Genomic DNA, 288,358 nt, shown 5'->3' on the forward strand with positions numbered 1-288,358 from the left:
ATGGAATCCAGGTGAAGGTAGGTAACGGGGAAGTCAGTGGTCTGCGTGTAGCAAGTTGTACCACTGCTATGTGAGAGGATACTTGAAACAGGTGTCACAGGGAACAGGAGTCAGTGGTCTGTGTCAGCAAGTTGTACCACTGCTATATATATGTGAGGAGGGGCACGAGGAGATGAATGTAAAGCAGAGTATACACGAGGCACACAGAACTTGATCCCACGATGATATCCACAATACAACAATAACTGACTAGCGTTGCTTGAAGTATACAAAGTCTCAATAGCAATCCAGGCAATAGAAAATAAAGTAATGTTAACAATAGCTTCAGTGGATAGGAGGCTCCGGAGAAGAACACAACTCAGTCCGGATGGATATGCAATACAAAAGCAAAGTCAATGGAAAGTATGCATACCGCGGTTCAGGAGAGCAGGCTGTCAGAGCGACGTGCAGGGATACCTGAAGGCTGAAGGCCGGCAGGAGGAGAGACCACTGGAGGGTGGAAGCGGTAATCAGGTTGGTGCAGCGCACGGCAGGTAATCCAGAATCAAAGAAGCAATACTCAGGAAGCAGTAGTAAGTGAAACTGGAAACATGATGAACACGGGAGAGTTGAGGCAGTCTGGTATCCAGTAGTAGTGGTAACAGAGGCAGCGGAGAGCTGACACGATAAACACAGGAGAGTTGAGACAATCAGGAACTCTGAAGTAGTAACGGAGGCAGCGAATAGGAATCAGCTGAATGCAGGCACGATGAACACAGGAGAGTTGAAGTGAGCAGGAACTCTGTAGTAATAACGGAGGCAGCGGATAGGAATCAGCTGAGTGCAGGCACGATGAACACAGGAGAGTTGAAGTGAGCAGGAACTCTGTAGTAGTAACGGAGGCAACGGATAGGAATCAGCTGAGTGCAGGCACGATGAACACAGGAGAGTTGAAGTGGTCTGGTAACCACAATAACAGTAAACAGGAATCAGCAGAAGCTGAATACACGAGGAACACAGGAACACCTTCAGAGGCTCATGGGGAATGAGACTCCAAGATCAGGCAACCAGGTAATGATCACAGGTGGTTTAAATAGGGAGGGTTGCCTGATCATCCAATCAATTAAAAGCAACAGGTATTGAAGGCTTGATAAGGGCTGCACATGCGCAGACCCTCAGGATGGCGGACGGCCACGGTTTCTGAACACACGGGAAATGGCACTCACAGTCCGGTGAGTGACAGTTAGGCAAAGACCAATCAAAAATATAGTAGAACAGTCAGCGACTTGCAGCTACAATACAGAGGCACTTGTAGACTTTAGTCCAGCTAATAGGTACCATACAGAGTAGTAGTTATATCACAAGGAAACATGAATGGTCTACTGCTGGTAAGTTTCACCACGGATATGTAGAGAAGACTTGTCCAGCGCAGGTGTGTAACGGAATAGCGTGAGTGGTCTGCAATTGGCAAGTTGTACCACTGATGTGACGGGAAGACTTGTCCAGGTGCAGGCATGGAACGGAGTAATGTGAGTAGTCTGCAATAGGCAAGTTGTACCACTGATGTGAAGGGAAGACTTGTCCAGGTGCAGGCATGTAACGGAGCAATGTGAGTGGTCTGCAATAGGCAAGTTGTACTACTGATGTATAGAGAAGACTTGTCCAGGTAACGGAGGTAGCGAAAGTAGTCTGCAGCGGGTAAGTTCTACTACCGATGTGGAGAGGAGACTTGTCCAGAAGCAGGCAGGTAACGGAGGTAGCGAGAGTAGTCTGCAGCGGGTAAGTTCTACTACCGATGTGGAGAGGAGACTTGTCCAGAAGCAGGCAGGTAACGGAGGTAGCAAGAGTAGTCTGCAGCGGGTAAGTTCTACTACCGATGTGGAGAGGAGACTTGTCCAGGAGCAGGCAGGTAACGGAGGTAGCGAGAGTAGCCTGCAGCGGGTAAGTTCTACTACCGATGTGGAGAAGAGACTTGTCAGAGCAAACGGATAACACAAGCAGAAACAGGAAACACCTCAGAGTCTCAAGGAATGAGAACCAAGAACAGGCAAAGGTAATAGGGCAACAGGTGCCTTAAGTACTGAGAGGTGATTAATTAACCAATGAGACTAGAGGCGAGGTATTAACAGTTCAGGGTTTCTGCACATGCGCAATCTTAGTCAAGATGGCGGACGGCCGCGGCTCAGGAGAGGCGCCGGCAGGAGCGAGAGAGACCCATGTCCCAAACTAGAGGCACTAACAGTCCGGTGAGTGACAGGCAAGTGCTGGTAACTGATTGGATGGCAGTCATCCAGCATGATCAAAACACTCTGTGAAGTCCTGTGTTCATTTAAACTACTCCAGGAGGTTGAGACCTGGAAAAGGGATGTTTACAAGGGCCAGGAAGGATGAAGTATTTGGCTGCTGTAACTTGGCGAGAAGGGGTTAACTCATAAAAGAAAAAAATAATCTAAATAGCAGAGTTTAATTGATGTAATGTACTCTGTACCGCACTTATTTTATTGTGGTTCCAATGTCATTGTAAATATTTCTGAAGGTGAAAATATACTAGCTCAACAAAAGCATATGTGGAGCACAAAACCTGTTACTTCTTTGTGATATTATGAACCCTTTTTATATGGACAAGCATTGATTACTATGGTAAGATGGAGTTGTTTATGGGGCGAATAAATGTTTCTGTACTGTAAGGGCAGACCTGCCTGTGAATATGTGAGGATTAGGATGAAGGGGGATAGTTGCATTTGTTTTTAACATTTTCTATTTTTTCAGGGTGAAAGAGATATTCCAATGAGCTGGACTGGGGAGATTTGACATATTCGAAAAAGTTCCCACTGTAGCAGAACTGAGCACAGCCAGATTTCTACTAACCCTCTGCTGACCATTACTTTCTATGAGTTACCTCTAGCGCGTACATTGTACAGCTAAAAATCAAATTGTAAATTATGATACATAAAATAACGACAACAATATACTGTCATTAGATACAGAAACATTATAGTACATAATAAACAGTATTAAAATATATAAATGAGTGTTAAACACGCTCTCTCTCTCTGTAATATGTATGTGTGTGTGTATATATATATATATATATATATATATATACACGCACACATACCGATCAGCCACAACATTATAACCATTGACAAGTGAAGTGAATGACATTTATTATTGAGGTGGGATTTGTTAGGCAGCACTATATACAAGATAATAATAATAATAATAATAATAATAATAATAATAATAATAATGAATAAGTAAACAGTCATTTCTTGAAATTGATGTGTTGGAAGTAGGAAAATTGGGCAAAAATTAGGATCTGAGTGTTTATTACAAGGGCCAAATTGTGATGGCTAGATGAGCATCTACAAAACAGCAGGTCTCATGTGGTGTTCCCAGTATGCTGTGGTTGGTATCTACCAAAAATGATCCAAGGAAGGACAAACAGTGAACCGGCGATTGAGTCATGGGCGCCCAAGGCACATTGATGCGGGTGGGGATCGACGGCTAGATGGTCTGGTCCAATCCCACAGAAAAGCTACTGCAGCACAAATTGTTAAAAAAGTTAATGTGCTGCATATGGGGCTGTGTAGCTGCAAACCAGTCAGAGTGGCCATGCTGACCTCTGTCCACCACTGAAAGCGCCTACAATGGATGCGTGAGCGCTTGAAGGTGGAAGAAGGTGACCTGGTCTGATGAATCATGTTTTTTTTAACATCATGTGTACAGCTGAGTGCATGTGTGTCAGTTCTACCAAATGTCCCATCACTCACGTTCACATCTTTTGAAGTACATGCTATTCACATTTTTAATCCATTCTCTCTACATGTTGCGGTGATCTATCGTCCCCCTGGAGCACACCAACAATTTATTGGGGATTTCTCTGCATGGCTCCCTCACTTCTTATCTTCAGAAACCCTCACCCTCGTCCTGGGTGATTTCAACATCCCCATTGATAACCCACCTTCCAAAGCTGCTTCCAAACTACTCTCTCTAACCTCCTCACTTGACCTCTCGCAGTGGATTGAATCATCTACTCATCAGAATGGCCATTGCCTTGATCTTGTTTTCTCTAAACTATGCTCACTTTCTAACTTTCTTAATACACTGTTATGATTCCTAGTAAACTCAGCAAGCAGCCACGGAAGTATAATACAAATGTCCTTATTTCAGCAATTTATATAAGCAAGGATTCAGTTCCAGGAACATGCAGGTTTTCATAAACAGGTATACCTCCCAACATAAACATGAACAGGTGTGGCAGGAAGGTACACAGAAAATAACAGGTTCCAAAGAATGCTAATATAGTTTGAATGCAGGGATAATAAGGGTGAGTTACCCATTTCCAGGATGCAAAAGTCTTGTCCAGGAAGCAAACAGAGTCCAGGCAAAGTAAATGTCACAAGCAAACTTGCATAGTCCGGTAATCAGGCCAAGGTCTAAGGTAACGAGAGGTCAAGCAGTATCCAGTATTCAGGCAAGGTTTAGGGTCACGAGCAGACAAGCATAAACGGTAAACAGGCCATGGTCACAACGAGAGATCAAATATCAGCAGAATCAAACTGGAACAGGGGGAACACAAGCAGCAGCCAGGTATACAAGGATGAACTGCACAGAGCACAGCTTGAGACAGGTATTTAAAGCAGTGCGACAGGTGCAGTTCTAATTAGGCATAATGCAAGGTGATTAACTCCTTCAGGCATGTAGAAAAGTTCAGGAACAGAACAGCAGCACCTCTGGTGGTATAAGGTACTGCTGCTAGATACAGGCAGAGTTGTAACATAGCTCCCCTTTAAGGAGCGGATTCCAGACGCTCCATACAAGCTCCATTCAGATTTTCCTCCTCTTCTTTTTCTTTTTATGGGATCTTCCTGAAGACACAATTGGGCTCTTCTCCAAAGGAGTACAGAAAAGACCCAATTCCTCAAAAGCAAAAGAAGAATTGGCAAGTTCGTCCACTAAGTCTCTAGCATCTTCAATGAACTCACTTTCAGAGTCTGAGTCCCAGCCAAGGGTCGGGATAGGACCTTTTATTCTATTAGAAGATGGCGATATGCCCAAAAAGCCAGTCACCAAGGTTGATGCTTGTGGAGACTGAGGTGGCATAGAGAGACCCCGATCAGGTGACTTGACTGGAGATGAAAGATATTTCTGACAGACTGCATTTACAAAGTCCATGGTGTTGTGGGTAATGGGATCATCAGATTTAAGAAGGGAAAAAGTCCAAGTCTGCGGCTCCCCTCTGAAATTCATGATAATCGTACCAACTTGGTTAAATTGGTCAGAGAAATATCCTGGAAATTCTTCAAATTGCTTCATACAAACTTGAAGGACTAAAGCAAATTGTCTCAGGTCTCTGTCAAAGAAGGCTGGAGGAGGGTCTGAAGATTCAGAAGAAGCATTTGGGCGTTCAGGCTCAATAGCAGACTCTGAAGAGTTCCCAGCTTGTGCAGCAGTCTCTGGAGAGTCCCCGGCTGGGACGGCAAGTTGGGCTCACTTGACGGGAAGCCTGGACTGGGCACAGCACACCGACTGGATAGCACTGTGAGATGCCTCAGAGCAGACAGCACTGTGAGATGCCTCAGAGCAGACAGCACTGTGAGATGCCTCAGAGCAGACAGCACAGTGAGATGCCTCAGAGCAGACAGCACCAAGTGGTAACTCGGGCTGAACCGCATGAACAGGCAACTCGGGTTGAACCGCATGAACAGGCAACTCGGGCTGAACCGCATGAACAGGTAACTCGAGCTGAACCGCATGGACAGGCAACTCGGTCTGAACCGCATGGACAGGCAACTCGGGCTGAACCGCATGGACAGGCAACTCGGGCTGAACCGCATGGACAGGCAACTTTGGCGCAGACTGTAAGGGCAGCGCCCCCTCTGGAGCAGACTGTAAGGGCAGCGCCCCCTCTGGAGCAGACTGTAAGGGCAGCGCCCCCTCTGGAGCAGACTGTAAGGGCAGCGCCACCTCTGGAGCTGAGGACTCGGGAGTAGAGGCAGCGGCTAAAGACTCGGGAGTAGAGGCAGTGGACTCAGGACCGGACACAGCCGACTCAGGACCGGACACAGCGGCAGCGGACTCAGGACTCAAGGCAGAGGCTGGCACCTCGGAACAGGAGACAGAGGCTGGCACCTCGGAACAGGAGACAGAGGCTGGCATCTCGGAACAGGAGACAGAGGCTGGCACCTCGGAACAGGAGACAATTGCAGGAGACTCAGTGCTGGCGGTAGCTGGGACTGGCACCACAGGACAGGTGGCAACTGGAACTGGCACCGCAGGACAGGCGGCAACTGGAACTGGCAGATTAGGCCCTATCCCAGGGAATGGATTAGGTTGAAGTAAAACAACAGGAGATGACGTGCAGAACAATCCAGGGTCTGGAGAGGAGCACACTGAAGGCTGCTCCATAGGATATTGTGGTCTGCGGAGCGGATAGCCTTGTAAGAAATGTTCGCCACTGGCGCAGTAGAGGCATAGTTTACCAATCCTTCTGCGCCATCGTTCCTCCTCAGTGAGATGGGGACGCAGGTAGCTTGGTCGTTTATAATCCCTAATGGTAGGGACCGCAGGCAGTACCATAGATGCATGACCACTGTCAGAAAAAGTTCTGGGAAGATTCTCTACGGTCTGCATGCTTTCACCAGAGGAGTTTGTTGCTTTAAAATCAGAATTAGTGTTGAAACTACTTAACACAGCAGCAGGAAGGGTTTTAAGCAGTTCTTGGAGTAGAGTGGATACCTGTATGATTTGATAGCGGAACTGAATAATGTCCATCTGCAGTATTTGTAGTTGTGGATTAAGTGACATGGTCTCAATAGCCAAACACAGAGTTCAATACAAAAATACTAGGAATCCCGGGACTAAGCAGAGGGCGTGCAGTCAGCAGACCAAGATTGTATGGCGGTTCATCATGTTATGATTCCTAGTAAACTCAGCAAGCAGCCACGGAAGTATAATACAAATGTCTTTATTCCAGCAAAATATATAAGCAAGGATTCAGTTCCAGGAACATGCAGGTTTTCATAAACAGGTATACCTCCCAACATAAACATGAACAGGTGTGGCATGAAGGTACACAGAAAATAACAGGTTCCACAGAATGCTAATATAGTTTGAATGCAGGGATAATAAGGGTGAGTTACCCAATTCCAGGATGCAAAAGTCTTGTCCAGGAAGCAAACAGAGTCCAGGCAAAGTAAATGTCACAAGCAAACTTGCATAGTCCGGTAATCAGGCCAAGGTCTAAGGTAACGAGAGGTCAAGCAGTATCCAGTATTCAGGCAAGGTTCGGGGTCACGAGCAGACAAGCATAAACGGTAAACAGGCCAAGGTCACAACGAGAGATCAAATATCAGCAGAATCAAACTGGAACAGGGGGAACACAAGCAGCAGCCAGGTATACAAGGATGAACTGCACAGAGCACAGCTTGAGGCAGGTATTTAAAGAAGTGCGACAGGTGCAGTTCTAATTAGGCATAATGCAAGGTGATTAACTCCAACAATTTTCCACCTCTCTCTAACACCTTCTCTCCCCTATCTCTACATTCTCATCCCCTGAGATGGCAGTACCTCATTTTCACCAAACCTTAGCAACAGTTGGCTCCAGCGACACTACATACTACACGTCGACTTCAATGTCAGCCGTGGCACATTACAGCAACGCGAAATCTTCAAAAACTTTCCCGTAAAGCAGAACGTTACTGCCGTAAAACTCGCACCTCTAACGACTTCTTCACATATACTTCTATCTACCGTTCCTATCGAAATGCCCTGGACGCTGCAAAACAAACATACTTCCAATCTCTCATCTATGCTCAGGCTTCCAACCCCAAACGCCTTTTTAAGACATTTAAAGCTCTTGTCAATCCTCCCACCCCAAACCCTCCGTCCACTATCAGTGCCCAAGATCTTGCTTCCTATTTCAAGGACAAGATTGATAAGATCAGACTAGAATTGGTATCCTCTTCCTCGTCAAGCAATTGGCTCAATTCCTTCCCACCAACCTCTGACACCCTCTCTTCATTTCACCCCACAAATGAAGAGGAAATTTCTACTCTCTTCTTATCCTCCCACTCTACCTCCTGTCCTCTTGATCCTATTCCCTCGCAAATTGGTAGATCGCTGTCTCCTGTGCTCATCTCACCTCTAACTAAAATCTGTAATCTCTCGCTCTCTACTGGCATCTTTCCGTCACTATACAAACATGCAGTGATTACTTTTATTCTAAAAAAACAAGATTCCGACCCAAACTCTCTCTCAAATTACCGTCCCATCTCTCAGCTGCTGTGCCCCTCCAAGCTTCTAGAGAGACTTGCCTACACTCGCCTCACACGCTTCCTTTCCGCAAACAACCTGTTGGATCCTCTTCAGTCTGGCTTTCGTTCTCAACACTCCACAGAGACTGCATTGACTAAGGTTGTCAATGATCTGATCACTGCTAAAACTAAACGCCATTACTCTCTCCTAATCCTCCTGGATCTCTCGGCTGCATTTGACACCGTTGACCACTCTTCTCATACAAACGCTGCAATCCCTAGGGCTTCAAGACACTGTTGTATCCTGGTTCTCCTCCTACCTCTCTAATCGCTCTTTCACCGTTAATTTCTCTGGGGCCACCTCTGCTCCGCTTCCTTTATCAGTTGGAGTACCGCAAGGCTCAGTGCTAGGTCCTCTGCTGTTCTCTTTCTATACCGCTTCTCTTGGAAATCTAATAAGTTCCTTTGGATTTCAGTATCATCTCTATGCGGATGATACCCAAATTTATCTATCCTCTCCTGATATCTCGACATCTGTGTTGTCCCGTGTAACTGACTGTCTTTCTGCCATATCATCCTGGATGTCCTCTCGCCAACTCAAACGTAATCTTTCTAAAACAGTGTTAATAATATTCCCACCCACCAACAGGAGCATACCTGACATTTCTATCTCTGTCGATAACATGACCATAAATCCCACCCCACAAACTCACTGCCTAGGTGTAATCCTTGACTCACACCTAGCCTTTGTTCCCCACATTGACTCTATATCTAAATCATGTTACATCTAAAAACATTTCCAGAATTCGCACATATCTCACGCAAGACAGTGCAAAATCCTTAATTCATGCACTTATCATCTCCCGCATTGACTATTGCAATTCCCTCCTTACTGGCCTTCCCAAAAACAGACTCAAACCCCTACAATCTATTTTGCACGCTGTGGCAAGATTGATTTTCCTTGCAAATTGTTATTCCTCTGTTAAATCACTCTGTATGTCTCTACACTGGTTTCCTGTTTTCTACCGAATCCAATATAAAATACTCTTACTAACCTACAAGGCCATCAACAAAGCTGCACCAACATACATCTCCTCTCTTGTCACAAAATATCTCCCAACTCGGCAACTCCGCTCTGCACAAGATCTGCGATTCTCATCCGCACTAATTACATCCTCCCATTCCCGATTACAGGACTTTTTCCGGGCTGCACCCACTCTATGGAATTCTCTCCCTTGCACAATAAGACTCTCCTCTAGTCTACAATCTTTCAAGCGTTCTCTAAAAACCCACCTCTTCAGACAAGCTTATAATATTCCTCAACCACCCTCTTAACCTCACTACATTACCCTATTACCACCTGTTATACAACTACCCCTTGACCAACATTGTTGTGTGAGAGGATCATTTAGCTTATGAGTCACTTTTGCAGTCTGGCTGGGCCGACTGTAAATGTAGACTTAACCTCATGTGTCAAACTCCCATTGTCCAATAGATTGTAAGCTTGTGAGCAGGGCGTTCTCACCTCTTTGTCTGTTTTACCCAGTTTGTTTATTAGTTTACTATGTTTGTCACCAATTGTATAGCACTACGGAATATGTTGGCGCTTTATAAATAAATGATGATGATGATGATTTACCTGAGGAAGAAATGGCACCAGGATGCACTATGGGAAGAAGGTAAGCCAGCGGAGGCAGTGTGATGCTCTTGGCAATGTTTTGCTGGGAAACCTTGATTCCTGGCATTCATGTGGATGTTACTTTGACTTGTACCTCCTACCTCAACATTGTTGCAGACCAAGATATAGGGTATTCCCAAATGACAGTGGTCTCTTTTCAGCAGGATAATGCGCCCTGTCACACTGCAAAAATTGATCAGGACTGGTTTGCAGAACATGACAAAGAGTTCAAGGTGTTGACTTGGCTTCCAAATTCCTCAGATCTCAATCTGATCGAGCATCTGTGGGATGGAAAAACAAGTCCAAACCACGACGGTCCCACCTCACAACTTACAGGGTTTAAAAGATCTGCTGCTGATGTCTTGGGGGTAAATGTATTAAGTTCCGATTTCTACAAGTCGTCAGAATAGATATTGTCTTGTTAATAACCTCTGTACCACAACATCTGTTGGTTCTCATTTTTGTACCTTGACTAAAACCAATAAAAACGTTTATTAAAAAAAATAAAAATAAAGACGAAGCTGGCTCCCTATGTACTATTTTTATTATTTGGCTATTTCTCTATCTATCTATCTATCTATCTATCTATCTATCTATCTATATATCTATCTATCCATCTATGTATCTATGATGACAGATAGCAGCTGCTAATTCAATTAATAATAATAGTGATTCATAAAACAAGACATGCATGGGCAGCACTGTGGCGTAGTGGTTAGCACTTCTGCCTCACAGCACTGGGGTCGTGAGTTCAATTTCAACCATGGCCTTATCTGTGTGGAGTTTGTATGTTCTCCCTGTGTTTGCATGGGTTTCCTCCGGTTTCCTCCCACACTCCAAAAACATACTAGTAGGTTAATTGGCTGCTATCAAAAATTGACCCTAGTCTCTCTCTCTCTCTGTATGTTAGGGAATTTAGACTGTAAGCTTCCGAATGGGGCAGGGACTGATGTGAATGAGCGCTGCGGAATCAGTGGAGCTTTATAAATAGATGGTGATGATAAAACAAGACACAGCATAAAGGACAAACTATTCACAAGTTGTAAAAATGAAAAAAAATATTCAGTTTGAAGACCGTCATTCTCTGGTGTCACCTTTCAACTTTACTATTACAGCAAAAAGACATGATGAAAAACAAACATACACGTTGTAATTGTACATGGGATCCCCACTAATGAGCTGGTCAGATTGAAATGGAATATTAATTAGAAAGAGATGACCAGACAGTGCTGGAGAGAGACAATTAAATTATTAATATGAAGCATCAATAAGTTTTCTATATATGGATGTACAGTTCTGGATGGCAGAAGCAGCCTGAGATTAGGTTATTGCTTTTCTGAGTGCTAAGTTAGAAAACACAGCTTCTGACAGTTTGTAATTTGGAGAGACAGTACCAGGTTTTAAAAATGTGTCCTTGGAAATTGTGTCCCTGACAATATCCCTGTTTTATGATTTAATTTTTTTATTACCATGATAAATTCACAATTATTAATTTTCTTCTTTTGTTGTATGTTGTATAAGTTAAAATGTACTTAAGATGGGTATTTAAATAGAACTGTTTTATGATAATGGAATTCTGAGAGTCCTATGTTGGGAGGTGTTATGTGTTCTATGCCTGTATACAATATAACAGACCTGTAGCTGCTATGTACCATGTCTATATACAGTATAACACAATTGTAATATGTTCATATCTTGTGGTTAGGTCATCTTGGGGCTGTTGTGTTCTTTATGTACAGTGCAACAGAATTGTATCATAGTCATGTCCAGTGGTCAGGGCATTTCAGGGGTTGTGGTGTCTATATAGAGTGCAATAGAACTACATTATGAGCATGTCCAGTGGTCAGATCAGGTTGGTTAGGTGTAATGTCCTATGTCTGTAAAGAGTGCAATACAATTGTATTATGTTTATATCCAGTAGTTAGGTCATGTTGGGGGTGTAGTTATCAGTAACAGTAGACGTACACTACAACAACATGTCAATCCTCCATGCTGGCCGTTTGGTTACTATGAATGCTTCAGAGCGGCCAGGCAGGCAGTTTTAAGTGCAGTCACATGACCTGGCTCTTACGGATCATTCTATAGTGCAGACAGCTGTTCTCAGCAGCAGTACAAGTAGTGGTTTGGGGTACCACCGCATACCAGCCCACTTTGACCACTGCCTGTTTAACATTCATTTTTATCTATTCTGCCATTTCATCTTTGACAAGCACCTATTATTTCCAATAAATGAATACAGAAGTTTGTGTGTGGTACACAATCACTAGTTTAGGGCCTCACTCCAAGGGCAAATTGGACATAGAGCTTATCAGGACTTTTCCAGGTAGGCTGGTGGCATTGGGAGGCAGACTAATGTCTTTTTTTTCGGGGAGGGGGGGAGGATTTAAAGAAAATAAAAATCATTTATTTACATGTTGGGGCTGGAGGGAGTCCTAATTATTAAACATGAGTGCTATTGATTTAACACAGGGCTGGTTGGAGATTTTTAAATTTCATTCCATTTTTTTTCCAAACAGGACTCCCAACATTCCAGAATCCAGACAAACAGCAACCGACCTAAAGACATCAGTAGTCACAGGTAGGGAAGCGACAATAACTGGACACACATACAGGTACACACACTGGGCATACATACATTGGGCACAAAGGCAGAACTGGGCATACATACATTGGGCACAAAGGCAGAACTAGCGAGTTGTAGGCCCCGATGCAGGAGAGTGGGGAGGGGGGGAACCGGGGCCTACAGCTCACTAGTGCCGACCCTTTGCATCTGCCACGCTGAGGGCCCTATTGTCTCCATGGTCCAGGAGCGGATATAGAAAACGGTTGTACCCGGGGCGATTTGGGGGGGGGGGGGGATTTAGGCCCCGCCCCCTTCCTAACATCTTAGGCTGCCGACGGCTGCACACTATGTGCAGGTCTGTCCAGCCGTGACAGGCAGGGACAGTGTGCTGCCCGGCTGCTCTGATTGTGTTTTAAACACAATCAGAGCAGCCGGGCAGCACACTGTCCCTGCCTGTCACGGCTGGACGGACCTGCACATACTGTGCAGCCGTCGGCAGCAAGTGTCTGCTAGGGGGGGCGATTGCCGCGATTGCCCCTCCCTGGATCCGCCACTGCCATGGTCCCTGGTGCACTGCACCTGCCGCACCAATGGTAGTTCCGCCACTGACTGGGCACACATATAGTGGTACAGACACTGGGCATGTAGACACTGGGCACACATATACAGGTACAGACACAGTGGGCACACATATACACAGGAACAGACACAGTGGGCAAACACACATGCAGGAGCAGACACAGTGGGCACACTCACATGCAGGAGCAGACATACTGGGCACACACACATACAGGAGCAGACACAATGTGCACACACATTCTGGGCACCGCCTACTATGTATTTGGCCCCACCTACATAATGCCACTTTCAGACTTTTTTTCCAGGGCCACTTTCAGTTCCCAATCCGCCCCTGCCTCACTCTGAATGCTTAAGTGCAGCTGTAATTACAGCCCTACCTGTATAAACCTTAACTAAAATACAAATGGTTCTAGTATGTGGCATTTGTTAACATATATAATCCTAGAATGCAATGTAACAGCAAATGGAGTGGGGTGTAGGTGTGTGTCTCCATAGGAATTTTTTAAGGTTGAGTTATAAAGCAGTCCTGATAGCTGTCTCCTTTCCCTCACAGCAACATTGCTGTCTCAGTGTGAATAGTCACACTGCACAAAGCAGTGACTAATCCAGCTATATAGGACATGTATTTCAATAGAGCAATGGGGGCTTTACTTCCATCAGTGCCACAACATATCTGCAATGTTACAAACAGTTAAGTGTCATTAAAGAGAGCATAGCCTGCATTAAACACCATATATGTGTGTACATATAAACATACAAAAGAAGTGACAGTGTATTATAAAATATATCTCTTCAGGTCTTATGCCTTTTATTCGGAAGGAACAATCGTTTTTGCAGGTGTCAGACAACCCACGTTTATGTTCTTTTAAGCTCTCTACGCAGGTTGAAAGCAGTGTGCATTGCAGTGCCATACCACTGGGTGTCTGTAGAGGGCACTATGCTTGGACGCGTATGGGAGGAATTAGGTAGGTGTGTGTGTGTGTGTGAGTGTAAGAATCAGGGATAAGGCAGAGGGAGATACACAAGTCAGATAGCATTGGAGCAGGTCCCTTCATTGTAAACCCCGCATTTTGGCGCAATCTTTCAAATATTATTTTTTTTCTTATATATGCAAACTTTACTGCTGCGTGGGAGCCGCTGTCTATAGATTGTAAAACGGGGGTTCCAGGAAGGACCCTAGGAAGAAGATAAGCAAGTGCCAGCTTTCCTGTGCTGATCCTGCTATTCCTGTGTATACCCCTCTCTCCCCATGCCTGCCAATGGGTTGGATTTTGGTTTTGCTTTTATCTTCCTTTTGCCACCCCAGCTTTGCATTTAGCTCCCACTTCGACTCTGGTAAGTTTCAGCACCTTTTATTTCCTTGAGTCTCTTTTTTTTTTTTTTCCTTGAATGAATATTTTATTTGCAGTCAAATTTGGTTTGTTTCGCCCCACACTCCAGTTATGCTGGAGACATATCTCAGACTCCCCTCCCCCTCCTTCTGCATATCCCTCCCTTCTGCGGATTGATTGTGAGGTTGGGGAGCAGAGCTTTGGTACCTGCTACGCTTGTTTCTTGGGTCTTTTTACCCATTGACCCCCATGCTGGTTTGCAGCCAACTGCTGCCTTTCCGTCTGGGGAGGGCTTCCTATGGCTGGGGGATTGTAAAGGTTGCTGCAGAATTACATGTGGCTGTGGATTAAGAACTGAGTGTTCCCTGGCGGCAGGATCAGACAGATGACATACAAGCTATGCTGTGTTGGATGGATGATGGATCAGCTAAATTCCAGGTAATAACATCCCTCCCCCTCAAATACATGTATCAATTCTGCATCCAAACATGTGTGGTTGTCACTGCTAATTTGTCCCCTAAACCTAGCCTTACATGCTGCATTTATATATCATCTTTTTAATATAAATTTATTTTTAGAATGTGCACTAAAAATTTTGCCCCAATATTGAAACACAGTGTTTCCCAATGTTGCCATGTACACTATTTTGTTTTACTGTCCTTGACAAGTGCCACTTGAATTGCTTTGTAGCTGCAAGCAATGTAAGTATGTTCATATAGACACTTATGTTTATGACTTTCTACACCCTGATATACAAGAGTGTGTCCAGAAGGCTGAATGAATTTAGCAGGAGTTTTTCATTTGTCTTTCAGAAACAAAACACAATGATGAAAATATTTGTGCCTTGAAGGCTGTAGGTTATCTATAGGAGATGTTTGTGTAGGTATTTACATTCTCTCCAACTTCTGAATAATGCAGATAGTTTTGGACTAAATTGGTACTTTTTCATAAAATCTTATATTAATTTATAATGGACTTTTGCAGAACAATACACACGTCATGTTTTACATGATATAATTCAGAAATCATGGAGTACAAATATAACCAGACTAAATAAAACTCAGGAGGGGACAAAACTAAGCCAAAATATTATATATATTACTATAATTTTACAAAGCTGCTCTATAAACCTACAACTTTCATTTTATAAACGCATACCATATGCAACAAAAGGCACAGTAACAAGGTATTAATAGAATAATTCTTCTCTTTAAACATCATAAAATGACTATTTGACAGCTGCTGGCCTACATATTATGCTTAGCTCAAAGGCTAAATTCATCTATCACAATACTAGATTTCGCAGCCGGAAATATAGTAAACTACATGCATCGTGTATATCACCATTCAGTGTATAAATCCAGTGCGCTGAATATAACAATACATCAGTGCATTTGTATTATATTAACTACCTATTTAAAGCCCCTTTTTTCCCCCCTATAGTTTGACATGGCAACCATCTTATGAGAGGCAGGCTTGCTAGATCATGGAAACTCCAGCAAAAGACAAGTCCTGTGGACTTCCTTTAACCCTTGTTGTGCAAGATGCCCATGTAGCATTGCTCTGAAATTGTTTACAGTAAAGAACGGTATCATTTTGACAATGGTGAAGCAGAGCTCGTCTGTCGTCTCTCTAATGGGTTACTTGACTTTATTGTTTGAGTCCTGCAGCACACTAATTTGTCTTGCTTTGGCACCTCAGGGCGTTAGTGTTGCAAGGCCAGTGGCCGCCAGGCATCTCCAGAGAAACATCCGCCCTGGAAGTGTGTCTGCTGGTGTTTCTATTTATAGGCGCTTGTGAATGAGGAAATAGGCAGGTCAAAGGGCACTTCCTAAGACTGGTCATGCTAGACAGATAGAATACAACTCTGTTTATGCTTGTATGTACATATGTGCAGCTGTCTAGGTCACTAATGCAGAAGTAAAATGCACTTAAGACTGAAGAAGATCTTGGCCTATATCATGTGGAGAAAGAGATTATAGTCCAGGGTGACATCTGCCCTGGAAGTGTTTCCCTGTTTATAAACTCGTGGAAATGGGTATATTGGTGGCCCTTCCTAAGCCTGGACCCGCTAGTCATGTCTCGGATAGAATGCAACTCTGTGTGTCTTCAGGGTCACTCTTATCAAAAGCCGGGCTCTTTGCGGTATTCATTGCAGCCTCCTCACTCCTCTATTAAACTGTCGCTGTCCCCAGCTCTTGCCCCCCCCTGGTTTGCTCGTCCTCTCTGTTCTGACATCTCCAATGCACTTCTGTTCTAAGACAGCCAATGCCTTTAAGGCAGGCAAGAAAAAACTTCCTGTACTCAGCTTCTCTCTTCTGGAAAGTGGTGTTGCTATGTCATTGTTATGCCACATCCGCCAAACTTAAAAAAAGAAGAGAGGAAAAGACTGTTTTCTTACTTTTATCCGCACTATAGAGCCTCCATGGTATTACTTTCATACTGGATGGCGGTGTTGAGAATGAGGCCCTGTGCGTGGCAGTAGTGGTATCCCCCAAAAGCTGGCCATGAAAATATCAAAATGAAGATCTTTGTATACATTTTGTGGAGAAAGATATTCTAGTAATGAGCTGCTTTTTAATAATTGTCCAAGACCCTTGTTTGCTCAATAAAGTGTCTCTATACAAAGTCACTGTTCTTTAGATAAGTAGCATTGTGCACTATTTTTTATATATAAAGCAAGTTTGGCATTGCACCATTTATTTAGTCTGACATTGAAAATGTGCTTAATGCAGTTGTGGCATTGATTTATGAAGCTAAAGACCACATTACATCACCATTTCTGGAAATATGCAGGGAGGAATATTATTTTGCTGTAATTAAGAAATATCAGTTTAGGCATAACCAATATTTCTGCTGCATATGCAGATTTGAGTAAAAAGGACTATTTTCTCAGTAAACAAACTAGCCATACCATCAATGCCTTGGTATATTCCTGTGATTAATTAGGCCTTTTGTTATTGCCTGCTGTCATCCGTGTAACATTTTGTACATAATGAATGAGTAATTCAAAAAAGCTACAAGTGTAAAATATTTATTTACAACATAATTTTACACATGATGTTTAAATATGTAAAATATTTATTTGTTTACTATTCTTTTGTAGTGTTGTTACAAGCATGTATTTTGTGATCTTGACATTTTTATGTCTCAACAATAGAGACTACTTATTGTGCTCTCCTTTTTGTCTGTGGATAAATACAGTTTGGATGCATTTATGATAACCGGAGCACAGGTAGCTATGCAGAAAAGTGCTATAAGCCATAGCAACCAGTCGGATGCTGTCATTTTGTTTTTGCCACGTAAACTGGCATTTTGACAGCATGTTCTATGCTTACAGCAAATTAACGTTGCTCTTAAAATTTCAGTTCTGCATGCCAGATTTAAAAATGGAAAGTGCTTGGATGATGTGCGGGTGACTGATACGTCCCCTTTTGCTGTGATTTTTCGTTACCTGAAGCAGAGTGCCAGCTTGTGCAGTGTCTCTTGGTCCTGGAGGACTTAATCCGTCCAAAGTTCTACTGAAGGCAATTGCTATTGAAATGTGTGATTCACTCCTTGTCGGCTCTCAGCGTCAGGTAACTGGTAGTCCCGTGTGGAGGACACCCCATCAGCTACATGTGGAAGGCATATGTATTTAAGGAGGAGATGTCCAAAAGTGGACAACCACTGGAGAAAAAAAATAAAAAAGTATTTTGGTTATCCGAGAAATTACATAGCAGTCTGTGTATACAGATCATTGCCCATTTTGGCACATGTCATCAGGACCATTAACAGTCAGCAGGAGATGAGACTGTAGGAAACCTCATAGCAGATGAGTTAAGTAATCAAATTACGTTCCTTTAGCAATGCACACCAGAATTATGTTTGTCACCTTTAGTCATGCTTTAAGCTTACAAATGGTAGATATTTTAATGTATTAAAGGGTATCCGTCACCTGCAACAGTGAAGGCATCCTAAGTTTAGGTGTCACTGTCACTTGGGTTTCCTACTCATTCTTGAAATGTTTGCAAATAGGCGCAACAATATTTTATTTATTTAAAAACAAAACAAAAAACAGAGCAGACTTTCAGTATGAAATAGTCACCTAAATAATGTCAGGATCCATATCTAAACAGATGCAGTAGGATTTCTTGTTTGCAAAGATGATACATTTATATAAGCATTATTTGGTCTACATGTTTTGGTAAGCAACCGTTTTCATAAATATTATATGCTGTATCAACTGACTGTGCACGTGCGCATCTACGGCTGCCCGAGACATATTAGTGTTTTCGTAATATCCAAGGTAGATTATTAGTGACTGGTCAAGAGGATGCCATCTGCAGTTACTTACATAGGGTCTCCCATTCCCAATAGTGAATTTATAGAAATCTGCGCACATTAAAACTGGACTAAATCCCATAGCAAACTGTCAGACTCTAATAAAAGTTTAGAAAAAAAAAAAAGCAAATTGATGAATTTTTGCTAAGAATAAGTTTTCCACGACAAAAGTGTTAATGTAAAAGCAGCACTGAAAGCAAACAACCTATTGGATCCTCTTCAATCAGGCTCTCTCTCTCAATACTCTACAGAGACTGCGTTGACCAAGGTTGTCAATGATCTGATCACAGCTTAAAATAAAGGTGATTACTCTCTTCTAATTCTCCTGGATCTCTCTGCTGCATTCAACACTGTTGACCACTCTCTCCTCATACAGACGTTACAATCCCTAGGTCTTCAAGACACTGTCCTATCCTGGCTCTCATCCTACCTATCTAATTGCTCTTTCAGTGTTCATTTCTCTGGACCAACCTCCAATCCGCTTTCTTTATCAGTTGGAGTACCACAAGGCTCAGTCCTAGGTCCTTTGCTATTCTATATCTACACCACTTCTCTAGGAAAACTAATAAGCTCCTTTGGATTTCCGTATATCATCTCTATGCAGATGATACACAAATGTGTCTATCCTCTCCTGAGCTCTCAACATCTGTGTTGTCTCGCATTACTGACTGTCTTTCTGCCATTTCATCTTGGATGTCCTCTCGCCAACTCAATCTTTCAAAAACAGAATTAATATTCCCACCCAAAAACAGAAGCTAACTGCCTGACATTTCTATTTATCTTGACAACATGACCATAAATCCCACCCCGCAAGCTCGCTGCCTAGGTGTAATCCTTGACTTGCAACTATCCTTTGTTCCCCACATCAACACTATATTTACATCATGCTGCATACATCTAAAAAACATTTCCAAAAATGTACATTATTTCACACAGGTCACTGCAAAAACTTTAGTTCATGCACTTGTCATCTCCCACATCGACTATTGTAATTCCCTCCTTACTGGTCTTTCCCTAAACAGACTCGAGCCTCTACAATCTATTTTGCATGCAGCGACTAGATTGATTTTCTTTGCAAATCGTTTTAGATCTGCTGAGTCGCTTTGTCAGTCTCTAAATTGGTTGCCTGTTTTTCAACAAATTCAATATAAAATTCTTCTAACAACGTACAAGGCCATCAACAAAATTGCACCGAAATACATCTCCTCACTTGTCTCAAAATATTTCCCAACTCGACACCGTCGTTCTGCACAAGATCTGCGTCTCTCATCACTTCCTTACATTTTCGGTTACAGGACTTTTTTCAGACTACACCCACTTTATGGAATTCACTCCCTCACACCACAAGACTTTCCTCTAGTCTTCAAGCATTCTCTAAAAACCCACCTCTTCAGACAAGCTTATAGTATTCCTCTACCACCCTCTTAATCTCCCTAGGTTACCCTATTACCACCCTCTACACAGCTAACGCAAGACAACAACCTTCTGACCAACATAGTTGTGTGACTGAGCATACAGCCCACTAAATACTTTGTAACCTTTGCATTCTAGCTGGACAAATATTCAATATGATGTAGCACTTACCCTTGTGTATCAAACCATTGTCCTATTGATTGTAAGCTTGCGAGCAGGGCCTTCTTACCTCTCTGTATGTATTACCCAGTATTGTTTTATTACTGTATGTTCCCAATTGTAAAGCGCTACGGAATCTGCTGGCGCTATATAAATGTTGATAATGATGATGAATGATAGAGATCACACACACAATTCAAAGGTTGCAGAACTCGTGGAGTCAAGACCCTGAAAAATGTAAGATATGAGGAGACACAATTACCATTGCCACCCCAGGCAGTAGTATGGCTAGACATACTTTTCAGTGCAGCAGTGTTTCTATATAGTCCAGAACAACCGGAAATTGTTTTCTATAGAAGGACACAACATTTTAAGAAAATGTTAATTTGTGTGTGCACAAATTGGTATGCACACAATTTCCATGATGGGATTTGTAAACTTATACCATCACTCAGAGAGGCATGACATATTACTGTGCCATTTTGTCTATGGTTTTATTTGACCCAATATGTATAGATGGTAGATACAATAAAGTAGATCAGTGATCAGATACACGTCAGGGGACGCATAATGCGGCCCTCGAAACTTCCCAAGAGCCGCATATTAACCTTAATCTCAGTAATCAGTTAAAACAACACATTTAATAAAAGAAATAGACACCTATCTAATGTTACATGCTACACGTCACATGCTATAACACATAGATATGACAATAGAGGAATGGGCTGCAGATGAAGGGCCGGAGAGCCACCTGTTACCCAACACTATAGTAGATTGATTAGATATTTAATGACCCCTTGTTTTAGACTCCAGTTTGTTCTGTAACTTTTAGTTTAAGCTTTCATCTAATATCATTTCTTAATGGCTTGTAATAAGAATTACACTTGCAAGCTTTTGGGACGAGACATTGCATTCTTTTTTTTTTTTTTTTTTTTCCTTCTTCTGTTACCATGAACAGTCAATATAACATTAGTACTGCGTCTTTCCCCCGCCCCCCCTCCCCCCAACACTTCCATTCTACGGCAGAGAGTACATATTGTCTACACACCTTGAATACAGCCATTTTGTGGGCTAAACCAATACTCAAGATAATGCAGCCTATCGACTATAACTGGTGATAACTTTGAGGCACACTATGCCTCACACCTCAGTAATGCTAGTTATTCTTGACCACCACTTTTAAATGGCTGAAAAAGAGGGTGTAACAGGATAGCCAATCAGAAGCGCAAACATTCACACACACCCTCACAGCATTTCACAGTCCCGGCTTCCCGTGTTACTGAGAGATGCCCCACTGAGCACTGAGATTTTATGCTGCTGATGATCAAACCATTCTCAGAGTAGTAACTGAAGACTTAAATATTTTAGAAAAAAAGATGTTCATTTTTAATAACTAAACTTTTTTGTTTTAATGTTTCATACATATAATCATGAAATCTCGTCCATGTAAAATTGCAAAAAGCTGGGTTTGCTGTAGCTTTTATTTCTAGCGCTAAGATTGTGGTTCTTAGTAATAAAAATGTCATGGACCCTTTGCAGAAATGTTTAAAACGTGTGATTTCTGGTGATAAATAAGACATATGCAGATTTAATAATGTGATTGGTTACAGACTCTATCTGGACGCTTGCTTTCAGTAGACTAGTGTGCACCAGAATGATGACTCCTAATATCCGATTAGTTGCTATAGGATACAACATGTCTGATCTGTTTTTATTGTTTAATTTATAAGCCATGATACGTTGTTCTTTTACATTTGCAATGTTAGCTGCAACTGTGACAAACTTTATTTTTTTTATGCTGTATTTCCAGTTTTATCCTCATCATCCTTCACACAGCAAGCAGTATTTGTGTAATTAGGAACTATTGAAAAGCAGCTGTAAACATATCTATAAATGAAAATACAACATATTTTTCCATGCTTTCAGAAATTATGGGCAGGATTAGGTTTGCAAATTGTAATAACATATTTATTTTATTTTTTAAAATATGATCAACCTTTTAAAATATGAAATTGTCTTCCAAATAATGTCAGAATCCGTCTCTAAACAGATGCAGTAGGGTGGTTTCTTATTTGCAAGGAACATACATTTATATAAACATTATTGTGTCTTTACATGTTTTGTTAGGCGACCGTTTTCATAAAGTTTGTATGCTGTGTATAGTATAATACTTGCGCATCTACGGCTGGCGTAGATGGACGTACATAGGACCCGACTCTTGTTCCCAATGGTGAATTTATAGAAATCTGTGCACATATAAAATGTCCTATAACACATAACAGTCAGAACAAATAGGGGGGAAATCAATTAGCCGCAAAGTGTCTCCGGAACAGTTGCATTCCCCCCTAATAGAGAGTAATATGGCAACTTGTTAAAGGCAGACTTTAAGTCAGGTTCTATTTGCAAAATAACCAAATGCCTATCCATATGTTATCACTGAACATGTCTAATACAGATGAGTGTCTTGCTGAGAAGTGGCACAACAAAACATAGTGCTTTATAGCACCATGTGATATGACCCAAAGCTGCACGGTGGATAGAATTGTATCCAATGGCAAGAATATAGCAGAACTGTGTCACATCCAAGGACAACAGAAATAAACTGTGTTTGTCAGCCATGTATTTATATCATCAGACAAACATATAAGGAAGCTAAAGATAAAGCCAGCTGGAGTACATCATGCAGGAGATGTGGACTGCTTAGTCCTAACAAATACTGGCAATAGGGTCATGTCTTATTGATGGAGTAACACCCATAAATCATACATGGCTTCATCTAGTTCCTTAAGGGACCACTTAACCAAAAACACAATTTGCCCAGTATAAAAGAGCTACTGAATAATAGATCCACAAATATTTATGTAAAAGTTTCCGCACCTTGACAAGTTTGATGGTTTTTACATTTGCTGTACAGCCAATTATAACCTTGCTGTTTACAGCTATTTTATGCAAAAGGTGGCTCTGGGTAGTGACGCTTTCTGACGTCAGGATTATCAGCCACAAGAACCCAGCATTTATCTGCTCTGTATCTGTCACGCTATTACAGATATGCAGGATACTGTACTCTACAGCTTCCATACAAAGAAGGTAGTCACAGTTACAAAGCTAATTATATACATTGTAGTGCAATTTAGTCATACTGATACTGCTTAAGTATAGGGATGCCATGGCAACTGGTCTCTTTGCTGTATTTTTAAGCATGGAAAAATAAAAGCTATTTTCTTCACAGCTGGGAAGAATAGGCAGCTGCTTATGGTGCAAAGAAGCATAGGGGTCCAACACTGAATGCATTAATGTTCTCTCTGCCGCAGGGAAGGAGATCTGTCCCATAATGGAGAATCCCTATCTTCCTTGTTCTGACGTATATTTGTGAAGACCAGTATATACACTGACATATTAGTCATAACGGATTTGCTTTACATTACTTCTTAAGGTCACGTAACCACTGTCGTTTTGCATACACTTAACTAGTAATTCTAAGGGGGGTATTCAATTGACGGCGGGATCGCCGCAAAGCCCACGCTTGAAAAATATTACCGTTAATACGGTAATATCTTGCTGGATTTCGCCGCAAGCTGAAATCTAGCGAGTAAATTACCGTATTAACGGTATTTACGCGCAATATTACCGTATTAACGATCCCGCCGTCAATTGAATACCCCCCTAAGTCTAATACACCGTATATAAATAGGGTTGTAAATGGAACCCATTGTTTCCAGTGTTGCTATACCCTTTTTCCTTTCTACTGGTGTTCTGGTCGTTGTGTTTTTTAAAATGTGCTTAGTTAATTGCATTTACACGGGTTAAATGTGTTGGTGAATCCTAGAGAGACCTCCCAACGTTAGTAAAATTGCTATTGGCAATCGCATTTTACTAGCATAAAAATAGTGCAAAGCCAGTGGGTACCTGTCCTTAAGAAGTTGTATCGGTCAACCAAAATAGAAATGCATACATACAGGTCAGAATGATACTGGTGACACCACTACAAAATGCTGAAAAGCATAACGCACAGGGTGGATTCAGTCCTATTTGGGAGCCAAATAGGACTTTACATACAGAGAACTAAACAGGTCCAAGATGTGTTCTAAATATAGGCGCTACCTTTAGGAAGGAGACATTTGTAAGAAAGATAAGTGTGTTTGAGAGCCAACTAAACTAGTCCCAGCACATGGGCAAATGAACCCAGATGGTTGTATCATGTATTCTAGCCTGCATGAGACACCATAGAAATCCTAAGTGGCCCTGTGGCTCTCTGAGCAGAAGAATGACTGACTGTGACACAGGACGTCCATGAAAACACATGCACAAATAAGCATGTAACTTGCATTAACCAATCAGTTGTTTGCTTTCCTTTTATAAACTGCTAAAGAAAAAATGTAAGCAGCTGACTGCTATATGTTTTTCTGGGTTTTTTTTTGTGCTCACTGTGTTTTTCTGCCTTATTATAAATTCTAAGGATATGCCTCTATTCTACATTCTGTTTACAGTTTGTGGTCTGGTAACTTTATATGGTCACAAAACCTTGTTTTATATCATTTAGACCACATACATTGGCATCCTACAACAAAGCTATAGTTGGGTTTACAGAACAGCACACTAATATTTGTTTTCTCGCACAGTGTTTTCTGTAATGCCATAACACTGGCTCCTTTTGACGCCTAGTTCCATAAATGGCCGTGTAGAAGGATGTGAGGAATGTTACCGTTCCTTCCTCTTTGCTGCTGACTAGTGCTTTTTCCTCTAGTTTTAATGCTTGTCTCACGCGCTGCCTTCCGCTATAAAAAGGTGGGAATGATCTAAAAGAAGGTGGGGTACCACTTAGAGAGCACAGGGGGAGGAGAAGGTTCACACAGAAAGGAAGAATTATTCTGCTCATTGTTTTTGACTGAGAGAGTCGTGTGACATGGCAACAGCTTATACATATTTTTGTCTTGTAAATAAGCTAAATACAGTTGTTTATATCTTTTTCCTTTCACATGGAAAGTGTTGTTCACATCAGATTCAAATCCTTTCCCTCTAGGAGTGTTACTTTGTACTTGTACTCTTCACACAGTGGAGGCAGACATTTTGTAGGCTGAATTCATTCGCTTGGAGCTAGTGAGCTCACTGAGGCAGCCATTTTGTGAATGACATCACGGAGAGAAGAAGGTTATTGTGCACCTGTCTCCTACAAAGTGGAGGCAGCTATTTGTGTATGCAGTCTATTTTGACTAAAAATGCTTATTACATTGATGTAATCCACCTAAAAGACATTTTGCATTATAAAGAGCTGCTCCCATCACAAGATGCTAGTTCTGCATGTCCATAGACGCTATTAACTTGGCATGCAGACCTATGCGCTTCCCATAAAAACAGGTGCCTTCATTCAAAAGTGACGGCACAAAACATCACATATACAGCAGGCCTGCAGTGTTACATCTCTATAAATGACTTCTCTGTGTTTTCCATCCACTAGTTAAAATAGTTTATAAGGCATCAGCAGAACACTGATTTGGTGCATTAGGTAAGGATGGGCAGTTCCCCTCTTTCTTCATATACACACATGGCATACTCTTATATATGCTGTGCAGCAATGTTCTGCTTCTGCCTGTTCTGATGTTTATTAAACATAGTTCTCATGTTGCTCCTCTGAAGCAGGAGAGAAAGAGATGTTCTGTTCTAGCCTCTGCCCCCACTTTTGTTGCACCCAAAGCAGCTGCCACTTCTTCCTAACACTTGTCCAGACCCCATTATAAACAGATACACATTAAACCATCAATGTCCACATGCAGAGGCCTTTGTGTCTTCAAAGCTTGGTGCAATTTACTGTTCAGTCGCCTATTAATGGGGGGGAATATTTTATTTATAAGTAGGGGTTATTTTCACTTTATTATTCTTTACATGGTCAGTTAAATATAGAAGAATATGCACAGAACCCTTAATTGCAGCCCCCTTCCTGCATGCTCAACCAAGGTTAAATGAAATGTTTGTAGTCTCCAATACAATAGAGACTCTGGTGGGTCCATTTACATGACAAAGTGAACTACTTGGCTTTACAGTGTAATAAGCTTCACACCAAGCACTTCTTGGATATGGTAGGAATTAATCTTGTTTTAGTTAGCTTTATGTAAAACCACAATTTCTTTTCACATAATGTTCTTTTGTAGAACTTCTTTAAAGATGTCACTGAAATGGCCTCAGAAGTTTTTTTGAGACACTACCACATTTAACCCTGGCTTGGTTTTGCAAAATGGGCAGGGATAATTCCTGGTTCTCCAGCTGCTGCAGAACTACAAGGTCCAGCATGCACTGCCAAATAGTTACACAACAGCTGCAGTGCCAGAAGTTGAGTGAAGTTTGGTATGCAAAAGTGCTTACACGTCTCCATTTTAGTTAATGTTAACAGGCTGCTTCTGCTGGGAAGAGATAGGAGGCTTGTACCGTATATATGCTCCCCTTATGGGAAAGTATGAAACCCAGGAGAGTAGAGACTTACAGGAGATAGAAGTGAAATTTCCAGAAAGTGAAACAAACCTTTCACAGTGCTGTTTATCAAACAATCCATAAAGATAACCTTCATCTTCAAAATGCTGCACGTCTATATCTGCGGTTGCAGTCAGTGAGGAAAGGCTAATGCCCACCTGCCGGCATTGCCGTGAGTGGACGGCTGGTTCAGATGGAAGGTGCTTCTAATCTAGTGTAAGGTGGTGACCTGACTGCAGATTAGCAGAGACCGTGCTGGCTCTCTGTGGAATAAATTGGGACCTTTTCAATGCAAATCAGAACCCTATCAACGTGGAGTTTGTATGTCCCCCCCATGTTGCTTGTTTCCTCCAGGTGCTCCAGTTCCTTCCCACACTTTAATAATATACTGATAGGTTAATTAGCTTCTAACAAAAAATTAACCCTGGTGGGTGACCTTGTGGTAGTGAATATAAATGGTACGTTCCACTGGGACAACGACTGAAGCTAATGATTAATTATCTATGTAAAGCGCTGTGTAATATGTAGGTGCTATATTAATAACTGTTTATGAAATAATAGATTCAGGCTCTGAACCTATTTCATGTACTGAAGTGTGTTACTGATTTCAGTGGTACGCAGCATTCAGTGCAGTTTTAGCATCTTAATGACGACAATGATCGAGACTGTCATTGGTGGTCTGACTGTAAATTATTAGAATGGGCCTAGACATTGCTTATTTTACATCCAGTACACGATTAGTCTAAAGTATTGATTTTAATATAATTAATATAATTTACTGTACAAGCTGAAGTAATGAGAGTCTCAGTGACAACAGTCCTGATTTCTCAGGACAGTACTGGGTGTTTGACAACGCCTGAAATGGGGTTGGTCTCTTCCCAGTGGACATGGCTTGACAAATTGAAGGCATGGCATAGTCTGACCTGACACTTGTAGTCTGTAATCTTGACTGATTATGCATTCAGACAGTGTATTACACTATATTTTAACTATTTCAACAATGGTCTCCAGGAAGACTAGATATTGGGCAACACAAACCAGCAGATCTGATCATTCAACCCCATAGCCAAAGGACTAGAATAGACCAGGTGATCCAAAAAGCATAGAAATGGTGGTTAAGTTGTGAAGGCGAATGATGGGATCCCAGGACTGTTTGTTTATGTGCTATGGATCTTGAATACCCACAAATCATGTAATTACTTCTGCATGGTTTTTGTCATGTGATTGTGTTGGGACCACACAAGGAGGAATTTCTAAAACTACATAAAAAAAATGACTGTAAGCTGCCAGATTGGTATTGAACGTTATATGTTAAAATGGAGCTGCTCCCAAAAGAGTATGCAATCTCATAAGATATCAGGAACTTAAAATAAAATTTCATAAGAGTCCATAAGGCAGTATTTGTTAATTATATGGGCACTCAACAGTGCTACCCTGGTGTATTGCTGTTATTTTGAAGGATTTTAGTTTTTTAGCCCCACCAACCATCAACTCTACTCGCTTCCATCACCCCCAAAAACCCTGTTTGTCACTTCAGTTGTTGTATCGGTGAGAACTGTGGGCGATGAAACCGCAGCACAACTCCTAGGAAATGACCATTACTTGTTAAATAGCGGGCAGTGGAGGGGCACTTGGGTGCTGTTGGAGGCAGGAGGGGGATTCCGTCGGCAGCACCATATCCTCACTAGCGCTCTCTGGAATTAGGCGGAGTACATGAAAAAAAAACACACAAGCAGCGCTGAAAAAAATGTACTAAAATGGATTGGTCCCGAACATACACAATCTGGAATAATGTCTCCTAAACCTTAATTAATAAAAGTGATTCAATATTGAATCAAAAATATACACATAAACAGACGTAAAAATACCACATACATAAAATACAAATTTAAAAAGAAATCCTAAAACAATATAGCTAACATCAGATCTTGTGTATAGAGAAATAATAGTATAACAGAATCAAAGACAATAAATATACTCAAATATCCTTAGTTGTAATGTTCTGTGGGCCCACAATTAAAAACTAATTTCATTAGAGGGATAAGCAGTATAGTTATTGGATATTAATAAAGTGATTGTGATTGAGTACAATAATTTTGTTATAAACTTGAGTATTGAAAAAACTTGTTCCATACAAAAATAAGACTGCACAGATAATATTGCACATTTCAGTATTGAAGGTTGCCAATCAGATCTTCTATAAACAACTGTGCGCTTGAATTGGCGATGGTCAATAATTCAATGGAATCACAAATATTCCTGATCACATACGCATTTCAAACTACCGATTTTATTACTCCAAAGAATAAACAACTGAGGCCACCTGGAAAGAGCCGGCCAGCAACTCTTACCTGACCAACCGGCAAGTTCGCCCAGGGAAATAAACATGACCGCCTGATGACCCGGGTCTTATTTATATTGCATACACATTAACTAATCTATCAGCTGTAGCAAAGACATTTCATCTTGAAGTGGTATATCTCATAGACGGCAGATCTAGGCGGAGTACATGTTTCAGGTGGAGCCCGTATAAAGTATCCATAAGGCTGTCTAAAAGACCACAAATCCACTGCTTGATAAATATTACCCTTTTATTCTAAATCGGACAAACTCACGATTGCACTTGATGTATACTTGGACTATACGTACCTTCTAATCATTCACATTGAAATCTAAAGTGTAATTGCTTTTCACTGTAATCCTCTACACTTTCCTGTGGTGCTTACCATCTGCAGAGCTACTGGGTAAATACCAATCAATTTATGGCAGTATTTTGGTTGGCAAGAATCATTTTGTGGGCTGAACCAATCCTAATGCAATACTATCAATCCAATACAATGTAGCAATCATCTCTGAGCCACAAGCTGCAGCAAATTCATTCAATGCTTATTTATTTTACCTTTTTACCTATGTCCACCCTTCAGTGACTGAAGTATGTCTAAGATAGAGAAAAGACTTTCCAGCATCCTAATAGTGACAAAATAAATAGTCATGATTGGAAATTACATGGCACCTTTCTGTTTGTAGAAGCCCTCAAATAGACTATTTTTTTTTTTTTATATATATATATATTGAATACATCAGTGTAGTCTTGTGTGAGCCTGATTTGTGTATCATTTACTTCTGCTATGTTATTATCTTCACAGAGGTGTTGCAGAACGTAGAATTGTCAGCCTTACGGGTACCAGTATCTAATGTTCTGCTTTGAAATGCGTTTCATATGTAGTCTAGTGATAGCATGGCTGCCAGTCACCACATGACTTTGCGGTTAAACCTTCTTATCTGTCAGTGCAGAAGGGTAAAATGTGCTGATTTCCATCAAACCCTCTACTCCTGCCCTAAGACACAGAGACATGTCCTTTCCCACACATTGCTCCTTATTAACCCACCTGATTCTGAAGTTACAGCACACAGTCTCCTTAGGAAAAACGCTGTCTGTGGTGCTGAACTAAAGGAAAGATTTACAAGCATCTGAAAAAAGATCTACACATTTTCAGTTGTCAGGTAAAATTTTACTATTCCTCCTAAAAGGCAGCTGTAGCTTAATTTATGTTTTTGTTACATTGGTTGAAGTGCACCAGGAAATACACATCCCTGTATAAAGTGCATGTGGAAGGCACGCAAGGCGTCCCATTCAAAGTATGGTACAAGGCCTGATCTCTGCTACCTTCCATAACATGGAAAAATCTATTCCTCCTTCTGGTAAACCTTGTCTTCTCCGATAATTTACATTATTCAAAAGGCTTGTGTCATGGAAAAGTTAAAATTGGTTATTGTAATGAATAAGCCATCTGTTTGCATTTTAATGTACATTTCCATCAGCATGGAATCAGTGTGTGTGTATATAATGTATATATCTTCCTGTGTTCCTCATGCCCTTTTCAGGAATATGTGCTCACTTTCATCTTCTTCCTACTGGTGACCTAGCATGCCGATTCATGTGGGTCAGGTCAGGCTCTGATTTGTCCCTGCCTATTCTCAGATCGGACAGCAGGATCTGCTCACACAGTACCTCTCCCTAAATCAAAGTAAGTTTCTTCAATCATCATCAGAAAGTTCTCTACTTTCTACACATGAGTATCCACTCTTGGAGGCAGAGAGCATGTTTGTGATTGATGGAGAGATTCTTTTGATGTAAGATGTTGGGGTACGGTACATTGTGACCAGAGCATGGCTGATTCAGCAGGTGGTTCTATGCAGTATCCACACGCTAATACGGATGATGACAGGCTAAGTAGGTGCATTAATGCACTTAGGCTGTACTCGTCAAGAAACACCTTGGATTCGGCCCGCATTTTACCATAAAAATGGGTACATTTGCACAAAAATGGATATTAAAGTAATAGGCATACTGTATGTTCCTGTCGACTCTCCTGTTATGTAGCCCAGTTTTGTTTGGTAAGGAAGCCTCATTTCAACGAACACTGAGTTTGTACAATTGAGTCAGTATAAATTAGTCATTTATTTTAGAAAGGCTATAGCCTATGCCAGTTTATTAAAATATATATATTTATTTTTTTGCAAAATTTTTCTGTTCCATCCATTCATCCTAAATATACCTCTATAATATCTGGAGAGCAGAGTGTACAAATGCATATTTGAATGACATGTTGGAAAGCCCTAATGCTTAATGGCAGCCACATGCCAAACACCAATTTAGCGTGCTCCTAGCATTAAATTGTTGCAGGACTCTAAAGCCCAGGAGAGGTGCCAACTTTCCTACCTGCTCGGATTACCGTGAGCTCTTCAGCCAAGGATAAGCACAATGGCGAGAGTTCTGTTTAGTATTTGGAGTTATATGTACCTATCACTAGGGTTATAAGTAGATTTTCATATCTTTTGGATGCTGAATGTACAATATACACTGATTACTTGGTTAGAACACCTTCCATTTTTTTTCGTTGCAAGCCATGCATTTAATCTTTCAAAGCACATTTTGGATTTTGTTTCTTTGCTATGATGTGGGAGACCAGCACAAGCTGCCCCGGGGGCCCCAACACATCAGAGGGGACACACAGATTTTCCCTTTTGCAGCCCGCTTCCCCCATCTGGTACAGCATGCAATTTATTATGGGTTTTGTAGCAGCATTGCTCTCACTCTGGTTCTGCAGCCCCCCTCCTACTATATGTATGTAGCACTTGGAGGGTTTGGTGTATGGTTGGATAGCAGAGCAGGTGGCTTACTGAGCGCTTCAATACTGCTGCAATCAGAACATCAGCACCTTCTGGTCGGCAGGCTATGGTTGGTGTCTCTGACATGACTTGATCTGTCTGCCGGCAATTTTATTGGTAGAAGCCTCCATAAGTTGCCCTGACCCACACCCACAAACCTTACTCTTGTCCTGAATAGAGAACATTATAATTATATATTGTATTATTAAACCCAAAAAATGAACTATGTTAATAATCATAAGCTAATGAAATTACTTCAATTTTTCCAAAAGTTCTTCAGATCTCATTTCCTATCTGTTCCACTCTGTCAATGACCTTTAGTGGATCAATGTCATACTATTCTTTTGGCCATACTCCTACCACACAGCCCTAGTAAACCAGATGTGCATTCTCTAACCAGTCACACCACTGCATCTATATCTCTGTAGAAACTAAATTGCCTGCATTAAAACACAGTACAATAATCGGTATGCAAAATCGGCAGTGATTGTGCGTTTGTACCAGTAGAGGGCATTTTCTATAGATAGATAGTTGAAAATATAGTGTACACAATTAAAAGATATACATGTTGTCTTAATCCAGTAATATGTCTGTTTTGTAGTTTGAGTAGAATGTGTTGGTTTTTATTCAATTGCATTCACTTGACCTGCCTTTGTATTGCTGTTTTGGTACTGATTAATTTAAACACTAGCTTAAAGATATGTGATAATATACCCCACACTTGCTGTACCCATATCAAAAAGGTGATCAAGTAATTTAGAGTCTAAAATTATACCTATACTACGGACAACATGGCAGACTGGTTAATATTGTCCTCCATGAACACAGAATGAATATTCAATAATTTAGGACCCTAAACTACAGGATTACCTGCCGCTCTTTTGCTGACTGGTTCTTTATAAAAGAAAACATTTTTTTTTGTGGGCTAAGAGCACACATTTTGCAAGGTTCTCTGTTCACCAGTATTCAGAAGAAGTCCCCCTTGTGATTTGGATGCGAAATTCAGCCCATTAATGAAACATCAGAAGAGCTCAGTAAATTGGGACACATGCAGATTTCATTTTGTGTTGATGAAGGAACGTTTGCAAAAAGGACTTTAAATATATACATAATATGGAAAAATATTCATTAGTGTAAAAAAAAACTATATAAAAATGTCAGTTGCTATAGGAACAAGACCCTGGTCCTCAGAACCCAAATGGAAGTGAAAAACGCATAAATGTGAGTCACAAACTAAAGTAACATGCTTATTGGATACTTAAATAACAATGTTATATAACGGGAGACCTTTGTGAAAGCTGAAGGTGGTGTAGCCAATAACCAACTGTTCAGACTCCAACTGAAATGTTTTGTGATTAGTGTCTGTCCAACATCTTCTTCAGTTAACTGTGGAACCGTTTTCATAAATATCTTCCAGTGGCAGAAGGAAACATTCTGTTTTTTACATAGAAAATGTTATAGATTCGAATTCATTCTCAAGTCTCCGTCCCCGTATCTCTCTACATCTCTTCTAGACAATGATACGGAGTGTGTCTCCTATCTCATGGATGTCCTCTCAATCTTCTGAGTTTTACACCCTCCTATATCCTGTCCTTGGGTGGCATCGGTTTATGATGGCATAGTCACTAAAGCTACTGTGTGGCTGTTTCTTTCACTCTGCCTAGTCCATTTTTCACATTTAGGGGCAGATTCAATTGAGAAAAAAAAAATCTGTGAGATGTCTCGAACGGCTGCGAGACACATTGTGTGGATTTTATTTTTTTTCCCGCAGAATTTTACTCATTTCTGCATCCATCCCATAGACTTGTGCCCAGAAATGAGCGTTACATTTTTTACCGTACTGTCGGTAAAAAAATGCCCGGCCGTGATGTTCTGAGGAGCATCGTGGCCAATTAACTCTAAACCATAGTATGTATATAGACAATGACCCTGTTATCTAAATTTCTCAGATTCAACCCTATTTCGCACAGGACTAAGCGTCTTTTCCGTGCACTTTGTCTTCAGTCATTTTGACTGGTCTTGCTATGACTTGACAGTCACCTCTGCAATCCATCCTGATCATAGTCTTTAAAACACATTTTCTCAAATCACTGCTGCTATTATGCTTAAATCTGCCAGTCCTCATGCTGTCTGCCTGTACAATAAATAAACCATTAAAAGGTATTTTATTCCTAACATATAAAGCAGTGAATAATAGTGCCATGGTTGTGTTTTCTTAATTGGTTCTGAAACAAAACAAAACAATGCACACAATAATATAAAAATAGATATGAGAAATATGATGACCACTACTAACTAAAACATTGATACATTAATAGCATTATATAGTGTTATGTGCGTATTGTCGCTAACCAATAACGATTGTCGAACCTCGATTTGTGTTTCCAAAGCACAAAGATTTATTTGCAATAAGTGGAATAATATGCTCAAGCGAAGTAATAGTAAATACAGCCGTTACTTATCGCAGGCGCTCTGGATCCAGTGCAGTCATTCAATCCTGAAGTCTGGGGACAAGATGTCTGCACTCTGGATCACAAGCTGCTGCTTATATACACAATCAAATACAGTAATACAATGAAGATGGTATAGCTTGCATCTATTGGTCCGGGTCTCAGGAATGTCCAAGGGGTTGTCAATCATTGGCTGGTTCATCCTAAGGAATCCAAAGGAGGGGGTCATCTCTGCAGGGGGTATGCTCTGCTCTTCCCGCCAGGATTCCTTAGTCTTAAGTAGTTCATAATTCCCTATCATTCATAACTTGCGTATGCACTCTGCGATTCCCTCGCAGAGTGAACCAAACAGTAGGATATGTAATAAGGTTCATTATGATACCATTTATGATGTTATTCCTTTAACCCGTTCCGTGTATTTCACTAATATGCATGTAACTCTGATATAACATATAAATACTACTATATTTCGACATAACTGACTGTGTTGCAACTACCATTAATGTGTACTATTTTATAAGTATGCATGTTTGTGCGAATGTATGGTAAAAGACCAATTACTGTTGCTGCCACGTGCAGTGGATGCGTACGCCCTTTCACGCCGTAGCGTGCCCTTGTACGTCATAGCGTACCGTACGCATCTTTTCAGACAGACAACCAAGTTTGCTAGACTTTAATTGAAATGACTTTATCCAATTTGCTGACTTCGACAATAGTAAATGCCTAAAAGCTGAAAGAATTGTTTAAAACCTAAATCACAGTTCGAGTAGCAGAGTTAATGTTCAGATCGTACCTGGCATTACAAGAACGTTAAGGAGTTGTCATAAGTTGGTGCTGCACGTGTAGTTACTGCGCTCTACATGAGAATAGGAGAGTCGCTGTCAATGACTGTGAGTTCGTACCAAGAGGTGGAAGAATAGCAATTATATATTTGGGATTTTATGCCTCTCCCACATCTCAAAGAACTTTCTACTCTGGTTTCCATTGCAATTGTTGCCGCAGAAAATCCATTCGATATCTGTAAAATATATTTACCTGCACTCATTTGTCCCCAAATATCTCCAAACTCAAGTCTTTCATTCTTCTTATCACCTACACCTGTTCTCCTCACTCATTACCTACTCTAATTGTCATCTCCCCATCATGGCGATATTTGGATACTTCAGCAGGCTGTCTCCAAGCCTACAAATTTATAATGCTCGCTCAAAACCCTTTCTAGAGTGCTCTGTCAAGTTAAAAAAATCATTCCTCAACAAGAACAGAATCCTAGTGATCCTCTATACAGGCTATGCATATTACATACTTTTTGGATGCTTTATCTGCAAGATTAACCCTTCTCCTACTCTATCTTATAGGAAAAACATCCCGTGTCGATGCATTTTCCTCACAAGTCATTCCCCAATTACAATTCTGAGCAAGCACTCTTCTATCTGTCAGTCTAATATGGTTATTCTTTATTGTGCTACTCTGCTTGTTTGCCTACACATAGTACAGTCTCTTTCAACTATAACTGTTTAAAAAAACAATTCTAATCACAATATAGATATTTTTTACAGTGGTAATGTTAGAGTAGAATGGCAGCAGATGGACGAAAGTGGTTTGTAGGTCAGCAGATGGCTGGTTTCATCCTAAGTGCACATACTTGGAGAATATAAAGGCAGGTATAACCCATAGGCCTAAAACCCTCTCATTGAGAACAATTTCCTCCCATATAGAAATGTTATGGACATAGCAGAAGTGGAGTCCTTGGAACATCAATTTTATACAGAACATCATCATTTATTTATTTATATAGCACCACTAATTCCGCAGCACTGTACAGAGAACTCGCTCACATCAGTCCCTGCCCCATTAGAGCTTACAGTCTAAATTGACTAGCACATATACAGACTAGGGTGAGTTTGATAGCAGCCAATTAACATACTAGTACTAGTATGTTTTTGGATTGTGGGAGGAAATCGGAGCACTCGGGGGAAACCCACACAAACACGGGGAGAACATACAAACTCCACGTGGCATCAATGAACAGTATAGAGGAGGATTGGATGTCAGGACAGAGTATTATGGATTTATACAGGGTATCGCATCCCATGGTATCTGTATCTGAGAACAGTATAGAGGTGCAAAGGACATTAAAGGGTGAAATATGGCACCAAAGAGCAGCACAGACTAAATTTAGGGCTCGTGCATATGAGCACTTTCTCAAGTTGCCAGTCAGATCTCCTTGATCTCTATCATACCACCTATGTAGTCAACATGAACACAGATCTAGTCTGGTTGGAGGACACCACAAGAAAATGATGTAACTGTGTATAGCGTTGCTGTCTACACCAATGGCTCTCCAGTTGTTTTTTAAGTATGAGATGCTACTAAGTCCTACTTAGGTCTTCTACCACTAGCAGGTGGTAGCTGTCTTTTAAAATCACTAGTTTCATTGTCCCAGTTTATATTTGGATAAAATAACCTATGAGGAGGGTCAATTTGATCTTTGTTTATATTTGGATTTCTCCATAATCCTCATTGCTCAGTTAGATGGCTTATAACAGTCAGCACTTCACAGGTGTCATTCACCTCATGTATCTCATGGTCACAATCTTCACAGAGTTCCTCCTGCTGGGCTGGTCTTAAACAAGTTTTTACATATAAACAAACCCCTGAAACATGCGTTATGTTCTACACACTGTCATAATAATTATAACCTTATTTCATAATTCACTTCCAGCATCATTAATTATAGTTCTAATATTTAGTTTGTTAGAGACCTAAGGGTATATTTGCTAGATATTTATAACAGCTAATTCCTGGTACTTTGAAGTATTTTTTTGTTTCAAACTTTATTATGGCAATTTTATATATTATGGTAATTTTTATTAACAATAAAAGTGCCATTTAAAAAAAAATAAAAAAATGACTTCTGGCGCCGTGAATCGCTGATGCTTAGTAAACATACCATACTTGCCAACCTTTGGCAAGCTAATTCCGGGAGGTCCAAGGCAGGTGGGCGTGGTTGGGGGCGGGGCATGGTAATTTGCATCATTTTGGCTCCGGCCCCGCGACTGCAGTTTTCCGGGGGGGGGGAGCCAAAATGACGCGCTTCACCGCAAATCTCTCGGACATTCCGGGAGAGCTTGTTACCATATATTTGTACTTTTACAGATACTTGTTTATCTACACTATCTAGCACACTGCTTTCACCTGCAGACACCTCTCCCCGTAGTTCATGATTTAAAAACTCCTCTAGTCATCTTCCCCAGCAGAGTGGCCACCTCCTCATCGAAGTACAGCCCAACCCTACTGTAGAGCTTGTAGCTGAGAGAAATTGGCCTAATTCTCCAAAACCCTCCTTCCTGAATGTATGACAGTCAAATGACATCCTCATTTACAGCACCCCCTGCTATCTGGCTTGCTCTAAGCATTTTTGCAGCAACAGCCACAGATATTTTATCTGAACATTTATGGTCAGATAGAGAGCAAACTTGCAGCAATAGTAAACAGTGTACCCGCTGCCACTCGCTTGCCCAGCTGTAAACTCAGAAATTCTGTTCTAATTTCCCTCATTCCTCTCCACGCTCTCTTTTATCAATGTGTTCTTTCTTCCTCTAAAGTACAATAATCACACCACTTGTTCCTGGTGCTGAAATGTTAATGACACAGCTGCAGACTACAACATCTTCACCCCCGTACCCTCCCCACATCCAATTCACTACCATATTCAGAGAGGTGGATTTACATCTGAGAGTACAAAGAACGCTCAGATGCTGCACATCAAAAGCATGGGCTGACTTCACCCACAAGCCATTCTATTGCTTTCATTCCAGTGTTGTTATAACCCCAACTGCTCAGGTCCCATCCGATTATGGTTTATAAAATGTATTTTAGAATCCGTAGAGAACGGGTGAAATCATTTCCCAGACACTTGATGGTAGATTTTATAAATCTTCTAAAAAGTTAAAGTGGAGGTGTTGCCCATAGCAACTGCTCAGATTCATTTATCTATTGCCTTCTAGTAAATGTTGGCTAGAATCTAATTGGTTGCTAAGGCCAACACCTCCACTTTTTTTCCCACTACAGAATTTTCGAAGGTTTAGTAAATCACCCACTTGGATTGGCTTACTCTTGTTATGTGCGTACTGTCGCTAACCAATAACGATTGTCGAACCTCGATTTGTGTTTCCAAAGCACAAAGATTTATTCGCAAATAAGTAGAATAATATGCTCAAGCGAAGTAATAGTAAATACAGCCGTTACTTATCGCAGGCGCTCTGGATCCAGTGCAGTCATTCAATCCTGAAGTCTGGGGACAAGATGTCTGCCCTCTGGATCACAAGCTGCTGCTTATATACACAATCAAATACAGTAATACAATGAAGATGGTATGGCTTGCATCTATTGGTCCGGGTCTCAGGAATGTCCAAGGGGTCGTCAATCATTGGCTGGCTCATCCTAAGGAATCCAAAGGAGGGGGTCATCTCTGCAGGGGGTATGCTCTGCTCTTCCCGCCAGGATGCCTTAGTCTTAAGTAGTTCATAATTCCCTATCATTCATAACTTGCGTATGCACTCTGCGATTCCCTCGCAGAGTGAACCAAACAGTAGGATATGCAATAAGGTTCATTATGATACCATTTATGATGTTATTCCTTTAACCCGTTCCGTGTATTTCACTAATATGCAGGTAACTCTGATACAACATATAAATACTACTATATTTCGACATAACTGACTATGTGTTGCAACTACCATTAATGTGTACTATTTTATAAGTATGCGTGTTTGTGCGAATGTATGGTAAAAGACCAACTACTGTTGTTGCCACGTGTAGTGGATGCGTACGCCCTTTCACGTCGTAGCGTGCCCTTGTACGTCGATGCGTACCGTGCGCATCTTTTCAGACAAAGACAACCAAGTTTGCTAGACTTTAATTGAAATGACTTTATCCAATTTACTGACTTCGACAGTTCCACCCTTTGATAGTGTAATAAACTATCACCCAATCACCGTTTCAAGTTCAGGATTGTACAATACTTCTCCACAGACCATGATCTCGGTATCTGGTACCACCCTTTCAGTCTCTTTCTCAGTGTTACTCTTATGAGACCGTTTTCCACACTTCAACACAGTAGGAGCACATTTGACAACTAAACCAATTGCTAAGATGACACCCAGTATAAGGAGAAGGAGCTTACCTACACTCGCAATCATTTCCTGTACCCACTCCCCCAGACCGGAGAACCGTTTTGCTGGGTTCAACCATGAGAACCAACCCGCCACCTTTTCCCCGACCTCATATAACGAAGAATTATGGCTCTTTCGAAATTCCCATTTCAGCTGCAAAATTTCATCCATCTTCCGGTCTATAACCTCTTTAGGGTCATCCGTATTATTAGTAATGTACGTGCAACATTTGACACCGAACTGGGTGGCCAGTGTCACACAGTACCCACCAGTAATAGAGGTGAGATAATTTAGTACCAGTCTATGTTGCACCAACTCTTTCTTGTACGCTTGTAGCTCCCTTCCAGTATACCTGAAAGTGTCATCATACATCTCGGTGATATTATCTATTAGTTTGGCTAGGTCTTGGATATATTTAAAGTTTAATGTTCCCCGAGCGGTCCTGGTGAGATCTAGAGCAACCGTAACTTGGAAACCAGCAGTTTCACTAATCAATTTTGTAGCTATGGGTTCCTCACCAGGAATCATATTTCTCTTGCCACGGTGTTCATACTGTGTGTGTATGTATGGTGGTGATGTAGTCTTGTGAATACCAACCATTTCTTCATGAGTAATAGTCATGATTTCAGGAACCAGTTTAGCTAAGAAACACAAGCCCTTGGAACTCTGAGTCACCCAGGAATAGGCTTTCCTTCCACAAACAAAATACACATCATCAGGGAGAACATAAGGAACAGTATGCCGATGAATTATGTCACACAGAGTTTTGATAAAACTACCCATGCCTAGTGTCTCCATCTGCTCTAGACACGTGTCGGCATTAATGACATTTTCACATTTATCTGTAGAGACTTTTCCAATGGATACCTTCTTATGTTTGGTTATACGCCCTAACTTGTGACTTCCATCAACATTCCTGCCTAGTAGTGACCTTGTGAGTCTCTCTCTAAAATGAGTGTGGCGAGCCATTGTCTGATCTGATAGGTCAGCCTCCCAATTCTCCAGGCGCTTTGCATGAGATATGTTTAGGCACAGCAAAGATCTGCCTATGGAGTATTGTCGAAGCGTCAGACTAGGGGACCTAGTGTTATTGTACCTCCCTTCTATGGGCCTCCCACCCCTTAATTCGAGTACTTCAGATATGTTTAAAGGGAATGGCACTAGTCCTATGTTATGCTGCCCTTGAGGCACGTGAGAGCACACCCAACACTCGGTTTGGTTTAGTACCTTACCCACCAGGGAGGGATAATCCTCCAAAGGATGCCCGCCTATATTCAGAGTACTGGGGGACTGGCATCGTTGGATGCATCTCTCTTCAACTAGGGAGTTGCAGAACTTGCAGATACAATACTCATCAGACAATAGCCCCTCACACTGCCTCCGAGTTCCTGAGCTAGCAGACCTTTTCATAACCCCTGGACCAAGTTTGATAATGGGCTGCTCAGGATATCCTATTAACTTTTCTTCGGCCTCCATTTCATCCGTATCACTCCCAGAACTCTCCTCCGTCCTCCATCCTCCTTCACAAAAATAGAATGTCCTAGAAAAAGTAAAAACAAGGAAAATCCTGGAACAAAAGAAAAACAAAAACCGCCACTCCATAGCTGGAAAGATAGTTCTGAGGCAACGTCTCTGGTTCAGGTGTCTCAACTGCAGGCTTTAGGTCTCCCGGAACAGGCTCACAAGTGACAGCTCTATGTCGTCGGTCTGAGTCTTGTCTTGCACTTTCTCCGGATTATGGACTCTCCTGCAGTGGGTGGAATGGACCCAAGTGTCTCTCTCTGCAACCTTCAGTGATGTAGTACTGGTCAGCAGCACTTGGTACGGGCCTTCCCAACGGTCTGTTAAACAACCTGAACGTAAGAAATTGCGGATCATAACATAGTCTCCAGGTTCAACATCATGACAGTTCGTCTCTGGCATACCAGGTGACAGCATTTTTAGTTTTTGTTGTTGTTTCAGCTGTCTACTCATTCTTATAAGATATTGTACAGTCACTTCATTATTACACTTTAAGTCGTCTTGTGGACTCACGATCAAATGAGGTTGTCGTCCGAACAGTATCTCAAAGGGGGACAGATTAAGAGGAGGTCTAGGAGTGGTTCGAATGCTGTGGAGGACCAACGGCAAAGCCTCAGGCCATGCCAACCCAGTTTCAGCCATTATCTTACCTAGTTTGTTCTTGATAGTACCGTTTACTCTCTCCACCTTACCACTGGCTTGTGGTCGGTAAGGGGTGTGAAGTCTGCTACTGATTCCCATGAGTTTACACATATTTTGGAAGATATCACCAGTAAAATGGTACCCCTATCACTTTCAATGATTCTAGGGATACCGAACCTACACACAAAGTCTTGTACAATTTTCTTTGCAGTGAACACAGCAGTATTAGTGGCTGCCGGATATGCTTCTACCCAACCGGAAAACACATTAATACACACTAACACATACTTTAGATTCCTGCACGGTGGTAATTGGATATAGTCAATTTGTATTACCTGGAAAGGTCCGTCTGTAGGAGGGATGTGGGATGGCTCAGTTGGAATAGTTTTCCCAACATTTTTCCTCAAACAAGTAAGACATGACATTGCTTTCTTACCAGCTTGAGAGGAAAATCCGGGAGCACACCAGTATGCTCTCACCAGTTTGCACATACCTTCTTTACCCAGGTGAGTCAGGCCGTGTGCTGCTTCAGCCAGGCTTGGATAGTATGTTCGGGGAGCTACAGGCTTACCTTGTCCATCCCTCCAGAGTCCTGAGGACTCTTGACCACATCCCTTCGCCTTCCAGACCGCCTTCTCCTGCAGGGAACACAAATCTTGCATTTCAATTAGTTTCTGCGTGTCTAATGTCTGAAAAACCATCATAGTCTCTGTCGATACAGTCATAGGTTGCCCTGCTGCCCATTTAGCAGCTTCGTCTGCCCTGTTGTTGCCCAATGACACTGGGTCTTCTTCAAAGGTATGGGCTTTGCACTTTATGACGGCTACTGTTCTGGGTAACTGTATCGCTGTCAGAAGTCCTTTTATGTGTTGTGAGTGTGCTACTGGTGTACCTGCTGCTGTCGTAAAGTTTCTAAGACGCCAAAGGGCCCCAAAATTGTGCACTACCCCGAAGGCGTACCTAGAGTCAGTATATATATTGGCTGATTTACCCTCTGCCAATTCACACGCTCTCCTTAGTGCTACTAGTTCCGCCACCTGGGCTGAGTGAGGTGGGCCAAGGGGTTCAGCTTCTACCACATCCTGATCGTCTACAACAGCGTAACCAGTACATAGCTCTCCTGTCTCTGTCTGTCTATGGCAACTTCCGTCTGTATAAAACGTAAAATCTACATTTTCTAAGGGGGTGTCACGTATGTCGGGCCTTGCAGTAAAGGTCTGATTCAGGTGTTCCATACAGTCATGCGTGTCAGTATTCTTGCCTAACTCATCATCAACCAGGGTCTCTTCATCTCCCACCCTTTGTGTCTCTAGAGACACATACGGAAGGTATGTAGCTGGATTTAAGGTGCTACATCGTTTGATGGTGATGTTTGAGGGTGCCATCAGGGCTAGTTCCCATTTTGTGAATCTAGCTGAAGAAACATGTCTGGTTTGGGCTGAATTTAACAGAGCTGATACAGCATGGGGTGTATAGATGGTTGAATTATGTCCTAATACTACGTCCTCGCTCTTACTCACCAGAAGAGCCGTTGCTGCTACACTTCTGAGACATGTTGGGAGTGATCTTGCCACATTGTCTAACTGTGCACTGTAGTATGCTACCGGGCTGCTAGCGTCACCATGTTTCTGTGCGAGGACACCTGCTGCACAGCCATCCGCTTCTGTACAAAATAGCTCAAAAGGCTTTTCATAATCGGGTATTCCCAATGCAGGTGCTCTTGTCAGACTATGTTTAAGATTAAAGAATGCTTGCTCTGACTCTTCTGTGTGTACAACACGTTCTGGTTTTTAAGAAGAGACTAGCTCCTGCAATGGTAATGCCAGAATAGAAAAACCTGGGATCCAGGACCTACAGTATCCACACATCCCCAAGAAAGTACGAATCTGCTTCTGGCTCTGCGGCAGGGTCATGTGTTGTATGGCCTCAATTCTGTCGGTTGTCAGGTGTCTTAGCCCCTTAGTGAGGCAGTGTCCTAAGTATTTGACCTTAGTCTGACATGGCTGTAATTTATCCTTTGCCACCTTGTGCCCTGTTTGTGAAAGATGAAGCAACAACAATTTAGTATCATGTAAACATGACATAAAAGAATCAGAGCACAACAACAAATCGTCCACATATTGAATTAGAACAGACCCATTGTGGGGTTGAAAGGATTGCAAACAGTCATGTAAGGCTTGGGAGAAAATACTGGGGCTGTCAATGAACCCCTGGGGTAGTCTGGTCCATGTGTATTGCACTCCCCTGTAGGAGAATGCAAAAAGGTATTGGCAGTCAGGGTGAAGAGGGACTGAGAAGAAAGCAGAACATAGATCAATGACAGTAAAATGACTGGCAGACGGTGGAATCTGCATGAGGATGACAGCTGGATTCGGCACTACGGGGAATTGGCTCTCAACAACTTTATTAATTCCCCTTAAGTCCTGGACTAATCTATAGCCCCTCCCCCCATTCTTCTTCACAGGGAAAATGGGACTATTTGCTGTACTGGCTGTACGAATTAAAATCCCCTGTTGTAACAGCCTCTCAATAACAGGATATACCCCTAGTTCCACCTCCGGTTTTAATGGATACTGTGGGATTTTTGGAGCTATCCTACCACTTTTTAGATTGACCATGACAGGGGCTACGTTTGCCATCAGTCCAGTGTCCTGTCCATCTCTGGTCCATAGGGAACCTGGTATTTCCAGCAACATCCCCTTTACTTGAGGTGGACTTTGTTCTATAACAGGAGAGTGTAACATCAACCTTTGAGGGGTGTCCAATATGTCCTGTACCTCATGTGCAACCTTCTCGGGTATATCTAGGAACACACCATCTGAAGTACAGTATGTGACACATCCCATTTTACATAACAAGTCTCTCCCTAGTAAGTTAGTAGGAGCCGCTGCAGCTAAGAGAAACGAATGCTTAGTATGCAGAGGGCCGATAGTAACTTCAGCGGGTTTAGTTAGAGGATAATGTAACACTTTTCCCGTCACCCCCATAGCTGGAATGGTTTTACTGGTCACCTGTAGATTGAAAGGAGAGGTTATCACAGATCGGGCCGCCCCTGTATCTACAAGAAAAGTTTGTTTCCTACCAGCTATGTCAACTATCATTGTTGGTTCTTCACTCTGACTCTCAGTTAACCTCACTGGCTGTAGACTACAGGTATGACCTGACCCCTAGCGCTGACTATTATTTTCTCGCGCAGCATTTGCTGCTATAATATGCGCGGGTAGCTGTGTGTTCTCTTGCCTATGTGTGTTTCTCCGTGGAGGATACCTATATGATTCCCCCCTTGATGTTTCTTTCCTTGCTTCTGGACAGAATCTCCTTATGTGTCCCTCTTTCTTACAGCAAAAACATACCATGACCTTTTTACTTGAGTTGTATGCTTGGTATGATTGTGGTTGTGTGTGTGTATTCCTTCTAAAGCCTGAATACTCACCGTCATCAACCTATCACCTTTCTCTTCTTTTTTCCTAAAGATATTTTTGTCATGTTCCACAGCAGACTCCCTAAGAGAGTCTACTGTGATACCTCTCCAGTTAGGTAATGAGGTTTGTACCCTGGTTTTTAAATTTTCCCTAAGACCATCCATTAACACTCCTACAGCTACTTCCCTGTGATGTGGATCCTCTCTTATGTCAGTTACTCCGGTAAAGTGTGTTATTGATGCTAGCGCCCTAGAAAAATAGTCTGCTGCTGTTTCACTATCCTTTTGCTTAATGGTGAAAATCTTACTCCAATTTACTACTACTGGAAAATAGATGGCTAAGTGTTTCACAATTTGTTCTATATTCTTTTGGTTAATCTCATCAGTCAAGGTGTCGTCTTCCTTCAACAAACAATCTTCAATGAATTTTTGTATGTTAGTATTGGGAGGAAGACACGCCCTCAACACTACACGCCAATCCTTATTGGTTGGTTCGTGGGCATTTCCTAAGTCTTTAACAAATTTCTGACACTTAGCCAACTCTTTTCTAGGATCTGGGAATTCCGTCATAATGGAACGTAATTCTGATCTAGTCCAGGGACAATGCATTGTAACATTTCTTAAAGGAACTACACCATCCTTGTCCGGTTTCCCATTGGGAACTGATATTGTGCAGACTGGGAACGCACCCTCTGGTACACTGACTTCAGGGGACACTACAGGATTTGCTGGTTCTAGATTTAGAACGCTTTCACTCCTAGTGATCACGCTACTCTCACCTATCTCAGCCATTTTCTCATACTTGCGCTGAGCCTCTAGTACACCAACAGCATGGGCAATGGCTGAAATCACAGTGGGTTCATCTTCATTTTCAGATACACTTGGTTGAAACTGGCTTAAAACAGGGTACAACTTAGCAATTTTTCTATTTTCAGTTTTAACAATGGCTGTACTTACCCCTCCCGCCACATAAGGTGGCGGGGGCGCGCTTGCGCTGAGTTCGCCACGCTTCGCAACGGTTACATCCGCCTTGCGCGCGCTTTTCGTCACGCCTACTTCCGGTTTGCATTCGCTGCTCTGCCACGTGTTACCTTCCATTTGCCACAATTTTAAACAATCATTATGTCCATTTCTCTTTTTCGTTGACTTAATCAACCAAACTTTATCTCTTACGTTATTTAGTACTTCTGAATAAAAACTTCCTATTGTTGGGAAAGGCCTATCACAATCTTTGGTCATCTTGACCCACGTGTCGCAATACGCAGTTGCGTATGCACCATATTTCTTAAACATAAGATACCTAGCTGACCCCAGCGGTCCTTCCTTAAGCAGCACAACATCAACCATCTCTAGCGTTTGCTTCGCACCCATTGTGAAAACAACCTATTTCTCAACGCTACGCAAAAAGACTTTTTACCTGTTCTCCTTTCAAACAGAACTTACTAGAGATTTTTATCCATGGACGGTTTCACAGGCTACGCCCACGCACCTCCTAACCCAGAAATATCACTATGGACAACAGAAATATCAGCTCCTCGATATCCTGGCTCTCCACAAAATTCTGTTGAGTATTACTGAACTGGTAGTACCGGGGTTTTATACCCGTTTGTACCAGCGTAATTCCTCTCAGCCGTTCAACCCAAGTCACAAGCACGGTTGTACAACCATGCGGTCCGATCACACCGCTTAGCAATACTAACTATCACTAAACTTTGCGATTACTCTTGGGGAGAAAGTTTCCAAAAGCTTTTTAACTGTTCTCTTTTCAAACAGGGCTTTTGCTGCCAGTATACCTGCCTTGTATACTACCTCGGTTGCAAGCCCGCCTCGTCAAGCGGCAACCGATATCCCTGTCTTTTTGACAGTAAATCAACTTTCACTTCAAAATCATACAATCACCAAACACATACACCTTAGTTTTCTGCGCAGAAAATCAACAATATTCCCAACAATAGTGATAGTGTTTCAGAGACTTTCACAAGTGATTTATACTATGCATGTATAACTATCAAATTGATTGTTTAACCACGTGGCAAATCTACCGGAAGTTCGCGTACGCACAGCAGGAAATACACATGCGCTAAGCAATGCAATACAGTTAAAACCCACAATGACAGAAAAAAGAAACAGTTTTCTCTTTTGTCCCTAGGTTCTAGTTAGCGTGCCCTAGATAATGCAAAACGGACATTCGGTTTCACAACACAGAGTAAAATTCAGGTTTTGAACACCATGCGTTCTTACCCGTTTATGACGCGTCTCCACCCTTTGTTGAGGAACCGAAATCCGTTGGTCTTGCGTATCATCGGCAACGAAACCTCCAAAGCTCACGAGCACCCAAATTGTTATGTGCGTACTGTCGCTACCCAATAACGATTGTCGAACCTCGATTTGTGTTTCCAAAGCACAAAGATTTATTTGCAAATAAGTAGAATAATATGCTCAAGCGAAGTAATAGTAAATACAGCCGTTACTTATCGCAGGCGCTCTGGATCCAGTGCAGTCATTCAATCCTGAAGTCTGGGGCAAGATGTCTGCCCTCTGGATCACAAGCTGCTGCTTATATACACAATCAAATACAGTAATACAATGAAGATGGTATGGCTTGCATCTATTGGTCCGGGTCTCAGGAATGTCCAAGGGGTCGTCAATCATTGGCTGGCTCATCCTAAGGAATCCAAAGGAGGGGGTCATCTCTGCAGGGGGTATGCTCTGCTCTTCACGCCAGGATGCCTTAGTCTTAAGTAGTTCATAATTCCCTATCATTCATAACTTGCGTATGCACTCTGCGATTCCCTCGCAGAGTGAACCAAACAGTAGGATATGCAATAAGGTTCATTATGATACCATTCATGATGTTATTCCTTTAACCCGTTCCGTGTATTTCACTAATATGCATGTAACTCTGATATAACATATAAATACTACTATATTTCGACATAACTGACTATGTGTTGCAACTACCATTAATGTGTACTATTTTATAAGTATGCGTGTTTGTGCGAATGTATGGTAAAAGACCAACTACTGTTGTTGCCACGTGTAGTGGATGCGTACACCCTTTCACGTCGTAGCGTGCCCTTGTACGCCGTAGCGTACCGTACGCATCTTTTCAGACAAAGACAACCAAGTTTGCTAGACTTTAATTGAAATGACTTTATCCAATTTACTGACTTCGACACTCTCCACAAATAAAATACTTGTAACCATAAATATAGAGGTATATTTGGGGTCCTCTCAATGCAGACAAACAACACGATGTACAGGGAACCCCAACTTTTGGAGTCCAAGAACAATAGTACACTGACACAGTAAAAAATTTATAGTGTGTGTGTATCCTCTCTAGCTTTTCGAAAAGACTGGACACTACTCTTAGCCTCATTAATAAATTAAAACAATACATTTAATCAAAAAAAGACCCTTCTCTGTAATAACACAACTGCAGGCATCTTAAAAAAAGTGTTACAGGCTGTAACAATCCCTTCTGACAATAAAGCAGAAAGAGCTAGGGGCCACACATGAAGGCTCAGAGGGCCGCCTGCTGCCTACTACTTTTCCAGAGAGTTGTATGAATGAGTGTAATCAGTCTAAAATATTTTTGGTCCTTTTAAAGGGAATCTGTATTTTGCTAAGCTCTATAAATGTACTATAAATAGCGCTTTGCCTATAACGAGTCAACTGTCTTGGGCAGGATGTTTTGTGGATCAGCAAAATGTATATACTTAAGAAAAAAAATAAATGCAAACTTTCATGGTGCAGTAGTCTAAATTAATGTATTATAACTTATTACAGCTAGTAATAAGCAAAGTGCTCTACAATCATGCCTTTGTAAGCAGTAAGAACATATTTGCCAACTCTCCCTGAATGTCAGGGAGACTCCCTGAAATAGGGGTGATCTCCCTCACTGCCTGAAGAATCTGGCATTCTCCCTGATGCTGAGCCAGTACAAGAAGTGGTTGGCTTCGCCATCTGTGGCATGATGACACAGTTCAGAAATCGTGTCCTATGTCCATGTATTGATGCCTATCGAGGTGGCCATTTTCATGGAGACCAAGACTTAATCAAAGACTGACAGGTAAGACAACATGACTTCGGTAATGGAGACAGAAATGTAAAAGACACTTCAGTCTCTAGAGATTCATTAGCTGCCTTTCTTTAACGCATAGTTGCCTACTCTTCCGGAATGTCCGGGAGACTCCCGCATTTCTGGAAGATCTCCTGGGAGAGCAGGGCGGCCTCCAGGTTCTCGCCCTCACAATGGAAGTGGCAGTGGGGGCCTTAATGATGCAAATATTGCGTCATCTTAACCCCGCCCTCTGTCGTAATTGCCCAAAATTGAGACAATCGTTTTGGGGACGGGATCAAAAATGATGTGATTTGTCAAGCCCATACCCCACACGCCCACCTCCCCTGAATCTCCCTGAAGCCAACAAGGAAAAGTTGGCAAGTATGAGTAAGAAGGATACCAGTTACTTCCACAAACAGGAGATTGAGGCCGACACAGCCCATTATTTGTAAACTAATTATTGTGTACACCTAGAAATCCTATTACCTGCCTTATTGCTGGTAAGCACCATATTGATGCCCCAAGCACAAGAGGCACGAGTATGTCTACCAATTCTCACTCATGCTCAGTATATTTACATTGAAAGGGCACTGATCACAATTAGAGACAAGCCCAACCTGAGGGCTGGAGACTCAGACCAGTAACAGAGTTGGTTCCACTCTGATATCCTTCAGTATTTACTAACCATATGGGAAAAGTGCAGTTGATCAGTCTGGTGAAACTTACACAACTGTTTGTTTTACAGTGGGTTACTAAACATTTTAAGAAAAATCCCCTATGTATTGTTCTTTTTATAAGTCAATTGTAGTTTCTGATATGGAGGTTCTGAGTTTCACAACTGTCTTGGAAAATACATCTGGCTCATACACAGATACCTTATCTGTTTATTATAAGCAGGAATGCAGTGTTTTACCCCATATTATAGAGAGGAATGCAGTGTTCTACCCCATATTACAGAGAGGAATGCAGTGCCTTACCCCATATTACAGAGAGGAATGCAGTGCCTTACCCCATATTACAGAGAGGAATGCAGTGCCTTTACCCCATATTACAGAGAGGAATGCAGTGCCTTACCCATATTTATAGAGAGGAATGCAGTGCCTTACCCCATATTACAGAGAGGATTACCCCGTATTACAGAAAGGAATGCAGTGCCTTACCCCGTATTACAGAGAGGAAGGCAATGCCTTACCCCAACTGTTTGCAGGTCACTAACTGCAGTGTACCATGGTCACCAAGGTGATGAGCTGGTTGTAGAAAATTGACTATCATCATCAGCTATTGCTAACACACACACACACACACACATACACGTACATCAATTTAATAGCAGCCAATTAACCTGCTAGTATGTTTTTGAAGTGTGGGAGGAAACCAATGCAAACGCAGAGAACATACAAACTCCACCCACCCAGCAGAAGTGCTAACCGCTAAGCCACTGTGCTGCCATAACTAATGCTAACACTGTTAGGCTGTTATTCACAAATGATTATAGAGCTGCCTGTGGTGCATAGCCATGCAAGGAGTACACCGGTAGATGGAAGGTAGCTCAGAACAGTGGTCGCTATAAGTACCACGCTATCCTGCCTACTGATTTCAAACACCAGACAGACTACAGCTACATACAGTATTTGTCAATATTCATGTGTTTCATGGTTCTCTCACAATTTTTGTGCTGTGTGGTCTTGCTGAACGATCTTGTTTGTGTGGACCAAGTAATGGCCTAGATGGATCAGTAGTGCCTTCTTTCAGTTAGTTATTTGCACTGGAATATTAAGGAGGTAGGAAAATGCACCAAGCTGCCATAAGTACCGACAGTCTTTCCTCACTAATCAGAGGTCTGGGAAGTGCAGCGCACAGCTGAATATCTGCTATCAGAGCAGCCCATTGACGTTGGACACTTTTCTTTTCTTTTCACAAAAAAAGAAAAAAATGTAAGCAAGGATTTAGTTGCCCAGAGCAAGATCAGATTTTTACCCTTTAATGTTGATCATTTTCTTTCAACACTTCAAGCTTTGCAGCTTTTTAGTAGAAATGATTGATTATAGTATGGTGTATGATTTTGTAACTACCAGGATTTAGTTATTCACATGTCGTAATGTGTGGGATAGCAATGTAAGTAAATGGTAAATGGTGGTCTCTTAGAATCACCTGCAAAATTCTATTCTGGCTTCTACTACTAACATGATATAAGTGTTGTACAAGTCTCTTACTTTGTCTGCCAGAGTGCCGGTCCACTGGTGGCCATCAGGCCTAGGATTATATATGGGATCAACTGAAAAAAAAAAAATTGAATGCGTGAAAAGTTATGCAACAGAAATGATAAAAATGAAAATACAACCTAAAGAAATATTGGGGTTCTAGCCGAGAAAACTTGCTATTGAATATGTGAGACCCTCTGTGAGAGTCCTCCTACCAGATTTCTCTCTTCCCAAGCTAGCATAACCACACACACAGCCTTGGGGTGTTTGACTATTCCAAATTCCCCCGGCCATGGTCACCCCCTCTCGACAAACCATGGTTTCCATGTCTGACTCCCGCAGTTGTTGCTGTACTGGACAAGTTTATGGTCAATGGAACACAACACTTGTGCTAATAGTGGGTTTGAGGATTATTTAATTAAAAATGTATTGTTTGTGGATATTCATTCATGGCTAAAAATGTGTTCATTGCATGAATGTATATGTATATTAACATTTACAGCAAATCTTTTTCCTATTGTCCTTCTTGTTTGTTCCTCTTTGTGAATGTATTACATAAAGTTAATGGGCTTGCTGACCTCTGTCTGTAATAGCCAATCTTGTTTTACTACTGCATTTGTTCCCAATTGTAAAGCGTTACGGAATATGCTGGTGCTATATAAATAAATTAGTAATAATAATAAAGGACCTTGTCAGGATCAGAAGAAGAGTGCAGGATACCTGCCCAACATAGGTCATTGCATGGCAGTTCTAAGTATGCAAGTCTAAATGAAGCTTTGGATCGTTATCACTGTTTCCTTGTAAGGCACCACAAATCTCTGCAGCATCAGACTGTCTGTTACAAATCATAGAAAATATAATCGCCAATAAAAAGAGAACAAGCCGACAAGGTTGACGAAAGAGGTGCAGAAGTTAGACAATGGTTAGAGAGGTCCTTGCTTGTGACAGCTTAGCATAGAGTGCATACAGGCGGTGGGGCTCATTGATCTTATTATATTACTGCACAAGGCCAAGCGTCTCTTCCCGCTCAATTTTCTCCCCGTAGTTCTTTTTACCCACACTCCCTTGCAGTTCTGTCCTCTTACCTTACAGGCCAGGAAGATGCTCCTTTCCTGTGAAATGAAGCATTGATGCATTTTACATGATATCCTTAACATTTAAGGGAAAAGAGAATGCCTAGCATATTTTTGTCACTGGGTCTGCAGTGAAGTGCCATGTGCAGTGGTATCAGTGGCACACCCCAACTGGTGGTAATCGTAAAAACGATTACCACTATGCCGACATGGACAGGCTCTACAAAAAAAACCCAAAAAGCTGCAAAACCGAATGAAAAAAAAATCAGACTTGCCTTGAAGACTACCCTGGAGATCTCCAATTGGATCAGCATGATAACGGCAAGTGTTTCCGATTTTGAAGAAGTGTTCGGCAGTGCAGGCTGACGTCATTGCGACGTCGGTCACTAGAAATTTAAAGCCGAAATGTCGGGACCCCTAAGATTAAGTGTTTAAACACTTAACCTGACTTAACTCACAATAGTTAAATCGTACCCAAACCCCCCCCCCAACACCCGGCCCTGCACGCCCCACTTCTTCTCAGAACCGCCCACATAAGCATGCTCTTACTTTTGCAGGTTTATGTGTCCACCAGAAAATGTGTATGGTGGAGATATATATATATATATATATATATATATATATATGTGTGTGTGTGTGTATGCAGATCTGCACCCCCAAAACAAGTAGCCGGTCTGCAAATTTATAGGTTCCAGACAGAATCCTTCCCATATACTCTGGTGTATAAACACATCTAACTCCGAAGTCTCTAGTTAGAGAAAGCTGAAAGGAATAGGGTAATTAATAGCAACCACAGTTGGAATTTTAAGTGAATCCCTGTCGGTAAGTAAAAACAAAGCAATTATTTCATACCAACAATATGTAACCGAGCAGCCTACAATTGAACACATGCAACAATAAAATCAATGATGGACACTCAAGGTCTGCAATGAAACCCATTCAGCAAAACACTGCAGCCCCTCTAATAGGTTCTGGAGTAGGAATCTGAAATACATTGAGTAGGGTATCTAAGCCATTTGCTTCAATGCTTTGGACTTCAGCTCAACTGTGATGCAATGTATTCAGACGCTTCCTAAATCTTTCATTGTATGTCTGGAGTGTCCATCAGTAATTACATTGTGTTTGGTATATACACAGGTTTATGGGAAATAGTTTAGCATTGATCAGACTGAGATTTGTGGACGGGTTATTTATTTGTGGATGCCTGACATGCTCAACATGTGTTTAACACTATGGAACTCATTTAGGAGCAAATCCAGTTAAAGGGTGCATATTTGCACCTGGGCAAACCATGTAGTTATTTAAGGGGTACAATTGCATTTTTATTTTTTTTGCATGCAGGGGGAAAAAACTGTCTGCTGGTGTGATTTAGATTTGAACTTCAACACACTCCCCTCCCTGCTCTTTATTTTTCCACTCATTTTAAACTTGGTCCCAACCCCCACGGTGGTGAAGTGGTTTTGCCAAGGTGCAAACTTTCACCTTCACTCTTAATTTACTCCTTACTGTAAACTAGATCCTATGTATTCATTGGTGGTTTCTGTTATATATTTTCTTATAAAATGACTATTTGTTACTTACTATTTTATTATTGCCAATAACCCAGAGTGTGCCCATTGTTTTTCTTTATACTTTTGCTTTGGTTTTGTGTCACTACATTATACTGAGAGGAGCACCCGTCCCTTATGGCTGTGCATTGTGTGTTATGGTCTTTTTAGCCAACATACTGATACCATCACCTTCATTTATTTCAACTTTTCGTTCTAAAACACTGCTCAGTTTAGCTTCACTTATGTCTTTAATAATGAGTGTGATGAAACGTTGGGAGTCTCGTAATTGCTTGTGTCACTCACTATTCTCCATTTGAATTGCATTGGAGTGTGCCTATAATGGATAGGATCTGACCCATGCCAACTCTGACAGCATGGAAATCTCCAGTACTTTTGTGGGGAGAAAATTGACTTGCACTCTTCCCGCAAAATGCTTCTAAAGTAAAACTGTTAGGGGTGCGTCTCTCTAAATCTGTCCTCGTGATCCCTTGAATCTTTAAGTAATCTCCTCTCACGAAACAAAATCTTCCTTTTAAATGTACCTGCATATTGAGATGTATTCATGGGCCTAGCCCGCACTCAGCAAGGAATGCCTGATTTGCCCAACTAATCTTATCTGAAGATGCAAAATTCTGCACCATACAAATCCAATGCACATGGTTCAATATCAGGAAAGTTTGCATTAAAATATTCACAGTGGCATTTGCATTAAGGGAAATACTGTATTGCTCTTTGACAAAGGACTCCTATATGACTACTGTAATATGTGCATATAGTGTAAAGAATACGAATCCACATGATGTGTCTGCTCCATTCAGGAGGCTGAATATACTTCAGTCACATACTGAGTTGAAATATTCTTCCAAAAATTTGATGGAAAGATGACATGAGTGGTTTATGGAGGTGACCTTTCTGAAGATCAGGAAAGAGGTATTAGACATTGGTGGGACAAATGATTTATTTGGAATGGATATATAATGTACAATAGCCACTCTCATCGGGGCCATTTTGCCCTGGCACATGGTGGTCAATGATCCATATTGTAGAGCGCAGACTGAATGTAGCAGGGATAGATACAAGGCGCTATGAGTACAGTGCAAAATAGCACTTATGATAAATATTTGCAGGAAAACTTGGATAGTGCTAAATTAATTCTTAATTGATCAGGGCAGCGAACAGTGAGTTATTTCAGTATATCCGTGTATGAATACAACTACGATCATTAGTAGTGCATGTTTTCAGTGTTTGAATCTTGATTAATTAGTGATCCATGCTAACTTGGGTATCTTATAGCAATAATATAATGGACATTTCTTAATTCTTCCTATGGTACACTATGTAAACTAAACATTTACATAATTTGTGGAAGGACTGCCATCAATACTTTTACTAACAGGCAGTATACATGTGGTCACATACATCCACATCTGTGAGGTTTTAATAAATACTCTTAAAGAACCAGGTTCTTAGAAGTCCATTGGTGACCTGGCACTGAACAAAAAAGGGGTGATTATGTAATATTGACCATCTTAGCACTATTCTGTTTATCTTTTTTTTCCTGTCTCATTCTGCCCTCATGTGGCTATAAGGGGAAAATTGCAGGGAGAGAATGCGAGTGTATATCTGTTTGAGTCTGTATTATAATCCGTCCCACGGGTAAAACATATTATAATGTTACCCAGACTGTTCATAGTTCAATATTTTATATATACTAGGCCAGGAATATATATTTAAATAATTTTTTACTTATTTTAAATGAAAATAACTACACTGTTTTTTTTTTTGGTTTTTTTTTTATGATTATGTAAGGAGTAATTCAGTGAAGAATGAACAGTTTAAAATGAGGTGTTTTGATCCTTCGTTCTTTGTAAGGATACCCTTAAGTCTATCCCAAGCATGTTTAAATTGTTCTACTGTATTAGCCTCTATCACCACTAATGGGAGGCTTTTCCACTTATGCACTACCCTTTATGTGAAGTAATATTTCCTCAAATTTCCTCTGAACCTTTTTCCTTCTAGTTTCAGTGCGTGTTCTAATACTTCTCTTCCTGTGAAGTGTTTCAAATATATCAAAGTTTTAACAAGGTATAGTAGGGAAAGTTTTGATTGTCTCCCCTTTCCTTGCTCTACTCCAAACTATACATATTAACATCTTTTAGTGGTTACAGGTATGTTTTGTGCTGTAGGCCATACCAAGTTGCCCTTTATTGTACAGTCTCTAATGTAATTAGTACAATATTACAGATAAAATACACAGGGAGTAAGAATGAAAGGAAGATGCTGGCAGAAGTGTGCCCACAGAATTAGGGCCAGGACAAAGCGTAAACCAATGAGGCAGCTGCTTTGGGCCACAGATAGAGAATGTATCACCCTGACCTATTTCTATCTGTTAGAACACACAGACTGTTAAAATGTTAGCCAGTATTAATATGCTGACTTCCATAATAACATCATGTAGGGAAGGGCATAGGCAAACCATGGGGGGTTTCCTAGTGCCTGGAAACCCCCCTCCAAGCCTGAGTCACTGTATAATTGAGGTGGCTGGACCCTGTCCCACTTCACATGGCTCTGATTGAAAAGGGAGAGCTGCGTGCACCTAACAGTAGTGCACGCAGCATCGCCCATGTATATTATAGGGATAGGAAGAGTTGGAGAGCAGTCAAGCACTGTCTAATATTATAGTCATGCCCCCATGCATGCTGGTCACACCCACTGGTGGCGTGGTGTGGAAACCCCTCCTCTACAAATCCTGCGTTTGCCCCTGAAGGGGTACATTGAGACATCCTTGCTCTGGCTGCCAATGTATTCTCTGGAGAACTCTCAATTCTCCAGGCTCCCTTGTGAACTTCTAGGAAATATAGCCCCTGGTTTGTTGATGGTGGGGGATATTTAACATAATAGCGTCATAGTTGTGCATATTAAATTTAGGTGGGCACGTTTAAAAACAATTGAATTGCTTTTAATGCGGCTGCCTCTCGCACACCCTATACTTTCAGTAGACCTTCTACTGGAGCATAGGAGGACCGTTTCGTGAAAAAAAACCTAAGCGTTAAAAATGGAATTGAATTGCGGGTAAAGTTAACCCACGTGAAAAGATAAAACAGGGTTAAAATGACTTAACGCGGTAACAAAAAAAAACTCGCTGACCATTGAATACACCCTTTAATACTCAAAATAGGCTCCTGCCTAAAATTGACACATTGTTGCTACAATTTGCCAGATATGTGTTAAATAACTGACCTTCCTTAGCAGCATCTGTATCCATGAAGGCAGTTGTTGCACTGCACTAATTGTTGCTAAGGAAGGTTAGTTATTTACAACATATCTAATTGCAGCAACAGTGTGTTCTGAGGTTTCCACAGGCAATTTCAGGCAGAAATCCAAGGTAATCCTCTGTCACTGTGTGTAGTGTTGAGGTGCACAGTTTAGGCAGTGCACCTCTTTCTCAGCTCTGACTAGCTACTGAGTGTGGATGTAGATGACCAGAGGATTCCCACACATGTAGGTTATTTTTATAGAGTCTCTGAAGTTGTTGGGACACAAGTCATGTAACTTGCTGGTGCAGTGCAATCAGATGTCTCAATAATTTGGACGCCAAACTATCTCTGTATAACAAAATAAATCCTTTATGTGCACTCCTCTTCACTCCAGAACATTCTTAAACTGTTGCAGTAATAAAGTAAATATGTTCAGTTTATATATACAACTCCTGCCTTCTCCCGCACAGTGCTTAATCATTACATGGACACAATATCAATGGGGCAGTCACATTTATTTATGTGGCTTTTTAGCTCACATTCATCTCTCACAGCAGTGTCAACTCGCCCCTCCTCTGCAGGGGTAATATCTCTCGCCCCTCCTCTGCAGGGGTAATTTATCCTTTAAATCTGTCCCAATCCTCCAGTATTCTGTCTGTGATGTTGTACTTTGGCCCTCATGGACCAGCTCCCCAGATAACAAGGAGGATCCCAGGACCTCCTTCCCTCTGTCCCGGGCCCCTGGCTTCTAACTCTCTCCACACAAGTTCCATTGAACCATTGTAGTCACTGGCGATACTAGCCGTAAACTCGCCGACAGATGTCAAAAGAGGAAATGCTTCTCCAACAGATTTAACTTGGATATCTTAAAGTCTATCTGTTACTCTCATAAAAAAAACATACTCATGTTACTAATAGATCTTATATTCTGCTTTTTATGATTATTGATGTTCCCAGAGGGACTAGGTTGTTTGGATACAGAGTATTAATTAGATGTATAAGAAAAGTCACAGAAAACAATCATCAGTTAATGCGATTATTGAGCTACAAGTAGTGCATGAGAGTTACTGAGCTTCGTGAAATGCCTCAAACGTAAATCAAACCAGTTTGGTCGCTTCAAGCCAGAAAATCGTGTAGGAGAGAGACTCTCTAGGCACGGCTGCAGGTTATGGTCCTACTTGAGGCATAAAAACTCTAATTCCCTTAATCCCCTGGGGGTTATATAGTTAATTACTGGAGCTGTAATGCTACACATTTATTGGTGCTGCTAATGCATAAATATGTTTGATAGACAGTCAGTTCCCTTCACATTCTTTATATATACATGTCCTATTCTACGTGGTCAGCAGAAAGCTCATTCTGTGTTGTAATAAACAGATCTTGAGAAACGATGATTTTAACACTCAATCAATTGGCCATGTGTGTTTACATTTAATGTAGGAAAAGTTTTGTATTAGAGTAAATGGTATATTGCTGAAGCCGATTTGCTCAATGTAGAGTTTTCCTAATGCAGACAAGAGAATAATTACATGGGTAATGCAGAGTATGGGAGCCATGAATGAAGCACCCACCCACATCCTTTTGTTTTGCAGATGGAGCGCCGCTGAGTGAATTGTCCTGGCCATCCTCGCTTGCAGTGGTGGCGGTTTCCTTCTCCGGGCTCATCACCTTCATATTCCTCATGCTGGCTTGTCTGTGCTGTAAGAAGGGGGACATTGGATTTAAGGTAAGAACAGTGACCGAGAAAGATGCAACGTTGCCAGAAGGGAGCTAGAGACAAATATACAAATCTGTGTCCCTGAACACTTCCTTGTTTGTAATAGTCAATATGTTGTTGTCTGGTCTCCTGTTACAGTATTTTAGGATCCACACTGCTATGGATGCATGCAATGGATGTACTGAATGAGTTACTACACTGTAGCCCTTGTGCTTGCCTGCTTATCTCCTGATTCCAGTGACTACAATACAGAATTCATTATGGTGGCTAATGTACACACATGGTAGAGCTTGGGAATGTACTACAAGTAGTATGCCAGCTGTCTTAGTGCCAGTAATATGCCACCAGTAGTAGTAGTGCCCAGTAACACGCCTTCATACTAGGAATGCCCAGTATTGTTTCTTAAGTGGTATTGTCCATTAATATGCCAGCTGTAGTAGTAGTGTTCCATAATATGCTACCCTATTGCTAATAGTGTGGCACGTCATAGTGCCCAGTAATATGCCACCAGTAATTGTCATGTCCACTAATATGACCATTGTAAAACTCTGTAATATGCTACAAGTATAGTACTACACCAGCTATAGTAATAATACCCAGTAGTTATAGTAGTAGTAGCGGTAGTTCCCAGTTCTATACCGGCTGCAGTAGTAGTGCTCAGTAATATGCTACCAGTAGTGGTAGTTCCCAGTTCTATACCAGCTGTGGTAGTAGTGCTCAGTAATATGCCAGCAGTAGCCGTAATTCCCAGTTCTATACCGGCTGCAGTAGTAATGCTCAGTAATATGCCAGCAGTAGCGGTAGTTCCCAGTTCTATACCAGCTGTAGTAGTAATGCTCAGTGATATGCCAGCAGTAGTGGTAGTTCCCAGTTCTATACCGGCTGTAGTAGTAGTGCTCAGTGATATGCCACCAGTAGCGCTAATTCTCAGGTCTATATTGGCTGTAGTAGTATGGTCAGTGATATGTCAGCAGTAGCGGTAGTTCCCAGTTCTATACCAGCTATAGTAGTAGTGCTCAGTACTATGCCACCAGTAGCGGTAGTTCCCAGTTCTATACCGGCTGTAGTAGTAATGCTCAGTAATATGCCAGCAGTAGCCGTAGTTCCCAGTTCTATACCAGCTGTAGTAATAATGCTCAGTAACATGCCAGCAGTAATGGTAGTTCCCAGTTCTATACCGGCTGTAGTAGTAGTGCTCAGTACTATGCCACCAGTAGCGGTAATTCTCAGGTCTATACCGGCTGTAGTAGTGCTCAGTAATATGCCAGCAGTACTTGTTGGGGTCATCACTTTTTTTTGTGGCCTTCTCCTTGTACTTCTGCCCCTTTAATAACCTATGCACAGTAATGGTCATTTACTAACTGCAAAATATGCAGACCCACAGTGCTTTATGAGCGCAAGTGCAACTACTTGTCCGCCAAGCATATTTCAAGGTGCACACCTGCTTCACGGTCTTTAGAAATACCACCACAAAACCATTCTGCAGCTAATTTTAGGACTTGGCGGGTAAACCTGAAAGTCCAACAGACTACTAATTAAGGACCACTCCTTTTTATTTATCTAAATTTTTCAGATTTTGTCCTAAGTTACTGCTCTGTTTATCGTCCTTTATCGTTTGAATTAAACATGAGAGTGCTGGGACTTTGGTATTGTCTTGATTATATGTGTTATTTTTGTGTGGTTGAATATCTTATGTGTCGGAAGTATGCCTACAACTGCACTTTCCGCAGAAGGACTGCAATCATTGTTCTCATTCCCACGAAGCTGGCAACACCCCTTCTCCACCCCGTTTATCCCATTTTAAATCCCTTACTGCAAAATGAAATATGTGTATATGTATATTATAATGTGTGTGTGTGTGTGTGTATAATTTTCCACATCACAACAGAGATGAGTGCTCTTGTGTGCCTAGTCCACATAGAATGAGTTCCATTTGTCCAACTCCTCCCATCAGCTGGTAAATACTATTCCCGCAAATGCTAGTATCTTGCAGTAGGTCTATGTGTTTCTCCTCAGACTAGGAGCTCTCATGTAAAATAATTGTCTGTCACAAAAAGAGCAGTTGCTTTAAGGTTTTCTACTTTGGTGATTCATAAATGACGATTATGGGGGAGTTCCGTTCCCAGCAATGAGCTGCTAGACATCATGGCGATTTTTCACCTATGGTCATTTCCGGGTACTTGAACATCACAGATTCCCCTGCACACTGCTATGGGATGAGCAGAGAGATCTGTGATGTCACATCACTGCGGAGAGCCTTCACAACTTGGCGGCATATTGCAGGGAACTGAATTTTCCCCTTAGAGTCCCATTTTATACCTGTCAGGTGACAATTCTTGTAGTAGCAATAGTGCCCAGTAGTATGCCGTAATAATCATAGTCACATGTAGTAGTAATGGTTAATATGTTAGCTGCTCAGCAATATGTGCATAACCAAACTGCCCAGTAATAGGCGACAAATATTGCTGTCCATACTTATCAAGCCACATCTGCCACTATTGTCTTCTAGTAACAAATCAGCCACTTGTCTTTTCAGGTACTAGCTCTGCCCTGGCAGCGTTACTGTCATCAACATGGTCCTGATGTGACACCTGTGCTGCACTTGCAGCAGCCAGCATCACAATTGATACGAGATTAGCAATGCTTGGGTAGCATTAGTAAAAGCTTTCGAACCTCCCTGTCTCCCTTCTGCATTTGGCAGCGGTGACAAAGCATTTTAAAAAATTGCAATAAATTGTTTTCGGGAGTTGTTACTGGTCTCCAAGAGAAGTACAGGAATGCCTCCTGAGTGTGAGTGTAATTTGTATTAGGACCCTGTTCAGTGGTCCGGTCATGTTGAATATCGCTAGGTCCCTATGTATGTATAGTGTAATAGAATGGTGGTATGATCATGTCCAGTGGTGATGTGATATTGGGTAGATGTAGTATCCTATGTCTGTATAGACAGTGGTGGGCAACAAACAAGGCTGCCCTTGGCCCAGGGTGGCTTCACCTGCAACCCACAGCCCTGTGCTCAGCTCTGACTTATTCTCTGCTTTCTTATAAGGCAGAATGAGCCAAAGTGGCTTCCGCTGCACTTGACCTCCTCTGCTCACTGCAGCACATCTGAACCATGTGCTTTTCCTTTCCCTCTATGGGCTGCAGCCGCAGGACTAAAGGTCCCTAGAATAGCTTGTGTGTGCGGAGGTCTGCGTGGCATGTGGGAGAGTTTTGGAGAACATGTGTAGTTTTTTATGCAGGTGGCAGGCATTTTATGGCAAGTGAGATATTGAGTGCCTGTGGGGGTATTTCGTGGCATGTGGTGGAATTTTGGTACAAGTGGGGGTGGCGAGGTCATTTTGAGGCTGGCTGTTAATTCTTGAACTTAAGGGTAATGTGGCCACTTTATTAGGTACACCTGCATGTTAATACAATATCTAATCAGCCAATCATGTGGCAATAACTCAATGAATTAAAGCATGCAGATGTGGTTAGGAAGTTTAGTTGTTGTTCAAACCAACAGCAGAATGGGGAATAAATGTGATCTAAGTGACTTTGGCCGTGGAATGATTGTTGGTGCCAGACGGGGTGGTTTCAGTATCTCAGAAACTGCTGATCTCTTGGGATTTTCTTGCACAACAGTCTCTAGAATAGAGCGCAAACCAATAAATATTCAGTGAGCGACAGTTCTGTGGGTAAAAACACCTTGTTAATGAGAGGTCAGAGGAGAATGGCCAGACTGGTTCAATCTGACGGGCAGATGACAGCAACTCAAATAACTATGCGTTACAAAAGTGGTAGGCAAAAGACCTCTCTGAATACACAACACATCGAACCTTGAGGTGGATGGTCTACAGCAGCTCACTAAAACTGGACAGTTCAAGATTGGAAAAACTTTACCTGGTTTGACGAATTTTGATTTCTGCTGCAACAAACAACATGAATCCATCCTGTTTTGTGTCAAAGATGCAGGCGACTGGTGGTGTCCTCATGATGTGAGGAATGTTTTCTTGGTACACATTAGGCCCTTGGTACCAATTGACCATTGTTTAAATGTCACAGTTATGTATGCCCTTATGGCAACAGTCTACTCATCTTCTGATGGCAACTTCGAGCAGAATAATGCACCATGTCCAGCAGTTATCTCAGGCTGGTTCCACAAACATAACAATGAGTTCAGTGCACTCCAATGTCCTCCACAGTCCCAGATTTCAATCCAATAGAGCACCTTTTGGATGTGGTGGAAGATGTGCAGCTGACAAATGTGCTGTAACTGCCGGATGCTATTGTGTCAATATGGAGCAGAATCCTCTCTAAGTATTGTTTCCAGCACCGTGTTGAATCCATGTCATGCAGAATTCAGGCTATTCTGGGAGCAATGGGGTGGTCCAGTGGCGGAACTACCATTTGTACGGTGCATCGGGGCCCATGGACATAATGGGGCCCGCTGCACCGCAAATGCAGAGGGCTGGAACTAGCAAGTTGTGGGCCCCGATACCCGCCTACCTGCAACGGGGCTCACAGCTCACTAATTCCACCTCTGTGGGGGTCCTACACAGTACTAGATAATTGGACTTAATAAAGTAGCCACTAAGTGTGTGTAATATCTATAAAACGCCTCCATGTCAGGCTGGCCAGGAGAATAGTGTAGTTTCCATATCAGAGTAAGGATCTGTAGTATTCAGAGCCTTCTTTTAGTTGAAGACAGAGACAGCACTATACTGTATAGGAAGCCTTAGTCAGGCCCACAATGTACTGAGGGCTTGTGAATGGCTCTTAGGTAGGCAGAGAGGGAAATTATGAAGCAGTTCTATTTGTGTAACGTTTTAAAATATAATATCTTGCATAACAGAATCATCTTCCCTCCACAATAGATGTGGGGACTAGAACATTAACCCTTTTTTTGCCAGGTGACATGGTCTTATATTCCAGTCCATTGAATGGGCAGTGAATGGTGGCATTGTGAGAGCACGTGCTGGAGAGGAGGTACCCTGGAACAGAGAGTGGGCAGTGAATTGCATGTCCCTGCTATATAAGAAAAAGTGATGAGGAACTCACCTCCCCCATTTCTAGCACAGTCCCTGGATTTTGATTTGAAGCCCAGCTGAGCATTGTTAATGTGCCAGGCAGAGACAGGGATCCCTGGCAGAGCTGTGCCAGATGAATCGCTGGGTTTGTAATGGCAGCGCCAGTCACTCCTGGGTCTCCGTCACCCCATTACTGACATGCTGACTCTTTCCTACTTAATAGCCGGTGCAGCTTTTGGGATTAAAGGATTTTCTTGGAGACATGAAGAGGTAGGCGAGAGAGCAAGTCTCACAATGTCTGTGTGTGTGTATACAGCCTAGGGTCCAGGCATTGTTCTTGCTGGCAAAGCACCGCTAGGTTGATTTTAATCAGCAATATCCAAAGACTTAAATGCTTTTGACACTTGTGACCTTTTATCTATAGGCAGTTAACATGCTTTGTTATCAGAATAATTCTCTGACACATATGTGCTATCTTTTTAGAGGCTGTGCTAAAGAGCATGTAACATACCTATGTATTTGTGTATAAACCTACTTATATAGACATTTAACAGAGGTATATTAAATCCTGTATTACATTTGTGTTTTGTTTTTTTTTTGCATGGTGCCTGTGTATGATTATATAAATAGCAGCAGTTAACGCAAGGGTTAAAAAAAGAACTATATTATATAATGGCAACCGCAGGCTCTGTTACAGCTGTTAACCTGTGCTGCCCAACTCAGGCACATGGCTGTTGACATTTAAAAGCGAAACATATTTGTCTTTTTCTGAATCTTGGTTACATTTCCACATCTAGCTCTATGTATACCAAGTATATTGTTATCCTATTATCAGAGCATTGTTTTCTCAGGCTCTAGAAAAAGTGTGAGAGAAAATGGAACCGTAAAGACATACTCTGTCAGTCTATTTAAATAGCTACGTGTTTCATAATTGCACATACTTACGTGTATGAGGAGCCGCTTGTAGATGTCTGGAGACCATATGACAATTTGGAGCGCTGCCTTTGGGGAGAACTAAAATTCCCATGAGGGGAAATGGGCAGCTGTGTAAGATGTGCCAAGAGGCATGTGTGTGACATTCCTGCTCTGTAAACAAGGCAGCAGCTGGCATCTTATGCCCAGAACGCGGGTCATTCCTGTGCCAGCTGCAATGCCACAGAAAGTCATGCGTGAGTAATCCTCAACATGGCTCCTGAAACATGATTGAAGAACGCTGCTCTAGTTCTTTCTGTATGCCAGGGCCAACCAGGCTTTGCCTCCCACTTAACCCCGTTTGCCAAAGTCACCTGATCCAATTACAGCTCTGAATGTGTTGTGTGCAGGAGGCAAAAAAGACACACTAATCCTAATATGACACTTAATGTAGTATAATTTGGTTCTTATTGACATTTCTCTTAGATTGTTCAGTAAAACGTGCAAACAGTTGTTCAGCATTAACCGCCTTATTTTTATACATATTTCCATTTATTAATGGTAAGATGGAATCTTTATTAATCATCACAGATATGGCTTAAGTGTAACCGTTCTACCTAGTGGACAACGTACAATGAAAAACAATGCCTAGGTGGCATTCACAAGTAATAACGTTTTCATCATACATCAAAACAACTAGTAAACGTTCATATGTTTATTTTGGATAGTATGAATGTACACCTCTCACAAACTGTTTCAATGTGTTATTTGCTTTGTATTGAATATTTTAAATTATTTTGAGGTAACGTTCATGAAGTTATGATAAATACATATTTCTACTTACCTGGCGTGCAGCGTTCCTCCTACTCAGCGAGTTTCCCAGAGGCTCTAATATTCCAGCAATTTTCTCCTCCTTTGGGTGGACCTTAATTCAAGCACACAAAGGTGTTGTCAGTGCACCTCACAATGTGAATTTCACATGCACATGAATGGGAAGTTCATGGGGGAGGGAAAACTGACAACAATGCTTGTTTGAAATAGGCATCTGGTAGTAACAGAATGGAAAGCATCACTGGACCTTTGCAGCCTGGGGACAGACCCATCCATCCTTTAATTCAATTTTAAACTGAGTAGACATTTTTAAGTATATTTTGCCCAAGTCTGCAAACACTTGTGGTACATACATGATCCTACTGGCCCCGCCCTCTTCTGTATGAAATCATTCAATATGAGAGTGTTCCCCTATGAATTGTGCTACAAACTCCCATTAAAAGCTTATTCGTCTAGAAAGACCATAACTTGTAATTTCGGTCCAGAAATGTGTCAGGGAAGAGGTTAATGTTTGGGGTGGTGACAGAATTATTGTCCCACCTCTTCCTCTTTTATAAATGTCTTACTCTCCCCTAGGAGCTTGACAATGTGGAGGGAGAAGATTACACCACAGAATTCTCTATCCAGAGTTCCCCAGCCACACAGAATGGACCAGAGGTTTATGTCCTTCCTCTTACCGAGGTTTCAGTACCAATGTCCAAACAGCCGGGAAGATCAGGTATGGTTAGGGGGCCTGCATTCTCTTCTGTGGGACATCTGCATAATGTTTGGTGCCCATTAGTTAATCAATTCTTTAACTATTTAGTTTCAGCAGTGATGCTTTTATGGTGTATGATTGTTTAATTGCAAATTTCTATGTTGTAAAAATGAACAGTGAAACGTATTCTGAAAGTCTGTAGAGTGGTAGAAGGTTGTTCCACAGTCTAGAGCAGTGGTTGGCAATCAGTGGATCACCAAATCATGTGGAACTACAAGTCACAGCATACCTTGCCAGCCTTTAGCTCAAACAAATATCTTTTATCTAGTTAAGGGAAATATATTGGCTAAACGTCATTATGGGCAATCTGCAAATTTAGAATAATCAAAGAAACAACGTTTGATGTATCTCTTTCAAGATCTGATAAGCATTGACCTGTATTTCGGAATATTTTCCTATTTATATGGTAAGAAATTTCTGCACTAAATGAATTGCTAAATACAATGACATGCATCGTTAGCCTGATATAAGACGCCTATGTGCGGATACCTCCATACCTGATGGCAGCCAAGCTGAAACCAGTTGAACGATTTTAAGATTTCTTTTATAATAAAACTTAAGCTTCAAAAATGGTGCATTCCATTGACATCTAGGATTGTATTCTGAATTTTGACACACTTTATCACAAGTCTGTGGCTGGCAGGGTATGCTGGGAATAACTGGAGAACCATGTTTTCAGAGCCTTCCACTGGCAAAGCCATATTTTTGTGGGGGAAAAAAGGAATATTTTCCACTCTGTCAGTGCGACTTCAGACAAGACTACCAAATTCTCCTGTTACAAAGTCCAAAAAAAATAGATAGTTCTGTGGAGGATGCCCATTTATGTAAAATAAAAAAAAATATTCAATTAAGTAACCCAATTACATTGTTAACTAGATACCTGGTAAAAGTAGTTCAAAATCTGTGGCTAAATCACTTGTTCCCGTGTTTACACCATGGGGAATATTTATGAAAACTGGTACACAGGTAGGTGTACAAAATGGTTTCTGTAGATATGTCGTGGTGTATAGCAACCAGCTAACTGTGCACTAGTTGTCGTAAATGTCTCCAAATGTATAGTGTGATAATTGGCCATGCGTTGCATGATTTGTCTGTCTACAGGATACAGTTCAAGTGAACAAAGTGCTATAGGGTTGGAAAGATTTTTTTCTGTAGAAAATGTAATTTCCTGTAACGGATGTGTAAATACTCTTTAGGACAATGCTAAGTCCAAGTGTAAAGATCAACTTGTATGATAAAAAAAAAAAGAAGTATTTAGATTTGAAACCACTAAATAATAACTGAAGGACTAACTCTGTATAACCCAAGGTGCTGTGAAACTGCTGACCATCAGCGTTCTCTTTGTGAGCGCACATCTCGGACACTGACAGCGTGTCTATGAATGTGGTGTTTGTGTCGTTGTGTGTGGGTGGTAAAGTGTGGGACCATACGATTTGGAGATGGCTCCTTCATTCTCTTGTAAGGTGGGCTCAGCCTAGACAATGCTTGTAGCTGTGGTGTAATTTCCTATGTATGACCAGGAATGAGTGGGACTGGAATCTTTAGCTAGGAATTTTTCATGTTTTTGGAAAACAACAGAATAGGGGGGTGAAGCAATTCATAAAGGCATTATAACAAACCCTCAAAGAACAGACCTCTTGGTATACAAAGGAGCTTTGTCACACAGCCTCGGCCTCTCCATATTTGCGCTGATGTCATACAGAATGACCCCAGTGTCCAGCATCAGGAGGAGGAGTGTCTGGCTGTACCAGGCTATACACAATGCTGCTGTTTGTTGCTGGTGTGGTTTGGAATGCACTCCTTGAATTCTAGGGTAAGGTGGTAGGATGGCCAGCGTGGGAGCATTGAGGGAGTTAAAATGTCACACAGAAGTCGGAGACATAGTGTCAAAGTGTAGGGTGCGTGTGTGGCATAATTGGCAGCCAGTCCTGTATTCTGTAGCCTCCCTACGGTGTTTGAGATATTCACATACAAGTCCAAGACCAAGTTTTCTTTGTTTGTTTCAAGTTGTGCTTATACATTATGTGACAATATTTATGTTTGGTTGCAGCCTAACTGTTGTGGAACTACAAATCCCAGAATGTCCTATGTGGGATTTGTAGTTCCACTATAGCTGGTGGGTCACAGGTTGCCCAAGCCCGAGTTAGACTCAAATGATATAATCAATGGTTTGACGTCGGAACCACTAAACCTTTTAAGAGTGAGGATTGTACAATGTGCAATTATGTGGTATGTTCTTTAGCCACCAAAACACAACGTGGGGGTGCGCCGAGCCTGAGGACGCAACTGAACTGTCGCCTTTGTCATCCCTCACCAAACTACTAGCTCTCTGGGTTGTACAAACTTTAACAATGCTTGAAAATGACAGATTATTTAATTTTAGAGCTAAAAGCAAGGCATATGCCATTCATTTAGACAGTTGTGTCAAGAAATGTGACAATTTGTAAAACTCATTTATTTTGTATTTCCCCAAACCCTGCTGCCAGAGGCACCTTATTATAGTCACAGCCCTACGTCTGTGTAATTATTCCACATGCCCCTGTGACTTGCTAGCAGACATAAACTGGGCTTCTCTTATGTAATGTTCAATGCACTTCATGGGCAAGCTGCATGTTCCATTCCTACAAACTGCTCCACTTTTGGATTCAAATCCCACTCTTCATCTTTCCATATTATCTGACGTAGGCTCTCAAAATCTGTCCTGCAGCCTATATCAGGCAACATTTCCATTTCAAGGAACAACAATTATACAAATCACAACTGATTGCTGCAACTAAAAATACCAGTCTTTTTATAAATCTCTCATTCAACCTGAAACCTTAATTTACCGAGCACACATTGACAGACATGTTTCTAATCTTTGTCAAAAATCATTGATTGAAACAATTGTTATCAATGTGAGTTGAATCTCTGCTGCTTTGCACATTGCGTATGAAACAAATATGTCTGCCAAATATGTATGTTAAAAAAATATATATATTTTTTTAAACTTTGTGTTCTAATTGTTGTGTTTTTTCTAGTGCAACTTCTCAAATCTACAGACTTGGGAAGACAGAGCTTGTTGTACTTGAAGGAAATTGGCCATGGCTGGTTTGGCAAGGTGAGTATTCTCTGGTGCCCTCTGCAGGCTTTCCTGTGTATTACAGATGAAGTACAAGCTGATAGTTATTGTATTGATTATCGCAGTGGATTAATGAATACAGCATAAAGTCGGCAGATCAAAAAATATAAAGTTTAATGGAAATGAAAAATTACACCATAAACACGGGAGCTGATATCCCTTCCCGTTGTTCAGTAAGGCAAATCTTATTTATGGTCTTTAAAACCAAGGATGAGATGATGAGACCTCTTTAAAACCAAGGCCAGATACCTTTAGTGATTTGAATTTGATATCCGTTATTATGTACTGTTAAGGGCATTATAGGTGTGAGTCTGGCCCCAGAATTCTCAGGCCAGGTAAACGGTGGGACATAAACACTCCAGCAACTGTAAATTCCTGTTGTATTGATCTGGACAAAGGTACAGGTTGTAAATTCTCTTCCCCACAGCCACAAATCCTTAGATTTGTGCCTGTGATACTCTTATTGTTCTCAGCTATTCAATCATTGTATCTTTGACGTAAATATGATTTACAACGGTGCTCTCCAACCTCTTTCTATGTAGGGCAATGTTTTCAGTCAAAATACCAGATAAACTGAACCATTTTGTGTTCAACATTCAGTCTCATGGGGGGAAAAAAAACAGACAACATACACACTCGGGGTCCATGCTCAACAACCCACTACTCAGTGTGATATAATCACACAGGCAGCATGGGGTAATGGAAATACTTTTAGTGTGTGTAATATAGTTTATACTATTAGGAGACACCAGATATTATTAGAGGAATAAGAAGTACCATTTCACAAACTACTGTATACAGGAGCAACAGTCCGTCGGAAAGTTTGCTTTAAACTGTTCTGTATGGTATTATTTTATGGAGACAATAGTTATCAGCTATTTCCCCTATGTACAATTGTACATAAAATTCTGTTTATGGCTTCATTGTTGAAACTACTGTCCTTACAAGGTTATTCTGCTGTAGATTTTCTTAAGACAGAACAGCAGAAGATTTAGCTTAAAACATGACATCAGTGTTGTGTAAGGTAAACGAACATGACATAGGGTAAAGAAGACCCTGCCTGAAAAATCTTACGTTCAAGATGAAGGTGGTAATGAGACAATAGGTGAAAATAGAACACTAGTGGACGTGGTAGATGGATGATGTATAGGTAGTGGACATGGAGTGGGAGTAGGATAGTCAAGCATAAAGAGGTCATTTTTGAAGGACCGACCATTTAAAGAATTGTTGATTGGAGGAGTGTCTGGTAGGGCGAGGCAAGGAGATCCATAGGTGGGAAGCAACGCAGGAGAAGTCTTAGTGCCTGGAGTGGAAGGAGGTTATAAGAGGGTAACGGGTAGGAGTAGTCGAGCTGTGGGGTGTATCTCACGACAAGCTCAGAGATGTATCAAGGGGATGCATTAGTGAGAGCTTTGTAGATGAGGGTGAGCAGCATAAATTAAATACAGGATGCAATTGGGAGACAGTGAAGGTGTTTACAGAGTACGGCAGTGAACGAGGAGTGAAGAAACAGGAAGATTAGTCTAGCCACAGCATGCAGGATGGATTGTAGAGGGGAAAGGCGGGTGAGGGAAGGACAGTGAGAAGGAGGTTGCAGTAGTTCAGGTGGGAAATAATGGGCGAGTGGACCAGGGTTTTAGTTAGTTCCTGAGTGCGGAAGGGGTGCATCTTGGCAAAGTTGTGGAGGACGAGAAGACTGCGAGAGGATTTGGATGCGAGGGGTGAAGCTGAGGTCGGAGTCGAGGAGTTCAGAGGCAGCATGCGTGGGGGGCAGAAGTTGTCAACTGTGAGGGAGAAGAAGAGGAGTGGTATTATGACATTAACTAAAATATCTGTTCTACTGTTTGTCCAAGGGAAACTTACTTCAAAGTAATATGTATTTTGTCTTTGTGGTTCCTTAGGTGCTGCTTGGGGAGGTGAATTCTGGTCTCACCAGTACTCAGGTTGTGGTGAAGGAGCTTAAAGTCAGTGCTAGTGTTCAGGAGCAGATGTTGTTCCTTGAAGAGACTCAGCCCTACAGGTGAGTAAAAGAGTTACAACAATTACAATCTACCATCTACCTTTGGACCTTTTTAAACTCTTCATGGGTAACACCTGTGGGACTAGGATATGCTAGGAAAGTTAAAGTAAAACTGCAGTACTGCTTACAACCACTAGGATGCAGCAGAGCACTTGCATTCAAAATGTAAATTCTAAAAAGTGATTTGTAGAGAACTATACCTTGGTCATTATTTTAGAGCAGGGGTAGGGAACCTGTGGCTCTCCAGGTGTTGTGAAACTACAAATCCCAGCATGCCTTGCCACCTCTCTGCTGGTTATCTACTGGCAAAGCATGCTGGGACTTGTAGTTTCACAACACCTGGAGAGCCACAGGTTCCCTACCCCTGTTTTAGAGGGACAGTCCAGAGTTTTGGAAGTCAAAATGGACATGACCTGTCAGAAAATAGGGTGGTCTGATAGCAAAAGAGCATGACTGGATCAAGGTGTGGCCTAATTTATCCTAATTTTACAGTCAGGAATGTTATGTATGGACTGTGCTCGGGTCATATATATATGTATCCTATACTTTTTGTCCTGGATGGATGTCACTGCTTTCATATATTAGATGAGAACCAGCATGACTGTTAATGATAATAAAATGTGACATGTGACCATTGAACTAACACTGCTATTTCAAATCCAGTGAACCCTGCTGAGAGTTTGTCTAGAAGACAAAAAACTGAGACACCTGTGTGTCTGGTAAATTATGAATCCATAGAGTCCACCTCTCTATGGTGGGACTACCAGCATTTCCGGGAATGCAGCGGCCATGGGGCCCAGAAATGAGCTGCGTCCATTGCCTCTACACTTCATTCATTGCTGGTAGTACGAGCACTGCCAGCACCCACTACCATATCGGTGTAAATACAGTGAAGCTAATACAGGGCTTCATTGCACATGTGTTGGTATATCCGTGCTTTGCTCAGCACACCTATAGATCTGTACTGTTTTCATAAACCATCTTTCATAATCATGTTCTGTTGAAACATAGTCTGCCATTCAGCCTGACTGAACACAGTGTCTGAGCACCAACAACAATAGGTCTCATTTAATAACATTGGTACAAAATTTTCACTCCCAATCAATCAGACATTACTTTATTGATTCATTTGCTCCTGACAGATCAAAGCTAACTGCTGATTGGCTGCTGTGTTTCAGAGTATGCAGATCACCTAAATGTAATGTTAGTAAACACCACCCAATGTGTTTAAACATCCGTGGACTGCACTCAGGTGTTTCAATAATGAATGGACATAATTGCCACTTCCTCAGTCTTCCCATACCAGCCAGCACTGAGGCTGATAATGGCTATTACTTCATTGTAAGCCTCCCTCCTGACACCTCAATAATAATGAAAGTGCAGCCCCTGGAAGTAGCGCAGTTATTGGGTCTAATGCTGGGGTAGTCTGTTATTTGCAGGAAGGCGGCTTCTAAGTACATCTTACCATTGGCAGTCGGCACCTGCAGTGAGAGGTTTGAGTGCTCGGAGACGTTTTCACCTCACCTTGTGGCGCTGACTGCAGTAGAACACACATCACTATGCAAAACACCAGTTACCATGATTCGAAGGAGAGCTAGTTATTAATGTATTAAGAAGTCCTGTGGATATCGTTCCCTCCAAGAAATCTGGAAATCATAATGTTAAAAATAGGATTTATGAATAATCTTTAATGATTGATTCTAATGCAGCCATTCATCGGGTAGTTTTTGTAGGTCAGTTATAAAAGTATAACTGCAGCTTTTATACTGTAAATCTTGCTGCATGTATGGACAACTTAAAAAAGACCTATGATGTGAGTAGGAAGATTCACAGAACGTCCTTCCTCCACTGCTATTCTATACAAGACACCCGTGTCCACCCGGTTGTAAATTTCCTCGCATGTCTTGGTGGCCGCTAGGTGCCTGATAGCCAAGCGGTGGAAACGTACAGAACCTCCTGCGTCTCTGCTCTAAAATCGTACATATGGTTCATTGCTAACATGGAAAAAATCACCTCCCACCTGCGAGATAAGGACGATAAGTTTCACCAAGTCTGAGCTCCCTGGCTATATCTGTAATGCTCCCTGTCTGTTCCCCTCTGAGTGGCCTCTTCCTACCTGTCATCTCTACTCGCCACTCTCCTGCGCTCTGAGTCATGACCTTATGACCTTTGCTTCTCCTCCTCCTCTGAGGGTCTTCTACCCCTGGTTCACCATAGCTGACGACCACCCCACACATTAGCCTCTTAAATCAACTGATATTGCTTGAATCAGTACTCATTGTTTTGGTGCCATTTTTCACTACACATCGCAGTTTTTATATGTATTGTGACATTGTTTGGTTTCTCTTTTCCTATTGCCACCTTCATGCGTATTCAATAAAATTTTGAGTTAATATAAAAATTAAACAATCAAAGTATAACATGTTGGTTATTCTATGACCTCATATGTAATGCTTGTCTGTGTGAACCTGTACAGAACATCAAATGTTCTAGGCTCTGTCTTCTGCATTGCTCCACACCTCCTTTGCTATTCAAGGTGCAGGGCAGGGAACACCCACCTTAGCAGCATTCTAAACCTATCCACTAGTCACACAAGAGTGGGAACATATCGCATGTTTGTAAGATTCATTGATCATGTATACACAAAATTTGTATTTTAGAGACAGACCCCTGCACAAAACCTGACCCCCGTCCGAGGTGGTAACGGTCAGTCCTCCAGTGCTGACTTTGGAGTCGTTTGAATGAATAGACCTTTCAGTCCAGTGTGTTAATTGGCTTTATCAACACATTGCAATGAGCTGTGTATTCGTTTGATATTTTGTTACCCTGGAAAAATGACTATAATAGAGCTAGACAATTGGGTGGCCTTATTCAGGTATAAACACTATAGGTACATTAATTATTTTGTTATATAAAAAGGGGATCTCAAGGCATATACATTTATAGACCAATGTGCTGCAAATCACAGTAGCAATGTGTTAAAATAGATATCAAGAAATCAAACATTTGCACATAGTAACTATGTCCTTTTTACCACAGTATGCACACTACGTCTGACACAATGGGGTATATTCAATTACGTTCGGAGATCGCGGTTACGCTCCGGAACAACCTGCGAAGGTACTACGCGATACTACAGCTATGTGGATTTCTCTTTGCACCCCCCCCCCCCCAAGCTTTTGCGAAGGGAAATCCACGTTGTTGTGGTACTGTTATTACCTTGTGTAATGCGCAGCTGCCGCGTACCTGCGATCTCCGGACCTAATTGAATGTGTCCCAATAAGTATATATATTTTTGATCATACCACAGACTATAAGTTGATTTTCTGTCATTTCACTGTACAGCACTATTACAGACATTCTCCGTATCTGCTTTAGTCTCTGAATTGCTCAGAAAAGCTCAATGATGTCCTGTAACCCATAGCAACCAATCAAACACAACACTGTTTAAAGCCAGTGTTTTATTGGACATAATTGTTCTTTGCATCATATTATTAAGTAATGCTCTAAGTTATTGATGCCAGTACAAAGTAATTAGTGGGCCGTCAGCTTGTGACTGACAGTGGCTGAGCCAGGGAACCACCCAGTTGAACTGTGACTGGCAGGTATTGACACACCTTTTTGTGTTAAAATAATACTTTCATACCAGATCTCAAAGAGGATCATGTTACTTTTTTTTCTAGGGGTTACAGGATAGAATGGAAACAGATACATATAAGGGTGGATATTCCCCTCTGCTTTTTCTGACTTCCTTTGACTTGTCTGTGACTGACTGTAAAACACAAGATAGACCTAAAGTGTGTGTATATAGACTTTCATACTTCCCAACAGACCCTGATAAAGGTGGAGTCTATAAGAAAGTGGGTGTAGGTTTACGTAAATGTGTGGATTTCGTCTGTGGATCTGGTTGGAATTTTAGCAAATTGGGGCATGGCCTAGGTCAGAGGTACTCAAACTCCATCCTCAAGAGCTAACAGTTCATATTTTCAAGATTTCTTTCTTTACTCTTGCACGGGGGAGTTGATCTATTTTTCTGGGTCAGTAATTATCCCACTTGTTTTTACAGACAGAAATCCTAAAAACATGACCAGTTGGTAGCTCTTGAGGACCGCGTTTGAGCACTTCTGAATTAGGTGGATCGGGGAAGGGATTCTTTGTCCCAGTTGCTGTGGAACTGCAAGTCCAAGCATGCTAGAGAGCCACAGCCTGCCATAGCCTGTAGTATATGAATGGAAACCCCTCCCAGATATGTAAAGCCATCACGTAATTCTCCTACTTCAATATTCTGTCTGGCAGTCTGTGGTGTAAGGTAAAAGACTGGTGTATGTCAGACTGCAAGTGGGCTGGTCTGAGATCTTAAACTCTTATCAGGCTTGGTAGTACTCTCCACCCTGCCTTTAAAAGTCTTGTACCACAGCCCCTGCGCTGTATGCACTTGGCCCCTGGTACTGTTCTAGAATTGCAGTTAGCCCCAATAGAGACGCATAACTGCTAACTGCCCATTAATATAATTAGGCTAAAGGGTACTGGGGGCCCTTATGTGGACAGGTGTGGTTTGTTTGACAGGTCTTTAATAATTCAAGCCAAGTCTGGCACAGTTATGGGAGAATGCTGAACTTGAGAATGAAAAGATCTCCAGATTGACTCGTTGCTAGTTTGGAAGAAATTGCTTTTCATCTGGTGTTTTAGAGAAGGATATAAATTTTAAAAAAAACCACCAAAAATAAATTAAACTGATTTAAAATCTCCATGTAGGAGACCTGTACGTGCATGTGAAAGTGTTAAACAATCCAGGGATACTGGATTTCTTTTCATAAACGTGAAAGTGTGCAAATTGTGAAATTCACAAATAAAGTAACAAATGAGTGATGAAGCATATATTACTGCTAAAAGGGACATTGACCAAAAATATGGCAGAGCCCAGGGATCTGATTATCAGTGTAAACCGTGTACTGACATTCAAGGGGTTGCAAAACCAATACTGTTCACTAACCCTTGCTGCAGATTTGTACATTGTCTGTAAGGTTCAAATGTTAAATGCAGCCGTGATCGTCCAAAGTGTCATTATAGCTCATTGCGTCCGATTGTGTGCTGTTCTAACATTACATCAAGTCTCTAGCAGCGATCTCGGGTTGCCAACCTATAAAAATATCATTTAACTATTAATACACTGTCACAGTATTTCTTTACTAACACAATATAAAAAAAATGTGTTCTGCAATAAAACAAAAATATGTTGGAAATGGGTATTCAAGCCTACATAATCTACACAGTCTTAAATTATTACTGACTTATGGTCGGGAAGAGATGATTTTACCTACAACTTTTTTTTGATGAATGAAAATTTGTTTTTCGTAAAAAAAAATTGTGTGTTCTATTTTTTTGTGGGTTTTTTTCTTCGTGGGTTTTTTTTTGTTTTTTTTTGTGTTTTATACTGGCTGTCAGCATATTTACTGACAGTTGGCAAACCTGCAAAGGTTCTCCCCTGTACCTTAGCACTGGGGACTGCTGCATCTTACAAAGAGTAGGGGGCATGTCCCCTCTGGTCTGTGGTAGGAGGGGTTGTGGAAATCTACCCCCCCCCTCCCCAAAAGGTGCAAATGAAGGATAAGTAAACCTGCCTTAGAGATGTTTTTTTAGACCTCATGATTATTGTGACATAAGATTGCATTGTATGGTTGTACCTTCCATCTCTTCTCAGAGCACTCCAACACCCCAACCTGCTTCAGTGTCTAGCCCAGTGTGCTGAGATCACCCCCTACCTCCTGGTCATGGAGTTCTGCCCACTGGTGAGTACAGTGCATGGAGCACAGTACAATGTGCCAAGCTCTGAATCGCTAGAGAGAGCCTTCAGCATCTCATGTAACCCAGTAACAGTTTTGCAGTTTGTTATGAAAATCTAGGTGTGTCTTTTTCAATAGCTGTAGTGATCTTGATCTATTTGCTCATGTAGCAATTAACACAACATGGAACAAATAGTAACATGTGGGCTGCTAGTGCTGCAAATTAAGTATTGGTCTTTATTGAAATTTATTTGATTAAACATAGTAAAAAGGTACTTTGGAAAAATAAGTCATGGCACGTCTTAATTGTGCACCACATGAAGCATAATATCCGCCCACCTGTAATGCGGTTACCAAGAACAAGAGGTGAGCCGGCGCTGCTGACAAGTCTCTCCTGCCCCATATCCAAACATTGGCTTTTCATGCCACTTCAGACCAGTCCTTGTTATCCCCTCCTTCTGCGAGAGCCCTGCTGCCCTCCAGCTGAACATTGTGCGTGAGGTGCGCAGTGTGCAAGTGATGATGGTGAGCGGGAGCTGGGGAAATACTTGGCGGAGGAACTTATCCTCCTGGTCAAGTGGTGCTGCCCATTCTGAAGATAACTGAATGAGAGGTGGGCAGAGTCCATGTGCCACCTGTATTAACAAGTACCAGTAGCAGTATATGGTTTCTCATCGTCTAAGAAAGTTAGCTATTGCCAGACAAAACTAAATGATGCAAAAATAGTCATGTAGCTAGTAATTGTTGTTAATGTGCATATTGCTAGGTATTTAGGTATTATACATTTAGTGATACAGGTATATAAAGTGACCAAAATATGAGTGCTTCTTGCTCTGTGTACATATGGCCTGCTTTGTTTGTTCATTAGATTGAATGACTGGTCAAGTGTTTAGTACTTCTGCTAAACTTATACTGCTTTAGTCTAATATAAATGTAACCTGTAGAGTACAGACCAGAATTCATAACCTATGTTTTGTTTTTTTTGTTTGTTTGCAGGGGGACCTAAAAGGATATCTGCAGAGCTGTGCGGCCACGGAGTCCACAGCACCTGACCCCCTGACCCTGCAGAGGATGGGCTGCGAGATGTGCTGCGGGCTGCTCCACCTGCACAAGAATAATTATACCCACAGGTTAGAAATTGTGGACAGTGTGTTGCATAAAAATAAATAGACTTTTCTTTCGTGCTGTTCTCTATCATTTCACCTGTTTTGTGTTTTTTTTGGCTTTTGTTTTAGTAATTGCCTTACATTTTTGTTTATTTTTCTTAACTTCTAAAGCCAGGATGGGCATCCATTGATATTTTTTCACATGTTATATTTACCACTTGTTTTGCACAATAAAACTCATACTCTATTATTTTTCATGTTGGTTTTTTTTTGTGTCTTCCATGCTTGTCTACCATCTGTGTGCCCTCCACAGTCTTCTCCTAGACTCGGTATTTTCTCTTGCGCATCTGTGGACGCCTCTTGGTTTGTCCCCTGGAACAATATCCTGATGCTGAATGAGTGGGACATGCAGGCTCCAGCATCAGTGATTTTGTTGCAGGCGGCACTCACTGCTCCTGGTCTCTCGGACGGCAGCGCGACTTTGCCAAGTGACGCTCATCATTTGTGTTACATGTATCTTTTATTACCATGCTTCATCAGGGCTAAAGCAGTCTATTGTGCCTATCAGCTCTCTGCTGTTATAAAGCCTATCTTACACTTAATGCATCTCATCTATCTTACCCTCTGCTCCCTTCCTAGCCCCCTCTTTCTTTCCTGTTCATATCATCCCTGCATATCACAGGATCTGGGTAATAGTGATACTTGTAAGGTGGTTTTTACCTTTGTGTATTCTCTTTGAAGATGCACAACATTCTGGTGACTATGTATTAACATGGATCGCTTGATAAAATGGCTATAGATTAAATATGGGATCATGGTAGCCCAGTGATGGACAACCTAATACACTCCAAGAGTCATGCACGTGTGGCCTTCCAGCCTTCAAAGTGCTGCACATTATCCTTCATCTCAGTAATAGGTTAAAGCAATACGCATCTCCTTCCTTCTCTCTACTCTACTCTACTCTCTTAATTCTCCCTCTCCTCTCCCCTCTGCACATCTATCTGCCCCAAAAATAAAAATATTTTTTTCTGGAATGAAAATAAAAACAACAAAATTTGCTCCACTCCTGCACTTGCCACACAAAATGTTCCCACGTGCCACTCAGACCTAGCATTGCACATAATTTCCCCATGTGCCACTCAGACCTAGCATTGCACATAATTTCCCCATGTGCCACTCAGACCTACCATTGCACATAATTCCCCCACGTGCCACTCAGACCTACCATTGCACATAACTCCCCCACGTGCCACTCAGACCTACCATTGCACATAACTCCCCCACGTGCCACTCAGACCTACCATTGCACATAACTCCCCCACGTGCCACTCAGACCTACCATTGCACATAACTCCCCCACGTGCCACTCAGACCTACCATTGCACATAATTCCCCCATGTGCCACAGAATCCCGCTCATGTCCTCAGATCCTGCATGTCCTTCAAAGCTACCGCCACATATACATTTATTCAGGTAATAGAAGAAGGTGTCTCCTAATACCCATAATCATTTTCAATAAGAGGTGCGTTGTTGCTTATAAAATACAAGTTTTTTTCTAAAGAAAGTGTTAGTCAGGCACAGACACAGATTTTTCATGTTTATTTTTTTTAAATTCATTCATTTTGTTTTTCATCATTTTAGCTTTATTAATGCACAGACAAACACATACCTTTTCACTTACTGTGGTAGCTGTTGCTAACAGTCACGTGACCCTCTGTGCACTGGGATTCAACCATTTCTTCTGAGCTCCTCACTGATCTGGGCGGTAAATCGGATGTCTGCATGCTGCCCAGGTCAGTGAAGTGCTCAAAGAACACAGCAGGTCACGTGACCGGTAGCAACAGCTACTAATGTACAGACAAAGGACTGTTGGGACACACATTAGGATGTGTAAACGTCTGATATATGCAAATAATAGACCTGGCATTTCTTTAACATGCAAATGCTTTGCAACTTTCCATCCCTAACAGCAACATACAGGACTGGAAATTGCTTTGTGACCTGTCTAGTTTATATTTGCGTTGTGCTGCCTATCACAGTACTATATACTGTATGTGAATTTGTCAAATTGTAACTACTTCAGTAATGTAAAGAAAACTATCCGATATGAATAATATTCAGTATTTAGCTGACTTTCCAATGTAGCGCCATTAAAAAGCAAGTATTAATTAGTTAAGTTATAACCCCCCTCCCCACACACACACCCACGCACACCACACACACACACACACACACACACACTCTCTCTCCAACCCGTCCCATTCACTCTATTACGGACTGCTGAAGTCCCTCGCACGTTTTAGGGACATATCTTCATGCATGTCAAGAAGCTGAGACTGAACTTATATAAGTTGTTGTGATATAACTGGCCTAGTCCTTGTGCAGAAACCCACCAATCCACACAGACCACAGTGTGATCCACACGGTCAAGATTATTTATGAAGTACAGCAATAAGCGGATGTGTTAAATTGAAATCTCAATAGTGACGACCCTAAATGACATATTACTCATTCTGTGTTTTTGTCTCCCCCAAAAATTCTGGTGCTCTTGGCGACCACCTTTGTTCACCTAATGGTGGCAGCAGCCTTGAACCCATGGACTGTGGGGCATCTGTGCTAACCACTGTGCCACCCCTAGGATAGTTTTGTACCTGCTCAAGTGTGTTTTAATTCCCCCACTAGTCTCTACAATTTTTTTGTTTTCCACTTTGGATTGTTGTAAAGAAAAACAAACACACAAGCTCTCCAGTCTAACTCTTTCTCTCCCTTCCAATAAATAGTGACCTTTCTCTACGGAACTGTCTCTTGGCTGCCGACTTGACGGTGAAAATCGGTGACTATGGGCTGGCACACTCCAAGTATAGGGTAAGCACAGGGAATCTACAGGAGGGGAAAGTTTTGGTTTGAAATGGAGCTGGGTCTCCATGAAATATTTACTATGAAACATGATTTTTCATGGTCTTAACATTTTTTTTATTTGGAACACTTTTCTGTTAGTGCAGCTCTGTAACTTGGCCCGAACACATTGTAGCCATAATAAATATACATTTGTATAATATACAAGTGATGCTAATATATGTATGAACTTCTGTAAATAATATTATCTGTATAAATAGAGTTCTACTGTCATTGCTTATAATGGAGGTTTGTATGGACAGGTGAGCAAGATGTGAAGACAAGGCCCGAGCATTCTCTCTGTAGTATACTCTGTACTGTACCTGCATCTGTCCAGCTTTGATGCTATGTAATTGCCATGCAGAAAAGGGCAGTGAGCAACAAAAGTCACCTGACTTGTTTGTGACGCCAACCGTCCTGGTGCAGCATAAACTCAGATGCAATATCTCCTCCAACATCCAATTCCAGCTCCTTACCACTGTAGTTCTGTGCTTTTCAAGTAGTTACACTTTTCCCTTTTTCAGCTAAAATACTCCTTGGTTAGCCTCATTTATGGCTTATTGAGAGTGGCGGATCACCATGACTCCTCATTACACATGTCACTTTTTTTTTATATTTGAAGCTTTGTTTTACATTGAGCAAAGTGTGCCGGGAAACTTCTCAGCCAAAGTGTAACTGAAAGGTGCAAGTTGGACCCCTGTTGAAGTTACAGAATGAAACCCAGTCCCTGCCAATTTTGAACTGGAGCAAAAATAAAATCTTTTTGCACATGAAAAACGCTCTTTATCTCCATCTTTTGATGTCATTTCAACATTTTGGCTTCAGAAATTGTACTTTCCTTGAAATACTCCATGGCAGCCCTTACAGTGGACTAACCACCTGGTTCTGCTGAGTAGAGACAGGAAGAGGAATACCCCTGGAGGGTATATAAGGGGGCTACTCCTTCATACTGGTGTCTTGAGAACCTTCCAAAGCTGTCCTACAAAACACAAACTGAGAACATGGTGGGAATGTTTGGCTGACATGGAGTATTTCAAGGAAATTAAATTCATGGTAATTCTCCTATTTCCTTTTCATACTCCCTAGCAGCACTAAGGGGGGTATTCAATTGACGGCGGGATCGCCGAAAATCCCGCGCTCAAAGAATATTACCGTTAATACGGTAATCCTGCGTGGGAAAATCGTTAATACGGTAATTTACTCGCTGGATTTCAGCTCGCAGCTCAGGGAGCTGCGAGCTGAAATCCAGCGAGTAATTACCGTATTAACGGTAATATTCTTTGAGCGCAGGATTTTCGGCGATCCCGCCGTCAATTGAATACCCCCCTTAGAATGGATGTACCAAAGTAATATAATCAAATAGGGTGGGGTAAAGATGACAACACTGATAACACGGCAATCATAATGCATAAACTGTTTAGCCACTTCCTGAAGAATGTTCCTTTCCGAACTGCACCTTGGAATAGGATAATGTCTGGTCAGAGTGTGAGGATGTCCATTCAGCTGCTTTGCAGATATCATCTGTTTAGGCTTGAGCTTCGCCCAGGAGGTCACCACTGTCCTTGTAGAATGTGCCATTAATATGCCTGGCACTTTCCTTCCGTACCCTTATCCTTAATCCTGTGTAATGACATCTTTAATCCATCGTGCCACAGTAGGTTTGGATGGAGTATATCCTTTATGTGCACATTGTGGAAAGACAAAGCTGTTGTGTATTCCCAAATTTGTTCGGTTTGAAAATGTAAATAAGGATAGTTCTAACAAGACCTCGAATGTGTAATCATTCTTCTTTTTAATTACATGTTAATGAACAGAGAGATAAGAGTATGATCTCCTGGTTGGAAATTGTAAACTACTTCCAGTAAAAAAGCAGGATTAGTTCTTAACACCACTTTGTCTGTGTAAACGATTAGAAAGGGTTATTTACACCAAAAGGCACATAGGTCCCCGACTTGAAGAGCAGATGTGATTGCGACAAGAAACAGTACTTTTGGGGTTCATATGAGGATATCTGCGTTTTTAGTGCTTTACAGAACTGAAAGAGAAGAACCGTGGATGATAATTTAATATCCAAAAATACCAAGTGTAGATATGTGAATTTTGAGGTTAGAGAGAGTCAAACCCCTCATTAAGAAACTCCAAAACAATTGGAATTGTGACAGAGATGGGATCATCCAGCTTAGAGTTACACCTCACATTGAATATTTGGAATGGAAATTGTGCCAGATTCTTTAATAGACATTGGAAGAATTATTTCCTTACTTCAAGTGTGTCAATTATTTAATTAGAGATACTGTCAACATCAACTGCTCATTCTCCATGTCATCAAAGAGAGGGACTCTAGATTTCAATGAAGAAATGGTCCCTGGTGTAGAAGATCTGATTGTCGTGGCAGAGGCTGGTCCAGAAGAATCCCCCAGGTTTTCTTGTAATGCCTTTGAAGCTCCATAGGGGAGGATGGAGAAAGCTTGACCAAATTGTTTATTCTGGGTAACTGGTAAAATTCGAGTTGCTGTCATGGCGTACCTCACCTCATTTATGCCGAAAGGGCTGTTTGGAAGAGAGGATATGATATTGTCTGGAATATTGTTTCCCAGGCCCATAACTGTGTGCTTCCTTTAATTGTTGCATTGAGGAAGGAAAAATAAATAGTCTTGCTCTTCTATACTGTAGCAAGTGATTGGAACAACCTTCTATGATCTTTTGAATCATAGAGTCAAACTTTTGACCGAAAACAAGAGCCTTCAAAAAGAATTCTTCTTGGAAGAAAAATAAATAATATCTGAAGCAAATTAATTAAATTCCTTTTTGCAAACTTTCAACACATTTTAAGTAGATGCTCTCTACTAATCTTCTCTATGTCCTTATGCAGGGTACTGGCCCAAAATCTGAGTGCTCTTGAGTTTGAAGCCGCTGCCACACTAGAATAAAGTATGGGCTTTTTTTAATGGACTTCCATCCTCTAATGGAATGGTGGTTCTACCCTGGCTGTGGCCTAATCTATTTTTGGCAATATACTCCTCATCCTGGAAAGCATACATACTCTTCCTATTAGGTTGGCCTTTATAAAACAGTTGCTACTCTTTATTGGTTATATCTTTAAGAACTTGTATATGACAAACACTGTTTTTTTTTCTGTGTTAATCTTGAAAATGACATTCCGAGGAGGTTCAGAAGCTGGCGAATCATCAATTGCCATAGGCTTATTAATATGTGTCAGCATTATATTCATAACATCAAGGTTAATCAACCAAGGATCCTTTTTAATCCTCTGATATGGATTCATCTTCCATCAGTGAGTCCAATCATATCAAATGACTCGTAGCCAGAAGGACCAGGACTTATATAATCCATATCTTCAATAATGTTTCCTCCTCTCCTTCTGTCCTTTGTTTTGTGTCTTCTTTAGTGACAGCTTTATTTCGTCACCCAGTTAATAATTTCTTTAATATGTTAAAGGGGTTGAGTGTTATCAGTTTCAGGATCTCATCTTGTACAGTAAAAATTCCACATAACCATCAGGGTTATCACCTGCTCCATATAATAAGTTGTGAGATTTGCTACATTTTCTTCCTTCGTACAGGATCCAGAAGGGTACTAGGAAAGGAGAAACACTAACGAACTAACTAAACCAAATCCATAATAATGCAGAAAACACCCTTGACTAGGGGCTTACATTTTTGGTGGTGAGCTTCGGTCCCAATGCTGCAGGTACATGCCTTCGTGTCTGTATGGAGCGAATAATAAATAATGTCACATACTAAATGCTTACTCGGAAACAGCGTTGGCCAGAATAATGTTTACTTCCACACTTGATGTCCTCTGAGAAGAACCCACGTGAACTGAAGGCAAATGCCTCCAGCAGACAAGAGATGCAGAAGAATTCACAGACTGCTTGGACTCCAGGGAAGCTAAATTTTCGTTCCTGCTTGCACTACCCAAATTGCGCTACAGGGACCCTCTGGTAATCTGGGTTGAGATAAGCCCAGAAATAGAAAATAAATACTAACTAAACTAGAAAAAAAGCGAGAGACAGGGTCCAGGAGGAAGGAGGAGGCACCTTATATACTCTCCAGGGGAGTTACTTTTCATGTCTCTTCTCTGAATGATGAGGTTAATCCATTGCTGCCTGGAAGAATTAAAAGTAAAGCTAAATGTAGCTGTTTACTTACTCCATAATTAGCGAGGAACGCCCTTGCTCTACCCTACTCCCCCCATGGCCTGGTATAAACGTCTGGTTGTCCGCAAATGCCGACAAATATAGGTGCATTTGCAAAGATCAAGGCACACTGCACCTCCAAAAAGGGTTTATTCAGTGCATACTTTATTTATAAATATAGATTCCAACATATTATTCACACCATACATTATGGAATAATAATACAAACAAATGTCAGTGACATGAAAATAAAATAAAGATTGTTTTTAATTTTGTATCAGCTTAGTGTTTTGGGTCTTGTCTTGGATAAATCATATTATAGATGCAGGTTAGGAGAATTGTTAATGAATTTGAATTTCCATATAGTTAATTTTGTTTAATCTGTTCCTTCACCTCTGTACCATTCCTGAACCCGGCAGGGCATGCTGTGACTTGTAGTTCCAAAACAGTGTGTTACAGGCTGTCTTAAACCATTTCTAGACCTCTGGAGTAAATGCATCCCTGTATACAGAAGATTCATAATAATGTTTTACATGACACTATATGATTTATACACAGTATTTCCTTATATAGATTATATTCTTGTTTTCCAATATGCAATTATGCAACAATTATTGGTAGGAAACCTTGTGTTGATAAGAAAACTGCAGGCTGCATATATTCTTTCACATTTTTTTTATTTTATTTTTTTAAATTGGCTTTTTTTCTTCTTCTTTCAAAATCCACCTGCTGCGCGCTCACATCACACTCGCACCCAAGTAATCTGCACAGTGTAAAGGACTGACTGCCGACAGTTACATAGTGTCAATTGTCTTGTTGTTGAACTGAATGTCTCACATGAGAACTAGGGATGGCTGTTTCTTCTTACCACTCAGACACTCTGTTACTGTGTTACACACATTCTATGTTCTGTAACCAAACACCTGGCTCTCTGCCAGCTGTCCCCAGTCTGTGCCAGAGGAGGCACTGAGCTGCCCAGATTAAGGGAGGGGAGTAGGCACTCTTCCATCTCAGAGCACGTCTCTGCCTCAAGGGGGGGGAGGGGACTTCACTATAACCTCTCTCCGTCAGGGTGAGTCAGACGTCTGCTGATCCTCAGGGAGGGTGGGGGGCGAGTAGGAAGAAGCAGCAGGGAAGCTTGAAAGTGTGTCTGAGCGGGTAGATGTGTTTGTTTGTACCTTACAGGATGATTACCTTCTGACGTCGGACCAGCTGTGGGTTCCACTGCGATGGATTGCGCCGGAGCTCATTGATGAAGTCCATGGGAACTTGCTGGTGGTTGATCAGACTAAGGCCAGTAACATCTGGTAGGAAGCTATCTTTGTCACCCATGTAACAGTTGCACTCCTTGCCCTGGCCTGGGTGCAGCCCTGTGTATCCACAGTGATGAATTGTTCTGTGTTTGTCTCCATGAACTTCCTGTGCTTTTGTTGTTTACTACGCTTTGCAAAATTACGTTTCTCTGCACCTGCATTAATTGTTTATTTCAGACCTAGTGTATATAGAACATGGGTGTGGCCCTTGTTAATAATACTCTTTGGCCAATGGCTGTGCTGATAAAACAAACCCACTCATTTATTCAGTGACAGAATGGTAGAACTATATAACAAGCCAGCAACACAACATAGTTGACTGTAATAATTTCTATTCACAAGGCAAATAGGTTCTGCTTGTAGCACAGGTATATATTAACTGTTAAAACAAAATGTAAATATGGATTGGTGATGGTAGAAAAACAGCCAATGAGAGACACTTAAAGGGTCACAAGCACTTTAAAATGAAAGTTAGCTTTTATAAAAGAGCTATTAATAAAATATATATAGACATATATGGACTGGAGATGAATCTGTGATTGCAGGGGGGGGGGGGGAGTTTTTTTCCCTGTGCACAGCAAACTTCCTTTCATTAACCCAATTGTTTGACATTGCAGGCTGCTTTTTTAGGGTTTTGTTTTGGTTTTTTTATATGTAAGGGCTACTAATAGAGCTTTTGCATCTATTTACCCATATGTTTGGCAATCCAAACCTATATATCATGTGTTTTATCTTCAGTGGTACTTTATGATTTGTTAATAAAATGTACTTACTCCAGCATTCATAGATAGGCATAGGAAGGTCATTAGACTGTCTGATACAAATAAGTATAAACACAGCTACGACACCACACTAAGTATTAATGCTGATTACTCTTGTGATATCAGGGGCCTACTTTTGCACAAATACAACTAGTTTTACAGGGAAGCACATGACTTTGTGGCATACAATAGCAGTATCTGTGGGTGTGCAGTTTTCAGTGCTCTATGGGAGTAGGGGGGTTATATTTGGGGCATTCCTTATCACCAGGCAGCTCCTGCTTTTCCTGTAACTTACAAAATCGAGATTTAGTTTTGCAGAACAACATTACCTATATAGGATACAGTGGTGGAGGGGTCACATGTACCACTACCTGCAAATGGACTGGAACGTTCCTGACACAGTTGGATCTCATCTTATACAGAATATTAGGGGCATATTCAATTGTGAGCGTTAACGCTGCAAAACGAGTGCTCGTAAAATATTACCGTTTATACGGTAATATTGCGCGCGAAAAGCGTTAATACGGTAGGAGCTGCGAGCTGAAATTCCGCGAGTAATTACCGTATTAACGCTAAGATTTTTCGAGCGCTCGTTTATTAGCGTTAACGCTAACAATTGAATACGCCCCTTAGTGTTTTTAACCCAGGCATATCTAAAACCTTTACAGATGTACTACCTGCTATGTGGTTATTCCAAACATCTACAACTGATTTGTATAATATTTCCTAACAGTGCAGAGGGAGAGGAATATTCAGAGTTAGCCTGAAGAGATGTTGTGTCAGTCAGAGATTGAGTACTGAAGAATAGGGAGACTGAGCACTAGTGAAACGTAGGGTGTGGACACAGTCATTGTACAATGGTAATTATGAGGTTGAGGCACACGCTGATTGAATCGCAACTCAACAAGTAATTGAACAAGTTAAAACAAAGAGAGTACAGTACGGTGTTTACAGTTGGGCACAAGTGGAAAAAAAAAGACAACAGCTCCGATTGTTAGTCCTGTTATACAAATGGAGTTTTAAGCAACACACTACAGAGAAAATATGTTTTATAGCAGCATTTAGCTCACTTAATTCACCAATTTGCACTAATTTTATAAGTTGCAGTTTGTCCATCGACGTGCATGAAGCGTAGTTGGTGCATCTGACATTTGATCCATATATAAATCCGTGTACTGTGACTTTTTGAAGAAGTAAGTTCGTGGGGAATTTTTTTCAACATTGTCTGCTGAGAAGGTCACGCTGTAATCTTTCTGGCAGCGCTTGTCACTGTGCTTGTCAATTACTGATGTTTTCTTTCCCACAAAGGTCCCTGGGAGTTGCACTTTGGGAGCTGTTTGAGTTGGGGCAGCAGCCATATGACACCTACTCCGACCGGCAGGTCCTCTGCTATGTTATTAAGGAGCAGCAGCTCAAACTACCGAAGCCGCAGCTCAAGCAGCTGCTCTCAGACCGCTGGTAAGAGATCTGCGAGCATTGGAGGTCGTTATTAAATGCTAAACACACAGCGTGCACTGAGTATATGCTGAATATAGCGAGTACAGGTCAGATTGATATAGTAACATACTGCCCTAGAAAACCTAATGACATCATGGGGAAAAGGGGTGACATGTCATCCCTGCAATGCATATGTGCTCCTTTGTGAGCTGATGCCATCTTAGACATTATGGGACCCATGCGGAGTTGGACACATGTGTGTCATATAATACGCTGTAAAAACTGCACATAAAAATGTACGCTAATATGAGTCAGTCGCATCTCGAGATGCGTCCAGCTCTGCGCCAGTAGCATGTGCTCCAGGATTACGTCAGGTGTACTTACACTTTTTTTTTTAACATTTGATTTGATATCGAAAAAAACATTTGCTTTTAGGTTTGATGTATATTTCAAAAAAACAAAAAACTATAATGCAGCAGGTAAAATATTCCTTATCGTGTAGAAAGGAAACTAACAAAAACGTAATTCCAAAATGTAGCCACAAGATAACATAATACAGGAATGATCAATGAAGAAAGCACTATGCGCTTCTGATATGCACTATGCGCAAATGATATGGTTATTGACAGGCGTATATTCGGGTGTGTCTCCTCCGCATTTACGCAGACACGACCGTCCTGTACACAGACTGCATTTACATGCCCCCTCCCTCCACCACTCCAACTCTCCAAATTAGAGGAGGTGCAAGTGTGAGATCTGCATATGGATGTAGTGGCAAAAAAGTGGCACCACACCCCAAAAAAATGACCACAGCTGACTATGCTGCCTAGACTACTTCCTGAATTGTACTACCCTAGTATAGGATATATGCCTTGTTTGTCTATATGGTAAATACAGACCTGTCCTGGCTGTCTCAGTACTGATAACCGGTATACCAGTGTTATGTAAATGTTCGTTTAACATGGTGATTTATTTCACAAAAAAATACCTTTTGTTTTTCTTATGGGCCCAGTAGTTGTTATGGGCAGAAACATTAAAATGATTAAAATAAACCGTTTCACCTGCACATAAACATCTCCCACATCAAGTAGAGGATGTACACACAACAAAATTATCATCATGGAAACTAGAAACCACCAGGGATTTCCTTGGCAGAATAACACATAAGATGCATGGAGATGTCACTAGAGAAACATATGCATCACGGATTATATACCATAGAAACACGGCAAAGGTCAGTCACCGTGCTAACAACGGTAGCAGCATCAGCTATCCATCTCCAGAAGAGTCAAGAATCCCTTTATGGTGCAAATGAGATCATGTTTTAACAGCAGGAAAGTCAAACAAGTAGATTTCGAGTAGCATAGTATCTTCTGATGTTCAATGAATATATAAATAAAATAGGCTGATGTGACTGATTGGAGATATGTTCTGCCCACCAAGATCAGAATTGCATCAAATCAGACAGTTGTTTTGGTGGTCATATGTAATATCAGGCACATTTATTCTAAAATGACCAGTTTGGAAGACTATATAGTCCTATGGATAGGATTTCCATAGCTGGGTAATAACAAAACTGGACATCCTTGTGACCTGAAGTTTACTGAGGACATGAATTCTGCTCTGTACAACCTTATAGGTCTCAAAAAGGTAAAACAGTTGTAAGAAACTATTCTCACTTTTGTTAAATAAGCTGCAACAAGTGAATTTAGTGAAAATAAGTATTAAGATTATAGTTTAGGTTGTGCAAAAAGGGGACTTTCCTAGGAAAATTAGAGACATTGGAACCCTACATGTGGTCAGTTTTCATACTTAAGAACAATTGCAGATGTGGCATTAACAAGATTAAGATAATAAAGTAAATGTATAGCTAAATGAATTTGTTTAATGTACACCTGTAATAGCACATGGTGCTCATTTAGGGCCTGAGTCCTTAAGGAGAGCAAAGCACAGAAAAGAGCAAGGTTGCTCCTAGACAAACCATGTTACAATGCAAGGGGTGTAAATTAGTTTACTATATAAGGAAAATACTGGATGTCTTTTCATGTAGCACATAAACTTAATAGATATATATTTACTCTGAAAGTTTCTCTACGCTATGCCCTACCCCAACAATAAATCTGTCCCCACATTTTAAATTTACCTACACCTTCAACATTATGTAACCATGCAACATTATTTTGCCAAGGTGCAAGTTTACTCCTTTTTTTCTTTTTTTTTTGCTTTGCTGTCCTTAATAACTCGGGCCCTTCGTGTTTTCATGGAGTCCTTGTACGGAGTGCATGACTGTGGATTAAAATTAAACACATTCCCCCTTTTTTCATTGGCTGACAATGGAGAAAAAGCTGCTGCTGCTCAATGAGTGTGGCACTGGGCTGTGATATCATCTCTGTGATGAAGGCTTGATTGGATGAAATGTCTTGACTGTCCAATCAAATGCAGCCTTTTATACCACAACACCCAAAATACCTTCAACAGTGCCTTTAAGGGTTTGGTGGGAAACAGAGACGCCCTTGTCTCAACTGCTAGTCATTATGAGAGAAAATGTTGTTTTTTTGTATTTCTTTTAACTAAATGATAAACTCATGTTTTGCATTTTCTTCCAGGTATGAGGTGATGCAGTTTTGCTGGCTACAGCCTGAGCAAAGACCCACAGCAGAGGAGGTACACCTTCTTCTTTCCTACCTGAGTGTCAAAGGAGCGGGCGAGCTGGAGGAGGAGTTTGAGAAGCGGTGGAACTCCATGAAACCCAATGGAACAGATAGTGGAGGACACCATGAGACCGAGCTCTCCTCTTACCCGCTTCTGGAGCACTTCTCCTCCGATGGATTCCACACTGATGGTGATGATGTGTTAACTGTGACTCAGACTAGCCAGGGGCTCAACTTTGAGTATAAATGGGAGCGTGGGCGGCATGAGCAATACCCACTGAGTCCAGGGTGCCAACCATATCAAGATATGTACTACACAACAAACACTAGTGACATGCTCAGTCTGGGTGTGTCACCATCTGGCTATGAGAATAAGGACTGCAACCTTGAGTCTCGCCCGCTCGAGTTGGTACCTGTCCTGAGTGCCCGTAGCCCCTCAGTGGCAGGAGACTATTACATCCGTATTGAGGAACCTTTGGGCAGCAATCTTCAGCAGGATTACAGCCCGGAGCACAGTGTAAAAGAGGAAGAGGGACCTATGACTGAGCAGCAACCATGTGAAAATAGTCCTTCTGTAAGCCTTTCTATGGAGCCTCTGTTGGTACAAGTAGACTCTGCTGAAGATGACTGTCTGCTCAGTGAGGCTAAAAAACAAAGTTATTGCTCCTTTTATGAAAATGAGAAGGAAGAAAAACACCTGGTTGACTCTTTAAAAGAGGAGAAAGATGGGTTAAGTTGCTTTTCTGACCCTCTTGGAGCGTCACCGTCTTTGATGCAGCTGTGCCAGGCCCAACTAGGCACAGAAGAGCTGGTACTGCTGAATATGTCGGAAAGTGAGGACAGTAGGCAGGTCTGCACAGAACAAATTGATTCTACTACAATGAAATTTGAAGCTGAAAATGAGAACTCAGAGTATGGTGACTTTCAACGAGATTTATCAGTGAGGACCTCTCGCCTTGCTACATTTTCCCCACACTGGGCATCAAACATCTCATCGAACAATAACATCTCGAGTGAGCCTCTACAACACAGCTCTGGTGTCTGGTGCAATCGTCGTGCTGCAGACCCCCAGAATACTGAGACTGAACCATATGGACCTGAATCGTGGCAGATAATAGACTCTGGGGAGGGGGACAATGTCAGCATTTTAGCTGCAAGGAGGGAGAATCTGTTTTACAAAGCCGAGGAGCCAGTGGTGCAAGGATGTTCAATCTTGTTGGAAAGACATCATGTTACCTCTCACAGCCTATGCTCTCCGTCTGCAGCAGACGTAATACAGAGTGATCCCATTGTATCAAACTCCGATCACATCCGCCATCCTTTGGAATCCCCAGACAGTACAGATATTGACTTGGCTCAGGAAATGGACCCACTTGGTGTAACTTTACTAGGACATTTTGAAGCCCCCATTCAGTCAGAACCTGCACATAACCTTCACATTATGGAGGAGGACATATCTGTTGCTGTATTGCAAGAGGTTTCTCTACAGACTTTATCAGAGGACCACTGTAATTGTCTTTCACCCAATAAGGAGAGAGATAGCCCTAAGAAATTGTTCTCTAAGGACTTTTACCAGTTACAAAGTGACAGTGATGATGAAGACACCATGGAGTTGACTTCAGGGGTGTTTACAGACCTCTCCAGTGAGCGGAATGACATGGCTCCATCCTTCAGATCCTTGCAGAAACAAGTAGGAACTCCAGACTCCTTGGATTCTTTGGACATGCCATCCACAGCCAGCTCGTGTGATGCATTTAGCCTTGGAACCTACACTCCCTGTGTACAGCACAAAGCTCTGGACAGTGGCTATGATACTGAAAACTATGAGTCTCCAGAGTTTGTTTTGAAAGAGCCACAAGATAATAGAGAGACTGAGGTTTATTACCAGCTGAGTCAATCTCAGGAGCATAGCCTAGAACCTGGTGAAATGTCAATGTCCCGGTCAGTAAGCAGTGATTTACAAAGTTTAGATGCCAAAAATCCGTACAGAGATTCTGCCTATTTCTCAGATTATGACTCTTTTAACCGTGAAGAAGAGGAAGCTGACCAGGAAGTTGAAAGAGAACAGGAAGAAGAATCTAAGAACTTACAGTGTGTAAAGTTGGATTTAAAAACTACAGCTTCAGATGTAGCTGGAAGTGTTGAGGACTTAAAACGCACAAATGTGGAGGATGGTACCCAGGAATCTCTCTCACCTCAGCCTCCTTTGCCAGCGCCAAAAGAGGTTTCATTACTGCAGCCTCCTCTTATAGTAAGGGAAGAGTCAGTGGATGAAGGTTTGGGCCTAGAATGCCTCAAAGATTCTGCTCCTGAAAAACAACCCAGTATATGTTCATCTATAGAATCAGTCGCACATAGGACCTTCACACTATCCCCTGTCCAGTTGTGCCTGACCAAAGCTTGCACGGTTAAGCAAGGTGCACCAGGTAGTATCACATTAACCACTGGGCTGCAGGCAGAAGAAAAATCATCCTGCAATAGAGAAGCACTAGGAGCATCCTACCTACCAAAATGCCTCTCTCCTCCACTTATTCGGAAGGAGAACAGAGTAGGTGAGTCCCCAGAAGATGAGGATGAAGAAAGTGAGGACAGTGATGAATCTGATGAGGAGCTCCGTTGCTATAACATCCAGGAACACAGTGAGGAGAGCGAGGAGGAACACGCTAGTGTACCCATTGTTATTACAGATAACGGCAACTCTGGACACCTCCGAAGCCTTCTGAAGACACCAAACTTCTTGCCTCAAACTGTATCAACTGATATCGACAGAAAGAAAAAAGCGGTCTCTTTCTATAATGATGTCACTGTCTATTTATTTGACCAGGTATGTTTCCTGCTTTGAAAAACTCGTGAATAACATGGGGAAATTAACTTAATTAATTAGCGGTGGGGGCTGAGGTTGTTATATAAGGGGAGGCAGTTTTGTATTCATTCCTTTTGCATTGTGTTTCTTTGTATTCTATTGTGTTCTAATGGTATAGCCTTATCTTCTGCCTCCTCTTGCGGTGAAGAATAAAAAGTGGAAGTGGATTAGCCACAATAAAACCACTTTTAATGAAATGCATTTAATGTATTTTAATGTTGCCGCTGATTCTGTTGAACCATAATTATGCAAAAAAAGTAGGACATGTCTGAATGGAGTAAAGAGACTGTAAATATGTCTACTTAAGAAAGCACGGGGAAAAAACGTAAAAATCTTAATTTAGGATTTAGTAATGTATTTTTGTGAATTTAAATAGTATATTGTGTAAAAGGGTATTATTCCATTCCAAACATTCACTTGAGTGAAGCTAGAGTTCCCCTTTTAACCTTCATTGGTCTAGTACAGTTTAGAGCAAGTATCTAATTGGTTGCTGCACAATTGCTTGTTGAGGAGGCATACAGTGAGGAAATGTCTGAAACCGCAAGAACTCACTATAATCCTGTAGAGTTTGTTTTCAACGCAACATCCCATTGATGCTGATTAAATATAATTATACTGTACAAGTAAACAAAAATATGTTATTGTCGAAATACTGTCAATATACTTCATGTATATACAGTGGTGGGATTCAAATAAATTAGCAACCGGTTCTCTGCCCTAATGACTGTTTTAAGTATACAAAAAGATATACCGAAAGGTAGTTTAATATTTCATGCATTTAATACTCAAATTAATATACTCAAATAATAAATAATTTATACTCAAATATTTAATGATGCTAATATCAAGATAATATGAATCATGTTATGCCACACAGTAGTGCCCCCATTTCAAATTATGCCACAGTAATGCCCCTCTTCAACACACGCTGCCTTTGCTGCCCCTCAAAACACTCTGCCATGTTGCCTGTGCTCCCCCTTGCTCCCATTCCTTCACTTACCTTATCACCTTCTTTCTTCTCTTTTCTTTTCTTGATTGTCGACTCCTCTATGCGCCGCTCCTCACTGAACGTCGGGCGAGATGTCATGCTCGACATTCAGTGCAGACGACGCAGGGAGGAGGAGTGCCGATGCGGACTGGTGATTTTTTTTTTTTTTTTAAGGATCCTGTTTCCCCTTCCCCACCAACAAAGATGGTGGACTCTGGTTCGTCGAACCGAGCCTAAAATTAGGTTTCGGTTCTGGTGAACCGGCTGAATCCCACCACTGTGTATATGTAACAAGTTATAGTCTTGAATTTTCACTTTATCTGTACATAGCAATACCTATAAGTGGAGTAGATGGGAACATTTTTGTTTTTAGGTTGATGTGTTATAATACTATTTATTTTAGAATGAATCTGCTTTCGGCTTTTTTTTTTCTTTTAGCATGCATGAATAAAATATTTGGATTACTTGTATCAATTATTTGCATACTTACCATATACATTAACTACATAGTTAATGTATATGGTAAGTTTGGTATTGATTGATTTAAATGAATAGATGCAAGCAGTGCCTGCAGCAGAACCCATGTGAACCCTAATATACCTGCAATTGGAAGGCTTTCTCTGAAGCTATCCACTTTTTGGTTGTAGGAGAGCCCAACACTGGATCTGGCCGAGCAGGACTTCCCAGAATTGCCTACTGTGATGCAGGACGTAGAACAGGAGCCTGCAAACCACCTGCTAAGTAAAAGTAAGGACAGTATTCATTTTCTCATTGTAGCAGCATGAATGCTTTAACAAAAGAGAGATCTGGCGCAGTCTGTACCACTTTTACTGAGCTGTCAATCAAACATTAAATCTGCAATGATGTTGAGACTAGATAAACATAGCACACAAAATAAACACATTGTGTCCATATAGAAAATACAACTGCAGTTTTCGCTCTTACAAAGGGTGAGTTTACTCTCTAATCCTGCAAACAAATATGATTGTCTAGTATGGCCAGACAATGAGTTGCTCATATTTTAAATGAGCAACTCATTATATGCTAGACGAAAAACCAGGTTAACCCGGTCAGGGTTATGCTATGTGTTTTGGGGGTACACTCCTTGTGGGTCTGACACACTTCCAGTACATTTCCAGAAAATCCAGGAGCCATTAAATTTAGTAAGGAAGGGATAGGGGGCACTTCTAGAAAATCCTCTGGTATGATTCACATAATGAAAAGGAAAAGAGTTTTTTGGGGGGAAATGTTATATAACATACATTTCCAAAAGAGTAACACAATCAACTCTGCACTGTTTGTTCTTCTCTTGGATTAAATTATGTTTGTGTTGCATATTATTGTTGTATGAATATTGGTTCATTCCTACTCCAGTAGAACACTCTTAATATGGCCAATGATACAGATGTTAATTGGTGTTTGCTTATGCGTCAAGAGCAGTGACTAGCCAATGCAAGCAGGGCATGTAAAAGGCGGTATTCACAGTTATTCCCATAGAGTCCCCTCTTCTCGTCCCACTCCCATGAATAGATAAGTATTTGTTCTTTGATTAATATTTTTACTGGTTTCAGCTTTTGCTAACCAAGATATCTCCCAGCTCTATGGTTGCAGTTGCAGGTCCTTGAAAACAGAACATAGTGATTCTGTCACATGTTGCGTGCTCCTTGCTGATTATAACCACATCGTTAATGTTCATGTTTTGTCTGAAATGGATAGATGCTAATTAATTGCCTTCATCTTGTCACCAATGTCACGACGGGCACAGATATTCTTGTATACTGATGTGCTCACAAATATGTGCCAGTACCATTATGTTCGCTCTCCTTTGTGAGGTGAATGTCTTATACCAGATCACACAGTTGAGACAGGCTCCCTCATTATGTGTCTTTTGCTTGACAGGTGGTGGTGAGTTTGAGTGGGATGAGGCCTTGCCTATTAAATCTGTGAAATCCTCCTTTATAACCTCTCTCACGCCGGCCATGCTGAATCCTGAAGTAAACAGTACCCCTGTGCCCATACCCTTGCCCGTCCAGAAGCCGGCACTGCCTGTTCAGCTGTCCAGATTCAGCGTGTCTCCAACTGCTGTATCCCGATTCTCTATAACACATGTGGCAGATAATGCCATGGGATCACTGGAAGGTGAGAGTAAACTTGAGTAGTTTTGTATGAGGTTTACAGCTCACTTCACAGATGTGTGAGCACCCATTGTATTGACTTCACAGCAATGTACATACGTATGCCACTTTGGTTACAGCTAAATTCTAGTGCCATCCTCTTCCATCACAATATTCAGAGTATGACGGGCATTAATACGAAACTAAATTCATCAATGCATCTTGTCTGCCTCCTATCACTTGAGTGGCACTCAGAATCTTTTGGACCCTTATGTAGGGTGAAGATTTCTCAAGCTATAAATGTTACTCTTAGCTGCTTCTTCTGGTGCCAAGTGCAGTAAAAACACGATCTACCTATTGCCATTTCTTGCTATAATCTGGGCTCAAGAGTGGGTTTGGTAACATTTGACTTGAGGGACAAGCACCACTATATGGCCCATAATCACCCGAACCCACTACTGTATTTTTCAGTTATAGGCAGTTATAGGAAGATAATCATGACTAAGGCAATCTTCTCTGGTACTTTTTATTAATGGGGTTGTCCACATTCGAACAAGTCCCCCAGATATAAAACCTCATTATAGAACTCAGTCGATTCAATTCTCTGAAACAGAGAGGAGAACTTAATAATGTTAGCTGAAGCAGAGCTGGAATCGAGAAAAAGGGGGAACTTTAAGAGGGAAGTAGCCGCCTCCCAGATTTGCTACACACTTTTATATACACTTATTCTCATGTGTCTGGATGTATCAGGAGATCTTTAAAAATAACCATTCTTCGTCAACTTTGCTATATTAGAGCTAAATTCAGTTAGTTGCTTTCTATGAGGAAGTGAGTGGAGAGACATTGGGTGCGGCAGTACTTGTGGTTTTAGACTTTGCAAAAACATTCACACCATTGCTTCACAGCAAGTATGTATATATTATGGAAAACTGGTGTCTGTACAGGGTGGAGATAGTTGCTAATGAAAGATAATATACTGTATGAACCGTACCCTAGTGTTTAAATATGTTTTTTAATATTCCTGTTTTACTAGCATTGTACCTTGTGTGTGTGACCACAATTGCTAAGCAAGCCTACATAAGGTCCAGTACAGAGTAATTTGAATTTGCTTGATCTGGTGTGTTTGGCCATTGGTTATCAGACTGCATGACCAGATCACATGCAACTTGATCTGTGCAGTCAACCAAATGACACAGATTGGGCAATAAAACTGAATGACTGGATCTGCTTGTGTGTGGCCAGCGTAATGGCCACACACACTTATGGACCACCTACAGTGTGGAAATACCCTTTTAAAATGGAAATGATTAAGGTCATATGTGTAGATACAGGATTAATATTTCCTTAATCATTTCCATTTTAAAAGGGTGTTTCCACACTTATTGACCACCCTGTATATATGGAGCTTATAAAGTTCAAATTAAAATATGCCTACATTCCCTTCCTGTCCATTGGTTAGATACATTCTACTTGAGTTTATCTATAAAGGCAGCTTCAATAAAGCAGAAACAGGGCATTTGCTCTTGAACCACCGTTAGACTAGCACCATACTAGAGCCTGGATTAAAGCCGTAAAACAATAGACATTGTACCTTACCCCTGGTGAAAACGGGTTGCCTATTTTTTAAAAGATAAGAATCTCCTCTTTCAAGGGACTTGCTTGACCAAATTAATCCTAAAGTGGAGAAAAAATACTCAAACTCAATCCTAATTATACTGGTAATCCAAACCCTTACAATAAGCTAAACTTCTAAACTAAATTTACCCACAGTTTAAGTCCTAGATCAAACATTCATTCAATGAATAATTAAAGTTTTCACTGTAAACATAGCCCAACCTTTAAAACTATTAATTATTTGTAACTAGCTCTGGCCTTCCTTCCCAAAATGTAAGAACAGCCCTCAAAGTGTAGATTACGCCAGTACCAATATAAAGAAGGAAAATCTGCTCTCCTGAGAAATTTTAATTACTCTACTATTAGGATACAGTCGTAAGATACCCCTTGTGTTTTACAAAGGGGCTAATGTGATTTATGTCCATTGATAGTTGTTGTTGTTGGCCCAAGCCAGAGTGGTTTTGAATTTGAGAGATTGAAATAAACTTGCCTATTTACGCTGCAACTTAATTAAAGGATAACTATACTTGAAATGATATAAAATAATCTTGCTTAATTAAAATCATTATTCTTACTTACGGGAATAACTCCTGATACTTCAACTATCATTTTCAGTCAAAACTTCTATTTTAAGATTCAGGCTTGTAGTTGCAGCCATTTCGCAGACATGTGGAAAAAAAAATGACACTCCTTACAGACATCTGTGACTGGTCATTATAGTCCACAGTTTGTTGGATAATGAGAACACTTCATGTCCATCAAGGAAATATAGTGCTCTTTGCCTCAGTGAAGCATCTACCTTTTAAATATACAATGTTAAAGCCTGAATGTCAGTAGTTGCCTTGCAGATAATATCAATTATCTGTACATATTTGTGGATTAATTTACAGGGCATGACCAGAGGAGTCCCAGCAGTTATTAGTGACATCCTATGCTCTGCTTATACATTAAGCTGATTATGCTCTATCAGTACTCTTTTTAGCCAAGTCGGAGCTTGCCACAAACCACAAAAATCAGAGGGTGGAATAAGTATTTTGTCACATTTTATTTTCTTAACAAAACTGTACTAGAAGTTGACTGTATGTTTTCAGTCTGGTAAATAACATTTGCATTCTATTGTCTCCCATATAGAGAAAGTGCAGTCTGGAGAACAAGTTTGACGGATAACTGCATGGACTCCATTTTAAATTGGGGGCTCACATATGAGCTTCTGAAGCTCAGGACTGGATTACACATACTGCGGAGCTGGAGGTTTTTAGAGAGATGTTTTACTGTTATTCTCTGCTGCTGTGAAGGGACATTTTCCTGATACAAACACAGATGCAGTCAGCTGTGTGTGTGTGTGTGTGTGTGTGTGTGTGTGTGTGTGTGTGTGTGACTGTGTGGTGGGATCCTCAGCTGGTGTACTTCTTACATGGGGACACTTTTGTGGTTGCACTAAAGGTTTGGACCTGTACCAGGGTGTCTGTTGGATTGTGTGTGAGCGAACGCCTATGTATGTACTGTATGTTTATTTTATCATGAAGAATGTGGACCTGTGTGTTAATATACATATACAATTTTAATGAATTTGTGTATACATACTCTATGTATATAGCTATATATGTTTGTCTCTTTTTGTGTTCTTGTCATGGAAACATTTAGAGTGTTTGTCACTTGCACACAGTGCTTGCACCAATATTCAGCATAATTATTGTTGACCCAGACACAAACTGCAACTAGGCGATGGGTACACTTTAAATACAGCTTTAGATCTGCACCCTGAGTGATGTATAACCATTACTGGTTCAACCTTACACTGAAGAAAATATATTCCCATTACAAGGCTCAATGGCTGGAGCTTGGATGCCCCTCCAATATGACCGTGTTACTGCCTACTTGTTCAAATCTACTACTTCAGACTTGAAATCATCGTTCTCTGCATTTGAAACCTTGTATGATCAGGCTGGAGCTTATAACATCTCATTGGATCAACTATAGGAGCAGCTACTTCTTCCCTCAGAGAGCACTGATCAACAATACTGAACGATATCATGCTGAAGAAAATAACTTTATTACTATACATTGTATGTTACACTTTGCCTTCTGTCCCTTACTCTGGATGGTTAGTGAAGAAGAGAGGACCAGATAATAGGTGCTGCATGTCCTGATAATTGAAAGGTAAACTTCCTCCAGGGGCCCTGGGTCAACTTGATGTAAAATCCAGACTTGAAATACCAAGAAACCAGTCGGCCACATAACATTTCTGGCTCTGCAGCAGACGTGACTAGGCCATTCGTCGTCCTCTGGTGCAGTTGTAGACACTCCCTCCCTATAGTACATACTGACATATTGCAAGGTGTGTCTATTTATAGGTTATAGAGGTGTATGAAAATATTTATATTTTGTAACAGATTATAAATGAAAAATGTATCTTTAAAAGTCCTGCTGTTTATGGGTAACCAGAGCAGAAGCTTGAACCCATGTGTGTGTATGTACATATCTATATACTGTATATTGTAAGTGGGTTAAAGGACCACTGTACAAATTATTTTATTTTTTACAATGATCATGTGACCAACACAGGTTGTTTTGTGTGCATATAAAAAATAACACATGCATTATCTTTATTTGGATAGAACATGTATACAGCACTTTAAATGTCAAATTTTAGAATACATTAATCTTGATTCTGTACCTTTAACTGCTCCTGTCTCCTAAACATGGTGCAGGCAGCCTTTTATAGGGCTGAACCAGTATTCATTTAACTGTAGCCTATCCACAACCACTACAGATGATGATGCAGCCTAAGAATTTACTAGGAACCAGTCTTCTCTTTATGCCTAAGTATTGGTTCAGGCCATAAAATGGCAGCCTCCACAGCACTTTTATAGGACTTTTGTCACCTGAATTAATTTTGTTTTCCACAGGCTTTTTTTTTTTTTTTTTTTTTTTTTTTTCAATGTATCTGCCAGAACAAAAGTGCATGCTTTTATTGTCTACCAACTGTATCCCAGAACAGACTTATACAGACAACCCCCTTTATAATCCCATCCTCCATGGCATGTACAGTCCTTCATACCAGGTCAGGTGGAAGTGAAGATCCCCTGCAACAGGCCATTTGGTTTTAATGTGTATGTTGCCTAAATAGTGTTTATCTGAGATACTGGACCCAAACATGTAAATGATAAGAATATTACATCACAGGGATGCTAATTGTCCATATTTAATGTACCAGGCTACAAACCAGGTACCTTTTATACATATAAACAGAGCTTCAGGGTGATTTCAAATATCCTTAACATTTATCAAACATGGCGTCTTATAATACATGTGTTATCAATGAATATTGATGTGGTGACATCAGTAAATATCAACAATATATATTTACTGTAGTTTATATAGAATTAAATTGGGGTTTTTGTTGTCAGCCTAATGCTTTTGCTTTGTAAAATTGGGTCTTGTTTTCTGCAAGATACCTTACTATAAATTGTGACTGAAATGACAACACTGATTTGCCTACCAGAAGTAGGTAAAAAAAAAAAAAAAATAGGCTACAAAAATGTTACAACATTATTCCTCAATATATGCATAGCTTTTTAAGTTACTCATTTTCATTATTTAAATTCCCTTATTTTGACAAGCACAGAGTGCATTAAATAGGTGGGGGGGGGGGGGTTTAAAGTATGTTCTCAAACATTTTCTCCTTTATAGTTTCTATGCAGTATATGACGTTGTTTGAGATATTGTAAAGCTATGCATACGTTTCTGCCACTATTTATACAAAAGATTCTATTTGTATATACCTAGGCTAGTACTGCATAAATAGTGGTTTATATTATCTGTAACAATATCTAACTACCCCCTCTTACTGTCCTGGTTGCCAGTTGTCATTGATACACAGGCATTGGTGATGGAGAACATGTGAATTTCTAGTTAGGGTGCCTTATACAGGTAAGGTCTCAATTAGAGTTCGGAGCAAATCCCAGAAAGGGTGCACATTGGCGCCTGGCCCAACCATATTCTACAAATCTTCTTTTTCTTTTTTCTTTTTTTTTTTTTTAAGCGTTGCAAGCAGGTAAAATTATGCCTGTCGCTGCATGTTGCCATTTTAGTCTAACACTGCAATTTTGAGTTGCGCTATGATGCACTTTAAATCTGCCTTTTACATTTTAAATTTTGCCCCCACCCTACAGTGCAACATAGTTTTGACAAGGTGCAAAATTTCACTTTCTCGCTGGATTTACTCCCAGCTTTAAATCAGTCTCCCAGTGTCATGGCTGGAAAGTATTCTACTGGAGTTGGCCAATTATTCCAACAGTTCATCCTCAACTGGAATTTGAACTCTGGTTCTGCGTCTGATGTCCAGTATCCCTTTATAAGCTGAGCCTCTGTGTTTTGCTATAGTCCTTTAGGCCGCATTGAGTAGATCAGCTTTTGTATTTTTTTGTAAATTTGAATGTGATGTATAAATAGAGTAGGCATCAGAATGCCAGTGCCTGCCTGCCTCTGCTGGTCATCCTAGCCATGATGTACATTGAAGGTCAGATAGAACATTTTCCTGCAACCCTCTGAACAGGAGATGAGTGCAGGCACCGAGATTAACGATACCATGGATGGATTTTATTCTAACAGCGGTTTGCTTCCATTGTGCATGGAAATTCACGTGAACGGGATCTGCAACGATGTTTATTTGCAGGAGCCCTTTATTTCTTGTTGAGGGATTCTGCCTCCAATCTCAGCATTCACTTACGGTCTTAGATATTTCATCTTGGCTTGTTTTAGTTGTGCCTCTGGGCTATGGTTTGGTTTAAGGCATGTTTCATCTGCGTGCCTGTGCCTATTAGATTAATTTTACGTTTTATGACCTCTGTGTATGCACTTACTGTTTAACTGTGAACTTTCATGAATTTATGCTTTACCTGTGTCAAGCAGGAATCCATTTAGGAATAACCTAGCAGCCCTTGTTATATACTTCTCAACATCTGAAATGGGTCATATGTGGTTTGTTAAGGACAAGGACACAATCTCATTGTAAAACAAAAAAAAAACACACACATGGGTACACCTGAGTACAGTTGGCATACTCCTCAGTTATTATAATTTGCAGGTTTATTTAAACGTTGTTCCCATACTGCTAAATGTATTAGGCACTGGGACGCTCCTGTGTCAGAGCACATTACAAACTGGGCAGAATAAGTAAACTGATGATACCGCTAGTTTCTAATGAGGCATAAAGTAGTTGATAAATAGTGAAAGCTGTACAATTACAAATAGCAGAACAGCATGCATGAAAGAGGTGATAAGGAGAACGCACTAATTTCTTTGTGTGCATAAGTCTCATGAATTGAAGCCATGCTATATAACTTCTTTGTCCAGACCACAAGTAAACAGGGCGTGCTGGGGCATGAGGCGTGATGTCTTTAATATTAACATCTGGGAATTGCAGGATCGTAATGAATTCCCATTTGAGCATACAGTAAATGCTTTAATAATGCAATAAACCAGTGTTATTACTAAATATAGAATTAAAAAGCACCTTTACTGTATTTCACCAGGGTTCAGCAAATTTAGCAGCAGTGTATTTTGGAATGCACATCATGCCATTCATTATAATGGCAAAACCAGAAATAGCTTTTCTGAAATGTTTATAAACAAGGCAAAGTTTTCATACTTTATTTTAGCTCTAAAGACATTTAGGAAGAGATCATATGGAAATGCCCTTTACAGTTTGTTTTATTGGATACAGTGGGTAATATCTTTGAAGTCAATCCACACTTGAAAATCAAACGAGAACGCAAAGAACCTTTTGGTTTCATTTGATCTCTCCTCTGCAGTGGTTTGGCACAGTGGCCATTTATATCAGTCATGTATGATGTACGCAGGCTCCATAGTTGCATTGCAATCAATTAATTTACATATTACATACATGCTTGCATTGGGGGAAGAAAACTGCAACATGTATGTGCAACTATGCAGCCTGTCTATTTCATACATAACTAGTATTAAACAGCCAATGTGGTCACAGGGCCAATTTTCCAAACAAAATCTCTGGTCTGGCCACTGGCTTTATGTAACGTGCCTATATACAGCCCACTACCTTTTTGTGGTGGTGATGGGTATTTTTTCCGTTTTTTTCTTTTTAGTCCCTGTTTAACAATTGGAGGGGGGAAAAACAAAACGCGGGTGTAAGGTATTAAAAACCAAAAGCAGCTCAACGTCATTCAGACCTGCTGAAAGCAAGGTAGCCAATCAGTCGCCAACCTCATTAATGGCGTATTCTTATTACCCTACCACTGTCAAGCCACCTATCTGCACTATCATGGGGCAGGAGACTTTACATTGTTATATTGTATACAAATAGTAGTAAGTTTAATGTGTGAAATACACAACAGAGATAAATGCCTGGACATAATAAATGTGAACGGTACATATTCCCTATAAAATATAATGAAATGCAAACACATACACAAATTAAATCCCATTAAATATAGCCATGTTTCCCCTTGAAGAAATCAAATGGACATATCAAGTAATAAGAACTTTGGACAACTGCAACTTCATATAACATAACAGAACTCAATTAGCCATTAGTGTGGCTATTGGCTAGAACGGCCAATCTGCAACCAGCCAATCAGAAGTAGCTAACTGGTGCTGTTGATCGCTGCACCAGCTCTCCAGCAACCACAAAAGATGAACGTCATGACAGGTGTATGTGTATCTATGTCCAGGTATGGTTGTTGCAACTTACATGAACGTTCTCTTACTGTACTCTGCCCCTTCCCTACCCAACAATAAGGAGTTAAGTGTAAGAAGCAGCAATCTGCATACAGATACGCCTCTTTAGCGCACAGGTGTTTTACAGATATATGTATTTTACTCACATAAAACAGCCATGCGTCCAACTCTACATGAGCTGTATGATGCACATGTATGTAGTGCATGCTGAACAGCTCACCGATGTCTATAATGTACCCTGCTCCCTATGCAATGGTATCTTCTTATACACCACAAGATACCAATTTCATAAGGTGCAGCTCCACTTTGTGAAAGTGTGCTGCGCATCTTTAACTTTTAGAAGGGTGGGCTGCACCCCATTGAAATGTTGTTCAAATATTATGATTAGTACAATGTTTAAAAGACCCACAAGCACCTCATTTATTCCATTGTTTCTGTAACCAAATAGATACTGTCCAGTACAAGCCTAAATGATTTTCCCTAGCAGACTTAGGTTTTAACACAATAGTTTCCAAAACCCTCATTTTGGCCTATTTAGCAAACAGAAAAAATATATATACATAAACATGATAAACACACAAATCTGCAGTAAGCAACAGCACCTATTGGCATTCCTCGATCTTCCACCTTTATACCCTGCCGACAGCACGCTTAGAGCATAAGGGAAAAGGAGAATACTTCTACTCCATCCACACTGTCAGTCACTGCACTATGGACCATCTTACCCTGCACTTCCTTTGCAATTACAGCAGAGTGGCCAGAGACAGACTGGAGTGTTGAGGAGGTTGATGGCACAGTCCTATAGACAGAAGTAACAGAGACAGAGATTCTCAAATATCTAATCGGAGTATTGGCCCAGACAAAAAGCAATCAGATATTCTCCTGGCATAAAAATAAGGATAATGATAATATCTAATTAGCACCTGATGTCTATTAATAAATTGTCAAAGAGGAGCAAATGCCTATTATAACATGCTTAGATATTGGTTGATTTAAAAACTGGTCATCTTGCAATGTCTTTTTTTTTTTATTAGTTTTACTGTAATATTGTAGATTTATATATGAAGTCAGTTGGAGTAAACTGCAGGTGTAGTGTAACAGGATCTGACGTAAAGACATTCCAATAGAAGGAATTGGAAGATGTAACTGAGCTTGCCATGTGCATATTAAATTGGCCACATCTTGAATGATCTGGTAACAATTGTACAGATGTATCCATACAGAATTTGGGCTCACTTGTTGAAACAAATGGAATGTCCGTTAATTTAGTCAGCAAATCATCTCAAAACCAGATGTAGTGTCATGCTGGAAAATGATCATAGATTACAATCCATTAATGCTCACACTGAATAATTTTGGGCCACATCCATGGCAACATAAACCTCATGGGTGTCGAAATTGCTGCATGTAGCCATTATTATCCAGAAACATGTAGAATCATAAATGTAACAATGCAGTACAGGATTCTGTTACATTGAGACCATGATGTTGTACAGTCCATGTTAATGGAGAAATATCATTTATGAACCTGTGATTGAAGACCTGAATTAGACTTGTGACAATCTGAAGTTTTGTATAGCTACTATACATCTTATATCACTACAGTTTAGTCTTCCACTTGTGCCTTGGAGCGTTGGACCTTGTCTGTATCGTTCCATAGTACACCATTTATGGGGTGGTAGTAGTAGCACTTAATAAGTATTATTGTCATTTAGGAACTTGGTGATTATACAGTTGTGCTATGACTGGTTACTAGAATCCTTTACATCACTGGTTTCCTTGGGCAGTTAAAACAGAGGTAGGCAACTTGAGGCCCCAGCTCCCAAGACATGCTGAGACTACTATTTCCACAGGTTTTGTAAACCTGAGTTAACGCATTGTTGTACTATTTTGTCTTTGTAAAGATATCAGATATAGAAAACATTATACACCTATTGTATGGTATTTTACTGTTGCCAAAGAGAGAGAAAGATAGAATATATATTCTAATAAAAATGTGGCATTAGGGAATTTTTATTGTTGCGGTGTAGTCATTTTTTTTGTTCACCTCAATATTCTTTCTTTTCATGTCCATAATTTCAGGTCTAGGATTTCAAAACAAAACGCGTGCAGTTTATTAAACTTTCATTGCACTTTTTTTTAGAGGTTCATCTTGGTGTTGTTTCTTGATCGCATCCTCAGGTTAATGTGTAGGTAATATGTTCCAGCTGCTTCTGAACAGTGACAGATTTTTACATAATATGGGTTGTACACAAGTGTGGCCAATTATTGCACTAGGAAGTATGAGGTCACGGAAACCATGCATCAATTAGGTCACAGTGACTAGTGAATGGATGTGGACTGAACAATATCTACAAAAATGCAGCCTGTTTCTACCATGTGACAGCAACATCTGGTCTAAACTGTTAGGCTTACGTTTCAAGTTTAAAGTATATGATGAGACCTGATCTGAGGTGATGAAAAAATGTGTTATTGAGAGAAAATGACCAAGTGTCCATTCACACAGCAAGGAAAGCCCCTCACCACAGAAGTAGCTCCTAACTTAGGGAGACTTGGGCAGAACCGACCTATCAGCCAGTACACACTGCTGCTCCACCGACATCTTGGGACATGTACTTTGCACTTGTCGCACACCTCACCGACATCTAGGAGCACATTACCAAAGGGTTTTGGGTTCTGCAGGTTTGCAAGTCATAAATAACCTCCTCCTACTGCAGAGCAACTATAGTAGAACTGCACCTTTAGTGGCAGGGCCACAGGTAACGGATACCTCTATAGAATACCAGCTTCTTTGTGCTTGTTTAAGCTCTGTGAGAGCACATTTGGTTTTTTAAAACGTATGTGAAATTACACCATGTTAAAAAAAAATAAAAATGGTTGGGCTAAGTTGCCATATTTGTTTTGGGTACCAAAAACATGCATGCTCTTCAAGCAATTGTCATAACAAATACATTTCCTTTTCTAAACAAATTCAGCAGCCATAGCAGTGACTGAATGTAAATTTATGTATAGGTTAATAAACCTTTATGCTGATGCCAGAAACACTTTAGCCATTTCTTTCTATCCTTTTAATTACATCATTTTAACATTTCAATGCTGTACAATTAAGTTATACAGGAAGATAATTTATTCTTTTAAATTTACATTAGACAAAATATATAATTACTCAATTCACAAACACATATGGTAACTGGAATAATTTCCTGTTCAATTTCCGGAGCCTATTGTGTGCCAGTGTCTTTTAAAGGCTGTGTTCTGATCCAGCATTCTGATTCACTCTCAAACCTAAACAGGTGTGCTGTTCTTAATAAGTCTATAGTAATAACCAAGAGGCTGAACAACATTATACTCTTATTTCTACAAACTTATGCACACAGTTATACAAATTAACTAAAGTAAACCATCTTGTCAACCATTGTGGGACTTTCCTATATACAGTGAAGGCAGACATTTTGTTAGCTGAACCAATATTCAGCCTATCAATTCACTAGGAATCAGTAACAGGCCAATCAGTTCACTAGGAAGTAGTGATGTCATGAAATGGCAGCCTCCACTGTAGGAGATGGTCCACTTTAAGTTAATACGAAGACTTTTCTGTGCTGGGCAACAGTTTTCTTTAACACTAAAAATCACCTACAAATAACTAGTACTACTACTTATTTTGACTTAAGCCGATTCTAAGGCTCTATTTTGTAACAAATATGTGATTAAAGAGAATAAGCAATCCCCTTTACTGTTGTATGGGCCAGCCACTGTTAACAGCGGGGAGAGTTAACACTGAACTCGAGCATTCTCTCTGCCCACAGAAACTCGCCCTGTTGTGGTTTGTCTGAAGGTTGTTTATTTACAGCTCCCATTGTCAAATGCAATATTCTATATACTATAATCACTAAATATATTTATGTACACATTGAATGTTGCATATTTGTGGTGGTTCCTTACCAAGCCTCGAAGAATTTAGATGTGCTTAGAATGGGATTTAAAGTGCACCAATCGCTTACACCGTAGAGGCAGCCATTTTATGAGATGAAACAAAATTTGGCCTATCGATTCACTGGGACCAGCTCCCAAAGAATTAATATTCTCATGATCATTGTTTTAGATCACAAAATGGCTGCCTCATTCCATGGAAACCCCTCCTGCCAATTTCACTCAGATGCTTTTTGCGGAGTGAAGCAAAATGCACAAGTCTATTTCTAAAACATACATGACCACTATGCACAACCACAGTAAATTTAGCAATAAAAGAATATAATATCAATGATGTACTGCAACTAAGTCACAGTGAGTAGTGTAATGAATTGATGGCATTAGTGAAAAAGTAGGCAAAGCCCACTTCTGGCACCAATAAGCAGATATTTACTGTGCATATTCCAGTCATGTACATGCTTCTGTGAAGGTGGAATTTATTGTGCCAGCACAATTGTCATAGTGTTAACATGCAGATGTACAGAGACCTTTCCCCATTTGCCACTTTTGACTTCCTAATGCACATTACACTTTATTCACTAGCATAGAAAAACCATCCATATGTGGGAATAGTGGTGGAGCACTGGGTGGCAGGAACCGGTGGATTATCACAGTCAGTTCACAAGTGGTGCAGATCGGTCATTTGTTACCGTGGGTTTCAATCGGACTTCAAAAAATGGATTTCTGTTGGAAGAGAAAAAGTTATATGAAAGTAGTAATAATGCACAATAGTTCTATTTGGGATGGATATCATTTGAAATAGGAAAAAAATAGGGTGTTAAGCAGTGTAAGTAGGGAATTGGAAACGTTGGAATAGGTTTTATTTTTGTGGTTTTTTTTTATTATGACAATTAAAGTGGAGTCTCTCTAAATATATCTTAGCCATCACCTACACAGTGGAGGCAATTTTGTGGGCTTAATATTCATCATACTGCTTACCAGTCCATTGGGAACCACTGATATCACTAAAGTATGAAGCAGGTTTGTTTGTTTTTTTTCTTGTTTTTTTGTTTTGTTTAGGTTTTTGGGTTTTTTTTATTTTGTTTTTTTTAACTACTTTATACGTCGTAACTCCAGGTTTGAGGCATGTGTTTGTGCATAAGCATATTCATTTTTTGAATTTGGTTCCACTTTTAAACATCAACTGCAGAGGTGTATATAGCGCCTCGAAAGCCATGCTCACTGCAGTGATAAAACTAGAACTAAAGTATACCCTCATCTGCTAACAAGCCAAGATTTAAGGATATCCCCAATAAGTGGTGGTATGAAGATGGAGAAGCCTCTAACTAACCTACCTGTGCTTAATGAGCATATTCTCCAGAGCGGCCATAGATATAATAAGCACTAAAAGACTGGTTTAGACATGCAGAGAATTAGGTACATTGGAAGATCAAGACGACAATACAAAGTTACTAGAAACAGACACCAGCTGTACAGTTTAAAAGACCAAACAGTACTACAGGCTCAAGATAAAAAATGCATACATGATTGGGATGGCCCCTTCCATACAGAGTGATGGTTATTAAAACAAAGCATTAAACATATTTTTCACTACTATGGTAGATACCACTTATAAATCATATAAGAGAGCATTGGACTCTATACTGCCAGCTATGTCTTGAAGCAGTGCTTTTCAGCCCTCGTCAGGTACCCCCAATTAGGTGATGATTTCCTTAACCACACATGACCTTTTATCATGGCCATAACATGAATTGACATCACCAGGAAAGCAAGTAATAATCATGTATTCACAACGGTGGGACCAAAGATTCAACTGTACTTAACCTGCAGTCCCGGGTTAGCAGTAATTCAGTTATGGTTCTGGATATCTATGGAAAACAAAGACCATTTAGATATACTGAACCACGTTTATGAAGCGCAATGGAAGCACAGTACAAAATAGCTTGGTTTTTGCACTGCAGCACCTAGATGTGCCACCCAGTGTACATCAAGGTTCACCACGTTGAAAGATTTATACTGTACAAATTAAGGGTCACATCATAAGTCCAACCTTCTACCACCTTATAACTACCCCTTTCATTTTCCATTATTGTTTGAGGCTTTGCTTTACATAGGCTGAGAGGCACATTTCTAGGCACACTCTGCCCAAAGTGCAACTGCAAAATATGTCCAATAAGTAGTATAGCACAAGTGTCTTTGCAGACTAGATATAACTGTGTCCTTCAACACAGCAAGGAGCACCCGTATGGACCTTTCCCATCCCCTTTTGCTCATTTAAATAATCTTGTGGTGCAAAATGAAAGCTTTTTGCATTGCTCTGCAATTATACACACTGGTGGACCTACTCCACACTGGTGGGCCTACTCCCTTACTCTGCTGAACTTGGTGTAGTGCAAACTTCTGCTCCACTGCCAGAGCAGTGTGTGTGCACAAACCCAAATAGATGCAAGTGGCACCAGGGTTGTGCTACTTGCTGGCCATTTTGTGCTTCATAAGTGAGGTTATTGTGAATAAATATGTAGCATCTAGGTTACCAAAGATTTGGACCAGAATTGCTATGCTGAAATCATTAATCCACAGGCATTACACAGCAAAATTCACTAGACTACTTTATCCGATTGTTTAACTTTGTATTTTAATTAAATGGACGCCACAAAAACTACTCAAAGAAAATTTTTACCCACTACTAAAAAATGTAAACTTTCTTTTGGTGTGGTCTACCACAAGACAGCATTACCCAGATCCAACGTGCATCTATCTTACTACAACTTACCTTATACATGTTGTCAGCGACGTTCCCATTCAGAGGAATAGTACGTTTATTGGAGGGGCATCGACATCTGCTCAGCTGGCTTTTATTTTATCCAACCAAAACTAACAAATTTAGTTTTCCTATAATGCTGCCATTTCCTGTCAACATTTTAGTAATTCAGAGAACTGTCCTCTACAACACATACACTGTTAGTGAGAACAGATTACCTCAGAGGACAGGTGGACCTATTCAAATAGGGGGAAACATTGGACCTTTTCATAGTGAAGTCTTCTAATTATACAATATACAGAAAACTAAAAATAGGGATCATTAATCCCCATAGATGAAACAACTGACAACATTCACATTTCTTAGCCTGAAGGACCTTTAATAGTTCCTGTTCCATTCTTGTAGTAAATGCCTTATGCTCTGCTAACACCACCATGGTCAGTGATCTTATCATTGTTAGTGATCATTAACTATTAGAACGATAAAGCTATTTTTTTTTAAATCAATTTCATTCTGCAACATACACCACGTAGTGAACGCATCGTAGTGCACGGGACACAGGTTCACAGTAAAGAGCTCTTAGCTGTCTGGTTCACGTCTTAATGTCTCACTTATATATTATTTATAATAATGGGTATCTTTCCAACACTGGATAAAATCTATAAGATGAGCTGCTGAGAAGCTTACCATCAGCTTGTTTAAAAACAAACTACATAAGAGAAGCTCTGAATATTTTCAATGGATTCTCCACTGTTTTGATTGAAGAGAGGGGTCCACCAACCTTCAATGCACTTCCTTGAGGAGGGAGTCCAAACAGATCTTTAAAAGTAAAGATCTGTTTGATAATTTAAGTATAGATGGGGCTCAATTCTTACTAGTTTAACATGCAGTAGACCGATCATCAGCTCTTCTTATCATTGGTTACCAGTTAAACACAACTGCAGCAGGTTACATGGATATGGCAACAAAACAATATGACATTGTTATCGAACACAGAATAGTATTGTACATATAACAGTAGGACACACTGGAATTAGGGAAAGGTATCAGACAGACAAGAGCCACAAGTCTGACCCTACAGAACAGGACAGAGTGGAGTTTGAAGATGTATGTCGTACAAAAGCCAACGGGAATACAGCCAGATCCACATGTTATAGTTACCGTTGTGCTAGCACTAGCAGTAGTTGGCTACTTTGTACTGTACAAGAAGTGGAAAGTTGTTGAATAGTAAAATAATATTGTACAGACAGTCCCAGTTATACGTTAAGAGGATAATAAGAGTTTAAGATGGATTCACCAAGTGGAGGATGATGGGATACAAATGCTCTACCTTAACTGCCAGGCCCTATCCATTATTACAGGGGAAAATAAAGGACACATGTCAACTTTGATGGCACATGAATTTATTGCATCACATCCATTTGGTTCCATCAATGGAACAGGAACTGTGCTGTGCATATAGAAATATCTTCCCCACAAGATTATATTTTACAATCCAGCATCCTCTTTTATGAGGTGTCTGGTGTGAACAAGGTATATCCCTGCAGCTAGAGTAGAGCACAGAAACCGGGTTAAGAAATGTTAAGTATTTTAACACATAAAAACTTACTAACTGCAGAGACCTCTCAAAACCTTGCAACTTCAGCTTCCAAGCTGCAACACAAACAGAAATGTGGTTTTTATAACTTGTGAGCGTGGTATTACTACAATGCAGGCAATGGAACAGAGCACTTTCTGTTCCTGTGAGTGTCTCTAATAAATATGTAAGCATATTGTTCTTTACAACAGTCAGTTTTTATTGGCTAGGAGGGAGGATGAGTAACCCCGCGGCTGAATTATGCAAAGAACACAATGTTCATAGGTGGGGAGAGTCTGTTCATATGAAAAACAATTCACCTCAGGTTCACTCACTGTTGTTGGGACAGTCAATAATACATTGAATATTTATTAACCTAATACCTGGATCTGAAGCATTAACTGTTTGTTTCTATGTTATTTTTATTTCTGAAAGGCCTTAGGAGGGTTTCAATGTTGCGGGTGGGAGTGAGGGTACTGGAATTTTCCCAGAAGGCCCAGCATCCAAATCCTTGGTGGAAATTACAACCACCCAATAGGACCTTCTGTTTCTGCTAGCTTAGTATAATACTCCTCTTCTCTGGCTATGCAACGGCAGTCTAGCAGAAACCCAAGGTGCAGCGGATTACAGGGGACACTTTATGCAGTTAATTTACACTTTTTTAATATGCTTTGTAAAATTCAGTAATATTTAACTTTTGTGAATCCACATAAAAATGGCAAGTTTTAAGCCACATGTAATGCCCCACCTTCCCACTCTAATTGGGATGATAAAAACAAAGTGAAATAAAATCAATAGTCCATTGTTTAACCTTGTGTAAAGACTGTTCATCTCCAGTGTGCACGTCATGGATCAGAAGCAAGTGGATGAATGGGTTCCTGTGTATTCAAATAGATACGTGTGCACTGTGCTGGCATGGAGACTGCGCAAGAGTGGAAAGCACAGCATATGGTGAGAACACAACAGTGTGCATAGTAAAACTTACTCCTGCGCAATGTGTCTAGAGTTTAAAATGCAAACTACATCATTTAAAAAAAAAAAATACACAATTAAAGTAGGAAACAAAATAGTGACCCAAGTTTGATTGCTTGATGCATGAAAATTCATAGGTTTATCTGACAAGAAGTGAACTATAGATCAACTGAAATCACTGGCTGCACAACTTATTCAGAATAGGTCACCGGTATATTTCAGGCAGAACTATGCTCTAAAACCATGACACTGAACACTTTTTTTTTTATAGCAGGGACTCCAAGGGGGAAAATTCAGTTCAGTCCGAGGTCCCATAGAAGCTGCGCACACTTCCAATCATTTTTTTTTTTTTAATCAAAAGAGTCAGCAATGTTTCCTGTAGCGTATATTCAAGGCTCATCGTGCAAGTCTTTGATGGGACAGCAAAGAGAATTAAATCTGCCCCCAAGAGCAAGCTGCCATTGCTTTGGGACCCCAATTGTCAGCGTGCTTTTGTTCAGGGACCCAGAGTTCTTATACTTGGACTCAAGTGCCATTGTTCTGAGACCCCCAAATGATGCATTTCCCTATAGGATATATTGCATATTTAGCAGGCACAGAACCCCAGAAAGATTCTGTGATCCAAATTGGGCTTCCAACCCATAGGTTGTGCACTGCTTTTGTAAAATTTATAGGGAAAACAGTCTTGATATTGCAATATACAGGAAATAAGGCAAATATATTCATGACAATACATCACTTTTGCAAAGATGTGGACATGTGTTTGTTAATCACATGTAGGAGTCAGTTAATGCTGCAAGTATAAAGGTGTGCTAGGAAGCTGTTATTCACTGATGACATTTCCCTATACTCTACAGAGTTACTAACCTTACAATGCCAATCTAATCACTTTCTCAGATATAGGTGTTCTATCCTAATTCTTGCAAAACATGTACAAGGCATCGGTTGGTTCTAGATCACATCTTAGACTGTACTTTTATACTTCCTTTTACATTTGGGAATATTTGATGTGCGACAGAAAACTGTAAATTGCAATGTCTTACCTTTCCGTGGGTGCCAGAGGGGCCTTTTCCCCGATACAATGCCCTAATGTTCATTAGACGTTGCTATAAATCTAATAAGTCAGTAATATTTACTACACAAATTTTTCTTTTACCCCTGTACACTATTCAGATCTCCTAAAACCAGCCTGATAAACATGATCCTATACTCCTATACTCCGGGAGGCTGTTATGCAGCATAGCATTTGGGTCACTGATAGATGTTCTCATTGGAAGCTGCCATGGTAATAAGCGAGACTGTAGAAATCGAGGTACCAATTAATAGGTTAGATATTATTGTCAGATTTTTAGGCATTAACATTTTTTCTAATAGGTATCCGCAAATAAAAATGAGCTAATCATGCTAGAAGACTGATTAGAGCCGGATGGCATCTGGAAAGATAAGCTGTGTTTAATATTGTTTCTAGCCTATCTAGTTGTGAGCTTTCAGTCAGAATGCATCAGACGAGTTTGAAGAGATAGTAATCTGGGCCCTCACATCAACCTTTTCATATACCTCTATTTCTATAATGCACAAAACAAGATTTGCCAAATTTTGATTGATTCCTTATAATTGGGGGAAACAAACAAACAAAGCTAAAAAGATACAGGCCCCCTACCAATGGTATGAATATTGGATATATGCATATATAAAGATGTTATCATATGATGTACTGTAGAATTTGGGAACACTGATGAATAATAATCCCAGACATAAGTGTTTGGCAGGAGAAGAGAGAAAGAGAGTGTGTGTCAGGGGATGGGACAGGACTAGACAGTATACCCCTGTCACTATATGTAGTTACTAACAGTTGAGCGGCCATCTTTTCCAAATTACTGCCACCCTAAGCGAAATGGTGGCCTTACCCAAAGTTCAGCCAGTATCATTAATTTAATAAAGCACACAGTTTCTGAACATGGATGAAGATTTATCATTTATTATGTAGATGGCATTGATGGAAAGTGTGAAGAAAAAAATATGACAAGGACAATCACAGTAGTCAGAAAAAGAAGAAGTCAGATTGTAGAAAATGTTTATTGTCTTATTAGCCTGATGTATGATACAGCTGCGCAATGTTCAAAATCACAGTTAGCGTCTGTCACCAAGAACCATTTCCCCCCCAAAAAATGAGCATATATGAAGAAAAATAAAGAAAAGATATAGACTGTGAGAGAAACATGTCCAAGAGCAAGCGAGCCTCATATTTAAAGAGTATAATAAAAAAAAGGATCCCCAAAGTCCCCATTTAAATGCAATAAATAAAACTTTATTCATACAATAACATCGTTACAGGGCACATTTTTCTTCGACTTCGGAAAAAAGTGTGTGCAGCGCTGTACATTCTTTTTACAAGATTCTACATTCCGTTCATCACTGAACTGATTCAAAGAGATCACTAACACAGTTATGACATTATAAATGCAGATGGAGTCTTACTTCCATGTTCTGTTGCAATAACAAAACAATTTATGGAGAATGCGTATATGTATACAGATATATTGCCGGCAACGAAGTCAGATAAGAGGTCTTTATAATATAGTATAGTTTATCAGGATTTACCACAGCAAGATTGGATGCTTTTTGCACAGGCGAAAGTTCACAGAAGCTAAGTCAGGGTTGAAGGCCCCTCTAAATCCCACATCCCATGATATCATTGCGTGAGGAAGCAATACAGGTAGCCATTAACTCCAATCCTATTTTGATTGTTTCTAAAGTTTGCAAGACACACAAAGATGAAAAAAGATTTAGGAAGAGTGAAAAACTCAAAGCACAAAAAATAAAAGCACAATTTTGGAAAAACCAAACAGAAGATGGGCAGTGGGTTTGATGCTCATTAAATAAAAAAAATAAAAAAATATTAAATTAAAAGATGCTTAGATTGGCCTTTCAGTCAATTCATTGGCTGACACTGCATTGGTAGCAGGTCTCCGGGCATGTGATATTTTGCTATCTACACTGCTCGAGCAATGTTCCTAACCATAGGTGCATAGTAATGAAGACATAGCAACCAGCTTGGCCAAGTCTACTACAAATTACACCAAAAATGGTGGAGTGAATGCTATGCGTTGCTGCACAAATATGATATTATTGGTAGTACCCAAAATAATACTGATTCACATGCATTTAATATTTACATCTAGGTAGCACAAGGCATGTCCCTGTTTCAGTCCCAAATTTAAATATTTATAGACACTACTGACTCTAAATATTAGTGTAAAAGGAGATACACTTCTGATCAGATTTTTGTTTTTGGGGTTTTTATATTTTGTGTACCACTTTGACCATCCTGCAAGGATAAGTTCAGGGCATTGAAAAGAAATACATGGAAGGAAATTCTGAGGGTGTGTGAGAAGCATTTGTGACCTTGCCAGGCAGTTAGGTCGCTAATCTTATCATACACTAACTGTTTAGTCTGTTACTTCAGACTCTCTGTAGAATGCAAGACAAGGAGGGGTGGTGTAAGGTGTAAGGTGCCCACTACCTAGCTTGAATCATTGGTTAGGTCAGTGGCTCCCAAACTGTGTGCCACGGCTCCTTGGGTTGCCGTGGCGATCTCAAAGGGGTACCGTGGCCAGGGCAGGTGATCAGCAAGGCAGGGGACTACGTGGTGATCACTTTTGCTTAGAGGTGCCTTGAAAAAAATTATGGAGAGCCTAAGGGTACCTTGAACTGAGAAAGTTTGGGATCCACTGGGTTAGGTGCACTCTGGTAGAATGTATCTAACATGTACCTGAATGTGATGGAAAGAAGCAGCCTGCCATGAGATGGGATGCAGACACAATTGCCTCTGCCACTAGCATGAGACCATTGTTAGTGGGTTTCAGTGAAAAGCTATTGGGGTAATTGCCCTTCCGGTCTTCAGATTAGAGCTTCAGTGTGTTACTGTACTCTAAAGATAGCCCTTATTAGGTCTAGAAAAGACATTCAGGAATAGAGATCGATTAAGCTTCTTCATATTTTCTGTCTGGTTGATAAAGAGTAATGGTGAGAAAAAAAATGTATATCAAACAGTAAAAATTGAATCAAGAGCTGTAATTTTTTTAATGCTACTGGCCTACAAATACTTGTTCCAAAGGCAGTTTTGTCAGTCGCTGCAAAAGGAAAACTGGCTAAGTTTAACTTGTTTCAGGAAAGGTCCTACACATAGCACTCTGAGATGAGAATGCAGCCTATAAAGTTACTAGTGACGGAACTGAGGCATGAAGTGCCTCATGCCTCCTTGAAGTCACTAGTTCCTAGTAAGACTAAATATTGATTGCTGTCAATGTGTGCAGGTTATGGGTCACCTTTAATGAAATGACCTATAACAAGCGCTTTGGATGTATTTTTCTTATATAGACATTGTGCCATCTGAAAGCTATATGTTTTTTGTCAAGTCTAGTTAAAAGTAGAAGGTTATACCCATGTCTGAATTTAACTTTGTTCAAAATCTGAGGTAAAACAATAATTTTCCATGATATTTGATCAACAGGAGTCTATGGCTGGTATTTCCTTTCATCTTTGCCGGGCAAGATATTGCTCCCATTAATAAACGTAAGGAAGATGGAGAAAGGATGATCTCAGCACAGATTAACGTCTGCAAGTCTAAGACTGAACATCTCTAAAAACTTTCTGTTTAGTATGTACATCCTGGCATAGAGAATAAAAAGGGAATGGTTTAGATTACATTGCAAGGTTTTCAACAAGGGTTAATACCAGCTTTCCAAACACAAGGCCATGCTTGGAAACTGGCGGCATAAAGACTCAGGAGTACAGCTACAAAACTTTGGGAAACACGACTAAATGCTTGGAGAACAGGGAATTGGATGTTTAGTGGAGCAAACACCTGTCTTTCTTGAGCATAGATTGAAAATAATCTAAAGTAAGAAAGAATAGATTTGTCAGTTAAGAAACATTAACAAAGCTTTAGAAATAAGTGTTCAGGATTTTTTTTACGGCAGGAGGGGGCTGCCCCAAGTTCCCTGGAAATTGCCAGTTACCTGTAGTTTCAGCGAACTTCCTAGGAATCTATTAGTACAGTACATTCAATTTGGGATTTGAGTCAGAGCTATAGTGCATATCTGCATGTACTCCTCTACGGTATGAAGGAAATTATCTTCTTGACCCTGTATCATAATCTAACAAATGCTAAATGGTTGGGAAGGGCCTTGTCTATTACTCTATGGTGTCTAGATTGCATTAACATATCCATAAACTTTGCCTATTTTCAGTCAACTGTGTTTGTTTGTAGCTCATAAACTGCAATAATGATGACAATATGAAAAACACACACAGACTAGTGCTACAAGACTATGTAGTAGAGCACTGCATGACCACGGATGATACCAAACACTACAAGAGAGCAGGGGTGAACCTAACCAGCAGGTATGATCTCCTTCCGTCTAAAAATGTCATTGAAGGAGCTGCTCAGTCTGAATTCTGTGACGTCAGTGTGTAGCTGATCAAAACATTGAGCTGGAGCTACGTTACGGGTTGTCAGAGTTAGACGTTACACAAAATATAAAAAGGAAAATCGTTGCCAAACAAACAAAAAAACCATAAGAACAAACAAATGCATCATGTTCACTAGATGACATTGAAAGTTCTGTATAGATGCAGTAAACAGAAGGTGTCATAACCAGGCACACATTATAATAAAAACTTATATGTGAGACAAAGACGACAAGACACCTGTGCGTAAGCGGGGAGACAATAAATCTTGCCATGTTTGTGGCTCTTGAATTCTGGATTGCATGAGTTGGCATGGAGATCTTTTAAATGAAAAAGATGGCCTTTCTTTTCTACCTGTGTAGAGTATGGCTATGTTCCAATTCTTCCTCATTTACATTAAACATGGCTATTTTTTGTTTTCTTTGCACTTTTCCATGTGGGAATCAAGAGACGTGCTCAGCAGTCTGTTATGTGGTGCAGAAACCAATTTAGGAAGGTACAGACTGCTTTGTTGCATGCAGATTAGGCGACTAGTGGTGACTTAAATAAGATTTTAAAATGGGCTTTTCCATAAAAACATCTAGGACGGGTTATGAGAACATTGTCGCAAAAGTTACTGAGAGAGGTCAGTTGAGAAGTCAAGCAAGATAGCATGGAGTGCAAGCAGTAGGTGGAGTAGGGTGATAGCTCGGTATTATGTTCATCGGTAATGCTGGGAAGTTTGGGGGTAAGGAAAACCAAAAGTGACTTTCCCCTCTCTAATAGTAGCTATTGGGACTGTAGCAGGTGTGTTCACACCAATTAGATTCATGAAAGTGGCGTGTACCACGATAATGTGCTTGTGTTAAGAGCCACTACACACCATTCAGAGAGAAGTCTATGTAACAAGGAAAGGAAACCGATAACAGTCCTTTCATAGCCCATATGCATGCACAACCATAGACTGCTGTAGTGGAGGAAGAGGCAATTACCACCTCCCCGTGCAGACAAGGCCTTGTGCTAAGGCCAGAAAAAGGTGAGCAAACACCCAATAAAAACTGGTATAAAACTTCTTCACCATTATAGAATTTCTCTGTATGTTCAGTAATTACAGATTACACTTTGGCAATTTCTGCTTTATAAGAGACAAAACAGCATTGGGAGAAAAAGTTACCAGCCACTGCTCGGCAATACATTATACATTCCTCCAGCAACTCATGGAAATCACAGAGAGGAATAAAAGACCTATAAAATAAATTCCAGAAAGTACAAAAGTAAACAAATAAGATTTCCAGGAAAATCAGTGGTTTGAAAGGGGGGAAAAAAATGCAGAAAGATGAAAGTTCTTCAAAGCAGCAGATGCCATGCCTGTGCAAGCCTCTCCTCACACAGTTGATATCATAGTCCCATTGCCGCTGTGAAATAAAAAGCAAAGGGATACTGCCAAGATGCACATTATACTGTGTGACGGCACAAAATCACAAGACTGATGAGCACCAGGAGCTGCAGTATCTCTTATCATACACATGGGCTAAGGGCTATACCACACTGTGCAAAGTATAAATCATCGTGTCCTATTACAGTAACTCTAAACCAGCAGATTTTACATTCACATTGTAGTGGTCTAAATATATCATCTAAATGTATCAAGTATTCTTGGTATAGGACGTTACCTTGATTCTTTGAAAGTGCTGGTTTACGGATAGTCATTTGTTTCATCTTCCTGCTCACTGGATGCTGCCAAATCTGAGAGGTTTATCCACTCGCCTCACTCATTTCAGTTAAGCATAAACTTGAGCTGCTAGCAAGGCAGTTTATATGATTAAGAGGTTCTCTGTCCAAATTAACAGCCTCCCTCACCCTTCATAAATAATGTTTTATTTATGCTTAACAATTAAAGACACATGGAAACAACTTGAAAAGTTACCAGCCCCACAATTCAGCCCTATCTCCCTGATACAAGAGTTCTATGTGCAATAATATATTACAGTAGACATTAGCACAACAGCATATCAGGGAAGCCATTAGCAAACATGGAAACTGGGAGCAATGAGCTGAACGGTGACAAGTTATTGTACACCATTTAATTGTGCTGGAAAGAAAAAAAAATACTGCTTTTACTGCTATATGCAGCACAGTATCACCACTGCTAAGAATGATGATGTACTAGAAAGCAGATGCATAGGGGCCAATTCAATTCCCTGTATCCACGTGTGATAATACTTTAGACATTTTCACCTTTACAAACTATCGTGACCAAAAGACTGTTTGAGCTCATGTTATTTCACAGTGCAGGGCGTGCACCAGAGCCATAACTTAGAATTCTAGCGCCTGGGGTGAGAAAGACTAATGCCACCCCCTAGCCCTCAATTTTAACAAAATTAACCTAAGCTACGCCCCCCGTCAGCGTTGTGCCCTTGGCGGTTGCCCCTGCCACACAGCCCTAGTTACAGCCCTGGCGTGTACAAATATTCATATTCAATTCCTAATTCAATATTTTTCACACAATATTTTCAATTACGTTAAATGAATTCTCTCCTGAGGCTGTTGGCCACACTTTAGGTGGTGAAAGGATTCTGGGACATCAGGATTCAAGTACAAATGTGCTTGAATCTCACTGTAACGCATAAGATATGTATTAAAAAAAAAAAAAAAAACACACAACTGTTCAATACAATGGTGTTTCCTGAAATGTGTGGGTCTGTAAGCTAAATTTGTCACCAAGCATGAAAGACCTGTGACAAGACTGAACGTGTGGCAAAGAACTCTGTACAGCCTTAATCTTAATTATACATAATAGTGGCAGATTAGATTGCGGTTAATACATACTAGTATTGAGTAGACCTTAACGAAAAAAAAATGACCAGTTCACTAGATTTTCACATGTTAAAGTGGACTTTATTTCTAGTGGGACGAGCAAATAGTCACTAGAAAACGATGACATCACTGAGGTATTCTGTTTGCATTGTTGTATATTAGGCTGCAGTCTCATGAATATTATGTCAGCTCATAACATGGCTCAGGGCCGTCTTTCCCATAGGGCACAATGGGCAGGTGCCCGGGGGCCCTGCAGCCCAGAGGGGCCCGTCGGAGGAAGCCCAAAAAAAAAAAAACCTGGAAAAAGAAAAGAAGAAAATACTTACCGTGCTGTCAGCTGGCGATCCGGCTCCCTCCATGGTCTCCTCCTCCGTCGCGCTCGCAGTGCATGTTGGGCGTGACGTCATCACGCCCGCCTGACATCCATTGCGGAGCGCGACGGAGGAGGAGACCATGGATGGAGCCGGATCGCCAGCTGACAGCACGGTAAGTATTTTCTTCTTTTCTTTTTCCATTTTTTTGGCTTCCTCCGACGGGCCCCCCCTCGGCTGCAGGGCCCATATATATAATCATTTTAATTATTTTTGTATATATAGGGGCCCCGGTGCACTGCTGTGCCTGGGGGCCCAAGATGTTCTTAAGAGGGCCCTGACATGGCTGCCTCCAGTAGGTCACTGTGTTTCACCTATAAACGGCAGCAGATGTACAGACAAAATAAGGAGTCCGGACCTATTAAGCGCCAAAACCAGTTTAAGTCCTCCACCTCAGCCATGGCAATAAGGGATACTGCAGGTGACGTACACAAACACACTGAATGTGGTATGAAGCATTTGTCAGAGGACAGAGAAAGTACAAATGGACTCAATAAAATATTAAAGACACACCATAACAATGACAAAGTATGAGGAAGCCGTGTACTGTATTACCTGCTGGGGGAACGCGCTGCTCCATAGTCATCTATACCCTATATAGGAGCAAATAAAATAAACAGCAATAAAACAATTAATGAAACCACTTTAAAAACAGATAGTCAAATACAATGGGCATAATAGCAGAAGGCCGGGTAAAGTTCTGTTATGCACATAAAAAGCAGCCGGTCAATGCAGAGCAATGCATTTGTATGGCTCTAGTTGGGAGAAGGCATACTTTGTCTTCCTTGCAAAGCTGGATTATTGCATCTAGGAGAGGATTTATACAGGGATGAAGTAAAAGTTACTTAGCAGACTTGAAAATGGAGCAGAAGAAAGAAATGCTTAATAGTCATCATGGCATTCAATCTATGCTGGGGAGGACAGCAATGCACTGCTGAGGAGCTGTATATGAGGGGAATGACCATTAGCATTTACCATCGTCATCAAGACTGAAGGAAGCGACAAGGACATTTTAGAAACAAAAAGGTTTTAGCATATTAGGATTTCCACCAGAAATCTTACCTTATGTCAACCAAGTAACCTCCTATTACAGGTAGTATTGTATTGCCTGCTTATAACTGCATCATATAATAGGGTTTATTTATTTGTATATAGTGTTAGGTGTATATAGGTGTATAGTACTTATTATATTATACAGTACTAAAGTTGTACTACACAAGGTTTATATTTATTTTGTTTGGTGTATACTACTTATACAGTACATAATACCACACTATGTAATAGGGGGTTAGGAGAGAGAAAGATGGTGGAAAAGAGAGACTTATTATCATCTTGTGTTAAGATCACATGTGTGAATACACTAATTTAAGAGGATAAACAATTATTGGAATATTATTCCTTTCCCTCATGTAAATTGTGGGTTCTTTAACTGTCGAGCAAAAAAAAAAAGTCCCACAGGACACAGCTAGGACATCACACTAAAAGTAACATGAACTGGGGTCTAAAGTCGCTGCACCTTATCAATGCGCCAATCACCTAATGTCATGTGAATGATAGCATGATAATCCAGGCCTGTACCAGGGAATCAGATTACCTAGGCAAATGCCTAGGAATAGGAGCAATAGAAAGACCCAAAGGCTAATAGCCTTTTGGGATTTGTAATCTGATTATAGCAAGGCTTGTGAAGAACATTAATAAAGACAGACAGAAAATGGCTCCTTTCTGGGTAACCTCAGATGAGGTATCTGTTGCATAATTGTATAAAATAAAAGTGACAATATGCAGGAGTGCAAGACATTTATATTTCTGCAAATGTGCCTAACAGAGTATGCACAAACGAGATTTTGACGACATGCTTTGTACATAATTAGATATGCCTAACACAGGCTAGGCAAGGATCACCCCCAAGCACCCATCAGAGGATTCAAAATGTTCCACACTGGCAGACAAGCTACAGCTCGACCCACAAACCCCTGCACGCCACTGCAAGAAGAAGTGCAATTGCAGCAGGATTGCAGCATTACACTTTGTACCTATGTTCCACTAGGAGCTCTGCACTACATTTACACAACTATTTATGGCAGCATGGTGTTCAGGTTTAGGTGCAGTAAGTATTTTCTCACAATGATGTACCCTAAATAACACATCAGATGATGGATTACTCTCCTATCTAGATGTTTTCAGCTAACAGTGGGATTTTTAAAAGGTCAGTCTAAGCAGGACTGACTATAAGCCCCAAACAAAACACTTCTCTGTATTCAATTTATTGCTTCACTAGAGTTATCTTTCAAAAGGAGGATTTCTGGTGGAAGTGCTAGCGAAGCATCTTCCATTACAGCAAATCTCACAGTTTGAGTTTACTTTGTATCCTGAATGAATTGTGTCTAATATGAATAGATTCTAAGCATTTTGAGACTTTCCTCAAATGCAGCTGCCAGGAAGGGTTAAAAACGCATTAAAAAGAAGACACAATAATTCAGCCAGGGTACTAAGTTTTGGCAACTTCAAACGGCGGATCCCATGAGCTGCAATAGAAGAGCCCCACAGATACCAACTTACGGGTGTTGACCTCTTACAAGGTTTGTACAGTCCGGTTGACTGTGGGTACAGAAAGCTGGCACTCTTGTTTATCGCATACCCATAGGGCACAGAGTATCCCTATAAATAAGGAACATACAGCACTATGGAGAATCCCATAAAACACTGTTAACCTTTATCACGATTGTCAATCAGTGGGAAAGAGTTATTTCAGAAGTGTCCAAATGCTAGATTTCAGGCATACAAAAATGACATTCTTTACATTGAATAAATTAGGAATGTAAGAATTCTATAAGTTAGGAATTGTCAAAATATTTTATTAAAAATATGCAGTATTTGATCAAATACTGAGTTAAATCCAAAACATTAGTTTTGGGAACCTAAGTGAAATAGGTAATTTTCAACTACTGGGAGCAGAAACAAACTGGGGCACAGGAAAAAGATGCTGTAGCCTACAGCAGCCAGACTTCTAAACTGCACTAGCAGGAAAATACCTCAATCTGATTGGCTGCTATGAGTTACACTACCCCAGATTTCTGTGATTTCATTACTGTGCACAAAAATCACAGTAAAATAAAAATTTTGATTCCTCTGAACCCAAAAATTGTTGAAATTTTTTAGTGTTAAGTTGAATCATCCCCATTAGAATAAAGACACTACGACTTTAAAATTAAAGTAATGCATTCATCTGGCTCATTATTTGTAAGACTCCTAATTGAAACATATCCTAGTGTAATACATACAAGATAAACTAAGACAATTATTTGGCACAGTTTTAGCAGCAAATTAAGGGATAAGGGGACACCTTGTATTATGTGGTGTTACTTTTGTGGTAAAATGGAATATCCACATCAATGAAATTGTACTACATATCATTCCATTGACTGGCAGAGTAATGGGTTCCACTCCTGTGATCAGCAATGGTCTCAAGAGATAGACCCTAAAACTTCATTGGATGCTGATGGGAGGGTTGTTGTCCTCTCTGGGTCCCTACTGGCTGTTTGCTGACAGCTTCTGAGAACTCCAGCCCACATGTTTGTTGGGAGAGTGGTGTAATTATGTTAAAGTGTACCCATCATTCATACAGGAGGCAGTCATCGTGTGGGAATGAGAATACATCCTATAAATACACTAGGAAACTGACATAAGGTACAGATTGTCTCTAGTGAAGCAGCATTCTCATCAGAACTGGTACAACCAACACAATACTCAGGCGTGCACTTGGGGAGGGGGGTCCAGATGCCCAACCACCCCCCCCTCCCTCTGTCCAGGAATAATTGACAGACTGGTTAGCAACCACTTTCCTTAATCACAGGCTTACAGAGATCTACTAGATTTATGAAATATACAGAAATGGAGGGTGTATGGGGAGCTCTGACTGTAATGGGGGTGGGGACTGGTTATTACTTACATTGCGAGGGTGGGTGCTAATCATTTAATAGTGGGTGGGAAATATCAATGTATTGGTGGGGGGCAATATGATGGTGGGGACTATTTAATTTAATAGTGGTCATAGTAGTGAGTAATTTAAGGTGGTGTGATGGCAATATCTGATTAATACTAGGGTGGTTTAATATTAAATTTAATTTGGGGCAGAGTTTAGGGAGGATGGTTATTTGACATTAACTGTGAATGCCAAATATTTAATGTTGGGGCTGTATGGGGGAAATAGGTGTATTAAGGGTAAGCACCATTAATTTAGTGTTGGAGCATTTTCTTTTGGGGGGGGGGGGTAGATTTAGCTATTAATTCTGAATACTAAATTTAATGTTGGGGCTAATTGGGGGGGGGGGGTGGAAAGTCTATTTATTAAACATAAATGCAATAATGGGGCTGGTTTCAGGGAGGACCTAATTGTGAAACATAGGCGCTATTGATTAAACATAGGGGCAGTTTGGGGGGAGGGAGGCATACATGCTTCACTCACTGTTAGACTTTACAGATGTTGTGTACCTATTTTTTTTTTTTTAGTCCCCCAAACAGGGCCCCAGCATTTCAGGTCCAGACAAGCAGCAACTGAGCTTAAGCAGAGTTTAAGACACCAGCAGCTACAAGTAGTGAAAGCTGCAGGAACTGGAAGAGGAGAGCAGTGCAGTCCATATTCTGGTGGGGTAGTCCCAATTTTGTGTGACTGTCCCAACTGCAACAATAGATGGGATGTAGGACCCGCTTCACACTGTTCTGCTCGTTAAGACATGCACTACAGCTCGATGCAAGCAGCTCGCTCTTAATATCTAGTAGAGTGTGAAGCGGTACATACCTCCCATTAACCCTGCAGTCAGAACAAACTCCTGACTGAGCAGGATAATCACAAAATTGGGACTGTCCCAACATAGTTAGCACAGTTGGCTGATAGTTGGCTACCATTGCACTTGTATTTGAAGGGGGTGGGAAGAGTTGAAAAAAAGAGAAGCCTAGCACTGTCAAAAATATAACCATGCCACTTGCATGCACTCTGGTGTCATGGCATGAACCCCCCCCCCCATCTTTAAGTCCCACGTCTGCCCCTGATGCTGCCTCCACAATGTGGATGAGGGTACACTAGGAATGAAGTGCATCAAGTTACTATAACAGATAAGGTACTAACATGTAAAATTACTATTGCGCTATTTTCATCATGTATAAAGACGGGAAGATTGTTGCCAGGGCTATAATGCTCGATATCATTCATTAGTCAATGCTGTTAGCCAATACTTAAACAGCTGTCATCTGCTAACATTTTTGTCTCACCTGTGTAAAGACTGGTGCAGCCACACTGTAGGGCCTTGGTTTGAAGGAACTCACAGCTTGGGGAGGGAAACCACGAGCGGCCATATTGTAGTCTGGGGGAGGCATGGAGAGGTCATCTTTGTCTAGCAAGTTCCCGGTGCTGCTACTCTTCCCAGGCTGCAAACTGCAGGGACACCACAAAAAACACAACACCCATATACATTTTAGCATTATGTGCCATTAATATATTAAAAAGGAGGACACAAAATATCTCGAAGAAAATAAGCTAGATAGCTTGTCTGAGCTTTAAGTGACTTGATTAGGACCATAAGGCAAATAGTTTAAAGTGCACCTACCACCTAGTGTAAACACAGTGAAGACAGTCATTCCGTGAGCTGAACAGATATTCATAACAATGCAGCTCATCATTAATTCACTATGAACACTGACAAGTTGCTTTGTTGTGAATACAGGTTCAGCCCTCAATATGGCTCCTTGTGTGTAGGCTACAGGTGCACTTAAAGCTTGGCTACTCACTTCATCTGTGCGCGATTTCCTGTGTCTCCACGGTCTAACACTCGCGTGTAAGAGAAAGGGAACCATCCTCTCCTGGAAAGTAGAAAAAGAGCGATGATGGCAAATTGTTTGTGATAAAAAGGATTTATCATGTTGGGAACCAATTGCATGTACTTATTTCTAAAAGATCTTTGCTAAACCGTATTATCCACAGTATACATTTGATGGTGTACAGAATTTTGGTTGTACAGTGAAAAAAAACAAACAGGTTTAAATTTTATGAAGTTTGCAAGTGCTCTTATATAGATGCTGCTCAAAATATACCAAAGTCTCACCTACACCGAAACATAACTAAACAACAAAATAGATTTACACACTGGCTCTTCAATATGTACATGAACACACAAATACCCAATGACTGGTATAGATCAACCATCCATGAAAAAAGTCCAACTTTAAGAAATCTTCAAACTTTTTGTGGGGTGAATTCTTTTAACATACGACCTTGTTTTTGATATATCATAAGAAAATAACAAAAACACATGACTTAGTATTCAAGAGCAGTCAAATCAATGCAAACATACACAATAAAAACTGTACTGACAGTATGTAATAACAATTAAATGCTTATATATACTTTGTAAGGATATACCATATATGTGAAATGGTGTCTATGAAAATTTCAATATACAATATATTCCAATGTGGAAAAAAACCCTCTAAATCTTTCACACCAAGGGAAACCATTTTGGTGTGGAAAATCACCTGTGGGTTGGTTTCTACATTGCAATATATTGTATATTTACATTTTTCCCCGAGGACACCATGTCACATACATGATAAAGCCATACAAAGTATATACATAACCACCTGTTTATTACATATTGTCAGTACACTTTTATCACTTTTATTATGCACATTATTTCCATTTATTTGATGGTTCTCTAAAATACTACATCAAGTGGTTTGTTTGTTTCTTGTAACTTCTTACATGGCACACCAAAAACAATGTTCGGATGTTTAAATAGTTCACACTACACAACATTTGAAGATGTCTGAAAGTTAATATAGATAGTCCATAGTCCATCAACAAAGCACAGTCATTGGGAATGTGTGTGTACATGTACATATTGAGGGGTCAATTTGTAATTCCATTTGTATTTTTATTAAAGAAAGGTTTGTCACCAGACGTCCAATATAGCAAGTCTAGATTCTGCACAATTAAATTGTATGTATACAAGACGTTTTAGGGCATAGCAGTCCCTCTTTCTAAAAAATACATTTTAATTACATTAACCAGCAGTGTGCAGATCCATTACTAAAGGACATCTGAATATAATAATAATTGTGGACACCTTACTTTATTATTGCTTTAATGCGTAAGAGACAATATATAAATTAACACTTTTATATTTACTAACTGTAGTTTATTCATAGTCACTACCTTACAGGACAGAATGGAGACGCTAAGGGCTCCATTACTCTTTGGTGCAAACCCATAACCAAGGCACAGTTTACAAATATTTTGGATTCATTTGGTTAAAATTGAGGGCTAGGGGCGCAGCATTTTTCATTCTCGTCCCAGGGGCTCAGATATCAAGTTACGGCTCTGGTTGGGCATTGGGTGGATTGGATTCTAAGGGATTGAGGTGTCTTTGATTAAATATAGTATTTAGCTCATTACCAAGATTAAGGGTAATTTGTAGACCCTTTTGAAGGTTAGAGGTGCACAGATGTGGCCCTTGGAATGTATCAGGTTGACAATCACTGTCTCAGATAAGCAGTGATAGTGCACATTCCCACTTGTAGTGTGTACCAATTAGAAGTGTACAAACACTCCACAAGCAGCTTCTCTGTAGTCCACGTTCAAGAGATATAAGGCAGTATGGCTTACTTATGGAGGTCACAGGGAATAATTATATAAAGATTCCGCTCTCCAGAATGTCTTCTAGCTTACACATTAGACATCATTACCAAAGTATCTATAGAATCCTTCAGTACAACTTATTCTACTTAACAGAGCCATTTATATAGCAACCTTTTAACTTCATATAGCTTTTATTTCTCTAGAAAAACAGATTCACCAACTGTCCCACAGCTTACAGATCCATAAAGGCATGGCCAAACTGGAGGAGAACTCCACCAGCAACGGTGTGTTACATGGGGTCCAGCATTTAGACCATGCGTCAGAACCCAATCTCTCCTGAACGTGCCTGCTGGCAGCACATTGTGAGCCACAGTTAGTGACCTGCATCATATGGGCCTTTAACCTTCATTCCAGACTTCCTAATCTCTGAAATTCCATTACTTTTCACAAACTCAACTTCTAACACTGTAAAGTCCAGTCATGACTGCACATAATGTACTACAGAAAGTGCAGCTAAGAGCCGTGTCATTACAGCGCAATGCTTCCCACATGCTGGCACATTACAAGGAGGGCATAATGCTAATGATCTTGCAGAGTCTGAACTAAGTAGAAGGAGGAAGAAGTAATGTTAAAGGAGAGATCTCTTGAAGAGATCTCTAGAGAGGACACTGCAGTCATATTGATGTTTGTAGTATTATTATTATATCTTTTCATGTAGTTACTTTAACCATTTATCAGTTTAAATATTGTGCCAAACTAGTAATTAGGTTAGTAACCCTATATCTGGTACCAAGAATGAATGTGGTGTAAATGGGCATCTAAAAAGTCCTGACATGCTTTGGATCAAACAAAAGCAGAGGAGCACCCGACGTTCCAGGGAAGTTGTAACCTGTACACAAAAGAGAAAAGTGTTGTGTAACAAGTAGCTACTATTCATACTAGCTCCCATCTCCTGTGGTTTGTAGGAAGACACCCACAGCCGGTAATGTGATATGAGCAATCTGCAGATCTTCTCCCAAGATGCAGGCAGCTAAAGTTGGCTAATTACATACTGCCGAGGTCAATGCAAATTGGAGGGAAAGGTTCATCAACACAGCATCCTTTATATCTCCACACCATTAAACAAACATGGAGCCATATTAACCATTCCACTTCCAAGGCATATTATATAGGCTTTACACAAGTGACATGAGTAGGTATAAAACATTACTTCACTTTGGAGAGTAGTGGTGTTGGTTGTGCTACAAACATTCCATCAGGGAACAATACGTCATAACGTTCAGTGAAGGTAAAGTTCACCTTGGTAGGAGACTCCGCTCATGCAATAAAATGCCTATTAGCAGTCACCATGAAGATTAGGGACTTGTATAAAAAGCACTGTGTGCATTTCTTTTATATGGTCTCAGAACTCAGTGGCTACAAATAGCCTTATATTTTACAATAGTAGGGGTATAATATTACATCAGTGCCATGTATTGTCACGTTCCAGAACAACTCAGTTTTACAAGATTCTAAGAACATGGGTAGTACCTTTAATACATGGATGTTTATACAAAAAAGTAGTGTTAACATTTATGAAACCTGCTTAGACTTTGTGGTCATTTTATAGAAAATAAAGTTACAATCTGACTTGGTGATATCAGTTTCTGCATATGTCTATATAGTTACCTCTGCACCAAATATCATACCTGTCCCGCATTGTATTTAGATCTGCTGTAATAAAACAATAGGAACGTGTATATGGGGTTTCTTACAATTTTGTCTTTTCACTCTCTCCATAATGCCAGCCATCTCTTGCCTCAGGAACCAGTAGAGTGATGAAGTCACCATCTTTGAAGCTGAGCAAAGTGCTGTTGTCCCCAGCCGCATGGGAGAAGATGGCCTGAACCCGTGTCCTGCCATTCTTTTCTAACCCGGCTGCCATGGAGCTGGAACGAGGCAGAGTCTTGTTCTCGGCTGCTCGAAAAACAAGAATGTTGAATGAGCATTGACAGAGCTGGGAGCAGACCTACTCTAATGAGATATGGTCAACGTGTCTGGAAATTTACAGTGCAATGGGATCTTCTCCAAGTATTGTACAGAAAATACTTTAGTCACATTGACAATATTTAGAGCAGGCCTAGCTTTCTAGAATAAAGAGGAAAGCATTGGTGTGGCATCTGTCAGCTGCTGTCACCTCAACAAAGTTAAAGTAGCCTTTTTTGGGGATGAAGCAATATTCCAGAGGATGTGAAATGGCCCATATCACTGTGCTTCAGGGAGATGGGGAAAGATACAGTTTAAGTCTTGAGCACAGACATCTTTATATTACAAAGAAATGCCAGTTAAGTTCATCGCGCATCTGTCACCTACTCACAATGGTGGCAGTTATGTTGTGGTTCGAACCAACATTCATTAGAATGGTCAAGTCAATAGGAAGGGACATCGTGATGGAACTCTGTAGCACATGCTACTACAAGAGAATAATGGAGATCATGCAAAATATGATAACGGAAAGTAAAACACTTGGGGTTTGATCATTTGATTTAAGGCATTGTATACTGTGAGCTGAAGATCCATTTAATCAATGCAAAATATTATTGTTTAAATATAAACAGTGCAAGGATTATTAAAGCTGAATTACCCCATAGGAAGAGATGATCTTAATATGTCCCTAGTCTACTGCATGTATCCGCCTTTCCCAGAGGAAATTACATTTTTGTTAACCAGCATTAAATGGCTGCAGAGACGGGGTGTGAGCTGGAGGACCAATGACAAGCTGCAATCTCTTGATTGTGGCATGCCATTAGACCCCCTCTTACACCTTCCCCTTAGACCCCTGTTTTGGGCCAGGGCTGCAAGAGGAACAGAGTAGCCCAGGGAAAGTGCTTTTATTAGGGGGTAAAACAAACTGGACAAAAGGTTTCATCCTCTAATGCTCCTCCACCCTCCATTCCTTTTCAAAATACAGCATGTGTAATTGTAGACATCAGCGTCCAGGTATATCTCTTATATGAAATTGGCACATTTAATTTAATTTGACAGCGATAGTAGATCAAATCTGCATGCTTAATATGACCTTCTTACCACTCTGTCTTTATTACCCAGTATTGATTTATTACTGTGTATGTTCCTAATTGTAAAGCGCTATGAAATTTGCTGGCCCTATCTAAATAAACGATGATGCTGCTTACCAACGGTGTAACTGTTTTTGGGTGGAACGCTCTTGCGGGCTGGAAGGGTGTTGGAGTAGGAATCACTGATCTGCTTGTGCGGCTGTGATGGAGAAACTTTGGGTTGAATTGGTTTCATTTCTCCCCAGTGTTCATAACTGTTGGTAGTGGGCCCTGAGACCCCATTCAATATTGGGGTGCCCTCCTGAGCAGACATTCTCTGTAGAAGGGAACATAATGGTCTCAAACATGATGCCCAAAGTAAGATTTACATCAAATCAGTTATACAACAGCTACTTACCCCTACAAAAGGGGCAAGCTCCGGGGGCACTGGCAGAGGTTTGGCACCTGGTATAGGATCCGATATGGACAGGCTGGATTTTGAGTTGGTCAGAGGCCCAGAAAGCGGCCCGGACATAATTGTACCATTGCTTCCTATAGCCATCTGCTGCATGATCTGAAGGGCTCTGTCTGGAATCTTGTTTGGGTCAGCACTCGATTGTTGCCAGGAAGGAATCTTCTGAGCCAGTATCTCTTTACCCTAAAAATAGGAGAACGTAAAAGGAATCAGAAATTTAGGAAGCTTGCATGCAGTAATCACCACCAAATAACACATTAACCAAACAAACACATCATTAACTGTATTAACTGCTGGACAGGTTGATCATGCTCGGGCTCGTTTTTCTGAAAACCCGAACCCATCCAAACTTAGGGGATCCGAGTAGGCTCGCGAGCCAGCTCTGTACTTTTGCGCGTCCTCGGATCTGAATCGAGGCAAAACGTCATTGTTGCATCTCACGGGTTTTGGATTCCATAAGTACCTAACCCCCAGGAGATCCAGCGCCATTGCTCACACAGAAATAGGGGTAGCAGTGTTCTTGTCACTCTCCATTCTCCAGTGACATTGCTCAGTGCCATTGCTCACACAGAAACAGGGGTAGCAGTGTTCTTGTCACTCTCCAGTGCCATTACTCATACAGAAACAGGAGGGGTAGCAGTGTTCTTGTCACTTCACAAAAATTTAGTGGAAATTAATGTTATTGAGGTTAATAATAATGTAGGAACCAAAAAAGAGCCACATTTTGTGATTTTAGCAAAATAAAATAAAATAGGGATCCAAAACCAAAACACGCGAGGGTGGTTTTGCCAAAACCAAAACACGACGTTAATCCAGATCCAAAACCAAAACACTGGGGTTAACATTTAAAATGCCTGCAGCTCTGTAGGCAAATCTGTATTAGAGTGTACTAGATATACTTCTCACCACTAGATGGCAGCAAAGATCTAAGAGAGGAATCCCTTAAACTGCAAAGAGGGGCTTTTCCCTCCCTCCTTCCAACCAAGTGGTACTGCATCTAGCTGAGTAAGAGGCATGTGGGCAGCACAAAATGTGTGTGTGGGAGTTGGGAACAAGGCTTTCATTTTCAATTGCTCTCCTCCTCCTCCTTTCCTGAGAAATAGGTGGGCTATGAACACTGGAAGTCACTAGCACAGCTCTGAACAAACCAAGATAACAGGCTGGGAGAATCATTTATTACACAGAAGATATACAATGCAGACTAGCTTTGTACAATGTCAGGATATCCTTCTGAATACCCATTCATCTATCTGTGGTTACTGAACAAACAAATGCCCAAAGGTGGAAGACAAATACAAATCCTTAATCCAGAGAAGACTTCTACATTAAAGGGCTATCCATTCTCGCAACATTAAGCCAAATGTGGTACCTGCTGAAAGTGATGGGGCTGCAGGAGAATTGACAGTGGTGGGGTAACTTCCAAGGAGACTGCAGAATGTAAATAGCTTGAAGCCATGGCTAGTCAATCAGCAACCACCTTCTCCACCCTAGCCTGTCCCACATAACAAATCTGCCACGGCTCAAACATTATAAAATACAGAGATCCGGCTTTACACCCGGAAGGTGGAGAAAAGGTGGAGACTGTTGTATTGTGGCAGAAGACACAGTTTAGCTCATACATTCTATAAATATGGAATAACAGCAAAAATCCCATTAAAATATCCAAATGTCATTACATGAGCTTTGAGAACACATAGGGACCCTTAACTGCCCGAATCTCAACAAGCCTAAGCAGACAGTCAGTCCACATCACACAATCATCATCAATAAGCATAATATGTCTAAAAAAAAAAGTTGTATAAGATAAAATTTAGATAAGGGGCACTTAGTTGACAACCATGTGTGTATAAAAGAGTTACAAATACTATTTACAAAGTAACTTGTACAAATACTTTGCTGCTGCCCTGGCAAATCTCTGCATGTCACATACTACTAAATGAACCTTTCTGTACTAAAATGCCCATCACAAAATATGTATCAAACTTGTGTATAAATGTATTATGTATACATTTATACATGATACACTCCCATCTCGCCCCCCTCTGCTCTATACTCAATGCGGCTGCAAGACTCATCTTCCTCTCTCGCCGCTCCTCGTCTGCCTCGCCCTCACTGGCTCCCTTTCCCCTACAGAATCCTTTTCAAGCTCCTGACCATCACTCTCTCCCAGTCTACTGCTCCCTATATCTCTAACCTCCTCTCCATTCACACTCCTGCCCGCTCCCTGCGCTTGGCCAATGACCGCCGCCTCTCCTCCACTCTGATCACCTCTTCGCATTCCAGAATCCAAGACTTCTCCCGTGCAGCCCTCCTTCACTGGAACGACCTCTTTCGCTCCATCCGTTTTTCTACTAATCTGTGCTCCTTCAAACGGGCACTTAAAACTCACCTGTTCCTCAAAGCCTACCAACCTTCCACCTAACCCCCTCATCTCCTCCGCCTGTTCTCCCCTCTCTCCTCCCTGCCCTCCTGTTCTCCCCCACTTACCTCAACTGGCTCCCTTTGTGCCTGAGTTCTGTCTACCCTCCCTTAGGATGTAAGCTTATTTGAGTAGGGCCCTCTTCCCTCTTGTCTCCATACCTGTTCTTTTGCTCAGTCGTTAATGCATTAGCCTGCCTGGAGTCTCTGAAGTTCTGATATTTTTTGTTTACTGTTTATTATGTTTCTCCCTGTTTAGTCTACTGTTTGTGCTGTGTACAGCGCTGCGGAACTCTTGTGGGCCTAACAAATAAACGATAATAATAATAATAGTTTTCTGTACTCTTTACCCAATTTAAAAAGTATTCCACTTCGATGTATTTCTCGCTATTAATTGTTATTCTCTTGGATCTATAAATTGTCAATATTCAGAATAAGAAGTTTGGTCAGTAATATGGTATGAATATAAAATAGCTACACTTGCAGGTTCTATAAGGATTTGTCCCTGCAACGGCCCCTGAAAATTATTGACACTTGGCAGCTATACAAAAATATATGTAAATATGTTCATGTACCTTGACAGAATGTGACATGTTTGACATTGTGTTTGCTGTGCATCTGATTGCAATGTATGCTGTCTCAGCAGCCTTTCCAGACTAAGGGGTCTATTTATTATGGATTGGCGATATCATTAAAGCGCTTTGCAAGCCAGTTCCGGATGCATCTGGTAATAAATAAATGAGTCTCTAGAACTCTGGTGGGAAAACATTTTATAAAGCATTTTTCCATTAATTATTGCCTGCTATCTCCATCATGAGATAGCGATAGAGGTGACATGACAAATAGGCTTCCCCATGCTTTGCCGGCTATAACTCCTTGATAGCTTGGAGAAGCTCTATCTCTGGCGAAAACACCTCCATTGATAATCAGGTCATCTCCCAATCACAAATAGGCCTGTAAGAGGCTTGATGTATTGGCATTGGTATTAAATGACAGTAAGTCTGCTCTGTATAGGAGAAAATGATCTTCCATAATTATAATTTATCTCAAATATAACCAGTTCTGACAAGCTTCTATGCATTTGCATATAAATAAAGAGCCACTAATTACATTCACAAATATATAGAAAACAACTTGTGCTTAAAATTTAGTGTTCCGAAAAAAGGAAAAAGATAATGAATATAAACTTCAATAGAGGTCTTTAGAAAGTTGCTTTAAAGACCAGAACCCACGAAAACCTCATCAATGTCATTTAAATGACAAGGGTAAAAGTCTAAGGGTTAGATTTACTAAGCTGCGGGTTTGAAAAAGTGTGGATGTTGCCTATAGCAACCAATCAGATTCTAGCTTTCATTTATTTAGTGCTTTCTACAAAATGACAGCTAGAATCTGATTGGTTGCTATAGGCAGCATCTCCACTTTTTCAAACCCGCAGCTTAGTAAATCTAGCCCTAAATCTACGCCATCTTATGTGGCCCTCACCTTGCTGTGGCAGGCCATCGAGCTCTTGGCTACAGCACACTGTTTCTCCACCAGGAAGCAATACCTCCTCCTCTCTTCCGTCAGGGCCGTTTTATATCCATCAGATATAAAGTTTTCCAGCTCGCTCTGTTTGTTGCTGATTGCTTCAATATACTAGAGAAAACAAAAGAAGAACACACATTTAAAAAGGAGTAGACTTCTAAGAGGTTATTCTATTGGTTTTTACAAGCATTCCAAATTCCAGTTGTCCTAATTCACTGGGAAATTGTTGTGCAAAATAACATTTTCTTCTTTACATAGAAGGTGCATTAAAATCCTTTTTCCTGATTTTCTTTCCTGTTAGGTGACAGCTGATCATAGTACTATATCTTGCACTCTAATTTCCTGCTTCTCACCCATCACCCTTTTCTCTACAGCATACACCACCCCTTCTCCAAAGTATGCACACAGCATACACTCTGGTTTCGCACACTATTGCTAGACTACTTCCTGTATCCTTCCAAAGGTTTACACTGTGCCTCCCATCCCCAGTCCAACTCTTGGACTTTGCCAACATTGCCTCTCCAAAAAGTGGTAAGAATCAACGGACAACAATTTACAGTCCTGACCTTGGTTATGGAGATTGCTTTATTCATAAAGAAATTATTTTTTTCTTCTTCCCTTCTCATTTCTAGTAATTTTGTCTCAAGTGTGAGTGCATGTCAGTCTTATGAATATGATTATATTGTAAAAAAAATTAAAAAAACGGGATAACAGAGGAAGACCAAGCCAGCCTTAATACAGCTTATTACGCTTCGGCCTTCAGAAAATGAGTGCTGAGATTTTCCTCTGCCTTCCCTAGGGTGAGGACAACACACAAAACCATTGTGAACACAGAAGCAAGAGCTAATTAGATAAGACTACATCTTGATTACACTCTCTATGGAATCACAAAACAATATAATGCAGGAAAATTAATTAAAAAAATGCTGCTCCATCCTGTATATTCCTTTAATGATAAATAACACACAATTATGTCGAACCCAGCCCCAATAAAAAGAAACCCCTCATCTTTTTACCCCATACTCTATAGTCACATGAATGATTGAGGCCATTTAAACTCTTATTCCAGGAAGAATGTCAGTTTAAAGTTAAAGTTAAAATACACCATTCAGAGGGATAAACCAGCAAATTGTAATTTCATTTACAAGTACTATTTATTTTTACTTTACAGTTTTACATTACGGTGAAACAAGATAACAGCGCCTATTAATGATATATAAAATTCAGAGTGTACATGATTCCTTTGAAAACAGCAGAATGCTTGCAAGGCTTTGAGAAATGCTTTGTTATAAAGTTATTGTTTGTCAGACAGGGGAGTACTTGCGTTTTACGTGACAAGGGAAGAACTACAGCTATGTATGGAGTCAAAATAGGAGATTTTCTTCATACATGTCTTTAATCATTTGAAAAGCTGTGGAATATAAGGGTTTCAATACACATTTATCATAGCTGGAGCTAGGCTAGCAATGGCTTACTCTGGGTCCACAGATGTGCCTGTTGACACCTTCAATCTGTTCCAGGACCCCCCAGATGCACCAAGTGTGTGGGCAGTTTGTTGGGGATGATCACCTCCCCTTAGCACTGCTCCATACACTGAACAAGGTATCTGATGTGCCCTATTTTGCTGGTGCTAGGATGAATTACCACCAGGAACGGTCATTAACTAGCAGATAATTCCTGCCATGCACATGTTTGTGCCAATCACAGTAGCCACAGTTACACTATAGAGCAGCAATTGGATGGAAAGCCAATCATGAGTTTGCAGTTGGACACTGGCCTATAAGATCATATTTACATCATGAAGCTGATATCACGTCTAGTGCGGCTCTGCAGGGTCTGAGAATTGGCTTCCTGTCCTACAGCTGCTCTGTATACCATCTGTTGGCAAGGAGGGGAACCGTATTCTTTACAGAGAAATGGATTTACACTACATACAGCTGATCTTAAAGTAAATAGCACTGTACAACTGAGGGCAAACTGTCAGTCTGTCCATATCCAGTCTTGTCTTATGACGGATCTAGTGGCGGGAGAGCCCTGCTCACAATCTTACAATCTATGAACAAATAAGAGTACGTTTGATACATTAGGTGAAGTGCTACTTATTGCATATTGGTTCACCCAGATAACAATGGGAAATAGTGTGTGTGTGAATTGCGTATAGTAGTCGTAATACATTTGGGGATTTAATGGCCTAAGCTGGGGTTTCAACTGTGATACCCAAGTAGACACAGCAGATTATATTTAGAAGATCTCACTTGTCAAATCAATGAATTCCCCCTAAAAATGATTAAAAGACATCCACCCAATGTCCATATACTGTAGGATTATTATCTACCCCTCCAAGCAATGGAATTATCTAATGTACAGGAATACAGTTGCAGTAGATGGCCACAGGACCGGAGCCAAGAAACCATCAAAGCTAAAAAAAAAACAAACAGACATTGCCTTCTAGGCAGCTACTGGCATGAAAAATAGGTTTTCATACCTGTATATAGGAGAGTATATTTTGAACAATTGTCATTGTGCTTCTGCAAGCTGTGCATAAAGCAAAACTCATCATCATAAGGTACAGTAGTTAAACATTACCATGTAGTTTCTGACATTTATAATATACAAAATAAAGGAAGAAATCTACTTTTCCAACACAGTGAACTATGTAAATAAATGACTTATGTTTATTATGTAACAATAAAGTATGATCATACCTTGATGTTCTTTCCTTTACTATAAGTTACTTGCTTCATGGAGCAAGGCTTTTTATAGGAGTAGAGTCAGTTGTATTAAGTCTTAAAACTTGGTTACAGAAGGATGAAAGAATGGATGTGGGTTGGTCTAGAAGAGTTTGTCAATAGCAACACAGAGGATTTCAGTTTGGCACAGTCTAATGATCCAATTGGCTAATGAACTGGAAAATCTGAAGGAGAATGGCTAAATATTAGCCAAGACCAATCTGGTTAAGAACTAAGCAGTACTGATGAGAATCTTTCTGCACTAGATTGTCAGGAGTCTGGTGTCAAAATGCACCTATATAGGAAACGAAAGGTCATATATCCAGCTTGTTTAAATTACATTTAAATTAAATAAAAGCAAAGCAAACATGTCATTCTTGCCTTTAGCAAACCTAAAAAAGATCTTTCTGCACTATTCCCCACCTCAGCTTCCTGTCACACTGAAAAGACACTATGGTAACAGTCACTGTTCCAGACCATTTATAATTCTGTACATATTATATAATGTTTTATTCAGGAAAGCAAAAACACAAATAAAAGTTGAGTTGATGTTCGCTGTCAGTAACCGTGTCATTCTCCGTGTTAGGAGACCGAATTCATAAGTGGGTCAAGACAGAAACACAAGAATCTGATAACCCAGTGTTATTACCGAACTTACCCCATGGGTGCAGAGAAATGTAGGCCTTTAATTAGGGAAATTTCCATAAATGTAGAAATGTGCTGGGCTGCTGACAGACAGTAAAAGTAGTACAGGAAAGTGCCAGGTAGTCCTTTGCTCTCTCTCTAGTTAGCAGCTGGCATCACAGACCGCTCACAAAACAACATGGTTCCCTGCAAAGTTATGAGGCGTACTCCACCAGTTCAGCCATTACTGAACACCAGGGTACAGTTGTGACTGAGCCCGATAATTCTCATCACAATCCCAAACACTTTTATTACAATGTTTGGATTTTGCATAAGACGTTTAGGCAGACTCTAAGCAAAAGTAAGTTAGGTCACTGGGCAAGAACAGCTGTTTACTGTTGTACAATATGCCCCTCCCTGCCAAATAAAAACATAAATGAATTAAAAAGTGAGCAATTTTCAACTTTAATAAGTATTTTTAAAAGTAGGTTTGACTATATTATCAATCATCAAACATCGCCTGCTTGTCCAGATGTCTCCGGCGCTGAAGTGGTTGTGAACAGAACCACAGAAAGCCAATCAGATCATGGGAAAGCTCATTGTCAGTTCTGATATGTGTCTGAAAAGTCTTTACATCATTTGGGAACGCTATTAGTAAACCAGCTTGCATCTTACATTTAGTTCCCTTTTAAGCTAATAAGTGTGCAGATCTTGTGCGAGATTGCAACTGCAAGAACAATTTATAGATTACAGTGGATCATACAAAATTACGGTACAGCCACACCCTTTAAACTACATATGAGGGACAAGCAGCTGCATATCAGCAGGGTTCATTTACATGACTGCAATCACTAATGCATGTTCCAGCTATTGGCTTTGACCACATAATATTTGCATTACTGTGATTTTTTTTTTATCATGCGACACAATACAGTATTTTATTAGGTTAATGTGGAAAATATTTATTCAGTTTCATGCACTAAAATTCAGATTTCCTATAGGAAAAAAAAAGCCCTAGTACTCATGAAAATGTGAGTATTTACTGGCGATATAGCATACTTTCCAGCTCTGGAAATTGGCCTCCGAGAGATCTGAGGGAGAAAGGTGTGGGTGTGTGTGTCTCAGTGAATCACGTCACTTGGCTCTGCCCCATAGACTGACATCACAATTTCTAGCTATGATGATGCGTGAATTGCATCCTAAGTCCCGCCTCTTAACTAATGAAGTAGCCAGGAACCGGGAAGTTCCCATGCTCTCCCAGGAATCCGGGAGGACTCAAAGAAATCCAGGAGTCTCCAGAACATTCCGGGAGAGAGCATGTGATACAGCCATTTATTTTGTTTCACTCTAAACATCAAAGGTTAATCATCAGCAATAACCCTGATGGTGACAAGATTCACCAGCTTTGGCAAGTGAGAACTTCCCAAGTGAATATAACTAATGATGAAAATCATTTAAAAAAAAAAGCTTTATTCTTTGAGAGGAGCGTTTTCTCTCCCCCAGGGCACTAAAATATCTAGTTACAACTCTGCTGCACCCCCATGATGCACCTATTTGTGCAAGGTCCGGCCAGAAATGTGCTTGGTAGAAGGAGTAAATGCATCACTTGAGAAGTCATTTGACTATCACTAAGCCCACCCCTTTCCTTAAGCATCATCATCATTTATTTATTTATATAGCGCCACTAATTCCGCAGCGCTGTACAGAGAACTCATTCACATCAGTCCCTGCTCCATTAGAGCTTACAGTCTAAATTCCCTAACAAACACACACTCACACGCAGACAGACAGAGAGGGAGACATCAGCTTTCTATCTGTTTCGCCTCAGTGTGGGGGGTCTTTTTTAGCAAAAAACAATTTTTTCCCCTTTAAATGAAAAGTGCATTTAGTAAAGAATATTCCTGATCTACAATATTTTACACCCCTGCAGACACTGGGCCTGATGTGTGCTACATGTTTTTTCATGTAGCACACAAATACTTGATAGCTTATTTGTACACTGAAGTTTAAAGTTGATATTTGTGTCCTACATAAAAAAACAGTCAGTATTTAACTTATGTGCAAACCAGAAAACTAATTTTCACCCCTTGCATTGTAACATGGTTTTGTCCAGGAGACTTAAATAAGATATTTCTTAATTTAAGATCCTTAAGGAATCAGGCCCACTGTCTTTATAGCACTCTCTCTCTCTCTCTCTCTCTGCCCTTTAGATAAAATTGCACACATCATAGGCGCTGCAGCTCCAGTTTTTAATTTAGTTTTGTAGACGAACGCTCATGTCACAGAAAACCGCATAAAGTGTGCATATCTCTGGAAATTATGAGCAGGTAGCAGCGATTATAATCAAGACAATTTTTCCAAACTTAAAGTGGACCTGTCTGCTGCATAAAGTAGATGCAGTCAATACTAATCAATTCACAAGGATCCAGTGACAATTCTGTGCCTCATGCCTCTGTGAGGTCACCACTTTATAGTGAATTGATAAGGTGATTATTGGTTCACCACATAAAATGGCTGTGTGTGTAGACAATGGATCCATTTTAATCCATGTTTACCAGTCCTAATATGGTTATCCAAATGATAGACTTCCTGATCAACCGACCAAGAGAATCAGAATGCGTGAACACCCAAATTAAATATGTATGCAAGACAGGATTAGTTCACATGAGATGACTGGCTACCCACATTGTTTGGTTCACATTGAGGTATTGCCTTGTCAGCAACCAGAGATCACAAGGCAAACTGATCGCGTATCCCGATTAATGAACCATACAAAAAAACATTAAATAAAACAAAAATCCCCATTGTGTAGAAAAAGACAGCACAGAAGTATCAGTTTATTGTTTGAGGTGAAATCATTTTTCTCAGGTCCTCAGGTCAAACTACTGCAGCTGTGATTCTAACAGAAAGTCAAACCACTACAAAGATTTAATGACAAATAGTTCTTATTCTTTCAAAGCATAAACTAAAACTAGAGCTGTTCATATCCAGGGACGTTATCCATTCCTAGAACGTGAGGCGTAGTTGCACAGAGCTTTCACAAGCTGGGGATGAAGAGCAGATTTTAATGTGGGAGAGCACCCCTCAAATGACAACTGGGGGTATATATTTATTTACTAAACTGCCGGTTTGAAAAAGTGGAGACAGTGCCTATAGCAACCAATCAGATTCTAGTTGTCATTTTGTAGAATATACTAAATAAATGGTAACTAGAATCTGTTTGCTATTGGCAACATCTACACTTTTTCCAACTTGCAGTTTGTGAATTACGCCATCTGTCCAGGGGGTATATTTAGTAGAGAGGTCCAGTGAGAACAGCTGAGGTCATTGGCTGTCTAAAAGATTCACAAGGGGAAATGTTGCATCTTGAGTTGTTCTCAATTACATAATATTAGAAGTGTCTTTGATCTAGTATAGTTTATAAAATGGAAGTCCATCTGACTGGTTGCTATGGGTTACAGCAGCTTTCTTCCAGTTACATGTAGAATAGTTGTCAATACTGTCCAATGCTTTTAATTGTTAGATGAGCAACAATTGCCCATTCTTGACCTAAAACGTAGCCAACAACCAAAATACCTGCTGCAAGTCTCTATGCATGCTGTGGGGTACTTTATGTACTTTAACACCATAGACATGATTGTCAAGTACTGTACTGCTATGTACTGTTCTGTGGTAAACAGAAGTGGAGGACAGAGAGACAGGCTTAAAAGCAGTCTGCGTGAATATAGTTTAAATAAAATACATGTTTGTGTAAGGATGTATCCTGAATATGCTTTTCTGCAGTAAGTACCTGTAGTCAATATTGTGCTTCATTAGCTGCAACTGTGAGAGGATTATGTGATGTGGCTAAAGAGATTATGTGAGCGCAGCTTGACTTCATACCCCACATGGCAGACGCCTGTCACAGATGCCTTTAAAGAGTAAATCTAACGCAGAACTGCCTATCCTGTTTACATCACATCCAGACACGGAAAACGGCATTTAAAGAAAAACTATCCTTGCTGTGGAAATAGCCATTTCATTGGCTGAACGAATATTCAGCTATTAACTCACTAACTAGATTCAGTACCTCACAAAATATTGGCCTTAAAATGCCTCACTGATGCACCAGTTTCTAGCTAACTGAAAGGCAGGTGTCTCAAGAATATTAGTTCAGCGCAAACAAAATGGCTACCTTGACTGTGTACTATAGCCAAATTACACAAGTTCCATCTCTGGCTGTCCTGGAAAGCAGATTAACATAGTTATAAATGCCCGTGATTGTCCTACAACGAGTTTTAAACATTTGCCTTTGGCAATTTGTGTCCCTGGCAAGGTTTCCATAGTAAAAGGGAAAATTACTCTGCATAGCTTTTTTTATTGTATTGTTCAACAAATCCACACATCATGGCTGGTTCACTTGAGGGTAGGGCATGGGTGCACTTTAAAATTTTGGTTCAGATTTTTAAAGCAAAAACCTTCCTAATAACATATCTTCCAACTGTCCAACTTTAGGCAGGACAGTTTGGATTCTAAGGACTGGTACTGCCTGTCAGGACAGTAGTGGAGCAAGTGCACCACATGCACTTGCCGCTGGTGCATGTGACAATACAGGAAGGGGGCGGAGGCAGCACTTCAGGAGCAATAGGTGTACCACAACATGGCACATGCATGCCCTCTACTTGGCAGGGGCGGATCTAGACATTTGTCCTACCCGGGGCAATTTTAGGCCCCTCCCCCTTTCTGATGTCTAAGGCTGCCGGCGGCTGCACAGTATGTGCAGGTCCGTTTAGCAGTGGCAGTGTGCTGTCCCGCTGCTCAGAGCAGCCGGGCAGCACACTGTCACTGCTGAACGGACCTGCACAGTCTGCAGCTGTCGGCAGCCTTAGATCGCCCCCCCCCCCCATCCTGGATCCGCCACTGCTACTTGGAGCAAACACACTTCTTTTCAGGGCACACACTGTTCCTATTTGGATAGTGCACATGTTGGGAGGTTTGCTATAGCTATTATTGTAGATATGTAAAGCAGTACAGCATTCCGCAGCACCGCACAGTAGGGAAAACTAGACAGACATCATACCTTCTCTTGGTATTGCTCCATCTCTAGTTTCTCCAATGTAGCCTAACCACCACCTCCTTTCCTAGTTGAACATGTAACTTCTGGAGTACTGTATGCATTCCTCGTATACTGTTCCTAGTGCATGTAGATTAGAACTTCTAGGACCTGATTCATTAAGGATCTTAAATGAAGAGGTATCTTATTTCAGTCTCCTGGACAAAACCATGTTACAATGCAAGGGGTGCAAACTAGTTTTCTGTTTTGCACATAAGTTAAATACTGACTGTTTTTTCATGTAGCATACAAATAGCTTATTTTTACACTGAAATTTAAAGTTGATATTTGTGTGCTACATGAAAAAACAGTCAGTATTTAACTTATGTGCAAAACAGAAAACTAGTTTGCACCCCTTGCATTGTAACATGGTTTTGTCCAGGAGACTGAAATAAGATACCTCTTCATTTAAGATCGTTAATGAATCAGGCCCCTAATGGGTAAGTATAAGAATTTAAATAGACCTCTATCCAGTTCAGTGATTGGTTTGGAGGGTCCAGACCCAGCACCATGTGAAACAAGCAGTCTCAGAACCAAGACCTCTCTCTAAAAATGCTACGTTTGTTATCTGAAGTTTGCAATTTAGGTTCATATAATAAGATTCCACAATCTCATTATTGTGCTAGTCTTTACATGCTTATTTTTAGAATAATTAACTTCTTAATTGAATGCTACAAAGGTTGTTCAAGTCATTTTATCACAGATAATTACTTGTGAGATGTGGGAGTGTGGATGAGGTATTCCTACTTACTGCTTAAATCAGAGCACCTCGCTCAGTGCCTTCTTTTCTGAATTCATTAATTGCTAAAACGTGAAAGAGGTCAAAGAAACTAGTGCATGGTTACATTCAAAATAATCCAAGTTAATACTTCAGATAGATTAAGGAAACTCAGCCTTCTTGCCCTAATAAAGGGATGTAGGTGAAGCCTGGTTTCAATCAATGAACAGTTATCTCTTTATATTTCTTTTGATGAAGCAGAAACAGACATGAGAATTGCCCTGCGGAGCCGATTTAACAATCTTAAAACAAACCGCTGGCTAAATCTTGAATTCAATATCTTCCTAAAGAATCTGCCAGACAAAGATTGCTAGGAATTACTGTGTTTAAGCAATCACGAGGCTGGGAAATGATGCACTAACTAGATGCACGCAGCAAAATGTTGGACTTTCAGAGAAGAATTTTTGTAGATACCCTTTAACAATTTTTTGCAGACCAATACATATGTCGACCAGGGGGCACATTTCAAAAAATACTGCAGTTCCAAGTGCCCGAATAAAGGGGGACTTTTATCAATGAGATGCACAGAACTTTAAAAAAGGGGGCTGTAATCCACAGCAACTAAACATATTAATTTTATTTACATATAGAAGTTGGATGTATGAATTTTGTTTCATATATAAGATTGTTACACACCTATATTGCATACCCCCAATAGTCAAAAAATTTTTGTGGAACAGTTCTTCCATCCAGTAAAATTGGAGGTTGGTTTGTCATTGTATGGGAAAGCCATATTATGCAATATTTATATATATTTTATTTTAATAACTTTATTTATAGAGTACCAGCACACTATGCATACATACAATGTAGAAAGCCAAAGTAAGCCAAATTAGGTAACAGTGTAAATATCTGGAGGGCCTATGAAGCAGCCTCAGCTAAGGCACATTAGAATATACACAAGAATGAAGGCAAATAAACTGCACAATCAGTTAGAAGGTCCGACCTGTAACAAGATATTATATACCAAACTATTGAACAATAAATCAGAGTGTGAGGTGTAATTTTTGTATTTTATTAAGGAATGGAAGATAAGGGAGGGACATAGGGGAGGGGGACTGAGACAAGACATGGGACTCCCGGTTAGTCAGATTATAGGAAGAGGGATGAAGTGCCCTGAGGGTGAGAGCTGTTATCATGTGCATTGGGGGGATTATTACAAATAAACTAGTCGCACCATATTTGGGGAACCATATTTTATTGACGAGGTGTTGTCTAGATGGGGACGGGGGGTCTGATTTTTTTCCAGTTCTTAGCCACTAGGCATCTGGCTGCATTTAGGATTTGAGTGGACAGCTTCTCTGCATATTTATCAAGAGCCTCCAGTGGAGATTCTGAAAGAAAGGACCAGCGACATTTAGTAATTTGAACCTAAGTAACATCATTAATTAAAGCAGCCACATCGTCCCAGAACACAATTTTTGGGCAGGACCACCAGATATGTAAACGTTTTCTTTCACAAGAGAGGAGATAGAGGTCCTCGAGACCTGCTCTCTGAATGTTGACCAGGTGTCCTCATCTGGTGGTCTGCCCAAATCAGCCTCCCATTTAAGTTTGTGTGCCGGGTTATTGGTCTGCCTAGAGGCAAAAAGAAGGTTGTACAGGTTGGAAATAATTCCTCTCTGGAATCTATCTGTGTGAGAGATCCCCTTCAAAGGGGTCAACTCTCATAACCTCAGGTTTTGAGAGGGATTCGACATGATGCTTTACCTGAAGGCACACAAAAGGGCTGATTGACGGAAAATCCAATTTTTCTACAAGGGATGACAGTGGAATACAATGAGTAGACTCAAGTACATCTCTAATCAACTTTATGCCTCTCACGTGCCAAGATTGAAAACGAGAGTGGCATTCTCCTGGTGAGAAAGCAGTGTTATCCCAGAGAGGCACTATTGGAGAGGGTAGTGTGGTAGTCTTAAAATGCAATGCAGTAGTCCGAAATGTTGGAAGTAAGGGAAATAAACGGATGAGCTTTCATAGTTCTAGATCTGTCACTCGCTGGCATCCCCAGTGCTGAGCCTAAGAGAGACACCTCCAGATCTATCCACCGTGGGCAAAGTCCTCCCGAGAACCATGTCACGGCCTGGCCCAGGTGGGTAGAGTTATAGTAGAGGTTAATGTCCGGAAATCCCCTACCTCCATTTTGTGTAGCTCTACGCAGCAATATTTATATTTTAAAACTAAATAATGTAGAATGTAGGCTGTACAGTATGACTATTAAGGGACAGTACACACCATTCCACAATAAAAACACAATGTAGCACAATGTGTGTATGTATATTTATATATATATATATATATATATATATATATATATATATATATATATATATATACACACACACACACACACACATATATATATATACATATACACACACATACATACATACATACATACATACACACATACATGCACAATGTTTTTCTTTCCTCAGTCAATTGTATTCTTGTACTTCACTTCTTTTAAATAGTGGCTTGCTGCATGATGTTGCTCCAAAGGAATGATGTATGAAAAGGATATTGAGTAAAATCATCAACCATACAAGTCACTAATAGTTTTAAGAATATTTCTTGCACCATAAGGGAGAGCTAGAACTCTTACTGGAACAAGGTGTCAAATGTGCCAAACAAAATTGAGGCAAGAGCTTCAACTTATTGACAGAAGACCCCTTTATCACTGCATAAAGATCTATGAGATCTCATGAATATGCGCGCCTGGGGATACCAAAACTAGTGCTTTCAGTTTACACACTGGTTATTCATCATGGGAGGAAAAGTCTGTTGGCCCATCATTTTGGTACATTTGCAGTAAAAACACCTGCATATTAAGATTATGCATCATCAAAATGTTTGCGCATGGTCTGGAACACACAAGAGTGGTACCAAACTTCCACCTCTTGCTTGTGCATGCTGGGTTAGGTTGGAGACATTAACTTGCCACGTTATGATCTTTAAAAAGCTCTGCACTACCTTTGTAAATATATTACATATACACAATTGCCTATGGGACTCTGTTAAAACAAATAAAAAAACAAGGTCTGGTTACAATTGCCTGTAGAATTAAGGCACTTATTACAGTCCTGCACTATTTAAATATGAATGATCCCCCAGCATAAGCCAGCGACTTAATCACCTGGTTATTAGCTTCCATCTGCTCCTTTGAGCCCAATGCTACAAAGAGAAGGTAGATGCTGGGTATATTTTGGTCAGAAATCAGGGAAAGGCTGATATCTGCATAAAGTACAATATAATAAAGAGCTTTGGAGTTGGAGGTGGTCTGCATGGGATAATACGTAAATGCCAGGAAACATGAAGGAAGGTCATTTAAGGTTACCTATAAGCGGTTTCATTTGACATACTGGTAAGAAGCTTTGTAACAGCATTTAGACCTAGTAGTAATTGAACATAGGGAATACAGGAATCATGAATATTTTTTTTGATTATTGATTCAATTAAGGCAGATTTCATCAACCTGTGTCCTTCCACCTGTTGTGGAACTATAAATTCATTCCTCCGAGAATTCTAGTTCTAAAAGAGTCAAGGTAACATAACACTGACAAAAACTGAAACAGTCCAAAATGGAACTAAGTGGATCAAAATAAAAACAATATAGAAGATTAAAAAAAAATGCACAAGGTGTTAACGGATAACAAATGAGGCTCTGATGTTAAAGCCAGTTTTATCTTGTTTCGACCCCAATACCAGGCTCCATAACCAGTTCTCTAGTCCTGTCAAGCAACGCATGCTAAAAACTACATAAGCAGGAGCAATAATGTTCTTCACTGCTATTTGGGGATCTCCAGAAAATGCACAAAGAAATTGCAGCCCGTGACCACACCGACATGACCTACGATTTAAAGGTCCGATATCAATGCAGCCGCGTCACAAGATTGCCAGACCCACTTTTTCCCTCCTTCCACACTCTTCACTACTGGCGCCATATTGGCCGCAGAGCTGCAATATGGAGATTACGCCCATGCCCAGTGTGACTCTGGACTGGTCATTTCTTGCAATAAAAGGTGTTTGCTAAGGAGGTGAAGGGTCCAGTGCTCACCACAAGAGAAAAGGTCTCTTCAACCCTTACCAGGCTGTCCACACTCCTCAGTCATTTTTCTTCACTTTGGTTCGTCTGTACCTTCATCTTTTCTAGGTCCTGACAGAGTCACCTCTAGCAAGAAAACTGAAAGGCACACTATCCGCATAATATAGCCTTTAGTAGGCACCTGGGTGTGTCTTGAGAGATGCCCCAAATTATATTTATATTTGTATAATTTTCCTCCTAACTATGATTGTTGTAAAGCTCCAGATCAACACCCCACCAAGATATCTTCCTTCTTAGACTTCCGTAACTATCAAATTATTTCTGGACAACTTACCCACCGATCACATAGAAAGTGCCAGCTGTAGTTGTATACTTGGAGTTTTTAATCCAGTGCTGCATGGTGTTATTTACTAGTCATTGCAGTATCCACAACCGTCAGTAGCCAATGAGCCGGTCATTTATCATACTGTCTGGGCTTGAATTACAACATTGGGCAGTAGGTGAACAGTATGCTGCTCCCTAACATTTCCCCAATCCATACAGAACTAGCACAGTACCTCCTCTCTGGGCGCTTTGACGGACATATTACTGATGAGCGGCTGAGCCCATATACTTTTAGCTCTTGATAGATTTGGCTATTTAAAAAGTATTTGGAATGAATATTTAAGGACTGCGATTTATGTGTGTTAATCTGTCCCCATCTTTAAAATCCCACTTCCCTTTCATAGCTGAATGGTACAGTCAAATACTTTTAAATAAACTCGACAAACAATTGCAGTGACCTATACAAATATACTCCCCTACTTAGCAACATACTTTCCTACTCTTCAGGAATGTCTGGGAGCCATGGGGAGTCCTCCCGGACGAAACGCCACCCTCCTGCATTCCACCCACTTGTCTAGTAAAGTGGGAGAGGCGAGGGCCACAATAACGCAAATCACACCATCATGGCCCAACTGCACGATGAAGAGAGTTGTGACATCGGGCAGTGTTGACATGACAGTAGTCATGCCCTTGCATTCAACACTGGGACCTCACTTCCAGGATCTCTCCTATGCTCTAAAAAAAAAGGTACATTAGCAGTACCCATGTGTCTGGAAATACCATCGTCCTTACCAACAATTGGGACTATTTGGGAAGCAGCAGTCCTAAACAGTACCCTGGGTCGATAAAAAACGCCCCAATTAAATAAAATATATTAGATCCCCATCTTGGGATTCATTTTAGGGTCAATCCATCTTTGCTTTCTGAGGCAACAGCGCATTCTCAATTCTCATATGATTTTTAGTAACAAAAAGAAACAAATTCTGGGCAGAATATTCTTTTTGTAGGGGATGTCCTGACATCAGGAAAAATTAACAATAGAATCCGTAAAAATCAATACAAGAAACTATATAAAAGGCAAATACATAAAGAGACACAACTGGAACAAAGGAAACATTACAAAGAGGGCGGGGAAATAGGAAGAGCTAGAGAGGGCCAAACTTGTGAGACTTAACATTAAGAAGTTTAGGGTAGTAACCGGAGAGAATAGAGGTGGAGTAAAAGGGGGAGGTGAAGTGTGAGGAAGGAAATGTTTTCTGATGGAGCCGGGTAGACAAGTGTGAAAAAGTGAGTTTTGAGGGAGCGTTTGAAAGATTTGAGGTTGGGGGGCTAGTCCAAAATGTGGGGAGAAGTACGGACAAAGCCCTAAAGGTGGGAGTGTGAGGTGGTGATAGGTGATGGGAAGAGACGAAGGTCATTGACAGAATGTAGTGGGTATGTAGGGGAGTATTTCTCGACAAGGTCGAAGATGTAGAAGGGGGGCATTACAGAGGGCTTTATAAGTGAGTGTAAGAAATTTGTTTTAGAGGTCAAATGAGCTGATGAGTTGACCAAGAGAGGGAGGTGTAGAGACAAAAAGTAATGAACAAGAACAGAGCTTTGGTTGGCCTCCAAAAAAAAGGCAGGAGCAAACGCAGGATTCTTAGAAGGAAGTGGGGGGGGTACCTAATGCTTTATTATAAAATAAATGAACTAAAAGGATGCTGTAATAAACTTCATTGGGCACTTATTTTAGAGAAATTGTGGCAATGGTTGCAAATGTCAGATTTTTACATTAACAATAATTACAACCAATGTAAAATGCTTTGTAATCACACAACTGATGATCATAAAACTTTATAATGCCTTGTGACTTAATAACAATTTGTGAAGAATTTTACACTGTAATTTCACATACCTACAAATGGTAGTGCAGACAGCAACAGAGCCTAAACAGGAGGAGATTCCCAGAGGATATGGTGCAAGAAGTATTAGGGCTGTCCCCATCTGTATGTCAGCTGAAAGGTATTCATATCTGCCCCCCATGCCTCTCCTCATGTTCCACGCTGTGGAGGAGCTGAACAGCTACTTTGTTAAGCCTCTCCAGCTGTCACCTGACTACTTCAGAACCAATCGGGGCTGTCACATGAGTCTACTCCAATCAGAACACTCATTGCTCCCGCTGTCTTGTGGGAGGTGTTGTTTATTCCCATTCTGACGCAGGGGTTGAGTAGAAAGAAGCCAGAGGAGAATATTGTAAAGACACATGCAGTGCATTATTCCATGATCACATCATTTGAGCATGTAGGGTGGTTTTTTTTTCTGGGCAACATGAAGTGTGCACCTGAAAGGAAGGGAGCAGGCAATAGAGCAAGAGACACTGAAGAAACAATCAATCAATCAGAGGAGGTATGAGGTAAACCAGGAACGGACAGTGCCATGAAGGACAAGGAAGGGAAGGCTGTCAAGTAGGAGAGGATGGTCAACTGTGTTGATGGTCAATCCTTATTCTTAATTTTACTGCCTCACTCTTAACTGGGCACTTTTAATGCTCAAGCCATTTTTTTCAAGTAGTGGTGGATTAGATAGGTCATTGAAAGGACTGGTAACCACTTTATATGAGACATTCAATGCTTTGAATTTAGAGTATATAACTGCTATTTGTCCCAATGGAAGAGAAATGTGGGTAGTGGCTACTGTAGCTACCTCATCATGAAATACCTAGTTCTCTCGGTCTCCATTGTGTTTAAAGGATGTTCTCAACAGGCACATATTATTGGTGGTCCTATCAGTTAGTTCAGTCCTTGATTAGAGATATTTTCGGCTCTCAACTTCCACATTTTCATGTTAGGCAGCCCAGTCCAATCCCTCACCAAGTGCACTTACAAACTTACTTTGACCATTTTGTGGAGGCCAGTGGTCTTTGGACACAATACTGAAAAAAGGAGAGATTCATTGTGTGTACCCTGACTACTTAACAAAATAGCCTTCAATTATTCCATGGGGAAAATATTAAATCCATGTCACATATAGCCACTAAATTCTAAGAAATCTGGTCTTTATGTGAAATTGACTCAATTTGTATGCAGTTATATATTGGATTCCATTACCAGACATAACCTAGCAAGTAAGTTCTCATGGTCTCTTAATTATATAATAGTTATGAGAGCAGCGCTGTTAAAAAAAATTAAACAAACTAACTTCCATAAATACTCTTGGGTGAAATACATCACTCCAAGTTCTCATTTACATTACATTTTCATTTGCAGTTTTGTAAATGCAATCAAGAGTCTGAAGGAAATTACTTATCAACCTCTAGATGATTATTGATATTATTATTTATACACATAAAAGCTCTCACCTGCATCTCTTTGTCAGAATACTTCTGAGGGTTCTTACTGCCCTGACTTTTTTTACGCAGCTTCTTCAATTCCAGCTGACACTTCTCCAAGGCATCTCCTTTGTTCTTTTGCTCCACCTGGTATTTTTTCAGAGCAGCCTGCATGGAAATGAGCAAGTTAGGAAGACAGGCACAGTTTAGTTATACTGTCACAGCAACAGACAGTAGAGAGGAACAATGGAGGGAAGACTAAACAACATGCATAGTTTAATCACATCAGTAACAAAACTTTTGCTATAATGATATGTAAAACCTTCATCTAGCAGAGCAGAGTTATATTCAAGTACGAGGAAAACCACTAACTTTGTCTGGTACATATAAAATGTATTTTTTTTATATTTACATGTACACAATATACAAAGTATTGTAGTTAATAAAGGTTGCAGAAGCACAAGTACAAACCCATAAATGAAAGTCTCTAAAAAAGGAGAGCCTGTAATATTGTATTCACAAAAGTATAATGTTTTTTGTTTCTTTTACAGCACCAAAGTCAAATAAAAGGATCAAAGAACCATAACAATAACCAAGATCACTTGTTAATTAAAACATCACATTTTTACACTGCCACTGTAAACCACTACGTTATGCAAAGCAGCGAAACATACTTGAACAGATGACTGGGACACTCAGCATGGGGCCCAAATAATGAAAACAGATTGTTCTGGTACTTGTAGTTTCACAAAAGTTTGACGGCCCATTACGTAAGTGTAGGGCCAAAAATGTGCAGGCAGAGAGCTTTATTCAAGTAGAAGCGATGTGCCAAGGAGTGCCTTCAGAACGGTCCGTGAAAGCACTCAGATGTGCAGGAAAATGAGCGAAAACACACCTCTATAGAGTGTGAGGAAAAATGAGCAGAGATTCCTTACTGTAATATACTTGCCAACTCTCCTGGAATGTCCGGGAGACTCCCGAAATTTAGGTAGGTCTCCCGGACTCCCAGGAGAGCAGGCAAATATCTTGCTGTTAAAATGACGCGATTTGCTGTGAATAGCGTCATTTTGGCCCCGCGACAAAATTCCGCAGGGGCATTTTGTCACGGGGGTGGGGCCAAAATGACGCAATTCACCGTGCCCCGCCCTTGCCGCCCTCCAACCACGCCCCCCTGCCTGGGATCTCCCGGAAAGAAGTTTAAAAAGGTTGGCAAGTATGTGTAATATACAGTAATGAGTGCTGACGGACATTGCTGTGATGTACTAATAGGACATCACTGAACTGAATTGCCTGCTTAATATCCCTATAATCTACAATAAGGCATATGTTATTTGTTTCAGAATACATAAGAGTTCCTATTAATTAACACCAAAGTGATTAGAAAGATATTTACAACAGTTTTTAAATACATTAATTAAAAAATACTCATGACTCATAAGGGAACATAAAAAATAAGATTGTGAAATCTGGAACACTTACATTTAGATACCTGGCATCCAATTCCACCTTCTGTTCAATTTGTGTGAGTAACTCATTGTGAAAAGATTTCAGCTGGAAACAAAACAAGCACCTGTTAAGTTACAGATTTATACAGCAGTCTCCAGTCTGCGTGCAGGAAAATAAAGAAGACAAAAGTCTAACAGCAGCCCACCATTAACACAGCTAGCTGGACCCTGCGTTATGTTCACTGCAGGGCTGCTCCCTCCCCATGGGGTCTATGTATTAATAGATTGCGGTGCCAGTAGATATGCAGTGCTGCGATTTACAGTGATACATATTTAAGCACCGCTGAAATGCACCAATACCGGGCTACTCTGGGAGCACCAGCGGAGTGCCCCTCTGCTGCGAGCTGCTATTCCTGTTTACCGGCAGCCTACCACTGACTGTGAAAGGAGGAAGTGCCAAGTACATGCGCATAGCACTTCCACAGTGAGGGATCCAGTGAAACCAAAGAGGCAATACCATAGAAAAGGACAGGCAACGCCATCCTGAGATGGTGGTACCTTTCTGAGAAATGCAAAGCATTTCAAACCTTGATGCACTGCAGAACTTTGCAGTCCCCATATTAATCAATGGGGACTGCGATAAGAAACAGTAAGTGGGTTATGGCAGGAGAAATCTTCGATACATTTTGCGATTTCCATTTTACAGAGAAAACGGTTTTCTCTGTTTTAATGGATGACCGCAGTTTAATACATAGACCCCATGTCACAACTCTCCTGCCTCAAGGACAATCATGATGCAGCATACAGACATGAGGGAAGCCACAAGGGAGAGAGCATAACGCAGTTCTCAATTCACATAAGACACCCAGATATTTGCCCCCAGAACGAGACTTTTTTGTGCACTTTGTCCTCTATTCTACCTTCACCTGATCGAGCATAAGGCACATGGGAAAAAGTAATTTTCTTCACTGGTGACAAAATGCATCTATTTCACCAGTGTTACCCTTACTTTACCAGACAAAAGTGTGTTCTCTGCAAACAAAGTTCCCATGTGTTACCCAGCTATATGCCAAGGACTGAATTCACAGCAAAAGTATTGATTAATGCTTGCTTAAAAACCACCACTCATTGGTTCAATGGATACGATTTGCTAGTTAATGCATCAGAGGTATTTAAACACTACAGAACTCCAGCACTGAAAAGGGTCAGTGTGTGTGCCAGGTTCTCAGCTGCAGGCGGGTAGGACAGGAATAAGACTCAGTGACAGGTCTGCCCGGAAGGATAAAGTAAAGTGTGACTGATGGATGTGAAGAACAGATGGATGCGCATACGGATGAGGGGAGACAGATAGGCAGGTGGAAAATAAGGGATGGCACAGAGTATGTAAAATAATACTGACAGGGCTAACAGAGGGCCCCCAAACACAGGATTTCACCTGCAAAGATCTACTCGTGGGCAACCCAAACCTGCTGGAGAAGCTACAGAGATCACTGGATAATTGTAGTGACTGTACAATAAGTAAATATTTTCATTAAGGGATAATGCATTTCATTTGACCATTTTGATTCTTTATTAATTCAAATCAGAAAAATAGTTTCCATTTACACGACTGCTGCATTATAGGTTATAGAAAATTACCTAGAATCCAGTGTATTTGTTACATAAGTTTTTTCGCTATTTCTCTGTTTTAAGCAGTCTCCTCACTTTCCTGCAAAATGCCAGTGAGGAGAGAGATTTAGCAGCACTGTGGTAGTTTGGCTGCCCTTTGCCACTGCTCTCTGAGAAGAGGATAAAAGCAAATGCCATTTACTTACTCTTTTAATGCAAGAGATCTAGACACATCATTACTTGGGGCCTGATTCATTAAGGATCTTAACTTGAGAAACTTCTTATTTCAGTCTCCATGTTACAATGCAAGGGGTGCAAATTAGCATTCTGTTTTGCACATAAGTTAAATACTAACTGTTTTTCCATGTAGCACACAAATACTTGATAGCTTATTTGTACACTGAAATTTAAAGTTGATATTTGTGTGCTACACCCCTTGCATTGTAACATGGTTTTGTCCAGGAGACTGAAATAAGAAGTTTCTCAAGTTAAGATCCTTAATGAATCAGGCCCTTGGGGTTTTGAAAATGTAGTGTTATGTGGAAAGGGCTCCTCTTTCTGCCTGATGATGTGCAGACTATATTTATTCCTTTATGTTACAAACTCATATTACAGTGACCTCACCTATAAACCACGGAGTCACATCCACAGCAGAGGGAGGTATGTATTTACATAGAATACCGGTAAGCCATTATTATTTGGGTATAAAAGTTTGTTACTAGCTAACATCCCCCCTCCCCAGTACCTCCAACTCCTGCACTCCTCATACGTGGGGAGATACACACTATTTGTACTTCCAGTTGCACTCACTTTACGTGTAGCATGTCGATGAGTGACAGAGCAGCAGAAGTAGAGGAGAAAGATGGGAAGAAGAGGAATTATTCTCACAGTATCTCTTACTCCTAAAATGACCACAGGAGGACATGCAGTCTAGATTTCGTGGGCCAGGTCATGAGGGGAAAGTAATTCCTGTGATGCCCCTAGTGTTCTGCCTGGCTCAAGTTCTCACCTCCCCTGTTGATAAGAGTAGCCCTAACTGCTTTGAAAAAAAAAAAGTTGTCTCTGAACTCAACTCAAAGTTAGCCAAAATTACAGTGCATCATGGGATACATTGAGAAATTGGGTCACTTACCATTTCCTCCAACTGATTCTGAATCTGCCGGTGTACCTCCGCCATCTGGAAGAGAACATCCCCTGTTTCCAGAAGCAGTGACGAGGAAAAGGCAAAACATGGAAAGAGAAAAGCAGGTTAGAGGCCAGCCCATGTAAGTCTACAGTGTTCATGCAGGTAAGAGGAATGAGGAGTCTAGTAGAGTAAATAAACCGAAAAGGGAATGGAAGGGATGAGTGGTCAGGCCTTGGTTAATTCTGGACTGAAAGGAGGATATATATACACACACATATATATATATATTTTTCTGATGTGGTATTCAGGTATAATGAGAAGTGTACTGAAGTTTTTCTAAGCAAGATGCTACATTTCAAAGCATGCAGATGAGGAGCAGGGAGCTTCAGATACCTACATGCTGCCTCTTCTGAACAGGCAATGCGATAAAAAGGGAACAAAAGACCAAGGTGAGCGTCAGAAACTATAATTCCCTCCGTGCTATTCCTTGTGGAACACGGTACCAGCACACCTGTCACTGGAGGTCCCTGGGGTGCACACAAGTTCACCTACAGCTCAACATAGCCATGTATTAAACGATGGATGAAAAAAACAACATTTAAGCTAAAATGAAGATGACCACCTGTTCATATTTTAGCCTTAAAACTAGCGAGGACCAACAATAACAACTTAGTCCTCGGGCTGAGATTTATTTATATAGCACCACCATAATACTCAGCACTTTACAGAAATATTTATCATTCACATCAGTTCCTGCCCCATTGGAGCTTACAATCTAAATTCTTTAACATAAGTACACACACACGCATACTATGGTCCATTATAGTCAGCAGCCAATCAATAGTCTAGTATGTCTGGAAATTCGGGGAAAACTAAGCACCAGGAAGAAACATATGCAAACAGGAAGAACGTATAAACACCACACAGAGTTAGGCCTGGTCGGGAATCGAACACATAACCACTGTGCTCTCTTTCTTGTGCTAAAGATCTTGCTGAATACTAAACTGAAGCCCAGCTAATGTTCCTATTATACAGGAGGGGAAGAAATGAAAGTCTCATTTTTAAGCAGTCGACAGAGATATCCTTATGACAATGCACCAAGAACAATGGGAAATTAGAAAGTTCTAAACACCTGTAATATACTGCGAAATTCCAAACTGAACCTTCCATTCAATGAATAACTTATTTAAAATTAGAGCTGCAACAATCCAATGCCAATCTGAATCCACACTAATTTTCTTATTTTTAACCAAATTCTGGATTTGGTACATCTCAGACACCAATGACTGGAGAATTCTCGAGCGCCACGGAGGTCACCCCACCGTTATGCCAGCTGGGTGCAGGGCTTGCTTTGGCAAACAAACTGGGTAGTTATTTTGACTAACAGTTGATATCCTCAGTAGAGAAATGCAGAAGGTCGTTAGAGGCTTATGTTTAATCATATTACTGTGCATGGCCAACCTAAGCCATACAATGTATGTACTTGGATGCATTGGCGACTCAAGAAAGTAGTGAAAGTTTCAACAGTGAATGCCACATTAGAGTTCACCATTTTCTCACCAGTGTGGCTGTTATCATCCCCAACAGACACACTAAAATGTCTCATCCTTTACGGTCACAAGCAAAAGCACCCGCCTACTAATGCCAGGGAATATATGGAGATGCTAGATAAGTCTACATTCTATCGCCACATATCCCATTCAGTAGACTGGAGCAGTGTCACCTAGAGTAAATACAATTGATCAGGACCATTTTTAATGGATTATCCAGCACTAAGATAAAAAGTGTTTTAATCAGTTCAATAAAATTGTATTGGTGTACAATTAAACCAAAGAGAAGAGAAAAGATCCATAAATAAATGTGTAGGGGTGGACAGGTGAAAGGAGATCATCTCAGTTTTGCTGTACCCTGGCCCCTGTTGTAGTAGAGATCACACTAGAGGGGGGATGTAAATTTTGAGCTTGTGTGACATATGAATCAATGGACATATGAGCCTTTATGATTTATGGGTGCTCTTCTTCTCTATGAGTGCAAGTTAACATTAAAAACAAATAGAAGGTGATACAGTAATACTGCTTGGGCTATAAGTCAATGTCGTTTTCCAGATGCAAAGGAAACAGACACTGGTATTGGTAGAAAGGCTCAAATCCAAGGACTGGATTCATAAATAGTCCCTTACCACTAGCAATAAGGCTGGTTACCGCCACAATATTAAACTGGATTGAAACGCTAAGGGATAACATTACACTTTACTGGACCAGTCTCCATAGATATGCACATGCACAGTGGAAATGAAAGCTCGAATTTGGGCTTTCAGTTCCACTTGTAATAAAAAATAAAGATACAATTAAATATTTTGTCTATTGTTTAGGTTTGCTAATGTCTATTTCTAATTTTAAGCCTGCTTTGTTCATTAAATAATTATTATTTTTTTTAAACGCTTTTTGTCATGAGTTGGTGATACTTGTGAAATGGACTTCTCATTCAACATACGTGAAAAAGCCATGGACGGCAAATAATAACGCAGGTGATAGTGTTATTGACTGTGGTAACGCTTTACGGTGAAGAGCAAGGAAAAAAAAAACCCACAGCCGGTGAAAACACAAGCGACAGCAATAGGACTTTTTACGCCCTCTAATAAATCCGCCTCTTAGACAGGAGAGAAGAGAGAAGTGCAAAAGTTAGTTTCACGAAAATCTAACTTTAGAAGGAATATCACATCTAAATGAAGTCTCATTTGAAGAGGATCTGGGTATTTTAAATAGGAACTATCAAGTTTTTTTTGTAGATTCAGATATCACTGTTATTTGAAGCAGAGCTCTGTACCCCAAGCCATGGTGGAAAGACCTAAAGGCTTCAGGACCCTGGTAGTAGAAGCGGTTACATTCTCAGAATGTGCTACCCTTATTGTACCAGTGTTGAAGCCAGGTGATTTGGTCGACATATACAGCGATTATCAACCAACCATAAATAGTCTCCAGCCTAAAAGAACCCAATACCAAGGACTGAAATATATTTTAGTTTGCTATCCCAGCTGGAGAGAAATTTACAGAATTAGGTATGAATTTGTAATCTCTCTGCTTAAATACTGCTTGTTTCAACCTCATTTATGGCTTTACTTAATCATGAGTGAGGGAACATAGGGACCGTTTATTACATGAGGCACTTGTGTGCTTGGTTTTATTACAGTTGTGGCCAATAATATTGGCACCCTTGCAGTCTTTTGTAATGCACCATTTGTTCCAGAAAATTGTTGAAATTTAAAGTAAATGAGTTTTAGTAGGGAAAAAGGGCACATTCTCCGGTTTTCTGTCACTGTGTACTGCAATGTGCATGGACAAAAGAAAGCAAGAGAATGGTCTCAGGAGGCCAGACAGCAGATTGTAGCCAATCATGGACAATCTCAAGGCTACAAATCAATCTCCAGAGACCTTAATGTTCCTGTTTCCACAGTACACAAACATAATTATAAGGCCTATGGCACTGTAGCCATCCTCTCTGGAAACAAAAAAAATTGAAGATTGCAGTGCAGGACTAGTCAAATGGTGGAGAACACATCAACTGCTAAACAGATTCAAGCTGCGCTTCAGAAACGGTATGACCGTTTCCACTAACACCATCTGTCGCCAAGTCAATGAACTGGCTGTTTTTGGTGGAACGTAGAAAGAAAATACAAGGGCTAGATTTACTAAGCTGCGGATTTGGAAAAGTGGGAATGTTGCCTATAGCAACCACTCAGATTCTAGCTGTCATTTTGCAGAAGGTACTAAATAAATGAAAGCTAGAATCTGATTGGTTGCTATAGGCAACATCCCCAATTTTTCAAACCCGCAGCTTAGTAAATCCAGCCCCAAATGTCTTTTCCCAAATCACACCTAAAGAAGTCAAATTCCTTCTAGGAGTTTGTCTATTGGACAAATGAGACCAAATTAGAGCAAAGGATCAGACAGAACTGTGGAGACCAAATACAATTTCATGTAAACGAAAGTTAAAATGGCAACAGTAAGTTATTTGAAAACGGGAAATTTGCACCTAGAAATGAGTTTCTCCAAAAGGCAACACAACGGCATAAAATGAGTCCCATTAGAAGTGTGGGACTAGACACAATCCCACCAGCTCAGAGCTAGTCCAAAAATCAAAATAGCAGCTTGCACAGCACCCCTACTTCAATAACCATACTCAGCAATTTACACTCCTACATAAATGCCATTATCTTATGTAAAATATGCATAGTCATTTAGTTAGACTGCACCTCCAAATAGAATCGTGTGCTGGTATTCACTGATGACATACATCCAGGATTACATAGAACAGAACTCGGCTGTTCACTGCAAAAATTGAGTTTGCCCACAGTCACCTGCAGGGTGTTTTCTAATGTTCAGTCCATTTCAACTGTAATTCGCCCAGTATTTTATATTAACCTATCTGGTCAGAATACCATCAACTGATGTGGAAAGAAGTCATGATATGAACTCTGGAATGAACTAGTTATCAAGAGAACACATTGGAATCAAAATAATATAATGTATTTGAAACAAACAACTTTTCTAATGGAACATCCAGTTTCTCATGAGGGAATGTGAAAAGGTTTCAAATGTGCTGCCCACCTTTAGAGGACTATTATTTTGCAATAAATGGCTCTGCTGTGCTCAAAGCATTGCAAACAGCATCTAAGTGATGACTTTGTGCCATATCCGAAGGAAGTGGAAATGAGAGAGATGTTTTCTATATAAACTGAAAGAAAAAAAAGGGCCAAAGAGAGAGCGAGCAATCCATTTTATAAGAGTAATTTTGCGGTATGGCCAATTGAGAAATAAAGAATACTTCTGAAGGTGAGAGTCCTTTAAAAGCTACTTTTACATTCTCAGCCTCACCTATATACAACACAAGCTGTAATAATATGTCTCATGGTGGGTAAATAACACAAGGGAAATTCTTTGATCCGATGGGCTACCAATGAAGGGTGCAAGCAGGTCAATGTGTCATGATTAAGATGTAATAGCTTAGCCCCATAGTACAAGCTACAGGTCTCCCCATATTCAGAGACACCGTATAGTGCACTCTTCTTTGACCCACGAATACCATATAACACATTCAGCCGGACCCATAGGAGTTGACTGTTGCAGGTTTGCCAAGACACATTCAATGTTGATCAGCAGTTGCATGCAGTGTAGTCTTATACCAAAGCTATTTGTGGAGGGTTACTTGTATTTCAGATAAAAAAATAAAAGCTTAATCAATAGTATAGATGAGGGGGATGTTCACATTCGGTAAAAAAAACAACAACAAAAAAAACACGGTAAATAAAGCAAAATTCCACCTAGAAGACATATCAACCCCTGCCCCATTTCATCATTACATAAAAACTTAACTGCAAAAAAAGGCTACAATGCTACTGATATTAAATAGAAAGCTACTACTGCCCTGAGTCAATGAACATAATAAAAAAAATCCAGTATAGAATATGAACAAAAATCAATAACTATACTGAGAGAGCACTGCACCTTAGGTGCATTGTATTACACAGCTTACAAGTAAAACCTGTAGCCTAGCATGCTGCAAACACACGCAACACGTTGCGCAGTCTCTCATGGGACTAAAATTCCTTTCAATTCAGCAATTCTACAGGGACTAGCGTTATTTAGAGCATCATATTAACAAGACCCTGGCAGGGCATCATGCTGTAAATTAAATATGCATTAGGTAGTGGCCAAATCCTCTGCTGATGAACAGGTACTAATCTCTTGCAAGTCACACCTGCTCAACAGGAAACACGTTTCATAGGTGCAACTGGGAACAGATTCAGGAGTCTCATATGAAAGTCATCCAAATAAATGTGTAGCTGAAAAGTACAACAATCAGTGGTAGAGCCATTGAATTTACAGCCGTATCACAAAAGGGCAGTGCAATGCTAGCCGTAAAATAGTCAGAGATGTACAGTCTTCAAAATAAAAGTTAAGTGCTTTAACGAGTGACATTTTTAATAGCCAACTTCACATGTATCTTTTCTTTGTGGAGCGCGTTTGACATACAGTGTGTTTATTCATGGTGAATGCATTAATACTGCATCCCTACAGTCGTCTGGAAAAGGGACCAATGATCAGCTTTCCCAGCATGCCAATAGAACAAGGGCGTGCAATGTGATCAAGGACCCTACGCACAACATTGTGTGTCATGCGTTTACCATGCCACACAGCAACACAGTAGTATGTCCAGGGTAACTGAGACAGGCCAGAATGGCAGGTATTATAGATATGAAATGTTATGATGTACGTATATATGTGTAATATATATATATATATATATATATATATATATATATATATATATATATATATATATATATATATATATACACATATACATATACACACACACACACACACAAATGAGAGAGAGAGAGAGAAGCTAAAAATATATTTGAAGGGCACACACAGCCCCCTCTCACTCAGTAATATGGGAGAGGTCCCTCGCATGACACCTCTGCTGCACACCTGCCTAGAGATCTCACCATATGGGGAAAAGTGGCACTGACTGAATGGTTGCTGGAAACAATCCAATGTTGTGAAGCCACAAGATTCTAAAAGTCTGGAGACGTGCACATAACCGTGGATCTGGCAGCTTTATCGGAGCTGATAGAAGGTTCGGGGCAGTGACCGACGCCTCAATATTAAACTGAGGTGGCAGAGCAATGGTGGAGAATATCCAAGTGGATATCCCTCTAAACAATCACATACCTTTGATGGCATGTTTAGTGACATAGGCATGTCTATTAGAATGGGCAGAAGGTGAATATAATAAGTGAACATTGTCCAGTCAGCTTGAGACCACCAAGCTTGGGCAGCACTATTTGCATGAAGAGTGGAAGATTTTGCTGTAATATAGCTAAAAACTCTCCACTCCTCCCAGTTCGGTTTCAGGGGAGTTTCCACACCAGAGAACTCACCTCCCACTCTTTGGACAGAAGTAAAATAAGAGACATTGAACCCATGGTTCCATTTGTTAGTAAGAACCAAAGAGGGAGTTCCCCTACACACAGTGACTTTAATCATGGGTCCAGAGGTTAGACTACTGTTTTTTAGTTTTGTCTTCCACCACAAGAGTTCGGTTGCGGAGCTTGTTCAAATGTAGAGTGTGCTTCTAATGTGAAAAGAGGCTGCGATGTCCACAGGTTACATCAACCGGCAAATGAATTGCCCCCAAAGTGTGGTCTTAAACAGACCATGAAAAAGCAAGTGAAGGTGTACACTGAAAACATTGTGGTAAAATTGGTAGCAATTCTTATGGAAAAAAAATGGACTACACGTGACAGTTTTGTTAAAGTTTTAACATGATAGATAATACACTCATATGCTAGATATGTTCATCTACTCAGGAATGTAATCTGCTGATTGGCTGCGCTCTCTTCACTGTTGTAGTAAAATATAATGTCTGGTTCACCCATATTTTGAAAGCTTTTTTTATTTTACTAAACATACAGCTTTCTTGTAACTGCCAGCAATAAATACAAAATTGCATACAAACTGCCATCTACATGTGAAACAGAAATTAAACTAAATTATGGTCAGAAAATTGTCAGTAGATATGCCTCTTGGACCATTTGTACAAAAACAAACTGAAAATGTAAAGTATAGCTTTAGATTTAATTTACAGTATGTTAAAGGTTGTGGAAATGGCCTTTATATTTATATTTTTAAATAGCCCGCTAGTAAATTGCTGTGGTATACACACACTTATGTATATTACCAAGTCCAAGTATAAGCCAATATATACCAAGTTGTTCTTTATCCACAGAACCAAGTTTATATTAATTATTGTGTAGCAAAATGTATGTGGCAGACTGATGCTTCAATAAGACAAGGCGTTATTGCCCCCCCCCCCTTTCTTAAAAACTGGAACTGGCCCATCATGTCACCAGAAAATCAAATTATTCTATGCAGAAATTAGGTCGTTGGCTTCAGATTAATCCCATCAGATACGGTTGCCGGAGCAGTTCACCTCAGTTCTCTAGACATTGTTAGGGGCTGTTAAAAAGCAGATTTTAATATGCATTAATCTTGTTTGGATGTGCAGAGCAGAGAGTTAATTTAATGCCAGAGTATGAAAAGACAGGGAAGGGGAGAGCGGTGTGACAGAACCAACACTAATTGCATTGAACTGTATCTTGGTAATTTATTTCCCTGGGGGGAGGTACAGGCTGTTCTCTGGAGTCCAGATGGATGGCTCTAGGTTATAGGGGGAAATTATTACCTCCCACAGGTACCAATCTTTTAATAAAGCAGCACTGACTGCTAAATAAGGTGTAGCAGGTAAGAGCCTACCTGGACATTGTTTCTTGGCTGCAAATTGTTTTAAAAAGTAAAACATGCCTCATCTGCCCAGAAATAAAAAAAAACAATGTGTCCGATACATCAAGGAACATAAATGCTGTTTTTGTGTGCATTATATGCATGCCCAGAACCAGACCATACAAAACTAACCGCAGCAACGTTCATTCACCTTCATACGCAAAAGGACACTTACTACAGCCTACGATTTCTGGGAGGGAACTGTAATCAATGTACAGTGAGGATGTGCCAAACTCAAGCGCATGCAGCCACATTCCGATTCAAGTTTTGGGCATCTCAAAAGGTACTGTATATACTCGAGTATAAGCAGACTCGAATATAAGCCGAGCACCACAGAAAACTGGGAAAACTTATTGACTCGAGTATAAGCCGAGGGGGAACTTTTTCAGCGTAAAAAGTGTGCTGAAAAATTTGGCTTATACACGAGTACATACGGTACTTGTTTTTCTGACGTTTCTCTTGTTTCAGCTACAGGGCTAGTCCCAATTAGTAGTGATGCTATAACATGTGTTTGCAATCAGGAGCAACTGTAAAAATGTATTTCTGTTCAGTAGACATCCTAATAAATGTATTTCATGGGGAAATAGTGTGTGTGTGTGTGTGTGTGTGTGTGTGTGTGTGTGTGTGTGTGTGTGTGTGTGTGTGTGTGTGTGTGTGTGTGTGTGTGTGTGTGTGTGTGTGTGTGTGTGTGTGTGTGTGTGTGTGTGTGTGTGTGTGTGTGTGTGTACACACACACATACTGGTTTTGTTATGAATGCTTATATTACCAGGTGACATTAATGGATTTATTTTTTCTGTGCTTATTTTTTGCAATTGGTGAATGTATATTCCACATAGGCATTGGACGTATCCTGCAGTGTCCTGTGTAGTAGAGCAGAGCAGACCTACACCCGTATTCATCAGCGCACGTATCTTCAGATCCGTTACTTATTGAATTTGGGAGTGTGCATAAGTGCACTCATTGCCTACACATTGGTTCACTCTACAAAATGGCTGCCTTCAGTGTTTAGGAGACTGCTGCTTATCAATTCATTAAGAACTAGTGACATCACTGAAGTATGAGTGAATGGATAGGCTGAATATTTGTACAGCACACAAAATGGCTGCCCCCACTGTGTAGATGACTGGTACACTTCAGTGATCGCAGTGGGAGCCGTCATTGAATACCAGTGGGACAACACTCGTTGAAAATGAGAAAAATATATACTTGCCTTACTTTTCAAAGCAATATCCAAGCAAAGCAATTGCAGTGGTTTTGGTGTCTGGGACATATACAATGGCTTGGCATTTCTAAGCTTTTATAGGAAGACATCACTTTAGAAATACAGCACAGTTAGGGTAGCTCTCTCATTATGTACAAAGGTCCTCCTACTCCTGCACAAAGATCTGGTGAATCAAAATGTGCATAAGGTCCTATGTGCCTGTTCGGGACACCTTTATGGCAAACCAAATTGCCCTTGATCTCAGTTGCACTTAATAATAGATACTCTGGGTGCTACATTATGCTAAAGAATACCTGCATTAACAGACTGGCCTAGACAGGCCCTTCAGTCTAATGCTGAATGTTCAGATGGACACAAATATAGAAAATAAAATAAGAATATATATTAGTTCAGAAGACTCAAATGAAAAATAACTAAGTCAAAAGAGAAAAGTCTGGTTAGAAATATATAGATCACACACATTGTGTCATTTAACATACTCTGGCAAGTAGTATAAGTTTTATTTACCTCAACTATATAAAACAAAATGATACTGCCGTCTATGTGTAAGGATTCTGAAATTTCATGAGAATTTATGCAAAATGGCTGCTGTGTTCTATCTACACAGAATGAAAAATCCTTTTTCATGTGGTAATTGCCATTCGCTGCTGCAGGCTAGGTTACCTGGTTGTATCTGGTTTAGTGCAGAAATGTTTTTTTAAATTCGGTTATGTACCGTACAATGGAGGCTTTCAACCTCAACGTTTATCTTTCCTCCCAACTTATGCAGGACAGTCCCAATTCTTGGGGACTGTTCCAGCTGTTGGGAGGAGTGTCCTGCCCACCCCTGCAGGCGTTTTATAGGTATGATGCGTTATGATCTCTGATGTATTATAAAAACGAGAAATATTTACATGTATTGGGCTTTATTAAAATGGCACACACACACTGGGAAACCGGTCCTTTATTGGTGAAGCGCTTCTCCCACTCAGTATTATGGCAGAGGTCTCTTGCATGGCGTCACAAGGGTATTTTTACGGGAGGGAGGCTGGTTTAGCACTTCAGAATGCAAGACAAATCCAGGGAACATGGCTAGTCACAACTATAAAAAATAAATTAATTTAACACAGTAATGGTAATTTGAGTGTGCAGCAGTGGTGGAACTACCATTGGTGCAGCACATCGGGGCCCAAGGAGCTCGCTGCATGGCAGAAGCAGAGGGTCAGAACTAGCGAGCTGTGGGCATTGGTTCCCTCCTCCCCAGCTTCCCTGCACCAGGGCCCACAGCTCACTAGTTCCACTTCTGGTGTGAACAGATGCATCCCCATAGTGTATGCTGTTGGCCATCTGACCATTTATAGGAGAGGTACATAGATCTGTGTGTCTACATATCTGGTAGTAGGCATCATCATCATCTATTTATTTATATAGCACCACTAATTCCACAGTGCTGTACAGAGAACTCACTCACATCAGTCCCTGCCCCATTGGAGCTTGCAATCTAAATCCCCTAACACACACACACACACACACACACACACACACACACACACACACACACACACACACACACACACACACACACACACACACACACACACACACACACACACAAAGGGCAATTTAATAGCACCCAATTAACCTACCAGTGTTTTTGTGGTGTGGGAGGAAACCGGAGCACCTGGAGGAAACCCACGCAATCACGGTGAGAGCATACAAACTCCACACAGATAAGGCCATGGTCGGGAATCAAACTCAGTCTAAAGTTTGTTCTGACTGATGAAAGCAAAATATGTATCCACCCTGTTATGTGCTTGTAGACAAATGGGTGCATTTGCGCAAACCTTACAGACATGCATAATGTTGGGTTCAACGGGGTAGTTAAAAAAAATTGTTTAAACCAGTAATGGACAACAGGTGGCTTTATGCCCCGTTGGCACAATCTCTTATTCTCTCTTTTATGCCCCCATAAAGCTTAATTATTGAATAAGACCAAACTTGACATTCATCTTTGCCCAGAACAGCCGCCTTCCACATCACGTGACCCGATCATAAGGCAGTGGCGGGGATGGGGGCAGCGTCCTGTACTCTGGGGGAGGGTCCAGCACGATTCCCACTTACTCCATGAAAGGAAGGTAAGAAATACTTAGGCAGAATCCATTATGCACCAGTATGCTGCAAAATTGTTGTCCATCTTTGGTTCCACTTACCCATGTGAACACATTGTCTATCACGGGGCACTAAAAACTGACATAGGTTGATTGCCTGCTGGTAACCTTTAAGATGACATGTGACATGGGGTAGGAGGAGGGCGTGGTGACATTGTTGCGTCACCGTAGCCCCACCCCCGCTATAAAAAGCCAAAATTCACGGCATTGAATGGAGGGGGCGAAGCTTAAGGACACGATTAAGCCCCGTCCCCTCCATTCAATACCGTGAATTTCTGCAAATGTGGGAGCTTTGCCTAGACTCCCCAAAATTCGGGAGCCTCCCGGGAATTCCGGGAGAGTAGGCAAGTATGTGGTAATCTCTGCAAAATTTCCCTGTGCCTATTTCAGCCTTACACATACTTCCCAACCTTATGTTGGCTGGGTCCGGGAGATTCTGGTGGGCAGGAGGGGTGTAATGGCGGAGGGGGCGGGGCTTTGCCCAGTGATGTAATGCTTATGTGGGGTCTTTTTACACTGTAAAAATACCCAAAACAGGCATTACGTCATCGGGAGGCGGGACCAAAATGATTCGATTGCGAAGCCCCGCCCCCTCCACCCGTACATTCCAGGTCTAATTTTATTGAAGTGGGCAGATGGGCCAGATGCGGGAGAATCGCCAGCTCTCCCGGGAGTCCGTGAGACTGACCCGAATTTCGGGAGTCTCCTGGACATTCCGGGAGAGTTGGCAAGTATGGCCTTACACCTAAATTTTAAACTTATGAAACATTCAGGTCACCCAGAAGTCACATAGACTTGTCAGATTTGTTTAATGCATCTTATATCACTTGTTTATTACCAAAAATATGTCTGCTGATGTGCAATTACAGATTGGAGTCTCTGATTAAATGTATTGTTATGACATGTTACTAAGATTAATGGTAATGTGCTGCTTTTTTTGACAGTTAGAGGGCCACACCATACAGCTCTTAAAACATCCCAGTTTTACACTCATTTAAGGCTAGTTCTCTAAAGTGTGTAGCTAGTGGGTGATTGCTTGCCATTACTATATAAATGTGTACTTAACCCTTCTTAACATTCAGTCTGATAGGGATAATGCAATGCAAACTCTTCCCTTAATGTGCTCATTTAAAATAAATAAATTTGCCAAGACAGTTACACATTATTTGTCATTTTTTCATGTGTGAACAGAGTCTTATATGTGTTAGGGTTACAATCAGACTTGTTGAGAAATAGAACTTATTTGCTCAGGACAGTGGTCATTTTCATGTTTCCAATTAGTGCATAATACATTGGAACCTTGTGACTCAGAAAAACACTTTGGAGCTTTGCATATTTCAAAGACCATAAAAGCATCCGGTGAAGGAGAACAGACTGTGATTCACACAGGTATGTTACAAGTGTAGGATAGACGCATTTACTAGAAGAAGCATAACTAGGGCTGTGCGAGAGGGGCAACCACCAAGGGTGTCGAGTTGAAGGGGTGCAGGGACATGAATATTTTAGGTTAATTGGGTTACAGTTGAAGGTTGGGGGGGGGGGGGGCATAATTCTTACTTCTTGCCCCAGGCACTAAAAATTCTAGCTACGGCCCTGAGTAGAAGTCGACATCCACCTTAGATTAGATTGCTCAGGTGGGGTGCCCTAGACTGACTCTGGTAGATAGGGCATTTTTTATTAATACGGTACCGCTACATCGCGGATTTTCCTTCGCAACCCAATAGGGGCAGAGGTAAAATCTGCAATGTTTCGGTAACACGAAGTACCTTTGGGTCTGTTGCAGAGGCATTTTGCGCTTAATTGATTATGCCCCCTAGTGTTCAAGGACCAACCACATTATCGCTGTGCACTCAATAAACGACACACACTGGATTTGTGTTTGTTACCACCTTTGGGAGATTTCAAAGGGTGTTTATTAATAAAAGTCTGGAGTTACTCAAGGATTTACTGCTGAGTAAGTATTTAAAAAATTCCAACATGTCAGTTATCGTGTAACTTTCGCTAAGGATAACAATAGATACACTCTTACTGCAATGTTGGAATTTTTTAAATAAAATGGACTTTTGAAACGTAAACGCCACAAATCCCCAAGTGCTTCCTATACTGGATCTATATACAACATGACAAGGTCTTCTTGCTGGAGAGGCGCAGCAGGGTCAGTTTGTATAAATTGAAATGCGAAACAGAGAGATCACACTTACGTACACACTAAAACATAGCATATATTAATACACACAAAGTTGGCTGTTATACAGTGGGATGTCATATTGCCACCTCTCACAGTGCCTTTATTCTAAAACTATGAAATTCCATTCACTTATGTACGTACACACGGGACAGCCGTGAGGGATGGGGGGGGGGGGGGAGGTGCTAATTACCCCAGCCTGGACATGCCGTCCTTTTTTTTCCTTCTATTTATCTTAAAATGTTTTTTATTTTGTCTTTTTTTTATTATTATTTTTGCAGGTGGCAGGTTAAAAAAAAACCCCCACAAACAAATACTCACGTGATCGCGGCGCTGGCGTCCCTCTTACTTCCTCTCTGCTCGCCAAACCTTCTGTGAGGAGTGGCGCATAGAGGACCCACACAGAAGACAGAAGAGAAGAGATGAAAGAAGCCAATACAAAGGTAAATAAAGGAACGGAGGTAAGGGGAGGAAAACAAAGGCACAGAGTGATGAAGGTGGGGGGAGGGGCAAGAGAAAGGCACAGAGTGATGAAGGAAAGGGGTGGGGGCACCGAGTGATGAAGGCGAGGGGGGAGGGAAAGGCACCGAGTGATGAAGGAGAGGGGGAGGGGGGGGGGCAGCATGGCACAGAGTGATGAAGGGGGGCAAGGTGAAGGGGGGAAAAGCAGCATGAAAAGCGCAATGTGATCATAAGGAAGCACAGCGTGGTGATGAGGGGGCACAGTAATGTGTGTGTGATGGCACAGGGGGCTTGTGGAAATGTAGTGTGTGAGGTAGGTGGTGGCTAATTAATGGGTGCTATTTTGTTTGTGGGGTAATGGTGGGGCAATTTAATAGTGGGAACTATTAATTTAAGATGGGGTAGTTTGGGGGCTACAGAATGCGGGGGGTGAGTTTGGGGAGAATGAGGTCTCTATTAAATGTGACTATGAATTATTTAATGGCAGTGATGGTTGCAGGAAATAGGTATATTTATTAAATAGGAATACTATTTTAATGTTGGGGCTGGAGGAAGGCCTAATTATTACTCGTGGGTGCTATTTAACACCAGGGCTGGTTGGAATTTTCTAAATGTACCCATTTTTTTCCCCAAATAGGGCCCCCAACATTCCAGGATCCAGACAAGTGACAACAGGTAGGAGACAGCAGGAGAGTCTGTGAAATGTTGTGATGCTAGTGGGACAATTCCAATTTTTGGTGACTGTTCTGCCCAATGTAAGGGGCAAGCCTAGACTGTGCACTCTTTATGTACACACTGCATTCTTTATATACTACACTATGGTGCTAGATGTCCTGAAAGTCAGGACTGTTGGGACATACGTCACGCTCCGCCGAGCGGGCACTGCACCCTTGTGCCAATGGTGTACACAACAATGCAGAGGTTTTTTCTGTAGGAGGGTGGGATAGCGCTTTCACATGCTAGCCACGCCAATGATGCACAGCCATGCCCCCAATTGTATGAATACACCCACACACACTTTTGTTATGCTCAACTATAAGGTGGACCCCATGAAGTTATTGTACCAGGGCCCTGAATTCCTCCTGGCAGCCCTGCATACACACACTCTCCTGCTGCAGATTTTCATGTTAGAAGGCAGCGGCTGATGCTGGAATACAACTCTCCACTTCTGCTAGAAAAGCATTCCCTTCTAATAGTAGCTGAAGACCGTGACTGACAGGCTTGAAGACTTCCTGTACAGAACTGCAGTGTGGACTGGCTGATTTAGCTTTTTGACTTGTACGTGTTTCCATTAGACTTTACAGTGTAAAGATGTGATGGGGAGAGAATACTTTAATTATTTTTTATCATAGTAGTGCAAGGAACATATTGCTACAAAACTGTAGTAAGTTCACAATGTAAAAAAAATAAAAAAGTAGTTCTACCTCAGATGGCTTAGTTTGAACACTGAAGCCTCATTATCAACAAAAATGCATAAAACACACCGGATTTTCAGAGGGAGTCAGTAATGACTAGACTTCATTATAATGGAGAATGTTTAGCTCTGCAGGTATAATGGATTGCAAAGGTTATATCAGGACATGCATAAAAAATAAATATATAGCTGTATATAAAAAGTTATTCTTGTCTGATGAACAAATCATACAAAAATAAAACACTTTCCTTGTGTGCTATAGTGCAATCCAGGTTGATATCGATGCTATAGCCAAACCTTTAACCTCCTGCCAAAGTCACGTGCTTGTTTTCTAAATACTTGTGGCAGAATCCAGAATATTGTATTGTTCGATGGGTATGTGTATAGAATGAGAAAACAATGTTACATAACACTGCAGCAGCATTACTGTTGCTAGTGAAGCAAGAGCATTTCTAGAAGCTAGAATAGTTCAAATCTAAAGCAAATCAAATTGAGATTTAAGAGGAATGGACATATGGACCTCCATTCGCTGAAAGCAAACATGTGCTTTACATACACAAGAAAAAGGGGGTTTTCTCCAGAAGGAATGACTGTAATGTAGTGTGTAATGTTCATGGTCGTGTTTCACATTATCATTAAATTGTTGTGTGGGAGTCAAATTCTTTACTTGCTACATATTACATTAGAACTGGTGAAGCTAAAGATAAATAAAGGGAAGCAACAAGAACAAGAGACATGTCCATCGTCAGGGACACTTATACTAGGCTTTAAACCAGTTTTTCCGAATTGCATCTAGAAAGGTCATATGCAAATTCATAATAACTACACTGCAATACCAATGTCAGCAACCAATCAAAATTTAGGAGAACGTTCTAGAACCTCAGAGCTTATTTATCACACCCATTATATGGTTACCTTGTGAGTGATTAACAACAATGACTTCTTATCGGTGGCAATGACCAGTCTAAGTAAATGAATAGTTCTGGGTGGTGATCAGAGCAGATAACATTTAAACGGGATTAAAAGCAAACAGTAGCTGCAAATTCAAGGTTAAAAGTGGCATAAAAATGTAGGTAATAAATTGTACAACAAATTGCTGATAACTCACAGGTCAATTTGTGGAAAGCTCAAAAGATACACAGATGTTTACAAAGGCACTGTCAATGAGTGTATTGACAAGAGGTTTAGGACGAGCATATATATATATATATATATATACATATATACATATATATTCATATATATATACATACACACACACACACACACATATATATATATATACATATATATATATATACACATACACACACACATATATATACATATACATACATATACATACACACACACACACACACATATATACACATGCATGCATACATACATACATACATACATACATACATAACTCGGTTGTGATGGTGCTAGGATTGCCCTTTTAAGATGGTACCAAACATTATAATCTTGATCATTTGTAAAACCTGAACCAAATGATCAAAGATGTTCCTCACATAGTTACATACAATCTAACAAGGATTGCATTCAAGCAGATTAAAAAAAAAAAAAAAGAAAAAACCCAAAAAAAAAAGCAACATTTGTAATCATATGATCCAATGATAAAAATGCAACAGAAATATGTGCATCTTTAATGCATAATAATGTGATTGCTACAATCAGACTGTTTAATGTCTCTGTACAGTAGCCACACACTTTCTACTTTCCAGAGAGGTACAAATATCCTTTGTATATAGCAGCAGAACAGCCAATCATATTCATGATTTTATTACCTAAAATTACAGCAGTAATAGACCAGCTTTAGGGTATAAGTCCAACTGGGCATAACTATCTCCAGTGCACAGACCATAAATAGCATCTATGCTGTTTACAGTCTATATTGAAGTGTGGTATTGCCTCTAGCAGTGATAGGCAATCTGATACACTTGGCGGTCCTCTATCCTTCAAAAGGGCCGCACTTTTACCCTTAATCTCAGTAGTAGGTTCTAAAAAAAAAATACATTTAATCAAGCTACCTAACTGTAATATAGCAGCAGGCATTTTAAACTAGTGTTACAAAATATAATAAAATTAAATTAAAAAAATTTATTAAAATAAAATCTGACAATACAGCAGGAAGGAGCTGGGGACAGCGAGTGAATGCTCAGAGTGCTGCTTGTTGCCCATCACTGGCCTATAGCAACCATATATTTACATCGATTGTGGTGCTTGGGGCCTGAACACAGTATTGTATTCCATTTTTAAGCCATACTCATCCAGGGTGTTATCAGTGGGCAAAGCTAAAACAATATTTTAACAATTAGACCAGAGTGCCCACAGCAGCACAGATTTCAAGAGACTAATGTTGATCTTATGGGAGGCAGTGACCTGCCCTCTTGTGTGATAAGATTATACTTGCCAACTTGTAGGATCTCCACACCAGGAGATCGCTCCATTAGGCCACGCCCTCACCCACTTCACAAGAGAAGAGGGCAGATGCAGAGGTCAACATTTCTGTCCCAGAGAACTCCTATAAATTGGGTATCCTGGACATCCTGGGAGAGTAGGCAACTATGGATAAGGTTACTGAGGAGAAGGCTGATTGGGACAGGGGCAGTGCCATGTGAGGAGAGGAATGAAGCCACAGTCAGATTTAAATAGTGAAAGGAGCAGGGCGCTCCAGCAGTACAAAGTAGTGATGCGAGGTTCATGGGCAGGGGTGCAGGGGGGCAGGCCGGACCCAGGGCCGGTGCTAGGGCCCGTGGCGCCCTAGGCACATTTTCAAAATCGGCGCCCCCCCCCCCCCCCCCACCGCACATTTTCAAAATCGGCGCCCCCACCCTGCACACTTACAAAATAGTGTGTAAGTGTGCAGGGTGGGGGCGCCGATTTTTAAAATGTGCGTCTTTTCTTACCTTAACTTGCCTCCTCTCTGCTCCGTCTGCTCCCCTCCACTCACTGACACTGTCGGGCCGTGATGATGATGTCACGCCCGACAGTCAGTCAGTGAGTGGAGGGGAGCAGACGGAGTAGAGAGGTGGCGGTGGTGAGCAATAGTCCCTCCCCCCTCCCTGTGGATGTATCTGAAGCTGTGCGGCGGCCGTGAAAGGTATGGTCAGCGGTCGCCGCACAGTTTTAAAGGAATTTTTAATCTGTGGCGCCCTCCAGAGCCTGGCGCCCTAGGCAAGTGCCTAACCTTGCCTAATGGGAGCGCCGGGCCTGGCCGGTCCCACAGTGGGCTACCTTGTGGCTGAGTCACCTCCATATTTTTTCCTTTGAAAGTCGAATCTTGCCCCCTGGGCTAAAATTCGCCAGCCCTCCCCTGGCGATGTTCATACCAAATGCAAATCTAAATAAAACAAACTTTGTTTATCCAATTTTTTCTAAACTGAGCTAGCAAAATTACAGTTAAAACATGATTTGTTGTCATGTACAACAAGCCTTTTTCTTTGCACACAAAAAAAAACACAACAAAAAAAAACAAACAAAGTCTATGGATCTGTTGTATAGCATTGTAAAGTGTAAAACTTTTGATAACTCATCCTCATTGGTGACAATATATGGTAGTGTTGGTTATTTAGTTGGTTGCAGACTCAATTAATTGCAGGGGTTCCATAATTTATAAGTTAAGTAAAAGGTAATAAATAAAATTAAAAAAAAATCTGGTGTGACATGAACTGTGCTCAGGCCATAGAATCCAAATGCTTCCTTTTAGCTCCCAAATAAGTGAAACCTATAAATTTTGGTTGGACTGAAAACCATGTCCTGGCAAAGCGTGTATATATTGGTGGATTAAACAAATGCAAGGCCATGTACATAGGTGGGAGCATACGATTAAATAGTGGAGGTTAGGTGGGGAGGGGGGGGGGGGGGGGGGGGAGAGGAGGATTTGATTCACAATGGTGTAAAATATAGATTTGAGTCAGCAGCACATAGGCTTAGAGCACAATTGTCACCCCCTTCACAAATGTTACAGAATTCTATATGGTTCAAGGATGTACAGCATTGAACATGTAAATCTGCACAGAGAGAGAAGAGTGACTGCAAGAACGTATGTCACACAATATTTCTGTAGTATGGGGGAAAGAATACAGTGGAACAGATGAAGGACAGTTCACGCCATTCTGTGGGAGAGAGAGGAAAGAATGAGCACTGGGAAGGAGAATCATTCAACATTACACAGTAACCAGGCTGGGACAGAGAAGGAGAACACAATACACAATAAGGAACTACTCCTGTTTGAGAAGTAAAAATAGCCAGATGACCAGTTTCCGATTCAGCAGAGGCATCAATGGTAGTAAGAAAGGAAAAAGTACAGTTAATTTTCAGGGTCGCCACATCAGAATTAATTCCATATTTTTAGGGCAAATGTCAGACAGCTCAGATGTACTGAACGATGAGGCACATAATGCTCACAGTTAATGTGTCATATGTAATATACTTCTGTTTCCAGAGGATGCAGACCACAGGAAAACATAGAAAGAACAAAGCACATTGTCGGGTATTATACACCCTTGCGAAGGCTGCTGCATTCAAAGAAACACACACGAGCACCGTGCTCACTCATCTCTACCTCATTAGGCACACAAGCTTATCTGGGCAACAGACCACAGGACAAAACAGCACATTTCCAAAATAATGTCAGACTTGAGTTAGGATTAAAGAGCTCTGTAGACTGTATACAAACTTATCAAGAGAAAATTTGAGTAATAAGGCACAACACACTAATTAGGCTCCAGAGAGAGTGGATTAACTTCCAATAATCACAAATATACATGGATCTATTAGAGGGAAAATACCAGGGATTGTTCAAGCTGCACTACCCCAAGCCAGAGACTCAGGGGCTGCCCCATAAAGCAGTTATTCCTAGGGCCCCTTCGTTCCTCTTCCAACTCTGATTCAAAATCAAGGGTGCAAACACATCAAGTTCTTTCATGGTATTGCAAGTTTTATATATATATTTGGTTATGTTATGAGTAGCTCTTATATAATGCATTTGCCAGTTTAGCTTTAGGAAGGCATTTACATATGCAGTACAAGAGCACAGATATATCAAGTTTAAAGGAAGTCTACACACTACCCAAGAAGGGCTTTTGTTGACTTTTATAGGTTTGTGTGTAACAGCAGTATGTTCTCATACAGAAGTAACCTGATTTGTCTGTAGATTTGCATAAGTGGGTGTAGCCACCTTGATAGCTCAGCCTATATAATATTATTAGCATCCTCGAGACAAAACACACAAGGACAAAAAAACACTTTAGGTTATTGGCCAATGCCAGCTGAGGTCACACTGGCAAGAGTCCTGTGGAACCTTAATTCATTCTCGGTGATCTAGGGGTCACCTACTAGTTGGTTTCTGTGGCTCTGTCTATAGCAGTCAGCTGCCTCACTTACCAAGTTCTTTAGAGCCTTGGCTTTCACTGGCCAATTCTCCCATTTTTACCAGAGCATCAAAGTAGCCTTTTGCTGCAAACGTTACACCTAAAAAGAAAAATAAAAAACAAAATTTGCATATTTAGAAAAGGACAGAACAATGGCAGCAAAACAGCAAGGGCTCCACCATCAACTTTTAAAATCCCACGTATTACCCCAAGAATATTCTGAAAAACTATAGTTCTATATGTGGTTTGAAAAAGACTTCAAGTAAAAACAAGTTTCAAATTAGGGTTTTATGCAAGTTTGAAAGGGAACAAACATACAAGATGTCGTATTTTTTTGGTCAGCAAGCCTTTCTAGGGTAGAAGCAGCGCTGGAAGACTTCCTGCCTAAAAAATGAAGAAAGAAGCTTTCCCCACCCGTTCCTTCCAGTATCCTTGTACAGAGTTTCCATTTGCCAGCTATGGTAGATGTGATGCTGCCACTGCGGAAGGCTTTACATGGCATGGAAGTAGAAGTAACACTCTTCTCACACCAATATTTCCAGCTGCCTTAAACTCCCTATAACATGTGTGAGCCAGGCTGAAGAGCAGATACAATCTTAGTGTAGCCAGGTCTGGAGAAACACTGAAGGGCACAGTGATCCCTGGGGTGCCTGTCCAGTGCCTTGTATTCAGAGGGGAAGGGAATTCAATTGCTGGCAATGTCCACATGGACGTCACTGCAATGCCCTGCTGAGCACATTGCTAGCCATTACAGTAGGAATCTCGACTCATTTTTCTGCGCACCTCTATGGGATGCAAGGAAAAATAAGTGGATGGTCCAGAGACACATAACATTGAATTGAATCTCCCCCAGAGTCTCAGCTCTGAACAGAACAGAGATCAGAATAAGAGCAGCAGTATGATGGAGCGGTGCTTTCTTCCAATCCCAAGCTCTGACGGGGTGGGGGGAATTCAGCGGCTCTGAGAGCAGCATTAGCAATACACACTACTGAAATCACATACTTTTTGGTATAAAAATCTCAAACAACAACTAAAACCAATACTTAATGTGAACCCGTCACCCAGATATTGAAGTGCACCTGTTATACACAGTGGGCTTAATGTTTACTGGAAAGGCCTCCAAGAGGTCACTAAATCCTCATGAATGGATAGGCAGCATTCACCTGCATTTTGGATCATCCCACAAAATGGCCGCTTCTACTGTATGAAAACAGGTACATTTTAATTTGCACTGGCATCTTTGGAAGAATAGAGTGATTTGTCTAAGTGGTTCTTAAGACAGAAAAGAACCATTTTAATGACCATTCAGCTGAAAGCCATCATGGAGCAACAATACATGCAGGATCTCCCTCCACATAATGCTACTGGCAAAGTAAGCTTAAGGATTAAATTGCTACCTTAAACATAGAATAAAGTAGCCATTTTAATAACAAATGTTATAAGACACAACTGCCGTAGAATAAAGAGATTACAGTGCACCTGAATGAACTGACATTTTCTAAAGGGACACATGTAGCTGCCTGCTCAGAGTCCTCATCTCATTATGGTGTAGGCCTGTAAGTAGGACAGCAGAGCAGGACTGCAGACTTTGCATATTTGGTATAATGAGCCACTACAGGACAGTGACAGACTGACAGGAGAATCCGTCACGCAAGTGGGTACTGATCAGACAGAATATCAGGCAATTCTAAAGCCCTATGGCTCATCAGTTATGAATATTGGCTGACCCAACAGAAGACATAGGAACACATTACAGACATTGCATAGTCTGTCCTGTAGTGGCTCATTAGAGACAATGACAGACAGTCAGTGGCCAGTAACATGCAATAATAGCCCTGAAAGCGGTTAACATAATTGTCAGGCCAAACAAATGGATCACAAAGTGTCCCTTTTGGCCAAATTACAAGGATTTGCGATCAGATCTGTACAACTGTGGTCACTAAAACTTTTAACTATATATCCTTTTTTTGTAAATTATCATTAAAGTCAATATTCATAATTACTTTTCTGCCAAACAATATCAGAGCCTGTGCACCGAACACAAAAGCTTATATTTTAGAATATTGTTATCCATTTCATTTTTGGCAGGTGACTGTATGGATGTCAATCTATCTATTAGTCTCTCCTCCAGAGATGTAAGAAAAATGCAGAAAGCCAACAGTGACTGGGAATAAGTAAAGCTCTAGACTCTGCCCCTTGTCCTGTCCATCATCCGCTCGGGCAAGTTGCCCACTGATCATATTTATGCATCTCCCCAGTGATCGTTATCATCAGTTTCTCCCTCGTTCAAAAAAGCGACAAGGAGAGATGGATTAAGATATACTTGTGTGCACTTAGCCTAAAAACACTCAACCAATATCCCCAACATTGTAGAATTGTCACAAGATGGCAAATTTTAGAACAGGATAACAGAAGACTAAATACCACCAAGACACAAAGGGCATGACCCACTTATTATGAAACCGACTAGTTTATTGTTTTAAAGAGCATAAATAAAATACATAATATATATATAAGCTATGAGAACACACACCACATACATTAAAATTGTGATTACAGTCATAATTTCAACAATAGATTGTATATGAGATGTAGTAAAGTTCTGAATAAACAAACAGTCATTAAAACTGTATTTGGCATATTAAGTTTGTGGCACTTGTGTACTGTGGATATAGTAGCAGGGTGCTGTGATGTGGATTGGGGGATGGATATGTGGGCTGGGGATGCAGAGAAGCAAATTAGTGATTAGTCTAGGGGTGAGCCCAGTAATATTCTTAATAATGGTAATTGTAATTCTCGGACAGGACCACTATACAGGTTTAAAAAAAAAGGTGTCTGTTTGCCCACACTAAAATTTTGAAGAGCTTGGGTACATTTTGTGGAGTTGTTAAGGGGCTAGGTATTCTAATTGAACAGAAATGGACTAGTTTAACATCACTCATAGAAAAGGACAACCCCCCCCAAAATACAGAAAAAAAAAAAGCTACAGCCACAAATCAAAAACAAAAAAACCAAAAGTTAAAACTATGCTAACAACTTATAAAAAAAAAAAGCATAGACTGTCAAGGACTCCACTAGATTTGACACGTAAGAAAAAAGTGACAAACACTTAAGGCCTCATTTAGGGATGCATCTTTTGCCTAGGACCACATTTTGGGTTTTTTTAACCTCTACATTTTAACTTATACTTCTCCTTAAGAAATAAAATTAAAAAAAAGTTGCCATGGGGGAAAAAAAAAAATTAAAAAAAATATGGCAACAATATTTTCTCTTGCTCATTCCCATAAGGTGAATTTCATGGCTTTCTATATCAGCAGCATAGGTAGCACAGTATAGGGATCAAGTGATGGCAGTATGGTAGAAGCAATTTATTCATCTCCTATTCCATTTCTAACACAAAATTAGCACTTCCTGAAAAGGGATCTGCACCCCACTTGATGTACGTTTCAAAAACGTGGTAGCAGTAAGTGCCAAGTCAAATTATAAAACCAGTGGTGTGCGGACTATATGGATTTCACAGCAGAAGCTCATTTTTATCCACACACACACACACACACACACACACACACACAATGTTAAAAATTACCAAATTCAAAATTGTAATACATCCATTAGTTTTTCAATTCTGTTATAGATGAAATGTTTACACATACATCCAGTTCATTGCCTGTAAGCCACCAGAAGAACCTATTAAAAATTGTGTATGGTCCAGGGCAGGGGCGAACGCAGGATTTAGAAGGGGGGGTTTCCGCCCGCCCCCCCGAAAATAAAAATAAAAAATTGCAGCAGCACCATTTCGGCGCGTTTGAATTCTACAGCAGCCGTGGCGCTGTCAAGCAGCATCCGCGGCAGTGCTGTATTATACTACAATGTAACAATACAGCACTGCCGCGGACGCTTCTTTGACAGCGCCGTGGCTGCTGTACAGTACCGTTGGTTCGCAGAGGGGAGGGGTTTCTGGAGAACCAGAAACCCCCCCTGCGTGCGCCACTGCAGGGGAGGGAGAATGTGTAATAAAACTGTTCTTCCCTCACCATGGTGAGAAGGCTTTCATTACCAAGGCAGGCGAGGCTGTAAGTTTCAACATGTACATTAAACTATTTTTAGCTTTAGTTCTCCAATTCAAGATGGGATGAGATAGAAATGTTCAAAGATAGAACTGTTTTATTACAGTCCTATGAGAGATTTGCATGTACTGTGCACATACAAATATGCCTAAACCGCAAAACATCCTGACACATGAGAATTATTTGTGTGGCTATAGAAACCAGAAGGTCAGTATAAAAACATAAGATAGCCATCTGTGTGCATTACTGTAAATGAAAATTAAACTTTTATTACCAATGAATATCCCTCTAATGACAGGAGTGTCAAATACTACATTTTCTTTTGCCTTATGGTTGAGATACAGCCTGTCATCTGATCAGCCTATGGAGTTTGTTCACCTAGAAGTAACTAATTGCTGCTCCCTATAGGTTGAATGACAAAACAGTAGACACCTAATGACCACGTCCTGGAAAAATACCAGAAATGACCAAGTGGAACATACAGAATGGGGGTTGTTGAAGAAGCTTCACCCAGCATATGATCAGATTTTATGCTTTGCACCATGGATTTTGAAGGCGGGGAGAGGCTCTGAACAATCAGTCATTTTGCCTTTTCCACGGCCGCACATCAAACTCTAATATCAAAGCAGTTGTGTGAAACAACTCCAAGGGGTAAATATATCAAGCTGCGGGTTTGAAGACGTGTCAATGTTGCAACCAACCAGATTCTAGCTGTCATTTTGTACAATGACAGCTAGAATCTGATTGGTTGCTATAGGCACCATCTTCACTTTTTCAAACCCACAGCTTGATAAATCTACCCCCATGTGTAATTTACAGGTCTATGCCGAGGACACAGAGACAAACTCTGGCAGACACTTGCTTTACCCGGGTGGACTTAACCACTTCCCAAGTCCGGGCTCCCAGTTCCACTGCCCAGATGTGAACTGGCAACCCGGATCAAGCATGTGCATATTCTCCCACACTGGCCTGGTGAAGTGGCAAGTTCAGCTGTACTGCTGCAAGCCAGTATTGCCAGAGAGTTGGGCATCACTCAAAAAATGTTGTTAATCTTCTCCTGATGCAATTTAACAATGATGAAGAGTAAATATAAATAGGAACCTAAGCTATGACATAGAATAGAGAAACAAGGAACAAGAATCATAAGTACATTTACTATGATATGTGTACTATATTTATAATGCTAACAGAGTCAATACAACTTACTGCCATTTACACTATTGCCTGATTATAGTTATATTAATAGAATCACCTAACTATAGCCTACTACTGCATAACTATAGTACTTAATAATAAAAAGGGAAAGTAGATTAAGGGGCCTATTTATCAAGTCTTAAACCTTTGCAGAAACTGATTTTCACGGCATGGTTTAGGCATTATGTATATTGGTAATTTAATTTTTCTTTGCCTATATATTGGTAATTTAACAAAAGCCTAATGCATGATATATCAAAAATCTCTTGTATTAGGCAAAGTACCGCATAATACCATAGTCCCCATAATACGCAATGTCCTGACGTGACGAATGGTAAATTGCTCTGTTAAGTCATGTGTCATTGTTACGATAACGGATACTTAAAATTGTGGACTGTATTAAATAGGCCCCTGTGATAAATTCTGTATTTTCGGATTTTATGTTTTGATTATATATAAAAAGTTCATATATATATATATATATATATACACATATATATATATATATATATATATATATACACATACACACATACACACACACACACGGTACATTTTTTCATCAGTAAAGGTGCCGCCTGGAGGCAGCTTGTTTTAGTGCCAGACGTCAAAATGCTCAATACAGTCTAGCGCTTCTTGAAGGCTAGCCACACCCCGATAGCTAGATGGCAACACACAGCCCATATCATCCCCCCCCCCCCCAGCTCCCACCAAGGCAGCACCCATCATCACTCCCATAATAAAATGTGGATGGGCACCAATGTACTCACCCAGGGCACTAAAATCTTTAGCTATGGCTCTGTTCAGAAGCCTGCTTTCTGCAACCTTGCTTTGATTGCCACACTCTGATAACAGGTCACCTGAGTAAACAAACTGATTTTTGTTTTGTTTCTTTAAACAGCTAGGACGGGTCAGAGCAATCCTTCACACAATGAAGACCACTGTATAAATTTATATTAGCAGTAATATAATCTGTCAATGATGCATACATTCCCCCTAAAGTAATCAACATATATAGGAATCAACAAAATCATGTTTCATATTTATAGGCATACAAAAATCATACCAGTTACGGTATATTTGAGCCATGAATAAATATTCTTGGACAAAAGAGGACAATAAAATGGTTGTAGAAGGGATTAGTATAACATCACACCTACTTCAGTGCAGTCGCAGAGAAGGGAGTCTTTGGGTAACAGAGATTGCAATATAATTTTCATGGGTTTAAAAAGCAACCAGCAGTGGATTTGGTTCCCCAGAGAAGGATGGAGAAATTGCCCAAACCTTCTAGCCTTCCCCCAGGCCACAGATTACTTGTGCAGTTCTGCAGTTTGTGTTTTAATGCAGTCTTCTTTTTAAAATGATCTGCATTCATATTTCTGTATGCAGCTTATTATAACCATTGCTACTCAATAAGCATTGTGACTGTCACGTGTCAGTATCTTGACTTTTGTAACACTACATTTGTGCAGGGAATTGTTTGGTTTACAGTAACTCATTAGGCCAGGTTGTGATTACATTTTGTGACTTAACTGTAGACTTCCTAAGGCTGGGTACGCACTACAAAAATGCTCCCAATATGTTATCTGACGAATTTACCAACGACTAAAAAAAAAAAGTCCCCATCAGCATGCAGATTCTTGTGTACACACTATACACCTATACACATTTTACAAGATTTAGCTTCAGATCTGTGCTCTTCATCTGTCATAACCATCAGATGACACGATCATGACTAAACTATATGGAGATCCGTATCATGAGTGCATACACACTGCAGAATTGGAACGACCTTGTTCCATCGTTGAACAAGACTTTTAGTTTGGTTAAAGAAAAAAAATAATCAAATGAAACAATATGATGTGCTCATCGTTGCAGTGTACACACTCATGCAATGTTGAGCCAAACAGTCGTTTATCAGGTGATCAGCCGATTGTCAGCTGAAAACCGTGTAGTGTGTATCCAGCCTTAGAGTGTCAGCTCTTAAATTAAATAAACTAGATCAAATCTTAGGTCTAGATCATTAATGGTGCCCTGGTCTGAACGAACAGAACTTTAAAAAGGACCACTACAAAAACTTTATAGTGAATTTGGAATTAAGCATTTTTAGTATTTATTCCAGGCCTGTAATGGTTAAATGAGTGCTGTGTTAGGCTGGGTACACACTGGAGCATTTTCGTCCAATAATAGGGCAAATCAGCCGACATACGACCGTTCGGTCAGAAGTGTATAGTGACACGATGGTCAAGAGTTGTTCCAACGTGTCGATTGTCGGTTCCTTTGGTTGGTCGCATTGTTTAATATTTTCCAACCAATCCAATCCAACAATCATGTAGTGTGTATAAGATTCTGATCAATCCACGAGCAACTGCCGATAGTTCCTCGATCTGCGACTCCTTTGGGGGTGTATGTTAAAAAAATATACAATGTTTCCTTTATATATGTATTGCTTATGTCTGCCTACTTAATTATAGCTATGTGTAACATCATTGTGCTCTTAAACATATTTAGCATTTTTATTAACGTGTATTATGTGCGGTTGCGAACGAACGTACACTGTACACGTGCTAACAAATGTGTTAACAAAACGTGTTACCTTTGCTTTTTTTATGAGGTTTGGGGTGGGTAATATTGAACATGCTCTGCCATTTATTTAAAATTATTGGGGATATCGTGACATGGACCCCATAAGTCGTTTCAGTGTGTACAAAATTCTATACTTTGCTCACGACAATATGACTGTGAAAAGTAGCTGCCCGAACGGTCGGTCTTTCATTAATCATCTAAAACGTGACTAGTGGGTACGCATTAATCGTCCGAGCAATCAAAGCTTTGGTCGAAGGTAAAGTCGTTGTGTTTTTAGCCAATTAACAGGCCAAACACCTGATAAACCAGATATCACTTATCCAGATATTGCATTAGTGTGTATACTTACGCAATGAGCGAGAGTCGTTCCAAAGCACCAACCATAGTTTGTTTTAATTGTTCAGCAAAACAAAAATCTCATTCAGGTATGGAACAATGTCCTTCCAATCCTGCAGTGTGTATGCACTCACAGTCATGATCTTTTCAGCCGACGGTTATGACCGTTGAAGAGCACAGATCAGAGATCTGAGGGTAAATCTTTTAAAACATGTGTAGTGTGTACGCATGAATTGGCATGCTGATCAGGACTTTTTTCCATTCTTTTGTAAAATCGTTGTGGATAACTCATTGGTTGAAAAATTCTGTAGTGTGTACCCAGCCTTAGTCAGCAACCACAATCCATTTGAGCAGGTGACTTATGTACATAGAGGGCGGTTTTGCTTCAACACACTAAATACTCAAACAAACTGAGTAATCCTTTATCAGAGCATTCAAGAGTCACTGGGCGAGGCACCTACTAAGACCAGCTCTAACAAACAGCTCATGTGCAGATGCTGAGAAACTGGAGTATGATATGCAATCCCTTCATTTGTCAGTTTGTTGGACACTATTAGGAGAAAAACACTACTGTATTATAAAGAAAGATCCCACCCCAATATATTAAAATATAGTTATTTCACAAAGACATCCTGCTCTCATTTTCTAAATAAGATGGCACTGGATGACTTTGATAATAGATTTTTTTTTTTTTAAAAAATTAACATAACAGCAAAAACTACAAACAAACACAATGACTGAACTCAATCCAGGTTACTGCAATTACAAGATAGCTGGGACAGGCGGGGTAGAGCACCCTGTCCTGGCTGGTGTGAACAGTTTTAGAAGGAATAGTCCCAAATTTTATATAGGAAAGCAGAGACTCATTTTTGCTTTATACATTTCACTGTAAAAACCTGCGCTTTTATTTTATGACTACGGCTGTCAGGATATGCGTTGTGTTTATCACCCTCTGGTGTTGTGCGATAGCAGACTGGTACTGCTGCACAGGCTATTTGCCATACAATCATATCAAGTCAGACAGTTTACATCACAGTCTTACAGACAGAAGCACATGCAATGGATACAATAGAGGACCTTTGTTGACAGATCATATGACCCGTCTGATGTGATGTTACTGTGAGATTGCACTGATACAATTACATTTGTAGCCCTAATGTTTACAAGCACTTTAATATGTTGCGGATTGTACAGAACATTAGAACACTTGTTAGTCCTTGTTTAAACAAGTCATATGGAGCATTGTTGCAGCTTTCTGTGTGGCCCACACATTGCATATAGTACTTCTGGCAGTACAGATTCAGTAATCACTTACTTGCCAAGGCTTTCTCGTAATTTTTCCCCATGGCTATGAAATTCCTAAGGCAGGGGTTAAATTGTTCCATAATAGTCTGAAACACAAACGAAAGAAAGATCAATAGCAAGCATACACCACACAATGATTCAAGTTACAATATATTTGGAATACAAGTAAAGAGCAGGTCCATTTTACAGAAAACATCAACTATTCTACCTTATCTGTGTTGTAGAGGAAGGAAGGAAAAGCCAGTATACAAAAATAAAAATAAATATAAAAAAAATAAATAGTAGAAGTCCAAATCTTCCCAGAGTCAGTGTATCCCCTGCCTTCTGGTTTACTAGCTCAGGTTGTTACCATTGGGTGATAGTAAATCTACCATGAAGTCTTTACTAATGCTTCTAAATAGGACATGTGGGAGAAGTTGCCCTTAGCAACCAAGTAGATTCTACCCATCATTATATACTAGTAAGTGATAGCTAGAATCTGACTGGTTGCTATGGGAAGATTTCCTAAACCTACCTCCAAGACTTAAACCAACCACTTCTCTACCACATAACTGTAAAGCCTCAAAAAAAAAAAAAAAAAAAAAAGTCAGGCAGTTCATGTGTCCAGTGAACGGTTCTATTATCTCATTGTGTCTGACACAACCTCAAAACAACACTTCCATGACTTGAAAAAGCTACTGGCAGTAACTCCACAATGTGAAGTCATTTGATTATATTACAGGGCTTATGGTAGGAGTAAAATCAGAAGTTTCATGTAGAAGCACATAAACAAACACTATAGCACATACTTGGGGTTTTATCGGGTATTTCAATATGCAGCAATAGAGCTTCTATCATTGCTTATCGTAGCGATAAATTTAAAAAAATGTTCAGTTCTTCATTTAAGACATAAAAATAGATAGAGAACCCATCACATACAAAAGGAGTTTGATCATTTTGATCCATGCATAAATGAAAAAAATTTAAAAAAATTGAAAGCAGGTGAATCTATAGGATAGTTCAGTTAAGGAAATAGGGAACTACCCAATTAAAATAATAAAGCAGAGATTCTCCACCACACAGGTTTGTGAACGCATGCCATCAAAGAGCAAGGCATACACGATTTTGTGAGATCACAAAGAACCTCAGGGTAATATTAAAGGTTCTGCAGGCTTCTATTGCACTGGGCAATATCAGAAATCATGAGTCCAGCATCAGGAAAACACTGAGCGAGAATAGTGTGCTTGTGAGGAAAGCAGGGAGGAAGACAATACTCTCCAAGAAGAACATTGCTGCTAATTTAAAGTTTGCTAAACACCAACTTAATGAACCAAAAGGGTTCTGGAAGAATGTTTTGTGAACAGGAGACTAGAAAAGAAACTGTTGTCTTATGTTGGAATGTAGTGTTTGGTTTTCTCCAAACATAATGCTTCTCATTTAAGAACCTCATCCCAACAATGAAATACTGGCGAGTGTATCATGGTTTGCAGCTGCCACTGGACCTGGGAGGTTTGCATCAATGATGGAACTGAGAAGTCTCAATTGTACCAGGAAAATATCAAGGTCTCTCTGAACTGAAGCTCATCAAAAAGGTGTGTCTTACAGAAAGACCATTGTAATAACCACACAAAAAGCCAATCTACAGACGAGAAAAAAAAAAGACACAAAACAAAACTTTGCATTTTGGAAAGATTTTGAATCCAATCTAAATGGTGTGGCAGGACCTGAATCTGTTCATGTAAGAATTGGACATTCATGAGTTGAAGCAGTTCTGCAAGGAGGAATGGGACAAATATTCATTCAAGCTGATGAGCATTACAGATCAACAAATAAAGGTATGATTTACGTCATTGCTGAGCTGCCCTCGTGACATTTTCTTGATAAAATGTGTGGCCGAAGATTTTCTATCGCTGCGATAGGCAGCCATAGAAAATCTTAAATATAGCAGGGTCTTCGTAAAGAGACACCTCAGTATTAAAGGGGCGAGATGCACAATAAATATTCAGAGATCTTAAATACCTAAAAAGTGGTGCCAGTCCCTAAACCTATTCTTACTTCTCTCTACTCCTGCACAAGGGGTGCACAAAGTGGAAAAATCAGGTGGAAGTCCAGAAAAAATCCATCCAAATTCCATAACGAACCTCTATGGAACATATGCATTAAAGACTGGAGATTCAGTTCTAGGGGGGAAAGGGGGGGGGGGAGGGGGGCTCAATATTGGGAATAGCTAGGACCCTTCCACTGAGCCAAGGAGGAGGGGTTTGCTAAGAATAACATACAATACCCTCTATTTTACATAAAACAAGAAATAAGCAGCACAGGAGATGTTTTATGGTATGAGGGTTTTTCAAGAAAATAACAGTATTCTATAATTTTTATTTATTAGCTCATACAACAAAAAGGTTTTACACTGAAGTGAAAAAAAGGTAAGGAAAATGACTGGTTTATTGAGTATGACAAGAACAATGTCATTGTACAGGTCACAGGCTGTTCATGCTTCATCATCTTACCATATATTTCCTTTATTTTATGTTCATACTGCAAGTTTTTCATTTGATTTATTTTCTTAAGTCAACTTCCAGCATAACTACAATTTCATAATTATATTATTCCTGGAGAAGTGGGTTCATGTACCCGGGGAAACTGCAGGATTTCACTTTAATATATATTTTATCCAATTGTTTAAGTATATAAATACAAAATTTGTCTTCAAATCAAAAGACATTTATTAAGCACTTTGTTAAATACACTTTTACACTCTAATTACTGGATCCTGCTTCACAGCCTGATGAGGGTTCCAATGCAATACTTCTCTGCAGTCATACCCTTCATATTCTGTCTACCAAGTCCCAGATACTGCACAAGAAATGTGCCTCTGCCAAGTGCACTATATCAGTTTTATTCATGGTAAATTTATGATGAGCCACCAATCATTTGAAGCTGCGGTTTAACATTTGCCTCCTACACCATCCCATGTACCACATCCTGAAAATTACAGATATAATGCAGAAGGAAGGTCTTGATGTCTTTTAGCCTTATAAATTGCAGTAGTGGTAACATTATTTTATATATTGTCAATAGATTGTAGTGAACCCTAATTATCTTTGTTGCCAAGGTTCAATTGAAAACATGTAATTTAACTGTTATACACGGGCTTGGTATATATTTCCAATGGTGCATTTTGTTGACCTGTAAGAATAACTTGCTAAACGAATGCTTTAATTCAAATTCAATTTGTTTTTTTCCAAAGTATTTAAGTAAATATGGTCAATATTTAACAAAGGCAGATACATACAGTGAGGAACTAATATACGTTTCCTGAGGAACTTATTGGAAACTCAAATATACCTTTATTTAGGTTTTTTTAAACTTTCCGGAGAAAATGATAGATAATACTAACATGAGCTCATGTGATTTAAACTAACACCTGCAAGTTACTTCTTTACACCGGTACAGTGATTTTAATATTAATTATGCTATAACAACTTACAATATTGTATCATATGTGTATTTGGTTTGTTTTAAAAATATTTTATCTTTTTCTATTTATTAATAATATCTACTACATCAGCGCTTCCTATTTAATTCTATTAGATACATAGAGTGACTGTTCTATAACTTCAAACAGGCATGGTGTAAACTGAAACACATACTTCATCAGTAGTGCAGCTGTTGATTGTCATGTCCATCATGGGCAGACGGTAATGTTTTAAGCTCCTTTAATTAATGGGAAAGGAGAATGGTGGTCAAAAAGATAGTAGAAAACTAATGTGACCAGATGGACTTACTCTGCGACTCGTTTTTCATTTTTGGGGGGGGTCTTACAGTGTATCTGGGTTTCTTTCCATCCATCAGTAACAGACTGTTACTGACCACTCCCACTGGCGTCGCGTGTAACCAGACGCTAGCTGGCTAGGGGGATAGTGCTGCCTCCGTGCGCCTTCACAGGCACCGCTTAATTCTGTATAGGCCACCACAGCACCTTTTTGCTGGTGACTGGTTGATTCCTCCTGCTGGCTTACTATGGATCAGGACTGCTGCATAGCGGGCAGAGCCTTGACACAAATGCCAGGGAACAGATTAGAGTGTTAGCTCTTATCTGTTGGTCACAAGTTAGAGCAAGCAATAGAAGTCATGCAGATTGATTATTTATTACACTTAAAGGATTAAGTACTAGTGATAATCCATAAGTACAGATGGAATACAAGATACAGCTCTTTATATATAGTTTGACACCTGTTGGCAGGGGGTAATACAGCCCCTGGCTCATACTTGGCACCACCAAGTCTGAGATATCATAATCAATGTTTAGCATCAGGATGCAATATATTCTCTAAAATTGGATTTAACACAAATTTAAACTTGTCAAAATTTACATAATCAGTGATTTCCCAAATGACTTATTATTCAGATAGTTTTCCTATCTCTCGAACACACAGGATACAAATAGATGATCCCCTATTGTGCATTCAAGCTAAATGAATGTGCTGGTCACTCTCAGACCAAATGCTTAAGATTGAATTTACTTTCATCAGAAAAAAAGTTACAGAAATAATGGATTTTTACCCATGAAATCAATACATTTACAATGATATACAGCAAGGCACTGTGCCACTAACATAAACAAGTTATTAATGGTCAGATAACATAGAAATAAGTTAGCCATTTCCCACCATCACCTCCTTTAGAAAAAAAAAGACAGTCCTCAAAGAAGCTTTAAGCCCACTTCATCCACCCCAGACACATACACAGCCCCACACCATGATTCCCATGCACTGAGGATATGAACAGACAGTACTACTTAATTACAATGTTGTGGCCCACAACACAGCAATACCAATCAACATTTGTTTGGGACCATTGGAAAATCTCATGATCTGGTCATTTAGACGGAGCTTCAGAGACCCAGAGTCATCCAATCAGATGTGCCCAAATTGGACACAGATCAGGTTGGCACTTATATAGTCAGATCCTGACACTCAGCCCAATGACAATACATGAAGATAAAATGAGACAGAAGGTGATTGGTGTCCTGATCACTACAGTTTACATAAAGCTCAAGGAATAGTGTTTGTCCAAGATTATGACATTTGTTTTACAACTGATTTTCTACATTTTACATAATCTACAACAGTGTTTCTGCACAGATGGTGATGTATGTCTTTACTAAAGAGGAACAAAACTTTCAGAGCTATGCCATATTTTGCACGTTTAGTCAATAGAATATGGCCTCAGGTGTTCCTACCCCAGCCACACTACACAGCAGAATGAATAGACAATTTATAGGCAATTAATCAGCAAAATACAAAATTTAAAACATAAAAGGGCAGAATGATGAAACAAATCCGAAACTGAGCACTTCTGCAAAAACAGCTTTTTTCATTGCTAAACTTAACCACAATTTGACTCATCTCTATAGGTTACCATTATTTTGGCCATCTCTCAGCAATCAGAAAATGTCTGCAGACTTAGGATTTAACATTGCCATATATCTACCTGTGGTTACAGTCACTGATAACATGGTAAGTGTGCTTTCTAAGTACCACAACCAGAATGGCATGAGAGAGAAAGAAGAAAAATGTATATAATATATTGTGGCTTATGGACAGGTGAAGTCCCAGGGAGCCTGAAGGTAAAAGCTGCAGACATGGTCCCTGCAAAGTAAAACCCCGAGGCTGAACACAGAGGACGGGGTCTAATGAAGTAATATGACCAAACCAAGGGGTTTGTTGTATTTAAACCTGTGTTGTGAGTTTGTGCAGGGCAACCAATGCCAGCTAATTGGCTGGTGGCTAGCAGGTGCACTGTCTAGCTAGAGTGAGGGTCCTCTGGTAACATCCTGAGCAGAGTCTGCTGTGCTATGTAAACAATAAAAAGCACTGCTTTCAAGCAAAATGTTGTTTGGAGCTCCTGCCATATGGAGTATGTATGTCAGAGTAATAAGCAAAAACTGCTTGTGCCTATTTGTGGAACCAGTATTTATTTTTTTATTTCTACTTTAGAATCTCCCCGAATTTTTTTAGATATATTTAGGCCACAATGAACATTCAAAGAGACAATTCCCTCTGGCCGATTTTATGTTGTACGAGATCAAGTAACCCTTAAAAGTAGCATTTCCTCTCCATTTCTTTCTAACCTTTTACAGGTTCTCGAGTTGACAACAGGGGAGGTACAAGCCTAAAATCTAGTTCACATGCCCTCAGGTAAAGTAAACCAGCCACCAGTCAAAGGCGCTTTGTCAAAACAGCTCCCTCCCTCTCCTGCCCTTTATGTGTCATTCAATAGCAGAGAAGCAGTATGGCTGAAGGGGAGTTGAGGGAACAGATAGAATATTAACCTTTTGCAGACTTACACAGAACTGTCAAGTTTTATAGAGTTCTTCTGAAAATGATGTATTATATCTAATATTGAGATATATATATATATATATATATATATATATATATATATATATATATATAAAATATGTGTACATACGTGTAATATATATATTACATACACATGCACCTTAATAAACATATATCATCATCAGTTATTTATATAGCGCCACTAATTCCGCAGCACTGTACAGAGAACTCCTTCACATCAGTCCCTGCCCCATTGGAGTTTACAGTCTTAATTCCCTAACATACACACACACACACACACACACACACACACACACACACACACACACACACACAGAGACAAAGGTCAATTTTGATAGCAGCCAATTAACTTACTAGTTTGTTTTGTAGTGTGGGAGGAAACACAGGGAGAATATACAAACTCCACACATATAAGGCCATGGTTGGGAATGGAACTCATGACTCCAGTGCTGTGAGGCAGAATAAATAAAATATATATATATATATATATATATACACACACACATACATATATACATACATACGCGGCCAAACGCGTCATTTTAGGTTTTAGTGAAGTTCTTTGGAGTTTGACCACTGACCTCCACAACTCTTCAATCGATGAATTAGCCAGATTCATTATTTGTGTAGCCTATTTGGTACAGAATACCAATGGTATATTCGCTTCTATGCATTCTTATTCTCACGCATATAGAGCATGTGGTTGTGTTTTCTCAAATTTACTCCGTCACTTCTCTCTTGGGCAAACAAGGGCACAAAGAAACCAAAGTTTTATTTCTAGTTACATTGTACTCTGTAATAAGGGAATAAGCTGGCGACTGTAAAAAGCAGTGGAAGTTATCATTCACTATTCTACAATGGCCACCGACAGAAGTGTGAGCTGGAAGGTCAATAAGAAGCTGCAAGTTCTGCACCAAACATTTGTATGGAGGAGGCCCGGGGCTCTGGTTCGTTACCCTACCCAGAAATGCAGTTTTAAGATATTGGAATGCAGATGTATTAAATACACCATTTTAATACACTATGTTTGTGTTAACAAATGCCTGAAACAGAAGATCAGCACAATAAATTTGTCTCTTAAATTGCAGAACTGAAGGTCTCAAGATATCAAGGGAACAATAAGGACTCATCAGCCCTACTCCTCCCAAGTGACATGAATCACTGCTTTTCAAAACAGGAACAAAGCACTTGTGGAACAACAAATAAAGTCAGAATTAAATTCAAAACAAGATATCAGAACTTGTATGACTCAGCCTTGAGGAACAAAAGTACAAAAAACATCTACATAAAATGGAACAAGAGATCAGATATTTATGTATTGCTAGGCTTCACAATTTATTCCTTTGCTTAAAATTATACTTTGATGTGAACTAGTGTAGATGGGCTGAGGACAAAGTAGAATATAAATATAGTATAATAGAACATAAAAGTCCCAGAAGCCAATATCCAGGATTATCTGCTCTTAGTGTGATAAAGGATGTGCGGTCTATTAAGGGTCGATAAGGCAAACACCCATAAAAAGATAAAATTAAATCACCTAGTGCCACAGTTTAACAGTAATATTGTAGGGGCAGCTGTGAGTAAGGGCTTTGTGCTCTATCAGGCCAGTCTCATTGGATATCCGCATGAGTGACCTGGCTATAGCCAGCTCACACATCCTTCATGGAACAGGAGGCCTAAACGTCAAAATCGGATAAAAAAAAAAAAAAAAATAGCATTGATGCAGGGTGCTTATGTGGTCATTCCAGACACATCGCTAAGAAATGAATCCCCCCCACCCCTATTCTTACCTGAATCAGATAAATGGATATTTTGCACATTCTTACCAGCTTTACCATCTCAACTTATACAGAGAAGGAGCTGGAATGAACGAACTAGTCTCTTAATGCAAACACTATCTCAATCTTACATCCACTTTAAGAAAAAGAAATTTCCAGGTGGAAATGCTCTTATCAGTATATTACATGCTACTTGAGATGTACGATATGCTTTCATAGAAAAGATGCTCACTGCACGATGCAAGCTGACAACTGAGGAAGACCACACAGTACTCCTAATATATTTTGTCCTACGTTTCTAATACACAATTACAGAAATAGCTTGTTATTTAGATCACCCAACATTATTTTCTGTCCAAACCCAACAAATTCCTATTTCTCTAAAACTGTTGACTAGTCAAACAATTTACTTTGTTGAGATAGCTAATGTGTAAATATGTACAGGGATCTGTCAGATTTGTCCATACACACTTTCCATTCTACACATGTCTCCATTTGAAATATACGGCCATTCAGCATTGTAGTCAAAAGGATTGAACTTTAGACATTGGTTGTTTTAATTCACAATTGACAATTCCCAAAACACCTTGAATAAAGCCTAGATCCAAATCTGCAGAGCATTTATTATGAAAAACAGTGTGACCTGCTTCACCTATCAAAGTCTGCACAGTACAGGGGTGAGAAAAGCCTCAGCAGCAAAGGGTTACTAAAACTACATTCATGTCTGGGAATCAGTTCAGGTATAGGACTATAAGCTGCTAACTAATGTTTACCCCAAATAATCCAAGTTGGAACAGCCATTTGCCTGACACCACTATGGTCATCAGCAAGTACGTGTTACTCATTTTCCACCCATAGAGAAGAGGACATACAACTCCAGGCAAACACCTAGAAAGGGGATTTCCAGTTGCCCGCTCACTGCCGCCCTGTGACCATACTTGCCTACTTTCTCTAAGCTCTTTCCGGGAGAGGGGCGTGACTGGAGGGGGCAGAGCGGGGCCATATGCACCATTTTGGCCCCGGCCCCGCGACGACAGTGACAGTTTGTCACGGGGCCGGGGCCAAATTGACGCGATTCACCACGAATCGCATCATTTTGGGGTGCCAGTAGCGGGATGTGCGAGATCTGCCGGCTCTCCTGGGAGTCAGTGAGACCAACCCGAATTTCGGGAGTCTCCCGGACATTCCGGGAGAGTTGGCAAGTATGCCTGTGACCAGGAGTAACACACCCCCCCCCCCTCCCCCGCTCACTGCTGCCCTGTGACCAGGAGGAACAACCCCCCCCTCTACGCCGCTCACTGCTGCCCTGTGACCAGGAGGAACAGCCCCCCCCTCCCCTGCTCACTGCTGCCCTGTGACCAGGAGGAACAACCCCCCCTCTACGCCGCTCACTACTGCCCTGTGACCAGGAGGAACAGCCCCCCTCCCCCGCTCACTGCTGCCCTGTGACCAGGAGGAACAACCCCCTCTACGCCGCTCACTGCTGCCCTGTGACCAGGAGGAACAACCCCCCCCTCCCCTGCTCACTGCTGCCCTGTGACCAGGAGGAACAACCCCCCCTCTACGCCGCTCACTACTGCCCTGTGACCAGGAGGAACAGCCCCCCCTCCCCCGCTCACTGCTGCCCTGTGACCAGGAGGAACAACCCCCCCTCTACGCCGCTCACTACTGCCCTGTGACCAGGAGGAACAACCCCCCCTCCCCTGCTCACTGCTGCCCTGTGACCAGGAGGAACAACCCCCCCTCTACGCCGCTCACTGCTGCCCTGTGACCAGGAGGAATAACCCCCCCTCCCCTGCTCACTGCTGCCCTGTGACCAGGAGGAACAACCCCCTCTCCCCCGCTCACTGCTGCCCTGTGACCAGGAGGAACAACCCCCCCTCTACGCCGCTCACTACTGCCCTGTGACCAGGAGGAACAACCCCCTCTCCCCCGCTCACTGCTGCCCTGTGACCAGGAGGAACAACCCCCTCTCCCTCGCTCACTACTGCCCTGTGACCAGGAGGAACAACCCCCCCCCCTCCCCTGCTCACTGCTGCCCTGTGACCAGGAGGAACAACCCCCCCTCTACGCCGCTCACTACTGCCCTGTGACCAGGAGGAACAGCCCCCCCTCCCCTGCTCACTGCTGCCCTGTGACCAGGAGGAACAACCCCCTCTCCCCCGCTCACTGCTGCCCTGTGACCAGGAGGAACAACCCCCCCTCCCCTGCTCACTGCTGCCCTGTGACCAGGAGGAACAACCCTCCCATCCCCTGCTCACTGCTGCCCTGTGACCAGGAGGAACAACCCCCCTCTACGCCGCTCACTACTGCCCTGTGACCAGGAGGCCCAGTACCCCCCTCCCCTGCTCACTGCTGCCCTGTGACCAGGAGGCCCAGTCCCCCCTCCCCCGCTCACTGCTGCCCTGTGACCAGAAGGCCCAGTCTCCCCTCCCCCGCTCTCTGCTGCCCTGTGACCAGGAGGCCCAGTCTCCACCCTCCCCCGCTCTCTGCTGCCCTGTGACCAGAAGGCCCAGTCTCCCCTCCCCCGCTCACTGCTGCCCTGTGACCAGGAGGCCCAGTCTCCCCTCCCCCGCTCTCTGCTGCCCTGTGACCAGGAGGCCCAGTCTCCACCCTCCCCCGCTCTCTGCTGCCCTGTGACCAGGAGGCCCAGTCCCCCCCTCCTCTGCTCACTACTGCCCTGTGACCAGGAGGTCCAACCGCCTCCTGGTAAGAGGACAGCCTATAGAACTCCTCCTTGGATAGGTATGCATATGAAGCACATGGAAGCCAAGTGTTGATGGTCTTGGAGTCCATCTACTCTTTACTTGTATTTATTTCCCCACACTGATGTCACAATGTCATTGTCCTCTTAGATGCAAGGTCTTCCTTGCATTATTCTCAATACTACTGTATTTATACAATTACATCTATTGTCAGCATGTACTGCTTAGTCTGTACAGCTGTATGGGAGGTGCTGACACTTTATAAACTGATAATATCATGAGTGATCGCTCATTCTCTTCTGGGACAGGCAACTCACTTGCTGGGATTATGCCTTCATTTTGACTGGCAGTAAAGTATGAATGATCCCTAGATTTTTGACTATTGATAATATAATCCTTTGTATTGTATATAAATTTTTCCTGGCTTATAGAATTATATTAAGGCCGAACATATTCCAGAAGCAAGGTAGCCATTGCCACTCAGCGCCTCTTCCCCCTGCCGACACTAATTTCTGTCCCAGTTGGTCAAATCTAACGTTTTTATATTTTTTGCTATTCAGTCTGCTAGTAGCTACTCTTCAGTTTCAATAAACAAAAATAATTATAGTATATCCCTTTAGCTACTTGCCTCCTTACCGAGCATATTGTTCTCTAAAATAAAAATAAAAAAAAAAATTCTCTCCTTAGCTTATATACTGTTTATGAGTGCAGACTATGGACATGAAGTCTTGCTATACAATATTAACCTTCTGAATTAATTCCAGAACACAACAGTAGACAAGAATGAGATCATTCTTTGAAAAGGTGCCAGTGGTACACAGGAACAATAGTCTGAGCAAGATCCAGTAGGGCATGTCAATATTGAGCTGATGCCATGATGTAATATTGAGTGAAATATGCATTTTAGCACAGTGCATATAATATTGTTCCTGGATTATGCTCTTCTTGCACCAACCAGTTCACTATGCCATGTAGTGAACTGGCTGGGGCAACATTTCCAAGTCTCAAACAAAATTCTCTTTAATTTAGGTATGACAGGTTCTCCATTTTTTAAGTATACCATTAACTACACCCACAGTGCATACTTGCACAACATTGCTGATTGGATAGTCGGGACAAATTTGGCCATACCCTTAATAAGCATTTGTCACACAGATTGTGGTGAAGACACTGTGAGTAATGTATATTCTCCCAAAGCACAGTGGCAGGTGGCAGTTCTGCTATTCACACGTTTTAGGGGGAATTAAATACCTGTATTTAGGCATCTACATACAGCATACCTCCCAACTGCCCTGATTTAGACGGGACAGTCACAATTTGAGGATTCTGTCCGCCATCCTGATCGGGACAGCTTTGTCCCACATGGGGAAAAGTTGGATAAAATTCTGTTCACTGCAGCTCTGCATGTTACAGGTGCGCATGGCAGTGAATGTGTTTTGGAGGGGAGGAGAGAACAGGGTAGCCTATCACTTCAGAAGCTCTAGGCATGCCTCTAGGGTATGGCCTTGCCCCGGTCCCGATGTGCCTACCAAGTGTTGAGAGGAATGCATACAGTTGTAGTAAAGTATTATGGAGACTCTCTAAACCTGCACATGACTTTCAAGTACACACACAAAGGGAGTGGTTTTCCACAGGGCTCCAGGAGGAATTAGCTATTCAGCTGACAGTTTGCAGGGGAAGGCTGCATACAGGGTTAAATTCCTGCACAGTAAAACTCCTAGGATGAACACACAGGTGGTCTAATGAGGTAATTAGATCAGTTTTGTGTATAAACCTCTATTGTGCATATGTGCCATGTGACCGCTGCCAGACAGTGGCTAGTGTCTAGATAGGAGGACTGTCTAGTCAGTGTTGAGTTCCCTGGTGTCATCCTGACTGAAGAGTATGCTGCTTTTTTGTAATGGAACAATAAGAGTTTCGTTTATACAGCAAGATGTTTGTGAATGCATCACCAGAGAAGTGTCCATATCACAAATACTATATATACACACACACACACACACACACACACACACACACACACACACACACACACACACACACACACACTGTTTTACTGCAACAGAGTTCTGGGCCTGAATGAAGTTCAGTAGATCATTTTAATAACTGACAAATTAACCTGCAGCAATCCTCAAATCAATGCTGAAAGTTCTTCCCAGACACCAGCACTTCTTCCCTACAGAGAAGCAACATAGAGACTTTGCTTTTCAAGTTCAATTGCAATTTGGATAACCTGTTTTTTGTTGACCTAACCTGACTAGCCCATATTTTCCACTTATTAGTTTTATTATCCTGAGAATTGGACTATCCCATAACTCTGGGAAAACATATCACATTCAAGTCACTGACTTAAGAGCAATTGTTCTACTCCAATTTATCAGCGTGAAAGGAAGAAGAAAAAAAAATTAGCCAATTTCCAGAGACAGTGTCAGGTTTTAGGAGACTTGTTATTGGAAATTTCAACAGTGCAATTCCTCTTTAATGTATGAATGTCTTTGCAGCATATATTGTTATTCTAAGGGCTTTAGTAGTAAACAGGTATTACATAAGGAATAGTTAAAGTGAAACATATTTTTAGAGAGTCATTAAAACTAGATCAATGGCCGGGGCTGCTTTCATGCGCATGTGGAGTGGTCTGAAGGGTATGTAGGTAGGTCTGATAGCATATGGGGGTATGTGGGTAGATTTTGGAACACGATCTTATGGGAGTCTGAGTGCATGTGGGGCTATTTTGGACCACGTAAAATGTGTGTGGCATACAATGGAATTTTGCAGCAAGTGAAGGCATCTTGGGATATGTTGCGAGTGTGCCGAGGTCTATTTTGGATGTTTTCATTCTCAAACTTTAAGTTAATGTGCAGACCTATTGAAGGTTAGTTGTATGTATTATATACACTGCATGATTTGTCATGTACTGTATTTACTTATTGATAGGCTTTCAATAACTCATGTACCTATACATTTTTGAAACAGGCTCCAACATTCCAGGATCCAGACAAGAAACAGGTTGGGAGTGCTGCAATAAGAGGTAGGAGAGACAAAGGCCTTCAATAGAGGACGGATATTGCATACGATTGCTCCGGACATCATGGCTACATGCTACCCCACTGTACACCCAGCCCAGGGGAGATTACAATCAAACTGGGTAGGGGTGTGCAGGGCTTGCCTGTTTCGTTTGTACTAGGCCCTACAATTTGATGGCAGCCCTGTTAATGGGGATTGTACCTCCTAGGTCACTGGTGGGCAAAAGGAGACCTCCAAACTGCCTGCTGCCTCCTGCCCCATCAACTTCAGCTGTTGTGCTCTGCTGAACTTTACCCAAAGCTCCAGCTCTTACTCAACAAGACCTGGTGCCACGGAGCAAGCTTGACAGTTCATTAAGGCATGAAAATTGGATCACAAATTACCTTACCAAGCAACTTCCCCATCATGTGGCTTCAACATAATGCAAGTACTACATGCAACAGATCTTAGATCAGAAGACAGGTAGTATGCAGCACATGGTCTCCTCTACCTCCATGGGGAAAAAGCTGTGCGATTCCCACTTCATGCTACAAAGTTATCCATATTTGGTTCCACTTACATGTGAACAGACAGACATTTTGCTTCAAGGGACACATACAAACAGGTTGGCTGATAGAAAACTGCAGAGTTGCACTGTGCCTGTTCCAACCCAACTTTCAAAACTGGTGGATAATCCAGTTATCCTGAAGTCACATTGAATTGTCAGATGTTTGTTACAAGCTTGTAACACTTGTTATCTCAAACTAAAAAATGTCCATTGATATGTTATTACAGATTGGAGTCTGATTAAATATAATGTCTTAACTTGTTATTGAGATTAAGGGTAATGTGCGGCATTTGAAGGTTAGAGGGCCACATGAGCAACCCTTGAATTATATCAGTTTGCCCATGTCCGAACTGCATAAATGCAACTGTTGAGAAGTGGTCCATGTTTTTTTTTTTTTTTTAAATATGGAATATAATAAGATATGTGCATGGACACTTATCAATGCACGCTCTACTGTATTTAAAAAGTATGTTTACATAGGTATGAATGATCCCTAAGGCAAATTATAGCATATGTGAAGATTAAAACTAAAACGTTTATATAAATAAAATGTAATCACTCTTCATGCCAGTTTCATAATTCAGCTTTTTCACTCAAAACGAAAAAGTAGCTTTAGGCTAAAAATCTAACCCAAACTTTTACTACTGTGCTATTCTAATCTCCCTGGATCCTTCAGGTTCCGAAAAGTAACTGTTCCACTCCGCACTAAATTCTCATCTTCCTGCTCAAGCTGTTTGAAACAAGCCAATTGTGTCTTAATGCTCTCCCCTATGGAGTCTTCTGGAGATGGACATTGCAAGAATATTGGTATCTGTGGCTGGATCTATCTTTTCCCAAACAGAAAAAACTTTTGTGCAGTGTATCTGATATATAGTTGTAAATACAAAATATGTATGAAGGTACTGCCTTTTTTTAGAGGCAGCATATTTAGTGTAATTGAAACAGAAAATCCCATGCTAATTAGCATCTCCCCTGGACCAAGATCAGGGGGAAAGGCATTACCTTGACAACTGCATTTCCTTCCTAATTGGGGTGTGGGGTTTCCCATCCTGGGTGTGTATGGTAGAGAAAATAATGAAAGGTCTCAATTATGAAGCAGTTATTTGTTAATTGACTGAATATTCTTTTTGAATCCCAGTTTTAAATAAGTTATTGCTCCCTGTGGCCAGAGAGATCCCCTGATCATTATGTACCAATCGCTGTGTTTGTAGGCTCTGTTGGCATAAAGGGAAGGCTGCCATCATTCAAACCAAATGGTATAAATAATCTTGGCATGCTCAAAGTATTTGCTCAGTCAACTCTAGTCCTGATTGAGCAGGGTGGCCAATCTGGCAGGGGAGGTAGCCTGCATTGAGCCAACCAAACACCCACTAAGATTGGTGCAGTATTTTAAGTGCTTATTTGAATTTACAGCAAGGGTGGAGGCTGGTTTTAGCGCTATATAAAGATAATTTTTTTTGCTCTATACATTCTTGTATTCCCTCTGAGTGATCATCCATTCTACAGAGGGGTGTATGACACTTCTTATAAGGACTATTTGTGAGCAATAAACACCTCTTTGTCTGTTTTACCCAGTTTGTTTAATAGTTTATTATGTTTGTCCCCAATTATAAAGCGCTACGGAATATGTTGGTGCTATATAAATAAATGATGATGAATCACCTTACAATATCCTGCACAACACCTATTACCCACTGTATACTTGTTACCTACATATTAGAGCTGTGTCGAATCCTGATCCAAAGTAAGTGGTCAGGAGGAACAAGCTACAAGTCACCAGCAAAGAGGTGCTGCAGCAGGTAGAAGAGGTTCAAATTGTCTGTAAAGAAGCCCAACTCTCCTACAACTGACTGTTCAAGAGATCACAAGACAAAGTGGTAAAGGCACAGATAAACTGCTAATGACAACGCACACCACAAACTCCTTAAAGGTCTGGCCTGGTAATTCTTAAGCATGATGCCAAGTTAGTATACCATGAAATGCATACAAAGATATTACGTGAATACATATACAACCTGTAGCCAGCAGTCCTGCTAGTGAACATTCAGTTATTTAAGAATACAAAATTAATGGCTCTCATCTTCTGGTCATGCCAATAACCTTAACAGATCTTTGATCTGTTACTCAGTAATAACTATCGCACATTGGCTGGTGCCAGATGGAGGAAGGGAAATTATATTTGCCAATACCATTATTATTATCATTTATTTATAAGGCGCCACAAGGTTTCCGCAGCGCCGGTTGTACTGAAGCCAGTGTAACCTCTGGATAACGTTATACTAAGCATCAAAGAAGAGACTTCATAGTTATTAATACACACTCACACACCCCATGTGCATCACTTGTATAGTGGTTCTCATATAAGGGATTTTGAATGTTTACCCTCATTGAGCTTTTACAGAGTGACACCATATTACATGGTGCTTTACAGAAATAATATTCACATAAGTCCGTGCCCTGTAAGAGACTTTAGATTGTAAGCTCCATCATGCAGCAATTTCTCTCAGCTGCCAGCTAACCTACCAGTAGGGAGTAGGCCAGAAAACATACAAACTTCATATAGGCAGCACCCTGGTGGGAAAGGAGTCCCAGAACAGAGAGGCAGCAATACTAACCACAGGACCACCACGCTGCTCAGCGTTTAGAGAGGATTCACAGACTTTAGGTTGTGAGGCCCATTTATAAAGTGTTCTTGTATAAGAAACAAGTTACAACCAAAATGTAACCTAGACATTTTAATTGATTTGACATAAAAAGATCCAAAATATTAGAAGATAATTCAATGGTGTATCACCGCTTTCAGTGTGCCAAGTTTGGCCCATGTTTAGGTTATAATGAATCACAGGCAAGAAAGAGTGCACTTAATAGCTAGTAAGTTGGGAATTATACAAGCATCCCCTTCCTGGGAGCCAAACATATGGAGACTTGATACGCCAAATGTAACAGGTGTGATGGTCACCAAGTGGAGGCTACTTAACGGTTCTGAATTAACCGTTTGCAATCAGATTTAAAGTAAGCCATCTGGTCTTCAAAAGATTACCTATAACAGTATAACTGATTAAAACGTAAAATAAAAATTATAGCAATTTGTGGATTTACAAACAACGTTGAGTATGCACAGCAACCAGTTAAAGGCCTTCAATTGTTTGAAAGTTTAGTGCAATTATGTAGTAACCTACAGCAACCAGACACCCACTTTATCTTTTAAAAGACACTACAGCAGTGATAGTCTGACACTTCAGGGGCTGCATGGTGTAGTCTTACCTTTAAGAGGGCCCCTAGCCTCATTAAAAGTAATAAGTAAAACACAACATAAAAGAAAGACCCTTATGTAATAAAATATCAGAATGCACTTTAGGCATGTGTTACAAGCTTAAACCAATCAGAAAGTACAGCAGGAAGGAGCTGGAGGTCTCAGGGTATGGCTCAGAGAGCCGCAAGTGGCAAATCAGTGAACTCAAGGAATTCAGTGACTGGATATATTTACTATCAAGTCAAAGCACCAAAATGCTGGACAGACTTAACAATAGACATCCCTGTATTAATCCGTTTAGATCTGTGTTAACTGTATCCTGCCTAAAAACATAAAAGCAGAATATTTTCCCATGTCAAAACAATTCTGCCTACACTTTCTATACTTTTATACAACAAAAGATGAAGTGCCTACACCGCGGTCAGCCTCTAGAGCACAACTGTCAGTCTATGGAACAGATACATTTTACGGCTCCCTCCCCCAAACTTCTTTGACCACCATAATGGACAATGACATTTTTTTCCAATTGCATTTGGCCCATTAAATTGTATATGCAGCCTTCATCATGTAAGATACTTGGAATGGACTGCTCAAGACCAAATATCGTTACACTTGATATTGTTTGAAGCCTTCAGTTAGAGGCTATGGAGGAAAGAGGAAGTATTGTATGAAACATTGTGCACAGCTGACAAAGGGCATGGTATCATGGTGCACAATAGGTTCAGTTACTTGAAATGCATAAATTGAGTAATGGAAAGGGATAAAAAAAAAAAAAAAAAAAAAAAAAAGCTCAAAAAAAACTACAGAGTAAAGCTATAGAATATTTTGACTATGCAAGAGCCTTTCTTATAGTGGATAAAACAAGGATGACCATTATCCAGTTTTGGGGACTTTGTAACCATAGGTAAAGAATAAATGTTGCTTGTTATCAATAGATTTCACTTGTAAGAGATGTAGATGCAATTTTAATACTATTGTTGCAATACATGGACATTTTTTATTACATTCCAAAATATTTGGTAAGAAGAAAAAAAACCACACACTTTTATTGCTATGCGAGGACCCATGTCTGGAACATGGCATATAGGGACACCCCTTTGCTAATGCCCTGTCGACAGAACAATCATAGGGGTATGTGTAGGAGCAGTTTGTCACTAGAGTTACCACATGAGATTTACACTTTGAGTTTACATAAAGTACTGACACAGACTGCAAGATGGGGAAAGTGAAATGTATTTTGACTGTCTGAGGACATCCACATTCCCACATACATAAATGAATGAATAAATAACAATGGTAGAGAAAGTTTTGTGCATCCTGGCCGTCTGAGGACATCCACGTGCCCGCTTACACCGACACTTAGCCGTGGAGGCTACAGCCCTGTTCCACCACTTTGCATAATTTCAACAAGTTTGATCCCTCGTTAAAGCTGTTATGCGTTTCTCTATGTAGAATTTCACCCTCGATCAGTTCTGATCTTTGTATGGATGGTTCAGCCATGAGGCACGCAACAGTCTTGCTTTCTGGGCACCCGGCATGTCTGTATAAACCTCAGGCGTTTCCCCACAGCCTGGCCCTCCTCTGTCCCAGGATTTCCTCCACACTTCTTTGCAACCTTAAAGGAAGTAGAGTGGTCCATTATGGCTCTGCAAAATACAGAGAAGGCAAAGTTCTTCTGCCTAGCAAAACTGTGTGCTTCATGTACCTGTGGAAGCCATGGCTGGACACTGGTCCTGTGTTGCCAGGTCCATACACCGCCTCTCTTTTAAACGTGGAAGTGTCGACTAAAGGCTTGACCACTTGTCCCTGCGTCACAGGGTATTGCTCATCATCTGACACGTTGCTCTGTAGCTGGACCAGTTCTGAAAAGAAACAGATATGTAAATGACTGGAGGTAAAAGTCAAAAGCATACATCACACACCAGATTTTCACTTACAGTCTGGATAATTGTGTACCTCGTCCAAATTCTTGCCTTTGAATTCAGTCAGTGTGCCACTCTCGAGACTCATTAACAGTTTGCTGATCTGGACAAGTTGGAGGGTACCTTCTGGGAGGCGGTAATACTGCCGGTGCACCCTGATGTTGTGCCCAAGGAAGTCTGCCAACTGATCCAGTTCTGTGTTGTTTAGGTTGAGGACCTTCGAGAGAGTGGCAATGTGCTTTCGAAGCTTCATGGAAGACAGTGCAGGGATGCTTAGCTCCACACTCTCAGGCAGTCATATGCAAATCGGAGCCTCTGAAGTGTGACAAGGCAGCTGGTCTGGCGAACATGTAGATATTTTCGCTATCCACTCCAAATTTGTCATGCTTTTTTGCTAGAAGTTCCATTGCAGCTTGCATGGCTGGTGTCAGCAGGATGGGGACTTTTCTCCCTCATTTTCAATGCGAGTGAAGTGCCGGCAGAGCTTGCTCTCAACCTTGGAAAGCGCTAGGGACACAGCTTCGTGGAGATCCAAGGTATCTCTTGAGGAGAAGGTAGTCAGCAACATTTTTTTGAAACTTCCTCTTCCCTTCTTCGATTGAACAAGATCACCTGTGCCAGGGTGACTTTTGTAAGTAGTGCCCAGTGGTTAACTGTAGGATCGATGGATATCCCACTTCGGTAGACTTGCTGCTTCTCATCGAGATACAAGGGCATCTTTTTCAAATCTTCCAGGTAAGAGCTGAGGCATGTTCCACTTGGACTCCTTAAGAGTTTTCAAGGCAGCCGATGAGATCAACACATTCCATCTTGCCTCATATAGCTTCCTGTAATTGTGTGTTTTCAACCGCAGCAGTGCAGCCCTCCATCATGGCTCGGCACTCCACAATGCTCCCTATCTTTTGCAGGCCGTGCCCGTTCTTGAGTGCCAGTGAGGGAGTCTTAAGTGTACATGTCTCCTCATCATAGCCAGCTACCTGCTTCACAGCATCTACAATGTGCCGAATGTTTGATGTGGTGGTAAACTCTACCATTCTCTCGAAAGGGGTAGCTCTTTTGGCCTGTAGCAGTAGCCTGCCCATTTCTCTAAGCTTCTGATGGATGTACTCGTTACTGCCAACATCTGCTCCGACCCAATTGAACAGATGCTGTCCCATCCGCATCGATCGTTTTTGACTGCGAGTAAGACCATCCTGGGTCATGTCACTCAAGAGCTTCCAAAGCCATCACTGATGTCAGGTGGAACAGGCTTAGCAAAGGCGCACAGTGATTGTTCTTGCAAGGTGTGAGCTTCTTGCCCCTTCGGTTTAGCTTACATCTCGTCATGTGTCGCCACAGGTATTTCTTTGCAAACAAGTTCTGGCAGGCTACACAGTGCATGAAGCCTTCAGCATCCATCTTTGTCTGGAAGTTTGCACTGGACCAGAACGCCATGGCCTGACCTCATTGCCTCAGCTTTGTGTACAAAGTTGCCCCTATTGCGAAGAGGTGCCAATTGCATACACCTTTCTTTCAACTGCTTGGGGAATTTCATGGCCCAGGCTACTTCAGTCTCTGTGCGGTGAACATGCTCCATGTGCCGGCCAATTTTTTTTTTTTTAAGAGGGGCTTCTCACAGTACAGGCAGTAGTGCTTTTTGTTATACACCCTGGAGCCATCACTGTTTCTGGATAGCGTGTGGACAGACACTGCATCGTCTCTCCGACCTCTGTGTTAAAATCACGACTAGCAGAAAGTCGAGAATGGTTGTACATAGAACTCATCTTTGGGTACCTGCACTCTGCTACGCTGGTGGGCAACACCGCTGGTGTCTGAACCGCTCTCTTCCGAAGTGTCAGGGGCATACTCGTCTCTACTGCACTCTGGGCTATAGTCGGAGCTACCAGTGAGCTCTGCCATGCTTCAGCATCCCCGCTTTACCTTCAGCAGCAGATGGATTAGACTGTCTTTATCCGCTTGGCATACAAAGCCGCAGGATGCAGTAACTTCCGTTTCCTGCTATACATTCAGACGGAACACTGGCCTATAGCGGTGGAGGCACACACTTTCTCACCTCCCCATTGGACACACGGACACTTGTGCGGACAAATGTGACTCATGCTCAGCATAAAAATTTGCTATGTCCCCATATCAGCAAGGTCCCCTGCATTGATTAGCCTTGAGAAGCTATGTGGGGACCTCAAGTTTTGTCCCCACAGTGTTGGTGTGTAAACAGGTCAATGACCCCACAAGCATATGAATGCAAGTACATACACACGATCGATCTACATTTGATCATCAAATAAAACATTTTATACAGCAATATTTTTAAATATTGCGTTTAATTTAGGTTTGTGTCCCATGAAAAAGCAATAAAGGGGGTTGGGGTGCATCATTTTTAACAGTGTGTATAGATAATCACATCATTTGTAATAGCCAGGGCATCATAAAGTTCTAGACAGACACCTAACAAACATTCTTCTCTACTTAGGCAGTGCACACTAACATTATAAAATTCTCCCACTAATTCAATACATTACATGCCACAGACAACCAACCAAAAGTTAAGGGTCTAAAGGGAATTCAGGGAAAGTTGCCAACAACCAGCCAGCTTGCCTTTACTGGCAATTGGGAGAGAAGTCTACTGGATTGGCTAATAAGAAAATCCTGTTAAAATAAAGTAGAGTATTTAAATGGTAAGGGAAAAGGATACAGAAAAGAGGGGGAGTGGCGAGGTGAATGTACCAAAATGTAATGCTCTATACCAAGTTAACTAGAGGCAACAACAAAGGAGGCAAGGGTCGGTTCAAAAGGCAGGCCCAACGATGAAGGTCAGTGAACCAATGTCGCAGCCACAGGTACTTGGCCAAAGCTGTCCTGCAACTGCACGAAGGAGCAAGGACCCTCAGCGCCAAATAAATATGCTAGGGAGTGAAAGCTCTCGGAGAGCCAGCTGGATAGATAGAAGTCAGGGATAAGCATGGAAACGCTGGAAAGATATTTCTGGTTTGGGGAGGGGGGGTACAAAATCTGAGAAGGTTCCCACTGTTCTATCCCAAATCCTAAGTGCATCCCGAATGGAAGAGACGGGTTCTCAAGAAATCATGGAGCCAAATCAGATCAACTATGGGAAAGTAAGGGTGAAGGGCATGCTCCAGGTCAACCCAGGGCTTGTGATGAGCTGGAAGAGTCCAATCCTGTATTCAAGATATAATACACGCCTCTTGGTATTTCACCAGGTAAGGTAGGGCAAGCCCACCTCGCCTCCTGGGCAGGGCCATTCGGGCAAAGGACAGTCGGAATGGTTTGCCTTGCCAGATGTATTTAAGCATAAGGGAATGGAGCGCATCAATATACTTCTTTGGGAGCAGGTATGGGATGGTCCTAAAAAACACACGAGTTTAGGAAGCAACGTAATTTTGAACACGGACACCCTACCCAGCCAGAAGATCTCACAGCTCATCCAAGGGGGTGATAACCTGGTGAGCTGGGCCATCAACAGCGGATAATATCGAACACGTCGGAAGTTCACTGGGATGTATATTCTCAGATAGGAAAGGGAGTGTTCTTTCCAGGCATATGTAAAACGGCACTTCAAGCGTTCAAGAGTTCTAGTGGGAATTTAAGGGGTAGGGCTTCAGTTTTAGTAGTGTTTAACTACTAAATTCTGTATTCAGCCAGAATTTAATGTAGTTCTAGTAATGAGGTCTCCGGACTAGACACAAAAAGAAGCACGTCGACCGCAAACAGACTGGTCGGTCCCCTGAAGGTTGAAGCCCTTGCAAGCATTGGAGTGGCGTATGCGTTCTGCCAATGCCTCAATGGCCAATATATACACATGAGAGGGTACAAGGGGAATCCTTGTCTGGTGCCATTTGAAATGGCAAATTTGTCAGAGAAAACTTTAGCAGACAGACAACCATAAAGTGCTAGGATCGCATTCAGAATACTGAACCTTAAAACTTGCCGCATATATCCCGAGTGGAGTCTGTCGAATGCCTTCTCCGCATCCATAGAAAGCACCAACAGCTCATTGGCATCTTGAGACATGCTCCACAATATTTAAGACTTCTCTTATTATCGGAGGCTTGACGCCCCCTGACAAAACCCACCTGATCAGAGTGAACAAGATCGGGAATTTGGCATAGATTTTTAGGTCAGTATTGAGAAGTGCGATCGGCCTATAATTACAGCAATCAGCTGCACCCTTGCCTGGTTTCGGACAGTCACCACTTGAGCCTCCAGCATCTCTTCTGGGAACCCACCACAGTCAGTGCCCGCATTATATAGCTCGATCAATCTTTCCTAAAATTCGTATAGAAGTCATTAATGTACCCATCAGGGCCAGGAGCCTTAAATTTCAGAAGGCCTTTTATCACATCAAAAACTTCTTGGAGTCCAGGGAGTATTTATTTAGAGATTGCAAGGCATCGGTATCTAGGGAGGAAAGATTAAGTTGGTGTAGGAAGGCATGAATGTGGGTAAGCAAGGGTTGCGGTGTAGCTGGATCATCTTTGAGGTTGTAGAAGCCCTTTAGCAAATAGAATGGCTGTCTCGGGGATTTGAAATCTTTAAACCCTCAGGATTAAAGAGAAGTCGGATCCTGTTTCTAGCCTGTTGGCCCCTAAGCTTCCTAGCCAGCATCAGTCCTGCTTTATTACTTGTGGTGTAGAATTTATGTTGGAGATGGGAGAGTATAGCCTGGGTACGGGCCAGGAAAAGATTTTGAAGCTGTTGCCCAACTTGAGTTAAACTCCAGATTCAGGATTTGTTAAGAGCCTCCAGCTAAGAGTCAAGTTCCTGCCAAAGAAAGGCATTCGCCTTTTTCAGTCTAGAGCCCTCCTGTATCACTCTCTCCGCAGGACTGCCTTAAGAGTGCACAATAGGTAAAAATGGAAGGGTCTTCGGGTTTGTTAGCATTGTCTATAGAGTGAGGACTTCCTGGAGGGCTACCATACTCTCTAGGTTTGTGAGGCGGCAAGTAGAGTCGCCACGACTAGAGCAATGGGGCATGGTCTGACCAGGTAATTGGAAGGATAAAAAACAGTTTTAGGGTGTTGGAGGGACCATTTGTCAGTAAATATCAGGTCTTTGCAAGAGTAGGTGAAATGGCTACTTTAAAAAGTATGTTTGCCTGGGAGAGGGGACCAAATGGCATGGAATAATTGTTATGAAGAATGCATGCTATCAACTCTATGAAGTATGCATGACAAACTTACTACCAAGTTATCGAGGGAGGGTGCTAAATATTCCAGACTGCATTAATTTCCATCATTGGGCACATCCAAAAGGAAGTATAATGAGTCATCTTGAGTGCATTCTCTCCAGCAATCTGTGGTTTGGAGAGATAGACCATGCAATCTAGTTGGAAACATGTACCATTGAATGTACAATTTGTAAGTGTTTTATCCAAAGACAGCTTTTTGTTGAAATATATAAAGTACAATTTGTTACAAAATAACCTTATTTGCCTTTTATTAATGGGAAGGTGTATGCAAACTCCAGACTTACTGAAAGTCTGTGGAACACCAAGTGTTTAATACTATCAAATTCACAGCTTTGCACAGATTGTTTTTAAAACTAGCAGGTATTCTTGTCACTGTTGTAAATGTGAATTCATTCATTTTAACTGCTCCATATTTTCAAATCAACCTCTAGGACCCAACCACAGTTACAAGATGCCTATATTTTCCAATCAACAATGTTGGCAATATAAAAATATATATATATATATATATATACACACATACACACATTTTTTTTTTGTTGTTTGTTTTCTAGAGGAACACTCTACTACCAAAACAAACACAGATCTGTTGAAATGGATGCTAGAATCACAAGTTGAGTTTTGACACAGGGACAGTAATGCTGAGGACTTGTTCACTTGACCTACTTTAATAAACTCAACTTCATGTGGGTGGAAGAGTATGACTGAATGAGTTAAACAATGCAACAGTGTCAGATTACCTTCCGGAAACCATTCAAAATGTTAGATAGTAACATCCAGTTCATTTAAAAAACATTTGTTCAATCAACTTCCAAGAAAAAAAAAAAAAAAAATTGCTCTCAAAAAGGTTTTATAAAGTTTATTTAAACGGCAGGGTAATGTCTTCAGTCGATTGATTTGGAACCACCATCAATCTGTTCTCAGGAAAAAAACAAAAACAAAACTCACAAGCATTGGAACCAGCCGTAGATCAGCATAGGCATTTTATGCCTCATGGCAACACGTTCTTAGTGGATTAATAGGACGAATATTGGTTAGGCCCACAAAGTGACTGCTTCCACTGGGTATGTGACACTTTAACCAACGTGTCTGCTGATTTTAAGAATAAGTGGTCGTGACATAGCTGGGCAAATTTCTGGGAAAAAAGTACTTTCACACACACAAATAGGCATTTTACAGAGCTGATGATTACCCGCCCAATATACTTTGAATACATAATGCTAAAGATTAGTTTTTATAAAGGTATTGCTCACATGGAATGCACTAGTGTAGGAAGTTAGAACTGAGGAACGATTAAAAGTTGAGGTTTGTGTGCATAGCCATTTGGCTCATTAAGGGTTAACAGAGCAGGAAAGTGTGGTGATGACATGTTAGCGTCAGTAGGTGACAGGAGCAAGTTATAAAAGAACAAAGAGGAGTCACCTGGCTCTTAAAATTCCAGGAAAGAATCCAGATAAGTGGCTTAGCTAATTTGGCTGTTTTATTGTCCTGTTATTCTTGCCTGCTGCCTTTATTTCATATATATTTCTTATTCTCCCTTGTATTGCCCCTCTGAACTTTTGTTTTCTCTCCCCCCCCCCCCACATTATTGTGCCCGCCCACCACCAAATGAGTATGGATTGTTTGCCCTCCACATCACCCACATGGAGAGAGAGCACCAAGGTTAGTAGGTCCATTAGATATGCGAGCGGAAATGACAGACATCCCTTCCAGAGTGACACTTCCGGGAGTGACCCTGGGACCATGGAGCCTGTGTGTGTGGTAGCCCCAACTCCCAGCATACCTATACCACTTACGAACCTGTAGGGGGTGGTAGACCCCAACAGTTACAAAATGCTAGAGAGACAGACCCACCTATACGGATAGGTGGTGTGAAAGGAGTGCTAGGACAGAACAGACATGAAAGGGTTGTAACAGGAACCCTTGACATCAGGATCATTGCATGTGCCAGTAGGATACCCAGGTCCCATGACAGTACAGGCTCATGCAGCAGTGCCTCCAGTCCCCCATCATCCCAGGGCACAGGCAGCAGTTCTCCCATGCAGTGTCTGTGGCTTATAGCAGACAGCTGATTAGGTCCCGGGTTTGTTTGATGGAGAGGATACCAATTGCTCTTTCCCAGCAAATTAATCGGTTGACCAGGTCCTGAATTATGGTGAGCACTATGCTCGCAGCAGCAGTTCCTGGTCCGATCTGGCTCAAGAGCAAGACTTCTTTGTCTGCTTCTGATGGTGGCTAGGAGGATGGACAAGTGTGATGTGAATTTCCATGATGATGTGCCTGTGTTTTCAGACTGTAAGAGCCCAAGCACAGATTCTGGCAGTTCTGGCGCTTGTGCACCCAAGCTAGTGAAGACCCTGCGCTAAAATTTTGTACCCAAGCTGGGTTTAGCTAGAGGTACAAAAGGTAGAGGGGTCAGTCCCGTGTATCTGGTAAGATTAGCAGGCTCACTGGGTCAGAAATGCTGCGCTGCGAGAATACAACCAGGGCTTCTGTTAGTATACCGCCTCTTGCGAGTCTTCTCCCCGACATGTTCACAGTCACTGAGAAGGCCAAGAAAGCTGCGGCTCTGTCAAACGGAGGTGGTGGTGAGGCTAGCTTTAAAACATACCGCAACTGGTTCAGCGGGGTGTATTTATTCATGGCCTGTAACCTGGAGTCTCGTCCCAGGGAGTACATGAAGGTGTTTAAGTACCTTCAATGATTCATGAGATGCAAGTGTCATTTTGACCGGGTACCTGACTGGATTATGATTAGTTTAGATCCAAATACGATGGTCACCCAAGCCTTATGTTTTGGTTCAAAGATGTTGAGACCTGGCTGGGTACTCAGAGAGGAGCAGGTTGGCACATTTGCTGCTGTCATGTTGGCCACCACTTAGCGGAAGAGGTCTGGCATGCCATTTCAGTGAGGGGGCATTGTTATGCCTTCGATAAGGAGTTACTTACTCTGTGGAGAGGAGTCTCCAGGCAAAAATTACGATAGCCCACAAAAGGCCATCGTCCTGCTGGCACTCTAAGGCTTTTTTCCCCCCATAGTGTTTGAGCTTAGCTCATGGTTGGAAACTGAATTTCTGCATTGCCAATCAAGGGGGTCTATGTTTCCGGAGGTTTTAACCGAGAAGGTGGGTAAGTAGATGGCTTTCAGACGTATGTGCAGCCTCTTCCTGGAGCCTCTGCTGGAGGGTATGGCAATTTCCTCGATTGGGGTGATGCCTAAGGTGGCGCCGGGAACTTCCGCCTTATTCAGCATTTATAGTTTGCACCTGGGGCATCTGAATGCTGCCATCTAGACATGGTTCTGCAGTGTGTCCTACCAGTCCTTGAATCTGCTGTGCAGATTTGGGACCGGGGCTTTGTTGGCGACCTACTCCTGTTGCACCCGGGGTCCACCTACTCCTGTATTACCCGGGGATCATCGGATTTCAACTGGGAGGATGGGTTCTATGTGAACTAGTACCTTCCAATGGGCTGTGCATTTTCTTGCCCTTTCGAGTGTTTTAGCACTTTTCTGCACTGGTATGTGACTGCTGGCTTTGGTCACCTTGGGGTCGCCCTCGTAGTGGAGTTGAGCCTAGCAATACAGTCTGACTTGTCATGGGTGCATGCTTACTGGCCCAATCTGCTCCTATGCTGGTTCGACAGTTCCCCGGCTAGTGTGGCGTTTTTTTTTTCCCCTCATGGAGTTGCAGTAGACAATTCCCGCAAGAGAGAGTGAATTTGGTTGTCGCCAGGTATCTACTGTCTCTAGATGGTCTGGGGCAGTGATGGGCAAACTTTTTCAGGAGCGGGCCAAATAAAAAAAAAAAAAAAAAAAACTTTAGGCGGCCCAATATAATTTATTAAAAAAAAACTCAAATATCAAAATATATTATACAAATTTTTTTGAATGGGACGGGAGGGTGTTATATAGCAGTGTTACCTCTATAAGTGCAGCGATCGTACAGACACAGCACTTATTTCAGCAGTTTGTTGCAGATCCGTCTTTCTGGTGAGCAACTAACTGACAACACAGCAGTCAATCGAAATCCGCCTTCGTATATGGCCCAGCCCATCTCTTCTCACACGACTTTCAGCCATTAGGGGGCGGGCAGGTGTTTGAGTGATTGACATACGAAGTGTCCTTTTAGGAAGGAGGATGAAGTGCAATGGAGGAAATAGCTGGGAAGGCATAAAAATGAAGGCTCTGACACAGGGTCGGCCCTAATAATTTTATGCATATTTTAATGAAATTTTTTTAAAATATTGGCGCGCCGGATAGAACCTCTAAGTGGGCCGGATCTGGCCCGCGGGCCGTAGTTTGCCAATCACTGGTCTGGGGGATTAAGCACCCAGGGATTAGGTTCCAGAACCCCAGGCTCTATAGGCCTCATGTGGTACATCTGACAGAGAAAGGTTTCAGTATTTTCATGAGGAAGATATGTGGCTTTAGGCAACATGGTTGGGTTATAGCATTGTGGCGAGCCTAGGTTTAGAAGGGAACCTGGTGTGGCAGGTGGAGAACACTGTACAGGATAAGCAAGGTTGGTGAAGCGCACATTGATGTTAGTGAGGCGTTTGAAACCTGTTCCCTTTGACGAGTCGCCTTCGGTTTGGTGCAAGTACAGCCTCTTTGGGCTAGCTCGTGGTGCGTTACGATTAGTCCACGGGTTCAGTTTCTGGAATGCCTGGGGGAATTGGTGTCCCAGTTTAAGGATAAACTGCAAAGGGTGCGCATAGGTAATAGACAAGGCAGAGTACAGTGTTCTACCACCATATCTGGTTATTTCAAAAAAGAAAAGTTAATTACCAATAAGTCTGTGTTGTGTCTTTTATTATACAGATAAGTGTTAAGTTAAGACTAAGTACACACTGAAGAATTTTCCGACCGACGTGTTCTCTCAAGCAATTGTACCTACGACTGAAGGTCCGATCAGTCTGGCAATCCATGCATACACACGGACACAATTTACCTTGAGATCCGTGTTCTTCATCTGGTGCTCCAGTCCTCAGAGAACGACAGCACAATATTCATTCACTCTTGTCACACTTATTAAAACTGCTTTGTTATAGCTATCCACATGTCCTAACGAATTTCATTAGCTTCTGAGACTGAATGTTTGGTTTCAAATAAATTTCTTCTACAGCACTCTTACATTTATTCACTGGTACATTCATTGCTAGCATTGGCTGAGAAGAGCATGAGCAAGCTTTATGGAGATTGTGAGCATAAGTGCATACACACTACATGATCGTTAGGCGATTGCTTTGGTTGGAAAATATTAAACAGTACAACCAACTAGACAAGCGGAACATGGAACGACTTTCAACCATCGTGTCACTATACACACTAACACGACTTCCGACCAGTCGTATGTCGACTGATTTGCCCGATTACTGGGCGAAAGCGCTCTACTGTGTATATAGCCTTAAGGTCTAGGCTTATCAACTGTTAAGCATTTTATATTGTTGGAGACTTCACCTTAATATTATCCTAGGTTCGCCCTGTTTGCAGTGTTGCTAGCATGTAGGAATGTTTGTTATGCAAATAGTACAATTTATAAGCAGTAATCATATCTTTATTATTGTAAATATAGATTTGTGCTTTGTCAAAAAAAAAAAAAAAAAAAACACCCCAAACACTTCTCTTAAATGTACACTGAAATCTGGAAGAGGATGTCAGGAATATTAATAGCTTTAGTATAATACACAAGCATTAGCCTTGTGTCATATGCCATCTTAAAGCAGCAATCCTGTGAAAATATCAGGGTTTTTGTCCAGTACAAGATCAGATATGTCTGTGGGGGTAGGGTGGGGGCAGGATGGTGTGTAGTAGGAGATTAGTAGCTCTTGCTATAATTTAAGCAAGTCTACTGCATCTGGGATGCCCCAAATCTCACCCAATGCACAGCATGCCTTAGACCTTTCTGATCTGGGTCAACCTGATTCTTGGCCCCAAAATCCGAGAGTGGCTGGCTGCATTACTTCAGACCTGACCAGGTCATATTTGGCTTCTGGGACATATGGTAGACTAATCCTCCTGGCTCATTGTGCCAAGAGCCTGCCTAGTCACCCAGCAGAGCAGAGCTCCCATGCTGGTCAGTGGGGAGCTCTCCTAGCACCTTTGCTAGAGCAAAGATTCAGTGCCCCGCTCAGCTCAAAGTAACCCCCTCCCTTCTTTAATTATGATATATTACGCCTGTGCTTTATTCCAAAAAAGTGTGAAAAGGGGTCACAGTGAATCCTCGATCCATTTACAGCATATCTGTGTGAAGATAGGTTTTTGGTGGTTGCTGTAATGAGACAAGTGCTGTTAAAAATCAATGTGGAACAGGAAATAAAGGGTGAGTCAGTGTCCAAGCTGATCCCAAGGTTTGAAAGTAGTGTAGTACACTACAGGCGCAAACACACATTAATAAGTTTGGCATTTTTATAACAAACATTTTTTGTACATATTTTATTTTGTTTAATCTTATTCCTGTTAATGAATTCTGTAAATTGTTCTTTGAAAACATAGTTACTTGAGAAAAAAAAAAATATATTGTGTGGATTTATGTGCAAATATTTAGGTCAGGACAGAACACACTTATTGCTATTTTGATCAACTACTTAACAGATGGGACTGCTCAGTAATTATTTTGGCTTAGGGATGCCATGAAAAAATTACTGAGACCCTAAGGGTGCCTCTAGAAAAGTGGTTACCAAACTTTCTGTTAGAGGATGGATCAAGGGTAACAATGTGAGGGCTATGAATGTGCCAGAATAAGTCAAAGCTGACAAGCCCCAGTAACTTGAGGTCTTTATCGGACAATACATACCCAGCGTCGTCACCCCCCCAAAGAGGATCAGCACTTTGAGTGAAGAGTGATGGACGTGGACAAAGCCACCTGCTAATGAGTCCCAATAGATGTGCTTACGCGCTTCCACTACTAGCCTACAAGGTGAAGGTTTATGGCTTCTGTCAGGAAAGCCCCAGCTATACTGTACACTGGCAACAACCTGCAAGCCATCCAAGGCATAACCCCCTCAACACAGAGAGGATATCTCATATGTTACTATAGCCCCCTGGAATAATAAAATACAGTACAGTTTGACCCATTAGTCACAGGATAAGACACCGGGAAGGTCTCTACTTGATATCATAGGCACCACTGCAGTGCTTGCAGAAGAAAGCTTGACCTCCAAGATGCAAAGTCCCATTTTAAGAATGTTTGTTGAAGCATTTTCCACCCTTTTGTGGTTCAGGCTCTTTTCACAGGTGATCTTCTGAGGCTTCATTGTTCCCCTCAGGACAGCTCTGTCATGTCTGTAGCAGACACTTGGACACCATCATATAAGCATTAAGCATGTAATATTCAGCATGAATTGGAGCAAGGAGGCTCAAACCTGATGTGCCATGGTCTATGTATAACAATTGTCGTCTTGCCCAAGTCAATGTGTGTTGGAACATCTTGCAAAGAAATTTATTTTTTTGGACATTAAATTGCGTTGATCTAAGTTATACACATTTTCTATGCAAAAGTACCCCATGGTATTGATGCCATTTTGTTTACAATTAAAACAGTACGTCTTATTAGCAAAATACAGGATCAGAACAAGATTGCATAAAAAAAAAAAAAAAAACACACACACACACACACACACACACACACAATGCTTCAAGGGAGGAGAGAACAAAACAAAAGTACAGTGTAACATTTTGCAAACTTTCAACTCCTGCCATTTCACTGCAATAGGCTGTGCACCAGATTTCAAACCGCACTATAAAAGGCCTTAAAATATTGATATATTAACACTTAGGTTTAATATTTACAAATATGATTCCAAATCTAGTCGCTTAATAAATTAATTGACAAGTGAAGACAATTGGCGGATTTTGACTAAAATGAATCCTTTAATGATAAGACGAAAAGGAACGCTTACAGATTAAAGTTACAACATCACTACTCATACACGAGTGAGTTATTGAAGGGCAGAAATGTCCATTTGGTCTTTTAAGACAAGGAGGAAGTTATTGCCCCTAGGGAGTGGGCCACTACATACAGAAACTCACAAATAAGAGTTGAACGTAAAGATGACTCACTTATGAGCAAATATGCATTTGCACATGTGTTTCCAAATCTATATTATGAATTACACACAAGATGCTTGTAATTGTACATCATAGATGTGAGAATCAATTCATAAATTTTACAACTATATAAACTATGTGCAAAGTTTTGGTCTCATATCAAATATATTTCGAGATATGTGAAATGGAGCACAAGAGGCCACAAGATATGTAACCAAATAGAGATGCAAGTTGTGCAGCAAGATGCATCTTTATGCAGTGCAAATGTACTATAAAAAAACAGAATTTAAGAGAAATTAACTATGGGCTTTGTACAGTATCTCTTCTTTTGACCCTTATATTTTACCCACAGGGGGGGACCACAAAGACTAGCCATTGAGGTTACCAATAGAGCCTTTGGTGGTCCCCCAAACCCAGAAGAACACTTTGTCATGCCACAGCACACTGCTAATCAGTCCATGCCTCTTAAACGGAGCACTCCTATTGTAAAAAGTCTAAAGACTCCGATTGGAGTCGCGATAATATATCTTCCTGTGGAAGATAATGGGACCCCCCCCTCCACTTATTTTCTACTTGGACATAACTGCTAAGAGTACAGATGTTGCTGGGTGGTGTACATGAGACAGGTTAGGGGAAAGAAAAAGAAAAAAAAAACAAAAAAACACAGGGGTTGTTATGCTTTATAAACTGGAAATCACCTTTGAAGGTAGCACATTATACACCAAGCACCTCTACTGCATGCTTGTATATTAAATATATTCTATATGAATATCAATCTTGAGCCCTATAGCTAGATACGTTCCCAGATTGCCCCCTCAAACTATTATATTTTCTATAATGGCCCCTTAATTATCTATGTAGACCTGGAGAAAACAAAATCATTCAACCTACGGTGATATCTACAGTGTTCACCTTGTTCCTAATCTTTATTTACATATTAAACACCTTATTACATCATTTGGCTTATTTCATGTTTGAAGTGCAGTGACATGTAAGAGTTTAGATCAGGCTTAGCCTGATTGACTGGAAACACAGCAGAAGATATCCTCCCCGAAAGGAGATTTCCTAATCGACCCAATTACTATTTGTTTAAACCACACCCAAGAACATGGACAAGTTTCTGTGTTTTGCACCAGATGTATTCACTAAGCAATGATCACCTATTTTTAAACTCTTTATAATGCTGGTAGCAAAGAGTTTATAGTACACAAAGATACAAGGGACATTCCATCATCCCTGCTATTCTGTCATCTAAGGCACAGGCTTTGTGGCTGTTACACAAGTCTGGGACTGTCATCAACACTGCTAACTTAGGTCTAACCTTAGAGATTCAGAGACAGAACCAACATACAGGCATCAAACATTCATTGAGCAGATTACTCCAAGAAAATGCTGCTCTGGTACAGCAACCCCACAAAGCCATCAGATATTGAAATGAACACTGCTTTATGCACCTGAGGGGAAGTCAGATCTAGTAAAAATTCAGACAAGAGCGGAAAAAGGAGTTTTGCCAGATGAATGAATACAAAGATAACATTTCTGCTTAAATAGCACATATCGATGCTGTGGAGGAGATGGAGATTTCTACCATTTCTAATTTGGCTGCCATGCAGGCTTAAGTAGCTGATGGTAAACTCTAGAACAGCTTCAAGAAGCACATGAGGATTTGTTACAAAAAAAAAATTAATTATATAGTAGCACAAGTGAGGAGCAGATCTAGATCTTTAGCAAAATTTTGAAGCAACCCTCCTCCTCCTACCATGCTCAGACTTTCCCACAGCATTCAAATCTTTAGATGCTCTTTGAAAATGCATCTCTTTTTTCAGAGGTGACCTTATCCCCTAGAACACTATTAACGCTAATGCACCCTCACAACTGTCCCAATCTCCACTCTGAAACACATTAACTCCTCTTGTTTAAGCTCTGCCCTCTCCCACTTAGAATGTAAGCCCTCCAACGAGCAGGATTCTTCATACCCTTTGTTTTCAAAGCTGCATTTATTTTGTCTACCTTGTATGTCCTTGTTTTATGCATGTCCTGTTTTCCCTACTGTATGGTGCTGCGGAGCACTGTGGCGCCTTACAAATCTACAATAATACCCACTACAACATTTTATTCTTGGGCATCTTGTTAAATGTATAGTTCAAGATTTTTTGGGAAGGGGGTGGGGTGTGTTGAAGGGCCACCTGTACACAATACCATTTCTACGATCTTAAGACTGTTAATGTTATTAGAATGTGTTTCATCTAGAGATGAGCGCACTCGGATTTCCTGAATCCGAGCCCACCCGAACGTTGCCGATCCGAGTCGGATCCGAGACAGATCCGGGTATTGGCGCCAAATGAAAACTTGAAACCGAGGCTCGGAGTCATAATCCCGCGATACTCGGAACCTATAAATTCCCCGCTAGTCGCCGCCATCTTCACTCGGGCATTGATCAGGGTAGAGGGAGGGTGTGTTAGGTGGTCCTCTGTCCTGGTAGATCTCTTGCTGTGCTGTTTAGTTCTGTGCTGTGCTGTGTTCTGCAGTATCAGTCCAGTGGTGCTGTGTTATTTAGTTAGTTATTTCCCCATTATTCCCAAGTGTTTAAAAAAATAAAAAAAAATACCAAAAAATAATTTTAAAAAATAATTAAATTACAACAAAATTTGCAAAACCAAACCTGCAGTATAAGCCCATTGGTACTGCAATATTACAAAGTTCACTGATTCAGCATGTATAAGTCCAGTGGTACTGCTATTACAAAGTTCACTGATTCAGCATGTATAAGTCCAGTGGTACTGCTATTACAAAGTTCACTGATTCAGCAGTATAAGTCCAGTGCTACTCTCCTGTGCCGCATATAATTTTTAAAGGCTTTGCCGAGTGTGTGTGTGGCTTAGGGGGTACGCTCTCTTGTGCTACATATAATGGAAAACCAAAATTTGGAGTATAAAGTAGGGAAAGACCAAGACCCACTTCCTCCTAATGCTGAAGCTCCTGCCACTAGTCATGACATAGACGATGAAATGCCATCAACGTCGTCTGGCAAGCCCGATGCCCAATCTCCTAGTACAGGGCATGTAAAATCCAAAAAGCCCAAGTTCTCAAAAAATAGCAAAAAGAGAAACTTAAAATCATCTGAGGAGAAACGTAAAGTTGGCAATATGCCATTTAAGACACGTAGTGGCAAGGAACGGCTTAGGCCCTGGCCCGTGTTCATGACTAGTGGTCCAGCTTCACCCAAGGATCTAAGCCCTCCTCCTCCCCCCCCCCCCCCCCCTACAAAAAATTTAAGAGAGTTATGCTGTCAGCAACAACAACAAAACAGCAAAGAACTCTGCCTTCTAAACAGATGACATCACAAATCCCCAAGGCGAGGCCAAGGGTGTGGTTGGTTGTGAACCCTGACCTTCCCATCACTGTACGGGAAGAGGTGACTCCATCCAGCATTTGCAGCATGCCCTCTGCATATGCTGGAAGGATCACCCACAGTCCAGTTACAGATTTGGCTAATGAAGGTGTGAATGTTGTACACCGGGAGGAGGATATTGATGATTATGATGCAGACAGATACCAAACTGCCTTTGTCCATTTCTTTGTATATTTGAATTTCTAGTTCTACAGTCTATGCAGGCTGCTTTATTTATATTCAACTACAAGTGTAGGGCGGGGGAGGGGGGGGCATAGATAGCCACCAAAGTAACGTGGTCCATTTAATTTCACTTTCTAGCTCCACAGTCTGTGCAGCCTGCTTTTTTTTTTATCTTCAAAGTATTTATATTTACAAGCCTTGCAATCTAAATTAACTAGAGGTAGTGACGTGGTAGAACTCCAAAAGGCAGTTTGGAAGCCCCTGTACAAACTGGCTCTATTTTTTAACTGAGTTGTCCCCCCTCCAGTGTGTACTCGGAAAGAGTTTTTAGAGCAGCGGGGAACCTGGTCAGTGAGCAGCGAAGGAGGTTGCTTCCTCACAACGTTGAAAAAAATGATGTTTATAAAAATGAATAATCAATTCCTCAATGAAGTACAGCACTGCCCTCCAGATAGTATAGAGGGACCTGTGGTTGTGTAGTCCAGCGGGGACGAATTTATAATGTGTGAGGAGGAGGAAGTACACACTGTAGGGGGGAGAGGAATCAGAGGTTGAGGATGAGGACGACATCTTTCCTCAGTAGAGCCTGTTTAGTTTGTACAGGGAGAGATGAATTGTTATTTTGGTGTGGGGGCCCAAACAAACCAATCATTTCAGCCACAGTTGTTTGGTAGGCCCTGTCGCTGAAATGATTGGTTTGTTAAAGTGTGCATGTCCTATTTCAACATCATAAGGGTGGGTGGGAGGGCCCAAGGACAATTCCATCTTGCAACTATTTTTTTGGCATTATGTGACCATTCAACAGTCGTTTGCCATGTTCAAAAAGTAAATGAAAATTAGAAAATGTCAACAAATTCAAAAAATGTAATCAAAAGTTAAATGCCCTGTCATTATTTTAAACAAGAGGGTTTGACGTGCTAGAATTAGTGTAGTGTTAATATGTTATAAACACTACACTTGGAGGTATTGTGGCCCCGGTATCAAAGTTAGTACCGGGGCCACCCCACTACGCAGTCCAGAATTTTTTTGGGGGAAATTCAGAGCCGTGGAGGGTTTTTTATTAATTATATTGTGGTGACCAGACCACTCCTCTACGCAGTCCAGGTACATTATTCGGTGCGAATCATACAAGTTCAGGGTTTTTAATTTATATTGTGGTGACCACTCCACTACGCAGTCCAGAAAGATACCTCGTTGCAACGTTTTGGACTAATAACTATATTGTGAGGTGTTCAGAATACACTGTAAATTAGTGGAAATGCTTGTTATTGAGGTTAATAGCGTAGGAGTGAAAATAAGCCCAAAAACTTGATTTTTGAACTTTTTATCAAAAAAAAATCCGAACCAAAACCTTTCGGCAGGTGTTTTGCGAAACAAATCCGAACACAAAACACGACACCAAAAGTCGCCGGTGCACATCCCTAGTTTCATCTTCTATTAGATAGATTAGGGTTTCCCCAAATCTAATCTTCAGGAAACCCCCAACAGTGCATCCCAAGTGAAATGTGTACCATCTGTGCATCTTTTAAAATGTGTTAGTGAGTAAATATACTTGTGCTTCAGCAAGGAGATATGGAAATCAAGCACTGTTAGGGCTCCCCGAGGACTGGATTTGGGAAACCCCCGAGTTATGCTGCTCCTTACTTAAATTCAAAAGGGCAGATTCAGTTCAGCCACGTTAGTCTAAGAATAACACGGCGCAGATTGTATTACCGTTAATATGCAAGCAAAAAGCATTAAAATACTGCGCACTTTTACCGTAATAAAGCGGCCAAATTGAATTGGCCCCAAAGTGTCACCAAGGTGCATTATACCAAAAGATCATTTATATAGCGCCACTAATTCCGCAGCGCTGTACAGAGAATTCACTCATATCAGTCCCTGCACCATTGGAGCTTACAGTCTAAATTCCCTAATATAGGCACACGCTCACACACAGACAAAGACAAACAGAGAGGGAGACAGACAGGGAGAGTCTAGGGTCAATTTTGATAGCAGCTAATTAACCTACCAGTATGTTTTTGGAGTTTTGGGAGGAATCCAGAGTACCCGGCAGAAACCCATGCAAACACAGGGAGAACATACAAACTCCACACAGATAAGGCCATGGTCGGGAATTGAACTCATGACCCTAGTGCTGTGAGGCAGAAGTGCTAACCACTAGGCCACTGTAAGATCTAAAATATATAAAAAATATTATTTTTATTTTTTTTAGAGGTAGGGGATAATATACCATAAGAATGTACAGTATACATGGGCTATATGTATGCATTTGAACCGACTGTTAAGAGCTAATGGTGTCAATAAATGCAATATATCCTGCAAGGAGGTCGGTCTCTTCACTGCTGTGTTCCTATGGCCCACAATATTAAGGCTTTCACTTTAATCCATTGCCCCAGCTGCCCAGAGTTCACGAGTTACTATGGTTTAGGCTAGCTGGCAGAGCAGTAAGTGGTCAGGAAGAATTCAGCCAGAGCAACCAGCACACAGGTTCTGCAGCAGCCAAATATTCATGAGCGATTGCAGGTGCTTGTAAAGGAACACAATTGTGGCAGCTATTACACACACCTACAACTGGGACACCGTCTCAGTTGAAGTCAACCAGTTTGACCTGGCGAAACCAGAAGGGTCAGGAAGGTTGCTGAATTGTTGGAAGCAAATTTACTAAATTATAAGATATGATAGAGAATACTTGTCATATCCACTCATACTCAGCACGCAAACCACGAATACAAAAAAAGTGATATTTCCTATTCAAGCAGGAGCCAAGAAATAAATAAAAAATAAATAACTCCCTTAACTTTTTTTTTATTTCTTTTACAACCTTGAGTCATGTCATTTCATACATTTAAATGCAAATTACCTACAATCCATTTCAAGTCCGTGCACATATTAATGCAAATGCTACATGGATGCTTTATTTAGAAGGGATAAGCATTTTAGCACTGTGAGGGTCTGAGGCTTCAAATTTCCACCTGCCTCGCACAGAGATCTGTCAGTCACTTAAAATTAAAATACAAGCAAATTTAATATATGGCTACTAGTAGAGTGCATATTTTTGTTAGGATTGAACCTATCCTTTGCTGGCTTCCAGTCAGTCCCCCTGACACCAACTACTTGCTGTCTGACATGGCTTATAGCAGCTTGCAACCTTACATAGTAGATGAAATGGAATGTGACACATCAACTTTTGCAAAAATACAAGTTCTGTCATACAGCCAATCTTTGAAAAAACAAAACAAAACAGTCAGATGATGCTGAAAAGCTGACATTTTGGTGTAACCTTCAGACTCACAGCCGGTCTCACATTTTTTAAAGTGACTAACTGAACATTTACTTTGATTGCTGCTAGCATAGGAGCTTACATAGCAATCATATTTAAAGTTGTCTGTCAGCAAATTGCTAACTTTGCTTTGCCTGTATCAGATTTGATTCTTTCCTGGCCACCAACAGAGTCACATATACCCTTTGTGGTTTGTCCACAGTCAGTAGCTATTGTATTTCTAGTGAATTTGCCAAAACTGGGGGTCTCAATTATACAATTGCCGTGTCAAGTCACTCGCCTCGAAGGACATTGGTCTCAGATCAGTACTTGGTGGAAGAAGCACAAACTACCATGGTGAGCAGGTACATACCTCCAAACCTCAGTAGTTGGGTCAGAAGACTCCAACTGGTAGCAGTGTCCCCTGAAATCAGGACTTGGGTAGGTAATTAGAGATTGTCTTGTCTATACAGGTAACCGCCATGGTGAAATATATCTAAAGTATTCTTTATTATTCACATAACTTAGCTGAGAACATTGATTGCAAATCAATAATAAGAGTTGTTCATGATTATGCTGCTCATTTTGTAGATACATTTTTAACAAACCTACTTGAGGGAAAATAAAATTCAGCTGCCATGTATCCAGTCTCCAAAAAAATAGTAGCCTGAGGTCTCACACTACCCCTTCCCTTATTACTAGGTTTTTCTTGTTTAAATAAGAGTTTCAGAAGTAGAAATAAAGCAAATATGGGGGTGAAAGTGAACTTCCTTTCAGTAACCCATTGAAGGATATTACACTCAGTTTTTGCAGACTATGGGAAACAGAACAATAGTTTCCACTCAGGTGGAAAGCAAAGACAAATGCAATGTCAAACATTAGATTATGTCAAGGAACAGGACTTCTACATCTTGTTATGCCACAATACCAGTCTCCTACTGTTTATGATTCATGCCAACCAGTAAAGAGCACATCCGTACTGAGTGTGTGTGTGTGTGTGTGTGTGTGTGTGTGTGTGTGGTTTCTACAGTGCCTAAAATTGGAGGCCTTTAACATTTGGGCGTAGTATAGCGCAGCGTCATAACCAAGGCAGTGCGACAGGTGTAGCCCAGTGTGCAAAGTCAGGGTGGTCCTATTGTGGGGATCAGGATTCTCTTATTATAATAAAGAGATGCTAGCCCTCTATTACAAGGTCCAGCACTGGATTATGAAGCCTTAGTGGCCGACTCAGATCAGCCACTATACCTCATTCTACTTATTGTAAGGCAGGCTGGCAGCAGTGAGAGGCCTGCCTCCAGCTCCCCAACACATGGAGCCGAGTAGTCTAATCCCTCTTCCTTGCCAACTGCTTTATCCCCACAAAGGCTGCCCCTCCTTCTTCATTGTTCGCTGTCTCCTCTCTTCCCCATTGGCTACCTCCTCTCTCCACCTATGAGGCCACAGGCAGCTGTACACAGGTCTCGTCTAATGCATGCACTAGACCAGCAAGTGGGCAGACAGGAGAGTCCTACACTGAGCACCTCAGGATGATAAAGTATTGGGCTCTCTTAATATAATGTGGGAAGGAGTCCATCAATTTAGATGGGAGCGAAATTAAATTTGTGGGGTAATGCAGGGGCTATTTATTTCTTGGGTGACTGTAGGGGGCTTTTATTTTGTGCTGTGTGCTATACAATGGTGTAGCCTATTAATTTAGGCTTGAGTGATAGGCCTGTTTAATGCTGGTGAATATATGGCTGAGTGTGTATGTGTGTGTTCATTTAGTGAAAGGCTGAGTGAGGAGCCCTATTTATTAAATATGAATGCCATTTTGAGGGTAATGTATGTTGGTTTGGAGACAAAAGAACCAATTAAAAGCAGATGCCACTGATTTAATGATGGGGCTGGAGAGACGTAAAGGTCTTTTTTAAGTGTGAACACGATTATATTTAATTTAAGAGTTGATTATGGGGAAATAATTGCATTTATTAAAACATAGAGGCTATTAATTTAATGTCAGGGCTGGTTCGGGGGGGGTTGGTAAGGAGGACTAGAGTGTTCACTCATTGTACGTCTTTCTAGGAACTCTTTTCCCAAACATTCCAGTCAAAGCAGCAACAGGAAAGGCCACACCTGTCTGTTCAGTTTAGTGTACATTAAATTCCAGCAGATCTGAATTACTTTATAAAATGCTCCAATCTTGTCTTTATTTGTGTGACAACGTACTTACCTGGTCACAATTGCTAAACGATCTGTACAACACCTGCATTTTACAAGCTGTTTTAAGTTGATTTGGCTGTGGGTAATAAATAAAATAAATAAAAACAGATTATGTCCAAATTGTAGAGCCATGACTTTACCAGGGTTGTGCCACATGTGCCTTCTATCATCTTTACCAAAAACGCAGAAAGGAGTCATTGTTGTCTCTTGCCCAGGGTTCTAAATGTTTTAGATGTGGCTCTGATGTAGCTCCAAGTCTCTGCTTAACACACTCTGGGAGCCCTGCTAAATACGACTTCCTGAAGTCTGAAGCAAAGGAGACTGAAATAGCCATCAAATCTTCGTGGTACCAAAACCCCAGGCTGGTTATATCTTGCAAGAACCAAGTGTAGACTTTAACTGTTACATGTCACCATTGTGGTGTACTATGAAAATATTAACTTACATGTCTACTCTTGCGGAAAATTCAGGAGACTCACAATTTTGGGGCATTCTCCTGGGAAATTAGAACACCCTTTCGGATCCCACCTCTCCTGTAAAGAAGTTGGGGGCTTCACGTGATTAGGGTCATCATGCCTTGCCGGGCAGGTACCAATTCCACATTTTATAGCCCCAGCTCACACTGCAATAAAGTGATTTGCGTCGTCACACCCCTGCACTTGCTCTTTGGACCTCTCAAATTGAGAATATTTGGCTATTCAGGCATTTGGCCATGTGAACAAGCTATTAAGTAGTTTTCACATAGTAAACTCTTCAAAACCAGCTTAATCACTGATGCAGTTACCAAGTTTTCCCTCTGTCTGTAAATATATTTTGCGGAGAAATAGAAAATGCACATTCAATTGCAATGGTTGGCAAACAGACTAATAACTGGCCAACCAAATTTGTGTTGTCATCTATATTATAAGTCCCCTAACAATTTTATTCTTAAATACAATTTTCCGAGTGTTGCTGGAATACTATATAATAGCTGTTCACTTAAGTTCGCATTAAACTTGATATAGGAAACTTATAGACATAAGCAGGCACTATATGCAACACCTGCTGACAGAGTTGCATTGTTACTTAAGCATTGTGCCAAGTCTGTGCTGTACCCCATCAAGAGGCTTCTTTACATGAAGACTGATCCCAGACATAGGGAGAAGGGGTGGGGCATGACCGAATGTGTGCTTGAATGGGCACTCAAGATAAGGAGTATATTCTACAAACTGATGAAGTGTTATCTAGACTCCCATTATCTTAATGAAAGCAAATGTCTGAAAGTGGATACCCTCTTCACAACCGCTTAAGGAAGCCCCTTTGGAGGGAAAAATAAAGGGTGCAAATCATTTCATCAGTTGAGTGACAAATCATAATACACATGTATCACTCACATGCAAGAATAGAAGATTCCTATATAGTCTTCATTTACATTACTGTTCCACTGGAAGAAAACTAGTTCTATTGAGATAATACTGAAAAACTAAAATAGTACCCCTAATAAATTATTAACATAAGAATTTTATCAATTCTTATTTAACCACTTTGTAGCTCTGAAATGGAGGTCAAACTGGTAACACAAGAGTGTAATGAAGTTGCTATAATGGACGTTTTGTAACCTGAAGGTCTTACTCATGCTGATTGAACCAGCCACAATAAAGCATTATACACCATCAGGCAGCTGACCGGTAATTGCTGGAGTGCGGAGAAGGACTATATGACATTTTGCCGTTACTGAGAACATATTACTGAGGGGCTTGACCTACTGCTTAATGAGCTGATTAATCTGCAAGGATCCAGAGCAAAACCTCCTTTAAGACTGATTTGCAGCCCCCATACCAACATACAGAAGAAGCATAAGGTGACTGAGAACACAGAATGAAGACATCAAATAATGCAGTAACCTGGTAGGGTCTTTACTTCTGGTCCCAATTAAGCAATCAGATTCCACCACAAAAGTTCATAAAGTGACAGCAGACCTAGGTACTGTCAGTCTAATTTTTATATATTGGTGGATAAGATTACCAATATGTCTGCGAAAAGCTACTATTAAACTGTTATTATTAAGAATCAATTTCACCAACTGCACAGAGCCACGAATTAGAACCACACCTGAAATTATAAACTGCCTATTGCCAAGAACTGGTACAGAGCCCGTGTCCATGAACATGTATTTCCCACGAACAGTTGTTATTCAGATACATATATAACCTACCCTCTTCAAGTTCGGGCAAGACCACCATCTTTACATTCAGCTTTGTATGTTTGAATGCCAATTGTTTGCATCTCAATGATGTCCAGCGCAATGCAATATAATGGTGCTTTCTATGATATTATGCATTCTTCAGCATATGATGGGTAAATTACACTGCCCAGAAAAAAGTTTTATAAGCCAAAAATAAACAAAACCCCCACACAACTATCCAGATTAATTACCTACATAATTAGAATCTCACATTAGAGATAAGTAAAGCCACATCTGAAATCCTCAGGCTTTAAATAAATTAGCAGGGAACACAAATATATACACAACCAGCCCACTGCCCATCACAAATATTCACTGGTATGTAAGTGTCGGCTGCTGTTCCTCCCATGTTATTAGCATTCTATCCTGGGGGTAAATGTATCAATATGCGGGTTCTTCAACACCCGTGTGTTCAGCCTCTTCCGCGATTAAATTTCAAGCGGCGCTGCATTGTAAAGGGTTAACTTCCCTTTACAATGCAGCGCCGCTTGAAATTTAATCGCGGAAGAGGCTGAACACGCGGGTGTTGAAGAACCCGCATATTGATACATTTACCCCCTGGTGTGATAAAGACAACATTGAATGAGGGATAATATGTCACTCAGTGTTAAGAAGCCTCTATCCTTTGAAATAATTTTCTAGATACACTAGCCCTTACTTTCCAGCAGCTTCCATATTTTGCAAGTCAATCATATTAGAGTTAGCTCCCAACATGTCATGTTTAAATAAACCATTTCAAAATGGTTCGGGACCATATACTTGCACACCCAATGTATTAAGTTGAGAATGAATCATAATAGGTTCAAACTGGGATAGCATGGATCTCTAGATCCAACAGTGCTCATGCCCAGGAAGATCTAACAGCAAGGCCTTAGAGAGATTTTTGGGTCCACAATGGCCATACAAAACCATAACTTTCAGTGAACTGAATCAAGCATTTGTTAATGTTAGATGATTTAATTATTTTTATATTGAGATACAAAAGACATCTATAACAAGAAGAGCATGTATTTTCACAAACTGAGGGGGGGAATTGTGCGGTTTACTTGCATCATAAGAGTTTATTAAATATACAGTATTTATATAAAGGGGGAAATTGAGGAATGAAGGTAAAACGCAGAATAAATATTAAGGGGAGAGTGTGGAAGGAAACAAGCAATACAAGGAACAACACTTAGGGAAGGAACAGTTCTGATTAAGATATAAAACTCATACAATCGAGCAATAATAAGTTAGTTGTGACGCGCTAACAAATGATACTCAAATCTGAGATACTTGTGGATTCAGATCCATCAATGTGTATTTAAGATTTGCTTGCACCATTAGATTTTCCAGTACAAAAGGCTATTAATGTGTTAAAATGTCATAAGCCAGATAGAAAGGTCTGTGCTGTAATTTACATAGATGAATACATGAAAGCATATAATCCCTGGTATGGAGTGAACAGAAGTACTGAGGACTTCATATACACCACATTTAGAGGCGAGACAAGAAACAAGCAGATATTTAAAATTATTACTTTTCTGCAGGGCCACACTGTAACCTGCTTGCTAACCAAACCATTACATGCACTGAGCAGATAGAATATGGTGGGTGCACATGATTCACAATGCAGGAGACGAAGGGTACAATAGTGTGAGGTGCTCTGTTCTATTCCACTAGCAATTATCGCAAAGGAAAAAGGAGTTTGCATTTTCCAAAATGGAAGAATCTGCTTGTTTTAGGTTCATTAGAATAAACGTTTGAGTGATCATACAAGCTCTTTTGAAACACTTGCATGTTAGAATGTCTGAAGCACATTTGTTTTGTAAGGGGGTGGCAAACAAGTGCTCAGTTAAATGCTTTGCTAATGCAAAGCTCTCCTCCTCTAGCACAGAGTGGGTTACAGTTGCCTGCAGATACAATGCAGAGACGTTGGTACCCCCACCCTTTAGAGAGGAGATCAACTGGAGAATTGAAACAGAAATACAGAGAGAAAATGCAGACCCACGCATCATTCACCTCCTACCCAAAAGTGACAGCACGTTCCCACACAGACAGATAATCCAAATTGCTGAACTGATACATTAATTGGCTCTCTCATTTCGCCTGCATTACACGTGAAGTCAGCCATGCCCCCTGAACAGTGTGTGAGTAGACTCTGCAATGACCAAGTTCTGCCATAATTCTACATCCAGAGCCACACCACCCATGACATTTTCTCTTTTGTAGGCTGTTTGTAGCTTAGTCCATAAAACAAAGGCAACCCAAAATAAATATTTTCAAATAGAAGCTGTAAAAACAAAAACTTAAAATAAATTAGAATTAAATAACAGGTTGGAGCTCACATACACAGGTGCAAAGTGTCAGTTTTAAAAGTGTTTTGTTTAATACTCTGAACAGAGTACTAACAGACCCAAAATAGGCCCTGTGCCTATCAGTATTCTATATACAATGGTTCTGTTAGAAAATCAAGAAACGAAAAACCAAACACACCAACAACACTTTCATCTATAACAAGCCCTCGGTTTAGATTTTTATATCTGCCCAACATTCCAGGTTATAATGGGCTATTTTTTTCTGGAGGGTTTTTGCCATAGGCATTAAATGCTACTGCACGCTCCTTATCGATGAGTCTATATGAACTCATTAGCAGGCCTCTCATGCTTGCAGTAATACATGGAGTGGTTAGAAAATGGGGGGGAAATAAGACAGTGCACCCATCGCCTGCAGAAAATGACATTTTGTGGGCTAAACCCATATTCAGTCTCTCGTTTGTGGAGTGATGCTGCTAACAAGTTAACAGAATGCATTCTAATGCTTAAAATGGCTGCTTCCACTGTCTAGGTGATGTGTACACCAAGATATGAAAATTACCGCACATAAAACATCTTTGTATTCACTACTTAAGTTTATCACCTAGGTTTGGATCTGTGTGCATTTGTCATGCTTGAACTGGCTATACAAAGTTGGTGCTTTGCCTTTTCATCATATTCTGCAGAGATCTTTGTGCAGAGAGCCCACAGCAGGCTAGAAATGGTAATCTGGACTACTCTTTAGTCTTACAACAATCCACTTATTTTAAGAGTCAAGGTTAAACAAAGCCTGGTAGATGCAGACAGAGTTACTTAGTGCATGTCCAGTTCACTACTTCCTAGGATACCAACAATGTTACAGTCCTGCTCAATTTAAAAAAGTGTTCTTGAAAAGCTAAACTATAGGCAAGAAAACTTTAAATACCAAAAAGGTCTTTCAGAGCCCCAAGTTTGTGTCAGCATTGTGCTTCCTATCAGTACCAAATTTTCAGATTGAAAAGGAGTTCTAAGGTGTTTCGTTGTGTATAAAGGTTACAATAATATATTGCAAGAGCCAAGATAAACAGACTAAGTAGGTCACAAGACAAACAAGCCTTTATTGTACACAGCAAAGATTGCTTGAGAACGAGCAGGTTGCCGATTAGGAATACACAAAATACACAGTACGAAGACCTTTGAAGTTATATATTACTAGTAATTGAAGTCTAATTAATTAATTTGGGGGGGGGGGGGGATAATACATGCCAGAAAATCCACCCAGTATTGCTCACACCAACTTGCCCTGACTTTTGTTTGGAATATCAGCAAGTTCAGTCTCTTGACCACTGATGCTCCAGTAAAACATCCTCAAACTATGGAGTTCTGTTTCAGCCATAACACATTAGATTTGTTTTGTTCTGCCATCATTGCTTATAATCAGCAAGCTCTAATGTCGTCATTAGGGGACATTGTGCACTATAGGAATATTACTCCTCCAACTATAAGATATTCCAGACATTAGAAGCCATCTTCATTTACTTCTAATATCTTAGGCTAGTGGATTTATATTTTATAATGCCATACAGGTTACATATAATGCAGATCTTTGTTAAATACACATCCTTAACTTACACAACACAGGAAGGAACCACCATCTATGTTCACAGCACAAGATCACAGAGACAAAATGTCTGTTAAAGACACTACAGCCAGATTACTTGCATTTAATAAATGCAGATCTATTAAATTCTGTTCACGAACGAGAAGTCTCTTTCAATGGAAAGAAGTGTGATTAACTGGATGCACTATAGGAATATTACTCCTCCAACTATAAGATATTCCAGACATTAGAAGCCATCTTCATTTACTTCTAATATCTTAGGCTAGTGGATTTATATTTTATAATGCCATACAGGTTACATATAATGCAGATCTTTGTTAAATACACATCCTTAACTTACACAACACAGGAAGGAACCACCATCTATGTTCACAGCACAAGATCACAGAGACAAAATGTCTGTTAAAGACACTACAGCCAGATTACTTGCATTTAATAAATGCAGATCTATTAAATTCTGTTCACGAACGAGAAGTCTCTTTCAATGGAAAGAAGTGTGATTAACTGGATGCAGTTCTTTTAAGTGTATATTTTTAACTAGAGTATAAAAAGTATACATATCACGATTTACATTCTATCAACATGCATTAACAGCCTTGTCTTTTGAAGGATCAGCTGGGCCTGTGAGTAACAGAGCAACAGGTACCTCCCCTTAATGCTCTCTGCAATTAAACACAAATCTCAACATTACCCTTCTGTGACAAGGGCTTGCTGTATAATTGAAACCAGAATATTTTCCACTTGTACAGATTGCTAATGAAACATAACTGCTATACTCAAATACTATACACAGACTTCAACCACAAAACAATGGAATTTGATATAATCTTGTTGGTCTGCTGCAATTAAGCCAAGAACACAATATATTCTAAAATATATGTATATTTACTGTTAGCCTAACTGAGATTGCCAAACCATGTTTATAATTTATACCTAATTTTTTCAACAAATGAAAACAAGCGTGTTAGTAGATGAACTGCATTAAAACGTCACTGCTGAGAGCAAAACAAAAGGCACTTTATGAAATACCTTGTGAACTGCGGATTATAATCATGCTGCATAATGTTCTTAAAAAAAATTACACTGAAAATAGCAAAAATAAATAAATAAAAAGCAATGTTTACATAAAAAGCATAATAAGGAGGGATAGGTGAAGTGAACACAAATGCTGCCAGCTGTAGTGTAGAGACATCTACAGTAATGGTCTGTATGTGAGCCCTGTGTGTTGTGCATACATTCAACTTTACGAGCAAATTAAATTTCACATCCAAGCTTAAAATAAATCTGTCAGAAACAGTAATCCAAGAAACATACAAAAGGTAGATTCTCCAGGGTGGCAGAGCCAGATTCGTGGTCCCGTGCTGTCACCTTGCCCATCTGCATAGATCATTCCAAAGAGTAATCAGCACTTGGACCCTGGACAGCACTAGTGACTAAAGCACCCCACAACAAGTGTACAATTCTCCCGAACAATCTCCCGACTGTAAAGTGCCGAATAACCGCACGAATGTGACAGATAACCCAGGACTGTCAGCGCAACAAATGTCCGGTGACTGAGCACCACTAAAAACGTGCGAGCTGCTCCCCAGTGCTTAGAGTACACTTCACCCAGCAGTGTATCAGCCTCAGGGAGAGCCGCAGGTAAGAGCACACTGGGGGCCCGGCCATCACTCTGTACACAGCAGCGAGCTCACCTTGTACACATTCTCGGTCAGCCGGTGCACCTCCTCCGAGCGGGACATCCTGCCATATACCAAGGGCGCCCGCAAACCCACAATCCCAGAGCCAGTGGCAGAAACTACACTATTCCCTGCCGTGTGGGCGCTTATATACTGGCAGCGCTGCCTCCTCTCCTCCCCGGCCTGCCTCTGTACCGCCCATTCCCCGCCTAGTTTCTAAGTCAGACTGCGGCCTCAGCTCCTCCAGGAAACCGCCTTTTGGGTTACCTAGCGACAGTCCCGGACACTGGGTCCGGCCGGTGTCGGTGCTTAGGTGACGGTACGGGCAGTCTCCGGTGTCACTGTGCTGGGTGACAACTCGGGTGTTCTCCCTGGCACTATGCTGGGTCACAGCTCAGGTGGTCTCCGGGGGCACTGTTCTGGGTGACAGTTTGGGTGGTCTCCGGTGTCACTGTGCTGCGTGACAGCTCGGGTTGTCTCTGGTGACACTGTGCTGGGTGACAGCTCGGTTGGTCTCCGGTGGCACTGTGCTGGGTGACAACTCGGGTGGTCTCCAGTTGCACCGTGCTGGGTGACAGCTCGGGTTGTCTCCGGTGACACTGTGCTGGGTGACAACTCGGGTGGTCTCCGGTGGCACTGTGCTGGGTGACAACCTGGGTGGTCTCCGGTGGCACTGTGCTGGGTGACAACCTTGGTGGTCTCCGGTGGCACTGTGCTGGGTGACAACTCGGGTGGTCTCCAGTTGCACCGTGCTGGGTGACAGCTCGGGTTGTCTCCGGTGACACTGTGCTGGGTGACAACCTGGGTGGTCTCCGGTGGCACTGTGCTGGGTGACAACCTTGGTGGTCTCCGGTGTCACTGTGCTGGGTGATAACTCGGATGGTCTCCGGTGGCACTGTGCTGGGTGACAACTCGGGTGGTCTCCGGTGGCACTGTGCTGTGTGACAGCTCGGGTGGTCTCCGGTGGCACTGTGCTGGGTGACAGCTCGGGTGGTCTCCGGTGGCACTGTGCTGGGTGACAACTAGGATGGTCTCCGGTGGCACTGTGCTTGGTGACAACTCGGGTGGTCTCCGGTGGCATTGTGCTGGGTGACAACTCGGGTGGTCTCTGATGGCCCTGTGCTGTGTGACAGCTCGGGTGGTCTCCAGTGGCACTGTGCTGTGTGACAGCTCGGGTGGTCTCCGGTGGCACTGTGCTGTGTGACAGCTCGGGTGGTCTCCAGTGGCACTGTGCTGTGTGACAGCTCGGGTGGTCTCCGGTGGCATTGTGCTGGGTGACGGCTTGGGTTGTCTCTGGTGACACTGTGCTGGATGACAGCAGGGGTGGTCTCTGGTGGCACTGTGCTTGGTGACAGTTCAGGTGGAACCCGGTGGCACTGTGCTGGGCAGGGCTGCCAAGAGGAATTCAGGGCTCCTGTACAGCAAGTTCTTTGGGCTCCACCTATAGTGGAGCATGTAAAAAAAAATTTGCGGCAGCGCAAAAGTGGTAGTTGGTGTGATCATACAATTGGGGGCGTGGCCATGCAGTATTGGGGCATCGCTAGCAGGTGAAAAGTGCTAGGCCAACCTCCTACAGAAAAAAACCTGCATTGTTGTGTACAACATTGCCACAAAGGTGCAGTGCTCGCTCGCCGGAGCATGACATATGTCCCAGCACTCCTGACTTTCAAGACATCTAGCACCATAGTGTAGTACAGTGAATCCAAAATTTTCTCAGTTCGAGGCACCCTTAGGGTCTCCATCATTTTTTCAAGGCACCCCTAAGCCAAAATATTTACCAAGAAGTCCCCTGCCTTGCTTACAAACGACCCTGGCCGAGGCACTCCTATGAGATTACCGCGGCACCCCAGGGAGCCACAGCACACAGTTTGGGAACCACTGGTGTAGTATACAAAGAATACAGTGTTTTCATAAAGAGTTCACAGTCTTGGCCTGCCCCTCACATTGGGCAGAACACTTACCAAAAATTGGGATTGTCCCACTAGAATCACAACATTTGACAGACTGTACTGCTCTCTCCTACCTGTTCTAGTTAGTTTCACCATCTGTGGCTGCTGGTTTCTTTAGTTGCAGCTTGTCTAGATCCTGGAATGTTGGGGGCCCTATTTGTAAAAAAAAAAATGGGTACATTTTAGAACATTCCAACCAGCCTCGGCGTTAAATCAATAGCACCCACGAGTAATAATTATGCCTTCCTCCAGCTCCAACTTTAAAATTGTATTCCCATTTAATAAATAAACCTATTTACCTCCCTGCAAACAGCCCCAGCAATAAATTAACAGTATTTACATTTCATAAATAAACCTATTTCCCGCAACCATCACTGCCATTAAATAATTCATAGTCACATCTAATAAAGAGGCCTCATTCTCTCCAAACTCACCCCCACATTCAATAGGCCCCAAACCACCCCATCTTAAATTAATAGTCCCCACTATTAAATTGCCCAACCATCACTCCACCCAAAAAATTGCACCCATTAATTAGCCACCACCTACCTTACACTACATTGCCACAAGCCCCCTGTGCCATCACACACACATTGCCATAAGCCCCCGTGCCATCACACAAACACATTACCACAAGCCTCCTGTGCCACACACACACATTACCACAAGCCCCCTGTGCCATCACACACACATTACCACAAGACCCCTGTGCCATCACACACACATTACTGTGCCCCTTCATCGCCACGCTGTTCCCCCTTATGATCATACTGCGCCCTTCATGCTGCTTTAACCCCCTTCACTTAGCCCCCCCTTCATCACACAGTGCCATGCTGCCCCCCCTCCCCTTCATCCAACTGTGCCATGCTGCTCCCCCCTTCATCACAATGTGCCATGCTGCTCCCCCCTTCATCACACTGTACCATCCTGCCCCCCTATTCGTCATAACTGTGCCATGCTGCCCCCTCTCTCTTTCATCACTGTCATCCTGCCCCCTCTCCTTCATCACTGTGCCATGCTGCCCCCTCTTCATTACACTGTGCCGTCCTGCTTCCCCCCTCTCCTTCATCACTGTGCCATCCTGCACCCCCTCTCCATCACTGTGCCATCCTGCCTCCCCCTCTCCTTCATCACTGTGCCATCCTGCCTCCCCCTCTCCTTCATCACTGTGCCATCCTGCCTCCCCCCTCTCCTTCATCACTGTGTCATCCTGCCCCCTCTCCTTCATCACTGTGCCATGCTGCCCCCCTCCTCTCCTTCATCACTGTGCCATCCTGCTTCCCCCCTCTCCTTTATCACTGTGCCATGCTGCCCCCCCCCCCTCCTTCATCACTGTGCCATCCTGCCTCCTCCCCCGTCTCCTTCATCACTCGGTGCCTTTGTCATCCTCCACATGCAACATATAGCAACATAGTGTGGTCCATAAAGATAAAGTGGATATTGAGAATAAGGCCAAGTTCACATATACCATGTATCACTGTGCCATGCTGCACAGGTGTGGTCTGTCATTAAAAGGGATGTGGTCCTAATGCTTTTACGTGTAACAGTCGAGCTGGAAGAAAACAGTAAGGCATTAGAGGAAAATGAATGTTCAGATTCAGAAATGACACAAATCCCTGAGGAGAGTCTATCCACGAGTGGTATGTGTAATCTTGACCTGTCTGATAGTGTACCCATAAAGAAGGCCTCATTCAGCATTTCTGCAGATGTACAGCCCAAGTGTAGCCGGTGATACACAAATTGAGGATGCCACTTTGGAATTGCAACAGGATGAGGGGGAGATTTGTGTAGCTGCCCCAGTGGAAGCAGTTCTTGCACGTGATGAGAATTGTCATGCCTGGGCATAAGACCAAAAAATCCACCTCTTATTCGTGTAATTATTTTTACCCAAATCCTGACAACAGTTGTAATGTAAGCATGGATGTCTATATAGATGTGTATATGTATTACCTTCCACTTTGCTGCTGTTTCATCAATATTGCACAAAGTGTTTGTTATCTGTACTTTACGTTAAAGGTACCGAACTATATTATAATTTTTTGGGGAATTGGGGCTGATTCAAAGCTCAGTGATGAACTTGCTTTTTGCTGTGCATTACAATGGCTCTTTTTAGTGCATTGTCTGGTACTCTGAATTGGTCTGGGACTGATAAAAGCACACATCCCGAGGGGGGGTCAGCGTTTGTCCCCATATATTGGCTGTTGAATTACCACAGTTATTCAAGGAACGGGTGGTGCGATCAAATGAACCATAACTGATTTCATGATCCAAGGACAATTCTATCTTGCACCACTTTTATTTTCTGCCACTGCTGTGTGCCAATGTTTCCTAGATGTGCTATGAACAGTTGTGTGTTTGAGTTATTGCTCTGTCGCTTAGCATCCAGCCAGGTCGCTGCAGTCTTTGTTTGAAAGTGTATGAAAATAATATTGTGACCTGTGAGATGGTCAAAATTTACTGCAAATGACTTGAAATTAGTGTTACTGAGGTTAATAATAATGTAGCGGAGGGAGTATGGTGCTGCCCTCTCTGGTTAACCCTGACCAGGTGGGTTTCGTCCCGGGCAGACAGCCTTCAGATAACACTAGAAGACTGATTGACCTGATCCATGTAGCGAATACGGAGGCTCTCCCTGCGCTGGTGGTCGCTTTGGACGCTGAAAAGGCCTTTGATAGGGTCGCTTGGCCCTTCATACAACACACATTAGCCCACATGGGAATTCAGGAGGATTTTTGTCGTGGTATATCAGCGTTATATCATAACCCAACAGCCTCACTATTAGCCAATGGTTTCACCTCTACACCTTTCACTATACGTAATGGCGACAGGCAGAGATGCCCACTTTCCCCCCTTCTGTTTGCCCTCATTATGGAACCTCTAGCCGCACGCATTCGTAACAATTCCGACATAACAGGTATACAAACTACCACTAGAGATCATAAAATAGCTTTATATGCGAACAACGTTATTTTATCGCTGACTAATCCCCACATCACACTCCCGAATCTTATAAAAGAGATCGATGCTTACAGCTCCCTATCTAATTATAAGATTAATGCTGACAAATCCAAAATATTAGGATTAAATATAGCGCGCGCTGAAGCTCAGATGCTAAAAACCAACTTTAATTTTAGATGGCAAGTTAAACATCTCAAATACCTAGGGGTATACTTAACCAAATCTTATTCTCGCCTGTATGCTGCTAACTTTCCAAGACTCATTAGCGCGATAAATGCTGACTTGAAACAATGGTCCAAGCTTACGGTCTCTTGGTTCGGTCGTATCGCCTCTATAAAAATGAACATATTACATCGCCTCCTCTATTTATAGCAGACCCTCCCTATTCATGTCCCTACACATGTTCTTAAAAATTTACAACAATCTCTTTCGCAATTCATCTGGGCCGGCCGTAAACCGAGAATCCGTTTGCAACTTTCTTTTAAACACCAGACTAAAGGCGGTCTCGGCCTACCCAATATAACAAAATACTATCAGGCCTCCCATTTAGCACAATGTGTTTTTTGGCACTCTCCCCCATCGCAGCGTGTCTGGACACAAATAGAAGCTGACCTACTTAATCTATATTCACCCTCCTCGTTGCTTTGGACCAAACCCCATCACAGACCTAAACATCTAAACCATGTTCCCACGACTAAATTATCTTTATCTATTTGGGATCGAGTAACTCGAACCTATGAGCTGCGTTCCGATTACCCACTGCTAGTTCCACTGTGGAACTCCAGTGATTTCCTCCCAGGAGTTGATCATAGAGCTTTTCACCATTGGACCCGTCATCACCTTCTCTGCCCATGGGACATAGCCCCCATGAATGTTTTCCCCTCATTTGCGGAACTTAGAAAAATATATAATTTCCCCAACACAATATTCTATCAATATTTACAAATTAGACACTTCTACAACTTCCTGCCTAAACCAGCCCTCACAGATCAGTGTTCTCCACTAGAATCACTCTGCAGACATCCAATCTCAACGAGAGCCCTCATATCTACATTATACCAATTGATCAACAATTTTGGCCTTCCACCTAAAGAACCTCATGAAATTGCATGAGAGAAAGATTCAGGGGAAACTATAGACTCCAAAGAATGGGCTAAGATTAGAACTAACCTAGCCAAAACCTCTATCTCCGTTCGAATCAAAGAAAACTCATTTAAAATCTATAGTAGATGGTATTTGGTTCCATCTCTATATTTCTAGCCTCCTCGGACAGATGTTGGAGGGGTTGTGAGTGTAGGGACTCCCTGCTGCACGTTTGGTGTGTCCCAAGATAACTTCATACTGGCAACAAGTTCATGAGTTGATATCCTCCATTACAGATATTCAAATGCCTGATACACCTCTTTTTTCAATACTCCATAGAACAATTCCTAGGGGTAAATGTATCAAGCTGAGAGTTTTCCAGCGGGTTTGAAAAGTGGAGATGTTGCTTATAGCAACCAATCAGATTCTAGCTATCATTTTGTAAAATGTACTAAATAAATGATAGCTAGAATGATAGCTAGAATCTGATTGGTTTTTCAAACCCGCCGGAAAACTCTCAGCTTGATACATTTACCCCCTAATGTTTCTCGCCCAACCCAAAAACTAATTAGGCATACGCTAACTGTTTGATTGCATCGCACTGGAACACCACGATCCCACCCTCGCTTACCAAACTTCATTTGGTCATCATACCGCTTGGAGAATATTACAGCTACTATTAATGATACCCCAATACAATTTCAAGCGGTGTGGACCCTCTGGACATCTTTTTATGAAGCAGAACCAGGGCCGGATTTACCGCTACGCAACCTAAGCACCTGCCTAGGGCCTAGCGGTTCTCGGGGGCCCAGCTGGGGGGGACAAGAGAAAAAAAAATGCGGCCCCTCCCCCGACTCGTGGGACCCCGGGGGGGGGGGTCGGGTTCCGTGAGACTTGGGAGGGACTACTGTGGAGGCTGGTCTCCACCCTCCCTCCTCTGTGCGGCCTGATGTGTGTCACATGGGACGTCCCATGTGTGAAGGGGATGCACAGAAGACTGCACAGCTCAAGATGTAAAAAGGTAAGTTGGGGGAGGGCTAGGGTCGTATATTAATAGTGTGTGTGTGTGTGTATTATGTGTGTGTGAGGGGCCATTGTCTGTTTGTATTGTGTGTGAGGGGCCATTGTCTGTTTGTATTATGTGTGTGTGAGGGGCCATTTTCTGTTTGTATTATGTGTGTGTGTGAGGGGCCATTGTCTGTATTATGTGTGTGTGAGGGGCCATTGTCTGTGTGTATTATGTGTGTGTGAGGGGCCATTGTCTGTTTGTATTATGTGTGTGTGTGAGGGGCCATTGTCTGTTTGTATTATGTGTGTGTGTGAGGGGCCATTGTCTGTTTGTATTATGTGTGTGTGAGGGGCCATTGTCTGTGTGTATTATGTGTGTGTGAGGGGCCATTGTCTGTGTATTATGTGTGTGTGAGGGGCCATTGTCTGTGTGTATTATGTGTGTGTGATGGGGCCATTGTCTGTTTGTATTATGTGTGTGTGTGAGGGGCCATTGTCTGTTTGTATTATGTGTGTGTGTGAGGGGCCATTGTCTGTTTGTATTATGTGTGTGAGGGGCCATTGTCTGTGTGTATTATGTGTGTGTGAGGGGCCATTGTCTGTGTGTATTATGTGTGTGTGAGGGGCCATTGTCTGTGTGTATTATGTGTGTGTGAGGGGCCATTGTCTGTGTGTATTATGTGTGTGTGTGAGGGGCCATTGTCTGTTTGTATTATGTGTGTGTGAGGGGCCATTGTCTGTGTGTATTATGTGTGTGTGAGGAGCTGTTTGTGGGAGGGAAATAGGTTTATTTTTTAAATGGTAACACTATTAATTTAATGTTCTGGTTGGAGGGAGGCCTAGTTATAAAATGTGGGTGCTATATTGATTTAACACTGGGGCTGGTTGGAGTTCACTAAATTTCATGTACCCATTTTTTTTCCCAAATAGGGTCTCCAACATTCCAGGATCCAGACAAGCAGCAACTAATCTAAAGACACAGCAGCCACAACTGATGAAAGTGAGAAGAACAGGTAGGAGAGAGCAGCACAGTCTGCCAACTATCCTGAATCTGGTGGGATTTATATTATGAGGATGTCTGACTTGTTTAAATGTTGCACTATGGGATTCATGCAGAAGACTGACATATTAACATGATTATTACATTCCAGCACTTTTTCATGTTTCTGTAGGTAGAGGGCTGCAGTCAGTAACTGTAGTAGCAGATGGTCTATGACGTGGTAGTGATAGGAGACTGCTGTTTTTTCATTACTGGGCTTACTAACCCTGAACTACAGTTTCTTGGCATGTTAATTATCTTTAACTAAACTTAGGTGTTAATCATAAAGTACAATTTGTGTGAATTGAAAGGTAAGCTGTGGTGGAAGTGGGGTGTATATGGTAGTAGGCCATACCGCTACTTCTCATGCTGCCTTCATTGTAAAATAATAAAATTCCATCCACTTGTTTACATTCCCATTACATTTTTCATACCGCCACTTCTAAACTTCCACTTCGACCACTGAGCTTAATATTCATCATATGGAGTATATGACCAGTATAATTCAAAATTCTGGTAGATCCTTTGACAAAATATGGGGTCTATGGACATTATTATTTAACTGCTGGGACCACAGTGTGATGCAGTGTAATGATAAAGGAGGGTACAGTGTGATGAGAGGGACAATAATGAGGGGCCACATGGTGATGCAGGAGGAGCAGCGTGATGTGCGGCGGCACATAGTTTACCCTTCTACTTAACTATAGGAGTATATGCTATGCTAAAAAAAATATAATGCTATGGATTGTTTCAGGGAGGCAGGGGGGTGTGGGGGGGCTGGGGAAGGCGTCTGGGGAGGGGGGGGGCGTGTGGGGTGCCCCGGGGGGGCCCAAACCAATAACTTGCCTAGGGCACCATGAGGTCTAAATCCGGCTCTGAGCAGAACCTTTCCTTATCTACCTTTTGACATTCTAATATCTAAATCTTCTGTAACACTCGCTATTTTGAGCTGGCTGGTCAAAAGAGTCAAATGCGTCTTTCCGTGATCTCCTCCAATTCTATCTCCTTCCACACCTCCCCTTGATTTCCCCCCTCCATCTTTTACTTCATTCCCCAATATGTCTTCCCATTCCTACAAGTTTCTTCTTTTTGAATTGTATACACCTATCCATCATTCTGGTTACACTGTCCCTCATGACTATCATAATATTATATGTGGTAACCGCTGCAATCTTTTTACATTGTTTGATTTACTCTATGTATGCAATTCCTCTGTGTTGCTATATATTTGTAAACTTGCTCAAATAAAAAATAAAAATTATATTTTAAAAAAAAATAATGTAGCGGAGGAAAAAAAGCAAAAATGACATGATTTTAGGAAAAAAAAATAGGGATCCAAAAACCAAAACACGCAAGGGCGGTTTTGCCAAAATCAAAAAACGAAGTTAATTCAGATCCAAAACCAGAACACAGGTCAGTGAACATCTCTAATGAACAATATATAGTGTTATGTTTACTAGTAGTACTTCGCTATGTCAGACTACCTTTTTAACAGTTTATAGTGTCATGTTTACATATATATATATATTTTGTGACAAAAGCCTGCTACTCCTGAAGCACACGCAAACAACTTCTTCCTTTTATGCAGTTTTATTGTCAGGATGATAAATGTTTTGACACCATACGAATTTCACACAGATTCTGGAGACCCTAAAGGCTAGCTAGACAAAGACCAGCCAGATTCCCCAGCGTTGGTCTCCCTGAACAAATGAAACAAGCAAGGTTTTATACATGACACGCCTCCCACAGCCCTAGCTTGATAGGCAGGTGACACACCCACCTTCCCTTTAAGAGGAAACTCCCATCAAACTTTAAACTATTGTTTGTCACACATATCTTTATCATCAATCTAGGTGCATTACTGCACAAATGTTTCACTCTACTTCCATGCTTCCATTGTCAGCTAAATGCCACCCTTTGTTACAATATATATATATATATATATATATATATATATATATATATATTTTAGTGGCAAATGTATATAGGTAGATGGTTAAAAACCCAGCTGGTCTGCAGGAGCAGGCTGCAGACAAGGTTAAATTTTCCCTGGGCTGCTCTTTCAGCACATGCACAGGTGTTCCAGATGGTTGTAATTAATTTGCTGTGGTTGGTTTGTAGTGCTGGGGTGGAGGATAAAAGCACTGTTTGTATTTTTGGGAGGGGCCACTGATGCCAGTTAGTGGCCGGCTAGTAGTGAGAAGACTAGTGTGTAGCCAGATGAAGAGTTGTGGGAGAATTGTGAATCTTTACTGGAAATGTCTGCTGTAACCACCACTGAAACTGTGTGCATGTGTTCACAACACTGTGCCATGCTGCTTTTGCCCCCCCCTTCATCACACTGTGCAATGCTGCATTTGCCCCCCTTGCCTACTTTCCTAAGCTTGTTGTAGCTACTCTCTGTGCCGCTCCTCACTGAATATGTTGTGTGTGATGACGTCACACGCGACATTCAGTGCGAATGGAGCAGGAAGGAGGGGCGCCAATGCCACCATCAGATAAGTATATTTTATTTGTTTTGCTAAGTAGCACCCTTCTCCACTCCACTAACGAAGAGGGCGGAGCTATCAGGCCTTGGGGCTCATCGGGGAATAACCCTGCACCCCAGCGGGTCAGTCCAACGCTGCCCTTATGGCTGCCTGCTGCACCCTGGTAGCTTCTTGTAGTGCTTTATTTGCATATTTTTATTATCGTTTATTTATAAGGCACCACAAGGTTTCCGCAGCGCCGTACACAGTACAAACAATGGACAGTACAGGGAATAACAGTACAAAACAATAAACGAGTAGTACCAAGACTTCAGAGGCTCCAGGCAAGGCAAATATATTGAAGTTGGAGCAGAAGAAAAGGTAGAGAGACAAGAGGGAGGAAGGCCCTGCTCATACGAGCTTACATCCTAAAGGGAGGGCAAACAGACGGCTGGCACAAAGGGAGTCAGAGGAGGGGAGCAAGCGCTCCCCTCTTCTGAGGAGGAGCGAGGTGAAGAGAGCGAGCATGGAGAAAGGGTTAGGTGGAAGGCTGGTAGGCTTTGCGGAAGAGATGAGTTTTGATTGCCTGTTTGAAAGAGCACAAGTTAGGGGACAAACGGATGGAGTGTGGGAGGTCATTCCAGTGCAGGGGGGCAGCTCGGGAGAGGTCTCGAATTCTAGAGTGGAATGAGCTGATCAGAGTGGAGGAGAGGCGACGGTCATTGGCTGATCGCAGGGACCGGGCTGGAGTGTGGATGGAGAGGAGATATAAGGGGCAGTAGAGTGGGAAAGAGCCTTGTAGGTTTGTGTAAGAAGTGTAAAAAGGATTCTGTAAGGGAAGGGGAACCAGTGTAGGGCAAGGCAGTGAGGGGAGGCAGAAGAGCGGCAAGAAAGGAAGATAAGCCTCGCAGCCGCATTGAGTATAGAACAAAGGGGGGCGAGGTGAGAGCGGGCGAGGAGAGGGTTGCAGTAGTCAAGCTAGGAAATGATAAGCACCTGGATAATAGTTTTGGTTCGTTCATGAGATAGGAAGAGCTGGATGTGGGCTATGTTGTGAAGTTGGAATCGACAGGATTGGGCAAGGGATTGAATGTGGGGGGCAAAAGAGAGAGAGGAGTCGAGGGTGATGCCCAGGGAGGGGAGTTGGAGGACAGTAGAGATAGTGGAATTGTTAACAGTGATGGAGAGATCCAGATGGGATGAGGACTTGGAGGGAAAACAATGAGTTCGGTTTTTGCAATGTTAGTTTTGAGAAAGCGTGAGGACATCCAAGAGGAGATGTCAGAGAGGCAGTCAGATACACGAGAGAGGATGGGGGGGAAGATCAGGAGAAGACATTAAAGTTGAATATCATCGGCATATAGGTGATACTGAAGACCGAATGTAGTGATGAGAGCACCTAGGGAGGTAGTATAGAGTGAGAAGAGTAGAGGGCCAAGAACAGAGCCCTGAGGGACTCCTATAGGGGAGAGGAAGGGGGGGATGATCCAGAAATGGAAACAGAGAAAGAGCGGTTGGCGAGGTATGAGGTGAACCATGTGAGGACAGAACCAGAAAGACCGATAGAGTGAAGGGTCTGCAAGAGGAGGGGGTGGTCCACGGTGTCAAAGGCTGCGGGTAGGTCCAGGAGGATGAGGAGGGAGAAGTGACCCTGGATTTAGCAGAGAGGAGATCATTAGTTAGATTGGTGAGGGCGGTTTCAGTGGAGTGGAGGGGGCGGAAGCCAAATTGGAGAGGGTCAAGGAGATAATTATCTGAGAGGTGACAGGTGAGGCGGTTGCAGACAATTCGCTCGAGAAGTTTAGAGGCATAGGGGAGAAGTGAAATTGGGCAGTAGTTGGCGAGTGAGGTGGGATCAAGATTAGGGTTTTTTTAGAATTGGAGAGATAAGGGCATGTTTGAAGGAGTAGGGGACAGTGCCAGTGGAGAGAGACAGGTTGAAGAGGTGAGCTAAATAAGCACATACAGTGGGGGAGAGGGAGCGGAGAAGGTGAGGGGATGGGATCTAGGTGGACGGGGGAGAGGAAAGAATGAAGGAGTGGACTTCTTCGTCCGTAGTAGGACGGAAGGAGCACCAGGGTGGGATGTGGGAAGAGGGCGGAGCGAAGAGAAAGGCAGAAGAGGGAAGGGAGAAGGAGATGCCCTCAATTACGGAGGATAAAAAGGAGGCAAAATCAGCAGAGAGGGAGAGTGGGAGGAGGGGTGAGGAGAGAAGTGAACGTGGCAAAGCGGCGGCGGGCATTGGAGGACTGAGAAGAAATGAGGGACTTAAAGAAAGATTGCTTAGCAAGGGAGAGGGTGGAGCAGTAGGAGGAGAGGATGAACTTGAAGTGAAGGAAGTCAGCCAGGGAGTGAGAGTTCCTCCAGAGGCGTTCAGCAGCACGAGTGCACTTCTGGAAGAAGCGGGTGAAATTGGAGTGCCAGGGTTGGGGAATTAAGCAGCGGCAGACAGAGGTGGCAGGGGTGACAGCATCCAAGGCAGTGGTGAGAGAGTGGTTATAGAGAGAGGTGGCTTGGTCAGGGCAGACCAGGGAGGGAAGAGGGGAGAGTAGAGTTTCAAGAGTGGAGGAAAAGGAAGTAGGGTCAACAGCGTCACGATTGCTCCTAGTGAGGGTAGTTTTAGGGAGGGAAGAGGCAGGGAAAGATGACAGATTAAAGGAGAGTAGGTGGTGGAGAAGTCGGGAGATCACATAGATGAGAGAAGACAAGATCAAGGGAGTGACCAAGGCAGTCTGTGGGGGAGGAGGTCCACTGAGTGAGGCCAAGGGAGGAAGAAAGGGCCAGAAGTTTGATGGAGGCAGGGTCAGAGGGGAGATCAATAGGGATGTTAAAGTCACCAAGTATGATAGAGGGGAGGTCAGAGGAAAGAGGAAAGGTAGTGGGGGGCTGTAAAAGACTGAGACACGGAGGTGAATGGGGGAGAAGAGGCGGATGGAATGGATATCGAAGGAAGAGAAGGAGAGGGATGGTTCAGAGGGAATGACCCGAAAAGTGCAGTTAGGGGATAGAAGGAGTCTCACTCCCCCACCTGGACGGTCATCCGGTCTGGTGGAGTAAGTGAAAGAGAGGCCACCATGGGAGTGAGCGGCGGGGGAGGCAGTGTCCGCAATAGAGAGCCAGGTTTCGGTGATAGCAAGGAGGTTAAGAGAATTGGAGATGAAGAGGTCATGGATAGCCGGCAGTTTGTTGCAGATAGATCTGGAGTTCTAGAGGGCACAGGAGAAGGGGAGGGAGGGAAAGGGCGTGATGTGGAGGACAGTGGCAGGGTTGATGGAGCTAGTGGAAGCATTAAGGTATGGGCAGGGAGGGGGGCTAGGGGAGAGGATGGGAATAGAACAGGAGTGCAGAGGCATGTTGAGAGACAGGAGACAAGGGGTGGTGGAGGGGTGAGAGAACCGAGGTAAAAGAAGCAGGAGAAGGAGTCAGAGAGGAGAGGCAGAGGTGTGGACAAGTGCCGTAACTAGACATTTAGTGCCCTGGGCGAGACAGGGCACCGGCACCCCCCATCTAAGTGGGAGTGTCAATAGTCGAGTGGGCGTGGTCAACCTACTGTGGGGGCGTGGCTAGCACTTTACAAGTTCTAAACCGCACTGAAACCCCTCCCTCCCCATTCTTCACGGTCTGGCTTTGTAAGGATCTTTATGTAATAAGCCTCCATAGAATCAAAGTACTTTAAATGCAGCTGTCACATGCTAGCTGTATAAAAAATGAATTTTTTTTTTAAATAAAACTCACTGAAACAAATTAAAACATAATTGTAACGGTACCATCTGTATCACACTGCTACTTCATCCCACTGTGCCCTCCATCACAGTTTCTCCTTTATCACACCGTGCCATGGAGCCATCTTTATCACATTGTGCCCCCTTATCACCATCACACGAAATTATATTATATATATATATATATATATATATATATATATATATATATATATATATATATACACACATACACACACATACAATATAAAGAGCCTCCTAGTGTCCGCCATACAATACAGAGAGCATTCCTGTGACCACCATACTATATGGAGAGCATTCCTATGACCGCCATACTATACGGAGAGCATTCCTGTGACCTCCATACCATACAGAGAGCATTCCTGTGACCACCATACTATACAGAGAGCATTCCTGTGATGGAGAGGGTGCAGAGGTTACAGCTGTATTTCGGGGGTTCAGGAGTCAGAATTGACAGGTGTCAGGGATCAGAAGGAAGGGAAACATATCTGGATAGAAACAGAGGGAACTGATATGCAGGGCAAGGAAACATCAATGATGGGGGCTCTTTACTGTACCAAAAGTTGGGAGGGGCACTGGAGTTATAGTTATCAGGAGCAGAGGTGAGAGTGTTTTTTTAGATTTTTTTTTTACTATGTAACATAGAGGGGAAGGTAGCGGGCGGCTGCTGCGCCCCCGCGGGCTTGCGCCCGGGGCGACGGCACCGCCTGCACCACCCTAGTTACGGCTCTGGTATGGCCAACAATAGTGCAGTAGGCTTGTAATAAAATGAATAAAAGTAAAAGTAATAAAATGAACAAAAGTAAAAAAAATAAAGAGAGTAGAATTTCAAGGCAAAAACAATTAGGTAACACTGAAGAAATAAAGACATGGTAAAATACCAGGCAAAAACGATAGATAACGCAAAGAGAACAAATAGGCAATGCTGAAGAAACAATACCAGGCAGAGAGGACAGGGAATACTAAATGCAGGTGGTGAGTGATCACGGGTAGTCCAGAACAGGAGAATCCACAGAAGCCGGTGTACTCGGGGTGGTAAGCAAGAACACAGGTGAGTCCATGGGGAAAGTTGCGGTGGGTCCAGGGAAGGGTGAAATTGAGTCCAGGAAAGAGTCCATGGGAACAGGAAGTAGGAGGGAGAGAGTTAAATGAGGACCAGAGAGAGGAATGGGGCAGATGGAGACCACAAGAGATTAGGGCAGGAGAAGAGACGGAGGGGGTTCACTGGGCATCTGTGGGGACAGGCAGCGGCAGCAGGAAGAGGGCAGCAGAGAGAGACACTAGGCCAGGGAGTGGATTGAGGGAGCGGAAGAGAGCAGGACCAGGCTGCTGCCTATCGTGACTGATTACGGCTGGGCGGGGGGAGGTGCAGAGAGCGGAGGCAGCATCAGGAGCTTGACCGACGAGAAGCAGATGGCAAGAAGCAGCAGGACATCGAAGCAGGAAACAGCAGGACACAGCGGAGGAGAACACAGCAGGAACGGCTTGAGGGGAAAGAAGGCCAAACCCGCATCGTGGAGTGGCAGCGTCGTCGGGAGGCCAAGACCAGTCAGGATTAGAGCAGAAGGCGGCGGCTGCAGAACACTGGGCTGCAGGAAGTCATCAGGCCAAGGACAGCAGGCAGGAGGACGATGGGCAGCAGGAGACCGCAGGAGTAGAGGTGAGTAGACCGCCCGGAGAGTAGGCCCAAGCCAGGGCCTGTGGTAAACTGTGGCCAATGGACGGAGCACTCAGGAGGATCACAATATCTGACCATGGATGGGCAGGCGAGCAGCAGTGGCAGGCAGCAAGGAAGGCATCTCCAGAGGCATAATTTGGGGCCCAGAAGAGAAAACAAGCTGGGCTCCAGCGGAGAGCAGCAGGGCACGTCTGCCAGGAACAGGAAGTGAATACTCCATGTTAGGGCACTGTAATACAGTCTTTTTTCCCAAATCCAAATAAATGAGTATCTGGCTCTCTCTCAGAAACATTATTTTTCAACTCAGCATATTGTAAAGGGTCATACTCCATCACAGCACAAATGTGCTTCAAGTCCTGGCTTTTGTCTCTCTCCATATTGAGACTTTGATACACCTGTATGCAATCTTTATGGACTCATCCGTTCCTTCAGCCTCCAGTACCACCTCTATGCTGAAGACACTCAACTCTACCTCTCATCTCCTGATCTATTCCCTCCTCTATCTGGTGTTCAGTTGCCTCTCCACCATCTCCTCCTTGATGTCCTTACACTTTCTCATATGTAACATGGCCAAAACTGAACTCATTGTCTTCTCTCCATCAAGAGTTTCCTCCCCTCCCGACCTCCCTATAACTACTACTACTACTACTACTACTACTAGTTCCACTACTCCGCTGCCTGGATTTCACTCCTGACTTCTCCCTCTCCTTCGCCCCTCACTTTCAATCTCTTGCCCAATCCTGTCGCTTCTAGCTCTGCAACATCTCCCGTGTCAAACCCTTTCTCTCCCAGGATGCCACCAAACTCTTATCCACTCACTAATCATTTCTCAACTCGACTACTGCAACCTTCTCTTTACTGGCCTCCCCCGCACCCATCTTGCTCCTCTTTGAGCTATACTTAAAGCTGCAGCAAGACTTCTATTCCTCTCTCGATGCTTCACATCTGCCATATCTTACACTGTCTCCCCTTTCACTACATAATCCTCTTCAGAGTCCTCACTTTCACATACAAGGCCCTCTCCAACTCTACTGCTCCCTACATCTCCGGTCGGCAATGAGTGTCACCTTTCCTCCCCTCTGGTAACCATATCTTGCTTCGTTAAGCTGGGTACACACTACAGAATTTTTCACCAACTTTTTATGCCGATCGATTTTACATGCAATCGATGGTCCGATCGCTCGCTCCATGGACTGCATACACACTAGCCTTGTTTAAGACGATAAAGGGAAGAGCTGACATCCCTTTAGCGACTTTTTACAGCCATGTTGTCGTGAGCAATAATTTTAATTTCGTACACACTGAAGCATCATTTGCGGGGCATGTAACGATATACCAAAGACATTAGCATAAAGGGGCAGAGCTTTCACTATAGTTAAAACTCAAAGCTGCATAAAAAGAGAAGGCAACACTGCCTCTTCATTCATTCATATAAAATAGAAGTTTATTACCGTACATAAAATTTAGAAAACCATTTAAGTGGTAGCGTGCAATGCAATGATTATTCCCTAATAATAAAATCCCTTCGTTTGTAATATGTATGGAATGCTCCATTCTTTGTGGGCATCATCACTGATTGGTCTACAGCAGAAACGAACGCCCATGTCTGAGTGTATAAAATGACAGAGGAACCTGACTGGCGCCGAGGAGCGTGAGAAGATGGCGAATGAGAAAGTGTCATTGGGTGTTAAGGTTGAGGAGAAGGTGTCAGTGAGGGTTGCGGGTGAGGAGAAGGTGTCAGTGGCGGTTGCGGGTGAGGAGAAGGTGTCAGTGGGGGTTGCAGCTATGGAGACAGAGTCAGAGATGGTGCTGGAAGGGCCAAAAAATTTTGAAAAAGTTAAGGTGGGGGATGGAGATACTCAAGAAGAGCAAAGAGCAAATCAAATGAGCCCAAGAGAGGTGGAGATGATGGTCAAAGTACTGGACCAGGACGACTATGACATTAAAAAAAGGTCAGTACCAGATGTATTGTACCTGCTTGAAGTACTTTATTTCATTCTAGTTTCACGCGAAGCAATGTAAACGTGTAATTTGTAACATAGATTTTTTGTTTGTCAGAATGAAGAATTAATGCTGAGAAGGCATGTTTAGATACCACTGATACCACTAATGTAACACCTGTTATCAAACAAGAAAAAATTGAAAAAGAAAAAGATATGAAAGAAGTTAGGCACAAAGGTATTTCAGTGAACATGTATAGACAACTAAATGCTTTGGGCACATACGTGTACCGTTATAATAACCAAAATGGCGCCTGTTTCCAGAATGTATGGAGGTTAAGCCCGCTATTATTGCGATTGCGCCACAGGGACCAAAGCATAAACTGATCTCGGACAGTGTGCAAGGTGAGAAAATTAGAGTATTTCTGGCATTGGATATATAAAGATATAGAAGTTTAATGATAAACATTTCTTATTTTCTTGTTTCGTAGGTAAAGCAATCAAAGGGAATAGAAACCCAAGCGACATCAAGACCTGTTCTGCCACAAACCAGTAGAACTTTTAAAGTGTAATACTATTTTTTTTTTCACCTGTCATATTGTCAAAATTTTTGTACTTTTTTCCTGCAATAAAACAGTTGCATGAACACTGTGTGGTTTATTCATGGTATTTTACAAATATTAGTTAATAAAGGTTAATATGACATTATAACTTTAATAGTTTATAAAGGTTAAATGTGAATAAATTGCCAACATAGATGCAAAGGGTAAGAACACACGTGCTTAATACATGTATAATGGTCTGCAGCAAGACAGGTGCAATATACATCTATACAAAACACAAGCCTGTGATGTGTGGATACCGCACGACATGGGACTGGTGCAGACATCACAAATTTACATACACATGCCCCCCATGTCGAGGAAGTATCGGAGGATTGTCGTGGATTGGTCGGAAGTTTATACACACTACACAACGGAAACGAGATGGGAATGAAAATATTTAATGGTACGACCAACCAAATGAGGCGACAATCGTCCATTTGGGCAGACTTTTGACCATCGTGTCACTACACACACTGCCTCGACTTTTGAACGAGCGGTCGTATGTCAGCTGGTTTAGCTGATTATTGGACAAAAACCCTGTAGTGTGTACCTAGCTTTATTCAAGATTTGTTGTCCCCCAGCACTGTAACGATCTCCCTCATTCTATCAGACTATCTCCAGCATGTATAGCTTCAAACGGTCAATGAAAACCCACCTGTTTAGGAAAACCTAGCAGTCTTTCAATTAAGCATTTCATAATTTAGTATACCTCACCCTTTTTCAACCTCCATCTTTCCACTCTTGCTTCTTAACCTCATATCCCCTTACATTGGTTCACCCCATGTGTCAACCATTTGCCTGCCCCTTTCCATTTAGATTGTAAGCTCTAGTGAGCAGAACCCTCTTCTCCTGTTCTCATTACCCATAATTTTTGTTCACCAGCTATACAGTGCACCTCCTCCTTGGGTTCCCTGCCCATTGACTCTACTCTTCCATTGTCTTTGCACCTCTTGCAGTGGCTCTAAACCTGTTAGTTGTGCACACGCTAATGGGAACAGGTATCAGCCTGTGCTGAATATATCCTTTGTACCCCGGAGCTGTGTTGAAAGTTGTAGTGTTACTTGTTTACTTTATTGTACTGTTATACCATGTACTGTCTTGTTGTTTGCCCTCTGTATGGCGCTGTGGACTTCATGTGGTGCTATATAAATAAAGTTTAATAATAATATTAACAAAAAAGCACATGCTTTAAGGGAACACACACCCTTTCACAGCTTTAATATAAGTAATAGGACTAAAATATTGAATCAGAAGGGATTTTTCCCAATTGAAGCAGATTGGTGGTTGCTTTATCTGGATCAATTTCAAATATAAGAGAGGGATTGTAGGAGATCCAAATAGGTTGAACTTGATGGACTGGTGTCTTTTTTCAACCTCATCAACTATGTTACTAATTTCAAAATGTGGAGTGTGTCTTTTCATATCTGAAAAGGACAGAAAGTCACATTACTGGTAATAAGTAGAGCCAGTAGAAGATTACTTCATACGCAAAACAAAATGGGTTAGGATTGAAAAACACATACACAACAATTAATTCTGCATTTGAGATATGAACAACATGGCAGTGGAAAAGCCAGGCCTGACTAAGAGTATCAGTAGTAATTAATCACTCTAATTATGTCATCTCATCAGTCTAAATTTGTGACTGTGCACCTTACCTCATCTCATAAATTCATAGGGCCAATATGTAACAATTCCTATTTGTTATGTCAGTGGTGCTGGGCAAATAGTTATCAGAGTCACAGTGTGGCTAGATAAAAGTAGACATGGACATTCTACTTTATTGACATAGCCTAGAAAGTAATGACAAGCAAGAGAAAGTGTGGACTGGATACATATGCAGTAGTAGTGATATACACATTATAATTGTTTCATCTTCTGTGACTCCTTTGAGGTGATTTCTTTATTCTTTTCAAACATGCCAACAAGCAACAGTGTCTAGTGTCTTGAGGCTGCTCCTGAGGCCACAGACAAGACACATGAGAGCAAGAGAAGGGACCATTGGCAAGACACTGCAAGGTGGAGAGAAAACCATTGATAATGCATACGAGGAAGTGACCCCCTGACAAGACACAAAGAGGAGAGGGCATAACAATTATGACATGGAGTATATCATACTAACAACAGACATAGGAAGAGGGGGCATTGAGAAGACATAGGCCGATTTGGCCACAAGCAAGATATAAGGAGAGGGGATTAAAAAAGACACAAGATAAAAACAGTATAACAACATATTGTGGTTAAAGGGGGACAAAACAAAACACAGGGAGGAGAGGGAGTAATGGTAAGATACAAAAGAAGGAAAAAGGCGAAATAGACAAGACACAATAGAGTGGACGAGTGTCACGAACGCCCAGCCTGTCCCAGATACAGCAATCTGAACAGCTGGCCGAGACTGGTGTTACCTTAATTAATTAACAATAAATACACCTTTTCTGCCACCACAAAGGATTTATTATGGTGTTCTTACATTCACCAAAACCACTTATTAAAGTTTCACACTTCACATCACATACACATGTAGCATGAGCCTCCTTGAGGCTTCGTAAGTTCACAAAGAATCACGGAGAAATATGCTAGATTAAATATGTTTAATCTGAAAAATATTTCCAAGGCTTATTTACAAAAAGGTAATAAACAGACATACCATAGGTTGCATATGCATTTTAAAAAATAAAATAGGAAATAAAATCAGAGTACTACTTAGGAGGTAGTCTTGCTGTGTGTGAGGGAACACAAAGAAAAGGATGGGACATTTCAGTCTTGATAGTCCCCCTCATGAAATGCACACCTTATTGTCTAAGGCAGAATATTTTAAATCCTTCTTACAGGCTCTTTACCCCCACCTTAGCAATTTACACTTTCAATTAAGTCAGATTGATTCCCAAAATGACACAGAGATTTCCCCCCGGAAGTAAATTATCACTAAGATATATGTTTGGGCACCTCAGAGAACCTCTGATCTTTCTGCCTGGCTAAGCCTAACTCCTCTGCATACAAAAACCACTCAGATATCTGTCTCTGGGCCTGGCTACTTTCAAAAGACCATTGACACATGCCAAGGTCAGACTCAGGTCAGTTAACCAAATACACTTTGAAAGGTTATATTAAAATATTCACAGTGTTATACATAGATTCAACAGAAAATAACAATCAGTCATTAGATATACTACATTTCGGCACAATGAGACAACAGAGTGGACATAGACAAAATATAAAGAAAACACATGGGATGTAGACTACAGAAGGAGGAAAGAGGTATAGACTAGAGAAAGGTGAGAAGAGAGAACACAGACAAGACCATGAAAGAGATGGGTCATAGACTATACAGAGATAAGAAGATGGAACACAGACAAGACACATGGAAAATATGGGGCATAGACTAGACACAAGAGAAAAGATGTGAGTATAGACACCTGGGGGTAAATGTATGAGCGTGCGGGTTCTTCAACACCCGCGTGTTCAGCGTGTTCGGCGATTAAATTTCAAGCGGCGCTGCAATGTAAAGAGAAGTTTCCCTTTACAATGCAGCGCCGCTTGAAATTTAATCGCCGAACACGCTGAACACGCGGGTGTTGAAGAACCCGCACGTTCATACATTTACCCCCTGGTCACTTCCTGCAGTTAAACTGAAATATCTCGGACCCTGGCTCTGCGTCACAGAAACTTCTGGATATATGGGTAGTTGCATGGTATATTGCATACTGACACTTGGAGAAGTTTATTTTGGAAGAATATGCTGTATGTAAAATTTTTCAATAAATAAATAAGTTGTGCTCCTTGACATCATTTTGTTACCACTTGTTATATCTGTGTCCTGAATGTAATCATCACCCTAACCCAGATAATGTTAGATGGTATCTCAATTAGAATTCTGGTGTCCAGAAAACTATTGATCTTTCTGAATTATCTTTGCAATATCTCTCAGTCCTGATATGTTAGGGTGTCTCCGTTTATATGACTTACTTATTTTTGTTTGCTTATGAATGTGTTCTGCCTGGTTGTGGGCAGTATCAAAATGGAGGGATAGGCACTTGGAGGAAACACCAAAGGAAAGCCACAATAAAATATGCCCTTACAATTGTGCTAAATCATGAAGACATTGGGTACTTTGGCATTCCCCCACCTTTTTAGGTAATTAGTACATTGTTCTGAATGTAGGATAGCTGGAAGGAATCACCAGGGCCAGCAATAGATTAAGTGGGAAAACGCTTTATTATTGCTAAAAATACAAATTTGTACACAGTCTTGCAGATATGGAGCACTTAAGGGCTCATGGTAGCCCTGAACCATGTAGAAAATATGCACCCTGTAACTAGTTTCGAAGTACAATACTTCTTCCTCAAGTATCAGATGTAAACAATTAAGCATTTGATCTATTGTGGCTTTCCTTGATATTTTCACTTAGTGCTCTCCATTGATACTACAACATATATAACTGTGTGTCGTTGACCCTTGTTTCTAATTGGGACAGAGCAGCTTGAATTAAGATTTTGCTATTTGATTAAGGGAATCTTTCACTGGACTATTTTGGATAATAACAATATCTATTGTGGGTATCTCTGACTTTAGAACACCTCTGTAGTATCTTTGTTTGGTTATAGGCACTAGTACCATGATAAAGGCGCACAGAATGGACTGTAAGAGGTAACTGGACAAGGGTAAGTGCAATTCTTACCCAAGCCCTCTACATATTAATAAAGGAAAAAGATGTTTGAGAGAAAGCAGTGCCTCATTAATGGGTTCAGGCCTTCCTAGGCTAATATATAATACCCCCTTGTCTTATATTCCAGGTTATTATGCCATATGTAAAAACTAACTTGTCCTTGATTTGAAATCCAGCATCCTTTACTACTCATTTGACCCGCTCATCGTGTCCCTGCAGAGCGGCTTATCTCTGCAGGAGCTTGTGATTGGTCACTAGTACTTAAAATGGCAGGGAGGGCTTAGCCTCCCTGCCGGTGATAGCGTATATGCCCTGCATTCATGAAGCCTGCTGTTTTGCTGAAACATTTGTCTATACTCTGTCTGTTGCCCGCCAGTTACTTCCAGTCTCAATACCCCATCATGACCTGACACCTAAAACAAACTCTTGCTACTCTGAGTTCAAGTCCTGGGAGTACCTGAGCACCAGTGGAAATATCGCTCTCTTTGGGAAAGATGAAGACCTCTCACATACCTTGTTCTAAGTGTTTATCTGGTGTCCAATGGAGACCGAACCACCAAATCCTGCTCTGGGAATCAATCAAATCCAGACACTATCACAAATGGTACAAGAGCTTTCTGTTTGGTTGTCTGCCCAGGATGAGGCTTCCAGAGCATCATTATCATCATCATCATTTATTTATATAGCGCCACTAATTCCGCAACGCTGTACAGAGAACTCATTCACATCAGAGCATCCCAGGCTCGTTGATGGAACCCATATTGGACACCCCTTTCAAGTATCACCCTACGAGTTAAGTTACCAGAACCTGTCATTGATGAGATCTTCACCTTTATCAACCCCCTTTCTCATAGAACCAGATATGTTTGCTGGTACTCAGTTGTCCCCAGGATTTAATCTCGAGTAGTGGTAACTTAACTCAATAGGTGGGCACCACAGAGGACTAGGCAGTGGGGTGTTGATCAGAGATCTCTGTGGCAACCAGGATGCATGATGCACCTGGACCAGATTTAGCAGGTATTCTGAGTTTGCAATAGACTGCAGTACCAACCTCCACCAGTATAACAGATTGGCAGTGAAGAGTAGAGGATGGTATAGTACCAGCTGTGGCCTGTGTATAGATGGTGCTAGGTAGCAGCACAATGCAAGGAAAGTGCCAGAGCAAGATCAAGCTGTAAATCTGTACTGTGAAACACTGCTGACACAGATGAGTCAGATGGAGCGGACAGCAGACACCACCAACCTGAGGCTGGGAGGTGATCTCACAGACGAGAAGGCAGAGCCATATAACAGGCAAATGGTCGGTCCAGGTAACGATATTCAAAGTCAGGGTCACAAGCAAGAGATCTATCCAAGCAGCAATCAGGGGTGGTCAGGTAACAAGCAGAGTATCAAACAGGCACATAGAGAAGCAAACTTGTGAACACTATAACCAGCAACGGTTGAGTGAAACTGACAGAAGGAGTAGCCAATTAGGGCAGGTGTCAGATTGAGTGCAGGTGAGAGGAGTTCAAGTGATCACACCCAGGCTGACAACAACGCTGCAGCAGGCAGAATGAAAACAGCAGTTACCGGCTGTTCCTAACACCCCCAGACCCCTTCTCTTGAGAAAGGAAGTTGTTCCAAAATTTTATAGAGCACTGCAAACTGTCTAGTACTGAACAACAATAGTAGGAATCATTATTTCATTACTCCAAGGTTATCCACAAATGTGGGTCTTTGGTCTCACAATCACCAGCTCTACTTAATACTGATGTTTTCTTTAATGCTCTGTGGAAGAATATTGTGCAAAGTTCAGATGCACTTAGGTCTTTTCAAGCAGATTAAGGATTTGTTGGTCCAGAACCCAGTTCCAGATACAAAAACTCAAGCAATTGGCTATTAAGATTTACTGACGCATTATGGAAAGGAAAACTGAGAAGGATCTGACTTCCTTTAATCTGTCTCCAACATCTTCTCCTGTTGTGACTGAAACTGCTGAGCCCATGCAGCTTGAAGTCTATAGACTTTCTCAGGAGGAGAAATCTAGGAGATGTTCTTTAGGTCTCTGTTTGTACTGTGTGGAACAAAGGCCATGTGGCCAGGGCCGGATTAACAATGGGCCTGATGGGGCTGCAGCCCCAGGCCTCTCCACAGAAATAGGCCCAAACCAGCCAGGAGTAAAAAAAATAAATGTTTCTTTTGTGAATTCACCTGTTGTGGGGATGGTGGTGAGGCTTCCCTGCTTGCCAGGGGGCAGTCCTGTCATTGGCTGCCTGTTGCTTTCAATCGCAAGGCTGTCTGTTGCCGAGTGGGGTGGGGGCTGCGTCTACAGTGGCTGTGTGTGACTCGTGCTCTACCAACTTTCACTTAGTCCCAGACAGAGGTCAGCGGCGCTCAACACAACAGGTAGGAACAATTTATTTTTAACAGGGGATATGTAACAATAGGGGATATGTAACAATAGGGGATATGTGAAAACAGGCCCAACAAGGGATATGTGAAAATATAATATGCATTGTCAATTGCCCGTGTGTATTAATGTAGGGATCAGTTACTTTTCTTACAACAAAATTACCAACTTTTTCAGTGGAGATTATGCCCTGGTGCCACTGACACTTAACTGTGTTTGACTATTTGTATTTTGAAGTCAGCTCAGATGTATGAACGCTTGAAGAAAGAATAGTTATATATAACAAATCTTATACATTCCCCTTTGGCCATTTGAGGTGTTAGGAGGTATGAAAATAACCAACAACTGATAATCACATTCTCAAACATTAACTGCACAATTTGTAACAATAAAAATCATATTTTGCTCTCTGTATTGGGTGGCTGTCTTATGGCTGCCCTATGTATTGTTTGGTGGTCACAAGGTTACCCTTTGTATTGTGTGGCCGTGACAAGGGTACTGTGTATTGTGTGGGGGTCACATGGGTGCTGTGTATTGTGTGGTGGTCACAAGGGTGCTGTGTGGTCTTCTGCTGCTGTAGCACATCCACTTCAAGGTTGGATGTGCTGTGAAGTCAGAGATGCTCTTCTGCATACCACCCATGATTAATTGAGTTACTGTTGCATTCCTATCAGCTGGAACCAGGCTGTCCATTCTCTTCTTACGTCTCTCATTAACAAGGTGTTTCCACCCACAGAACTGCCGCTCAGTGAATGGTAATGGTTTTGGTTTTGAGCATCGTCCTCTGTAAACTCTAGAGACTGTTGTATGTAAAAATCCCAAGAGACGAGCAGTTTCTGAGGTACTACCACAACCCATATGGCACCAACAATAATTCCACAGCAAAAGTCACTTAGGTAACATTTCTTCTCTAATTTGGTGTTTGGTCTGCAATTTTTGCTAATTCTTGACAATGTGACAATGTCTGCATGCTCTTTGCATTGAGTTTCTTCCACATGAATGGCAGATTAGATATTTGCATTAACTAGCAGGTTTAGAGGTAAACCTAAGCGGATTGTATGTGTGTATATATATACATATATATATATATATATATATATATATATATATATATATATATAGCTCCAGGAGATTCCATAGCGCTTTAAGATTTGGACCAAACAGTATTAAAAGCAATACTGGTAATATATGCAGACAGAGATGTAAGAGGGCCCTGCTCACAAGCTTACAATCTATGGGACAATGGGAGTTTGATACACAACGGTAAGTGCTCCATCATATTGCATATTGGTCCAGCTAGAATGCAGAGGTAGAAATTATTTAGTGGGCTGTATGATCAGTCACACAGCAATGTTGGTCAGAGGTTTTTCATCTTGTGTTAGCTGAGTAGAGGGTGGTAATATGGTAACCTAGGGAGATTAAGAGGGTAGTTGAGGAATATTATAAGCTTGTCTGAAGAGATGGGTTTTCAGAAAACGCTTGAAGGTTTGAAGGCTAGAAGAAAGTCTTATTGTGCGATGGAGGGAATTCCACAAAGTGGGTGCAGCACGAAAAAAGTCCTGTAACCGGGAATGGGAGGATGTGATGAGAGTGGAAGAGATATACACAGATCTTTGGCAGAACGGAGGTGTCGAGTTGGGAGATATTTTGACACAAGTGAGGAGATGTATGTTGGTGCAATTTTGTTGATGGCTTTGTATGTTAGTAGGAGAATTTTATATTGGTGTCAGGCGCCGTCTCCGCACTGACACTTGGGGCAGGAGATGGACGCCTGCACCTTCCAAGCAACCACGTCCTGTTGCCTAGCAGCGGGACGCTATCTCTGCTCACCTGTCTGCAGCCAGCATGTCTTACCGCCAAAATCTCCCTAACCCTATCAGAAGGCACCTTAGTGTATATAAGGCAGCCTCTGACACATGTCTAGTGCCAGAGTATTTGGTCTTAAGCCTTGCTCCAGCGTTTGTTTCTGTGTTGCTGTTATTTGGATTCTGATGCCGGCTTGTTCCTGACTTCTCCTTTGGTTCCTGATTCTGGCTTAGAGTGATATTTGGTATTGACACAGCTTCCTGACCATTCTCCTGCTTCTGATTTGGCTATATCCGTTCCTCTGGTTTTTGACCCAGCTTGCTGACTACTCTTCCATCCTGTATCCTGGTGGGCTATCACCGCTGCCTCAATTGTTACCTCGCCAGCTGACTGATACTGAGTGTCGCGACCTGCACATTCCTTGCAGCCAAGTCCATACCTCCTTGCGGGGGTACCTGGTGAAAACCAGGGACGTGTTAGACTCCGCGCCTCAGTACTCAGTAGCGCCAACTGCTGGCAGGTATCATCAATTCCACCTAGTGATACTGACAATTGGATGCGTTGAAATAAAGGCAACCAATGTAGAGACGGACAGAGTGGATCAGCAGAGGAAGGACGATTTGCAAGGAAAATCAATCTAGCCGCTGCATCCAAAATAGATTGTAGTGGTTTGAGTCTGATTTTAGGAAGACCAGTAAGGAGGGAATTGCAATAGTCGATGCGGGAGATGATGAGTACATGAATTAAAATTTTTGCAGTGTCCTGTGTGAGATATGTACGTTTTTTGGAAATGTATGTTGCATGATGTAAATATAGAGTTGATCTGTGGAAAAAATGTATAGTTACTAGTCAAGGATTATGTCTATGCAGCGAGCTTGCTCGGTGGGATTTATGGTCGTGTTATCAACAGAAATAGAACTGTCAGGCAAGACGCTTTTGTTGGTGGGTGGGAATATTATTCTGTTTTTAAAAGATTGAGTTTGAATTGGCGAGAGGACATCCAAGATGAAATGACTGAAAGACAGTCAGTAACGCAAGACAACTGATAAAGGAAGCGGAGCAGTGGTGGTTCCAGAGAAATAAACACTGAAATATCGATTAGCTAGGTAGGATGAGAACCAGGGGCCTGATTTATTAAGGATCTTAAATGAAGAGGATCCTTATTTCAGTCTCCTGGACAAAACCATGTTACAATGGAAGGGGTGCAAATGAGTGTTCTGTTTTGCACATAAGTTAAATACTGACTGTTTTTTCATGTAACACACAAATACTTGATAGCTTATTTGTACACTGGCATTTAAAGCTGATATTTGTGTGTTACATGAAAAAACAGTCAGTATTTAACTTATGTGCAAAACAGAACACTCATTTGCACCCCTTCCATTGTAACATGGTTTTGTCCAGGAGACTGAAATAAGGATCCTCTTCATTTAAAATCCTTAATGAATCAGGCCCCAGGATAGGACTGTGTCTTGAAGACCTAGGGATTGTAGCATTTGTATGAGGAGAGGGTGGTCAACAGTGTCAAATGCAGCAGAAAGATCAAGGAGAATTAGAAGAGAGTGAGCTTTAGTTTTAGTTGTGATCAAATCATTGACAACCTTGGTCAGGGCAGTCTCTGTGGAGTGTTGAGAGCGAAAGCCTGACTGAAGAGGATCCAATAGGTTGTTTGCAAAATGAAAGCATGTGGTCAATATAGATACATACAATAGACAATGTTGTTATATATATTTATACTTAGATTCATGTTTAATTTTTTTATTAATTTTGTTAAGTTTTCAGCACCCTGTACTGATGAGCATTTTTCATGTATGTTTCTGTTAAAGCGCTTTATAAATCCCCTACACTGGCTTCAATTATTTCTAAAATACAGTACAGCTTTGAAATGGAGACGATAGACATGCCATACTCCACTTCTGCTTTGGCCCCTATCATAAAAGTGAGTCAAGTGGCATGTATATGTTACAGAAGGAGCGGGTGCAAATAGAGGGTCATCTTCCTCCTCCCCCAACCACTCGCTCCTGGCTTTACCTGATTCCCCCCAGGAGGATTAGTGGTCCCCCCACGTTTGACATCTTTTGGACATGCTATGTTTCTATGATGTGCTTTGCTTTTTCTGTTGTGTCTTTTCTATTTTCAGAATGTGTGGATTTATATTTGTTGTAATACTCATTGAGCAACTACACCCCCCCCCCCCTCTGCGAGGGGTTTCCCCTCTGTATCCCTCCTCTTTGATTACCCTCTTTTTTTTCTGTACTCCAAATAGTTTGCAAAAACTTCAATAAAAATTATTGATAAAAAAAAAAGCACTTTATAAATAAAATTAATCAACCCTTTGTCTTCATACCTTTACACTCTCAACTGTCCCGATTCCATCAGGATAGTCCTGATTTTAGGGGACTATCTTGATTAGCCAAGAGCTTCTTCCAGCATGAGGAACAGCTGGGATGTATTTCCATTCTTCACTTTACATACATACTGTGTGAACCAGTTAGTGTTGCACTCTTTATATAAAATGGAGGATGGAAGGGAGATGTAGGTGGCTGGAGGAAAGTACTAGCTATGACCTCCATGGTACTGGCCACACCCACACACATTTGGCCACACCTACACAACACTGGCCACACCTCAGGTGGGACGACACTTGTCATAACAGGCCCTTTATAATTTTCAGCGCCAGGCCCATGTGGCCCTTAATCTGGCCCTGCATGTGGCTCACACTTGTCCCAATAAACTGGGAAAAGACCATTTGGGAGAGGTCTAGGCTTCAATTCCTTTTACTATGGACGGTCTTATCGGTGTTATCATGTGGTCTGGATGGTTATGTCTTAGGGGGTAGAATTTTGAGCACAACTATTTCTACAATATTGTCTATTGGAAGTCTGCACTCAGAACAGTTGCCCCTATTTTTCATTAATTCTCCCACGGTCCCTCTTATACTTGGTTATCTGTGCTTATATAGCCATAATCCACTTATTGATTGGAAAAGTGTAAAAATAATTCATTGGGGTTAACTTGTGCAGCCTTTTGTCTGTCATTACCTGTGCAGATGCTCAGTCTGGTCCACAAGGTCTTCCTCATCCTTACCACAACTTTCTAAAAAGGTGCTATTATTCTACCCTCACACAACTATTGAATTAATTCCATCAGCCAGGTTACCTAAAGGGAGACTTTATGACTTATCTACTCCTGGAAATAAAGCCATAGAGAAATACATCCACAAAAATCTTCACAAAGGTTTTATAAGGGCTTACTGGTCACTTGCTGGAGCAGGCTTCTTTTTCATTTCTAAGTAGGATGGGAGTCTGCGACCCTGTATCGATTTCAAGGGATTAAACAAAATGAACATTAAAAATACATATCCGTTACTACTTTTAGTATTATTATAGATCTTATGCATTGTGCTCTTTCCTAAGAATGCAAGAGCAGCTCACACTAAGGAAATCTCCCCTTCAGGTTTGGCCATTATATAATGGAGAAAATGTCAATAATATATATATATATATATATATATATATATATATATATATACACACACAAAATTGTGTGTGTATATGCTATTTTTTGTGAATCCCCTGAAGAAGTAGTAATATAGGTATGTTGTGTTCTATCTGACCAACTGATGCAGTCTCATCTTATACATAAAACCAATTCTACATTTATTGTTACAATACAGTCCACAATCATAATGAATTAAAATGGTAACAAAAACATTTTAATTAGTATAGTAATAGTATTTGACCAACTCAAGGGAGCAAAAATGTTCTCTAAGATAGATTTTCTTGGGGCCTACAATCTTATTTGCATAAATGATGGAAATGAATGGAAAACAGCATTCAACACACAATCTGGACATTATGAATACCTTATTATGCTCTTTGGTCTATGCAATACTCTTGCAGTCTTTCAAGATTTAATCAACTATGTTTTTCGTGATTTCTTGGGCAAATTTGTCATTGTATATCTTGATTTTATGGTGGTATTTTCACCTTATCTAGTATTATATTAGGTTCATGTAAGAATTTCCAGGAATATCAGTTGTTTGCAAAATTTGAGAGTTTCATTCCTAGGATATATTATCTCTCCTAAAGGTTTTGGCATAGATCCCAATAATCTCCAGGCCATTCTGGATTCGGTTCACCCCACCAACATAAAAGTTATACAGATGTTCACAGATTACTCCAGGAGATTTATTTGGTAATTTTCAGTTATGTTAGCACCTATCACTGACACTGCCTTGACTAACAGGGGTCGCTCTTTGGCCCTCTCAAGCCTTGATGCCTTCATTGCCCTGAAATGAGCATTCATCTTGGCTCTAGTGTTTTGCCATCCTAATCCTGATTGACCCTTTATCATTGAAGGTAGAAGCTTCAGATGTCAGTTTAGGGTCAATCCCTTTTCAAGTGGACCCAGTGGATAAAAAATTACATTTGTGTGCCTTTCTTTCTTGCAAGTCTACAGCTGCTGAGTTCAATTATGACATTGGTAACTGGGAACTCCTTGTCATTAAATGGGCAATTGAGTAATGGAGTCATTGGTTAAATAGAACAAATCATTCATGACAGTTTTCACTGCTAAAAGACGAAGTTCAAGGCAGGCACGTTGGGCGTTACTCTTTACCCGGTTCAATTTTTTTTTTAAATCTGTTTATTTTTGACAACAATCAAATGGAGTAAGATACAATTTATCCATTAGTTTTAGACAGCAATCCCAACTTCACATGAAACTTCTGAAAACAGGAATTGAGCATACATAAGTGGCGCTAGGTGTCTAGAGTTGGTATAAAATTTGGTCCAAAAAAATTAGGTACTCTAATGAGATACAGAAGGTTGGATTCTACTAGAATAGCGTCTAATTCTTAATCTAACCCTGAGGTCTGGCCCGGGAATGGTAACATGTTGTTGGATTTTTATATATAGGGAAGAGGAGGGGGGGGAGTGCTGGAAAGGTTAGGGGAAAGAGATGGGGGGGACAGGGTGAAGAGGGGATAAGGTTGTGTCCACTCGGGATGGGATGACCTGCACCAGTACCACCCCGATAGAGAAGAGAAGCATTGTGTTAGAAGAAAGAGAAGTGATTAGAGATGAGGATAGAGCTCATCTGCTGCCAGGTAAAGGAGTGTGATGGAATGTATACCAGGAGTCCCATGTCTTGTGGAAGTTGGAAATCTTGTCTTTTAAAAGACTCTTGATATAGTCCATCCCCCCTATAAACCACACTCTAGTGATCACCGCCTGGAGGCGTGGAGGGCATGAGGACTTCCAGTCTGCAGCAATCTGTAATCGAGTTGCTGCACATACATGCTGCACAAGTTTGTCTCTGTGTTTATCAATAGTTTTATTTGAGTGCAAAACAGCATGACTAGGGGGTCAAGGATCACTTCACCTGGCTCAATTTTTATCATAAACAGACCTGGTTCTAAGCAACACAAAGCTGATGCCTTGTCCCAAAGTTTTCTTCCGAAGCACACTCCTAGCACTGAGTATTTATCCATAATTCCTGCTTCAATAATTTCAGGTGGTCTCATACAAGATCTCTCGACCCAATTACGCAAGTGCAAGATCAAGCCCTTCTAGAAACCCCTGCATCATTTATTGTTTGTTCTTGAAGGTCTTGGAAAAGCGGTGGTATCTGAACTTCATTCTTGCAAAACCTCAGGTCATCCTGGTATTTTTAAAACACTGAAACTGTTATCAAGTTTAGTCTGGTGTCCATCAGTGAAACATGGCGTGAAAGAATTTGTCCTATCTTGTGGAATCGGTGCCAGAAATAGGACTCTGAGCAATATTCAACGTATGTCTCTGACTGTACACAGCAAACCTTAGACTCTCTCCATGGATTTTATTGTCAAACTGCCCATATCTGTTGGGCATAATGCCATTTGTGTCATTGTTGTTTGAGTTAGCTAGATGACTCATTTTGTCTTTATTACCAAGTTAACCACTGCTAAATATCTGGCCTCTCTTTTTATGCAGAATATATTCACACTCCATGGACTGCCTTCCAATATAGTTTGTGACAATTTGTTGTTCAGTTCTGGAAGTCTATCTGTTTCCTGCTGGGCATTCATCTAAGCTAATTATCTGCTTACCACCCTCAATTCAATGGCCAGACTGTAAGAGTGAACCAGCCCTTGGAACAGTACCAGTGATGTTATATTTCTAAATTCCATAATAATTTAAACAGTACCGGCGATGGTATATTTCTAAATTTCATAATAATTGGGTTGAGTTTTTACCATGTATACCATACAATGACCATTCCTCTTCTAATACCTCTCCATCCTTTTGTGTGTTTGGTCAGCATCCTCGGGCTAACTCTTTATCTCAGCTTGTGTCCACTAATCTTCCATTGGAGGAAGGTCCATACAGCCTTATTACATGTTTCTTTCTGCTCAATATCTTTTGGGGATCAACACCGTAGGACATGTCCATTAAAGTGGTTGGTAGGTTCTAGTTATCCACTTGTAATATTAGAGTACAGTATTCTTCAAGAAAACTTGGACCCACAAATATTGGCCTGTTCAGAATCATCAGAAAGCCTTCCATTTGAACTCGCCTCAGATCACTAAAACTTCCCAACACCTTTCATTATTCTTCTTTCAAGCCTCTCTTTTAGTCTAAAAATTTGGGATTTAGTTTTTCTGCTAAGCCAGTAGTTGTCGATGGGCCACAAGAATTTATAGTAGAAAGAATGTTGGATTTTAAATGGGTTCAAGACCAAATTCATTATTTCATACATTGGAAGTACTATGGACCTTAGGAGAGATTTAGGATTCCTGCAAAGAATCTATATTCAGTAAGATTGAGAAGAGCTTTTTACAAGCAGCTTCTGAATAAACTTTGACCCCTTCTCAAGGGGTTTGGGGTACTTTTACGATATGCCGCAGTACTAGCGATGGCTCACTAGGCAGCTGGAAAGCTTTCTTACTGGCTGCCACTCTGCTTTTTTTTATTTTCGGCCCTGCTGTTTCCTAAGCATCTGAAGGCTACAGCCTTCAGACGAACAATATATCCCACACGATATATCTCAGAAAAAGTAATTGGCATTGTTCGAAGACACATTTCTCTAGCTTACATTATAATGGTGAGATCTAAGCAGGGTAAGAACTCCTCTACATGCTTCATGTCCCATGAAAATATGTGAATGTTGTCCAGGTACATGACTTCATATTGATAGAGCACATCATGGAAAATTGCGGGAACATATTTCATCAACTGGTCTTGGTTAGCTTCCTATTTTTCGATCCTTCCCACAAGATGTTGTAGATGAGAGGGTGTCACGGTTGTCTATAGGAAATTGATCCCTAGGCTCTGCTGAACATGGCTTAGCCCACCCACAGGCGCGGAGTCTAATAGGCAGGTGGTTTTCACCACGAACCCCCGCAAGGAGGTATGGGCTTAGCGGCACCAAACCTGCAAGTCGCGGTCCTGTGAGTGAGTGCACAGCAGAACGGTGAGGAGGAGCCAGGTAACACAGGTAGAGATTCTGGAGCACTGGAGTACTGCACTAGAATAGTGCTGAATACACGGAGAGGCGGAGGTAACTGGAAAGGACAAGCAATGAGTCACCAAGGCAGTTGCGGTTCACAGTGGTAGCGATCAGAGAACTGGAGCTGTCACGATGAAGTACCTATAATATAGTATAGTGGTACTGGAGCAGCAATAGTTCAATACAGCAGGATACTGAGAACAAACTGAAGTGGTGAAGGTAACTCGTAGCAACCACTGATGAGACACAGTAGTAGTAGCGGCCCTGAGTGATAGCGGTGAGAGAACTGAGGCTGTCGCAATGTAGCACAGGTGAGATGGTGGTAGCAGTACTGGATCAGCAAAAGTTCAACACAGCCAGAGACTGAGAGCAGACTGAGGTAACGGAGGTTACTCGTAGTAACGGCTGATGAGTCACAATAGTAGCAGCGGCCCTGAGTGGATGATGAGAGAACTGGAGCTGTTGTGATGAAGCACACTGGAGATGATAACAGTAGTACTGGAGCAGCAGTAGTCCAACACAGCCAGAGACTGAGAGCATATTGAAGTAGCGGAGGTCACTCGTGGTAACAGCTGATGAGTCCCAATAGTGGTAGCGGCTTTGATGAGTGAACTGGAGCTGTCACAATGAAGTACACTGAAGATGAGAATAGTAGTACTGGAGCAGCAGTAGTCCAACGCAGCCGGATACTGAGAGCAGATTGAAGTAACGGCTGATGAGTCACAGGTGTAATAGCGGCTCTGAGTAGTAGCGATGAAAGAACCGGAGCTGTCACGATGAAGTACACGGGAAGATGGTAATAGTAGTACTGGAGCAGCGATGGTTCAACACAGGCCACAAACTGAGAGCAGGCTGGAACAGCGGAGATCCACACAGAGAACATGAACCAGAACCAGAGGCTACAGGAAGTGAGCTTGAAGAACAGACATCAGACAGGTGAATCCAGGAGGTTTAAATAGTGCTCCAGAAATGCTCAGCCAATGACAAGAGGAGGGAGGTCCAGAAGTGCAATAGCTTAGCACCTGTGCCAAACTGAGTATACCTGAATGAATGAATGAATGAATGAATGAAGTTGTCTGATGCTGAAACATGGCAGTTTCCAGATAAATGAAATGCAGGTAACGAGACAGGTACTACTTGCGGGACCGAAGCGTTACAGAGAGATTCTTTATGAGACCCAAAGTTAGCACAGGCAAAACAATGTGTTACGGACTTACCTTGTTCCCCGCCGCTCCGTCCATCGGAAGCCGAGTTTCCGGGTTCGACGGTCACATGACCGCAACCCGGGGGAGGGGATTTTGGATCCCCATCTGAATTTAACATTCACTCTGACATTCAGTGAGTGTCAGAGCAACCTTATCTGTTCCTGGCTCCTGTTTCCTCATGGATTCCTGTGCTTCCAAGCTTCCTGTCGGCCTCCTGTGTATTGATTCTGCCCGTTTGACAATTCTGCCTCTCCAGCCCCTGTGTACCGACCCGGCTTGTTGACCTCTCTTCTATTCTGGTGACCCCGTGTACCGACTCGGCCTGTTGACACTGAGCCTGCCTGCTGATTCTGTCTACGTTGACCCTGTGTACCGACCCGGCCTGTTGACAGTGAGCCTGCCTGCTGATTCTGTCTACGTTGCCTTCCTGTGTACTGACCCGGCCTGTCTGACTACGCTTTCTCCTGCTCCTAATCCCGCTGTACTACATCTTGAGGTGAACCTGAGGACCGCGACATGCGACTCCTGGCAGCGAAGCTCATCCTGCCTTGCGGTGGTATTTAGTGAACACCGGGGAGATCGTTAGACTCCGCACCTCAGGTAAGCCAGTGCCAATCAAGATTAGTATTATTATCCAGTAAATCCGTTACACAGTGATACGGAGTCATATGGACCCCCCATTTTGAACAGAGCACAGGATTTAAACAAAGAACATGTTGTTCACCCGCTGCCTAAAGTGGCGGGGAGTACAGAGATCACATACACCTGCTGCTTAGTAGCAACAGCGGTGAGAAGAGAGAGGATTGCCATATGCGCTGGTGTCTAGCAAAACCACAAATTTAAACTTTTAGATAGAGATAATTGTAATAAATTTCCTATATTTTGCTGCCCCCAAAATCCTGAAACAGTTGTCTCATTATAGGACCACCACCGGTCAATTAACAGTTGGCATATTCGTACACAAATATGGAAAAGCTGCTTTAATAGAATGTCTACATAACATACCCTCTTACTGCATGCTAAAGATTTTTTCCTAGGCAAAAAGAATTATTCAGATTCATAGTTCTTAGCAGATATTAGCATTGATAAATTCCACCCACATTCGTATATAAGGATCTGTTGCCTTCAGCTGAGGGAGCTTCATTGGGATTTTACAATATAAATACAAGATGAAAATGATTTGCAAAACAAATGTTTACTTGGAAAAGAATGATGCTTATCAGATAATTGACTCAAGATGTGTTATTGCAAAAATCATGTGTGACTGTTGTGCAGTTGCTATGTCAGAAACCAAGCGCCTGATTCATCAAATGCCAATACATGCCGTATTTTTGCGTTAAATTTCTCTGCGCATGCCCAGAAACGAACCATGTGCCAGAGAATGCAAGTTTATGTAATTCGTCTTGGAGCTCAAAGGGTACTTACGACAGCCTACGATTTCATGGATGGAACGGGGAGAGAATTGGGCAGCATATATGCAATTTACAGTAAGGGCGTGTCAAGCTTGAGTGCACACGGCAGTGTCTGATTCAAGCTTTGGGAAGCTCTAGGGTACGTGCTTTTATGTTGTATCACTTGCACCAGCTACAGGTTGGGTATAAGTGGCAATTGATAGTGATGACGGTGGTGTATGGATGCTGGAACATGTGTTTGCAATAAAGAGTAACTGTAAAAATGCATTTTATGTTCTGTAGACATTAACATCATGAAAAAAGTTTTTTAATTAATGACTATCATTATCAGGTGACAATAATTGAATACTTTTTGTTTTTTTGTGTGTTCTACTGGGATTTTATATTCCACATATGTATTATACTTATCCTGCTGTGTATTGTCTGTATCAATACGGCAAGTGTTAAATAGAGTGTACCTAGGCACGTATTCAACAAGAGACATTTCTTCAGATTGTCGTGTAGATGAATACGGATGTGCGTACGCCTGGAAAAACGCACAATATGTTCATTTTGCGTACCTTAACGAATCAGCCCCAAATGTGCAATGTACTGAATCACACTGCTGTTTTTTCTGATACACAGTTGCTTTTCCCCCAGTCACTGAAGCATATAAAGTGTGGAATTCCACCTCGTTACTGCCTCCTGCTTCAGTTGAGGACATGGCAGATGATATTTTTTTTTGCAGATGCTGCAATGTTCTACATGCGGTTGTTGAATGCCGAAAATGCCCAGAAAATTTACAGACCACAGACAGCATCTCCTGCTGTGACCCCTTATTTTTTAAGGAACTTCTGAACCGCTACGTTTATTGTATGTGCAAAGTATGGTACGTCTTGAAATTGACCCAGTTGTAATGCACACACAATGTTCGCTCCGTTATCAACAATGAGGATTCCCGAGGAGAATCTTAGTGGGGTGAGCTATTTTGCTATGACATTGCTGAGTTTTTCCAACAGATTGACATCAGTATGTTTCTTAATGAAGCCAGTGATACAGAGAGTAGCATTGTAAAATGATCTGGCATTGTGTGCTAGCATTACTATGCGTAAAGGATGAGGAGCATGATGATGCTGAAGGAGATACATCTAACTAATGGGCTGTCACGATCATGTAGTCTTTTGTTTGACCAGTACCGCTTTCCGCATATCCATAGATATGTGGATTGCTAGTACAATGGCATTTTTTAGGGGCTGCTTGACCTTGTGTTTAACCTCCCAGTACGGCTGAGGAATTGCAATTCAGATACTTGACCTCAACTAATCTGCTAAAACCTCATGCATTGATGGTGGAAATGGGAGGCACATCTAAGGCTAACATAGCTGTCATGGCTTTAATGATCTGCTATGCAACAGGACGCTGGCTGTCATACTTGGTTCCTCTTGCAAATAATTGCTTCACAGACAGTTGTTGTTTAAAATTATGCTTAGTCTTCTTGGTCACTTTTGTATAGAAGTTTTAGGTCAAGCAGCAGCAGCCCTAGTATGCAAGGACTATTCTTTGGAATCATGGATTGCATTAGTGGAGCCAGTTTGCATTGTAAATTAGATGCTGTTCTGCATACTAATAATGAATATGTAGATGATCCATTCTTTTTGATAATGCATTTGAATGAACTTGCTGCAAATAACGTAACAGAGAGGAGGTGTTTATATGGTCAATGCCCCTACCTCTACTTATCGTGGTGTCACAAATCTACAGATGTTTTGACAAATGTTGTCTGGGTTCAGATAAAAATATTTTCATAGACAAGAGGTGGATTTTTTTATCTTTTGCCCAGGTGTGACAATATGCTTATCATGGGCATAAGGGAGATACTATGAGCGAGTGCCTTACTTGGACACACTAACATCCTCATTATCTTATTCAAGTCCAACACATTCATCTTTGTCAGATCCACAATTATTCCTCTCATCCTGTTGCACATTAGCAAGTTCCAAAGAAGCATCCTCAATTTATATGTCTAAATCATCATCATTACTACTCATCTTCACATTTCCAAAGGGTTGAGAAATTTTGGAAGAAGGTTGCTCTATAATTACAGTATCACAATCTGAATGTCATATTCAATCATAGCACTCATCTTTGATTCTCCTCGGGATTCTGTGAACTTCCAGTTTGTTCTTCAGCCTCAGTGGTCTTTTCATGCACTGATGTAGCTGTTTTGGAGGTGACAGACCTATCCTCAGAGCAAGAAGGTGGTGCATGGGAAGTTACAGAAGATGCATAACCATGTTGGGTACTTATTTTTGCAATGGGCATTCTAGTACGTGTGGAGCCCTATTAGCAAACAGTGGGCATCGTCTGAGCCTTTCCTTGCCACTCCAGGTGACGTATGGAATGTTAGCTATTTTCCTTTTTTTAGACAAATCACTACATTCATCAGTAACTTTTTTCTTAATACTTACATGAAGAGCTGATGTTTCCTTTGGAGTTGGACTGCCCTTTCTTACACTTTCTTCCCACGTGACCCTTTTTACTAAAAAAGTATTACTACTGCCAGTACTATTACGAAGATTCTGCTGATCTGTAGACTAATCCATGATTGTTGACAGCTACAAGTAGCTTTACTCCTTTTGTCAAACAGGTGAATGACCAATGAGATAGGGAAAGAGGGACTGTTACCTTGCAATTCAGACACCGGTCCATAATATCATTCAAATGAATACAATTGGTTCATTGTGGGCTGTGCTGTCAAACAGAGTACCTATTTTTTTTTGTTGCTAGTACTGATATGATACTGCCCCTCACCCATAGTTTCAAATACTTGGATTTTAAAATAAAAAAAAACTTGTTTTTCCCCTTTCCTAATTAGTTTCCTAATATACTAATATATTAGTATTACCAGCAGTAGTCACTGATTGTCTACTCTTCACTCCCTCATACCCACTTTAACACACAAGTCCAGCAGACTGTGATCTGTAAATAAACTATAAAGATTTCTGCAGTAAAATCACAGCTAGTCCAGTACTCATTGATTGTCTTTCTCACCCTCTCCAACCCTTTTTATCAGCAAACAATTCCAGCAATGGACCTCCCCATATGCTATCAATTCTAATATGACAGCTGAGAACAGGAGGGAGGGCTATATATATATATATATATATATATATATATATATATATATATATATAGAAGATCTCTATCCAAACCACTCAAGATCTGACATTTTCTCGGAAATTATGTTTTGACACATTTTCAGATCCGAATTTGATGGAAGAGTAATGGCTCTGTTTGACTCAATACACCAAAATTTAGATTGGTCAGAGTTATCTGAACCACTCTTTTGCAATGTGTAATTAAGGACCCCAATCATTGTGCTGTCTCGCTTGCTTCGCAATAAATGTTATCTGAATTAAAGAAAGAAGCACATCTTGAGCATGTAGCATACCCTGTGGAGAGTTGTAGTGTTATTTGTTTACTATATTGTACTGTTATACCATGTACTGTCTTTTTGTTTGACCTCTGTATGTTGCCGCGTACCTCATGTGGTGCCCTATAAATATAGGTGAATAATAATAATAATAATAATAATAATATCTTCATTTCTTTTTGGATTGTCCTTTGGTGGTTGTGGTTTCCAGCAACTGGTGAAAATCCTGGACATATCTGCACTAATGGTGTGACTTGTGTGCAAAGACACTGGATTAGTGTTTGCAGGCAGGTATATTAGTCCCAGGTGTCTAACGTACATGTTTTAAAACCCAAGAGAGAGTGTTAATATTTGGGAAATGCTTCCCAGATAGATATTCAGCTATGGTAAGTGTCCTTGGGTTGTAAATGGAGAGATAAGGGTGGGCTCCATTTACAAGGCCCAGTTCGGGTCTTCTTTTCTGCTGTCAGACTGATTAATGCTAGCACCTGTGAGCTATGTTTAAAAGGCTGCTGGGCAGTGGATTCAGTCTCTTACTACCTGGGGAAAAGAACTACAGAGTATCTGTGAGAGGAAGCCTGATCTTTGCTGTGAGAAAACTGTGCTGGAATTTCTTATGTTCTGTTTTAATCAGAAATGACTAGTATTTAGTTAATGCCAGACAGGAAAGGTGTTTATTTTGAAGTTTCTTTTCTGTTTTCTCCTTAATAAAACTTATTGGGCTGGGGGTCAGATGCCCCCCAGTCCAGCCTGCCCCTGGCTGCTCTGCATTTGGCTGTTATGCATTTGGTGTGATTTTTAAGCATGAGATTTTCAGACAACATCCAATGCGCTTCCTGAAGTATTGCTGTATGTAGATAAAGTATTTTAACTGAGTTAGGACCCTTTTTCTTTTAACAGCTGTGTTCAAACCATCTACATTTCAAGATAGAACATGTAGGGCCTGATTCATCAAGGCTCGTATATTAGGTGCAATGTGCTTTTGTTTCAGAACACACAAAATTCGGGTCTGCGTACGCCCGAATTCAACAAGGAACGGATCTGAAGATACATGCACTGATGAATGCGGATGTAGGTCTGCTCTGCTCTACTACACAGGACATTGTAGGATATGTCCAATACCTATGGGGAATATACATTCTCAAAGAACGCACAGAAAATAAAAATTCAATTACTGTCACCTGGTAGTAATATAAATATTAATGACAAAACATTGCAAATTGAAATACATTTATTAGGATGCTATGTATGTCTACAATACATAAAATATTTTTGTCTGTTGCTACTGATTGCATACAACTGTTATAGCATACATACACAGCTGTCATCACTAGTAAGGGGCATTTAGACTAGTCTTGTAGCTGGAGCAAGAGATATGGCTGAAAATGTACTTTTGAGATGCCCAGAGCTTGGATCGGATGCTGCTGTGTGCACTCGCAATTGGCACCCCCTTACTGAACATTGACCGCGGACAAACTCTCCTTCGCCGCCCTGTTTCCTCCCTGAAATTGTAGACTCTAGTAAGTGTTCTTTGCGCTCAAAGATGAATTGAACGTGGATGCGTTCTGTGGCGTGTGAGCCGGTTCTGACTATGCGCAGAGTAATTTTACGAATGATGCGCACAAAATCTCTGTTTACGTCCCTTGATGAATCCGGTCCATCATGTAATATTTAAAGAGACATTACAGTTTAGTGGGTATGAAGGAAGTGTCACTCGACACCCATAGGAGGTATAAGTAAGGTATATAAACTAGATACTTGTGTTTCCTACAGGGACCTCATTCCAAGAAGCGATCGTTATGGCCGACCTATATTAATGTTTGCATGTCTCTGTAAACGCTGATGTTATACATTAATTAATAAATTGAGGCCATTGAAATTTAGTCAACAAGTCTGTGCTAAATATTGAAGCAAATAAGTATGTCTTGAATGAAATGGGTCAACACGTTGTCTGTAGGACTAGTGGTTGTAACCTTTGAGGGATTCAGTAATGTGACCAGATAGAGGCTGATGAGTATCACATTTGTTGATGGTGGACTTCGGTTTTCAGATGTTACCAGTGCATTCTTTTATTCAGAATGTTGATTTTAATAGAATTTGGAATCCTGGTTCATATTAGATAAAGGGGATAGTGCATAGTTGCCTAATCTCCCGGAAAGTCCGTGAGACTCACGAATTTCTAGGAGTCCTCCTGGACTCCTGGGAGAGCAGGCATTTCTCCCGGATCCTGGTCAGCTCTGTAAATTAAATGACGGGGACGAGGCTGAGTAACTTGATGCATGCGTCATCATTGTCCTGCTCGCTATTATTGGTCAAAAAATGACCGTTTAGGGAGCGGGGCTAATGGCGCTATTCTCCAAAACACACACACACACCTGTCCCCCGCAAGTATGGGATAGTGCAGATAAACAATTAGGGCCAAATTTATTAGGGAAAGTAAATGCTCATGTGTGCTGTAATTTGCATTAATTTGCATTGCACATGTCCAGAAATGGACTATACGTTAAGGGACGCAAGTACATCCAATTAATTATCGAACACAAAGAAAACCTCCAACAGCCTACGATTTCATGGGCGGAACAAGGAAGGGAAGAGGTGTATGCACATAATCAATGTACAGTGAGGGCGTGTCAAGGTCTAGCTCATGCAGCAGCGTCCAATTCAAGCTTTGGGCATTGTATGTTTCTATTGTATCATTTGCACCAGCTACAGGGCAGGTGTAAGTGCCGAGGGACAGTGCTAGAACATGTGTTTGCAATAAAGAGCAACTGCATTTTATGTACAGTAGACATTAATAACATCCTGAAAAATGTATTTCTCGGAGGATGGAGAAATGTTTACATTTTTAAAAAAATGTTTTTTTCATTATTGACTATATTATTAACAAGTGACTGTAATTCAAAAAAACAATTCTATACATTCTGCTGGGACTTTTTATTGCACACTGCGTAGTATGTGTCCTGCAGTGTGTTTGTCTTAATACAGCAAGTGCCGTATATGCAAAGCGTACCTACACCTGCCTGCCAAATGATTTAGTGCCTTACTGTTTTTTTTATCTTCACTACTCAGCATTCTCCCAAGAAAAAAATGACAGCCGGGTGGCATTAAGAAGTAGCCAGGTGAGGGCAGTCTAATAGAGAAAATGTTGGAGGTTATTGCCCGCTTGCTGGATGGTCTGGACACACTTATTTTTTAAAAATTAATTGAACCTCTGTCTGCCTGGACTGATCAAAGAGGTCAGACTGATGGTCAGTCACACTCTGCTGGCTGCAATGCTCACACAGTGCTTATTATAATAGGATAAACAATGATTTGTCCTTTAACAATAGGACTCTTTTGGACTCCAAGAGCCAGCTGGTAAGTAAGAACAGCTGGGTGGAGCACCCAGGAAATTGGTCCTGGGGAAAACAGTGCTACTGTTTATAGTACAGTAGTTATAAAGATGGTGACATATAATGTAATTAATATTTCATTGTATTTTTATGCAGAATATATGCCTGATGGTGAGAGCAGCATTACAGATGGAGGAATTATAGGGAGGGAACACTATAACAAAATTGTGGTAGTCCTATCATCATCATCATCATCACCATTTATTTATATAGCGTCACTGATTCCGCAGCACTGTACAGAGAACTCATTCACATCAGTCCCTGCCCCATTGGAGCTTACAGTCTAAATTCCCTAACACACACACACAGACAGAGAGAGAGAGAGAGAGACCAGGGTCAATTTTGATAGCAGCCAATTAACCTACTAGTATATTTTTTGAGTGTGGGAGAAAACCGGAGCACCCGGAGGAAACCCACGCAAACACAGGGAGAACATACAAACTCCACACAGTTAAGGCCATGGTTGGGAATTGAACTCATGACCCCAGCGTTGTGAGGCAGAAGTGCTAACCACTTAGCCACTGTGCTGCCCCAATCTTTGTAGAGGCTCATGGGCATACTTGCCAACACTCTGGGATTATCAGGGTGACTCCTGGGAGAGTCTGGCATTCACCCTGATGCTGAACCAGTACAAAAAGTGGTTGGCTCCGCCTTCGTTCCCATGATGACACAGTTCAGAAATGTTGTCCACTTTCCATGCATTAATCCCTATGGAGGTGACCATTTTCATGGAGGCCAAGATTTAATCAAAGACTGAGTTAAACATACTTGCTCACTCTCCCAGATTGTCCGGGAGACTCAAGAATTTAGTGTAGGTCTCTCAGACTCCCTGGAGAGCAGGCCATTCTCCCGCTTGGAGCCTCCAAAACGTGATTCGCGGTAAGTTGAATCATGTTGCCTCCACCCCTGAGGCAAAATGACTCTTTTGCTGCACTCTGCCCCCTTCCTCTGGGATCTCCCGGAGAGAAAAAGTAAAAAGTGTGTAAGTATGCAGTTAAGACAAACATGACTTCAGTAATGGAGTCAGAATTGTAAAAGACACTTCAGTCTCTAGAGAATCAGTAGCTGCTTTCCTATAACAGGGGAGAAGTCAGTGGAGCTCCCATTCACAGTATCACAATCAAGTTTGTTAGCTACTGAACATAATTTTTCACTGACAGTTTTCTTTAAAAAATACTGATGGCTGCCATTTTTTTATTAAGAAATAATTTTTCTGTATTATAGTTTCAATGCACTGATGGCTGTCTAACTTGTTCTCCTCTCTGCCCTTTGTTGTGTCTGTGAGGGCTTCACTCCCCTTCACACAAACTCAGAAGTAGGGACTGGTTCACAGTCTACTTATGGGGCTGGAGTGTGCCCCGGAGCAGGGAGATGGGAAGGAACAGCAATTTGGATACAGGCAGTCAAGAAGCTGCAGATGAACTTTAGAGATACTAAACAAGGTTTGTCTCAGGAAAAGGTAAGATGGGGAGGGATATTATGTTTTGTTTTGTTTTTTTCATTACACATTTTTTTTATTCATTACACATTATACAAAAAGTAAAAGCAAAGAGGACTAAATTAATTGACATCTTACATATCACACAGAGAGGATGTGACAAACAGAAATAGAACAAATATGCAGTGAAATGAAATAAACAAGTTATACATTCAACTAATTGGCCCTGTTAAGACATAGACAAAACAACACCTGTATCAGATAAGCAGAAATGTGATGTTTTTGTATTTTAAAGGAGAAGAGGAGGCAAGGAAAGGGGAGGGTTGGAGATGGGGAGAGGAATAACTGAGACCTAGGAATATATTTACTAAACTGAAGATTTGAAAAAGTGGTGATGTTGCCTATAACAACCAATCAGATTCTAGTTATCATTTATTTAGCACATTATAGAAAATAACAGCTAGAATCTAATTGGTTGATATCGGCATCATCTTCACTTTATCAAACCCGTTTAGTAAATATACCCCATACTATGGTACTCCGCCATGGCCAATGGACTACTATAGGGTGACAGAATTTGAAATTAGATAATAATCAATTCAGTCTACTGGGTCTAATTATAAGAAGAGGGCTGGAAGAATTGGAAGCAGGGTAGGCTAATATAAATAAACCAATCACACTAGATTTGTGGAAATTTGTGGGATTTATTACTCAAGTATGCAGAGATGATTGCCATGGATACCAGAAACCAAATTTTGTTTAAATGTTGCTGTCCAGAGGGGGGTTCTGGATTTTTGCAGTTCTTGGCTACCAAGCCCCTGGCTGAATTAAGGGTCTGTATATATAATTTCTCAATATTTGTCAAGAACATCTAGCGGTGAACCCAGGAGAAGAGACCAGGGACATTTAGTGATCTGGTGGTAAATGTATTAAAGTCCGATTTTTTTATTTTTTTTATTATTTTTTTTTGCAGCAGCAGCAGTTTAAAATCACGGCAAATCGTGGGAGATAACCGGCAATTTGAATCCCAAAGTCGGTATATGTATTAAGTAGCGAATTTTAGTCTGAACTTTAAAACTCTCCTATGTTTAGTTGAAAATCGCCATTTGAAAGACAAGACTCCTTTCTGATTATTTGCAAGTTTTACATACAAAACTCTGCTGAGTTTAGGCTCACTAACATTATATTATTTATATGCTTGGGGTCCCACCTCTATTCACTATTAACCCTAGTGCTGCCAGCCTATTGCTGGTTGCGCTTAAATCGGGAACAAATTTGCGCGGGGCCCCCCTGATTTTCACGTAACCCGCGCTAGGCAAACCAGCCGGGATGGATGGCACTATAACAGGGGGACACACAGCAAGGGTCCCCCTGCCATAATGACAAACCAACCCCAGGCTGTTCACTAGGGCTCTTCCTACACCTCTGGGTGGTGTGTCTCGGGTAATAATGGGGGGACTCTACGCATTTTCTTTTTTTTTAAACAGTCATCTATTTTAAAACTTTTGACTGCCTTCCGGGACCTGTGGCTGTATAGCCCTGCAGTGTAACAGTGATGTGTTTGGCAATTTCGCATCTAGAAAGCAGTGTGTTGTATCTGTTGATTTTTACTTGAAACTCGGTCGGGTTTGCAAAATTGTAGCTTCATACTGTCACAAGCCGCGGCGGTACTCGCAGCCGCCGCGGCTCGCTTCCCATGCGCCCCAGCGTCCCGGCCGTCACCTTGACGACCGGGACGTCATTTCCTCCTCCTGTCCGGCCGTCACCAGGACAACGGCCGGACGCTACTTCATTAGCGCTGCGTCCCGGCGGTGCTGGTAGCCGGGCGCATGCGCATTAAGTGTCAGTCGTTAGGGCTGATTATCAGGCGTTAGCCTGCAACTGTGTGTGTTCAGGGACAAGCCCTGATTGGTACTGCTCTGTACCTGTAATTACTCTGCAGGTGTGTGTACAAGTCCTGATTGGTCTATGTCTGTATTTAAGGCAATGAGGACTGCTGCCTCATTGCCGGTTATAGCTTCTGTGCTCCAGTCTGCTGACCTGCTTGTTCCAGTTCCTGTATCCTGTATCTACGTTTTGACTTCCCGTGTATGACCCTTGGCTTCGTATTGGACTTCGCTTGTGTTTCCTATGACCCTTATCCTTGGCTCGTTTACCCGTTCTGCTACTTTGCCTGTGACCTCTGACCTCAGCTTGTTCATTGTTACTGTTACCTGCTGCCGGCCTTTGACCTCTGCGTGGACCTGACTCTTCTTGCCTGGGTTCTACCCAGCCGGTACACACTTCACGA

At 41.3% G+C, this 288,358-nt stretch overlaps 2 protein-coding genes across 12 annotated transcripts; one reads left to right on the forward strand and one right to left on the reverse strand.

The window, feature by feature from the left end:
- Positions 1 to 14,065: 14,065 nt before the first annotated feature.
- AATK (apoptosis associated tyrosine kinase) lies at positions 14,066 to 102,726 on the forward strand. 3 transcript variants are annotated; one of them, XM_075216899.1, is made up of 14 exons: positions 14,066 to 14,392; positions 58,862 to 58,995; positions 66,312 to 66,453; positions 69,513 to 69,592; positions 71,515 to 71,633; positions 77,335 to 77,422; positions 78,413 to 78,546; positions 81,303 to 81,387; positions 86,762 to 86,883; positions 88,959 to 89,108; positions 91,694 to 94,562; positions 96,237 to 96,336; positions 97,489 to 97,728; positions 100,449 to 102,726. In XM_075216899.1, the coding sequence occupies exons 1-14, from the start codon at positions 14,317 to 14,319 to the stop codon at positions 100,475 to 100,477; spliced, it is 4,368 nt and encodes a 1,455-aa protein (XP_075073000.1). In that variant the 5' UTR covers positions 14,066 to 14,316; the 3' UTR covers positions 100,478 to 102,726. The 3 variants fall into 3 exon arrangements, with proteins under 3 accessions (XP_075073000.1, XP_075073002.1, XP_075073001.1); XM_075216901.1 differs by lacking the exon at positions 14,066 to 14,392 and adding an exon at positions 14,576 to 14,826; XM_075216900.1 differs by lacking the exons at positions 14,066 to 14,392; positions 58,862 to 58,995 and adding an exon at positions 64,041 to 64,262.
- A 6,361-nt stretch (positions 102,727 to 109,087) lies between these two features.
- On the reverse strand, positions 109,088 to 240,515 carry BAIAP2 (BAR/IMD domain containing adaptor protein 2). 9 transcript variants are annotated; one of them, XM_075216904.1, is made up of 16 exons: positions 240,399 to 240,515; positions 190,731 to 190,806; positions 181,246 to 181,332; positions 160,082 to 160,143; positions 157,376 to 157,447; positions 155,927 to 156,064; positions 138,953 to 139,105; positions 134,996 to 135,235; positions 134,716 to 134,914; positions 133,297 to 133,498; positions 129,697 to 129,768; positions 129,181 to 129,343; positions 126,472 to 126,570; positions 124,468 to 124,505; positions 114,335 to 114,378; positions 109,088 to 110,687 (listed from the first exon to the last, which is right to left on the reverse strand). In XM_075216904.1, the coding sequence occupies exons 1-15, from the start codon at positions 240,444 to 240,446 to the stop codon at positions 114,351 to 114,353; spliced, it is 1,677 nt and encodes a 558-aa protein (XP_075073005.1). In that variant the 5' UTR covers positions 240,447 to 240,515; the 3' UTR covers positions 109,088 to 110,687; positions 114,335 to 114,350. The 9 variants fall into 9 exon arrangements, with proteins under 9 accessions (XP_075073005.1, XP_075073012.1, XP_075073009.1 ...); XM_075216911.1 differs by lacking the exon at positions 126,472 to 126,570 and having other exon boundaries at positions 240,399 to 240,514; XM_075216908.1 differs by lacking the exon at positions 114,335 to 114,378 and having other exon boundaries at positions 126,489 to 126,570; positions 240,399 to 240,514.
- Between the last annotated feature and the right edge of the window lie 47,843 nt (positions 240,516 to 288,358).

This window comes from Mixophyes fleayi, chromosome 6 (assembly GCF_038048845.1).
Source record: "Mixophyes fleayi isolate aMixFle1 chromosome 6, aMixFle1.hap1, whole genome shotgun sequence".
NCBI lineage: Eukaryota > Metazoa > Chordata > Amphibia > Anura > Limnodynastidae > Mixophyes > Mixophyes fleayi.

What these genes read in the sequence shown, in the direction of transcription:
- AATK (XM_075216899.1), top strand. Translation starts at nt 14,317, where the DNA reads ATGGGTTGGATTTTGGTTTTGCTTTTATCTTCCTTTTGCCACCCCAGC. An exon ending in CAGCTGCTCTCAGACCGCTG is followed by an intron (nt 89,109 to 91,693) that starts GTAAGAGATCTG and finishes ATTTTCTTCCAG; the next exon opens with GTATGAGGTGATGCAGTTTT. An exon ending in AAACCACCTGCTAAGTAAAA is followed by an intron (nt 96,337 to 97,488) that starts GTAAGGACAGTA and finishes TTTGCTTGACAG; the next exon opens with GTGGTGGTGAGTTTGAGTGG.
- BAIAP2 (XM_075216902.1), bottom strand. Translation starts at nt 240,446, where the DNA reads ATGTCCCGCTCGGAGGAGGTGCACCGGCTGACCGAGAATGTGTACAAG. An exon ending in TTACGAGAAAGCCTTGGCAA is followed by an intron (nt 181,333 to 190,730) that starts GTAAGTGATTAC and finishes TTTTCTTTTTAG; the next exon opens with GTGTAACGTTTGCAGCAAAA. An exon ending in GCAGCGCGTTCCCCCAGCAG is followed by an intron (nt 110,688 to 124,467) that starts GTAATACAGTAC and finishes CTCTTCCAACAG; the next exon opens with AAATCCATTTTTTGAAGTCC.